The sequence below is a fragment of the Psilocybe cubensis genome, chromosome 3, assembly GCF_017499595.1.
Source record: "Psilocybe cubensis strain MGC-MH-2018 chromosome 3, whole genome shotgun sequence".
NCBI lineage: Eukaryota > Fungi > Basidiomycota > Agaricomycetes > Agaricales > Agrocybaceae > Psilocybe > Psilocybe cubensis.
The window spans coordinates 3,911,544-4,186,456 of record NC_063001.1 but is presented as its reverse complement, the minus strand read 5'-3'; the positions used below and the strand labels follow the sequence as shown (position 1 = coordinate 4,186,456).

Below are 274,913 nucleotides of genomic sequence, written 5' to 3'. Positions count from 1 at the left end.
TAAACCCTAAACCCTAAACCCTAAACCCTAAACCCTAAACCCTAAACCCTAAACCCTAAACCCTAAACCCTAAACCCTAAACCCTAAACCCTAAACCCTAAACCCTAAACCCTAAACCCTAAACCCTAAACCCTAAACCCTAAACCCTAAACCCTAAACCCTAAACCCTAAACCCTAAACCCTAAACCCTAACCATTCTATTGTTTGATTGTTAGGTAAGGACCCAGGTAAGCTATTTATACTCTAGACATGTGAATATTCCCATGTCGCGGTTACTCGGAGCCACGTAACCAGAGTAATCTATATCCATGTGATTCACATCACAGTCAATAACCCACGATGTCAAAGAACAAAAGTGTTGGATCCACTTTTGACAGGTTACCATGTGCCACATCGACCCGTGACACTCTGTTCATCAGAGACCTGTCTAACTTGACAATAAACATTGACAGATTTGTGATAGTCGGTAAGATACATGACAGCTGCGCAGCATCACTTCACGCGCTGTCATCGGATGTCTAGAACATTCCTTCTAAGAATAGCCACTGAAGAGTCTATAAAGACGAAAGGGCTGGTTGTTGGGATCCCCCAACAGCCCTCTGGCCTTCTTTCTATTTCAAACTCACAGTTTAAACTAGTCGCTCGCACCTCGCTTCGCTCGGTGCTCGCTCCCCCCCTAAACCCAACGACTTTGCTATTACCCAACAGCTACTATGTCTTCCACTTACTCTGCTGCCTTCTCTCGTGCCATGTCCCCCACCCTGGACGCACTCACCCAGGCTGTCGTCAACAACACAGTTTTTGGCGTCAACGACGAAGCTGGCCGCCACAACGCCCTCATCGACGAGTTGGCCACTGTCGTCATCAAGAAAATAGCTGAGTGCCGCTCCATTGACCAGATTGTAGACTGCGTCTTTTTTGACTATCGTGCTGCCCTTAGGGAGTTTCTCCTCAACCTCGCATCGTGGTGCGATAAGAGGGAAACAGTCAAGGCTAGCCTCGAGCGCCTTGAACTTGCCGTTAGCGCAGGCAACACCCCCAATCGCCTTCGGGTGAAGGCTCCCGAGTTCCAACTTACGAAGGAATTCGCGGATGCCGGGTCAGCGGAAGCTCTTCGAGTTTCCTCTACGTTCTCCACCGCTCGTGATGTCTTCCAAAAGGCAATCAACGACGGCGCCATTCAGGCGAAAAAGGACGAACTGGCCTTTTGGGATGATAAATGCGCACTCAATAACTGTTATGAAGCTGCTGCCCTCATCGTTAAGACAACTTACGATGATCGCAAATCCAGCTATAAGCTCCCCGTTTTCTCTACAGACAACAAGGGAGTTCGTCGAATAACAGATTGGGTAGTGTCACCGCAGAAGAAGGCTGAATGCAGCGCATTGCAAACCATTTTGCCAGCCATCTTCTCTCATATCAAACAGATTGTCAACTTGCGCCACCGCGCTTTGGCAATCAAGATTGAGAAAAAGCGGTCGACTGCGGCAACAGCCGATGTCGAGATGGCCGATGCGACCAAACCAGGTCCATCGATTCAATCCCTTATTGATAAGGGCTTGAATGCACGTCTCAAGAAGCTCAACCTTGGATCTGTGGGCAAGAAGGCAAGTTCTCGTAACCCTTCACCCATAATTCTGGATACTAATTACTATTCTAATTACCCAGACTTTGTCTGGCCAGAATTCGTCCAAGGCTCCTCAACCTCAGGCCAAGAAAGCTGGCCCTTCGAAATTCAAACCCTCGTCGACGCCTTCGCAGAAGAAGCCCCAAACCAAGGCTTCCAACAAGGTCGACAACAAGAAGAAAGGGAAGGGGAGAGCTCCCGTCAAGAACGATCCAAAGGGAAAGGGAAAGGCAAGAGCCTAGACGCGCGGTCTAATGTAGTACCTTTTACGTCGGTAAGACCCGCCTTCCCCAACTCTATTCCTGACGATATACTCACCATGACTAAAACAGACGCAGTTTCTTTTGTACACTTACATACGCCGATCTCATTCTTGTTGGCTGGCCAGTATCGTAGTAGTGTACACTGTAGTCCTGGTGTGGTGGTCCCTGTAGATATAGCAAATGATTTGTCACTCGGACTCAATTATATGTTTTTTACTCTGCCTTCTCAAAGTCTGATCATGCAAGCATGGAATGATTTTCAACGAAGAATAAGATGGCGTATCTATTTTTTGTTTAAGGAAGGCATGAACAAACCTTTTGATCCAGATTACGGAGTAAGCTCAAAAAAGAAAGAGAAACCTCCAGTATTACCGCAATACATGGAACTTGGCCTTTCGATGGGACGTCGGTACGTGCAACGCACGATCGCAAGTATCCCGGAAGAAGCCCTTACGGAGATGCGAAAGCACGCGTTCTCTCCTAAAAGGGACAAGATCCGTAAGTTTCTTATCGATAACAACTATGTTATTACGATGACAGATAAGAATCTTGGCCTCGCGGTGTCTGAACGCGACTGGATATTAAGGAATGAGCTCAATCTTCTTGAAGATGAACGTAACTATGAAGAGTTAGAATTCGAAGTTGCGCAAGAAGTAATGAAGAGCAAAATGATCCAGATGCAAACTCTTGCACGTACCGTCGAAGATGAACATCTGTTTCTATTTGAACTTGGGTTGTCTCGATTCTTTCTATCGAATGTACCGGAAGACGGATCATCGTTCAAGTATCCTCAATTTCATGGTATACCTAAAATCCACAAAAAACCTACTGGATTTAGGCCCATAATTCCGTGTCACTCTGTAGTATTTAATCCTGCAGCCAAGTTTGTATCAAAAGAGCTTAAGCCGATTATTAAATCGACTCCTTCAATCATTCACGGAACGAAGGATCTCTTTACGAGATTAAGCCAATTGCGTATAGACCCCAAACGACAATGGTATTTTGTCACCGGGGATGTAGTTGCTTTCTATCCCAATATTCCGTTGGACTTGTGCATCGAAATCGTTTGTAATATGTACGAGGAATGGTTACTCAACGCTTCGGAAGAAAACACTGCATTAGCCCATATTAATCCAAATTCGTTAGAGAATAACTTGGTTAAATTGGGCATCTTTAAACGTGCTATCGAGATTGGCAATACGCAATTGATAACACAACATGGGTCTAGATATTTTAGACAAAAAAATGGCCTCGCAATGGGCGTCGCGGATTCTCCGGACCTTGCTAACCTCTTTGGAGCCCATTTTGAAATAAAGTCAAAAATCTTAGACCACCCAAACGTGGCCTTCTATGGAAGGTACATCGACGATTGTTTCGCAATTGTTTACGCCGAGTCCGAAGCACTTGCACTTAATCTTATTAAAGAAACAATAAAGTTCGATGGTTGTGTTATCGAATGGGCTGTTTCCTCGTCGGGATGTCAATTTCTCGATGCTTTCATATTCAAGGAGTCTGGAAAACTTCATTGGAAGCCATTTGTCAAGACAGGAAACAACCGAGAACGAGTTCCATGGGTATCACATCATCCTTTGGACGTCAAACGTGGCGTCTACATTGGAGAGTTATCCAGGTTAGCCGTGCTATGTAGTACCAAGGAAATCTACATCGGAGCAATTAGAGACCTTAACGCTCTCTATTTGATGCGCGGTTATCCCGAAAACCTAGTCATGTCTTGGTGTAAGAAGAATATACAAGAACGTTGGGAAAAGCGATTCGCTTTACGAGTCGCAGAGCACGACGAATCCATTCTTGTACTTAAAACCAGATTTGATCAGGTATGGAATTGGTTTTCAGCTGCTGAACTTGGAAAGACTGTTACCGAGTACTGGTCGGCATGGTATGAACATGCCGAGAAAGGTCTGTATAGTGCAGACTCGTCCAGACCCCTTATCAAACCAGATCCAAATTACGTTCACGACCTCGATGATGTTCGCCCGGAGCTGTTCACACAGATCCTCGTGGACGGAGAAACTGAGTTCGTACCGGATTTGAGGAAGATAGGACTACTCGGAAGTCGTTGGATAGTATCGCGAAAGCGCAATACTAATCTTTTCGACCTTGCAAATGTGTGGAAGAAAACAGTCTTTCGTAAACTGGATGAAAACATCGCTGAAAAAGGTGGTGTTGTTCCCGAAACTCAAAACGTTAATGAAACTTATCACTCTGCTCTAGTTGAAGCTGCTGAACAGATAAGTATCGAAAGTGATAACGAGATAATACTTCATAGACGTTCAATCTCACAAGAGAGGGAACATCCAGAATTCGGCAGAATATCCAAATCTTACAACCGATGAAAAGAATACTAGCGCGTAAGGCGTAAAGCATTAGAAAAAAACCCTAACCCTAAACCTAAACCCTAAACCCTAAACCCTAAACCCTAACCTAACCCCAACCCTAAGCTAACTAAGTCTAACCTTAGTAGGAAGTAAGGTAGGCGTGTGAACTTCCGAACGGCACGTGATTGTGAAGGGCCGGATCTAATTTAGTACATGGGAAAAGTTACTTAGTACTTCGGGAAAAGTTCCTTAGTACCGTGGAAACATTTTTGATGGACCGGATCATGAACTGTCCAATTAAGATTCACAACAATCAATCATTCTATTGTTTGATTGTTAGGTAAGGACCCAGGTAAGCTATTTATACTCTAGACATGTGAATATTCCCATGTCGCGGTTACTCGGAGCCACGTAACCAGAGTAATCTATATCCATGTGATTCACATCACAGTCAATAACCCACGATGTCAAAGAACAAAAGTGTTGGATCCACTTTTGACAGGTTACCATGTGCCACATCGACCCGTGACACTCTGTTCATCAGAGACCTGTCTAACTTGACAATAAACATTGACAGATTTGTGATAGTCGGTAAGATACATGACAGCTGCGCAGCATCACTTCACGCGCTGTCATCGGATGTCTAGAACATTCCTTCTAAGAATAGCCACTGAAGAGTCTATAAAGACGAAAGGGCTGGTTGTTGGGATCCCCCAACAGCCCTCTGGCCTTCTTTCCATTTAACTCACAGTTTAAACAAGTCGCTCGCACCTCGCTTCGCTCGGTGCTCGCTCCCCCCCTAAACCCAACGACTTTGCTATTACCCAACAGCTACTATGTCTTCCACTTACTCTGCTGCCTTCTCTCGTGCCATGTCCCCCACCCTGGACGCACTCACCCAGGCTGTCGTCAACAACACAGTTTTTGGCGTCAACGACGAAGCTGGCCGCCACAACGCCCTCATCGACGAGTTGGCCACTGTCGTCATCAAGAAAATAGCTGAGTGCCGCTCCATTGACCAGATTGTAGACTGCGTCTTTTTTGACTATCGTGCTGCCCTTAGGGAGTTTCTCCTCAACCTCGCATCGTGGTGCGATAAGAGGGAAACAGTCAAGGCTAGCCTCGAGCGCCTTGAACTTGCCGTTAGCGCAGGCAACACCCCCAATCGCCTTCGGGTGAAGGCTCCCGAGTTCCAACTTACGAAGGAATTCGCGGATGCCGGGTCAGCGGAAGCTCTTCGAGTTTCCTCTACGTTCTCCACCGCTCGTGATGTCTTCCAAAAGGCAATCAACGACGGCGCCATTCAGGCGAAAAAGGACGAACTGGCCTTTTGGGATGATAAATGCGCACTCAATAACTGTTATGAAGCTGCTGCCCTCATCGTTAAGACAACTTACGATGATCGCAAATCCAGCTATAAGCTCCCCGTTTTCTCTACAGACAACAAGGGAGTTCGTCGAATAACAGATTGGGTAGTGTCACCGCAGAAGAAGGCTGAATGCAGCGCATTGCAAACCATTTTGCCAGCCATCTTCTCTCATATCAAACAGATTGTCAACTTGCGCCACCGCGCTTTGGCAATCAAGATTGAGAAAAAGCGGTCGACTGCGGCAACAGCCGATGTCGAGATGGCCGATGCGACCAAACCAGGTCCATCGATTCAATCCCTTATTGATAAGGGCTTGAATGCACGTCTCAAGAAGCTCAACCTTGGATCTGTGGGCAAGAAGGCAAGTTCTCGTAACCCTTCACCCATAATTCTGGATACTAATTACTATTCTAATTACCCAGACTTTGTCTGGCCAGAATTCGTCCAAGGCTCCTCAACCTCAGGCCAAGAAAGCTGGCCCTTCGAAATTCAAACCCTCGTCGACGCCTTCGCAGAAGAAGCCCCAAACCAAGGCTTCCAACAAGGTCGACAACAAGAAGAAAGGGAAGGGGAGAGCTCCCGTCAAGAACGATCCAAAGGGAAAGGGAAAGGCAAGAGCCTAGACGCGCGGTCTAATGTAGTACCTTTTACGTCGGTAAGACCCGCCTTCCCCAACTCTATTCCTGACGATATACTCACCATGACTAAAACAGACGCAGTTTCTTTTGTACACTTACATACGCCGATCTCATTCTTGTTGGCTGGCCAGTATCGTAGTAGTGTACACTGTAGTCCTGGTGTGGTGGTCCCTGTAGATATAGCAAATGATTTGTCACTCGGACTCAATTATATGTTTTTTACTCTGCCTTCTCAAAGTCTGATCATGCAAGCATGGAATGATTTTCAACGAAGAATAAGATGGCGTATCTATTTTTTGTTTAAGGAAGGCATGAACAAACCTTTTGATCCAGATTACGGAGTAAGCTCAAAAAAGAAAGAGAAACCTCCAGTATTACCGCAATACATGGAACTTGGCCTTTCGATGGGACGTCGGTACGTGCAACGCACGATCGCAAGTATCCCGGAAGAAGCCCTTACGGAGATGCGAAAGCACGCGTTCTCTCCTAAAAGGGACAAGATCCGTAAGTTTCTTATCGATAACAACTATGTTATTACGATGACAGATAAGAATCTTGGCCTCGCGGTGTCTGAACGCGACTGGATATTAAGGAATGAGCTCAATCTTCTTGAAGATGAACGTAACTATGAAGAGTTAGAATTCGAAGTTGCGCAAGAAGTAATGAAGAGCAAAATGATCCAGATGCAAACTCTTGCACGTACCGTCGAAGATGAACATCTGTTTCTATTTGAACTTGGGTTGTCTCGATTCTTTCTATCGAATGTACCGGAAGACGGATCATCGTTCAAGTATCCTCAATTTCATGGTATACCTAAAATCCACAAAAAACCTACTGGATTTAGGCCCATAATTCCGTGTCACTCTGTAGTATTTAATCCTGCAGCCAAGTTTGTATCAAAAGAGCTTAAGCCGATTATTAAATCGACTCCTTCAATCATTCACGGAACGAAGGATCTCTTTACGAGATTAAGCCAATTGCGTATAGACCCCAAACGACAATGGTATTTTGTCACCGGGGATGTAGTTGCTTTCTATCCCAATATTCCGTTGGACTTGTGCATCGAAATCGTTTGTAATATGTACGAGGAATGGTTACTCAACGCTTCGGAAGAAAACACTGCATTAGCCCATATTAATCCAAATTCGTTAGAGAATAACTTGGTTAAATTGGGCATCTTTAAACGTGCTATCGAGATTGGCAATACGCAATTGATAACACAACATGGGTCTAGATATTTTAGACAAAAAAATGGCCTCGCAATGGGCGTCGCGGATTCTCCGGACCTTGCTAACCTCTTTGGAGCCCATTTTGAAATAAAGTCAAAAATCTTAGACCACCCAAACGTGGCCTTCTATGGAAGGTACATCGACGATTGTTTCGCAATTGTTTACGCCGAGTCCGAAGCACTTGCACTTAATCTTATTAAAGAAACAATAAAGTTCGATGGTTGTGTTATCGAATGGGCTGTTTCCTCGTCGGGATGTCAATTTCTCGATGCTTTCATATTCAAGGAGTCTGGAAAACTTCATTGGAAGCCATTTGTCAAGACAGGAAACAACCGAGAACGAGTTCCATGGGTATCACATCATCCTTTGGACGTCAAACGTGGCGTCTACATTGGAGAGTTATCCAGGTTAGCCGTGCTATGTAGTACCAAGGAAATCTACATCGGAGCAATTAGAGACCTTAACGCTCTCTATTTGATGCGCGGTTATCCCGAAAACCTAGTCATGTCTTGGTGTAAGAAGAATATACAAGAACGTTGGGAAAAGCGATTCGCTTTACGAGTCGCAGAGCACGACGAATCCATTCTTGTACTTAAAACCAGATTTGATCAGGTATGGAATTGGTTTTCAGCTGCTGAACTTGGAAAGACTGTTACCGAGTACTGGTCGGCATGGTATGAACATGCCGAGAAAGGTCTGTATAGTGCAGACTCGTCCAGACCCCTTATCAAACCAGATCCAAATTACGTTCACGACCTCGATGATGTTCGCCCGGAGCTGTTCACACAGATCCTCGTGGACGGAGAAACTGAGTTCGTACCGGATTTGAGGAAGATAGGACTACTCGGAAGTCGTTGGATAGTATCGCGAAAGCGCAATACTAATCTTTTCGACCTTGCAAATGTGTGGAAGAAAACAGTCTTTCGTAAACTGGATGAAAACATCGCTGAAAAAGGTGGTGTTGTTCCCGAAACTCAAAACGTTAATGAAACTTATCACTCTGCTCTAGTTGAAGCTGCTGAACAGATAAGTATCGAAAGTGATAACGAGATAATACTTCATAGACGTTCAATCTCACAAGAGAGGGAACATCCAGAATTCGGCAGAATATCCAAATCTTACAACCGATGAAAAGAATACTAGCGCGTAAGGCGTAAAGCATTAGAAAAAAACCCTAACCGTAAGTATTCCTTGCTATAAAGTAACAAACATCTACTTACAAGCAACACTTTGGATTAAATAGCTAAACCTAAACCCTAAACCCTAAACCCTAAACCCTAACCTAACCCCAACCCTAAGCTAACTAAGTCTAACCTTAGTAGGAAGTAAGGTAGGCGTGTGAACTTCCGAACGGCACGTGATTGTGAAGGGCCGGATCTAATTTAGTACATGGGAAAAGTTACTTAGTACTTCGGGAAAAGTTCCTTAGTACCGTGGAAACATTTTTGATGGACCGGATCATGAACTGTCCAATTAAGATTCACAACAATCAATCATTCTATTGTTTGATTGTTAGGTAAGGACCCAGGTAAGCTATTTATACTCTAGACATGTGAATATTCCCATGTCGCGGTTACTCGGAGCCACGTAACCAGAGTAATCTATATCCATGTGATTCACATCACAGTCAATAACCCACGATGTCAAAGAACAAAAGTGTTGGATCCACTTTTGACAGGTTACCATGTGCCACATCGACCCGTGACACTCTGTTCATCAGAGACCTGTCTAACTTGACAATAAACATTGACAGATTTGTGATAGTCGGTAAGATACATGACAGCTGCGCAGCATCACTTCACGCGCTGTCATCGGATGTCTAGAACATTCCTTCTAAGAATAGCCACTGAAGAGTCTATAAAGACGAAAGGGCTGGTTGTTGGGATCCCCCAACAGCCCTCTGGCCTTCTTTCCATTTAACTCACAGTTTAAACAAGTCGCTCGCACCTCGCTTCGCTCGGTGCTCGCTCCCCCCCTAAACCCTAAACCCTAAACCCTAAACCCTAAACCCTAAACCCTAACCATTCTATTGTTTGATTGTTAGGTAAGGACCCAGGTAAGCTATTTATACTCTAGACATGTGAATATTCCCATGTCGCGGTTACTCGGAGCCACGTAACCAGAGTAATCTATATCCATGTGATTCACATCACAGTCAATAACCCACGATGTCAAAGAACAAAAGTGTTGGATCCACTTTTGACAGGTTACCATGTGCCACATCGACCCGTGACACTCTGTTCATCAGAGACCTGTCTAACTTGACAATAAACATTGACAGATTTGTGATAGTCGGTAAGATACATGACAGCTGCGCAGCATCACTTCACGCGCTGTCATCGGATGTCTAGAACATTCCTTCTAAGAATAGCCACTGAAGAGTCTATAAAGACGAAAGGGCTGGTTGTTGGGATCCCCCAACAGCCCTCTGGCCTTCTTTCTATTTCAAACTCACAGTTTAAACTAGTCGCTCGCACCTCGCTTCGCTCGGTGCTCGCTCCCCCCCTAAACCCAACGACTTTGCTATCACCCATCAGTTACCATGTCATCCCAATACTCTGCTGCATTCTCTCGTGCCATGTCCCCTACCCTGGACGCACTCACCCAGGCCGTCGTCAACAACACTGTCTTCGGCGTCAACGATGAAGCAGGCCGCCATAACGCTCTTATCGACGAGCTGGCCACTGTGGTCATCAAAAAAATAGCTGAGTGCCGCTCCGTTGACCAAGTCATAGACTGCGTCTTTTTTGACTATCGTGCTGCCCTCAGGGAGTTTCTCCTCAACCTCGCATCGTGGTGCGACAAGAGGGAAACAGTCAAGGCTAGCCTCGAGCGCCTTGAATCTGCCGTTAGCGCAGGCAACACGCCCAATCGCCTTAAGGTGAAGGCACCCGAGTTCCAACTTACGAAGGAATTCGCGGATGCCGGGTCAGCGGAGGCTCTTCGAGTCTCCACTACGTTCTCTTCCGCTCGTGATGCCTTCCAAAAGGCAATTAACGACGGCGCCGTTCAGGCGAAAAAGGACGAGCTGGCTTTTTGGGATGATAAATGCGCGCTCAACTCTTGCTACGAAGCTGCTGCCCTCATCGTTAAGGCAACTTACGATGATCGCAAATCCAGCTACAAGCTCCCTGTTTTCTCTACAGACAACAAGGGAGTTCGACGTATAGCAGAGTGGGTAGTGTCTCCGCAAAAGAAAGCCGAATGCAGTGCGCTGCAAACTATACTGCCGGCGATCTTTTCTCATATCAAACAGATTGTCAACATGCGCCACCGCGCCTTGGCAATTAAGATTGAGAAAAAGCGGACGACTGCGGCAACAGCCGATGTCGAGATGGCCGATGCGACCAAACCAGGTCCATCGATTCAATCCCTTATTGATAAGGGCTTGAATGCACGTCTCAAAAAGCTCAACCTTGGATCTGTGGGCAAGAAGGCAAGTTTTCGTAACCCTTCACCCATAATTCTGGACACTAATTATTACTCTAATTACCCAGACTTTGTCTGGCCAGAATTCGTCCAAGGCTCCTCAACCTCAGGCCAGGAAAGCTGGCCCTTCGAAACCCAAGTCGTCGTCGACGCCTTCGCAGAGGAAGCCTCAAACCAAGGCTTCCAACAAGGTCGACAACAAGAAGAAAGGGAAGGGGAGAGCTCCCGTCAAGAACAACGATCCAAAGGGAAAGGGAAAGGCAAGAGCCTAGACGCGCGGTCTACTGTAGCATCATTTACGTCGGTGAGACCCGCCTTCCCCAACTCTATTCCTGACGATATACTCACCATGACTAAAACAGACGCAGTTTCTTTTGTACACCTCAATACCCCGATTTCATTCTTATTGGCTGGCCAGTATAGATCTAGTGTACACTGTAGTCCTGGTGTTTCGGTCCCTGTTGATGTAGCAAATGATTTATCTCTTGGACTCAATTATATGTTTTTTACACTGCCTTCTAAAAGTCTGATCATGCAAGCATGGAATGATTTTCAACGAAGAATAAGATGGCGTATCTATTTTTTGTTTAAAGAAGGCATGAATAAACCTTTCGATCCAGACTATGGAGTAAGCTCTAAAAAGAAAGAGAAACCTCCAATGTTACCGCAATTTATGGAACTTGGCCTTTCAATGGGACGTCGGTACGTTATTAAAACGATCGCAAGTATCCCGGAAGAAGCCCTTAAAGAGATGCGAAAGCACGCGTTCTCTCCTAAAAGGGACAAGATCCAAAAGTTTCTTTTCGATAACAACTATGTTATTACGATGACAGATAAGAATCTTGGCCTCGCGGTGTCTGAACGCGACTGGATATTAAGGAATGAGCTCAATCTTCTTGAAGATGAACGCAACTACGAAGAGTTAGAATTCGAAGTTGCGCAAGAAGTTATGAAGAGCAAAATGATTCAGATGCAAACTCTCGCACGTACCGTCGAAGATGAACATCTGTTTCTATTTGAACTTGGGTTGTCTCGATTCTTTCTATCGAATGTACCGGAAGACGGATCATCGTTCAAGTATCCTCAATTTCATGGTATACCTAAAATCCACAAGAAACCTACTGGATTTAGGCCCATAATTCCGTGTCACTCTGTAGTATTTAATCCTGCAGCCAAGTTTGTATCAAAAGAGCTTAAGCCGATTATTAAATCGACTCCTTCAATCATTCACGGAACGAAGGATCTCTTTACGAGATTAAGCCAATTGCGTATAGACCCCAAACGACAATGGTATTTTGTCACCGGGGATGTAGTTGCTTTCTATCCCAATATTCCGTTGGACTTGTGCATCGAAATCGTTTGTAATATGTACGAGGAATGGTTACTCAACGCTTCGGAAGAAAACACTGCATTAGCCCATATTAATCCAAATTCGTTAGAGAATAACTTGGTTAAATTGGGCATCTTTAAACGTGCTATCGAGATTGGCAATACGCAATTGATAACACAACATGGGTCTAGATATTTTAGACAAAAAAATGGCCTCGCAATGGGCGTCGCGGATTCTCCGGACCTTGCTAACCTCTTTGGAGCCCATTTTGAAATAAAGTCAAAAATCTTAGACCACCCAAACGTGGCCTTCTATGGAAGGTACATCGACGATTGTTTCGCAATTGTTTACGCCGAGTCCGAAGCACTTGCACTTAATCTTATTAAAGAAACAATAAAGTTCGATGGTTGTGTTATCGAATGGGCTGTTTCCTCGTCGGGATGTCAATTTCTCGATGCTTTCATATTCAAGGAGTCTGGAAAACTTCATTGGAAGCCATTTGTCAAGACAGGAAACAACCGAGAACGAGTTCCATGGGTATCACATCATCCTTTGGACGTCAAACGTGGCGTCTACATTGGAGAGTTATCCAGGTTAGCCGTGCTATGTAGTACCAAGGAAATCTACATCGGAGCAATTAGAGACCTTAACGCTCTCTATTTGATGCGCGGTTATCCCGAAAACCTAGTCATGTCTTGGTGTAAGAAGAATATACAAGAACGTTGGGAAAAGCGATTCGCTTTACGAGTCGCAGAGCACGACGAATCCATTCTTGTACTTAAAACCAGATTTGATCAGGTATGGAATTGGTTTTCAGCTGCTGAACTTGGAAAGACTGTTACCGAGTACTGGTCGGCATGGTATGAACATGCCGAGAAAGGTCTGTATAGTGCAGACTCGTCCAGACCCCTTATCAAACCAGATCCAAATTACGTTCACGACCTCGATGATGTTCGCCCGGAGCTGTTCACACAGATCCTCGTGGACGGAGAAACTGAGTTCGTACCGGATTTGAGGAAGATAGGACTACTCGGAAGTCGTTGGATAGTATCGCGAAAGCGCAATACTAATCTTTTCGACCTTGCAAATGTGTGGAAGAAAACAGTCTTTCGTAAACTGGATGAAAACATCGCTGAAAAAGGTGGTGTTGTTCCCGAAACTCAAAACGTTAATGAAACTTATCATTCTGCTCTAGTTGAAGCTGCTGAACAGATAAGTATCGAAAGTGATAACGAGATAATACTTCATAGACGTTCAATCTCACAAGAGAGGGAACATCCAGAATTCGGCAGAATATCCAAATCTTACAACCGATGAAAAGAATACTAGCGCGTAAGGCGTAAAGCATTAGAAAAAAACCCTAACCGTAAGTATTCCTTGCTATAAAGTAACAAACATCTACTTACAAGCAACACTTTGGATTAAATAGCTAAACCTAAACCCTAAACCCTAAACCCTAAACCCTAACCTAACCCCAACCCTAAGCTAACTAAGTCTAACCTTAGTAGGAAGTAAGGTAGGCGTGTGAACTTCCGAACGGCATGTGATTGTGAAGGGCCGGATCTAATTTAGTACATGGGAAAAGTTACTTAGTACTTCGGGAAAAGTTCCTTAGTACCGTGGAAACATTTTTGATGGACCGGATCATGAACTGTCCAATTAAGATTCACAACAATCAATCATTCTATTGTTTGATTGTTAGGTAAGGACCCAGGTAAGCTATTTATACTCTAGACATGTGAATATTCCCATGTCGCGGTTACTCGGAGCCACGTAACCAGAGTAATCTATATCCATGTGATTCACATCACAGTCAATAACCCACGATGTCAAAGAACAAAAGTGTTGGATCCACTTTTGACAGGTTACCATGTGCCACATCGACCCGTGACACTCTGTTCATCAGAGACCTGTCTAACTTGACAATAAACATTGACAGATTTGTGATAGTCGGTAAGATACATGACAGCTGCGCAGCATCACTTCACGCGCTGTCATCGGATGTCTAGAACATTCCTTCTAAGAATAGCCACTGAAGAGTCTATAAAGACGAAAGGGCTGGTTGTTGGGATCCCCCAACAGCCCTCTGGCCTTCTTTCTATTTCAAACTCACAGTTTAAACTAGTCGCTCGCACCTCGCTTCGCTCGGTGCTCGCTCCCCCCCTAAACCCTAAACCCTAAACCCTAAGCCCTAACCTAACCCCAACCCTAAGCTAACTAAGTCTAACCTTAGTAGGAAGTAAGGTAGGCGTGTGAACTTCCGAACGGCATGTGATTGTGAAGGGCCGGATCTAATTTAGTACATGGGAAAAGTTACTTAGTACTTCGGGAAAAGTTCCTTAGTACCGTGGAAACATTTTTGATGGACCGGATCATGAACTGTCCAATTAAGATTCACAACAATCAATCAATTGATTGTTAGGTAAGGACCCAGGTAAGCTATTTATACTCTTGACATGTGAATATTCCCATGTCGCGGTTACTCGGAGCCACGTAACCAGAGTAATCTATATCCATGTGATTCACATCACAGTCAATAACCCACGATGTCAAAGAACAAAAGTGTTGGATCCACTTTTGACAGGTTACCATGTGCCACATTGACCCGTGACACTCTGTTCATCAGAGACCTGTCTAACTTGACAATAAACATTGACAGATTTGTGATAGTCGGTAAGATACATGACAGCTGCACAGCATCACTTCACGCGCTGTCATCGGATGTCTAGAACATTCCTTCTAAGAATAGCCACTGAAGAGTCTATAAAGACGAAAGGGCTGGTTGTTGGTACCCCCCAACAGCCCTCTGGCCTTCTTTCCATTTAACTCACAGTTTAAACAAGTCGCTCGCACCTCGCTTCGCTCGGTGCTCGCTCCCCCCCTAAACCCAACGACTTTGCTATTACCCAACAGCTACCATGTCTTCCACTTACTCTGCTGCCTTCTCTCGTGCCATGTCCCCCACCCTGGACGCACTCACCCAGGCTGTCGTCAACAACACAGTTTTTGGCGTCAACGACGAAGCTGGCCGCCACAACGCCCTCATCGACGAGTTGGCCACTGTCGTCATCAAGAAAATAGCTGAGTGCCGCTCCATTGACCAGATTGTAGACTGCGTCTTTTTTGACTATCGTGCTGCCCTTAGGGAGTTTCTCCTCAACCTCGCATCGTGGTGCGATAAGAGGGAAACAGTCAAGGCTAGCCTCGAGCGCCTTGAACTTGCCGTTAGCGCAGGCAACACCCCCAATCGCCTTCGGGTGAAGGCTCCCGAGTTCCAACTTACGAAGGAATTCGCGGATGCCGGGTCAGCGGAAGCTCTTCGAGTTTCCTCTACGTTCTCCACCGCTCGTGATGTCTTCCAAAAGGCAATCAACGACGGCGCCATTCAGGCGAAAAAGGACGAACTGGCCTTTTGGGATGATAAATGCGCACTCAATAACTGTTATGAAGCTGCTGCCCTCATCGTTAAGACAACTTACGATGATCGCAAATCCAGCTATAAGCTCCCCGTTTTCTCTACAGACAACAAGGGAGTTCGTCGAATAACAGATTGGGTAGTGTCACCGCAGAAGAAGGCTGAATGCAGCGCATTGCAAACCATTTTGCCAGCCATCTTCTCTCATATCAAACAGATTGTCAACTTGCGCCACCGCGCTTTGGCAATCAAGATTGAGAAAAAGCGGTCGACTGCGGCAACAGCCGATGTCGAGATGGCCGATGCGACCAAACCAGGTCCATCGATTCAATCCCTTATTGATAAGGGCTTGAATGCACGTCTCAAGAAGCTCAACCTTGGATCTGTGGGCAAGAAGGCAAGTTCTCGTAACCCTTCACCCATAATTCTGGATACTAATTACTATTCTAATTACCCAGACTTTGTCTGGCCAGAATTCGTCCAAGGCTCCTCAACCTCAGGCCAAGAAAGCTGGCCCTTCGAAATTCAAACCCTCGTCGACGCCTTCGCAGAAGAAGCCCCAAACCAAGGCTTCCAACAAGGTCGACAACAAGAAGAAAGGGAAGGGGAGAGCTCCCGTCAAGAACGATCCAAAGGGAAAGGGAAAGGCAAGAGCCTAGACGCGCGGTCTAATGTAGTACCTTTTACGTCGGTAAGACCCGCCTTCCCCAACTCTATTCCTGACGATATACTCACCATGACTAAAACAGACGCAGTTTCTTTTGTACACTTACATACGCCGATCTCATTCTTGTTGGCTGGCCAGTATCGTAGTAGTGTACACTGTAGTCCTGGTGTGGTGGTCCCTGTAGATATAGCAAATGATTTGTCGCTCGGACTCAATTATATGTTTTTTACTCTGCCTTCTCAAAGTCTGATCATGCAAGCATGGAATGATTTTCAACGAAGAATAAGATGGCGTATCTATTTTTTGTTTAAGGAAGGCATGAACAAACCTTTTGATCCAGATTACGGAGTAAGCTCAAAAAAGAAAGAGAAACCTCCAGTATTACCGCAATACATGGAACTTGGCCTTTCGATGGGACGTCGGTACGTGCAACGCACGATCGCAAGTATCCCGGAAGAAGCCCTTACGGAGATGCGAAAGCACGCGTTCTCTCCTAAAAGGGACAAGATCCGTAAGTTTCTTATCGATAACAACTATGTTATTACGATGACAGATAAGAATCTTGGCCTCGCGGTGTCTGAACGCGACTGGATATTAAGGAATGAGCTCAATCTTCTTGAAGATGAACGTAACTATGAAGAGTTAGAATTCGAAGTTGCGCAAGAAGTAATGAAGAGCAAAATGATCCAGATGCAAACTCTTGCACGTACCGTCGAAGATGAACATCTGTTTCTATTTGAACTTGGGTTGTCTCGATTCTTTCTATCGAATGTACCGGAAGACGGATCATCGTTCAAGTATCCTCAATTTCATGGTATACCTAAAATCCACAAGAAACCTACTGGATTTAGGCCCATAATTCCGTGTCACTCTGTAGTATTTAATCCTGCAGCCAAGTTTGTATCAAAAGAGCTTAAGCCGATTATTAAATCGACTCCTTCAATCATTCACGGAACGAAGGATCTCTTTACGAGATTAAGCCAATTGCGTATAGACCCCAAACGACAATGGTATTTTGTCACCGGGGATGTAGTTGCTTTCTATCCCAATATTCCGTTGGACTTGTGCATCGAAATCGTTTGTAGTATGTACGAGGAATGGTTACTCAATGCTTCGGAAGAAAACACTGCATTAGCCCATATTAATCCAAATTCGTTAGAGAATAACTTGGTTAAATTGGGCATCTTTAAACGTGCTATCGAGATTGGCAATACGCAATTGATAACACAACATGGGTCTAGATATTTTAGACAAAAAAATGGCCTCGCAATGGGCGTCGCGGATTCTCCGGACCTTGCTAACCTCTTTGGAGCCCATTTTGAAATAAAGTCAAAAATCTTAGACCACCCTAATGTGGCCTTCTATGGAAGGTACATCGACGATTGTTTTGCAATTGTTTACGCCGAGTCCGAAGCACTTGCACTTAATTTAATTAAAGAAACAATAAAGTTCGATGGTTGTGTTATCGAATGGGCTGTTTCCTCGTCGGGATGTCAATTTCTCGATGCTTTCATATTCAAGGAGTCTGGAAAACTTCATTGGAAGCCTTTTGTCAAGACAGGAAACAACCGAGAACGAGTTCCATGGGTATCACATCATCCTTTAGACGTCAAACGTGGCGTTTACATTGGAGAGTTATCCAGGTTAGCCGTGCTATGTAGTACCAAGGAAATCTACATTGGAGCAATTAGAGACCTTAACGCTCTCTATTTGATGCGCGGTTATCCCGAAAACCTAGTCATGTCTTGGTGTAAGAAGAATATACAAGAACGTTGGGAAAAGCGATTCGCTTTACGAATCGCAGAGCACGACGAATCCATTCTTGTACTTAAAACCAGGTTTGATCAGGTATGGAATTGGTTTTCAGCTGCTGAACTTGGAAAAACTGTTACCGAGTACTGGTCGGCATGGTATGAACATGCCGAGAAAGGTCTGTATAGTGTAGACTCGTCCAGACCCCTTATCAAACCAGATCCAAATTACGTTCACGACCTCGATGATGTTCGCCCGGAGCTGTTCACACAGATCCTCGTGGACGGAGAAACTGAGTTCGTACCGGATTTGAGGAAGATAGGACTACTCGGAAGTCGTTGGATAGTATCGCGAAAGCGCAATACTAATCTTTTCGACCTTGCAAATGTGTGGAAGAAAACAGTTTTTCGTAAACTGGATGAAGACATTGCCGAAAAAGGTGGTGTTGTTCCCGAAACTCAAAACGTTAATGAAACTTATCATTCTGCTCTAGTTGAAGCTGCTGAACAGATAAGTATCGAAAGCGATAACGAGATAATACTTCATAGACGTTCAATCTCACAAGAGAGGGAACATCCAGAATTCGGCAGAATATCCAAATCTTACAACCGATGAAAAGAATACTAGCGCTTAAGGCGTAAAGCATTAGAAAAAAACCCTAACCGTAAGTATTCATTGCTATAAAGTAACAAACATCTACTTACAAGCAACACATTGGATTAAATAGCTAAACCTAAACCTAAACCCTAAACCCTAAACCCTAAGCCCTAACCTAACCCCAACCCTAAGCTAACTAAGTCTAACCTTAGTAGGAAGTAAGGTAGGCGTGTGAACTTCCGAACGGCATGTGATTGTGAAGGGCCGGATCTAATTTAGTACATGGGAAAAGTTACTTAGTACTTCGGGAAAAGTTCCTTAGTACCGTGGAAACATTTTTGATGGACCGGATCATGAACTGTCCAATTAAGATTCACAACAATCAATCAATTGATTGTTAGGTAAGGACCCAGGTAAGCTATTTATACTCTTGACATGTGAATATTCCCATGTCGCGGTTACTCGGAGCCACGTAACCAGAGTAATCTATATCCATGTGATTCACATCACAGTCAATAACCCACGATGTCAAAGAACAAAAGTGTTGGATCCACTTTTGACAGGTTACCATGTGCCACATTGACCCGTGACACTCTGTTCATCAGAGACCTGTCTAACTTGACAATAAACATTGACAAATTTGTGATAGTCGGTAAGATACATGACAGCTGCACAGCATCACTTCACGCGCTGTCATCGGATGTCTAGAACATTCCTTCTAAGAATAGCCACTGAAGAGTCTATAAAGACGAAAGGGCTGGTTGTTGGTACCCCCCAACAGCCCTCTGGCCTTCTTTCCATTTAACTCACAGTTTAAACAAGTCGCTCGCACCTCGCTTCGCTCGGTGCTCGCTCCCCCCCTAAACCCTAACCCTAAACCCTAAACCCTAAACCCTAAACCCTAAACCGGATTTGAGGAAGATAGGACTACTCGGAAGTCGTTGGATAGTATCGCGAAAGCGCAATACTAATCTTTTCGACCTTGCAAATGTGTGGAAGAAAACAGTTTTTCGTAAACTGGATGAAGACATTGCCGAAAAAGGTGGTGTTGTTCCCGAAACTCAAAACGTTAATGAAACTTATCATTCTGCTCTAGTTGAAGCTGCTGAACAGATAAGTATCGAAAGCGATAACGAGATAATACTTCATAGACGTTCAATCTCACAAGAGAGGGAACATCCAGAATTCGGCAGAATATCCAAATCTTACAACCGATGAAAAGAATACTAGCGCTTAAGGCGTAAAGCATTAGAAAAAAACCCTAACCGTAAGTATTCATTGCTATAAAGTAACAAACATCTACTTACAAGCAACACATTGGATTAAATAGCTAAACCTAAACCTAAACCCTAAACCCTAAACCCTAAGCCCTAACCTAACCCCAACCCTAAGCTAACTAAGTCTAACCTTAGTAGGAAGTAAGGTAGGCGTGTGAACTTCCGAACGGCATGTGATTGTGAAGGGCCGGATCTAATTTAGTACATGGGAAAAGTTACTTAGTACTTCGGGAAAAGTTCCTTAGTACCGTGGAAACATTTTTGATGGACCGGATCATGAACTGTCCAATTAAGATTCACAACAATCAATCAATTGATTGTTAGGTAAGGACCCAGGTAAGCTATTTATACTCTTGACATGTGAATATTCCCATGTCGCGGTTACTCGGAGCCACGTAACCAGAGTAATCTATATCCATGTGATTCACATCACAGTCAATAACCCACGATGTCAAAGAACAAAAGTGTTGGATCCACTTTTGACAGGTTACCATGTGCCACATTGACCCGTGACACTCTGTTCATCAGAGACCTGTCTAACTTGACAATAAACATTGACAGATTTGTGATAGTCGGTAAGATACATGACAGCTGCACAGCATCACTTCACGCGCTGTCATCGGATGTCTAGAACATTCCTTCTAAGAATAGCCACTGAAGAGTCTATAAAGACGAAAGGGCTGGTTGTTGGTACCCCCCAACAGCCCTCTGGCCTTCTTTCCATTTAACTCACAGTTTAAACAAGTCGCTCGCACCTCGCTTCGCTCGGTGCTCGCTCCCCCCCTAAACCCTAACCCTAAACCCTAACCCTAAACCCTAAACCCTAAACCCTAAAACCTCGTAACCCTTCACCCATAATTTTGGATACTAATTACTACTCTAATTATCCAGACTTTGTCTGGCCAGAATTCGTCCAAGGCTCCTCAACCTCAGGCCAAGAAAGCTGGCCCTTCGAAACCCAAGTCGTCGTCGACGCCTTCGCAGAGGAAGCCTCAAACCAAGGCTTCCAACAAGGTCGACAACAAGAAGAAAGGGAAGGGGAGAGCTCCCGTCAAGAACGATCCAAAGGGAAAGGGAAAGGCAAGAGCCTAGACGCGCGGTCTAATGTAGTATTATTTACGTCGGTAAGACCCGCCTTCCCTAACTCTATTCCTGACGATATACTCACCATGACTAAAACAGACGCAGTTTCCTTCGTACACCTCAATACCCCAATATCATTCGTATTGGCTGGCCAGTATAGAAATAGTGTACATTGTAGTCCTGGTGTTGTTGTCCCTGTTGATGTAGCGAACGATTTATCTCTCGGACTGAATTATATGTTTTTTACTCTGCCTTCTAAAAGTCTGATCATGGAAGCATGGAATGATTTTCAACGAAGAATAAGATGGCGTATCTATTTTTTGTTTAAGGAAGGCATGAACAAACCTTTTGATCCAGATTATGGAGTAAGCTCTAAGAAAAAGGAGAAACCTCCAGTATTACCGCAATATATGGAACTTGGCCTTTCGATGGGACGTCGGTACGTGCAACGCGCGATCGCAAGTATCCCGGAAGAAGCCCTCAAGGAGATGCGAAAGCACGCGTTCTCTCCTAAAAGGGACAAGATCCAAAAGTTTCTTATCGATAACAACTATGTTATTACGATGACAGATAAGAATCTTGGCCTCGCGGTGTCTGAACGCGACTGGATATTAAGGAATGAGCTCAATCTTCTTGAAGATGAACGTAACTACGAAGAGTTAGAATTCGAAGCTGCGCAAGAAGTAATGAAGAGCAAAATGATACAGATGCAAACCCTCGCACGTACTGTCGAAGATGAACATCTGTTTCTATTTGAACTTGGGTTGTCTCGATTCTTTCTATCGAATGTACCGGAAGACGGATCATCGTTCAAGTATCCTCAATTTCATGGTATACCTAAAATCCATAAAAAACCTACTGGATTTAGGCCCATAATTCCGTGTCACTCTGTAGTATTTAATCCCGCCGCCAAGTTTGTATCAAAAGAGCTTAAGCCGATTATTAAATCGACTCCTTCAATCATTCACGGAACGAAGGATCTTTTTACGAGATTAAGCCAATTGCGTATAGACTCCAAAAGACAATGGTATTTTGTCACTGGAGATGTAGTTGCTTTCTATCCCAATATCCCGTTGAACTCGTGCATCGAAATCGTTTGTAGTATGTACGAGGAATGGTTACTCAATACTTCGGAAGAAAACACTGCATTAGCCCATATTAAGCCAAATTCGTTAGAGAATAACTTGGTTAAATTGGGCATCTTTAAACGTGCTATCGAGATTGGCAATACGCAATTGATAACACAACATGGGTCTAGATATTTTAGACAAAAAAATGGCCTCGCAATGGGCGTCGCGGATTCTCCGGACCTTGCTAACCTCTTTGGAGCCCATTTTGAAATAAAGTCAAAAATCTTAGACCACCCTAATGTGGCCTTCTATGGAAGGTACATCGACGATTGTTTTGCAATTGTTTACGCCGAGTCCGAAGCACTTGCACTTAATTTAATTAAAGAAACAATAAAGTTCGATGGTTGTGTTATCGAATGGGCTGTTTCCTCGTCGGGATGTCAATTTCTCGATGCTTTCATATTCAAGGAGTCTGGAAAACTTCATTGGAAGCCTTTTGTCAAGACAGGAAACAACCGAGAACGAGTTCCATGGGTATCACATCATCCTTTGGACGTCAAACGTGGCGTCTACATTGGAGAGTTATCCAGGCTAGCCGTGCTATGTAGTACCAAGGAAATCTACATCGGAGCAATTAGAGACCTTAACGCTCTCTATTTGATGCGCGGTTATCCCGAAAACCTAGTCATGTCTTGGTGTAAGAAGAATATACAAGAACGTTGGGAAAAGCGATTCGCTTTACGAATCGCAGAGCACGACGAATCCATTCTTGTACTTAAAACCAGGTTTGATCAGGTATGGAATTGGTTTTCAGCTGCTGAACTTGGAAAAACTGTTACCGAGTACTGGTCGGCATGGTATGAACATGCCGAGAAAGGTCTGTATAGTGCAGACTCGTCCAGACCCCTTATCAAACCAGATCCAAATTACGTTCACGACCTCGATGATGTTCGCCCGGAGCTGTTCACACAGATCCTCGTGGACGGAGAAACTGAGTTCGTACCGGATTTGAGGAAGATAGGACTACTCGGAAGTCGTTGGATAGTATCGCGAAAGCGCAATACTAATCTTTTCGACCTTGCAAATGTGTGGAAGAAAACAGTCTTTCGTAAACTGGATGAAGACATCGCTGAAAAAGGTGGTGTTGTTCCCGAAACTCAAAACGTTAATGAAACTTATCATTCTGCTTTAGTTGAAGCTGCTGAACAGATAAGTATCGAAAGTGATAACGAGATAATACTTCATAGACGTTCAATCTCACAAGAGAGGGAACATCCAGAATTCGGCAGAATATCCAAATCTTACAACCGATGAAAAGAATACTAGCGTGTAAGGCGTAAAGCATTAGAAAAAAACCCTAACCGTAAGTATTCCTTGCTATAAAGTAACAAACATCTACTTACAAGCAACACATTGGATTAAATAGCTAAACCTAAACCTAAACCCTAAACCCTAAACCCTAAGCCCTAACCTAACCCCAACCCTAAGCTAACTAAGTCTAACCTTAGTAGGAAGTAAGGTAGGCGTGTGAACTTCCGAACGGCATGTGATTGTGAAGGGCCGGATCTAATTTAGTACATGGGAAAAGTTACTTAGTACCTCGGGAAAAGTTCCTTAGTACCGTGGAAACATTTTTGATGGACCGGATCATGAACTGTCCAATTAAGATTCACAACAATCAATCAATTGATTGTTAGGTAAGGACCCAGGTAAGCTATTTATACTCTAGACATGTGAATATTCCCATGTCGCGGTTACTCGGAGCCACGTAACCAGAGTACTCTATATCCATGTGATTCACATCACAGTCAATAACCCACGATGTCAAAGAACAAAAGTGTTGGATCCACTTTTGACAGGTTACCATGTGCCACATTGACCCGTGACACTCTGTTCATCAGAGACCTGTCTAACTTGACAATAAACATTGACAGATTTGTGATAGTCGGTAAGATACATGACAGCTGCGCAGCATCACTTCACGCGCTGTCATCGGATGTCTAGAACATTCCTTCTAAGAATAGCCACTGAAGAGTCTATAAAGACGAAAGGGCTGGTTGTTGGGATCCCCCAACAGCCCTCTGGCTTCTTTCCATTTAACTCACAGTTTAAACAAGTCGCTCGCACCTCGCTTCGCTCGGTGCTCGCTCCCACCCTAAACCCTAAACCCTAAACCCTAAACTCTATAAAGACGAAAGGGCTGGCTGCTGATAACAATCAACAGCCCTCTGGCTACTTTCCATTTAACTCACAGTTTAAATTAGTCGCTCGCACCTCGCTTCGCTCGGTGCTCGCTCCCCCCCTAAACCCAACGACTTTGCTATTATCCATCAGCCACTATGTCATCCCAATACTCTGCTGCTTTCTCTCGTGCCATGTCCCCCACCCTGGACGCACTCACCCAGGCCGTCGTCAACAACACCGTCTTCGGCGTCAACGATGAAGCAGGCCGCCATAACGCTCTGATCGACGAGCTGGCCACTGTGGTCATCAAAAAAATAGCTGAGTGCCGCTCCGTTGACCAAGTCATAGACTGCGTCTTTTTTGACTATCGTGCTGCCCTTAGGGAGTTTCTCCTCAACCTCGCATCGTGGTGCGATAAGAGGGAAACAGTCAAGGCTAGCCTCGAGCGCCTTGAATCTGCCGTTAGCGCAGGCAACACACCCAATCGCCTTAAGGTGAAGGCACCCGAGTTCCAACTTACGAAGGAATTCGCGGATGCCGGGTCAGCGGAGGCTCTTCGAGTCTCCACTACGTTCTCTACCGCTCGTGACGCCTTCCAAAAGGCAATTAACGACGGCGCCGTTCAGGCGAAAAAGGACGAGCTGGCTTTTTGGGATGATAAATGCGCGCTCAACTCTTGCTACGAAGCTGCTGCCCTCATCGTTAAGGCAACTTACGATGATCGCAAATCCAGCTACAAGCTCCCTGTTTTCTCTACAGACAACAAGGGAGTTCGACGTATAGCAGAGTGGGTAGTGTCTCCGCAAAAGAAAGCCGAATGCAGTGCGCTGCAAACTATACTGCCGGCGATCTTTTCTCATATCAAACAGATTGTCAACATGCGCCACCGCGCCTTGGCAATTAAGATTGAGAAAAAGCGGATGACTGCGGCAACAGCCGATGTCGAGATGGCCGACGCGACCAAACCAGGTCCGTCGATTCAATCCCTTATTGATAAGGGCTTGAATGCACGTCTCAAGAAGCTCAACCTTGGATCTGTGGGCAAGAAGGCAAGTTTTCGTAACCCTTCACCCATAATTCTGGATACTAATTATTACTCTAATTACCCAGACTTTGTCTGGCCAGAATTCGTCCAAGGCTCCTCAACCTCAGGCCAGGAAAGCTGGCCCTTCGAAACCCAAGTCGTCGTCGACGCCTTCGCAACGCAAGCCTCAAACCAAGGCTTCCAACAAGGTCGACAACAAGAAGAAAGGGAAGGGGAGAGCTCCCGTCAAGAACAACGATCCAAAGGGAAAGGGAAAGGCAAGAGCCTAGACGCGCGGTCTACTGTAGCATCATTTACGTCGGTGAGACCCGCTTTCCCCAACTCTATTCCTGACGATATACTCACCATGACTAAAACAGACGCAGTTTCTTTCGTACACTTACATACTCCAATATCATTCTTGTTGGCTGGCCAGTATCGTAGTAGTGTACATTGTAGTCCTGGTGTTTCTGTCCCTGTTGATGTAGCAAACGATCTCTCTCTCGGACTTAATTATATGTTTTTCACTCTGCCTTCTAAAAGTCTGATCATGCAAGCATGGAATGATTTTCAACGAAGAATAAGATGGCGTATCTATTTTTTGTTTAAGGAAGGCATGAATAAACCTTTTGATCCAGATTATGGAGTAAGCTCAAAAAAGAAAGAGAAACTCCCAGTATTACCGCAATACATGGAACTTGGCCTTTCGATGGGACGTCGGTACGTGCAACGCACGATCGCAAGTATCCCGGAAGAAGCCCTTACGGAGATGCGAAAGCACGCGTTCTCTCCTAAAAGGGACAAGATCCGTAAGTTTCTTATCGATAACAACTATGTTATTACGATGACAGATAAGAATCTTGGCCTCGCGGTGTCTGAACGCGACTGGATATTAAGGAATGAGCTCAATCTTCTTGAAGATGAACGTAACTACGAAGAGTTAGAATTCGAAGTTGCGCAAGAAGTGATGAAGAGCAAAATGATACAGATGCAAACGCTCGCACGTACTGTCGAAGATGAACATCTGTTTCTATTTGAACTTGGGTTGTCTCGATTCTTTCTATCGAATGTACCGGAAGACGGATCATCGTTCAAGTATCCTCAATTTCATGGTATACCTAAAATCCACAAGAAACCTACTGGATTTAGGCCCATAATTCCGTGTCACTCTGTAGTATTTAATCCTGCAGCCAAGTTTGTATCAAAAGAGCTTAAGCCGATTATTAAATCGACTCCTTCAATCATACACGGAACGAAGGATCTCTTTACGAGATTAAGCCAATTGCGTATAGACTCCAAAAGACAATGGTATTTTGTCACTGGAGATGTAGTTGCTTTCTATCCCAATATTCCGTTGGACTTGTGCATCGAAATCGTTTGTAGTATGTACGAGGAATGGTTACTCAACGCTTCGGAAGAAAACACTGCATTAGCCCATATTAATCCAAATTCGTTAGAGAATAACTTGGTTAAATTGGGCATCTTTAAACGTGCTATCGAGATTGGCAATACGCAATTGATAACACAACATGGGTCTAGATATTTTAGACAAAAAAATGGCCTCGCAATGGGCGTCGCGGATTCTCCGGACCTTGCTAACCTCTTTGGAGCCCATTTTGAAATAAAGTCAAAAATCTTAGACCACCCAAACGTGGCCTTCTATGGAAGGTACATCGACGATTGTTTCGCAATTGTTTACGCCGAGTCCGAAGCACTTGCACTTAATCTTATTAAAGAAACAATAATGTTCGATGGTTGTGTTATCGAATGGGCTGTTTCCTCGTCGGGATGTCAATTTCTCGATGCTTTCATATTCAAGGAGTCTGGAAAACTTCATTGGAAGCCATTTGTCAAGACAGGAAACAACCGAGAACGAATTCCATGGGTATCACATCATCCTTTGGACGTCAAACGTGGCGTCTACATTGGAGAGTTATCCAGGTTAGCCGTGCTATGTAGTACCAAGGAAATCTACATTGGAGCAATTAGAGACCTTAACGCTCTCTATTTGATGCGCGGTTATCCCGAAAACCTAGTCATGTCTTGGTGTAAGAAGAATATACAAGAACGTTGGGAAAAGCGATTTGCTTTACGAGTCGCAGAGCACGACGAATCCATTCTTGTACTTAAAACCAGGTTTGATCAGGTATGGAATTGGTTTTCAGCTGCTGAACTTGGAAAGACTATTACCGAGTACTGGTCGGCATGGTATGAACATGCCGAGAAAGGTCTGTATAGTGCAGACTCGTCCAGACCCCTTATCAAACCAGATCCAAATTACGTTCACGACCTCGATGATGTTCGCCCGGAGCTGTTCACACAGATCCTCGTGGACGGAGAAACTGAGTTCGTACCGGATTTGAGGAAGATAGGACTACTCGGAAGTCGTTGGATAGTATCGCGAAAGCGCAATACTAATCTTTTCGACCTTGCAAATGTGTGGAAGAAAACAGTCTTTCGTAAACTGGATGAAGACATCGCTGAAAAAGGTGGTGTTGTTCCCGAAACTCAAAACGTTAATGAAACTTATCATTCTGCTTTAGTTGAAGCTGCTGAACAGATAAGTATCGAAAGTGATAACGAGATAATACTTCATAGACGTTCAATCTCACAAGAGAGGGAACATCCAGAATTCGGCAGAATATCCAAATCTTACAACCGATGAAAAGAATACTAGCGCGTAAGGCGTAAAGCATTAGAAAAAAACCCTAACCGTAAGTATTCCTTGCTACAAAGTAACAAACATCTACTTACAAGCAACACATTGGATTAAATAGCTAAACCTAAACCTAAACCCTAAACCCTAAACCCTAAGCCCTAACCTAACCCCAACCCTAAGCTAACTAAGTCTAACCTTAGTAGGAAGTAAGGTAGGCGTGTGAACTTCCGAAAGGCATGTGATTGTGAAGGGCCGGATCTAATTTAGTACATGGGAAAAGTTACTTAGTACCTCGGGAAAAGTTCCTTAGTACCGTGGAAACATTTTTGATGGACCGGATCATGAACTGTCCAATTAAGATTCACAACAATCAATCAATTGATTGTTAGGTAAGGACCCAGGTAAGCTATTTATACTCTTGACATGAGAATATTCCCATGTCACGGTTACTCGGAGCCACGTAACCAGAGTATTTTATATCCATGTGATTCACATCACAGTCAATAACCCACGATGTCAAAGAACAAAAGTGTTGGATCCACTTTTGACAGGTTACCATGTGCCACATCGACCCGTGACACTCTGTTCATCAGAGATCTGTCTAACTTGACAATAAACATTGACAGATTTGTGATAGTCGGTAAGATACATGACAGCTGCGCAGCATCACTTCACGCGCTGTCATCGGATGTTCCAGAACATTCCTTCTAAGAATAGCCACTGAAGAGTCTATAAAGACGAAAGGGCTGGCTGCTGATAACAATCAACAGCCCTCTGGCTACTTTCCATTTAACTCACAGTTTAAATTAGTCGCTCGCACCTCGCTTCGCTCGGTGCTCGCTCCCCCCCTAAACCCTAAAACCCTAAACCCTAAACCTGAAATTGTGGTGCGTCTTCCATCTTCAACGACCTACCTCACATTCCAGCATGCTGCAATAACGCCAGGGTGTAACTCCATGATTGCAGGAATTCAGGTCCGCACGAGGAACGAGCGTTTGGAGCATGGAAATTAACGAGTTGGGGGAGGAGGAGCATTTCATCCTCTGCACAGGTACGTTGACGATTTGGGGATTTGTTTATGTTCTTGAATGACAAATCGTACTCAATATGTTCTCATAGGTGGTGCTGCAACTTCTTCCTGGTGTACTCTAGGTGTCTGATATTGATAAATGTGTATATTCTAGGAATGGCCCAGCGGCGCAGCATGCTTGAAATACAACCGTCGAGTCAATTTTGAGTGCACTCGCCTCGAGTATCACTTGTGAGCGACACCTAAATTAATGTATCGTAACCCTGGGACGTTTTAAATGCGCACTACACCTGAATTACGACGACAAACGCCGTTCTCCATGTAGATCCGTTGTCCAGGTCCCCTTCCCATTCAAACAAATTTCGTTTGTTTTTTCGTTGGTTCTCAGTTACATCTTCACTGACAGGTGTCGTAACAATGTTCAGAATTGATGGGGGTTGATCAAACACCTGGAAGCAAAGCAATCGTTTGGAAACGAGTGCTAGGGCGAATGCGGGATGGAGGAGGCTTGGGAATTGAGATTGAGGTATCAACGTGTAGTAAGTCTTGTAGAAGCATTTCTGTTCGTTTATATGTGTCTTTATTATGCTGAACCCATGATATTGACTTTTAAGTCGTTGTAGGGATACATTTCCAGTACGTGCATACAAGCTCATTGAATTTTGATAACAGAATGTGTATTGCTACGACTACTCGTCCCAGAATTCTACATGACATTGTCAACTCACGTACATGCTATTTGGTATGTCCCATCTCATTTCAATCCATTCTCCCATTAACACGTTATGCAAATACCAAAGGATTTCCAAAAATTGAGGTTAAGCTGTTGGGTGCCTTCATTCCACTTCAATTGCGAGTTTACTAATTGACCGTCTACCTAGCATTCCAACTCACGTCATCCAAATGCATATGGTGAGATGAAGAGATACTCATATGTACTTTAGAAGAGACGGCGTTTGGAATGTCGTGAAACGGCGAAATGGGGCAGGAGGATAAGGCTGGGTGACTTGGCATTTCGAATGCTTTGTCCAGTCTAGCTGTGGGCTGAGGGGTAGAATAATCGTGGCTTGGGTAAGTAGCTATACTGTCTGTTCCAATTAGCTCGCCTGAATGTTTAATTGAAGTTGTTCAGAAGCAGGCAAATTGGAGAAAGGTGGGTGCGATCATGGCAAATATTGATGTATATTTCAATTTTAAAACAAAGCTCATTCTCTGAGCTACTTACATTCCATGTATATTGCGTCCTAGTCATGCAATACGGCACATAACCACGATTAAGGTTGAGAACCGAGAGGAACTGGGAGGTATGTGTCTCATGTACCTTGAATTCAGCCTATTCTCGCATTCAACATGTCTCCGTCAATCTTGTATGAACATTCACGGCATGTTTCTATTGATGGCATATGCTAGAAACACGGAATTGGAGCTGGAGGAGTAGACCGGATAACATGCATCCGCTGATTCTCATCATCCTCCTCGCAAAGTTCATGGAGCTGGCTTGTAGCTCTGTATATCATGTATGTATCCCTCTGCCCTTCCTAATGCACTGCTTTGTCACTGATTTTGGGGTAATAGAGACGCTATGTGTTAAATATATGAAAGTACCGTCTTGGAGACATTTTGGGCGCTTAACAAATGCCAGTCCCAATTTTCATCTGGATGCCGTGTTAGTGACTCGTTTATCTTATCTCACATAATCTCCTCCAATGTATAACTTCAATTTATTCAGGAGCCTCATGGCAGACCCAGATTTCCTCGTTTTGTGCCCAGGTGCGTCTAAACGGAATGTAATGTTTTTATACATGTTCAACTTCGATTGACTTGCATCCAGCTTCTTTAAATCTTGTCTTCGGAGGTGACCGGCTCCTTTATGCAATGTTTGAATGTCAGTTAGATGCAGAAAATGTTTGAAATCGCGTAATTTTGTGATTTGGGGGAGGAGGAGATGTATGTGGTGCTAATTTTCCTTCGGCTCACAGCATCATTGCGGCGAAGTATTGTGTTTAGGTGCGTTTGAAGATAATGGAATGCGTAGTTGAAGAGGTGGCAGTGCGTTGTGATGAGGAAATGGCAATACTTTTGAAACATTCGTGCCGGGTCTTCAAATTGCGTATATCCCACATTTTCATTGTCTGCAACATTCTGTGGTAAGTTTGAAGCACTGAATAGACAGAATAGTATTTATAGTACTTGATCAAATGTGAAAATTAAGTTCTGAGGTGTTGAGGAAAGTCGGACATGTCAAAAATTGTGGATACATTGGTACATACACACCAACCCTAATCTGCTACATATATAATTGTATTTACCAACCCTAACCAGCCTAATCTGTGCTTTTATGGTATTATCAAATCCCAACCAACCCTAAAACCTAAACCCTAAACCATCCTAATCTGTATTTTTGTGGTCACCACCAACCCTAAACCATAAACCCTAACCAACGCTAATATGTGCTTTGTGGTGTATTCACGACAACACCAGCGGGGTTTCAAGTACGGAGTTATTTCCACATTAACGTGTGATATCTAAATTAGAGGTGCAGATGCATAGAGCACGATGCAGCAGTTGAATGTTGCAAAGTTGTAGCCAGGTACATTCCTGTTAAACACTATTCCACACATGTTTACTGCATATAACTGCAATTGAACAGCACTCCCGGACACTATACCGCTCACACGAAAATGCCAATGGAAACCCATGAAATATGCACGTAAAGTATCCTCACCTCCTTTCCCGGCTCGATTTCGCCATGCTCAATATTCAATCAGTTTCCAACTGTCCAATGGCACGAAGATATATTTATAATTTACGTTACGGAGGCTAGAACTTGCCTGGCTGTCGTTTAAAGCCACAGGGAAGTGGCAACTTTGCAATTGGCCTCCGTAGGAGATGTTTCATTTTCGTTTAATTACTATTAAATAGACTATACCAGCCGGTCATCGATTGTAATATACAGTGTAGAAGAGGAGTACCATTCACTAACCATTAAAATCATCAATCCCCATTCCCCAGCGAGTCATCAAATGGATATTTAGCTCCTACCAACTCGTTTCAAAGCGAGTTCGAGAGCTAGTTAGCAGTGTACAAAAATATCCATTGTTAAAGACCACAGGCTACTGTGTAGATACACATAAGAACCATTCGAATATCTGTGAAAGGCCTGAATGAACACATAAATTGAGACAAACGACGTACACGTATACGCAAATACGACATAAATACACCTGTAAACTACTAGTACGAGGTACATACATATATTCCTCATCCATGTTAACCCAAATAATAGACCCAGACTGCTCACATGTTGAATAGACCGCGTACAATGCCGACACCACATCCTCTCCTCCTCCCCATTTACACATTTGCAGGCCATTCAAACCGCTCCCTTTTCGCTCCCGTCGCGTTTAAAACCCATTACGACACCCTTACATACGTGATCGAACTATCTTTCAAAGAAAAATGAGAAGAAGACGCGGTGAACTTGACGAACCTTGCTGTGAGCTGGCAGCAACTACGCGCTGTTTGCGCGAAATACGCGGTTTTGGATGTGTCTGTGGACATATAGGGGATACCTGGGTACTTGAGTGGTATCCGGAAATCGTTGATGGGGGTTGCTGAAGCTGTGGATCGTCAATGGATTCGTTTCATGTGTGTATGTTGCAATTATCCGTTTGCACTGATTACACTCACAAAAGCACCTACCTGTGTCTTTGGAGATGTTGAGCGTAGATATAGGGTCAGTGTATAACCACAATCAAAGTCTCAAATTGTGGAATGTGAAAGCATCTCCAATACTCATTGAAATGAGATCCATACGTACCTCGGAACATCATCTCCTCCATCCACCGCGCTTCTCTCAAATTTTGAGCTGGATTCATATCAGCCTTAATTTATCAATAGGTACTAGTAACACTCACGTAGCACGTAGTCTCATAATTTTCAAGTTGCAACATGAAATTTTTTATCCATCCCCGGAGAACACCACTCAATGAATGCAACAATACAATGCTAGAACAAAAAGCAACATCGACGACGGGAAGGGTAGAGGTGTGGGTTGATGTGTGTATTAGAATAGAAAAAGAATATGAAAATACGACAGAAGCAGGCCATGGCACCATGAGATATGATACGAGTTTGAGATATTCGGCTACACCTTGTATATGAATTTGCAATAATTAGACACGGGAAGAAGACAAAAAAGAGGAAGATAAGACGAAAGGGAATCAAGTGCCACAGGAAACAAGGACGAGTGGAGACGAGCGGGGTAGGCTTTGAGGAACAGCAATGTAATGAAAGGAAAGGCGAAGTTGAGAATCAAGAACTCACCACCAGCCAGACCGTTGACACTCTGTTTAGCCGACATACGCAACACAGGCGCAGAAGCGCGGTTTATACATCTGCGCGATCATCGAAGAATGCCTCGGTGAGCACACATACCTTTACACGCACACCCGCGCTTGCGATGGCACTCTGCTACTTGATGCGACGCATGGCATGATTTCATCTAGATCAAGCATTTGTACCCCACTAAGCATCAAAATCGCCCGCGTCTGTGTCTTACATTCGTACCGGTGACCCTGTTCTTGTTTGGTTACAAGGTACACGTACCAATGCCCGATGACAAAGACACAAACATGAAAACGAGGCCCCAGCTTGGCGAAGAGGCGCTACAAAGGGTGGAAGCTGGGTGAAAAGGATGGTTCTAGAGAGCATGCAGTCGGGGGGCATTCCATTGCGAAGTATACGACCATAGCAATGACTGTTGGCAAGGGATGTCGTGGTGGTTGTGCCGAAGGAAGAGGCGGATGCAAACGAGGAAGAACCGGAAAAGAAAAGAATTCAAAAAGAGAGAAAAGCCCTGGTTCCATGTCTAGGTGTCTCAATAAGTCTACAATGTCCATCCGGCTGCCCAATCTTGCGCAGTTCGCGCTCTCCGACCTGCAGAATAAGCCATGTTTCATGGTTGTATTAAGCTACTGTGGTAAGTAATCCCCGGTGAGAGATGCGCGATAGTTTAAGTCACGTATGGACGCACCAGGAGTTTATCATACACCCCATCACCCCTCAGAAAGACCCACGTCTCGCAAAGAATACATTCGTGACGACATTCTTGCCTGTCCCATCCGCAACACCTTAGCTAACCCTCATTCCATCGCAGTATAGTGTCCGTCGCGAGTTTGGATGGTCACACCGATGTTGTTCTTCTGGAAAGTCTATGTGAGTCGGCTCTGGGAGACACAAAAACAGCACCACGCACAGTGGAAAGGGAAGAATGCATATCAACCCACGCTATGAAAAAGTGGTAAACTGGAGATAGAGGTTAATATGCAACTTTCCAGAAGAAGACAGGGTGGGGTAGGAAACACTCCCCATGAAATACCAGTCATGCACAAACCAGTCTTCTGAAGCGCAGAGTGGACCACGTTAGATGTCAATTTGGTGGCCATCCCCAGATGCTGTACGAGGGTATTGGCAAAGTGAATGTAGCGATTGGCGCTGAAAATGACGAGAAGAGAAGGAGATTAAGGTGTTGATGTAGGGTTGGTGGGAGAAGTCACCGTTGTCGGTGGGGCTGCTGCATGTGGCACTGACGAGGGTATTGATGTTGCCGTTGGGGAAGGTAGAGGGAAGGAACTGAACACAACGTACCTAAAGCCTGCCTCAAACTACGCACATTGACACGCACAGGCGGCAGTACAGGAAAGGAATAGTGTTTAGGCGTGTGTTGGACGGTGTGGTGCCATCTCGGTGTGTTGCGAGTAAGCGGTTGCACAAATAACACACGATGGTTAATGAAAAAAAGCGAAACAGATGTCTACAACTGTGTCGGAAAAGGTAGCTAATCGGACACAAGTTGAAATGATGGCCTAGTTGTCACTGTGCGAAGTGCGAATGAGTGTTGCTGTGTGCTCCGAGTACCAAATGTGTTCTGGATACTCACATCAATAACTGGTCACTCAGGTAAGCCGTCCGTTCCACGTTGCGTCGCAGTGTGATTCATATTGGTCAATTATATGCGTCATTCAATGGTTGTTTTTGCACCGTTTGATGACATCCATGGTTGTCTAATTCATGTCCCAGAATCTGAATATACCCATATCCACCCATAGACAAATTCAAACGCACGGTCAAGACCCCCTCCTCCTCCCCAAAATTGCAAAATCACCTCATTCCAAACGTTTCCCTTCCTCTTCGGCTCAGGAGCGGGTCTCTATGGTTAATTCGAATTGCGTAAAGCCACTAGAAAGCGGTGTTTCATTTGCAAAGAAGTTCTGTGTCGTGACGAGATATCAGAACAGCGCAGATTGCAGAGATAACAAATAAACGTATGAGTACATTCTGCATGTGCATGGTTTGGAAGTGGGATTCAATGCGATTCACTTGATCTTCGAGTGGTGTTGTCGTCGATTAACTTCAAATCTCTAAATATCAAACCCATTGGCATTCCGTATGCAATGTCAAAGTATCGTTGGACATTGAGTCAGCGCCGATTGAATCCAACACAACAAAGATATCAAACCCACCCGATCGACAGGATATTGCGTAACACACTAGCAACTGGATGGATGGACAGATGGGCCGAAAAACCAAGAAAAGAACACAAAAAAACACACACACACACACACACACACACACACAGTGAAACGTGACGTTTTACATTTTGTATGGACGTGGACGTACAGGGGTGGCTGAAATATAAAAAGGACATGGACTATGAGGTTTTTTCTTCATCCCCAATCCACACTCCACTCTCCTCTGCTCGTCTACTGCCCTCCTTTCAACGCCTTCCACCGCCCTCTGCTTAATGCCCTTTGGAACGCCTGGCCGACAACACGGTATGTATTTTTTCTCGCACACTTTTGCTCTGCCCTCCGCTCAACGCCATTCAGCTCGCCCTCTCCGCTGTCCTACGCCTTGCAACGACGTGAACGCACCGTAATGCCGTGAGTATTGTCCGCCCCTCGCATTATGAGCCGCTCCTGACCATCTCCCTCGCAGGAATGTGTATGACGATGAGTGAAGGATCTGTGAGGTAGAGGTTGACGACGCACTGTGAGTCCACTCTGTCTTTGCATCCCTCTGCAACCTCACAACCATCATCCCAGCGTGTCGGGCGTCGAGGGCGGTGCACGGTGAGCCTCCTCAATTCACATTCACATCTCATTCTTCAACTCCAGCCTTCTGTGCAGGCTACTCTACCCATCGAGACGCCGCGGGACGCGAGTGTGGTTTTAGTAGGACACTTGCAGATAAGTATTACGCTGTTCGACGTGGATATGCGTTGACACGTACCTGTTTGCGACAGCGACAAGCCTCTGCAAGCGGCGGACCCTTTGCACACTGTAAGTCAGCCCATGTTTTTTTTTTGTTCGCCGGAGACCGCCCTTGATTGACCGCCCCATAACAGTGCTGAATTAACCTGGAAAGTGACGCCGGCGTCGAACAACAGTACCTATGCAAGTAAGTCACTGTTTACTATGATTCAAGCAGAACTGACCTTAAAACGCAGCATTCTCCACACTAAAATGCAGCACGCGCTTGCTCACCGTGAACCGCCCAACAGTAACAAAGATGTGAGGCCGTTCTTGTTGAACGTGTTGACCACGGCAGCCTCATAACAAGGTTGCATCAACCTGAAAGTCAACGCCGGCGACGGACAACGACACCTATGTAAGTAAGTCAGCGCGCGGTTTACTGTGAATCAGGCTGAACTAACCTTGACAACTCACCAATTCCGTCTACTCGACCGCCTAGTAACCCATTTCCACCCGCATACTCGTCTACAACATTGAGGAGCATCATGAAATTGTCTGGGACATGTCGGCGTGGACAACAAACGCAGACACTCACCAGATCCCTCCCTAGCAACATATCCCTGCTGCACAGACGTCTACACCATCGAAGAGGGGCTGGGCCAGTGTAATGGGAAATTGAGGGTGTGATAGCGGTGGAGAGGGGAGGGTTGCGGGTGTCCTCGAGTCGTGAAAAAAAGAAAAAAAAGAAAACATATGCAAACCACTCACCCAACTTCTCTCCCTGATCTGTGCCTTTACCTTGCTTTCCTGCATGCCCTCTCACCAATCGTGTATTCCTGTAGTCCCGCAATGTTATTTTTGTTGTTAGAGTGGTTGGGGAAGAGGTCTAGATATGGTGGTGGAAGACGACAAATGTCTCGTTGTTTGTCCCTGCTGTTGTCAGGGACATTCAAACTCCGCGCACGGCGGTGAAGATGTTGAGCAACAAACAGAACACGACAAATCACGAGGCGGCGGGGTGGAGGCGGCAGTGGGGAGGCGGCAGCGGCAGCATCAGCGCGGAGGTGGCGGTGCAACGACACGCAGCAGAGTGCGTGTCATTGTGGGCGACGAGGGGAGGCGGCGCCGGGACGACAGCCGGCGAAGGGAGGCGGCGCGGCGGCAGCAACAGGCGACAAGTGGAGGCGGCGGCAGCAGCAGCGGCCCGGAGATGGCGGCGCAACAACACGCAGCAGAGTGCGTGTCGTGGTGGGCGGCGAGTAGACGAGACGGCGGGACGACAGGCGGTGACGGCGTGACGACAGGCGGCGACGGCCGGATGACACGCGGTGACGGCGTGATAACACGCGGTGACGGCTGAACGACAGGTGTCAAGTGGAGGCGGCAGCAGCAGCAGTGGCCCGGAGGTGGCGGTGCGACAACACACAGCGGCAAGCGCAGGCGTAGGGCAGGCGGCGAGCGCAAGCGTCGGGACAGCAAGCGCAGGCGTCGGGAGACAGGCGGGAGGCCGGCCTCCACTTGCGCGTACAACGTGCGCATGAATCGAGGCCGGCCTCAGGTGGCCTCGACGTGTTTATTTTTAGTTGGAGGCCGGCCTCCAGTGCCTGTCAAAAATTATTTTTAGACAGAGGCCGGCCTCTAGTGACCTCCATTAATTTGGAGGCCGGCCTCCAGTGACCTCCATCAATTTGGAGGCCGGCCTCCAGTGGCCTCCATCAATTTGGAGGCCGGCCTCCAGAAATTACACATTTAATTATGTAGCACCTCCGTATGTACAAAATAAAATATTTTGAAAGTGTATTTGGGGGTTTTTGCGGTCCAGGAATCCGAATCTGCCATCAGATTTCAGGATTTCTGAACAGGAGGCCCAATGCAACGAAGGCCCCCCCTTCGGGGGGGAATAAGCCTAGAGACAGAGGTGATGGTAAATGTGGATGTGTACGCACCATTAAAGCGTGATATGTAAATCAAGGAGGTGTCCGCACCACCTCAGCTTGAGCATAGAGGCCGTTATCGAGCTGCTCCGCGGATATTCAGATAAGGGGCGGTGTGATATGGTTGTGGTAAGGAAGAAGACGGAGGAACTCACCATGGCTGTGCTTTGGACATGCAGTGGCAGTAGGAAGAACGTCACGGTGTCAAAGGGAGAAAGTTGAAGTGCGGAAGCTTGACGAGAATCGGAGATAAGCCGCGTCTTCTTCTTCTGCTTCGAAAAGCCTCTCGGGACGCATTCTTGCACTGTCATAAAAGACGACAAGGAGACGAGCGAGAGACGACAGTGAATTTTTACAAGTCCGTGGATTGCTGCCAGCATAACAAGGACAAATACGCGAGACACTCGTCACATGTAACAGCTTGGCCCACTCCGCATTCACAGATGTCTGAACATAGAAGATGTGCTCCATGCTATTCCGCCCTACCCCTCGCTCCCCCCCTCAAGCGGTCTCCACAGGTTGCTGGTACAACTGCCACTGACGAGACAACGGTAAGCACATGCCCAATAACTCATACTGACAGCACTGATACACACCTTGGCAGCTTTCCCCTCTTGTCAAATCGCTGGTCCCTTGCCATCATGACCCACCCTTCGTTCCCCGCCCTCAAGCAGTCTCTGCGGGTTACTCGCCACGCCTCTTGCCGCCCTCAATCGACCTTCATGACATGTGCACGCTAACAAAACAAACAATGGTGAGTACTAACACAGACAGGAAAACAGTTACTCACGCAATGTTGACCTATCCCGCAGAGCACCATTGCCCGCTTCTGACCTTCCCCAACCACAATTGCAATGCAGAAGGCCGCCAACAGGCCCTCTCGACACTGTGCTTGATCTAGACACCTTCACGAGGGCGATGGCGGGGATTAGAGGAGTGCGGAAGGATGGGAAAACGACGGTGAGTAACAGAGCGGGTCATATGTTGTTCAAATAACTGACCTATTTATGATTAACGCCCCTTCCAGTGACTGCGCCATGCAATACCACATTCCAGACCGCCGCGCGTTTTGATGCCGAATAAGGAAAGACGCTGCCCCCCTCTTCAAGTTGAGGTCGCGGTCGCGGTTTTTCCGGATGCGCAGCCGTCATTGAACACAAAAACACAAATGAGAATGAGGTCGATGGCAGAGCGGTCGGAGTGATAGCAAGGGCGACACGTCGGCATATCGACACTGTTGGATGTTACGACAGCGTGGATGGGGTGATAAAGGCAAGTAGTCAGTCATACCGCCCATCACTGTGATACGTGGTACTGACGCATCTTGACAGCACGCCCCCAACATCCCTTGTAACATTGAGAAGGCAAGGCCTGCATCCCTAAACCCATACTCGCGCTCGCACTCACCACCCTAAACCCATACTCGCGCTTGCACTCACCACTTCCTATTCCCCAACCCCCCTAGCCTGAACCTAAACCCGAGCTCAAGCTCCCGCGCCCACCAGCAAATACCCTCTCAACCCTCCCATGCTTCGTCGAGCATCCCCGAGGGCTGGGTGCGGGAGGAGGCATCACACGTGCTTGGTTCCGCAAGGAGCTGCCAAGGAGTCGGTGAAGGAGTTGGAGAACGTGGTTTTGTGAGCGCCGGAGTCGCAAGGTTTATTGCTGGGTGTATCATTATATTTGGTGGGTACATGCGGACGATGCGGATTGTTTTGGTTATGGATGGGAGTCAGTGAGGAAAGACAAGGGAACAAAGATACTTTCTGCACAGCCTCATCTACTCCAGTCATCCAACACCCCCAGAAGACACGCTGACTGCGCTGTGCGTGCTCTGTACAATGTGGCACGTCGTGAACCCTGCACTGCACCCTGCAGACACCACACTACTGTATGTAATCCCTCTTATTACTCTAACAGTCTAACTGTGTGTACATGTATGTATGTACTTCATTAATTAATTGATTCATGGACATCTTGAATCTCTTGAGCTCGATCGATTTCATTTCATCTTTCATTTCGCCTCGGAATGTGAAGGTGAAGAAATGAATTTAGTTTCAAGGTGGAAATAGACAGGATGGGCAGGAGAGAAGAGGTAGGAATGAAACGGATGTGAAGGCAAGAGGACATTTGTAAGTGCCATCGCAATGTAAGCCCCATAATGAACTCACCTGAACAACCCATTGTCGCCGTCATCCACAAGACCCTCCCGTCGCTCTACCTTTCACCCATCGACAACACCCATCCCGACGCTCTGCCTTTGATCCCACACCCCAATTCCCTCACCATCGTGGTAGACAGCAACCGACTACCTGCCGATTGACGCGTGAGTGGAGACGTCAAGAAGCTGCCATTATCTCGCATGTACCAGCCGTTTTTACACCCACAAAGCGGACACGTGTTGTGGGTGCCTACGTTGGTGCAGAGAGGGACGGAGGGGAGGAGGATGTGAGGGAAACGCAAGAAGGAAGCGGTGAGTGCGATTGCAATAGAAACCGTGGACGAGAGCGACACGGCGGGAGTGGGTTGCGAGTGAGCTGTGATGGAACGAGCGTGTGTATCAAAAGAAGACAGGCCGAGGCCGAGATGCCGTGTTGTGGGGCGCGAGTTAAGTTCAAACGTCAGCGGCGGGGTGGGGTAGGTGGCAGCAGCAGCAGCGGCTCGGGGGTGGCGGTGCAACGACACGCAGCAGAGTGCGTGTCATTGTCGGCGGAGAGTGGACGCGACGGCGGGATGACAGGCGGCGACGGCGGGACGGCAGCCGGCAAGGAGAGGCGGTGCAGCGGCAGCGAAAGGCATCGAGTGGAGGCGGCGGCAGCAGCGGCCCGGAGGTGGCGGCGCGACGACACGCAGTGGCGAGAGAAGGCGTCAGGCAGGCGGCGAGCGCACGTGTCGGGACAGCAAGCGCACGCGTTGGGACAGCAAGCACACGCGTTGGGACAGCGAGCGCAGGCGTCGGGAGACAGGCGGGAGGCCGGCCTCCACTCGCGCGGACAACACGAGTACGAATCGAGGCCGGCCTCAGGCCACCTCGACGCGTTTATTTTTAGACGGAGGCCGGCCTCCAGTGCCTGTCAAAAGTTATTTTTAGACGGAGGCCGGCCTCCAGTGGCCTCCATCAATTTGGAGGCCGGCCTCGGTAAAATACACATTTAATTACGTAGCACCTCCGTATGTACAAAATAAAATATTTTGAAAGTGTATTTGGGGGTTTTTGGGGTCCAGGAATCCGAATCTGGCATCAGATTTCCGGAATTCTGAACAGGAGGCCCAATGCAACGAAGGCCCCCCCTTCGGGGGGGAATAAGCTTAGAAAAACGCATACAGATATAACATCTAAGGCGGCTGAGATGAAGTAAAACCCTTCGCTCAATAAGGAATCCAAAGAATAGCACACCGGTATTGTATTCCACAAAGCCTGAAGGAGCAGGCATAGGGAATATACCGAAGATGATTCAACCATTATAGTGATGAGATGCATGTATCTCGTCCTGGATCGACGCATAGTCCCAAATACCGGGTATATTTTGCATCCGATTAAAAGTGTGGCAGTGAATGTGGTTACTAGACTCATGAAGATAAACGCTGAGTAAATATGATTAATCAAAGTTGCTCTTTGGTCGCTGGTAACTTCGGACGAAATCAGATTGAACAATGTAAATATTGTGGCCAAGGCTGCTCAACCAAAGTCAGCGGGTATAGTAGATGAATGTCGTATCTACTTGCCACATTCTGCTATAACGAATAATAGTGGAATGGACATGATTCGCATTGATGCGCTCCATACGTGATAACATCTCCATGTCTGTTATAAATTAGTGAGCAATGCATGAACCTGGCGGTCAAAATATTACACACCAGAAGCCCATCAGATACAACAGGGAGAATGCTCTCGATTATAATAGATAATGCATAAAGCCACTGCGGACTATCCAACGATGCCCAATATATCAAATCCTTTGTGCCTCTGTTGATTAAAAATGACCAGTCGAGAGAATACCACTGAAGAAGGAAATCGACAAAGTTTAACCAGTAGAGCACGGATATTGTTATCAACACTGTCATGCTACCGGGTCCCCTTCTTGATGACACTCTTGAGACTTTGATAGCTCTCAGCATTTCAGGCTGTTCTTCAAAAAAAAAACTACCCACTGCAAATGTACATGGTGAGGCCATACACCATTGTATAAATCCCTAATCAAATTCGGTTATCGCATTTTTGGTTATCAAGCACCCGGAAACTTACCCATCAGAAGGTTTTGAAGCATTGAAGCACCAAGACTTGCACTAATTGTATAGTTTTCAATGTTGGCAGGAATTGTGATGTTCGGAATGGACATGATAGTCGACTTGTGGATAATACTAAAAGCTATGGAGAAAACTGCACACTACTTATACAAATCTATCGCAGAAACTCCATTGGATCATAGGATATACACTCTGAGTCACTCTCCCCTCAGTTGGGCGGCCATACGTTCAACTGCCGTAGGTCAACTGCTGATCTATATAAGACTCCAGTTAAGCAGATGCTAATCACAGAACTTCTTGAATAGTTTTAGTTCAGGTGTTAATCAATATTGAGAATAGATTTTATGTTTGGCGAATCATGATTGTGATAGCGGCAACATTTGTGGGAATGAAACTCCGTGGCAGGCAATTAGACTATTCCATGTTAGTGTCTATTGACTGTATCATCTCAATTTACGGGCTTCTCAGTTAGTGGAGGATGCTGTCATGATACATCAACTGTATCATCTCAATATACGGGCTTCTCAGCTAGTGGATAAATTCCCGCTGTCATGATATATCATAGATATCAAACAACATCCCTTCAACGGTCATGATTTTACACATACCTTCATTAGAATGGCTAAAGGGCCTGGCCTGGAAAGTTGTCGTTGACCGGGACCTATCTGACTCTCAGACATAAAACAAGCAGACGAGCCTTGAATCGAAACAAAGCTACAGTCGATACAAATAAAAACAATATAGCTATCACAGACAACAACATCACTCGGATGCCGTATAGTACTCATCAGACATCAGACATCAGACATTATACAAGGAGAGGGAGATCAGATGCGTGGAGTAACAGAACAGGGAGACGACGATGACAGGAGACAGGAGAGAAAATTAATAGCGAGGTATAAGGCTAAACAATAAACCACCCGCACTCTTTGGTGATGATCCTTCAGCCGACGCCGACAACGTGGAAGTGAACTTGGAGAGTGCAGGGTCGGGAGAGAGCCTATTTGGTGAGCCTTAACAGTGTCGTACGAGCAAGAAAGGTGACAATGAAAATAAAGTATTTGAATTCTAATAACATCCCTAATAATATTCATTTTCTGTTTGTTTATCATTTAGAGTCATCATCATCAACGTCTATCCAAGTGACACATTTACAACCGCTCAACACCGCACGAGAAAGCCTCGCCATCAAAATGTCCCCCGAATTGCCTTCCGAATCAAGCGTCTCCACGAACATGGGTAGATTGTCAAGATATTGGTATACACCCGACAAATGCGCAATTCGGGCCAAAGATGCATGGAGGCGGAGGTATTCTGAGTTTGGTAGCGGTATATTGATATTGGATGGTGTTGTGAATGTGATCACTGGTGGGTCATCATCGACTATTCCCTCACGGTATGCTTGCACAAGATATGTGTTGGGTTTGTCCTTTGAAATAATGAAAAAGAATGAGCGTTTTGTATAGAGAATATGAAGCGAAATGGGATGGTGCTAGCTTACTGGAACTTCCTCAAGCCAAAGAGCGAGAACGTTAAAGTGCTCTCTAGTCATGTATGCTAATGCAATGCTGTTCGACATGTCATATACCATATCACCACTAAGATCAGTAGCGACGGGAATGCCACTGAATCCATATAGAAGGTCTCCGAGTGTCTTTGAGCATTCAGTCTATCCAATAGAGTGTCAATAAAATTGGATGTTTGTTGAACTCAAACCCGTATAAGACCTCCTACCGTGTGGAATCCATATGCAGATAGATCAAAGTTCCAGTCTATGGAAGGGGGGATTATACTGCACAACAAAATTAGATCCTGATGATGATATGGCCGACCACCAAGTACTTGTTTTCGCTCGGCTGGTGTCATTAGAGGAAAGCATTGCTCATCGGGGATGTGTGTTATTTTACACGAAAATCCATCGCGGTGTAAGACCTAAATGTCAATTGATTTTCTTGAGAGTTACTGCGAAAGTAGCAGGACAATGTAAAAAACTCACGGTACGTCTAGCCGAATTTTCATCCCTCGGATATGGGTCTGGAGTACCATACAAATCCTCTTCCTCGAAGGAATAATACACGCGTTCATCAGTAAATTCATTTCTGCGGCGGGTGACTGAATCACAGACAGGATGAGATCTATTGACACATCATTAACGAGCAGAAAAACAAGATGAACATACAAGCTCCGAAGATATAATGCACATAAAATTCTGCCAGCAAGTTCAAATCCCACTTATTCTTCCGCCACTCTATTATCTCACGCGCAATGAACAAGGATCCGGATTTAGACGGAGCCTCGAGGATCATGTATCCGAGTACACGTGCATACATGAGCAATTTCTTCTCCTCCCCAGCTGAAGCCTCCATCGCACAACAGTGCGCATAAGCTTCTTGGATAACTCCCGCATCAGGACCTTCTAATTGAGTCGTCAGAGGAAGTGCCTGAACACTCAAAAGAAAACCCAGGTAATCCATGGGCTACGGATAGCGGTAAGGAGTCGGATGATTTGGTGCGTGCGATGTTCTTAATTGTTTTTCTTCTGCTATTTATACTGTGCGCGTGCAATGCCACTCCCACGGCTACATAACGTTAAACTTCAGGATATTTGCCGTGTTGCATCTAACCGCGGTGAAGCGAGACTGCACGCAAACGTAGACACAAACAAAGAAATTCTAGCCCATCACAAGTTTTAATTATCGACTACAACATTACAGATGTACAAGAGAACAGCATCTTAGGAGAAACCTTAAAAGGACTTCACAGAATTAGGACGCGCAGACGCACAGGCAATGGACACATACACACAGAGAGAAGCCACCCAGAAAGACCACAACGAGCAAGGCTGGCGTACACATTCAAAGCCCAAGTCCAACGTACATGCACTGTGCAAACTCAGCGACAACCCCACCATCCCGCATCCCGCATCCATCATTCAGTGGCTTGACTGAGAGGGACACAGCTGCAACGATGGGACAAATGAATAAAATCAAGACGAGGAAAGGTGGGGCATCCACTACATCTCAACACACACGCATACAACCCATCATCGTCGAGGATAGGGTGTCTCACCCTCCTCGTTGTACCCTTGGCCATCTGCTTGTGCTGCTGTGCATGAATACAAAATCAAAATCAAAAAAACTGACGGAGAGGAAGGGGGACACGAGACAGCTCATACATAGTGGGAAGGCCACTTCAGATGAAGAAGGGGAAGTGCTGGCCACCGTGGGACAGAGCGGGAGCTTGGTCGGTGTATATGTGAGCCTTTATTGGGCTTTGACAAGTACACCGAGGCTGAGCGGAAGTATGGGAAGTTAGCACGAGTTTTGAGAATGATGATATGGAGGGAGATCATGGATAACGTGGATCACACGGCGGAGTGAGAAAGTGTGTGCAATCACTTTGCCAAACACCTCTGTCAAGAGCGTCAGGAGGGGGGTTCGCAGTAAGTCATGAATAGAAAGAGTGGGAGGGGATACGTGTGTGGAAGGGGTCATGATGGTGCATGGGTGTTGGCTGTGGCCGCTGTGCGGAGGTCGATATTTTGAGTGGCTGGGTGGTGGACAAACGCTTTTGCGAGGGCAGGATAGAGTGCCAGTGCGAGTGTGAACGGAGTTTGGTGCTATTCTGTGTAGTTACTGCCACGCACCGAAATGTTACAAAAACTCTACTACGCCTCTACAGTTACACCTGTGTATCGTCGTCGATTGGTACGCGGAGAGATAGGCGGGGAAGAATCGGAAGTTTGGCCGTGGGTTTGGCGGTCGTATGCCCGCCGTATGGTCACTCACATGTTAACTCTTACGCATATCTACCCCACCCACGCCCACACCTATCCCAACGTCAACCGCTATTCAATTTTGTGCGTTGGAAATCCTCATTGTGTTTCTTTGGGTAGAGCAGCAAAGTGGCGGAAGAGGCGGATGTGGCCGAGATGAAATGAAACGAAACGAGCAGCACCTCGTTGGAAAATTCCAAGGGGTCGGCGAACCGCATGTTGAACTGCTCGATTGAACCTCTAGGTGAGACGTGACAAATAAGAGATGCAAGTGTTGGCAAGTAGCACTGGGTGTGTACATCGTGCGTATCGGTCGCAAACTGCGAAAAGAGGGTCGTCAGTTTTCTCGGGTTGAATTTGATCAAAACTCACGGTTCTTTCCATTGCTTCCCTTCCAACAAGCCCCTTCCTCCATTGTTGGCGTTTCTTCCATGCACCACAAGTCGTTAGTGGTGGTGTTGGCGGCGGCAGCGGTTGTGGTGAAAAGCAAGAGGTGACGTTGCCATGTTTGTTCTTGTTTGACTGTACATCGAATGGAGGTGCGCGTTACTACTCTCGTTGCATCCATGTTGGAACAGACGTAGGAGAAGCGGAAAAAGATACCTTGCCTGGTTTTCCTTTGATGTTCCCCAGAGCTGATGTATTTAGTATCCTGCGCACACATCATACACTTTTCCACACCCCGTACACGCACATACGATTCAGAGGACTCCAATACTCAACGGGATCCGCCAAAACGCTGCATCTACACACCACATTCCCCTTGAATTCATACTCGTCAATATGGAGGCCGATGCCTACACGCGCATACTGCCCATCACGATTCATGGTAGGGAGTTTTTCCACCCACGTTGCGCTATTTTCCACCGGCTCGTGCTGGATTTAGTTTTTGTGTTTGTGTTTGTGTTTGTGTTCTTCGTTAATGACACTGTATGAAAAAGAAAACAAATTCAAAATTGTCATGCAGTTGCTGATGGAGAGTGTAGCTCAGTAGCATACCAGGCGTCCTCAGCGACAAGGCGGCCCCAGACGAGGATGGGGATGAGATGTGGAAATTTGAAATCAAATGGGATATTGTGTAGGCAGTGAGACTTGACATTATTGACATTAACAACTAAGCGAAGTAGAACTGTAGAGCGTTCGCGCCTGAGGAGTGGGTATAGCCAATGAGGGAGGGGAGGACACGTTAGCGAGAGAGATGGTGGGGTCCTACCCCAGACCATGCACAGTTGGTCGAGAAGTAACCGAAAAATTACGCGTTCTTTTGCTGTCAAGACTTCTGCAGAGGGGAATGTGGTGGTATTGGTGATGGATTGAAGGACTGGCCGTGTCAGTCGGTATGTGAGAGGTCGGTGCGTTGAAATTGATGGTTTAAGTGGCAGGGATTTGTTCATGATCAGCTGTGAGTGTGTGTGCGTGTTGTGTGATATGAAGACAGGATGGGACACAACAGGAGGGTATGAGTGGGAGATAAATGATGCCAAAACTGCGAAAACGCACCTTAATACATATAATATATGTGTGACAACAACCTCTGCTCATCTCCCCAATTCAACCCTCATCCAATTGTAGTACAGTACTGACCGTCAGCGGATGGATGGAGTAGGTGTCAACTACTGAAGAGCAGTGGTGGAGCGATTGCAACTTTTTCTCCCGCTTTGTCCTTTGCCTAGCCATTTAAAAAAGATTTTTTTATAGGTAAGGGCGATAGACAGAAAGGTCTACGATGGAGATGGAAATATGATAATACAAGGGTAAGGAGCGGAGTGTCGAAGCGGCGACATGTGGAGGGCAGAGTAAGACGAGGATATTGTGTGTAAGCAGACAAGAATGGTGAATGAAATGGTATGAGGTATTGACGCACCTCAAACATCGCCATGACCTCTCCGTCACTTTCGCACCTCTTAATATACCCAGCCTACCGTTGAGTTTGTTGTTGCAGTAGCGTGCGAGGGATGTATTGCGTGAGCGTGTTTGGTAAACGGCAAGGCATTTGCTAATCGTTGAAACGTTGAGGGGCACGTAGGCCTTGGAGGGACTGTAAAGTCAAACTTTGACACCGTAAATACGGCTAGGATGGATATCATATTTCAAAACATGTCAGTAGTAAAATTTCGCGGTGAAAGAGTGGTTGTATCGACTCACCTTTCATCCTGAGTCCTTCCTCACGTCCCTGCAATCTCACATCCTTTCCTGCTTTCACCCACTGCATCACGACCTCCCTATCACGCGGTCCAGACATTACACACCAAAAGAAAGTCCCTATGGGTCCATACCGTGGGCAGGAGAGAGTAGGAGTCGCAGGTGTTGTGGAATGCCAGGTTTAAACTCCGCTTCCCGAGAGGCTACGCTTTTGTAACAGTATATCAGTACTGTGCACGGCACTGATGAGCCATGTCGCGCTACAAACAGCCAAACCGACCATCTCGTACTGTGGGAAATGGAAAGAATGGTAGGTCATTATACTAGGAATTGGCTTTTACTTACTGACATACCATTTCTTAGAATCAAATACACACTCACAAATACCCAGGACAACTGTTTCCAAGAAAACAGACAATGGCAACAAAAATACAAGAAGACCAAAGAGACATGTTGTTTCAGAGGATTCCAAAATGGTAGCATTGTACAAAGCTGCCAGGGAATCCCAGAATGTCAGGGAAAAGTGGATCAAAACTCCCCCAGTTCTCTTCCAACAAGTTGTTTAATCATTTGGACAAAAAACATTCATTCTCTTTCAGCCATCACAAAACAAAAATCCTTCAAAAAATGATTGAACATATTGTCCAGATACCAATCCAACAGGGCATCTCTATGGTGTCTGATCTTGTTCTGGGACCTGGAAGGGAAGAGGGCAGAACAAGATCAGACATCATAGAGATGCCCTGTTGGATTGGTATCTGGACAATATGTTCAATCATTTTTTGAAGGATTTTTGTTTTGTGATGGCTGAAAGAGAATGAATGTTTTTTGTCCAAATGATTAAACAACTTGTTGGAAGAGAACTGGGGGAGTTTTGATCCACTTTTCCCTGACATTCTGGGATTCCCTGGCAGCTTTGTACAATGCTACCATTTTGGAATCCTCTGAAACAACATGTCTCTTTGGTCTTCTTGTCTTTTTGTTGCCATTGTCTGTTTTCTTGGAAACAGTTGTCCTGGGTATTTGTGAGTGTGTATTTGATTCTAAGAAATGGTATGTCAGTAAGTAAAAGCCAATTCCTAGTATAATGACCTACCATTCTTTCCATTGCCCACAGTACGAGATGGCCGGTTTGCTGGTAGCCAAACCCCATTGAAGATGTCTAACACTGAGCTGGTATTGAGTATTTTGTTTTGCCATGAAAACCATGTCACGTACTCTTGTGATTTAAGCCCTAAAACCTCAGAACCACGTTGTGGTCCTAGGTCTTTTTGAACATGTATTTGATTCTAAGAAATGGTGTGGTAAGTAAAGGTCAATACCTAGTGTAATGAACAACCTACCATTCTTTCCATTTCCAAAAGTGCTAGCTGCTTGGTTTAGGGTTCAGGGTGTAGGGATTAATGTGTCCAACGAGCAGGAAGCAAAGTGAGCTGTGAGTTGGCAAAGAAAGGCCGGATGGCCTATAGGCTTGTGGACAAAAGCGTGAGCTTGGGAGAGCTCCCTTCCACATTTTCGCCTTTTTATAAGGCTTATCAGGTCCAAGTATAGCGATTTTACCTATATTCCTCCGAAGTCCGAGGTTAAGTAAACCTCGGAGCGAGTTTTCATCTTTGTTATTCCGAAATTTACAATTTTCCGAAATTTAAATTTGCAGTCCGTCATCTCCAAGTTCCCCTGCCACTCAACACACCATAATTCTTCCGGGACTCTAGACATGTGTTCATGGTTGGAGATGGAGGAAACATTTATGTTCGTTTGTGTTTACTCAAACTATCCGCAGCTCCTCTATGCTTTCTGGGGTGCGTCAATCTCCACAAATACCTCCTCAACCCCCGTATTCTCTACATTTTGTCCCCCCCAACTTGATAGAATTGCTTCCACTTTCCCCAGCAACGCTCTCAACCCCGCTTGATCCTCCCCATTCAGAACAACCGCATTACTCTCAATTTTTCACTCACTCCGCAACGCACTCCCTCCACCACAATGGCATCGATTTCCTTGCTTCCTTCTCACTTTGACACAGGGTCAGACATGCATCCGCGCACGTACAAGCCTCCCCAACATCCTCTCGCACCACCGCCAACTCAATCTATCGCTCACCCTACCTCCAATCCCAGCTCCACATGCAATCCGGGACTGTCTCTACTTCTTTGAGGCGTTCGACAACTTCAGCGTCGCGGGAGTAGTGGGTCCTTCCGCTGTTGGTGGCAAAGTCCAGGTGACAAAGTACATGTTACTATGTACATTCGTTGTGAACCACGTACGTCCATTCCTTCCCCCGCCTCATGTCTTCATGAGCTCACCCCACCCGTGAAAAAGAAAGCCGGGAGACGTCAACGCGCTCCTTGCACTCAAACTCTCCAACACCTGTGCGCAGAAAAAGGACGTGCAGAATTATACATGCCGTCGCGCGTGCGCATCAGTGGAGACGGGAGTATTGCAAAGGTATGTCCGTCGTATCTTCTCTTCTGCCTTTATAGTTGGATGGTTTTGGCCCGTTCGTAAGCTACACAATACGCAACACAACGCACCTAACCCACTAAGGGTTCCCATAGATGTTCGTATGCACAATGGGACATGCTATGTGTATGCTTAAATGCGAGTGATCGTGTTATTTTGTTCTCGTATTTTGTCGTACTTTGTTGGTTGGGTGCTGCTTCAATTTTTCTTCTATCTTCTATGACTACTGACGACCTTGTCCTCTCCATCCCCACACCTCATCTCGCTCCTCCCATCCTCTCATCCACGACACAACTTGCCACACACCACACGGACCCGACACCTCCCAAACCGCACCCATATCCCAATCCCTCCCCTTCCACGACACCACCCATAGGACTCCACTCTCCGACCCAACAACCCGCACATATCTCTCCGAGCTATGCGACATGCTCTCAAAGTCCTACTCCGTCATTGCGATTGGGTATGTTGTGAAGTGGTTTGGGCGGAGTAGGTAGGTATTGATCATATTTTTGATCTAATAGACAACGAGAGGGGGAAGTACGCGTGTTTGTCGGTAATCATGAGAGTGTGAGTGGTTGTGTTCTTGAGCGGAGTTTGAATGTCCCTGACAACAGCAGGGACAAACAACGCGACATTTGTCTTCTTCCACCACCATCTCTTCCCCGACCACTCGAACGACAACCAAGAGTCCAAGAATATGCAACTGGCAAGATGGAACGCAGGGTAGCAAGGTAGAGGCACAAAGCAGTGAGAAACGTTAGGTGAGCGGTTCGCGTTTGATTTTTTTGCTTTTTTTTCGCGACTCGAGGACACCCACAACACACCCCTCTCCACCGCTATCACCCTCAATTTCCTATTATGCTGGCACATACTTAACATCGACGCCGCTGCAGCTGTACAGCGTTCATATGCATATATGTGAGACTTGTTGTACTGCCAGCGTCGTGTCTGATGGTGAAAGTCTGTGGGTCCGGTGCAGTAGAAATTGCAGGTTGTGTTCGCGCTCTTCATGCTATTCCATGTACACGTATACGTTCTTTGCTATCTCGTGCGTGCCGATGGCGTATTCAACTCCAGCGCTGGCAGCTGTGGGCAGTCTGCGCCAATGGTTGCGAAATGGAGGATAGTTGGTGTTATATTGTGATCGGAACGGCAGGTGGCAAAACGGTTAGTCGTATTCTAGTGAGTTTACGCCCAACTTCTCCCAACAATTCCCTCACCCTCACACGTGGTTTCACTCTCCCAACGTCCATGCACTCATGCCATAGGCCCTCAAGGCCTCAGATTCCAATAATCTCCGGTAAGACAGTTCGACTACCTCAATACTCAGGCTGTTACGATCTTCAACAACTCATTGATGGATCGGTGTAGAGTGGGAAACATACCTGCTCCGACGTCGAGTCAAGGTTTTTTTCCAACTTCTTGTCCGGCGGTGGACTGCAACAAGGTACGCTGACCTGCATTAATCCCTTTTCCTCGTCGTCAGCATCTTATCCCTCACAGCTGAATCAGATACACCCTTTTGCCTTCCCTGTCTCTCTGCGAGTACATCCGCCGTTGATTCAACTGGGAACAAAGCAATTACAAAGGAGGACATTGTGAGGAGGTTGCCTCACCGAGGGGAGGAACTGAATAGGTATGTCCACGATTGTGAGGGGAAAGAGCACACATGAATGAGTACAACTTATAACTCTACATGGACGCCAAGCGCACCGACGGCCTCCCGACCTCGCACGACGACGAAGACTCTGTCTGTCCTTGCGCATCCAAGTACACAACTTACAACTTTGCCACAAACCTGCCAGCATTCGCGACCCTATCTCAGCCGGTTTCACCCGTTCGCTGGATTCTGTGTTTATCTCAGTGCTGGTGAGTGACCATTTCCACCTATCCCACTTCTTTCTTCCACTTTCGTTCACAACCCGGACAATGCAAGCACCCCCCTCCCTCTCTTTACTACCTCACAGTCAACGTCGACGCAAAAGGACAACCCTCAATCTCACGTTCACCCCGCAGCCTAAATATCCGCATTCCCATCCTTGTCTGCATCGACTCATCCTCCATACCCTCTATACAAAGCGCTCATGCGTCGTGTGCAAGACTCTCAGCTCCCGGACTCGATACCGGCACATATATGGACCTTGGCGTTGACGGGTTGTGCACAAGAGTAAAAGTAAGCTTCAGAAGTAAAGGGTTGAGGGGTACCAAAGTGGTTTCCATTGTGGAACTCGGCGGGAGTGGGAGGCTGGACAATGTATTTCGTTTCAACTGAGGTGCGTGTGTGTGCGTGCCTATGTGAATGGGTCTTGTTGTTTACTCCACTTTTTACCATTTCATTCAGCGTCTGGTGGTGGCCCGTTTCCGAATGTCGGTAGTGCGTTGCCTGCCACCTCACGCATTGTCTCCGGGATCACGTCAGTTTCATATTGATGCACAAACTTGCCGGATTCATTGGACCAAGTGGGACCAAGCGCAACGTAGAGTGTGTTCATGGCTCATTCTTAAAATTCTTGTTCGATTCCCCTGGATCATCCACCTCCACCTCTGTCTCCTTAACCAACGCTCATACTCTCTACGCCTTCCACATTCCTATTCTCGTCGAGTGCACCATTCACCACATCCTCTCGCCCACACCCCACCTCACTATCATCAATAAAAACACAACCAACCCCCTGCTCTTCACCCTAGGTTATGCACCACCTCCACTTCCTCCCGTTTCTCATTAGGCGAAGGGTATGGCACAGGTTCTTGAGCAGCGTTGACGGATATAAAAGGGCTTAAGCATGTTGTGTGGTCTGATATTGATAGCTGGGGCGATTCGCTAATGAAGCGAGAAGTCGTGGCGACGGGTGTTTAGGGCGGAGTTTTGATGGCTTTTGTCAATTCCACCACAGGTTGAAATAACCGCCACCTTGAACGTTCCAAGTGGAAGACAACAGCGTGTGTTTTATTCTCCGCGACCTTTCCTATCGCATTAGCTCACGCCTTCGCAGAACAGAATGCCAACGCCCAGCCACTCAGCACCGCACATTCGAATCATCTTCCGTCACCGATAACACAAAGTCCTACTCTGTCTCACCCACTTTCTCCGCGATCCACCCATTCTTATCCTCATCCACACCACCCGCGCCAACCTCCACATTCCCACTCCGCCACGATGTGGTTGTCGATGCTCATTGAAATATAAGAGAAGTTTACTTGGACGATAGATGATGTTGTACTTAATTGACAAGGATCATGTTCTTTTCAAGTGAATTCGACTCGCTCGCCAACCGAGCTCCCGCTTGAGCCCCCTCCCCCCATCCTCGTCTGGTGGCACCTCGTCCCAGGACGTTTTGAAGATAGTTTATTAAGGGGCGAGGCGTGTATGTGAGTGACCCTCTAACACTCCCTATTCCACTCTCCACTCTCCATACCCCCAAGTAATTCCACCGATCTTTGCATTCTCCATCGCATCCACATCGTTTCTTTGCCCGCCGCGGCCTCTCCCGATGAATACATGTACATGTACTGTATTCTCCCTTGGTCATAGTGCAGGATGAAGTGGGCGATTCCGCACGTATGCATACAACAATACTGAAGGGCCATAACATGACTCGGTTTTTGTGCACATTGGTGTCGATGGGATGTGGGTGACTTATACTTGTATTCTCCGAGGTCATGGGATACTCAGATCGAATGGTTCCTGTTCGCAGGGGTTGCGGTAGCATCAGCGAGGGCAATGGTGAGGTTGATGGTGCGGGTGAGGCGGTGTGAGCGATGGGCTTGAACCCAAATGTTGATGAGTCGGTGCGTGCCGTTTTGTAACCCTTTGTGCTCCTCGAACAGATTCCCAGGACAAACCAATCCCATCCTCTATCGTTTCCTTCCCTCACCTTCCTTGGCGTGATTGTCACCCCTCCCACCACCCACATCACCTCTCCATTCTCACTACGACCAGTGTCTTGTCCGATCCTTCATCGTCCATTTGGCTTTTCGGACTGACTCTTTGTTGGGTTGTGTCTGTCTCTTATGAGATAAATACGCTTATGTCTCGCTTTCAGTCTCGTCTGCTTCTTTCGTTTCATGCACACACACGAGTTAGTCACGTATATGCGTCAACTAGTTCATTCTGGAATCGCGTACCGGTCTACACACTCCAATTTGTGCCAAGTCCTCCGCAAGTCGAGGAAGCGACGTGTTAAATACGGTCCATTCCCGCAAGTGCCGGAGACGACGTATATGTGCGCGATTTGCTTTAACGATTTGTGAGTGGTTTCTCTTATCACCGACAACAAGAAATGTTTGCCCATAGATCCTCTACCGCTCTCCAAATTCCAGCCTATGTTAATACTTTGAGGTACACGGTATACAGGCGGTTATGTTGAACCATGGTCTATGGTCATTGCCACATTCATAACCGCAGACATATCCAACACCGTAGAATGTTACAATTACCTCGCCAGCATCCCCAATAACGCGTTCACCGTGCCCGGAGACAACGTCGTATTCTGCACCGCAGGCGACGCGGCTATCGGCGGGTCAAACCTCCACCAGACGGCTGGCGCAGCGTCATCGCCTTGTGTGGATGTTTCGTAAACTATTCAGTGAATATTCACAAACTGCGTAGATGGAAATGGGAAAGTCGGCGGTATGTTTCTGTTTTTCCTTTATTTTATAATGTGTTGATGTTGACTCGTGTATAGGTATGGATGCTACGTGTGGGAATGCGTATTTAGTTTTTGGAGTTTATAATGTTGATTGGGTGTAGGCTACAACAAAACGGTACTGTAGTAACTGGATGCTGTGTATATATGATTTCAAAGCCAATGAATAACCCGCCTTTGCAATCTCTGCTCACACTGTTCACTGTCCTTGTGTGTCAACTAAAATCGCTACAGCACAGCACATTGCAATGTAAATTCACATACCTCGACCCATCATCTGTCATGATTCGCCTTGTATCGTCTCGTCTCCTCTCAAATCCCATGGTTACGTTCGGTTCTTTGTCACAAAACGCGTACCTTTTCGTTACATCTAGGTTTTTAAGTGATGAGTTCAAAAACAGGAATTTTCATTCGTTACATCTAGGTTTTTAAGTGACAGGTTCAAAACAGAAATTTTCAAGACATATATTCATCGGCCTGACTCGCAACTTGTTTTTTTACCACTAGATAGACATACGTCGACCTGTCGGCATTTCATCTCCAAGCAAAGGACGCGTGTCAATACGGTGATACATGCGAGCGGGTCGGTGGGCCTCCATGCGCATCTGCCGTAAAGTTGGAACCTTGGGCAGAACGGGGGGACTTCGACGCATGAGGATGAGGATGGAGATGGTGTGGGATTGGTGCCTGGGAATTTTATATGCAGTGATTTGAAGATAGGATGGTGTGTGTGTAGAAAGATCGGGAGAGTGTGTGACAGGGCGGTTTAGAGTAGGAATTGATGTTAGGAATTTAAAAAGAGCGAGGCAATGCTTCGATTGGTTTATTTATTCAAAGGGAGCCCAGCACACATTATCTGGCTCGTCGTTGGACACACGAATCGAATTTATGCAATGATATACAAATTCCAGAGGCTAATACTTCGTATCCACTCACTGTCGCTCCTCCTTAACCTCGAGCATTCCTAAAAGTCCCATGGTACTCTGCGCAGTAGTATTGGGGACATACCTAGAGGTTATCACTGTTCCTTAACTGAGCTGAAGCATCCTCCTCGCTCTGTCAATTGTCGAAATCTGAATAGAGACCGAATATATGTGTAACTGTAGTCGAATCTGTTTTGTGGTCATTGAAAGTGGCCAGCCTGAGCACCATCAGCGTTGGCGCAATACCCTGTTAGAGTTGATGTTAGATCATTTAGTACCAATCCCAAAAGATAGCATATACCGGTATTACGAGCAATAATGTGGAAGAAAAATTTTGTAGTTGAGCCAGGGAGAATGAGGGAAATGCATTCGTAGGTGCAGCGAATCTTGATATTGTCCATAGCAAAAGGCAAACTGAGGTTGCAGAGGACGATTCGATGATGATGATAACAATACGACGATATCGTCCTCTTGACCATGTAGTATTCCGCGATGATAATATTATTTTGCATGCAATAAGACTTGTGGTTAACATTGTTGTTCCGATACACACCGCCATGGATGATATCGTCAAATCGTTTGTCCAAGTGAGAAAGTTTGCCTCGCCAAATACGAAGATATTGTCGATACTTAAAATATGCAAAATAAAGAGAGCTGAAATATACATTATTGATTATGTTTGATTATCCCTCTGAGTGTCGTCACGTACCGGACTCCGCAATCAACAGCATTAGAGGTACAGCTGTAACTTTGAATGACTGTCCCCATACATGGTAGCATCGCCAAATCTTCCATACTTTGCTTCAGTAGGCCGTATTGCTAAAGATATTGACCTTCCCTCACCAATAGGCTATCGTGTATAATCAACGATGTATCAAATAACGTTTCCGACGCTGGGTTCAGCCAGACGGGTCCTGAGTCATTCCAAAAGTCGAAGTCGAGATTGTGAAGAATTGATATACAGTCAAGATTATACCAGTGAAAAATCCAGTTTGCCAGGATTATGATGTATAGCAAAGAGATTGTGAGGACGACAACTCGTGCGCTTGATTGACCCCTTGATACTGCAAAATGAGTACGTTAGATTGCTGATATCCCGTTAGAGAGGATACATACAACATATATGCAGAGTCGACGCATAAATGACAGTATAAATCCCTATAACGCGCTGCATTACACTGCTGAAGTAAAAGAAAACAGCGAATGACCGGTACCCATCAAGAAGTTTTGAAGCATAGGCGCATTGACAAGGATACTACGTTCAGTATATTCAGCTCGAGTAATTGAGGATTGAGTACCCATGGTTGTGGGGATAGTCAACGTCAAAAACTAATTCGCATATTATATACAAAAATATCTCTTACAAAAGGAAGAACTGATCCATGCTCAAGTCTATCAAAAGATACCATCAAATTTGTTGATATGGAGCGTATACCATCCAAAATTCGCATCATCAAAACTGTACTCCATCGGAACCAATACTTCACACAAAAATTACCCAGGCGTAGAACAGCTACAAACCTACCGTTAGGAAGAAAATGAGGTGAAGGATTTGTAATTTTGAACATTATATACCTGTTTCGATACAAGCATCGACAGAATCAAAATTCATAAAACAGGAAAACATCGTGTGATACTTTGTCAGGAGCAACGGAAACAGGTATAATTAGATACTCCAAGAGAGAAGTCTATCACGCTCCAGCCAAAAATATCTGCAGGCAAACCCTGGGGTTAAATAAAAGAATGATGTCACAAGTTTCCTGGAAGTTCAGAACCGTACACACTATCCAGGTCATCCAATTTAGGAGCACCATAACAATACAATCACCGAGATCCACTTCCACGTGTGGTCAGCCCAATACCATCGACATTATCTTTTGTAAATTCACAATCCTCCAAATTGATTCACGGTATGTAGTCTAATGTACGCTCTAGAATGTGTGGATGCACATTGCCCCAGCGATCCGTTGAGAATGAGGCTATGATACTTCGGCAAAAAATGGTTGGAGTGATATAATCATATAATAAAAATGTAGCATGCAGAATGATCTTCGCACTAATGGTGCCCTGTGTGAATATTTGAAAGTGTAGTAACACACTAGAAGTATACAGCGAGATAATTTCTAAACCTCCAGCGTGGCTTCAGAAGCATGGTTGGTGTTTGCAACAAACATAGGGACTGAAACATAAATCAAGTAAAATCATTGGCCGCTGGGAGTATTTAATGAGATATGATTGCGGTCCCACGCACAGGAGCATGGAGTGTGGAACCTTTTGTCATCAGTCGCGATTTTCTGGATACTCAATGGCTACCCCAATTTCTGCGGTACCCCGTTCGGCGTTGAATGGAAACTGAGGCCCGCTGTCGCTAACCTTTGGTACAGCAGCGCGTTACGAGACAGTGTCTACCTACACTTTTAACTCCACCACAGCCTCCTTGACGTCTCTGCATTGTTACTTAATCCAATACGACCCCACCGCATCCCGAATCTATTACGATACCGCTGCTCCCATTTCAACCAGTGACGATTCGAGACGCGAGGAAACGATCTGATGGCAGAGGAGGAGGACAGAGGAATTATGACGAGGTCACCGTGCTGCGGAAAGAAGCTGGCTGTTGATGTGCAAGATGTCTATTGCTAGCGCCAGGAGCAACAATGTGAGCGGCCGTTTAGGGACATACAGAAACACAACATCGAGCTCGATATGGACACCCAATACATCAACGGCCACCCACCCTCCCACGATGGCTACGAGACCGCACAAACCTACACACATTCGCATACATCTCTTTCCCGGTGTTACCCGCTCACTGGATTCTGTGGCTATCTCGGTGCTGGTGAGCGATCATTACTGCTTATCCCGCTTCTTTCTTCCACTACTCTCGAACTTGGGCTCGCCCCGCTGCCCAGTCCATCCTTTTCCTCCCATATATGCGCTTAACCGCCTGCATTCCCATCTTTGCCTGTATCTACTCACTATCCGCACCCTCTAGAAGTATCGCAATCCATCTCTCCGCTCGTGTCCAGCCGGTACGGCACTCAACGCTCGCTTCTTCACATTCCTTTTAAAGTATATTGCTGCAGGGATTGGTTTGGCGATTGACGCAACGCCGGAAGGAGCAATGGGGATGTGCGTAAGTGTCGTGTTTGTTCTCGTTGTCGTGTGGCAGAACGTAGATGCTGGGTGCGACTTGTTATTAGTATTCCACCTCTGTATTAATGGGATGACTGTAGAAAGCCATGTATCCGAACAAATGGATTCGAGCTCAGCATTGATTGTTAAAGTTGACGTTTTCATTGTTTCACCCCACCCACAGAGCCAACTATTAGGCAACAATACTATACATGTGTCGTGTTTTCAATTGTAAGTCGTCAGTATCATATGTTGCACCGAACTCCAAAGTTCAATCATTATCGGGGTGAATCTGGAAATGGTCATCTTTGGCGGGATGGGTAGGTAGTCTTGACTGCTCGTGAGCAACGACACCCACGTGGTAGTGCTCTCCAGCTGGTTTCATATACGCAGTAGTGATTAAGCGACAACACCACATAAAGGATACGTAGCTCTCACCGGCATCCGTCTGGGAGATAATCCTGACAGGATTACTTTTATAGCTCTTCCGCACCTGTACGCCTGAAGTTCCGCCTGACAAGGGAAATTCATGTCCATTACCACTCATAATGCCAATAGGACGTGTCGTTCCAGAACTTCCAGGATCTTTGTGAACATAGTTATTAAATATTCTAACAGGCCGCTGATTCTATCAGACCCAAATTATTTGTATTTTATCTGGTGGTAAATATTGTACACTCACTTTTCCGTTTACCCTTATGTGCGAGTCAAAGTTGGCTTTACGTACGGCCTTTCCAGTAAAATGAAGATCCGGTCGAACACTAAGCCTTTCTTAGACTACAACCAGAAGAGAGATGTATCGATACTTACCAGAGCCATCCGAAAATCCTGGAACATGAGTCATAATGAGCGGTCCTTGGGGGTAGTCCTTTGGTTCTGCGATGTTCTGCCCCAGCCGCCTTCATCTTAGAATGCTTTGCATTGGCAACATCTTTCAACTCTTGTTTCTTTCTCTGCACTGCAGAGTGTATGACAGCATGAAGCCCTACTCCGTTACCTCTGTGTCCTGATATTGCATTCATTCTGGCTTTCCTGATTTGCTTCTTTGCTTCCTTCTTTCGTTCCAGCCGGGATGCTGAATTCGCATCTTTCTTTGCCCTAGAGATGCGACGCTCTAGCCAGACAAGTTCTCCGAAGTCGTATTGGGGTTGAATATGACGGATTCCATTAGGAGAATCTCCACAGTACAAAGAATCGCTGATGTGGCAGTTGATTCTGTGGGTGTTGTCTGTTGGATATGCCTGGGCCAGACAGAATATGTACAGTAGGATAGAAATCGTCGTGAAATTCATCTAATAGTCATCATAGTTAAGTGGGTTGTTATCATGACTTCAAATTTGGTTCACTACATACCATAGATATATGTCTTGATATCGAATTTCAGAATACTAGGCGAGAATATACGGAGGAGGGGTAAGTATTAAATCTTTTCTTGTCCAAAGACCAGCTTGCAGACTGAATGATGGGTTGAACTCTATTTCCTGTATCTGCCTTTTATACAGCAGGTATATGGTAATCTAAGAATAATGAAAGTTTGAAACACCGTTGCTTAGAATGTTAAAAGCTATTAGACCATACTCAGTGTGTACGGACGATGATTAGACTGAATTGCTTCCATATTTTGTGTTGAATTTAATCAACCGTAGCCCACAATGGGGGAGTAAACAATTATACTCTCAACACACACACCTTATCTCGCTTACAATCCTGAAATGATGACCAGGACCAAATCTTTTACCTACAAAAATGCTGTACACATTGACTCAAGATAGCGCCATTTACTGCCAGATAGTAATACAGAACCTAGCAAATGTCATTCGATGTTCCTGAACGTGTGGTAAAGGGAATTCAATGTGTGGAAGGAGGTGGAAATAGAAGCGTCCACACATCATCACGATCGTTATTAGCGAGTAACCCAGAGTCCGCATGGGCGATTGCCAACTTTAACATATGGAAATTAGCCAACATACGCTCTGGATATAGTTCAAAAATGATCGACAAACCTCGAGAACTGCATGTGCATGCTTTTCCTTGACCACACCCTCCTCCATCCTGCTCTTTAATTGTCTAGCCACTATGTCGGCCGTCGTGCGGTAATTTGGACCAGCGCTCTCGGAAATCAATACGGAACCTGCGAGGAGAACTTGTATACATGCTCCAACCACAAATATCTCATTGGTTATCCCGCTGAAGCTTTCACATTTCTGTCTTGCACCGTCCGGATCGAGTCCCTTTTCAATCAACGCGTACATGGTGGTGGTCTGAGCCAAGTTGTGCTTGATAGACAAGCCCGATATAAAGCTGTGCATCAGAAACTTGTTCTTTGGGCCATACTCGCTTGCCTCCACGTTGCTAAAGTCCGCGTTGAAGTAGACCGTGCTGGCAAGATCATTGTCTATGTCAGCGGAGATCGCCTCGAGTTTTTTGAGGGCCTTGGGGAGGGCGTATCCACGAGAGGGCATCCGCTCTATGGCTCTGATGTAGGCATCAACGATGAGGAACTCGATGTCTTCGTATCCTGGGTGATTGTTAATTATTCGTATCAAGGAGGGAGCTGGATCGATTTCCTCGAATGCGTTTTCGATGAGGTCTTCAATTTGAACATGGTTATGTGATTCCGAGTCGTTGAACATGGTTTCTAGAGTAAGATGATAGTACCACTGGAATACGTGGGGGATCCTGTGACGGTAATAATATACATCCGTTTCTCATGTTATCTATCCCCAAACGGCTAACTAACACTGGATCCACAATGTTGACAGCACACAACACTAGCAGGCTTCGTACAAATTCAAAAGTCTCACACTATGCGGTTTCGGCGTGTTATTTCGACACAATTATTGTGTATTCTTCCGTGACCTGCGGGAGAATGAGATGAAGGAGCACCTGTGACCGTCTTTTCATTCGCTGATATCGGACATGCGTGTGACTATGCAGTATAACTGACCGGGTAAGGTCTGGTAAGGTACTAAAAAATGAGGTACGCATACTGTGCTTGCTTTCCCAATACAACATCCTCAGCCAAATTCCATAGATGCCGACGGGTTGTATGCGTGTGCAGGTGTCGGCCCCGATGTTGGCGTGTACAGATTTTCATGATAAGTGGGGGAAAAACCACTGAGAAATGACGCGTTTGTGGGTGAGCAGGTGCAGGTGCAGGGTGTGGGAAGGTTGTATGATGTTTTTGAGGTGGAAAGGGTATGTAAGAGTGGGTGTGAGTGACTGAATGGCTTCTCCCCGCTGCCCGTTATTCAGTCTATATTAGTAGTGCGTCCCATGCCATTTTTCTCGTTAAAGTGACTGTCACCCGCGTTCATTTATAGGGGAGTGAGGCGTGGGTTGGGGTGCGATAGGTCATGATGATGGCTTTGAAGCGGTATATCTTGATGGGTGGGCGAGTGCGTAAGGCCACAAATCTCACCATAAACCCTAAATCCCCCTTCCACAGTCCCCATCTCTTTTTCGTTACACTCAACACCTACCCTTGCTCTACAATTGCAGTACTCGTTCCATCACGGAACCGCACACTCCACCTTCTGATGCCTCCCCGCTGCAAACAGGTAGTGCACCACCAGTCACGCCCTCCATTGGTGTATCACACACCGTGCTCCGTTAATGAATAGCTCAAGTGAAGATGTATACTTACCAATTGTTGAGTGCCTTGACTAATGGTGCGTACAGAGGTAATGCGTCAGAGTGTTTATTATGAGCCGCGTGCTCCCGTTCAACTTGTACAACCAATAAGGAGGCTTGATTCCTGTAAGAAAAAATAAGTTCCTGGATCGAATTATAACACTTCTTTAATCCGTTCGATGCTGGTAATGCGTAGAATGTGCGCGTCGCCCACAAGTTAAGAGGGCAAGGCTGGTAGGCATGGCCCGAGCGCGCGAACATCACTGGCTGACTAATCCGCGAATCGCGTCGTCTGTCTCGTCTCAACTTGCTTCAGCTTCACCTCCACAAATGATCCTTCGCTATTAGTATGTGTCCTTTTGGTTCCTGTTTTATTGTAACTGACATGTCTGATTTAAAGGACCCCCTATCAAAACTCCCTCCTTGCACTCAATATCTCCACGGCCTCTTCATATTTGAAGAGGGATAACTGGTGCATACACATAACGCAAGAATAACGGCTTCTGTACATGTACGATGTATACAGTACCCTGTCTGTAACCCAAAACGGAGATTAGAGTGATAGAGGCAGTCTGTCCGTGTTTCTCTTCTTTCACACTATGCGTTCATTGATTTGGCTATCATAACGACCTACACAGACTGACGCACGACGGTAACGATGCTCTGCGCAAATTTGACGTGGAATTGCCTGTCTGGAAGGATGTGTATGGGATGGACAAGATGCAAGATGAGGTGTGCGGTGAGTTTTCTTTCCTTCTTAATACAAAATCATGCACACACCACCCACATTTCTCGTGATATCCTCACGTCCACCCAGTTCCTGTTATCTACGTACCATCAATCCCATTTACATCCCGACCTTCGCCCACACCGAGACGCTCTTACCCCGAGTCATCTAGACCTCTATTGGCATCAAATCGTGCATGGACAGCGCAACCTTGAATGCGTTGTCAACACGAAGTGGTACGCTCTGCTGTTCGAGAAGATTTCAGGAGGGGAGCTCAACGAGTTGTACATACTCAATGGTGTGCTGCTCCACAAACGGTGCAATATCCTCCCAGACTGCCCGCTCAAATACAGGAAGGGGATTAAGCCGGATTTGGTGATCACGGAGGAGTATGTTTTCGGTGCCTATCTTTGCCCCCTATCCTCTTCCGTATTGTATGCAGACGTTGTGTAGTACCTTTGTGTTTATGCAAAACAGCGTTGTTTGCTCATCGCCGGGTGTACAAGTCGTACAAAGCAATTGCATCACGCTTGGTGTTGGTCTCACCACTGTCAAAAAACCCCAAAGCACCATCTCAACCTGCCGTTCAATTAAAATGATTGTGAGTGTTAGTTGATGTCGGTGATGACGACCTCCCTCATAACTTCTCCGGATAACAACTCTTTTGTACACTACATCCCTTCGCCGCCCTTCGCCGATTCACTTTCCAACTGCCAATAAATGTTCGGCGTTACGTTGCGCGTTCCACAAATTTCTACCCCCACCACCTCCTTATGTACCAAATGGCAACTTGTGAAAAAATGAGCGGAGCCAGCTCAATAAGCTAAAAAGACTGGTTTGCGAATCATCTCCTGATTATTTTGCCGATTACCACTCCCACCAACATTTTACTACGCTTCATTCCTTTGATACAGATACCAGACGCTTCGACAATAAAATTCATAACATTTGCAAAAATTGACGCTCTCATACTATTAATTATCACCCTCTGCGCTTACACCTGAACAGTATTACGGGAGCCTGATCTTGATCAGATCCTCCTTTTTCATTTGCAACAACTCCAGCACGAGTTCGATCTGATCATCCCTGGGAGGCTTATTCGGAAGGCCCAAAATAATAATCGGGATGCGTTCACTGCATACATTCCCCTCCGAATCCACTTGATACCCCTGAAAAAAAAATCTTGAGAAAAAACTATAGTCATGCAAGGAGCAATAGGAGCAGAACTCAAACCAACATTAACCGTAGCAGCATAAAGCGAGTCGCAAGCGAAAAAAATCAGATTGGTAGCATCCGCATACGCCTGTTCATTCTCCAATATCTCCGCATGCGTCACTTCCCGCCCTCTACTGCGCGCGAGCGCATCGAAAAAGTGAGTGTACCAGTTCCCCCCACCGGGGAGCGCATCATATATCAAGTCGCGAGGCCAGGCACCTATAGGGAGGTAGTCTAATGAGGAGATCAAAGCAAGCAACAACGTCGTAGAACATATGAGTTGATCGGGAATGACGTTGAATAGAGTAAATGGTAGCTCACAGTGGCGCGGACATTTGTAAGGGGGGACTATGGGTTCTCATGGGTTTGGTAGAGTCTACATGGACAGCAGGGTACACGCACATGGTCCTCCCTCCAGTGCCTTGCCACGTACAGGGTTTACTACCCTTTCTATAATTTAAATTCAATGAGAACGCTCATCTTCACCAACTGCACATGTAACCAACTGCTCACCAATGTTGTAAGTGAAGTTGTTATCCATACGTTGACAATGAATGTACGTAGCTGAGGGGTTGTGTCAAGATTTAAGAGACTAAACGGCTGATACTTATAGAATTTAGAAACGCCGTCATGACATAAGAATCATCTCACAGTCCTAAGATTGGGCTCATCAGAAACCAGCACCCTTACGTAATCAATGGGCTTGGCGCCAAGAGCGGCCAAAATCCAGCTCGAAAAAAAAATCAAAAGTTATGTTGACGGAAAATGGTTTCAGACAAAAAGTTTAAAAAAAAAAAATTCATAAATGTGCATATACAATCCTTACTACTAGCCTTTATGCCCACAATAATAGAATTACACCTCAGAGGTCAAATTGTAGTCTCTGGAAGTCCATAATGAGTCTGAGAGGTATTACTTAGGCGTGACTTATTGTCACGTGTGGTCACGTGTACCATTATATAAGCGGCCAAAAGAACATTGTCAAATTTTCGAAAATCTCCCAAACTCGAGAAAACACCATTTCTGACGTGTTAGACTAAAAAAAAAGGAAAAAAATTAAAATCTTTATAACTTCTTGAGATCAAAATTTTTTTGAAAAAAAAAACCACAGATGTGTTCAAAGAAGCATAACCTACATATCTGTGGTTCAAAAATGTAGAATAGTGTGAGTGCAGAAGGGTTGAAAAGGTTCGGAGGTAAGCCAACTTTTGCTTACCTAAGGGGGTGCTGGTTCCTGATGAGCCCAATCTTAGTGAATGGAGGCGTCCGGCTCTACATCGCCTTTGGGCTTCTAGCGCACACACTAGCGCGCATAGACTCTTGAAATGATTGTCCTATATTTCACGGGGACACTTTACCTGTATCTACACAACATAAAACAAAAAAGAAAAAAAAAATGAAAAAACCAAACCCCTCCTCCTCCCCACCCATCCAACAAGACCAACACAAAAAATCCCACTCGCTAATACAAAACCTTACTCAACCTCTGCACCTGATTCAACAACACATCGCCCTTCTTCACCACAACCTCATACTGCGCATTCTTAAGGCTCGGGCGCGTCGTGCTCACGATCCGGTGCACCTTGTCGATTTTGGCGGGGAGGCGCGAGAGTGCGATTAGATGGGATAGTTCGCTGGGGGTGTGTTATTAGACGGGGTGGGGTGAGGGTGAGGGTGAGGGTGTGGGTTAGTAAGTTGAAGCAGCCGTAGAAAAACGAAGAGAGGTAAAGAAAGGAAAAGAAAACTCACCTATCGACAAACTCGACGCTTACTCCAAACGCAGCGCTTAGACTCTCCAGTGTCAAACTCCGATAGCTCTCCAATAGCTGTGTGTATGCGCGGATACGCATCTCCCGTGTATAGAACCGCGCATGCGGTGAGAGCGTACGCGAAGGCAAAAGGTGCGTCTGTTCCAGCGTAGCTTCACCCCACTCAGTACAAAAAAACCCCGCGGACAAACATAAACCGACGACCTACCCAGCGCAATAAAAAACTTATCATACTTGCACTCCCAAAAGCTGCCCACCAACTCCCCCAAAATCGGCACGTCCGGCAAAACCTGCACAACCTCCGGCGCCATCATCACTCTCTTCCGCAGATCGACTCTGCCGAGCACGAGCGCGGCGGCGATGACGGTCATCTCGACGAAGCGGGTGTAGGAGAGGAGCTCGGAGGCGGTGAAGGTGCTTAGTGCGTCGAGGAGGAGGTCGGCGGCGCGTTTGAATTGGCGGGTGGATAGGAGGTGTAGGCCGCGGTAGACTTTGAGGCGGTTGCGGCGGTCCCAGTCGCCGCCTTCGTCGATGAGTCTGTGGGTAGGTAGGGTAAGATGAGGATGGGAATAAGGGACAGAGGGTGAAAACACACTTTTCAGCATCGGCCATGTTGGTGGTTATAACCGCATTATCGTTGAAGAAAAACCCAATGCGCACAATCGTGAGCGTGATATCGATCCTCGACCCAAGTCCAGGCGTCTTCTCCAACGCAAGTCTCTGTGCCGCTAACGACTTCTCCTGTACACACACACGTATCAATCAACGTTAGACGCATACATACGCCAGCAGAGGGATCGAGGCTCACCTTGTCTCCGATCCTCGTCAGATAGTTTGCGCGCGCCTTGAGCGCGTCCGAGATCTCGCTTTCGCCCTCCGTTTTCTCAGCCTCTGCTAGACGCTCATCGAGCTTTTCCAGCTCCGCCTTGTTCTCCGCTTCCATACTCTCCAGTAGCGCAGCGTCCAGCGGGAGCGGGGATGACGGGGACGACGTGAGTGTGCGGTAATAAGGGCCCATCTCTGTGTGTGTATAGGTACGCAAATTCATGTAAGTGGGCTGCAAGTATGTATGAGGAAGGGAAACGCACGATCTGCTTTGAGACCCTCGAGGAGCACACGGCGTGCCTCGTCGTGCAGGTGTTTGAGGGCAGGGTTGGAGAGGATGAAGAGCTTTTCAGGAAGTTCGAGGTTCGGGATCGGGAGAACTACTTCGTCGGCCATCTTGTACGTTATAAGCTGATTATCGAAGGATTATATGTTTTATACGAGAAACCCAGGAATAGTCGACAAGAGAGAGAAATGAGAAAGAGTTGAAGAAAGAGGCAGGCGACGCGTCAGCTCTGATTTTCCCACGGGTGCGACGCGTGTCCCCCTTGCAAATCTCCATCTCTCCTCATCTCTCAACTTCCTTCCACCACATCCATGGCGTCTACCTCGACCTCGACCTCCGTCTCCGACCTCCTCGCGCGCGCCGACACCCTCGCCAAATCAAACCCAAAGGAAGCAGAGGCGCTCTACAAGCAGATCCTCACCTCCACCTCCTCTTCTACTGCAGGCACCAACACCACACCGGATCCTACAGTCCTGCGCGATCAGGAAACTGCGCTTGTCAAACTTGGAGAGTTGTATCGGGACCAGAAGTATGCGGCTGGACTGGCAGAGGTGATCACAGCCTCGCGGGCGTTCATGAGTTCAACAGCAAAAGCAAAGACAGCAAAGCTAAGTGCGTATCCACCCCACACACCTTCTCAATGTATTTTCTACATGTAACTGACGATTTTCAACTGCCTCGATCTCTCAAAACAACAATTACGACTTCGGATGTCCAGTCCGCACCCTTCTCGACTTCTTCTCCGCCATTCCAAACAGCCAACAAATCCAAATCAAAACTCTCACCGACAACATCGCATGGGCCAAACAAGAAAAACGCATCTTCCTCAAACACTCGCTCGAAACACGGCTCGTTGCGCTGTACGTATTCCCATCCCAAACACCTCTATCCAAGCTCACAAAAAAACCCAACTAAACCAGTCAACTCGAAGCACGGCAATTTACACCCGCCCTCGCGCTCATCGAGACACTTCTCACAGAGCTCAAGAAGCTAGACGACAAGATGATCCTCACCGAAGTCCACCTCCTCGAAAGCAGGGTATACCGCGGCATCGGAAACATGGCAAAGGCAAAGGTACGCTTTCCCTCCCTCCTCCCTTCCTTCCTCCCTCTCCCTCCAACACAGACTCACAAATCCATCCACCCACAATAAAGGCCTCCCTAACCTCCTCCCGCACCGCCGCCAACTCGATCTACTGCCCACCCTACCTCCAATCCCAACTCGACATGCAATCCGGGATCCTACACGCCGAAGACAAAGATTACAGCACCGCGTACTCCTACTTCTTCGAGGCGTTCGAGAATCTCAGCGCCGCGGGCGAGGAGGGTCTAAGCGGCAAACCTCAGGATAAAGAAAAGGAGGACGGGGCGAAAGAGCCGGGAGTGGGAGGGGACTCGGAGAAGGGTAAGAATGCACAGGGGCAGGTTGGACAGGCGCTCTCGGCGTTGAAGTACATGTTACTGTGTAAAGTCATGTTGAACCTCGTACGTCCCTCCTCTCCCTCCCCTCCTTTTTTGTATCAGCTCACCACACCCGTCACCTTGAAATTAAAAGCCGGAAGACGTCAACGCGCTCCTCACACTCAAACTCGCCAACAGCTACGCGCAGACACGGGACGTGCAGAGTATGCGTGCCGTCGCGCGTGCGCATCAGCGGAGAGATCTGAAGGAGTTTGGAGAGGTGTTGAGGGAGTATCGCGAGGGTACGTTCGTCTCTTCTCTCCTTTTCTTCTTTCTTTTCTTGTCTTTCTTTTCGTTCCTTTTCTTTTCGTTTATTTTCTTTTCTTTTGTTTTCTGGAAAGTTCTGTTTCTATGTTTCTCGCCTCTGCCATGCGCCAAGTTCGGAGGAATCCAGTCAAGTCCATTTATGGTCTTTCCATTCCCTCTTTCGGATACACGTACGACTTGCATTTGACTCTGAACTTGTGCGAGTTCACCGAGTTTCGCGGTTATGGCCTTTGCGGCTTATACGATCGGATGGTTGGCTTGTTCGGATACATGTTATATTCCGAATGTTTTGCGCAAGCTACACCACCATCATAAACCACATCCCCCTTGCTTTCCCCTCACCATCCTCATCATCGTCCCTGCCTGTCGTCCCCATCGCCACCAAGCCGCTCCGTTGCGTATCGCGGCATTTCATACAAGCGGGTCCGAAGCGTTTACGCGCGTAGTGCATAATGCATAATGCATAATGGATAGCACACAAATACAATGCAACGCGCACAACTACAACACACAATTGCGATGCGCAACACGACACACCTGACCCGCTGACAATTCCATAATGTATCGTATGCGCAACGGAACGCGCCGTCGCTGTGCGTGTGCTTTGGTACGGGTGCGGGTGATCGTATCATCGTGTTAACGTGGTATCGTGTTATATCCTCCTCGCTCCTTTTCTTTTCCTTTTTCAGCTTTTTTAATTTTTCTCTTTTTTTCTGCGTTGTTGATTCTTCGATTTTTTATCTCTCTTTTATGGCTATAATGTGGTATATTTACTGATGACTTTGTCTTTCCATATCCATGTCTTATTTCGTTCCTTCCGTCCTATTATCCACACCACACCTCGCTCCATGCCACATCACATCACACACTACACACCACCTCCCACACCACGCCATCACACACCACGACCCAATCCCACGCCCCACGCCCACGCCCCACGCCCACGCCCCCACGTCCCACGCCCCACCCCACCCACCCACTCCCACAGAACTCCAATCGGACCCAACAATCCGCACGCACCTCTCCGAGCTGTACGACACGCTCTTCGAGGGCAACCTCAAGCGCGTCGTCGAGCCCTACTCCGTCGTCGAGATTGGGTATGTTGCGGAGCAGGTTGGGCAGGAGAGGCAGAGTGTTGAGAGCAAGTGCGTTTATCTCTTTCTATTTTTATTTTATTTATTTTATTTTATTTTACTTTTATTTTTTGGTTTTTCGTTTTTCGTTTTTCGTTTCTTCGCGTGTTATTCGTCTGACCATGTTGATCGCTGATATATGTACACATAGGCTCTCGAAGATGATACTTGACAAGACGCTATTCGGTGTTCTTGATCAGGGACGGGACTGTCTGATTATCTACGACGAACCTGAAGCTGACGTATGTCCTCCCTCATTATATCGCTATATCGCTCTATCATTATATCGCTATATCGTTATTTTTTATACTGACATACGCCCCGTTCTTCTGTGCGGATAGAACACATATGGCGCTGCGATCGATACAATCGAGCAAATTAGCAAAGTCGTAGAATCTCTATACGCCAAAGTACGTCGATCTTTTTATTTGTTCATTCTTTGTGTTTTTTGGGATTGTGGCTGACTGGCTTTGATCCTGTTTTTTTTTTTTTTTTTTTTTTTTTTTTTTTTTCCTTTTTTTGTTGTGGTTTAGACAGTCAAGATCGCTTAATCACGAAAGTGGAAATGTGGGTATGGAAGTGTATGTGGTCGTCGTCGTCGTCGTCGTCATCGTGGGGGTTGCTAATGATACCAATACCAACTCTACGGTGTTTGGGGTGTGGTTTGGATGTGGTTTGGGTCGTCAAGTTGTATTTTAGAGTGTTTAATTGATTCGACACTGCTTTTCTCCTTTCCCTTTTTCTGTTTCTTTTTTTTTTTCTACTTTCTCTTTGTTTGCGGTAAGACCTACAGGATGAGATACTAAAGGGCGGTCTGAGGCATCGGTATATTTGCTTGATGTATGACTGACAATGTGCAGCCAGGCAGGCCCCCGTTCTACTTCTGAGTTCTTATCAGTAGCTCCCATCCATTGTAGGCTTGCACCTTTAACGTTTAACCATGGATAAGATGGAAATGCGACATGAACTGAACGCGCTCCCGGCCCCGCACACCAACTCGCCCTTTTCATCTTCATGCAAATCATATCATGATTGAAAAGGTAGAAGGAAGGCGTATACATTCTTTGACACACATCTCAGTCTCTCAGTCAGCTGATTCCTAGGCCAATTCAGGTGGGTATTATTTATGTTTTCATTCTAGAAGAAGAACACTTCAATGTTGATGGAGTAATTTTACCGATGGCATGGGATCCTAAAGCATTTTTTTTTGTCACCTTGATATGAAAACTCTCGCGGGTATTAGTGGTTCATCGCAGCTACGGGATGGTCTGCAATCGGGACCACAAGCAAAGCCAGGGAATTTTTCACTTTTACGATCGTCAGTTACATCATGGAGATAGTTGAGTGCCTGGGGTGGCCCCATGCGGCAAAATACCAGTATTTCCTGAAGTTCGATTCACAGAAATCAATCATTCTGCCAAAAATATGGTACCTTGCATCTCCAGGGCGGGGCAGGTCTCCCTTCTCTGGCCTAGAAAAAGCTCACCCAGTGTGATTTTAACTTTATGAGAAGATGTATAACCTGAATAGAACGGAGAAGGCCGTTTTGTATGGCAGGAAGATGATAATAAATGATGCACACTTGACTCTTCTGCTCATGTCCGGTTGTTAAATGCCCATGTTCAACACACTCTGAATGCGTATTAATGGCTTCTTATCTTTACCAAACTGTATAAAATGTGGACGTGCATCGTTGTACAACTGAACAAGATAACAACCTCCATTATGTTCTCCGGGGAAATGCGTATTAAGGCTCCAACCGTTTCATTTGTTTTCGTTTGTAAACCGTATATACCATTTACCGTTTCGTTTAGTTTACGAGCCTTGTTAAACAGTTTACAAACGTTTATAAACGGTTCAAACGGTAACAGATTTTTGTGCTAAAGTATATCTCTTTTTTGGACAATATTAGGTGCGTATTACATCAAATGATTCATCTTTTATTCTTTACACCAAACTAACTCATTTGCACTCTTGTTTTGGTCACATTTTTGTACCAATTAGGTGCCGACTATTATATTCCTTGGCAAATGGGCCGCATTAGGACAAGTGATGCGTTGAACGCTGTTGAACGCCTGCCCTTGTAGCCACCCTCGAGCTTACTGTTTACAAACGTTTATAAACGTTTGTAAACTGTTTATTACCGTTTCCGTTTAGTTTGTAAAAAAATTTAAACGGAAACTAAACGGTTGGAGCCTTAATGCGTATGAGTAGGTGTTTAGTTGTTTTAAAACTGTTCAGAGTTTATGCGTGTGCTCACGCAGCTTCGCAGTCAATCTCACAGAGCCGGGGGACGAGTCCTATATCGCTCCTATTTTATATCGATACGACTACATGGCTGGCTGTCCGGACCTATCAGAAACACAAAGACGCGAGATTTTGGCGCCTTGTAACACAAGCTCTGGAGAGCCGCTTACGTCGTTCCCTCGCTTATTAATCAACAACTCGGCAAAGATGACTGAGAACAGCATCAAGTTACATCCCGCGGCTGCAGGCTTTCCATGGCATTCTACTATCCCAGTGCTGAGGCAAAACAAACACTGGAAATCCGTAATTTCGATGACCACCAAGCTTCTAAATCTATTTGCAGAGGACGACTTTGCTCATGCAATTCTTCACAGAGGGTCTAGGTTGCATGCAAAGATTGCGAAACAGGAGATACACGGCGTAAATCACAATTGGTCTCGATTTTCTTTGTATATGTGGCCCGCCGCTGATAAGAGGAGGCTCGAGCTCATGTCCGCCACTATGGCCTTCATATTCATCATCGATGGTAAGATATAATCACCTCGTATAGGATCGCAGTCTAATTTTCTTCAAGATGTTTGGGAGATGCAGGATGAAGAAACAGTGGGTCATTTAAAGCAAAAAATTATTTATGGAACTAAATAATAAAGTTAATGCTACGCGCAGAATCGTATCATTCAGTCTGAATGCATTTCTTTGCTGAGACCACCGGACTCTGAGATGGGTTCATCAGAGCGGAAGAAGAAAGTCACACCCCTACAGACAATGATTACTCAGGTTATACAAGGGCTTCATGAGGAAGACTCTAAAGGTGGAAATGGAGGAAAGGACATCATCAAGTGGTTAATCGAGTATTTTAATCACCCTCCCCCAGACAAGGAGTACAGTACGCTCAGTGAGTTTCTCAACTATCGCATAGATGATGCCGCTGCCCAGTACGATGCTTCAATACCTTCTCTATAACAGGTGACTAACATATATAAATGATTCCAGATATGTCTTCGCATGTGCCAAATTCTCCCTGAATTCGAGTGTTCAGATTGACAGTCCAGGTATTAAACGCTTCAACAGACTTGCATTAGAACAGATCTGTTATGCCAACGACCTTGGCTCGTATGAGAAGGAGAAGGAGGCATATGATCGAGGACATGCCTTGTATTTCATTAACACGGTTGACGTGGTGAAGAGATTGTTCAAGCTTCCAGATGATGCCACAGCAAAGTCGGCTACACTCGCACTTCAAAAGCAAACCGAGATGGAGATGGGAAGGGAGCTTAATCTAGCGATTGTCTAATCAAACTGGGGACATCTAAAACAAGGAAAAGCCCACCGCGTCGCAAGTGATGTACTTCAACAACTTTACGGCATCATACCACCTCCGTTAACCTTCATGAATTCAAAATTTAAAGACAGTCTTCAATGGCTAATAAATCATTGCAATAACACTTGCCTATCTCCATCCTGTGTCATTGCTAGAGTAAAAAGATATGAGTTTTCATTCCAATTATGCAAAGCATAAACGGGTGCTACTTTCTGTTTATTTATCTCTTACTGTTATGTGAACCGTGGCTTGATGGGTAGAGATTGAACCCACATGACATCGTATAACGCGGCGAGGTAGGGGACCACATTATCAAGTTGGTCACCATGCTTTGATGTATCCACAGGGTCAACATCTGGAGTGAATACCACGATTTCGTTCCCTTTTCCATGATTGAAAACTTTGTGGAGCGCGACCTGAATCGTTTGAGAAGTCTACACGAACTTGAACTTGACGGAGCTATTTCATTGATAGCATGGCATACTAATGCATTTATGTTATCAGCTTGATGGAAAACACACACGAGGATCAGTGGTGGACAGGCAGTGTCCTATTGAAAAATAAGTTTAGAATGTGCTCTTCGGGAAAGGTGGAAATAAATGGCCAACTAAATATCTGTATGGTAGCACGGGACCTTCTGCAATCGCATGTTATTCGGCTTCGACCATGCAGAAAGACCAGAAGCAAAACCAGGGAATTTTTACGTTTAAAATCGTTAGATACATCATGGAGACACTTAAGTGCCGAGGTAGCATCAGACAGCAGAATGCCAGTGGTTTCTGAAGGATCATTCTGACAACAAATGGGACCTGGCATCTGCACAGCGGTGTGGATCACCTTTCCCTGACCTTGACAAAAGTATTCAGTGTGATTGTAATTTCATAAGAAGACGGAGAACGTGAACGGGATGGGAAAGGTTTTTTCGTACAGGAAGAAGATATTAAATGATGCACACATAACTCGCCTGCTCTTGTTCGGGTGTTGACAATTGAATCTATATTACTAATAACTTCTTATCTTTACCAAAATGTATAAAATGTAGCCATGTTGCTGGATAACTGAACAAAATAACAACCACCTTTGCGTGTTCCGAGTCCTCATAACATCTCTCTTTTCTCTGAAACGCGTATGAGTAAGTCTTTTATAGCTGTTCAGAGTTTATGAGTATTACTGCTCACACAACTTCGCAGTTAATTTTACAGATCCGGGGGACGAATGCTACATCGCTCCCATTTCATATCGATACGATTATATGGCTGGCTGCCCAGACCTCTCGCCAACTCAAATACGCGATATCTTAGAGTCTTGTGACAAAAGCGCTGGAGAACCTCTCTCATCATTCCCTCGTTTATTAATAGATGACTCGGCGAAGATGAACGAGAATAGCATCAAGCTATATCCCGCCGCTGCAGGTCTTCCCTGGCATTGTACCATTCCAGTTCTGAGGCAGACCAAACATTGGAAAGCTGCATTATCTATGGTCACAAAGCTGCTAAATCTATTTGCAGAGGACGACATTGCCAATACTACTCTTTACAGAGGGTCCAAGTCATATGCGAATATGGCTAAAAAGGAGCTACGCGTCATAGATCACAGTTGGCCTAGATTTACCTTTTATCTGTGGCCTGCCGCTGATGAGAGGAGGCTCGAGCTGCTCTCCGCTACTATGACCTTATTGTTCATCTTTGATGGTAAGATATAATTAACTCGTATTAGATCTCCGTCTAATTTATCCTCAAGATGTATGGGAGATGCAAGATGAAGAAACAGTGGGTCATTCAAACCTAAATGAATATACTCTGAGTAAACTAAATACTAAATCTAATACTACGAGCAGATTCGCATCATTCAGTCCGAATTTATTTCTTGCCTGAAACTACCGGACTCTGAGACTTCTTTATCCGAGAGGGAGCGGAACCTCACACCCCTCCAGGCTATGATAACTCAAGTTATACAAGGGTATTATGATGAAGATCTGAAAGGAGGAGATGGCGGCAAGGACGTCGTGAAGTACCTGATCGATTTCATCAACCACCCTCCTCCCGCCAAGACTTACAATACGCTGAGAGAGTATGTGGATTACCGCATTGTCGATATGGCTGCACAGTAAGCTGCTTTAGCATTGTCTCTGAGAAATGTACTTGACACCGACACAAAATGATATCAGATACGGCCTTGCAGGTGTCAAATTCTCCCTACACTCCAGTGTTCAGATTGACAGTCCTACCATTAAACGGTTTATCAGGCTTTCATTAGAGCATATCTGCTACTCTAACGACCTTGGCTCATACGAAAAGGAGAAACAGGCATATAATCAAGGTCGTGTCTCGTACATCATTAACGCGGTTGACGTGATCAAGAAACTGTTCAACCTTCCTGATGATGTCACCGCAAAGTCAGTTACCCTTGCTCTTCAAAAGCAGACCGAGATAGAAATCGGAACGGAGCTTGAACAGCTTCGTGCATCGGGCAAAGCTACTGCCGAGGAGCTTGAATATTGCGAAGCCGTGCTCCATTTATCAATGGGCAATACATTTGCTTCAGTGGTCATGTCCCGTTATGGAGGGGATGTCGCACGACTTATATCCTAAGTTGGTTTTGGAACTAGACAACAATGTAGCGAATAGGAGCAACAGTAGCATAACATGTGAATGGGTATGTGACTTCGCAATTGACATCAGGCATCTTCGGTAACCCATCAAGCATCGATGGGCGTATATCAGAGACATGGCTTTCCAAAGACATGGCTTTCAACGAATCACAACCAATTTAACGCCGTTAATTAAGTTGTGAGGGTACACCATTACAGCAGGGTACAGGTACTCCGCATGTGTATACAGCTCAAATCGAAACTGTGTTGAAGTCGACGCAGCTTCATTTCGCCAGTATAACATCTTCTTCACATAAACAAATCGGGCTAATTTTGAAGAGGAGCTCGAAAGAACGCTGAGACACTCCCAGACACCAGACGCATAGCGCTAGCATATTATCTGATTGGTTTTCATGACCATCGAAAGTTGTATCGAGGAAATCAGGCCGTAGAAGGTAGAAGAAACGATGCAGCAATGACATTGACACTGGAAACCAGTGAAGTAGGGCATTTTCGCAGAATCGGGACGTCGCTATTGGAGAATACGATAATGATACACCGGGTCATCCAGACAGAATACAGGGACGAATATAAGTCGCAAAAACAGAAATGGTTGAGACAGGACTTGGGCAACATGGAACGTTTCGCATTGGCCAGCTGTCAGCTGACGCCCGTGCATGATCGGAGATTGAACGTTAATTGATAAAACTGGCCAGGCGAACACGGCACTCTCGGCAGCATTGGGCAAGTTCAGCTTGAAGCTTGAAGGCTGGTAGGCACACTCCTGCACTTTGAAAAGACCTGCACAAATTGCCTGAGAACAACGAGGTAAAAGCACGCTACATCAATCTACGAAAGCTACATATATGAACATCCCAGTACTATCGGTAATTCAAATGTAACGCCTTGTTTTTGTTATTCCTTGACGGTTCTTCTCTGAAAACGACAATAAATCGTCACCTTAATTCCTGTTATACTAAAGGTTATCATCACCTTGTTCTGCTCCTGGTGTAGACCCCAGATAATGGGAGTTTTACGCAATCTGTTGCAATTGTTGGAGACCGCAAAAACCTCCTAATGAACATTCATTACATATCATTATACATACTATTTACAGGCGCTAAGGTCAATGGGCTATAATACATTTATCGAACTGCCAACCTCGCTGTTTAATAAGCCAATCCACCCCTCACAAGCTCAATCGTGCAGCCTTTCCACCATACCTTGACATGACTACCGAAGTAAAGATATTTCCGGTCACAATATACACCACCGCCTCCACAAACTCCAACTCCTCCATGCTGGGTGCTTCATCTGCCTTGCTGCACTCTCTTACGAGGCGCTGCAGCCGATCTAACTCGCTTGCCATCTCTCTCTCAAGCTGCATCTGCAGCTGCAGTGTGGCCCGCTTCGCACTGCGATCGTCGGGGAGGTTATACATCCTGCGCACAAAGTCGACTGCATTGAGCATATACACGATCTCTCCTCTTTCGTATGCAGCTTTCTCCTTGTCGTAGGATCCCAAATCGTTAACGTAGCACACATGGTCTGATGCGAGACTCATGAAGCGTGCAATCCTGGGGCTCTCCATGTTGACGTTCGATCGCAGAGAGAATTTGACTCCAGTAAACGTAAACCTAGGACAGCAAGCTAAGCATACACAATCAAAATCAATTACAGATAGAATACTCACTCGACGGCCGCATCTTTAATCCTGTAATCGAGGAACTCGCGAAGCGTGGTAAACTCCCGTGCCGGAGGGCGGTGGTTGATGAACTCGACCATCCGGTCGACAACTTCCTTTCCACCATTACCGCCTTTCGTGTCTTCCTCGTAGAAACCTTGTATGACATCCGTTATGAAGGCCTGGAGTGGGGTAGTGTCTTCCTCCCGAACATTGGGGAAACCACGCCCACGTCCACTGTCGCGTACCTTGAAACGCGACAGAAATTCGGCTTGAATCTTGTGAATCTGCGCGTACAATAAATTTAATAAAAAGATAACATAAATAGATATGGAAAGACGTACTGCCTCGGAATCCTTGGTCTCCCAAACATCTAAAAATGAAGTGGGCTTTTTAATCAGCGGACACGAAAAATGAGCGAAGAAGGGGTTATTTATAGCTCACCGTCAAAAATAATGATCAACCCATTGGCCGCAGTCATTAGTTCCACCCTCCGTTCGTCAGCCGCAACCCAAAAGTATGCATTAAACCGGCTCCAGCTATCGAAAATGATGGGTATTTCTGCCTTCGCCACCTCGGCCCAGGTGTTTACCATTCCTTGCGCAAACGCAGCATCGATATCTAAGCAGATTTTACTCGCGGTGTCGTCCGAGCCCGCGTCAGCAAAGAGTTCCAGGAGCCGGCGGGTAATAGATAGGACACTTCTCCAGTGCTTCGTTTGCCGGAGGAAGGGTATCGAAGTGTGCCATGGAAGACCAGCGTCGGCAGGGTGCAGCGAGATGCTGGCATCGTTGACTTTGGGATCACTCTCCATTAACAATGGAGGGAATGGAACAGTGACGGCATCAGAGTTATCTTTTGATAAAGGTAAGCTCTCAACGCAATCAGACATGTAATCGAAGCCATAAGAAATAGGCCAGACGAAGGACTTGCTGCGTTCGTCGGCGAGGTTGTCTGTAGAACTATAGTTAGCAGGTTTACGCCTGTGATACAAATGATAAACATACTTGTATCGACGCAGGCCATGTAAACAGACAGAGGATTGAATTCGGGAGGAGAAATGTTGATAAGAAATGCAATTTATCTGTGAATTTATATTCTGCCCACAGATATCAGGCCATCCAAAATTTTCTATCGCACAGATTGCATTCCGTCACTGCCTTGAACCACTATAGCTCAAAACGTCTGTCATGACGGGATTGTGCTCGATTCACCGCCGATTTAGTCGTCGGCTTTTCATAATTTTGTGTGAATTAATCGACTGAATTAGTAGAAGCATAGGTTGGAGTACAATTTTCGTAACACTGCTCGGCGCATGTCGCTGGCACGCAAACCACCTCTTCCATCCCTTGTGTTACTAGCTTCACGCGTCATGCCATCGGCTATTTAGGTCTACACGATGTGATCGACTGAACTAATTTCATTTCGTCTTCAGCTTGGTAACACACTTGTGACTTAGGACAGTGGACACGGTACGCGGGTCAGAAATTCCATTCCCCCCTTCCTCTGTCCAAAGTGGACACCCATGGTGACACAGGTACAACGTCACTTATTCATGCGCTGAATGTTTTGGTAATGTCCACATCCTGGAGTCGTGAATGATGTATTGGTCCGAATTTAGGAAAAAACTATATCGGGTTACAGCGAACATGGATAAGCATTGCTCATCTATGACCTCTGTGACAAGAAAGCAGTAACCTCCGCCGCGTCGTGAACGGAAGAAAAAAAAAAGATACTCCTTCTGACAAATCACGTTCACTTGGCTACTTTTGGCGAACGCGAAAGATCTCAACACAATCTCAAATGCAGTTAGCAAGCACAAAGCAAGCAGCACCTGTTAGCGTGAATGGCTAGCATGTGAAAGTCGAAAGTACAACGACTTTGCGCTGGCAATCTCAGACTCACCCACTTCATTTACACACGTAACCTCTCACCATGGTACCAATCGCGTGTATATGAAAAACAAGAGAAGCGAAAAATTAGGGCAAAGATCCTGACAACATCTTACGCGAACCCGAACTTCGGGTTGCCTTGCTTAAGGGAGTGACGGAAGGCAACACCTGTCCCGCGAAAGGTACGTAAAGTGATTTATCTAAGTACACGTGTGCGGTAGTTTCAATATCCTTCTCCTACGAATGGCTAGCGCTCATGAATATGGGTCGGGAGCATGTCCCCATTTGACTCCCAAGGCCCAAATGGTTGAAAAGAATGCTGCGTATATTCCGTACATTTTGAATTACAGTACAAGCGAGTGTTTGCCGCTTTGAGCTTATAATTCGGGCTAGCTTGCTAATGGTTATCCTTGAACAACAAAATCACTGCCTCACATGGACGTCAACGAGTATTTGACCAACAGTTTATTGAATGGGAATAATCTGAAGAATGGTTGAAGTTGACAAATGTCTATATTGGACTACAACGTTGGGTTGCATGGTCCGGATGTCCCTTTAATTATCTCCAGTGTTCCTGTAGCAATGACCTTAATGGGATATTGTGCACTACTGAATGCACTCATGGCTCAATAGGTACTTTAGTGGGTGCCTCGACGTCAACTTCTTAAGTAATGAGACGTCGAAGAAATCCGGCAATCAGAAAGACAGAGTCTAAGTCTGCATTGATGCCAGGACCCACTCCAGAATGAGCTAGACTCTTCATGCTTCCAAATTCAAAACGTGTTAGCGGGAAGGTGCTGGAAGTTCCAGGTCAGTATTACGAGGTATTACGGTAAGAATTTAAAGAAATTGGATAATCTATGCGCCAATCGGAAGGAAGATGATAAGTCTACTGTCTCTCTTGGCGTTTGAACTTTGAAGGGTCTCAGCTACTACTCAGAGCATCTGTGGACGGATAACAGATTCAACAGTGTGGTAAATTTTTACAAGGTAGCCCTAGCAATACAGTCAGTACAGTAGGCAAAAGATGAGTGATTTCTAGTATGTTAGAGTATGTTCTTATAATAACTGCTGCAAAGATGCAGTGATCAACTGTTGTTGAAGACCAAACAAGCTCGTGGGAAATTGATGTGTGCCGGTTGATTGCCGGTGGTCTGTTGGTCGCCTGCCACTGGCAAGTCTTCGTTCAATTACAACTAAACCGTTACCACACCCACAGGAGGAAGGCATGTACTCTCGCGGCTATACGGACTCCCACTACTCTCAAGATGAGACTCTTTAGCGCTTGATCTACTCATGAATTGCCTCCGCCTCACACTTTGTTGCCCGTCTACCTCGTCGTTTTCTATCCAGTGATCCTTGGAAATGGTCGGTCCCGTTGAAAGAAGCAAACGAGCTACAGAGCTAAGGCCGCTTTGTTAAGTTGTTCGATACGGTGGAATGAGAGCTGCTGCTTATCCCATTTACCGTCAAATGTAAAGGGGCAGGAAGACTGTTGGACTTTGTGTGGGTACTTCGAAGAGGAAAAATATAAGGTCAGAGTGGCTACTTGTGAGTTGTACTTCTATGCTACTACATTTGCATGGCTAATTGTCCAGTGATTGGAATAAATTTGTTCGCACTCGGCTCCGTTGCACCACATTCAGTACATTCATACGGTTACGGCTCATTCATACACCCCTAGTCTTCTTTTAGACCAACATCACTTTGCTACTCTGCCTTATCTCCTCGTCATTTACTAAGATGAGCAATGTGTACACTGACGCGGGCTTCAATATGAGGCAGGTAGGATATGAAGAACCCTTCGAGTTGATGGTTATGAGTCGACGTGCGAGGTTTGCTGGCAGGTCGGATATGAACATAGATGATGTGCCTAAACCGTCGCCCTCGGAAGCGGATGCAAGGGTGAAACAAATTCTTGATGACCATGGTAAGAAATCTGCATGGTTATATTCTGAGCTGACTAAGTGAGTCGTGATTGTTAGGTATCGTGGACTACAATGCAAGATGTATATGAACTGAGTCGAAGGAGTTGGTGCAAAACCTACCACGTAGATATTTGAAACAATGTCCCTTTCAGTCAACTTCTGGGAAGAAATAAAAGGCATTATATTTTCAAACATAATATGTTCTATTACTTAAATTTCAAGTTTAGTGTCCTCCCCTCCATAGCGGGACATGACCACTGAACAAAAGATGTTCCCCGTCAATGCGTACACCACAGACTCCACGTATTCAAGCTCCTCAACCGTAACGTCACTCGATGCGCGCAAACGCTCTAGTTCCCTTCCCAGCTCAATCTCGGTCTGCATCTGAAGAACAAGCGTGGCCGACTTTGCAGCGTCGTCATCAGGAAGATGGAACACCTTTTTCACCATATCGACTGCGTTGATGAAGTACAGTACATCCCCGCGAATATAGGCCTTTTTCTCCTTATCGTGCGATCCGAGGTCATTTGCGTAGCATACGTGGTCCGACGCGATTTTCATGAATTTCTCTATCCTTGGACTGTCCATCTGCACACTGGAGCGCAACGAGAATTTGACGCACGCAAAGACAAACCTTAATTTACATTTGTTAGTTAGGTTTTTTCAAGGAGAAATGAAGAATATTTACTGGGCGGCAGCATCGTCTATTCGATAGTCTAGAAACTCTCTGAGTGTCTCGAATTCTTTGGTTGGGGGTGGATGATTGATAAACTCGATAAGCCACTTGATGACATCCTTCCCGCCATTCCCGCATTCGGAATCTTCTTCTTCAAATCCTCGTATGATCGTGGATATCATTTCTTGTAATGGAGTGACGTTCTCTCCATCTTGCGCTAGTACGTCCCCTGGGTCAGGTAATTTCAGACAAGCGACGAACTCCTTCTGAATGATTCGAATCTGTAGTGATCGTTAGTTTGATTTCATGTTAAGATATGCCAAATGTGTATATAACGCTCACTGTTTCTTCATTCTTCATCTCCCAAACATCTGCAACTTAATTAGTAAACTTTCCACCACGAGCAGTCAATATTAGCGTACCGTCAAAAATAAACACAAAGACGATTGCGGCCGTAATCAACTCCAGCCTCCTCTCATCAGCGGCGGGCCACAAATAGAAAAGAAACAAACACCAGTTACGATCCAGAGCGTTTAATTCGATTTTTGCGATATCCGCATACGACTTCGATCCTCTGCGTAATGTCGTATTTGCAGTATCGTCCTCCGAAAACAAGGTGAGAAGCTTTCGGGCCATGGACACTGCAGATGCCCAATGCTTGTTGTGTCTGAGCAGGGGAATAGTAGTGTGCCAAGGAATACCGGCAGGTGCAGGATATAGCGCGACGCTGTTTTGTTGAATGACTGGTTTGTCGTCGACCAATAAACGAGGGACTGGTCGTTGCTTTTTACCAGAGTCTGTTTCAAGACCACCCATTATATCAGACGTCTGCGTTGGCGATAAGTCTGGACACCCGGACATGTAATCGTATATATAGTGTATTGGAGAGACAAATTCCGCATCTTCAGGTGCTACTAAGTCTTCTAAAATTCTATGTAAGTACAAACTTACTTAGAAAATATAAACGACCCACTGATGTGCATTTTGGAAAAAACAGAGAAGCTATACGGAGAACGATAGGACGGTAAAAACCTCCACAGCTTCGACTTTATAGTGTCATACGGCCCGACTTGACACCAATTACTAGAGATGATAATCTATTATTGATAATCTACCATATGTTTTCTTGGGGTGATGACCAGCAAACCATAATGGCAAGTCGGTGACTTCTTGTCTTCTCTTGGTTGAAAGTGGGGTAATTTTCCAGTTATTTTTTCATAATGTTCTATATTATTTTAATCGGGTTTGTATAGCAACATATTCAAGACCTATTTTACAGACAGTCACAAGATTAGGTACTTCTACTTTTATCAAACTTATAATAGTAATATTAAAATACAGGTACAGCAGCGATGCACATATCTAATTATGAGTGTAACTTTGTCTCACCCCTAAATGTAAAAGCTTACTGTGCAGATTCAATCATTCATGCTATCTATTATGATGTTCGGATCTACGGAAAATCATCCGATTCTTCTCTTCGTTCACCTTTACTTTACGTAACCGAGAAAGATACACCAATGATTTGTGAGAGATATTTTTTCCTTTCAGTACTATTCAAAAATAACGTTTTCGTTTCTTGCATCCCCATCACATTTACACCACAGGACAAGTCTGCACTGTGGCTTAGACAGAATGTAGTAGCTGGCTTGCTAGGGCCCTGCGAAGTGAAATTATCCAGGAAGATGTAGTTCAACGACAACCTTTGGCCTAAAATGACACTATCCAGCCGCATGCACCATTGCGCCCACCACAAGATATCTTAACTATGAAAGTACCCGGTCACTGTTTCAAGTCCAACACAAGCGAGAGGAAGTTGTAAGGAATTTTAGTGGGATGTGGCTATAACGTCAAGTCCCACAGTAATTATTGAATCCTTAAGTGGCTCTCAATTTGTCTGTGTAAATGATACACTATATGCTAGAGTATACGAATGCAAAAAGCCTCTTCGTTGTAATTCTGGCAAAACAACCTGGCCCAACGAAAGATTGTTATATGACCTATATTCATTCATATTTTTTTATCTAGATACCACTGATACCAAGAATAAGTGCACAAAGGATTTATGTCAAGTGACTTGACCCCATGCTTACCTTTAGCTGGATATAACCAACGAAGCAAATATCTTTCTTGTCAATGGGTACGCCGCGACAGCCTGAGCTTCCACTCGCTTGAAGTTGTCGGTGGAAAAACCATCCGAGGCTAAATATAATTACATATTGAGACGTATGTCCTATTTTTTGTGAGTTCAAGTACATATGATTTGGAACAGTGATCATATTATGATAACTATACTTTCGAAAACAAATCAAGATTTAAGTCTAGTGACGTCCCCCCCATAACGGGACATGACCACCGAGGCAAACGTATTTCCCATCATTGCATATATTACAGCTTCGCAATATTCAAGTTCCTGGGCAGTAGCTTCACCCGATGCACGAAGGTGTTCAAGCTCCCTTCCGAGTTCCATCTCGGTCTGCTTTTGAAGTGCAAGTGTAGCTGACTTTGCAGTGGCATCATCTGGAAGCTTGAACACCTTCTTCACCATGTCAACCGCGTTGATCAAGTACAAGACATGTCCTTCATCATAAGCCTCCTTCTCCTTATCGTACGAACCAAGGTCGTTAGAGTAACATATATGTTCTGAAGCAAGTCTAATGAACCGTTTAATGCTTGGGCTGTCCATTTGAACACTCGAATGGATGGAGAACTTGGCACATGCAAAGACGTATCTGATATAGTTTTCATATGTCAGTTGCCTAGCTTTGAAAAGTATCAAAGCAGCTTACTCCGCAGCAGCATCAACTATGCGATAATCTAGAAACTCCTTGAGTGTATGGTACTCCTTGGCAGGGGGAGGGTGGTTGATAAAATCGATCAGACACTTCACTACGTCCTTGCCGCCATTTCCGCCTTTCTGGTCTTCATCATAAATCCCTTGTATAACTTGAGTAATCATAGCCTGGAGGGGTGTGAGGCTCCGCTCCCTCTTGAATAGAGAAATCTCAGAGTCCGGTAGCGTCAGGCAAGAAATAAATTCGGCCTGAATAATGCGAACCTGCTCGTAGAGTTAGCTCTATTACGTTGCCAAATCAATAATTTTAGGTTTAAATAACGCACTGTTTCTTCGTCCTGCATTTCCCAAACATCTTGAAGACAATTAGACTTTGATCTAATACGATTTAATCATACCTTACCATCAAAGAGGAACACAAAGGTCAGAGTAGCTGAGATTAGCTCTATCCTTTTCTCATCGGCGCCTGGCCACGCAAACAAAAGGAACCGGGACCAATTGTGGTTTATATCATGTATCTCCCTTTTCGCAATATTTGCATATGACTTGGACCCTCTGTAAAGAGTTGTATTGGAAATGTCGTCCTCTGCAAATAGATTTAGCAGCTTTGTGACCATAGATATTGCGGCTTTCCAATGCTTGGTCTGCCTCAGAGCTAGAATAGTAGAATGCCAGGGAAGACCTGCAGCCGCGGGATATAACTTGATGCTGTTCTCGGTCATCTTCGATGAGTCGTCGATTACTAAACGAGGGAATGGTGAGAGAGGTTTTCCAGCGCTTTTGTCACAAGACTCTAAGATATCGCGTATTTGAGTTGGCGATAAGTCTGGACAGCCAGCCATGTAATCGTATCGATATAAAATGGGAGCGAGATAGGACTCGTTCCCCGGATCTGTGAGATTAACTGAATATGTGTGTGAGCACAGGGATGAACTACGAAAAGTTGTGAAAAACTTACTCATACGCATTTCAGGAAAAGAAGAGATGTTATGGGGACTTGGACCACACAAAGGAGTATTTCGTTCTGTTATACGACGAGGTGCGTTCACATTTTATGCAATCCGGTCAAGATGAGAAATCATTAATCATATATTCGCATCCTTTGCTGCGCTGCTAACAACTGAATAGAGGCAGAATAGTCAAGTTCGCATCATTTGACATCTTCTTCTTGTAACCAAAGGCCTTCTCCATTCTACCCAGGTTCTTCATCATATCAATTGAAGCTTTGAAGGGGCAGAAAAAGAGGGTAAATCGATTTACAAATTTCACCTTGCTTTGCTTCTAGTACTTCATTTTATGTGGAGCCGACCAGGACCCGATTAAAGATTATTTAGTGGTTGACTTGTTAGCTGCTTTCACCTATCTCCCGACAAACACATGGTAAACCTATTTTTTCCCAGGAAGTTGCCGGTCCGGCAGGCCCGGCCAATGTTTGCATCAAACTCAAATTAAATTCAACGCTTACATGCAGCCCAACCGAAAACTTGTGTTGTGACTCATACTCATCGGATCTGGAATCATCCACACAATTGAGGACAATTGTTCGCGTCCACAACTTGCGACGCGCTTAATCATCTAAACCGAATGGCATGCAAACACACTAGTCTCATTTTCGAACCATGCACTAATGCTGCAAGTGTGGGTTTCAAGAGACCTTCGGCCATGCAGCGGGCAGCCGCTGCTTCCGTTACTCTTACAGGAAACAGGAAAAATGGATTATCATCACATGCCATCGACGATGAAATAGCGCCGTCAACTTTCCCTGCACCCCTTATCTTGCCCAATGACGACCTCTCAAACGATCCCAGATGCCCTCCGCAAAGTTTTCGATCATGGACAAGGGAAAAGAATCGCAACAAGGTAACCCCACAGAGGAATGTACTCTACGTGGCATACCCTCCAGAAGTTGACTCAGACGTCGGTTACATCCAAACATGGTGTAATCCCAATCCCAATAAAACGTCAATGTCAGGGACCTGCTCAGCCCCAAAAATTGATGATGTTGTCCTCTATCTCGGAGCGTTCTACCATGGCATGCAGGTTAAATCGCTACCCACGAAGCTGCGGTTCACAAGTTGGGAGGATGATCCCCCGAAATTGAAGCGAGCTTCTTCAAAAATGAAAACAAAAATACCCACCCGAATTGGATTAGCGTGTCAAACCGAATGCATTGGCATCCGCGCTCGCCCTTCTCCAGATGATGTTTACCCAGCTCAGCTCAATCTCGACGACATACTAGAGGCAGCCATTGAGATACTTCCAGAGGATGCATACGCCATCCTTCTACTCGTCAACCATGATTTGTACGAGGATGACGACGACGAGTTTGTGTGCGGGCGCGCGTACGGTGCAAGTCGTATTTCCGTCATATCTACAGCAAGGTATAACCCAGCATTGGATGGTATCCAGGAAGTAGAACGGGAACACGCTTGGCCGGCTTCACACTGCCAATCATACATCATGAAATGCATCGATGCCTCAGATTCAACAAAGCGCCCAAAGAAAAAGTCCAAGGTCGACTCTGACTTGAATGTACAAGACGACCAGAACGCCACGTCACCGATGCGCGCGGCTCTTTTGGCGTACGTTAACACACCTCCCCTCACCAATAGTTCACCACAGGACATCATCACAGGCACCTGGCTGGCGCGAGTCTGTCGTACGTCAAGCCATGAGCTAGGGCACTGCTTTGGAATGGACCACTGCGTGTACTATGCGTGCATCATGCAAGGAAGTGGCACTGTGATCGAGGACGTCAGACAGCCTCCATATCTGTGTCCGGTGGATTTGGCCAAGCTTCTAAAAGCGTGTGGTACAACAGAGGAAGCACAGCTAGGAGCGCTATTGGTCTTTTGCGAGCGTTTCCCAAAGGTGCAGTTATTCATGGCATTTGCTGCTTGGATCCGTGCGAAGAGGTTGATAGATGGGGGGCCATAGCGTTTGTCAACTACAGACCAATGGGATTGCAAAATAAAAATTCAACCTCCATCATTGAACCACGCGTTCGTAAAGTCCATTTGTCTCGGCGAGATTAGCTAGAAATAACGCGAGTGAAGCAGTGCAATTCTGGTGAATCATGAACGGTTAGTTGAACTGGTCGTAGGTAAACCTATCCACTATACCACAGTGAGTCAAATCAGAAATAACCCAAACCTCCGCCTCAGGTCTTACGGGGTTCCATGTTGACCCTACCTTTCGATTCCTGCCTGACATTCCAACAAGTAATGGCAAGGTGCCGCCTCCTAACGCACCTCTTACAGGGTTTGAAGTCGTTGGTAGGATGAGCGACGAACGCAGAAAATAGGATTACTTATTGTCTTGGGGGAAGTACCGCATCCAGTGATGCATAGGAAGGATGTGGACGCGCGTGAACGAGAACCGAGAACCGGTCTAACATGACGCAATAGCGAGTAGATGACCCACCGATGCTCTAGTACTGGACCCATTTCTCCTCCTTTCATGTCCTACTCAGTCACTTCTCGAGAATCGGGTGTTTGAACTTGAACGGGGGATCCAGAACTGATACGAAACTGTAAATTTGTAACCATAATCAAATATATGCGCACTGACCGAGTCGACCTTGACTTCGAAGCCAACTATTCACTATTCAAGAAGTGAAGAAGATAGAGGTATGTCAAGTTTCATTGTGGGCGAGAAACCTCCTGAAAGCCATCAAAGCGCGAGAAGGTGATTTGAGGGGCATGATAGTTGATACCTCCTCGAGGTTCATAGGGTTGAAGGACCGCTGACGCTTTGCAGCCAGAATGTCGTTCTGGTTCAATGGGAAACTCGAAGGCTCGCACGATGTTTACTCACTGGCCCGAGTTTGACGGTTGGGACGAGCCTCGCTCGCGAGCCAGGCTTCTGTGAATCTTAGACTCGTCTCTTTTCTAGATAAGGCAGGTACCGAGTGATGTGTTTGTACAAATGTTGTTTTGATTATGCCGTCAAACATTGATCGGATTGCGAAAAGAGAGATATTCACACAAGGCCTGGGACAAATGGTCCGGATTTGAGGGAATCATCGTTTTGTGACTCGGGAATAGTGAAAAAAAAAAGCAATCCGCTCAACTAGAGAGGTTTTTTATGATAAAATTCACCGAGCGGAGCTAGAAATAGGCGGAGTTAGAAACAACTGGTGTACGAGCGTCGATCCTAGGTTCGGACTTCGAAAAGCTAATTTATCAAAAAGGTTGGTCACGAACCTAGGGTTTCGGTCCAGAAAATTTGACTCCGATTTTGTTCCCTGCCGAAACTCTCCCGAGAGATTAAATAATAGCAACTACAAAATGATTCTAACTAAGAGTCAGACGTGATCTGCGAGAATTTTTCATCAAACGTGCACTGGTACTACTCGTCGGTTTCATATGTTTTGTTTGTCAACGTTCTGTTCAGCACTGAAGCTCCCTTCATCTGCAGCCATCATGTTGAGGTGGTCACATCTCGAAAATGTATGTATCCCAGTGGAGTTCTCAGACTTGAACACTATATGTCCATCCATTATTGTACTATCGTAAGACCTGCCCATGGCAGACCGCACCAGGACAAGGGTTGGAGTAATCCCCTATCCCAATAGATAATTAATCCAACGCTGTACTAACAACCCAGTGCAAAAGAAATACGCACATAGATCATGGTAGTAGGACCAGAAATAGCGGAAAATCCAGGGTTTCCCGATATCTCCAGTTGCACGAACACCACCCACAACGTCTGGGCAATGAGCGTGGACATGCCGGACTCCACAATGATCGAGATAAGCGGGCGGAGTTTGTACGAGCCTATTGTCGGAGGTCCATCGAGGGACTGGGAGCGGTGGAGAAGAACGATTTTTAATACAAGCAGTGATGTTACAGCGGCGTTGACGCAGAGGGAGATGGAGAAGGATGCGAGGGCAAGTTTGAACCACCATGAAGGGACTCGGGCACCTGTGTCATTAGGTCCCAAAACGAGGTACTGGATCGTTGTGGTGATTGCGAGGACTGATAAGTAATATATGACGTCAATATATCAGTTTCCATACAGTCTAAATAGAAGGAATACTCAAATACCAAAGGAGGTGGTGGCTAATAGTGAGGGTAGGACAATAAAGGATAGCCTTTTGTTCCACATGATCCAGCATCTGTATATCTGTGAATTGAAGAAAGTCGAATACTTGTAAAACTCGTGTAAAATGCGCAATCGTACCAAAACACCTTGAGAAATAACGTCGATAAATGAATAAAGAGCATCGCCTGCCACTGTAATTGCATATACCGCAACAGCTCCTTTTTGACTTGTGGGACGGAACTGAAGCAATGAATAGCTGTCACCCTTGTTACTATGGAACATATTCAGCGAATCCACTGACAATAGCTATAAATTGACACGCAAAGTCTGTGCAGACGTAGAACGTGGAAAGCACGAACAAAGCCGATATTGGGTATCTGAGGGGAATCGGGCCCCTTTTGTTCATGATATGTAAGTATAAGGAAAAAATGACGCAATAGAACCCTTTGGGCACATTAAAATGAGACAAAAATGGGGAACAATACAGGAAAACTAACCATAGAAACAGAATTCGAGCACTGTTCCAAGGAAAATGGTCTCGTTTGCACTAAGAGCTGCCATCGGGGTAGGAGTTTGTCTAGATGAGGGATTCGTTGAGCTGGCTAACTTACCTTGACCAACCGTTTTTGCTGCTTATGTATTTCAGTTGGTGATCAATATCTAACAAAGAACTATTCTTCACATGGCTCAGACTGTTAGGAACAGAGATACGGTATCTTTAAAGCTATTTCTGTTCCGTTCATGGAGCAGATGTATACACAGTGGTCATATTAATAGGGCGACTCCGCCAATTACAACGCGAGTTATAAGTTCGCAGCAATGTTTATATCAACAAACCTAGCATAAAAATATATACATACAATCGGACTTATATTTCGGTGTTGCCGGACATTTCAAAATAAAATGAGTTGGATCAGTTGTTCAGATTGGCCTGGGGCGCTGGATTTATTGATCCTATGCTTCGTTTCTCATGATACTTGATACATTTCATTGAATCTATTTTCTCTGTAAAAAGGTTTTTTCTCACACAGAATGATATGAAATGGGTATGGATTTGGAAATCATTTGACTACAACATTATGCAACTGTTGTCGGCACATGGTCGTAAGTTCAAAGCGCAGAGCCTCAAGTCAAATCATAATGTGAATAGGTATTTAGGAAAATCAACCAAAGCCCCCACAGAAAGTTTCGGCACTTTGAATCTGAGTTTGAGTCGAGAAGCAAAATAATCGACGAATTTCAAAAATTTGATGGGGCAGAGAAGATAAATTAACAGATATGTACATATTACATACTTAAGCTTAAGGATAATCTCGGCACGAGATGCTCTGGCGGAGAATGAAAGCGGTGTAAAAAAATCTCGTTTTTTGACTCCGACTTTGATCTGTCTGATATTAGTCTCCCGTGCCTCTCGCAGGTGGAGATCGCTATAGCGTGGGAACGACACTAGATAAGGGGACATAATTTTGCAACGGTTTGATCAAAAAATTTGAATACGATTTCCTTCTCCGCAGGAATTCTTCCGAAGATCTGCCAGTGGAGCGTTGGATCATCAATATAATCAAAGCAACATTGCTTTTTTGATCACTCAAAAAATTCGAAGTATCCCTGAAAACGTCGTAATCGAGGCCGAAAAGACTGAAATCGGGTCTGAAGGGACTAAAATCATTGCGAAACTGCGTAAACAACATGATAAATGTTAGTTCCATATAATCCAAATAATACCTACTTCAGATCCTTGATAGCGATATGTCATACTCTTGAGAAGTTGAGTTATTTGAGTTTACATCAACTACGGTACGATATCTTTTCCCAAAGCTCTAGCATGCATTCCAATTTGAAAAGTAAATAACTCTAGGAATGCTGCTGCTGATAACAGTATTCTGTCGAATCATCGTCTTCTCCCGAGGAAGATACGCAACTTTCTTCTCACGAGAAAGATATTTCTCCACTCCCTCTGGATGCTTATGATGCATTATGTATCACCCCTGGTGAACTTCGTAAAGGGCATTTATAATTAAATTCACGACTTCAAAAATGGGTTTGGCGAAGGCCCATGACACCCTTTGAAGGTTTTTCCGCGAAATTTCTATTTCTTGTTAATGAAATCGATGTCCATTATTTATAGGTCGAACTTGAGAAGGCCTGTACGAATATGTACACAGAATGGTTCCCCTATTAATACGGAAGATATTGCTACCGACCACAAACAGTGTAAATACTACACTGTACTTACATAAGGGGATGCATACCTACTCCATTAACTAAATCGTAGGCGTATTAAAGAGCAATCTAGTCAACATTCTACTCTGAGTTCAATTTCCGACTCACGTTACACAATGCTTCCACAACGATTGCTGATCTACTTACCTCTCCTCTATGCAAGCACAATTTCGAGCGCTCAATCCACTTCAGATTTCCTGGAAACGATTATTCACGACCAACGTACCTCCGCCCCAGAGGGGTTTACATTGCATCGACCAGCTAATTTAACCCAGATTATTCGACTACGTATTGGACTTCGCCAGAATAACATATCAGGTCTCCATGATACACTATTGGACGTCAGCACACCCGGGAAGCCTCGTTACGGCAAGCATCTGACCGTAGACCAGGTATCATACTCCATAATTGACAGATATGCTTTACCATGATCTTAGCTGACTTTGACATATCAGGTCAGCGCCTACACAGCACCTAACCCAGATACAATTTCACTGGTTAATCAATGGTTGACGTCAAATGGAATTTCCTCTACTCCCATTTCCCCATCAGGGGATTGGCTTCAGTTCTCAGTACCAATTCACCAGGCAAATAATCTCATTGGTGCAAATTACCAAGTTTTCAAGCACGATAAAACAGGGGCGGAGTTCGTTCGAACACTTCTCTACTCCATTCCAAAGTCGTTACAGGAACATATCGATACAATTCACCCAACTACCACGTACGTGAACACATATAGCCATGGTATGTGGCAATACATGACGTTGACATTATCCATAAAATTGTAGATTTGACAGTCCATTCGCACACCTTCCGCTTCTGTCTGTTTCTCCTCCTACCGCGTTGAAGGCAAGGCAATCTGGTCAGGCGTGTACAACTGAGGTTACTCCAGCATGCATTGAGGCGCTATATGGTTTTCCTAGTCCAGTAACCTCCCAATCTACCAGCACACTCGCCGTCTCAGGATTTGTTGATCAAATTCCCAGCACTGATGATCTATCCAGCTTTCTAAAGAAATTCAGACCAGACGTCCCGAGTAATGCAACATTCACCCTAGAGACACTGGACGGGAAAAGTGACACGGAATTGTCGCCGAGCACGGAAGCCAATTTGTATATCCAGTATTCTTTAGGACTTTCCACCAACGTGCCTACTGTGTTTATCTCTACAGGAAACAATTCACAGGATGGTGCGTTAGATGGGCTTCTTGATACCATCAATTTTGTGCTAGCACAATCAAATCCTCCGCATATTTTGACGATGTCCTATGGACAAAACGAGGACACAATTTCGCGCAGCTTGGCAACGTAAGACCCTATTACGCAAATACTCTTTATTGTATACTAAGAATTTATTGCTTTTATTTCCATAGGTCATTGTGCAACGCATTTGCGCAGTTGGGAGCACGCGGAATATCAATCCTGTGCTCCTCTGGAGATGGGGGTGTGTCTGGGTGGCAAGCGGGCCAGTGCATATCGTTCATACCCACATTTCCATCTGGCTGTCCTTTCATAACTTCTGTGGGGGCAACAATGAACATGCCCATCGAAATCGCTGCTCCTTTCAGCTCTGGGGGATTTTCAAATTATTTTACCACACCGTCATACCAATCTTCGGCCGTGCAGGCTTATTTAAATGCACTTGGATCGACAAATCAGGGACTGTTCAACACGACTGGACGTGCGTATCCAGATGTATCGGCACAAGGTCAGAGCATCGCAATTGTTGATGGCGGAAATACCAGAATTGTATCCGGGACGAGCGGTTCTAACCCAATTTTCGCGAGCATTATTGCTTTGCTTAACGCTGACCTTGTTGGAGGTGACCTGCCTCCCCTCGGGTTTCTAAATCCATTGCTTTATTCCCCTGGTGGTCAGGCTGCGTTAACCGACATAACAGTAGGTTAGTAGCATCATCCTAACTACATAGTAAGTATACAGCACTAACTCATGATTAAAAGGCAATAATACAGGGTGCGACACAACTGGGTTCCCAGCGAAATCAGGATGGGATGCTGTGACGGGGCTTGGAACGCCAAATTTCAGCCGTCTTCTAGATGCTATTCAGATAGGGTCTCCGATATTCATCAGTTATATTCCAACTTCTATGTTTTAGGACAGATAACAATTTTAACTATGAGGCGGGTGGTGACTCCTTCTGTTCAAAGCTTTGAAGTCTACTGCTACTATGGAATAATGCTTTCAGGATGGGGTTTAGTCTAAAGGACCTAAAAAAGGCTTGGACACCTGTTGAATAATAACATCGATTTAAGGACTGTAGTATATGAGGTGGCCGTGATACGATGTAGAAGCCTCTTAGTGGATAATCAATGATTCATGTCTCTATTTGGCAATGTCAGGATTACCTCGGCGAATCTGCCCACCGCTGACCAGCCGGCTGTAAACAGGACAGCGGGCCTTACACACGCGGACCGCGGACAAGTTCTGGCTCTTTTAGCGATCAAGTCCGCCAATCCAACCCCAGGCAAGGCCTTAAGAGAGCTTAAGGGAAGCTTCCTGTGGCCTTGAAAATCTGTCTCTGCAGCGTGTTGTGTTGTGACCCTGACTCCACTACCACCATAAGAAGTAGCCTTGCTGTATGTATTGTGTATGCTCCACGCTGTCTAAATTATGCTACTTTGGCTATGTTTGCTCGAATCTGATTCTGTGTCAACATCTTCTTTACGTCTCAAGTTCTATTCGAATTGATTGACAGGTATGGTATTATTGTTTTCCGTCATTTAATTTCTCTCTCCATCGTAGATATATGCACACATTGCAATATGTTAACAGAGCAAGATAAATACGAATCACGATACACAATTTACGCAACTACAGCAAGGTTTGCAATGTCGACGGCGCGGGCCTCTAACAAGAATTTCAGGACGGAGTTAGTCCTAATGCCAGTGGCTCCCATTATTTTGGGCACCTGTGGAGTTATTTCATCAGAACAATGACTGTAGATCATGCGATGTATGTGATACTGTGTAAAATAATCTTAGTAGATAACCAGAATAGTTCCAGGAGATAGAGTCGGCCCAATCTAAGCAAACGTGCTGTAACTTTTACTGCGCACCAAAAGATTTTATCAGATCCCATATCTAGGACCTCTTTACTGAGGCCCTTGCGATCAGAATGGAGAGAAGGCCTTAGTTACATTTAATACCTCCTTTAGTGTGTTTATAATCTGTAAATATAACTTTGCAGGTGTGTTGTGACCCCGTCTATTCATGGTTTGAAGTCTCCTACTACCATACGGGATAATAGCCACGATGGAATTATGCCTAACGGTTCTAATGTATGGCATCTGTTGAATTATTGCATCAGTTTAAGGACTGCAGAGAACATGTGATGGATATACTCTCAGCAGATAACCGAGAATACACCCTGGAGATCGAAACCGTCGAATCTAGGCAAACGCGCTGAGACTCATAATGGGCACCAGTAGCTGCCAGGGATCCTGATACTACCTTTTTACCATCTGTTATAGACCGCCACTCTGCGTATTTGAAACCAGTACAAGCACATCCTCTGCATAATAGGGGTTACATCTCGAACATTTGACACCACATTTGTTATACCCTGTTGGCCAAATGGCTCCGGACCTATTTAAACGTTGCGTTGAGCCAGACGAAGAGCAAACTGAGAGTCTCCTTCATGGGAGAACTCACCGTCACTCTTTGCAACGTCCCAACTTCATTCAAAGATATTGGCTCCACCTAACACATGGGATTCTTCTGCTTCTGTGGCTAACCTTTATGATTCTTTGGATGCATGCTCGTCTGAATCATATTTGCATTGTCACGCCTAAGACATTCTGTACGTGGTAAAATGGTTGGTCATATATTTGCCCTAGTAACGTCCTAACTGTCTCTTAATCATCAGCTCCTGCAAATGAAGCTGTAGAATATTTCAAGGAATACCAACGTATCAGCGGGTCGCTAAATTCTACTTCAATTTATCGTGGAAAGCCTTCGCCTGAGCTGGATGCTGCTTGGCTCAGAATCTCTTCCGCAGGTCAGTGGCATAAATTATTTTATTTCAAGCACTTTATTCAATAGATTTCAGTACCTCCGATACGAATATCAAGGGAGCAGTTCATGATGTTAGAGGAACAAGTTACACCTTCGAAAGTGATGTTCAGAGACGAAGATGGGGGAGGGTACATGGCTGCATTGGAAGTAACACATCAGTTGCATTGTCTAGTAAGAAATTTGCACTCGATATAGAAGATGACAACCCACTTCTAACGAATACATGTCTTTCAGGATATTCTCAGAAAATCTGTGCATCTAGAATACTACAGTCAGAATGACCCTTTGTTTCAATCTAAACCAGAAAAATACCGATTTCACCTCGGTGAGGATGCCTCGCGTTACAATCCTGCATAGCGTTCCTCATAACAGCTAATCTGATAAAAAAAGACCACTGCGTGGATATCCTTCGTCAAGTGTTGATGTGTTCTGCAGACACTGGGCTGGTCACATTCGATTGGGTGCAGTACGTCTGAGTCATATTCTGTATGCTATCCTGCTCATGCTCACATCCGACTATTGCATTGACAGAGGGTTCAGCCAACCATACCCAAATTTTAATACCATGCACCAGTGTCGCAATCTGGACAAGATAATATCATGGGGTGTCTCAAATGCAGCGAAAATTCCAAACTACCGTGCGATTCGTTTGGAGGGCCAGATTGATCTCCCACAAGTTCCTTGATACCTCTTGTTTCGCACGGTATTCTCACGACTTTGTTTTTGCAATGATATGTATGTACAAATTGTACAGTATTTTAAAGTTTTCCCCTCCACAAATTAAAAAAAAGAAAGAAGTTAGAATCTCTTCGTTTTTGTCACTATTTTTCGCCACTTCTTGTTTGGAATCTTCCAGAGGATGCGTACGCCATCCTTCTACTCGTCAACCATGATTTGTTCGAGGATGACGACGACGAGTTCGTGTGCGGGCGCGCGTACGGTGCAAGTCGTATTTCCGTCATAGCTACAGCAAGGTATAACCCAGCATTGGATGGTATCCAGGAAGTAGAACGGGAACACGCTTGGCCGGCTTCACACTGCCAATCATACATCATGAAATGCATCGATGCCTCAGATTCAACAAAGCACCCAAAGAAAAAGTCCAAGGTCGACTCTGACTTGAATGTACAAGACGACCAGAACGCCACGTCACCGATGCGCGCGGCTCTTTCGGCGTACGTTAACACACCTCCCCTCACCAATAGTTCACCACAGGACATCATCACAGGCACCTGGCTGGCGCGAGTCTGTCGTACGTCAAGCCATGAGCTAGGGCACTGCTTTGGAATGGACCACTGCGTGTACTATGCGTGCATCATGCAAGGAAGTGGAACTGTGATCGAGGACGTAAGACAGCCTCCATATCTGTGTCCGGTGGATTTATCCAAACTTCTAAAAGCGTGTGGTACAACAGAGGAAGCACAGCTAGAGGCACTATTGGTCTTTTGCGAGCGTTTCCCAAAGGTGCAGTTATTCATGGCATTTGCTGCTTGGATCCGTGCGAAGAGGTTAATAGATGGGGGAGCATAGCGTTTGTCAATTACAGACCAATGGGACTGCAAAATAAAAATTCAACCATCATCATTGAACCATGCGTTCGCCAAGCCGGTTTGTATCGGCGAGATTAGCTAGGAATAGCGTAAGAGGAGCCCTGCGATTCTGGTCAACCACGAACGGTTAGTTGAACTGGTCGTAGAACGATGTAAGCCTGTCCACTATACCACAGTGAGTCAAATCAGAAAACTGAAACCTCAGGTCATACGTGCTTCCACGTTGGCCCTACCTCTCGATTCCAGCCTGACACTTCGACAAGTAATGCAAGCTGCTACCTCCTGACGCTCCTTTCACTGGGCTTGAGATCGTTGGTAGGTTGAGCGACAAACGCAGAAAACAGAATTGCTTATTGTCTCGTAGGAAGTACCGCATCCAGTGGTGTATAGGAACGAGGTGGACGCGCGTGAACGAGAACCGAGAACCGGTCTAACATTGTGCAATAGCGAGTAGATGACCAACTGATGCCCTAGTACTGGACCCATTGCTCCTCCTTTCATGTCCTGTTCGGTCACTTCTCGTGAATCGGGTGTTTGAACTTGAACGGGGGATCAAGGATTGCTACGAAACTGTAAATTCGTAACCAGAATCAAAATATATGCGCACTGACTGAGTCGATCTTGACTTCGAAGCTAACTATTCAATAATTAAAGCTGATAGAGTCACGTATGTCAGGTTTCATTGCAGAACTAATATATAGTTGTGGGCGAGAAATCTCTTGAAGGCCATCGAAGCTCGGAAAGGGTATTTGAGGAGCTTGATACCTCCTCGAGGTTCATAGCTTTGGAGGGCCGCTGACGCTTTGTAGACAAATATCGTTCTTGTTGTTGTTATGGGGTCAATTTTCAACAATTTAAGTAAGAAAACGAAGCTAGAATGGCGTCAATGGTAAACTCGAAGGCCAAAACGGTGTTTACTCACTGGGTCTATGAGCGCAAGGACGAGAGTCGCACGAGAAGCATGGCGTAGAGCCAATATTATATTCATAATTCACAGTATGTCGGACACACAGGTAGCCGTAGCATCCTATACAGCAGACGGGAAGCTGCAGAAATGAATGACTTTTGCGACGGCGATTGTAGCAAGAGTGTTGGATATGCTGTGAGCACTGCCACAGTTCACGAAAAACTGTTCAGTTTGAATCTCCGAAGGACGGCATGCATTCGGCATAGATCAGCGAGGCCATACACTAACCTTGTTATCGAAATTTGACAATCTAACGTAGAAATTCTGGATATTGGACCTTTTCTTCAAGTCATAAATCTCACAGGTAAAAAATGGATAAAAGCAGTCAAATAAATATTCATCATTTAGTGGATGGTTTTGCATTTCTTGCATCTATTCTCCAATAACGCCCACCAGCGAGTCCTTTACTCATCGTGTACCCACTCTTGTAGAACATCTGGTACTGTGTAAGTGTGTTTCTAATAGATTCCTATACAAAATGAGGAATGAGCATGCATAGTCAGAGGTGTGCCAGTCTGTTCACCATGATCACATACCTTCCACACTTCCTGCAGCTTTACTGCCCCTAAACGTGGATACAGGCACTCGATGTACGAGATTATTTGCGCCACAGTGTCTTTGTGTCCATGACTGCACACAATGACAAGCGCAACGGCTTTCCATTTGGAAAGTCCTCTTGAACCAAAGGGTGTATGTCCTATTGGTCAAGCGTGCACCAATAGTATTTGAAGGCAAACGTTGGTGATCTTGAGCTTTATGTAAGTACCCCGAGGGCAGGGAGTAAGGAATCTAAAGAACTCAACATGATTGGTAATTCATCACAGATGTAGCCATAGACAGATCGTAAGTTCCTCTAAATTTCATCGCTGTTGTATTGATCAAGGGATGCAGATTCAGATTGCGTGGAGAAAGCGACATGAGAGGAGAGAGAAATGGTATTCCGGATACCTACACTATCATGATATCTTATCGCTATTGTTTGCGCCTCGATTGTCCAATGACGACCGTGTGTATAAAACCTCGACATTCTTTTGTACTTCCTGACGAATCCTCGGGGAGACAGTGTCATTATATTCCCCGCTCTGTTTCCGCGCCGGTTCAGATGTACCCGGACATTAATGATATATCTGCAGCCGCGTCTGGAACGCGATATCAACCAGCATTCCAGTTCTGTCATCGACTGGTTGAACCTTTGTTAAAAACAAGGTATATTAATTGACACCGTTACACATTCTTATGTTACACTGTACAGTACCATACCGTACAAAGGACGGAAACAGTGTAACTGATGGTGCGCACCAGCGGGCCCCTCGATCCGGCATAGTAATTACTATATAGGGAACGGTGCTACAGCGTGCACGACAGAACGATACAGCGGGCCCTTGAACGCCTTCGGGTCTCATTGATACATATCCCCGGACCACAGTGATCATACAGCGGGCACACTATAATCTGTGACGCCCTTGATACATATCCCCGGACCACAGTGATCATACAGCGGGCACACTATAATTTGTGAGGTCAGACACTCGCCCAACCTCGCCCCGCTCGCCACGCCGAGCTCTCCTCGCCACGGCGACTTTTCTCGCCACAACAAATCGATGTCGCAGGCCTCAATCCCTCCCCCAAATTCATTCCTTTCTCGCTATTCAACATGTACAATTTTCAAATCTTTCTGTATTTACTTTTAAAGTAGAAAACATGTACATTAGTATCTACACGCTATTGACATGAAAAAGACATCTCTTCTTTATGAACCCGCCCCCAGACGCGCATGTAAATCCAATAAGGAGTTGTCAATACCTTCTGAGATATGTTTAAGGCTCTTCATTGACTTATAGGCAAGTTTGGCTTTCGCCAATTCGGTCATGTAGAGACGATGTGCCGCGTCCTTGTATGATATCCCCAAACACTGTTGTAGTGCGAGAATTTCTGAATGAACGTCCAGGCACTCCTGTTCGCTAAGAGGCTGGTACAAGAACATTAGTAAGAAGGATGTTATTGCAGGATTAACTGCGCACCGGATTTGGGAAATGAGAGGAATGGCCTTCGTCAAGGGTATATTCCACCACATTAGGGTCTGCCTGCTGAACCTGCAGGCGCACACCTGTTATTAGTCAAAGGCCACATCAAGTAGGAACCTTGCATACAGACGAAGATGCCTGTGGAACACCCAGTCTCATCTTGTGTCTGTAAGACTCAAATGCGTGTTGCAGATCGGGCACGAGATGCAAGGGTACCATGTACTTTTGCTCATCTGGCGCCAACATAACAATGTAGCCCTCCGGAGCGGGGGACATGAAAACATGCGGAGGTTGACTGTTGGTTGTCGTAGTAGACATTTGATGTTAATGTTACAGCTAATCCAGCTATTCTGACTTGGACGCTGGATGTTATGATCGGTCTGTCGGAGTCAGCCGCCAATTGTGATCAGACAATTCGAAATTTGAGACAACAAGTTCTTCCTGACCGTTAACTAAGTTTGAGCTGATAAGCGACCCACCCCACTAAAAATGACCAGTAATACCATATCGACTATTGAATCGTTTGAAACGGCAATACGTACACTTGAACAACATGTTTTGAAAGGTTTAGAGCAAGGAGATATTGCTGAAGTAATGGCCACATACATTGATTTGGCGGTGCGTTACAAAAATCCAGGATCTTATCACATATTGACGTGTCAATTCAGAAATCTATAGCGAATGAAGCTCGCAAGCCAATGTTCAAAGAAATTAAAGAGAAACCTACTAACCAGTTTCTCTTTGACTTTTTACTCGCCTATGGCAAGGCTCGTCATCAAGGTCAACATCGTAGTGCCAACTTCTTGACATCCATGAAAGACCTGGCCCATCGAGCTCAACAGACTATCCGTCCTGCGGTCCTGGAAGGTACTCCAGCTTTCTATTCCTCCCAAGATCTAAATTTGACCAAGAAGTTAGCCAATGACCAGCAGAATGTCAACCTCAATCACCATATTCGCCACTCGGCACGCGAGCAAAGACGTCGATCGGCAAACGAGAACCATCGCCAAGTTAAAGGCAAGCGCCGATTAGCTTCTACGCCTCAACGACATAAAATCGAAGGCAATGTCGAAGATCACCTGTTGACGGAAGCAAGTCCGCTTGATCGACCCTCAAAGCGACGTCGCATCCAGCCAGTATTGAGTTCTCAGGTACCTAAGAGCTTCCGTGAAATTGAAGATTCGAGCGGTAGCGATGGCGAGGACTACATGCCGTCCGATGTATCTGTCCAATCAAATGAAGACAAAGAAATCAGTACCGCTAAACCCAATCTTCACAGTCAGCGAATTACACGGCAGAAGTCTCGAGGGATTAGTAGCCAGCCTGCAAACGGTGCCGGTGCCAGATCAAAGAAGAAAGACGACCGCGCACCTCCCAAAGCCACTCAGCTTGTCCATGTGGATCGCTGCAGCATGTGTGTCAAACATGGACGTAACTGCAGAGTGACCTTCACAACTGACAGCTGCTACTATTGCGGAAAGCATCGTCGTCGCTGTGAAGGTCGTGGTCAGGCCTTGGAAAGGTGTAGCGTTGAGGACAACGAGTCCATAGCAACATCTGTCGCCGAAGAAAGGCATGACAAAAGGCCTTATGGATTCATTGTCAACACGGACGGAAAGGATGCGCCAAAGTCTGTCCCACATCAAGATGCAGGTACAGGTGGTAAACGCCACGCAAAGGTAAGACTGTAGCACAGAAGTCAGTGACCCAATCTAAAGATGTGTTAGGAGAAGATACTCCCGACACCAGCCCCCAAGCCCTCAACATCAAATGAGAAAAAACGAACTCAAGAACCCGCCACTAGTGATAAAGTTCCCACTGCCAAAAGAGATCAAACCAAAATCCTTCATAATATTGGTAAGTATTCAACTGCTCACCTATTGTTCTGTGTCGTGAACTTTTTTGCAGAACAGATATTAAACAGCTGGACCGAATGGTTAGGAGATGATGTAGCACAAGCAAACGGTATTCGACCCACTCCATCTCTCCCCTCTCGCCCCGCCTACATTCGCAATTGGGAAGAAGATATTGAACATGAAGAACCTGCAGAAAACGAAACTATTGAGGAGCGTATGGACAGATTGGAAAGGAGAATGGCCATTATGACCAAGGCAATGAAAAAGTTTGACGAGCAGTTTGTTAAGAATGACCACGGGTTTGATTACATGGCTGGCAAGTTTGCCTTCTTCACAGCGGCCATCCAGGTTCTTGAAGATCAATTTTCCATCGTTAACCATTATCATGACGCCGTCTTGAAGAAACTCACTGGTCTGGATGCGCAAGTCCAAATTCATGGTCTGGAGCTTTATGGCCCTCAAGACTCAGACTCAGATGCAGAGAAAAAGACTGACAATACTTTGAATAATCGACCCCGACCCCAAGAACAACAAAACACTGGCCAAAACCCGCAAGTGACACCAGTGGACCCGAGCAACCGTGAACCTCCTACAGATATTGACAAAAGTTATATCCCGGTTCATTCTGCGGAAAAGCTCATTGCTAGTCAAACGTACTGGATCGGAGGTACAGAGGACGAACCTATTGACCTTGAACAGATTCCTTCACAGAAAGGTCCCTGTGACCATGTATCTCCCAATGGTACTTCCTCCAATGCAGACGGTAGCAACCACGGTCTTGACGGTGGCGAGACTTACACAAACCGCAAAGACATATTGCGCAGGGAGGCCGACGACGTTGTTAAACCTGGCGAAGTTGTCAAAAATGGTCAGGCCGGTGATGTTGAAGGGGGCGAAGGCGACAACAGTGCTGAGGATGGAGAGGGGCGGGAGGATAGAAACTGTAATGAATGCAGCGAGGGTGCTCATGTTGTGGAGAGTGGCGATGGCGACGAAGCGGTTGGTGTTGGAGAAGACGTTGACGTTGGCGAGGCCATTGTCGTTAACAAAAATGTCGCCATGATTGGCGAAGGTGTTGAGGTTGGCGAGGGCAGTAAAGCGGCGGGCGAAGGTGGGGCAGTAAAGCGGCGGGCGAAGGTGATAAGGTGGGCGAGGGCAATAAGGCGGCCAAAGGTGATAAGGAGGGCGAGAGTGACAAAAGTGATAAGGTGGGCAAGAGTGATACGGAGGTCAAGGGTGATGATGTTGGCGGTGCATCTTTAGATCAGGAAGGAGAGGGTGACTGTGATAATGGTGCCGTCAAATCGTCCCACATTGCACCCTTGGTCATGTACCACTCAGATTCCTCATCCCACAAATCCAACGAAGACATGCCCTCTTCAAGTTCTTCCTCCCAAGAAAACAAACATTCCTCAATTTATCATCTTAGGAGCCGGAATCATAATGTGGATGAAGACATTGTCTTAGAGTATTAATCGATACGTGTGCATTCATTATTATTGCTCAATTTATTTGTTTTACCCTATATCATAACAAGCCTGTTCTAAAAGATGTTCTACAAGATCTCTAAGACTCTTTTTTACTCTAGTAATCTTTTCTTACGGACACGCTTGCCTTCAACCTTCATTTCTTCCGCTTCTTTTGCTGCAAGATCGTCTGCGGTGAGGTGTTTCCTGGAGCCTCCAGCCAGCTTGACGTCATCACTTTGAGATGTTTCCCTTTTCTGCGAGGCTTTACCTGCTTTATTTTTACCTTTCCCACTTTTCGAGTCCTTGGATATGGCACTGGGCTCAGGCCGAGGTCGTTCATTGCTAACCAATGGAACCGAGGATGTGCTGGCACCACTAATGCGTGGAACGAGTGGAACTGATGTGAGTATGTCACGAACAATCTTGCTCGGAGAACCTTCTTCATTGTGTTTAGGACGAGGCCTTGGCCTAGGGCGGACTCTAGTATTGTCAGGATTGAAGGTACGCCATACTAGATTACTCTGATCCGTGTTATTTGAGCTACTGGGAACGGCAAGTTCTGGGGTTTGGTTGGTCACCGGTGAGGTTGGTCCCGTTTGTCCCATAGTCTTGTTTATTGCTAAGTTCATTGGCTCGGCCCTCATTTCATTGGAAATAGGAATTGCCACATTAGGGTCATCTGGCATGTTTGAATTTGTTGCGTTGTTCGCACTGCTCCATGTATGGAAAGAGCCAAGCATTGAATTTCCAACAAATGTTTCCATATTACCTCTGTTGGCAATATGTGCCTCGACGGCTGGATCTTCTGCCGAAGGCCAATTGGACTTCGAATTTTCTGCAATAGAGATTGCAGGTGCAGCGGGTGCAGTATATGTTGACTCTCCGATAGTATTGGTGACTCCCACCTCTGTGGGGCCAAAGAGTAGTTCGGTGAAGGTGAGATCTTTTGGATAATTTCCGGGATCTGCATTGTCCAGACCTCGCCAGGTCGACGAAATATTGCTGGAATTCGCCATGCCTCTCTCGTCTAAACGATTCGCCATTGCCTCGCCCAATCCATTTGAATCCCAATTCCCCTGTGCAAGCGATAGCTCGAATGCTTTAGAGTTGGCATAGTGTTCCAAGAGTAGTGCGTCCGTCTCTGTTATTGTAAAATCCTCCATGTCCTTGTCTCCTTGTAAGTAAAGGTCGGGCATATTGGAAGAAGTACTGGTTGCTTGGTTGTGTTGGTCTAGTTCGCCGTGCTCGCCTTGGTCAAGTTGGTCGAGTTCGCCGTGCTCGCCTTGGTCAAGTTGGTCGAGTTTGCCGTGCTCGCCTTGGATTGTGGTACTTTCGCCTTGGTGCTCGCCATTACCTTCGGCATTCTCGATCTTGTCAGGACTAGAAGGCATGGAGATGTCACGAGAAACAGAAACCATGGTAAAGTCTGGCTCTGTTAAATGCAAAGCATCTTCAAACATATTCACATCTGTCAAAGATGCATCATTTGCGCTCAGCTCGGGGGATGTTATGCCATCCTCGCCATCTTCGCCGATGTCTCCATCGTTTGCAGAGCTTTCACCCTCACCTCCGCGCTGGTGAACTGTGACTGTTGGTACGTTGTTGCCTTTCTCCTTACGCTTGCGTTTACGAGCAGTAGGATTGACAGATCGATTTTCACCATCCATTTCGTCGGGATAGCACGAAGGTACGATGAGGCCTTGCCGTCTACGCGAGGTGACATTTTTGAAACGAAAAACCTGGGATGGAGGCAATGATTTCTCCCGTTCAACGATATGGTCAAGGAAGCTTTTGATGTGTTTGATTTTTGTATTGTGGGGATCGGTAAACTCATATTCGTCTGCCGGCAGATATTCAGGAGCAATAAAGATGGATACATTGTCCACTATGTCGCCCCATGGCACTTGGTCTGTTCTTCCATTTGACGCAAGTTCTGTGGGATAAATTATTGTAAGTCTTGTAAGTTGCAATGGGATGAACGGTAGGAATGACACATACCATAATGTTTGGAAAGGTATTTTCGATAAAGCCTCTCCGCATCATCTTTGTCGAGCTTATCCCGATCATATGTAGGCCCGATAACAGGAAAACCATGTTGGCCTGTTGTGAAGATATTCGCACCTGGGACACTGGCCTCTTTTTTTCCCCTTGACAAGTTCAGCATATCTCGTACGTATTCCATTACAAGGCGCTGCATTCCACGAGCACTAGCAGCATGTATTTCTTCAAATGCTTTGACGTCGGCCACATCTTTGAGGTTCAACAACTCGGCAATTTGATCATGTCTAATTGGAAAGTGTATATCAGATATACAATGAATCCATAAAGTAAGTCAAATATACTAACACCTCAACATGGAGTCTACCTGAAGAATCCTCGTATGTTGCGAATGTAATTGATAACATTCCCAATTCACGCCAGTTGGCAGTAGCGCTGTCGTTAAGACGTTTTTCAAAGTTCTTTTCGGCTAGTCTGCGCAAAAATATGAGTGCGGAAAAATGGAATACCGTTCACAGTAAACCTACTGTCGTCGTACTTCCACCGGATGCCCTTCCTCAGCAATTTTAGCAACCTGATCTTCTAGTTTGGCCAATTCCTCCGGCGAAAGTCTGGCTATGATATTCTTGATTGCAGTAGCCCTTACATTAAATCGTTTCTGACGATCACGGGCATCAACTGGACCAAGAATGGTATCAATCTCTTTTTCTACTTCATCCTTTCGGTAGCGAGATACAACATCGGATTTTTTGATATTGATGACACTGGATTGTGGCTTCACTGCGCCCTCTACCTGGGGCTTTCTCCACAGGTTTCGGGCCCACTTGCATAATTCCTGGGTACATATTATTAGCACCGGTCACTCTAGAAAATTCAATTGTGCAAACACACAGCCCTCTCATGATCAGGATTATATTTCTTCCCATGTGCATCCCAATGACTGGCAAAAGCGGAATACACTTTGGTTGTTAACAATGTAGTGCGAAGGGAAGGAGTGAGCGTAGCCAAATACTCTGCCTTAAAAACATCAATGAGTGCCCTTTCAGCAGGTGTGTATTTGGAGGTGTTCTTGTTAGACGGTCCTGGAGGGATACGAGACATAATAGTTGGAGTTAGAGGAGAAAAATTACGGTGGAAAGATAGTGAGTCGATCGGCTCAAGTCAATCGGCTCAACTATGTACATCGACTACAAATACGGACAGATGAATAAACTGGTTTGCGATATGTAACAATCATGGCTAGAAAATCTCGGAAAAAAGGCACAGGCATTGTAGAAGGCAATATCGATGCTGCACGTTATGTAACCGTTCATAAACACCGCAAACTGGACGAATATGGACACACTATTGGTGTTGAGAGAAGACTGGAGGCTCTACCGGAAGAGCCTGAATTGCAGATTCAGACCTATGAGGATCTCCGACACAGAGGTCAATCAGTGGAACAACATCAGATTGATGAGTGGGGACACAATGATAATCCTGGCGACACTGCCTTTACTCATGATGACCTGGTGACAACCACGGGAAAGAAGGTATCCATTATAATTTCAAATCACATTATCTATTCTCTCATACTGATGGTAACGTAGAGGCAGAGAGATTATATACTGCAGTTTGTGAATAGAGTGGATGAGTTCTTGGGTGTTTTGCTCACCAGAGAAGCTCGACCATCGGATGAAACAACCTGCAACCACTGTAAGACAGGATCTATAGCCATCTGGAGATGCGATGACTGCAGTTTGGGACACACTATGTGCAGAAAATGCATGCGCATAACCCATTCTGATGATCCTTTCCATAAGATTCGGCGATGGAATGGCAAGCACTTTGCATCTGCCGAACTATGGCAAGTGGGGGTCCACATATTTGTGCCGCACTACTCGGGAACACGTATATGCGAAATATTAAACCTTCAGAAAGTGCAATTAGAGCGAGAAGAGACTGTAAAAGACAATGCCGAACAGCAAGAACTTAGGCGACACGTGGCGAACACAACAAGACCTAACAATGGCGAGATCGATGAGCATGGCGATGTAGATGGTGGCGAGGTCGACGGAAATGGCGAAGTTCAGGGCGAAGATTTTTCCGAGCCAGATCAACCACGTATAAATGCCCAACAATCCGTAGAGAGTGACGCCATTGCCGACCAACGTTTTTTTGCATACCTAGACAATATTCGAAGCAACAGCGATATTGAGCCCCCTGAAGAACCTGATGATGACGCCGAAGTTGGGGATGCCGAGGGCGAAGGTGATGTCGAAATTTTGCCAGGGACTACTGGGATGTCAGACCAAGATGATTCAAGTTTCTATGCTCTGCAAAACTCAACGCGGGTTGTTCATTCAAACGGAATTCATAATCTACCCCTTGTGACCTGTTCCTGTCGCGGGATGGAACAAATACCAGCGGACCTTATTGCCTGTCGGCTTCTACCCACTAGCTTTGTGCGAATTCGAACAGTCTTCACAGCACAAGTCTTGGACAAGTTTCGTCTCTGTAATCTAGAACTACAATCATCAGCATATCAGTTCTATCAGCTTGTGCGCCGACTTACCAAGCCTATGGACCCCTCAAGTGTCGTTAATCTATATAATGAGTTTCGAAGAATGACTCGATTGTGGAGATGGATGAAAAAGTTGAAGTGGGCCGGGTTTGCTGGTCATAATGGTAAAGCGGTCAAGGATGTGTGTAAGGGCGAGCTTGCAAATTTCTGCCCTGCTTGCCCTCAGCCAGGCATTAACCTTCCGGACGGGTGGGAAAATGACCCTAATAAATTTGTCTATCGCCGTGTTCTAGTCGCAGACGGTAACTTTAAAGCAGACCATGTGCAACCCAAAAAGCAATCAAATGACATATGGCTTTCCGAAGGCGGGGGGATGATTCCTAAGCGCGAGGAGTATCACAGCTTCCTAAAGACTGCCATCGAGAAGCTAACGGTGAGTGTAATGTGTTTAAATAAGCAATGCTTTTAACTTAGCTCACAACAAGGGAGCGCCATGCGAAAACACGTTCAGAGCAATAACGGGAGCCATGCTCGCATCAAAGTCTTGCGATGTCACAGGAGTTGTGGGGGTAGCATGCGCTCGTCATGGGTGTTATGCACCTAATGCATTGGTAGACCTGTTCAAAGGCGAGCAACAAAAAAATGTTGACTTCGCCCTGCTCACCGCCTTGAAGTCGACTGGCGTAGATCCTCGCCAAGGTGCCATGATTATATATGATGTCATTTGTCAGTTCATCATACACCTGAAGACGAGGATTGGGCATTTACTTCCTGAAGGTCTTGACATTGACCGTGCAATTGGTTTATTCCATGTTCATGCTCATAAAGATGATTGTCTCTTTCGTTATTCGCCTGCTTTCATCCCAGGTGCTGCACGTGTAATTGGTGAGATACTGGAATCCTTGTGGGGAAAAATGAATCACGTCTCGCCAGCTTCAAGGACGGCAACACTGGCACATCGAGCAGAAATGTTAGACGACCATGCCAGTGATTCGAATCATAGCAAAGCACTCGCGTTGCCAAAGGATCTATGCCGGCGATACGTCGAGGCTGTCGAAACTAGAGACTGCGCCGAAAAATACTTTGCCGAAGTTTCCAGGGTAGCGCCACAGGATGTTGTGGAATTATGGACAAGGCAGATTGTTGATGCTGAGGCTCGTCGTTTGATTTCTCCCAAGGTGATGGATATATACGCTGCAAAAGGTAGAGGTCAAGAGGTCACGGATACGACAGAAACAACTGAAACAACGTCAAATGATCCCATTGAGGCATACATTCAATTTGCACTGATGGTGGAGGAAAAACAGTACGTTCCTATATCTCTACTTTTCTATTAGTTCAAGTACTGAATAGAAAGCAGAATTGAGATTCGCCTTTGTGTTCGACAGCTCACCAAATCTCCTCGACATGCCGATCCTCAAAAATTACAAAGTCTTCGCGAAAAATTGCAGCCGTTGATTTCTGAGCTTGAACGACTACAAGAATGTGCAGGGGTGTTGGAACACTCCCAGACTCAACCGGATACTTCGGTGGAAATGTTGGATTGGGCGGACGAGATTACGGATGATGATGTTGTAATTCCACCTCCCCAACCTACTCAACCTCTGCAGCCTATCGAGGAACACAAGATCTTTCTTCCATCCCACTACAATGTAGATCAACGCTGGGCTCCGGTGGAACTAAAGGCTCGAATTTCGCAAGCCAATTCGCATTTGAACCAAATACGAAATCTTATTGCCGAGAAATCATTTCAGTATTCGGACGTCATTCGGAATGCTCCACGCAAAGGAGTCAGGACAAGATCTCGAGCTCGCATTGATGAGATGAACCATAGATTAACATTCTATAGTCAACTCTATACTGAATGCCGAACTCGCTTGATTAATCTAGGGGCAGATAGCTCAATCTTGGCCAAATTCCAGAAGCTATCAAAGGATGATGTCAAGACCAGCACAGCAATTCTAGATCCTAACAAACCTGGGTCGACAAGAATACGTCTCTCGTGGATCTGGCATAATTCAAGCAATCAACGCCTAGGACCCAATATTATTGCCGAGAATGGCGAAATTCGACCGGCGGATCCTGAAGGTAGCCATATCAATGTGGAGGAAACAGATCCCGAGACCCTAACAGAATGTAAGTGCTATTTATTTAATGATTATAATGCCTACTTGCCTTTGAAGACTGAATTATTATTGATTTCCTGGTGCTAGTCAAACGCGTCCACTGGTTACGTGCCCGTGCCCAATTTCATAGATGGAGAGAGGAAGCCATTATGTTGGACTACGAGATGCAGTGGACAGTACGATACTTCTCCAAAAAAGAAGAGTGGTGGAAAAATAGTGCTGTAGTTGCGCTCGCCGATGACCCGGCTGGCGACAACATTGTCAATGCAGGGCGAGCTGCCTATGCTGACCGTCAAAGTAGTATCTGGGGCGAGATGGCACGGCGAGCTGATTATCTGTTTCATATGACTAATCCTAGCTATAAAAAGATTTGAAGTAAAAATAGACTGTCCGGGTGATGTCTATGATTCGTAGCTGTCTCTTTGCAACATCCAACATGGCGCAGCCGCACATTCGTCCTTTTAAAATCCCAAATGAAAGTCCTCACAATTATCGTTTTAAACTTCAAGAGATTGTTTTTTATGGCGAATCCCGATTGCGTAAGGCTTTAGGCGAGATATTTAAAAAGCCGGCAAAGATGCAGGGGTGGATGCAGTTTGCTTTACAGAAAGAATTGGTACGCAAGCCTTTTACTATAGTAGTTCCTATTGCTAACTGTACGTAGAAATTCTTTATAAGCTACGTTGGATTAGCAACATCAACTGGACAAGTCATTGATGTGCCAATCATTTTAAGATCCCTGGCAGACTCCTTAGCATTAATTCCCCCGGAGAACCTTCCCATACCATTTGACGTACGCTTCTTAGAAGTCATGGAATGCGCACCACGAGAGAATGCTGAGTTCCGGGTTGTTGCTGCTTATAAAAATGCATGGTGGACTGGCACGCATATAACAAGCCGAAATGGGATTATTACAACGAAATGGTTGGATATTTGTCTCAGGTTCCATCGTGAACAACTGCGTAAAGATGGTCGAGGCGTCCCTCAGCCCTCCAACTTTCACACAGATCCCATTTTTCGCCAGGAAGATCTCATCAAACCAAATGCTGGCGAGTTTCTATACAATCAATTACAACAAACACATGGTGTTATCCGTGCGCTGGTCACAGAGAACGAGGAGGAGTACAGGTTGCATTGCAGGAGAACATCTGGGTACTGGATGGTTTACAACGCTGCCCTACTAAAGGAGCTTCACTCGCCGGGCGACCCTCATGTTGACGAAGTCATGAAGGCTCGGTGGAAATCTGGCGAAGCAGCTTGGGATGCCCAGAAAGCGTTCAACAATGCTACTGCAAATACAAAGCATCATTCTCAGTGGATTTCCGGAGTATCCCTGACACCCGATGAGGTTCTGTCACTGCAGAACAGGGAAGCGCCTCCAGACCGTGAAACCCATAGCAGCGCAATGGATGGAAATTCTAGCAAACATGGTAAATAAATTTACACCTATTCCAGTGCCTGTACTTACGCTTTGGTGTATCCACAATAGGAATGAAAGTGGGCAATGTAAAATCGGCCGACAATACTAATGGTGAGTTTACCAATGATGTAGGCATTCAAGCATACATATTTATCGTCAGGGAGTACACATATATTCGATGCAAAACATAATATCTGGGAACACGCCGACATTGCTGATCTATTAGCGGAGCTTCCTCACTCCCCACCCCCAACGGTGTCGCCAATGACACCGCCAAAGAGATCGACGAACATATCGCCAAGAACGTCGCCAAACCCTTCGTCAAACCCTTTGCCAAATCCTTCGCCAAATCCTTCGCCAAACCCTTCGCCAAACCCTTCGCCAAACCCTTCGCCAAACCCTTCGCCAAACCCTTCGCCAGAGTCGTCGCCAAAGGTGTCGCCAGAGTCGACACCAAAGTCGTCGTCAAAGCTAGTTGACAAACGCAGCGAGAATAATCATCGCAATGATTTTCCCTGGCGACTGAGCCTGTCCAGTGCGGAGAATGAGACATACCTCGGCATGCTCTACAACAACCTGCCTCAATCTCCACACCCAGAACCGCCAACACTGACGTCACCACACGCATCTGGCGATATGGACACTTCCCTTGACAAACTGTCGCATTCCACGCAAATGGACTCCCCATCACGCTCACCTGCTAGCAAGGATCTCATCTGGCTTCTAGACAATTTTCCGCAGTCTCCAATCGGCGACGCAGAGAAGCAGGCAGACCTCGCCATGCTTTTCAACAATCTGCCTCCGTCTCCGCACCCAGAACCATCTCTACTGTCGTCACCACACTCTCCCAGTAATATGGACACATCCCTCGATAAACCGACACAATCTATGCAAATGGACATTCCATCACGCTCACCTGCGAGCACAGACCTCAGCATGCTGTTAGACAACTTTCCACAGTCTCCGATCAGTAGCACCCACAACGCAATCCAAAACACGCCAGCCGAGTCCATGGCTGACAAGCCATCGACACCACCACATTCGGCACCCGAGTCTTCAAATGAACTGCACCTACTGTTCAACAGCTTTCAGGCCTCGCCAAATGTCGAATCGCATGTCAAAGGTGATGTAGAAGAACTCGAGCAACTGTTTATTAACTTATCACCTTCTCCGAGTACGAGGGAACAGGGAAATTAAGTGTAGCATTAATCGAACATTTTGAGCATTAATTCGAAGAATATTGTACGTGACCCTCGGAGCTGCTGTCCTTTCACCGTATTAACATATTGACAAACAGTTATGTATTATGTATCCCAGATGTACACTAATCATCTTAAAGTACAATGATGTATAATATTGTTCCGTATTGACGTGAAATGGCTTCTTTCCAATGAGTTGATTTATATATCAGCTCGCCAATTTAAATCATTGGCGAGGGAGATCAAACTGGTCGAGCTTTGGCGAGGCAATTTGATTACCAAGCAAGGCCATCCGCGGTATGCACGTTGTGTAGCTACTGTAACCGCTGAATTATTAAATGGGCAATATAGCACGGGCCCGCTGGTGTGCACAATGAGGTACAGTGTAAGGAGCTACCATATTTGACTCAGTAAAAGGATGATATAGCACGGGCCCGCTGATGTGCGCAATGGGATACAGTGTAAAGATCTACCATATTTAGTAATCTGAACGCCGGTTTAGCGGGTCCGCCGTACAAGGCCACCTTACACACTGTAAGCGCTCGGTGTACGACCTCGTAAGGCACAGTGTAACATACCACCCTGACCGTTAATGTTGTTAAACGAACTGTCTACTTTCTAGTCTAAGTGGTATCGACGGTACAGGGGGAAAAGGGGGGGAAAGTCACATAAATAGAGCCATTATTTAGTAGAAGGTTTCCTTGCTCTCCGTCTGCATAGACCAACCTTCGTTGCATCTACTTTCCAATAATGCCCACGAAGGCCTCCACCTCTCGCGTACCCACTCTTATAAAACATTTGGTACTGTGTAAGCGTATTTCTAATAGATTCCTATAGAAAAAGGGGAATGAGTATGCATAATTAAAGGTGTGCAAGTCCGTGTTTACACGAAGAACACGTACCCATCAGTAAAACTGCACCCCCACTTTCGGGCACTTTCATTGCTTTCTAAAGTGATGAAAGTGCCGAAAGTGCGAAAGTATTTGGGCTTGCTGCAAGCCAGACCCCATTTCCATGCACAAGTGGTTTGATCTTTCGAAAGACCGAAAAGTGGCAAAAGTGTGCCCAAAAGATACCACACTATGAGTAAGCTATACATCTTAAGGAAAGCTTTTAAGATCTTTCATGACGACAATTTTTTTTTCAAAAGTATGAATTTGAGCTGCTTAAACTAGTTAGTAATCTAATCACTATCGTTATTGTTATCGAGAATAGAAAAATCGGAGAGAGGTTCCTCGACTGCATCAGGAGCTGCTGGTGCAATCGTCTGAATTGTAATGCTCTTGTGCCTACGTGTAGCCTGCATAGCACCCTGAATGATTTTTTCCCATCGCTTATCTGTAAGCTTATTGACTACACGCAGTAGATTAGACGTAGCTTTGCTTTCTTGAACCAAACCGGGTGATAGCGTGGGGTAGTACTTTGGATCCCGAGTAAGATTATCCCCCCAGTTGTCTTTTGAGAAGTCACCCAATGGCCGTTGGATCTTCTGATATTCGCCCGTAAGCCAATGAGATATAGCACGATGGGACTAACAGATGCAGTTGATATCAGTGATGGTATGCAATAGTGCTATATATCACGTACCGCCTGAATGGCCATTATCAGTGCGCCTACTGGTTTGTCATCACGTCGGGCACTAGAGTGGATCGCGGATATGCTGGAGTAATGGTATGCAAGTGTTGATAAAATGAGCGGGTGCTGAAATATCCCCTGGTTGATTAGAAAAAAGATTCTGGTTAAAATGCAAACAATTATCAATTCTAGAACTCAGAAAACACCTACTGTCGCATTAATCTGATCATCCCCCTCCTCATAGCTTAGGTAGTAGAACGGACGACACTTGTAGTCACCCGAGAGTGCCCATTTGCACCATTCTGCAATTCCAGATTTTGACCAATCTTCCATTGCCGGAATGATTGACCTCTCAAAGCATGTTGATGCTGTTTGAGCAAGTTTTGTACGCCAGTTATATATATTATTTTCTACCTATGCGGTAGTCAGTAAGGTCCATGCAAAATAATAAGTGACACACCAATTTGGTTACCACAGTCTTTAGCCAACCCTCTAGCGGTACATCCGGAAATACTTTATGCCAAACATCCAATATCTGCTGTTCTGATGGACGTTCCCAAGGACTGATAATTCCAATTAGTTCACGAAGCATAGGTGAAAATTTCTCATCGTAGGACAACCTCAGTTCAGATGGAAGGTCAACTTTGGCGCGGATTTCTTGCTTCCGTTTGAGCCTTCCATCCAACAAAGCTGATGGAATATATGTTGGTACAGATGTTGTAGCCTCAACTTTGGCCAAGGAGCGACCAGTATATGCAGGGTTGGCTAAAGGTACAGAGGACTAATGAGATAAAGAAAGTAGTCAGTCAACGTAGAGAACTGCATTAGGTAATACGCTACCTTTCCACGGGGATTTGCCAATGTGTTGGCAACCAAAATTCCACGCCTTTCTACTACTTCCCTTTCATCATCACTAATCCCATCTATTGCCTCTACGTCGTCGTCGTCGTCATTAACTTCCATGTCACTTGTTCCGCTGGTTCCACTAGCATTAGAGCTAGGAGGAAGGTTTTGATTTGCACCGGGCAGGAGATCAAAGTGCTCTTGGTACGTTTCTTCATTCCAATCGTCACGTATGCCACAGACGTTAGACTTCTTCATTTTTGCAGGTTTTCTAGAGAACATATTCTCAGTTTTTATGCATACAATGATGAGACCAAGTACGCACCTGGACTGTGATGCTCGTCCTTTTCTTTTGTTTCCCACTGATGGTTCTTGATTTTTATTAGTAGATGATCGATAAGCCGTAACTTGCTCTCTAAGCTTTCCCCGTTTTTCCTTTCGGCTTCCCTTGGACTTTGCCTGAGAAAGCTCGGCATCATCGTCCAAACCTCCACCGTCATTGATGTCTGAGTCTTCAGACTCAACATCCTGATTATCCTTGTCCACATACTCATCTTCAGTACCACCACTCGACGATATGTCCCCTGACATTGAAGGTACTCCATCATTTCCACCGTGATCTTGTTAATTTTAAATCAGTCTCGGTATAGCTTGAACATTATGACATACCTAGTAAATCCGAAGCGGGTAAAGACTTAAAGGAGCTTTCAGACAGTGAGTTACTCTTAAATCGGATGTGAGTATTACCTGCATATTGTTGAATGTGTCATCCTTTAGGTTGGCTTCCTCTTGAAGAAGTTGGTCCTCGAGAGCTGCTGCCTTTTGAATCAAAGCTTTGCGAAGCAAGACAACCCTTTTTTGTTTGGTTTGTTGGTTTTTCTTTTCTTTTGCTACTTCTTCTGATGTTCGCTTCGGTCGTGGAGCATCTGCAATTCGTGGGTTCGAATTGCGTACAGCCCGAAGGGTCAATCGACGGTCAGTGTCTTGCTCAGCAGTAGAATGGGATGGCTCATCTAAAGTTATCGCCGGTGTGTCATCAACTCTGCTAGATGAACGTCGAGTAGGCCCTGAAAGAACCACTGCATCCTTTTTTGGCGGCATCTGAAAGGTGCTTTGAGATATGAGGATGTCATTTGCAATGTGAGTGATTCAAATTTTAGAGACCATGTTTGGTTTGTTGTAGCATTTGTCGTTGTTTTTTTTTCAGATGGGTTTGTTGTAGCATTTGTCGTTGTTTTTTTTTCAGGTCGTTGCTGAACATTCAAACATGGCACTCGCAACAATGTTTTTGCTCAAGTTCACCGACATGGCAAGCAATCTAGTAATTCTTTTGGCTGTAAACTAATGATAGTTACATTGCAATCTAGTTTTTAAAAAATATTTAAACAAGGACCGTTGACTCGTCGTATTTTGGGGTCATTAGCTTCTCCGCCGCCTAGAGAAATGCTTAGCAGACCCAATAAGTAAGCCTTCCTTCGCAATATCATCATTTCAAAAATGCGAATTTCCTGAGCTAGATGCGCCCTTCGAACTCCCGCCCGAATAGGTGACAATGCTATCCTGAGTTTTGAGCCATTGCCCGCCTTGTGATTGAGCATAACGCACTCAAAAAGGCGAGGACTTTTTGTATATTTAATGAGGCGTTTTCGTTTTTGATTCAGGATAGCGCGATACAGACAAATAGTCTGCTCAATTTGGGTGGCTTGCATGCCCGCGCGCAGCTGTGCATAGCTTCCAGGCTCATCAGGATGCTGCCTTTTGAATACGGGTGGATTTTTTTTGCTATACTGAAGCGCCATATAGTGAGTTTTCAACGCTCTGGCTGTGTGACTTCATATACTTACCTTCGGATTTGCTGATAGCTGTACAACACGCTCAAACTCCCCCTTAAATGCCTGTTCCGCCATGGTTGCAATTCCGTCCTTGTAATCCGAAACTTCTATGGCATCCATGCTGGCTTTCATTTTGGGATGAGGCGAAAGAGGAGGGATCATGGGTCTGAAAGGCATATAGTAATTGTCCTCTTCATGTTCTTGTTGGTAGTTGTAATGCCAGTCCAAACTTCCATTTTCTGACCTGTCCTCCTCGGAATTGGATACATATCCGTCGAGAGTATTCCAGTCGTTGTATGGAGGCATAGTATGTTGTACTTTGACGGTAAGAAATCAAATGCAGTGTGACATGCAGCGCCGTGTCGCTGTAACACTGATTCTGATGCTGAGTTTTTTGCACGACTGACTCAAAACCTCCATGTCTTCAAGAACTCGCAAGAAATTCCGGGCAGCTACGTTTCATTGCTCATACAGTGGATGTCTCAAAACCTCGACAACATCATGGGGCATACAACAACATTATGACAGAAAACATGTTACTCCTGCTGCTCTGGACGTGCAGTCTGCACTTCTGCATGCACAGTCTTTCTTGCCGCAATTACCATCCTCTCGTTCTCCCTCTCCAAGTCCACAGCCGTGGTCTAACAACTTTTCGCCTCGTCGCTCACCTCGCCAAACACCATCTGGATCGCCAAAATCAAATCCGAGTGGTCCAAATCCAGTGCCTACTTCACATATAGATACCCACCCGACAATTGATGGTTGGTGTTTTCGAGGCTCTTTTTTTCACAAATTATAGCTAATGTATGTCTAGGAAGACCGTGTGATTCTGCGGGTCACTATCTTCCCCCAAATACAAAGCCACAACCTGCTGCGCCTCACAACAAGGAGGACTTTACACCCTTTGCAACTCGGACAGAATTTGAAATGGCTGAATTTCTTTTTGTCGAGGAGGAGATGTCAGCAGGCAGGATAGATCGCCTGTCACAAATTTTAGGTGCTAATTATCCTGATCAAGACCCACCGTTTGCAAATCACTCTGATATGTATGCTTGTATTGATAGCATCAAACAAGGCAACATTCCATGGACCTCATTTTCTGTAACCTACAACGGCAAGCTACCAAAAGATGGTCCAATTCCCGAGTGGATGACACAAAAATATGAAGTTTGGTTTCGCAATCCACTTGACGTTCTAGAGCAACAAATTGGCAACCCAACTTATGTGGGAAACATTGATTATGCCCCAAAGCGATATTATTGGAATGGTAAACGCAGATACCGGAATCTTATGTCGGGACAATGGGCATGGCTGCAGGCAGTGCGTGACTTGTTATTCTTTGTTGTGCTTATTTTCTTATCATTGTTTTTTGTACAGAACAAAATCGCCCAAGACATCAAATGTCATGGATCCATGTTCTGCCCGGTCATCATCGGAAGCGACAAGACCACAGTGTCTGTAGCTACGGGACAAAATGATTTTTATCCTCTCTACATGTCATTAGGAAATATCCATAACAAGATGCGACGAGCTCACAAAAATGCAGTCTCGCTGGTCGGATTTCTGGCCATTCCCAAAAGTAAGCTCCTCTCGGTTACTAATTTTACTTGTTGGCTTACATGGTCTCTTTTAAAGCATCACAAGAATACAGCGATAGAGCCGACTTCCGCAAGTTTCGCCGGCAACTGTTCCATACGTCTCTCGAACACATTTTATCATCGCTTCGGCCTTACATGTCTACGCCACGTGTAACCATGTGTGGAGATGGCCATTACCGTCGTATTATATATGGAATTGGCCCTTACATTGCAGATTATCCTGAGCAAGCATTGCTTGCATGCATTGTTCAAGGATGGTGTCCAAGGCAGGTTTTAATTCAAAATTACAATTACCGCTTGTGGCTAATGATCTTAAATTGCAGATGTACATCTCATCCTGATAACCTCGATGCACCTAGTCCTCGGCGATCACAGGTGCATACAGAAGCCCTAGTAGACGGATGTACATTGATAGAATTGTGGGATGATTATGGCATAGTTGGCGACTTATTTGTGAGTAAAATTTTCAGCATACTGTTTCGGAAATTGTGTTGCTAACTCCACGACCTGTTGTTAGCCATTTACTTCATCATTCCCCCGAGCTGATATACACGAACTTCTCGCCCCCGATCTACTTCATCAAATTATCAAAGGAACCTTCAAAGACCATTTGGTGGACTGGGTCACACAGTACATCAATCAACATCATGATCCGCCAATTGCAAAGAAGATTTTAGCTGATATTGATCGACGGTATATATTTCCGGCTGGTCCTAGAGCCACTGATTCAATGCTGACATCAATTTTCCTGGTAGCATTGTACTTGCGCCTTCTTTTCCTGGTCTTCAACACTTTCATCAAGGACGCGGATTCAAACAGTGGACTGGCGATGATTCAAAGGGTTTAATGAAGGTTTGTGATTAAAACCCCAACCAAAGTTATGATATCTCAGCCGAATCTATCAGGTGTATTTGCCCGCTATTGCAGGCCATGTTCCAGACCAAATGGTTCAGGCTGTAGCCGCGTTTCTTGACTTCTGTTACCTGGTGCGACGTAATGCCATCGACGACGATACACTGGATCAAATAGAGGTCGCTTTATCACGCTTTCATTGCCATCGTGAAATTTTTCGAGACCTGAATGTGCGACCTGAAGGATTTTCACTCCCACGGCAGCATTCCCTTGCTCATTACCCTATGTTAATCCGACTTTTTGGAGCACCAAACGGTCTTTGCTCGTCAATCACAGAGAACAAACACATCAAAGCTGTCAAAAAACCTTATCGGCGGTCCAGTCGCTATAAGGCACTTGGTCAAATGCTTGTAACAAATCAACGTGTCGAGAAACTTTTGGCGGCAAGGGTCTTTTTTACCGAACACAATATGCTGAATGGTATCTCGGGGCCCCACATTCCCGTAACTATATTGAAAGATACACCTCCCGAGCCACCAAGGAGAGCGTCAACTGAAGAGTGTGGCGAGGTTTTTGAGCCAGAATCGCAATCTGAGATTACACTTGCAAAATCTCATGGTATGTTATCCTAAACCTTTTTAGCGCATATATTCAATTAATTTTTCCTTAGTACGTGGTGTTCCACTGGCAATTGAAGCACATCAGTAAATCCGGATTTTCGGAGGTAACTCAACGTATTGTCCTGCCAACCGGATGTAGCATCAAAGTGGGCTGTAGACAGTATAGCGTCATGTGTCATCGGCGGGATGCTCCGTTGAGCTCTGTAGCATTCCAACATTACTACTGCGAGCTTTGGATTTTCCTAGCTATCTCTATGTACGATTCCAGACTTAGGAGAGTTTGATGTCCAATGTGATTGGTCTCAGTAAAGCTCTTCAATCATATCAAGCAATAAAATGTACATTTTTAAAGGCAATTAAGTGTCTATTTACAATGTAGTATCTTGACCCTATTAATGATCCTGACATTCTCGTATGAGATCCTGCCCATTACTAAGAAAGTGTAGAAACAAAGTAGTTATCACTGTGACTCACCTCTACCGTTCGAATATGAATCTGGCCGTTGGCTATAATGGACATCCCTTGGGTCAATATGTGCTCGGGGCTGCCTGAGTCTGCATCCCGAAGTGTCTCCTCCTAGTTATCTTAAGCAAGAGTATCAACTTGAAACTTGAAGAAACAGAAAACTCACGGCTCGTGCTTTGAGCCACTGGTCACCCTCGGTAATCTTGGCTTTAGCCAACGATAGTAACCTTGGGTCCAGGGTGGTCCAGTTAATTTCGTTGAAAAGGGCCAGGATGGCCAGTATCAGCCTGTTCTCGGTCAAAAGGACCATTTTTTGGGTCTGCTCAACTAACTGAGCCATTTCCAAGTCGTATTGCTGTCTTTGAGAAGCAAGTGAGGCGGCCTCTGGGAAAGTTGTAGGATGTATTAGATCTGGGAAAGTAGGGGCCAATACTTCTGCTTCGATTTGTAAAATTTCCTCATAGCTGATGATTTGCATGGTGTGTGATACGCTCACTTTGTCGTAGTTGGAATTCAAGCTGAAAACAAACTTCGCGGGTATAAAAATTCTTCAGGGGTTCTGTATACGTAAAACAAAGTTCTATAGATTTTTCTAGGCTAGTCTAAGAAGATGCCTATCTAACTGAATGCGGGAGGAGCGCGCGTAGTGGTGGCAAGCAAAAGAGTGATTATTGAGAATGCGTACTACATGGCGCGGTCGTGAAAGTTGAAACTTATTGAGACTATGTGGCAGTTGCAGCACTCTCACCAAAGGCGCATTTGCCGACCCAGAGTCGCCATTGCAAGGCTTGTGCGAGGGCACGTTCGCAGCGACCAATTTCACGAGGTGGGAGACCAGATAACCTTGCCCAAGCACGGTTAGAATAACACTTTTCTTGTGAAAATTTGGAGGCCAGGATGAGGGATGCCAGAAAGGCTCTACGGGGACACAGGAGGGGAGATGGCAAAGAAAGGGTGGTGGAAAGAGGAGCCGTTGAGACCTGCACATCTACGCTGGACAGAGAGTCTTGTGGATAGATGCACGATTCAGCCAGATCTTGTGAACCAGAATCGGCAACACGGAATGTTTGCATAGAATTGTCAATGAAATTATTGATGATGTTGATCTTGCCGGAGTTCTCAAGAGCAGTAAGCTCAGCATCCATCGCCAGCTCTTCTGGGGTAGCTTTCTGAATACTGCTTTTGGGCTGAGCATAAGAGCAAATGCCGATGTTTTCCTCTTGCAAAATCTGTGGGACCTTGGGACGAATGGATTCTAGATAACATAGTGCTATCTGCAGTACGTTTTTAGATGTCCTTGAGTGGCGAAGGACTTTATAAACAAAAGACTTGAGGGGTAATATCTGATCGGATTTGGTGCCCGAGGCAAGCAAGAGGGTCGGGGAAGGGTTATGGCCGGATACGGAGGGATGACTGTTGTGTGGATGTATTGGATGTGTATGAGACGCTATGGATTGCAAATCGGAAGAGATCTGCTTGGAAGTTGGACGGGAATGAGTAGGAGGAAAAGAGCTACCCCCTACTTTGGCGGGGGGTAGGAACACGGAAGGAATATCCTGAGGGTGCCAGATCTCGGACAAGGTGCTGACAGCTTGATCTGCAATGGAATTTAAAAAATAAAGTGAGTATCTCCGGCAAGGTGGGCGCTAATTGAGGACAGGACGGACCGGCAAGCCTTGAAAAAAATTTTTGTTTAGAAGAAGAGGCGCTCTGGGAAGAATCCTTTGGAATTTGCGCAGTGGTGGGTGGAATAGATGAGTGAGAACGACTTGATTCTGCAGAAATGAGACGGATGGAGGGGTATTCAGTAGGTAATGATACAGAGGCATGGCAGGTATGGATTGTGGGAGAGAGGCCAATGCTTTCCTCTTGCAAATTTTGGGAACCTTGGGACGAATGGCTTCGAGATAACATAGTGCTGTCTGCAGTATGTTTCCAGATGTCCTCAATCCTCAAAGGACTTCAGTGGGTAGAAATAGGGAGGGAATGTCTTGAGGGCGCCAGATCTCAGATAAGGTGCTGACAGCTTAATCTGCAATGGAATTGAAAAAATAAAGTGAGTATCTCCGGCAAGATGGGCGCTAATTGAGGACAGGACGGACCGACAAGACTGGAGGCGAATTTTTGTTTAGAGGAAGAGGCACTCTGGGAAGAATCCTTTGGAGTTTGGGCGGTGGTGAGCGGAAGATGAGCGAGAACGACTTGATTCTGCAGAGATGAGATGGATGGAGGGATATGCAGTAGGTGACGATGATACAGTGTGAGAAAGCGGGACTGGTGAGAAGCGGCTGTTGATATTGATCCGAGTCGTCTTTGTGTACAACGAGGCCGGCGTGTTGGGTGATAATTTGAGTGGCAATGTGCATTAGGGATTGAAAACTTTGTGGGTTTCCTGAGGTGGATATGTTATGATGACAGGGCCAAATAGAGTTCTTTGTCAAAATATTTGTTTAATCGGAACTCGGTGCTAGTGGAATGACTGTTATGTGTAGTAAGGCTTCGCCTTGCCTTCTCGCCCATCTGAGGGACCAGATCAACCAGGGAGCGTATTTGATTCAATGGTAAAATTCCACCCATAATGGTGTTATCTGTACGTTGACTTCGTTTTAATTTATACATGCCGGTTATTGGCTCTGGGTAAGGTCCACGGATCGCAGAACCTAGAGACTGTGGCTGATTTAAAACCTCAAAACGTTGGACGTATGCGAGAAATCTTCTAGTAATATCGGGAGACACAGTACTGGGTGTCTCTCCGACAATGCGAAAAATAATACGAATGTCGACGACAGAATGGCCTACAATATTGGCTGGTCAACGGGGTTCGGAAAAAAGTCACAAAGAAGTACTACCTTGAAGCCCGCTGCGAGGCCACTCCTCAGATTCATCCACGTTTATGATTGCTGAATCAAAGTATCCAAAAGGATGTTTGTTAGATGGCGGATATGCATTAAGTGTGACTGCCTCCAGGATCTCATGAGGGTATTGGTACGCAGTCGACTGTATACGGACCTTATGCCATACCTCAAGTTTTGAATACGGCAACAGACAACCGGGAGGAGAAACACGCCTGCCAGTTATCCCCTTGATGTGATAACCTCGAGAATTGGTCTGTCTCGGATTTGATTCCTTATTGATGAGTGACACATAATCGGCAATTGCTGGTCGTAGGTCGGGAATTTTAAAAATGCTCGCAACCTCGTCGATATGCAATCTTTTGGAACTAGCATCCCTAGATAAATGGGCAACAACGTTTTTGCTGCAAGAAAATGTTCTGTAGGGGACTGGGCCTTCCAATACGCCACGCTCATAGAGACTAGCTTTGTAGAAGTAATCCACAATGCGATTGGACTTTGCTGATTGAAAGGTTGTCATCGGCATGATTGTTGAAAGAAGTTCTGACGTTGTGTCCATCACAACCTCGCCGTTTTCCTCCCCCTCATCCCCCTCCTCCTGCTCCTCCTCATCCGTAATTGTTGCAGAGTGTATAGCCCGAAAATCGATCCTCATTTCTCGTATAGCTGTAAACAAATCGAAATTGCGCAATTTGTCACGACGATCAAGGTATCGACAAACTTGAGGCTCGTATCTTTGATTATTGCTGGAACTGGAAGGGGCTTTGACCACCTCGATATGTGCATGCTCTGTCGTGTCTGCAGACCATTGGATTGCACATCCATTTAGTCTAATTGCGTGTACTACACTTTGCAAAAACTCGAGTTTTGGAATATAGAAATTATCGATTGGGTTGTTTTTTTTACCTCGACGTGCTCCCGCGTCAAGGATGGCTTGTTTATTGGCATGGAAATCTTGCAGTGCCTGCTCAATTCTGAGACACATTGCCTCGGAGATTGTTTGAGATTGTGCGAGATACCGAAAGTCCATCAGAGACCGGATGGCTAAGATAAAGGGTGTACTGACTGTGTCTGCAATGAGAGCAACAATGTATCGCTGAACGTCCCGATGTTCCCTACCGGTCACTTGTTTCAAGGAAGAAATCCCTTCCTTGAAGTGTCGGAAACCAGTGCGGTGCTGTAAAATTGAAAATCGAAAATCCAATTCGGAACCTCCGACTGCAGCAATGCACCATTTTGCATCATGATCCCAGAACATCTTGTGCCAGTGATGAAGGGGTTCAGGCGTAAGGAATGCAGAAGGATCAGACAAGGGCCAATCTCTCCAAAACGGTAGGTGAACCCCATTGAGACGGTGCTTTTTGCTTTCTTTTAGATATGGTTCGAGATGATTAGGGGGCTTAACATTGTTGATGGCCATGATGGTGTTGATTGTATGATCTGCAGTTCGGGAAGGGTGGCGAAAGGAATCCCCAAACGTCTCGTATTGTGCCAACGTCACAGAGGATGTGGATCCTGCGACGCAAGCCGCCAGAGCAGATTCTGGAGTATCAACGATAAGGGCAGCAAGCGGTGTAAAGCAGAAACGATTATTCCCCAATGCATCTGCCATGGTGGTTCCCACCCTCGCAGTTTGTTTGACCGATTCTAGAGCAATGTCCATGCACTGGTGATATAGCCGTGCTGCCATCATCCCATTCACAGCTTTGGAGCGATGAAGAAACTTTGGTATGGGAAGAAGAACAAAAAGAAGGAATAAATGATTTGACGATTTGTTTCTAACGTTCATCATTATGTTGGCAATGCTGATAAGGCCAGGGTAGGCGACACGGCCTCCGGTCATGTTGGAAATGTTGGTTTTATCCGTGGAAATAATAGGAGGTACAAGTGTTGCTCCTTTTGGGAGCTGGTCCTTGGGAACCTTGTTATACTGTCGTCAAACTTGGACAAAGGCATTGCTACTAACCTGCATAAAATGCGCAATGTCACCGCTAAACCACTCAGTGTATACCCGCATCATCTCGTTGCACTTGTCGAAGAGCTTGAATGGGCTAAAGTGCATGCTATCTTGGAGCAAGGGACTGATGAGAAGCGCCTTGATACATTCCAATCCATCGCGGTAAAAAAGCGTTAGCTGATTTTTGCTTGGTATTTCTGGTATGATCGTTTGACTCTTCCACTGCGGACCAGAGGGAAGGATCTCTGCCCGGTTGCATAGATCTTTTGCCGACTTGTAGGACAAGTTGAGTTTTTTTATCTATACGGGATCGACTCAGCTGAAATAAATAATGATGGGAATGTACGCTCAATTACCAGTTCAAGTTTCAAAAAATCATTCAGCATTCCTACGCTCATGTCAGAGCGAAGTAGGAACAGGGAGAGCTCCCATTCATCTTTCGAGGCAAAAGGATAGTACAAATTTTCCGCCCGCTGGGGTTCGAATTGATCCTGTTTGAGCTGATCCATGAATGTAAGGCCTGTTCCAAATGCTCTTCCAGCCCCGTTATAATCCTCCTTCACGTACGGATAGTTGTATTTTGATGCCTTGGGGGGTGGGTCATCTTCCATCTCTGATGACGCGCCAAGAAAATTGTCGATATAGTCCACTTCCATAAAATTACCAATTTCGGGAGAAGGGTCTCGAGATACGGGGGTTGCTGATCTAGATGTAGAGCTTGAACGATTGGACTGAAAATGCATAACGTTCTCATATTGAAAACGACATGCCGATTTTGGTTGATTGATGTGATTTTGGACATCTGCATGCTTAGCGAATGGCTTGTTGCATCGAGGACAACGCACACAGATTTCCTGAGTTCTCTTGCCCTTGCCCTTTCCCATGTTGAAACAACGACTCATACAAAAGCGAAGATACGAAAAAAAAACTGATAATGTAATGTTCAGTAACGTGCAGTGGGTCTATAAATGTTATCTGATTATGTCTCCGTTAATACAAACAAATTTCACATGGGTTAGTATTCAACCAATCCGTAGTACAATCCAAGGAGGGCTTCGGAAGAGCTTTACTGTATATACGCACCAGAACAAAGACACTAACACATTTTTTGAAGTGGGTGGAAGAAGCATCAACAAACGTAAGTTAGTTGATTTCATTGACCTTGATGATAAATTCAAACGCACAGCAGTTACAGTAAAGCCAGAAGCTTTCATCCCAGCAAGAATTTGCGTATTGGTCTGGCGATACGAGCAGCACACAACTACAGATAATAAAACAATCGTCATTATGTTACAGGACATACACGCCTTTCAGTACTAAATAAAACATGGCATGTATGTAAATCAAGATGTGTGTCAATGTGTTGTACAATATCAAAGTCGCCGTCGTTTAGAAGGCGGAACAGACTCTGATTCTGATGAAGAGATAAGCATTTGCGACGTAAAGGCATAATCGAACACACGTACTCGGATTTGTGCTCTCCAGCTTGACTTTCATGCCATCCAGATACAGTTTATCCCTCACACTCGTACCAAGTTCCAGAATCTCCTTGGGAGTTCCTAGTTTGTGACGTGGTTAGTCAATATCCAAAGGCAGACACTGGTCCACCTACTCAATTGCGTTGAGGAATCCGCACAGGCATCACAGTCAATGAGAGTGATTACGGGTAAATTGAGCATCTTTGGGACCGAGGAACGAGGAAGCTGGTCGATACTGCGACATATAACCTTGTTCAATTCTCCGCTGCAGACGCCCTGAAGCTGGACAAAAAGCAAACTGGTGTCGGTACAGCAAGGGGCACCACCAATGTTGTTATGTTTGGCTTCTGCGTCGTAGGCTAGAATCATACGGGCATAGCGGCAAAGTATCATTTCATGGAACTTTTCTGTCGCCATGATATTTTGTGCATCCTTGTTTTTGTCCGTCTCAATCATGTAGTGGATGGACTTCGTGCGATGACATAGCCACTCTAGAATAGCCAAGGCTTCGCCACGGGCAAAAATGCACGCCTTGCGCTCTTCGTCGCTCAGGCTGTTGGTATCCCACCGCATCCATGCGTCTAACTGTGCCGAAGTCTTGGTGGAGAACATCTGATCGGGATTTCGATAGGTCTCGTAGTCGAGCGCATTTGCCAAGATCATGCACACGCACAGAGCTATCAAGCTCGAGTATCCGGACTGCGTACTGTAGAATGGGACATGGTACATTTCATAAAAATCTGAGAGAAAATAGAAGAAAAGAATCAGATATCTTGTAGGAAACGGTAAAAAACCTCATACCTTCTGGGTCGCTGTCACCTTCAACCAAAACCTTGTAGAACCAATGTATGGTTTGCTGCAGGAAAAATCGGGACGTTGAATGATTCGTATTCGTTGCCCTGTATCCAGCGGTAAAACAGTGAATGATTCCTGTCAGGGTTTCTTCGAAGGAAGTGGAGGAGTAAAAATGTCCGCCACGGCAAACCACTGAGGAGATAGAATACGCCATATGTAGAGTATTCGGTCTCATGAAGCTGTTTTTCAAAGTAGCGTCAATATAATCAAATGGGTAGGACATTCAAAAATCACATACAGTTCTGACTGGTTATCGAGAACAATCGCCTCGTAAATCCAGTCTTGGTGGTGCGTTTCCCGTAATCCAGCTTGTCTCCCAGAAATACACGGCGGTCAGAAGAAAGGTCAACATCCAACCGTCTGGGATACATGATAATCCACAGCTTCAGTCCATGAAGAGGTTGGATGAAGGAACAGAAACCATTGGCATCGATATGGATATCTAAAAATGCCCCCTCTGTAGCTACGAGTCCCCACGACATATCACCAAATGGGACGGGGGTACTATACTTCCAGCTACCAGATGTAGCCCGAAGAGCAGCCGCCTCAGTACTCAAGTCAAAAGAGTGAGCGCCTGCATGAGGTAAAGGGATGTCGAGGGCATTGAGGATCTTTCCTCTTTTGCCTTTCATCCTCGCTGCTTCCATGACCTGAGAGAGGGACCCACGCTTAATCCTCTCGATGGGGTTAGACGACATGGTCGACATATCTGTTACGGCCATTAGCATGAGACGCAGAAAGAAAAATCAAAACATCGAAGAGGAAACACACCTTGGATTGACCTGGTGCTCGTCATATCACCCATATGGCGACGTACCTGGCTGTAGAACTCGTCGGAGCAAGTTGAAATAGACTCCTCTTGAGAAGGAGACATAAGGACGACGTTCCTTTCAGAGAAAGACTCCATCAGATACATGGATTTCGTGGTGCTGCGGTCGAATACCGCAAAACATGATTCTTCGGGATGTGCTATGTGCAATGGAACTCCATCGACGTAGTCACTCTTGACCAATTCCAGAACCCTTTCAACACGATCCACGTCGGCTTGACTCTTGTTTGGAGAATAAATAAATGACGAAAAAATCAATATCGAGAATGACTTACATGGGCAACAACGCAGAAACTTTTAAGTTGGCCACGACCGTTGTAGGTGGACCAAACTTTGGTGCCATACACCTTCTCCGGAGTGCTGACGACATCAAGGGTGGTGTTGCTGTCGTACAGATCGACATCAATACACAGGTCGTCGTCCGAATCAAATGTGTCGGTAGCCTGCGTCGGCTTGCGTTTGGGAGGCCGCTTGGAAAGGCCCTGCCGGCCCTTCCCTTTCCCTTTCTGAGAGGAGTCAGCCGTGGTGTTTTTGCTCCTGTTTATCTGGGAAACAGGAGGAATCCTCAAAATAAGAGGAGCAGGAGGTGCGTTCTCCCCCTCCTTTTCGCCTTGGCTGTCTTCCAATGTATTCCTCTCCATGTCTGAGGAATCATTGTTTTGCTCTGGGCCTACCCCCTCTCCATCGACCGACATTCTGTCCTCCTGGACTGGTGGAACATCCCCTTGCCCCTGCTTCTCGGTCTCATTGTCCGACGAACTGTCGTCTGGCCTTTCCTCCTCACCATCTTCTGACATTCGGTTCTCCTCGTCGGGTCGTTCTCCGTCTTGCCCCTGCTTTTCGCCCTCGTGAACTTCCGACATACGATTTGCCTCGTCAGAAGACCCTTCAGCTCCTTGTCCAGCCCCGCCGTCTCCCAAATTTTCTGGACCATTGGTATGTGGACCATCCTCCATTTGATGGTCGACATCAGCTTGCTCCGGATCGACGTTCATCTCACAATCCCCTGCAGTTGAGGGCCCAGTATTCTCAGTCTGAAGTAGACCAGATCCAATATCATCACTCCGCGGCAAACCAGGTTGCTCGTCCGTGGGCACATCCTTGCCAGCCACCGAAGATGTGTCTTCCGGAGGCTGTATATCTGAGGTAGGGACCGTATTGTCCCCGTTCTCCTGTTGACCCATGCTGACATCCTTGCCAGCCACTGAAGACGTGTCTTCCGGAGGCTGTATATTTGAGGTAGGGACCGTATTGTCCCCGTTCTCCCGTTGACCCATGCTGACCATTTCCGTCGTGTCCACTTCGTGATCATCGTCACCCTCCGCGTCTGCGTCGGACCCTTCACAGGTGGTTTTTTCACCATGATGGGAAACGGTCTGAAGTTGAGCTGTTTTAAACGGATTTAAATCATGTAATTGACGCAGACTTTGCTTATAACTTACCGTGTGGTTCAGTGCTGCGCCTTGCTAGGTTAGAATTTGCTGTAACCTCGGCGCTGCTCGTTGACGCTGGCCAATTATTAGTTTAAATTGTTATTTTGTTACAGTACGTAGAACACACATATGAAAAAGTGAAACGCGGGATCTTGTGCAATTACCCGCTCGCATTCCATCCAGCAGTCTGAGATAACAAGTTTATATAAGGCTGACTGGATGTCGCAATTTTGCGCTGCAATGATTTTCCAAATTTCCATCTCCACTTCACGCAGAACACGGGGGCGACAATTACCGAGCGCTTTTGAGGCCTAAAGGAGTGCGTTAATCCAAGTTAAACTGGGAGGATGTGGATACACCTAATTTAAGCAGCTGCTCCCGGTCACATTTCTTAGAATACCAAGATTTATTCACAAAAAGAAGGATGGGGATATGAAAAGGGCGACATGCAGAGGAATTTTTAAATGAGATGGCGTGACCTCTGAGAGGAACAACGCAGCATCAGGATGGCCGCTTGCACTAGGGTATGTTGAGCAGATTGTATCAATGAATAGAGGAAAGAAAACTTACTAGAGATTTGCAAGAGTAGCCATGTCCGTTGGAATGTCTGGTAGAATGTGTTCATCGTCCTTCATACCGCGCATTCCTGACAAGATTTGGTAGTGTAGCGAGGCGCAGTACACATTCCCGATTATTTTCCCCACAACACCCTTGAAGTGGTTACGCGCCAGACAGAGTAATAGCGTTGATTCCGAGGGCCCGCCCTGGGTGAAAGCGGATGACGGCGTGTCACTGATAGAAGGGGTGTTGATGTTTCTGTGCGACTTAGAGTCGGCTCTGAGGATGCGCTTCCTGGCAGAGCAGAGCATTGCCGGCCAGTCCTTCAAGTCATCTACAAGCTACAATAATTGTTTGAAAATTAAGAATTAACATTGAGTGACTTCATGATCGCATACCTTGAACCGTGAAAATATTTCCTTAGTTCCTGTGCTGGCCTGTATTTCATTCAGGGGCACGGTCACCGGCAATGATGGTCCAAAGGCTGCTGGCCACAACGCTACGAGATCGAGTAGACGGTATGCTGCAAATAAGCTACCCGCCTGCTCCCATGTAGCCGAGGTTACGCAGGGTGTCTCTACGATGCTGTTCTGAAGGGCAGCCAAGCTTTGCCTATACTTGATGGCCGCTCGCATGCTCGATGATGAAACATCGTAATTCAAAAAGGTGAAGTCCTCATATCGTCGGAGGAAATCCACCATCCTCTACAGAAACTTGATATTAGTACCATAAATGGCAATCCAATTAAGACCTACGCGGAGTGGGTGCAACTCTGGCAACATGTTTTCCAGAGTCTGACGAACGACCTGCGTTTCGAAGGGAAACGCCAGAATTTCTTCAGCTTGGAGTCGGGCAACGGGGGAAATCTTCTGGGCTTGCACTACAAAACTTCAACGTCTCACCCTGCATTCTATTTCTTTGGGTACTTACTTTTTTTTGTGTGTTTTTTTCTGGTGTCTCAAATTTTCAACTAGATGAATTTTAACTGAACGAAAACTATTATAGAGTGTCTAGAGTATTGTCTATGTCTATTTTATTAGAATGTATGTTAAATCTATGGGGAGGGGTACTACGCTATGATGAACGGAAAGAAAAACAATCAAGTTGGAAACACGCTATTTCCGGAGCGATTCTTTAGGGTAGGTTTCCCGTCCTGAAGTCACGAGTTGGTTAAAAAAACGCCCCCTTACATCAGATCTAAAAATAAATTATCACAAGTTAAGATGATAAATTAAGTGAGATGAACATCGATTAACAGTCTTTAAGACCCACAATGTCTAGTTATAAACGCAGACGACTTGACAGCCTAGGCAACCACACAGTGTGTACTAATCCAACCCTCCATCTAATCACTGACTTCAGGGAAATTTAATTATGATCTCAAAAAATCAGGACATTAATCCCTTCATAGACATTGAAGCAGCGGTTTCCGATGATGATGAAAGTTCGGAAGAGCTTGATTATGAAGGGGGCCAACTACGTATGTTCCAATAATTTACATATATTCTGCTCAATATGTACTGATGCTAATGGGTTCTGACATACAGTGAATGATAACGATGAATACTCTGAGGATGAGGAACGTGTTGCACACTCTCGGCTATATCATGCCATGCAAAATACAGATAACGCTGATGAATGGAGCGATTTGTTGCCCATGCTTCTGCCTTCACGCATGAAAATTTGTCCTGACAATGATATAGAGCCATCTAGTTCACGAGAACTTATACAGAAATATGGCAATCCCCAACCAGGAGGACTTGGTGATAATAATTATATGCCTTCCGCGACTGATATCATGTATGAAATAGGTTGCAAGGTACGCAAAAATAATATAAGTCTTCAGTCAGCATTTATTGATCACCTTATGAGTGATAGGTTGGACGCGAAGAGGCCGTCGCTTTCAAAATTATGCAGATGTCAACGAACCCTACATTTCCCATCATCCTTGCCCGGTCTGTCTTCGCTCAATCCTCAATTCCTGGGAGAATCTACGTCGAGGCGCCATCAATGCAACATGCGCATACGTTAGCCTGCCTCGTTAGAGAGCTTAATCCGACACATTTAGTTAGGCTATCCTCGGAGAGATGTATGGAGATCCTATCTCATCCCCCACCCTCACGCCCTGAAGACCAATTGTGGGTCAAGGTTGCTGGAAAGCGTAAGGCTTGGACGACCTACGCAAATGCTACCGGCCTTGTGTTCACATTCCAGGGTCGGAAAAGTGTTGTTCTTATCCCCAGACCTCCGGACAACATCAAGAAATCGCACCTCGACAGGATATTCCAGGATGGATTTATTATCACGGATTTCGACGCCATCGATCTCAAATATCTTTCCAATGTCCTCCCAACATCGTCCGAGTTGGAGCAATTTCGCGAGTGTCCATTTGTAACGACGGAGACCTTAGCGCAAGCCTCGAAAGCCATCTCCATGACTCGACTGAAACAATATGATTGAGTCAAAATTATTGGTGGAGAATACTTAGGTCTTTTTGGAACGGTCAAGAGTGTTTCTGACGCTGAGGTGGAAGTGCACATCCCCTCCCAAGGTATAACACAAGCAGTTGCACTACACGATCTACGTGCAGCTTTCCAGATAGGCGATAGTGTTGAAGTCGTTGAAGGGGATCACAAAGATCTCCATGGATGGGTGTCAGACTTTGATGGAAGATCTGTTTGTATTATCGCCCCAGAGCACGAACGCGAAGTAGGTGAACTGTCATTCTCTTTGTCTCAGTAGTGTTCAACACATTTTTCAGGTCATTGTGCCCATCCACACAGTCATATTCTACGTCCCCCCTGCCCATGCTACTCTTCGCCCGCGAAAGCGTCATTCGTCAAAGCTTGGAGAAAGAGACCACAACGACGTCTATATAGGTTTGAGTGTCATCGTTGTCGGGAATAATACATTCAAGGGGTACTATGGCATCGTTAAAAGCACTACCCCCGACGGCTTTGCAGACGTTGAGCTGGAAGCTCGTAACCAGAGGGTGGAACGTATTAAAATATCACATTTAATTATACAGTATGTGGTTTCACTTGATTCGTTGACTGTCAGGTGCTTACTGACATTGTTTCAAGCAACCGAGAACATATAAATTCCGCTCAAGACCCCGGGCCTTCTGGTGGAGCAACTCCAATGCCGTCCACAGTAGCAAGTTTTCTGTCTCCTGCATGGAATCCGTATTCAGCAATACCTGTACACTCGGCGGTGGAAATTGCAGAACTACCCTCAACCGTCGCTCACTGGCTAGATACGAAATACGATAAGCTGAAAGGATTACGATTAAAAGTCGTAGACAAATCCAAGGGCGACCATCAAGTGGCGATGGAACTTCTCAGCCTTACCGACGATACTGCCCACCTAGCATTACTGGGACGTACACTGACATTACCGAAATCAGTGTTGTTTCCAATTCATCCTGTAAAAAAGGACGACTTTGTTACACCGCTTGAGGGCGATTCAATGGGGATTATATTCAGGATACGATCAATAGACAAGGATATTTGCGTTGTACATAAATATCCTGTTACTCGTATGAAACGCGGTGATACATTCCCAACTTTTCCGACAACATCTTTGATTCAAATCTTCCCCCCGTCCCGTGGTGTCAAAGTTGTAAATATGTAGGGTGCAGCATTACTTGTATCTCGAACACGGACTTGTAGACATATACGGGTTTTATGTCATTCTATTTAAGTGTATTTCGGCAATCAACAGTGCTAATGGTTCGTAATGTGTTGATTGTCTTGAACTTAAGCCACCACCACCACACCAAATTGTTGCCTATCTTTATCATGAACCATTCCAATAGCAACAACGCTTCGCAACCTCAAAGTCGCCGCCTCCCTAGCATACCCGAAGAGGCAGAGTTCTTCGTTTTAGGTCTATTTTCATGTTTTAATCCACCTTCCTCTAGAATCAAGGCATAGAGGCCGTTAAAAAGGCTCTTGACCAATTTCAACTCACTGAACAGAGGTGTCTAGAAGTTCAGGCAGAGCTACGTTGTTATATGGACAACATTATGCGAGCATATAAATCCAATGAAGATCTTCTGTTTGAAACCCAGCTCGAAATCGCCCGTCTACGGGTATCCCTCATTAGTCGGGGAATACCTATTCTAATGCACTCTCAGGATAATCCGCGATCATGATAGGTGCAGTCTTTTCCCCTCTGAGATGTAACTTTACTTAACTCTAAGTAGGACATGGAATCTGACTATAATGTATATGTGATATATTGTAGTAGATAGGGGTACTGTTTCAGTACCTGTAATTTCTATATGGCACGATATATTTTTGACTGATGTCCGTCGCCTTAAATTTTGAAAAGAGGCTAATTTCGCATACCTCCGGATCGTAGCTTGACATAATTCACCACCCCTTGTCTCTATTTCTGCATTACAACCGTCAAACCAGCCCAATATGCCACCTAAAGGATCCAAAAAGAAAAAGGCGGTTGTCAATGCCACGGTTGAAGGTATCATCTATATATCCTCATTACATCCGCATACTTAATGTTTTATCCATCTAGGACAAGAGGTTGAACAGGGTCCGAGCTCCGTGGCAGAAAACGAGCCACCTCAGGCTCCTGAAGCAGGTCTGTACTAGCATTTTCTTTGTTGAGATTCACTGAACTCCTTATTAAAAAGACCACAATGGCCGTCCTATCCGAAGCACCCGTGGTCTTGGTGGAGTAAATGCTCGGTAGGAGAAAACATCTAACATCATTTTTATTGACTTCGAGAAGGCTGGGAAGAGGAAGTCAAGGGCCGCCAATGTGGATACTAGCGCCATGCCTGAAAATGAGATGGCGCCTCCCTTGAAGAAACCTCGCAATGGGGTGAGTCTACTGTTCTAATCTTAAATTTGCTATCTTCCAAGCACGTCTAGGTTACCGTTGTGTCGCATGTAGGTCCCCCTATTCAAATGCAACCAAGGCCAACGCCTTCAGTTGCTCCTTGGGATGTCCAACAAGTCCAACCAAGCCCACGACAATCTCAGGGTGCCCCCCCTCCTGTCCAGATCCAACGTGCAGCTCAGAGAAATCAGGAGCACTCAGAGCTTGATCATGCTGTCCAAAGACCCACTGCCCCCATCCAGCGCCCCGCTGCTCCGGTACAACAGCCAGCACATCCTGTCCCGCGCCCCGTACAACATGCAGCACATCCTGTCCCGCGCCCTGTACAACACGCAGCAAATCCTGTTCAGCGTTACGCTGCCCCTGCGGCAGAGAATTCTGTCCAATACTACAATGCCCCCGTACAACAACCAGTGCATCCTGTAACACAACATGCCCCCGTACAACAGCCAGTGCATCCAGCAGCCTATAACGCCCACCAAGAGGCTAGCATCAGCCATCAAGACGAGGAGGAGCAACAAGATTACGAAGGCATAGAGCAGGAGGAAGATGAGGAGGAGGAAGAGGGGGATAGTGACGGTGAAAGGCGATCTGAGGAAGCATCAGGGGACGAATGCATGCAAGGAATTGATGAAGAGAATATTGGGGATGAAGAAGCTCTCCAATATGTCGACGGTGATGAAGGTTACGACAACGCGGGTCAAGATGATGAAGAGCCTGCTGCCCAGCGTTGGTTTAACTCCACCTTTATGTCGTGTTTGCTTACCACCTATGTTTGACAGTGGTTGATGAAGTTTCCGATGATGAAGAGGAGAGGAGAGCAAGGGCATTGCTCCGCCAGCCTTCCCCCCATGTAATCATTTCTCTGCTGTATTTAATGTCTAGCTAATGTATTATTGATATAGGTTGTGGAAGTAGAGGATGTTCTTCAAGAACACCGTCGTCGTAATCGGGCGAACAAGCCACCTCGCCCTGAGGCATTGCGCAAGGTGGCTGTTTCGCAAGGAGCTGTATCCCAAGGTTTGACAAGGGAGAACAACGAAGCATCTGACGATGATGAGGTGCTTGGTGAGGCATACATCGCTCATAAGAAGTCCAGTACTTCTTCTGCTAGGGAAGTATCCAAGCATTCAGTTGCATCCTTTACTGGTTACTGGAAAGATGTGCTCAAAATTGCACGCAAACTGATGTGCCTGTATGTAGTAGAGGAGGTCCCCTTTCCCACTCGGGAAAATCACTTATTAGTCGCCGATGGATGTGTGAAGATGGCAGTAACCGTGTTTGAAAGAATGAACACGGATAAAGTGTTGCCTGATAGTAAGTTCTGTCTTCTGTGATTTTAGTTAATTGGTTTACATAACTTTGCAGAGAAAAAAACGCTCCTAGACAGGAATACCGCCGTAACGGTATATTTTTAGCGTGTTCTTTTAAGGATATCGTACTAACGTGTCTGTTCTCATTAGGCATTTGTCTACGCGTCAACCTTCCGGGGAAGACTGAAGACGATGATCAGACCCCTGGTCAAAAATGCGTATGGCCTCGAAGTCCCGTCGGAGGTCATCGCCGCGAACCCCAATATGTTTGAAAATCAGATGGGGGAGATCGAATACATCAAGGACAGGGTAGCATATTGGCTACTCAATGGTAAATACCACCGGAGTGTTGCCAAAACCCGAGTGAGTTCGCCGTCCATTTTACCTGGCTTACCACTCATTGATTTGTTTCCAGTATCACGATGTCCCATTTGGACATCCTTTTGTGAAGAAGATCTGTCTGGACTTCTTCTACCATCCTACAAAAGGGGTTGCAGTCCCCATCAAAGGTCTGGAGACAAAGACGGATTTCTTCAAGACATCGCTTCCCCACAAAGCATTTGCGCTTGTGGCCAGTTGTGTAGTTCTGATTTCTCTCCTGCTATTGGCACTGCCTTGCTAACAAGCATTTTGCTGTAGATCCACAACTGTCTTGAGGAGTGGAGGGATGGGATTGACCCTGCAAGAGGTGGTCCGTGTTCGGGTATTGAATTCAAGGGAGAGGAGTACTCCCTGAGGTATGATGCCTGCATGTTGGTTGCAGCAGAGGCAGAGAAGGATACCTTGAACCAAGGTCCTCGCTTGGCTTGCTTATGTAGGGAAGTGGCTGAGGAAGGATGGTGTGTATCTTTTTTTATTCATTTCTTTCTTTGCATCATTTAGATCTCCATAATCAGTGCTATTATGAGGCCTACGAAGAACCCCCCCAACCCTTATAGGATGACTCTCCATTCTATCCCACAGGAGGAACTAGATTACGGTCCAGAAGGGTAGTTGGGTGAATGAGCGGGGCAGCTGCCGGGTGTGGATTAGAAGATACTGTCAGGGTTTCTCCAGTTTCCCCTCTTTATCTTCACAGAATTATCTTATCCTTTCATTATCTTATCAATTATCTGATTAGATAGTTTATTTCTTTCATCACAGCCTTCTTGCTCCACTTCTTTCTAGTAAATTCTATATGATTCCTAGTCTTACTCATCCTTTTTCTATATGATGTCACTTTTATTCTTTAACCTTCCTTTATGATGTAATGTAGGGAATATTCTAGAATAGCTGTAAAGTATAAATACTGGACTTGTAGGTAGCTGTAGCTTCAGCTTCAATCTCTTAGGATATCCACTATCATTGGTGTGATCTCTTAGAACCATTGAATCTCTCTCACTCTCTTATTCTCTCTTTGCTCTCTTACTCTCCCTCTGCTCTCTCTCTCTCTCTCTTGCTTAATCTTTGTTGGTGGCCTTGTCACACTGATTATAGTGTTGCCCTGACAGATACCATATTTAGATCGTCACGTATTAATAGTTATGCATCTACTAATAGAAACATGTTTGGTCCGATCCAAACATAGATTATCTATTTTTAAAATTGCCCATTTTAGTCAAAAATGGTTCGGTTTTCAGTGTGATATTGGCACTTGCAGGAATAGCCACACAACACTATACAAATGAAAGTGGATACTATATATGCCTTTGTACCTATTTGCAGTGTGTTATGATGTGCTACAAATCTGTGGTAGCATGCTACAAATCTGTGGTAGCATGCTACAAATCTGTGGTAGTATGCTACAATTTGTATGTCAGTTGTATACAGAGGGGTATGGACCATGGTAAGCATGCTACACGCCGCTACACAGCACTCGCGTTACAATACAGATCACTACAGAGTACCATGTCACGTTGGTACCAAGCTACAGGTACATCAGTGTGTGTTACCCAAATGGGACCGTTACTATGGGCACTACAGAATTACGTATCACTACGGATCATTACCTACTTGGCCCCGGTATTGCTGATGCATTCGCATTCCATGTCAGACAACCACGCCTGGCGGAGCTCACTCAACGCTTCCTTTACGACCAACTTGTTGCTGCCAATGCCGACCTTCGGTTACATATCCAAACCAATGATTCCCTTCCCAGTCTCGCCGGTTGCACTTTTCGACTATTTACTTCTGCTCGCGCCATCTACTTCGCACCCAGTGATCTTTCTGGATCCAATGGTCTTTATTATGAAATGATTCGCTCAACCCCGTCGTGGCACAAAGGTCCTGCACGGCGTGACTGCGTGTTCATTGGTAATTCGGACTCTGACAAGGATGGATTCGCTGGTTTACATGTGGCACGTGTATTTCTTTTCTTCTCTTTTAAACATGCAGGTACTTTGTATCCGTGTGCGTTGGTCCAATGGTTTTCACACATTGGAGACAAGCCATGTCCAACTACTAGAATGTGGAAAGTCAAACCGGACCTAGAGAGACGCGACCAGCGATATGGCCAACGACGGCGGATGAGCGTGGTTCATCTTGATTCTATTTATCGAGGTGCACACTTGATTGGGGATGCTGGGAAGGATTTTATTCCTCTCGACACCAAGTTTGATTTTTCAAAATCTCTTGATTCATTTCGTTCTTTCTATGTTAACAAGTATGTAGATCATCATGCACATGAGATAGCTTTTTAGATACCCCCAAAAGACCTTTTTTGATGCTTTATCAACGAGAAATTAACTAAAGTGAATGAACTTGTGAAAGTGTATAAAAAGATGCAACAGAAGCAGTAAGCTTCCAAAAACAAAGGCAAAAGACGCAAAAGTGAAAGCAGAAGTTGAAAAAGCGGGAGAAAGTCCTAGCACAAGTGATTGTCCCGCAAGCGCTAGAGGGTGTACTTTTACTGATGCCTTCCATCCTTCCTGCAGCTTTACTGGCCGTAAACGTGGATACAAGCACTCGATGTACGAGATTATTTGCGCCACAGTGGCTTTATGTCCATGACTGCACACAATGACGAGCGCGACGGCCTTCCATTTGGAAAGTCCTCTTGAACCAAAGGGAGTATGTCCCATTGGCCAAGCGTGCACTAATGGGACATTATCTGGAACCCCCAGAGCCATGCGAATTGCAGACTCTGTGTCATTGACCAACGGCAGAATAGATTTTTGCAATTCACTTTGTGTACGTGGAGCCGTATAGTAGGCGTCGTAATCAAAATAATCGTCACAGTTGAATGCATGTGAGCTCGAGTTGGATGAAGTTGCAAGAGACATGGTAATTGAAGGAGGTAAACGAAGTTTGAGAGGTGTAGACACTGCTGGAAACACACGTTGACGAGGAGTGGCGTATTTAAAGAAAGCGCATATAATCAACATCAGATTCTCCTCCTGAGTCAGATTACAGTAGAGAGATGTCAACAGATAGTAATGCTAATCGATAACCACCTTTCTGGGCTCTATAAACAATCCTATCTATTCCACGAGGTTTTTCTGCTGACATGTCCTTGACACGTCCTTGGTATTCACTCAGCGTCATGCACTCCAGTAGAGTGTTTAAAATATGTCAAACGTTCCCAATTTAACGATAGGAGAACAACTCTTTGGATAGCTAGAAGCCGTTTCTCTTATCAATCAAACAGAAGCAGGGAATATGTCAAATGGGCCTTCTGGGCGTGAGTTCCCTTTCTACAACGGGTGCTGTCGACCCACAACCTCACGTTTTGGGATATATTTCTCATGAGCAAACCAACGGTGATACATTTCCTCGCGACCCAAGCTTCAATGAATCTATTATCTACTTGCTCTCGTTGAATGGTCGAACCTGTTGGTTTAATTAAGCGCCCGTCCGTTTCCATTTCAAATTGTCTGGTAGGGCGTAGCAAGTACTCCTCAGTTTCATCATATCATGTGGAGGTTGTCCGTCATGGATTGGATCATTACTGAGGCCGTCGATTATCTGGATCGCTCAATGACCTAAAATGCTCAAACAGGAAATTACTTTCGTCGGCCAGGTACAAACCGGACTAACCTCATGGTTAGGGCGTGTCCGGGAACACATCAGACCCTACCGCACCCGGAGCGCCCCGCTCGTACCTGTGTATCGGAGACAGCGCTGGCGAAGATCAAAATTACAGGAACTCGTTTGTCGATCTCAGCATGAATCTTGTGTCCCTTCTTCCCAGAGTGGAAAATTCTTTCGGCGGGGTCAAATCCCAATGGGTCCTTCCTTCGGTTTCTGTACGCCCACTAGAACGTCCTTTGCATAGGCCGCGGCCTGCTCAGGCTCCGAGAGATGAATATCATGCATTTTTGTTCTTGATGTAGACATTCAATGAAACCTCCCTGGAATTGACGCCCTGGATGATGAATCATAGAATTTCTGCGTAGGGAGATAGAGGGTAATATGCCAATGGTATAAACGGATATATGTGATAAGTACAAGGTAGTTTGGCCATGTGAACGAGCAATCAGCAAGAATATAAAAAAACACAAATCATACTGAGATCGTCAGAGAAATCATCCATTAGCTCGAGCGCCGTCCTAATGTCCTGATATCCGGTGTTCCATCATAAGACGCACTGATCAGAGCTTCGTCCCAATGCGAATCTGGGCCTCCGACCCTCGCGCACGCGTCCTTGTCCATATTTCTGAAGAAATCTAAGTTCGGATCATTCCACTGCACGAGGCGCATGCGTTCCATGTATCCCTCATTATCGAGAAGTATGAGAACGAATCGAATGCGCGTGTAGTCAGTTGGATCGATGGGAGTATTCACGTCTTCACCCAGTTCAGCTACAATGTCTGTGAAGCGGGCCACAGTCGCCTCAACGACCTGGGATTAAACAAGTTAGCACGTATTACTCGCTGCTCCAAACACGCGAAGTATCGACCCACCTGATATTGTTTTACGGTATCATTTTCCCCTGGCCGTCGCACAACAAGGAGCTTCATACTAAAAGAAAAAGAAAAAGCTGTGATATTCATAGACAAGTTGAACACAGGGTGTGTGGCGCACCAATGAGTCATAACTCTATCTTTCGGATGATTTGCGAGGTTCAAGGATATCGCCGCGAAGTTTTGGAACAGAGGCCGCCAAATTTGCATCCACCGTGAGAGCGCGCGATCAGCTTGGATATTCAGCCACTCCTCCGAGTTCTTTTCCGGCATCTCTTCCTTCGAGCGGACCTTCGAAGGATCGTTGGGGGATCTGACAGACGGATGGATAATGCAGTTTTGCTTGTGACTCGCTTTCCACGACGCGGTTTGGCACTCCTTGGACTATAGGGTTTTGAGAAAGTTAATGGTAGTATAAAATAGGTTATGTCGCGTCATTATAACGCCCCTACTCACGCAATATGTTACTAGCCTGAATAAAGCCCGTGAGCATCTGCTTCGCGTCCCGGAGTGGGTGTTGAATGCTTGAACTTACAGGCACCGCGAACAACGTTTGGTCTCCTTGCTAGACATTTCTTTGTTGCAATAGTAGCATGTGTAAGGCATTTTGTGGACTAGGGTGTACGATAAACACGGTGGGAGGGCAAACCACGTCAATGAGACGCGGTGGTTGAAAAGAAACGCAAATGTGGCGCACTGACCATGACACCAATTTGATTAAATCAATAAATCACGTGTGCGTCATAATGGGGAAGCGCTGACGCGAATAGGAGGGGATTTTTTCTGTTTTCACGACCTTGATTGCTACCATAGACATCGATAGATTGGGATGGGGTTATTCATTTTGAATGATTTAAAAATGAGGCCTTATTCAATATTAAATAAAAGGAGTGGATCACACTCTTCACACTCAAGCGATGTAACGGAACCCTATTACACTCGCTATTTGTAGATGTATCTTCTCACCGGAAAACACACAGTCACCATGGGGCTAGAATGGAGAGTGGAACGGCTCTTCATTTGGATAACGGGTGGGGTAATTGAATGTTAAAGGAAATCATTCGGCCTTGGAGCCAAAAAGAACCAGGGAAAGCAACGGTGATAGGACCCCGCGACTCTTGTTCCACTTCCGATTCTCAGCAATCCGAGTTCTTGGGCGCCTATTTCACTGTGAAAGCTTGATCATACGCTTGAAAAGATTGAGCAAGACCTCCCACAGACGTATCATTATAATTATTAATAGATATAACGAAACCCCTCTCGTCAATATTTGCTGTCACCAAGAATAGGACATCAGAAAGGTATTCTATATTGGGGTTGTGGGTCAACAATATCAACATTTATACGTTTTCGTAGACCTAAATAGATATATTAAGCGAGGTTCCTAGAATAAAACAACAACCCATTTTTTAGACGGAGTTGCTTCCAAACTTTAGTTGTTGTCTGTTAAAATCTTATGCCTTGTAAGTTGTGTAGCCTTCCATTCCACTAGACAATGATCATGGGTATAATATACAAAGGTGGTCCACATGATGACCAATCAATTTATGCTCAGTACCTCTTCGGCCGACTGAAACACCCGGTCCATAAATATGTCCTGCGAAATCCAGGATAAATGGTTCGAACCAATGAAGAAGATCATGTGAAGGGCGTCTAAGTGACCGGGTTCAACCTTATTAAAATAAAACATATTAGCCCTTTATGCGGATGCTCAGGAGAGCCTACAAAACCTTGTCCGGCAGTGGATAGATCCTTTTATTGATCTAGACTTTTATCATCGCACCCTGCGGATGATCCTTCGGCACTCTAACAATTAGCATCTTACATTTCCCAATTCCTCGGACATGTAGCTCCTGAGACTATTTTAATAATAATGCACATTTTTTACGACGTGGGCTAACTGTAACAAGCTACTTTATGTTTAGCTATTGTACTCATGTAGGACAATTTTCCATTTTTGACCCGTGTAGTCACTCCTTCGGGGAATGAGATGATATATCTCGTTACAGTCGTAGCATATAAAAGAAAGGTGACCCAAGTGTGCATTTGCACATCTTACTACACGACCTCCCTCTAGCCATCGCTTTTTACTTGCTTTCCAATCCATCGAAGCCAACTTCTCCCTGCCAATTTATGATGCCTATATTCCTACCATACAGCTACAACGTTTCTCAGATGGTTGACACTGACACAAGAGATCAAATGTTGTTCCCACCAATAGACATGGAGTCGTTTATCAACTTTGACTACGCCAGTGGATTAAGCCCGCCCAATATACCTTCCAAGCCTGCCGTTTTCGACAGCAGGATAAATCTAACCCTCCATAACTTGAAGAATCTCACCTTGTCGAGACCTACACCGCACGAGCTCGAACAATCTGATACGGTACGTCTTTGGTTCTTTACCATTCCCTCTCAAAGCTCTAAAGTACACCTGTGCGCAACAGATGAGGTACATACGTCCGTTGACTGTACCATCGGTTCCACGAATATCCAGTCTTCCCCTCCGGGTTTCCCTGAGATCATTAAAACAGCCTTCAAAGGTAGGTATATCAACATGATACAAACAAATGACTTATTCAATGGTCAACCAACAGGACATCAGTAAAGGCAAACACAATTTCACGCCTTACCATAAGCCAAGGCCCGCAAGGACTGCAATCGTCGACGAGACATATTATCTACCTCCAAGTGAATCCTACAACGAGAAAATTCTGCGTCTCAGGCTAGGAATATCCGAGAACGTTGACATCAGTTGTGCGTGGCCAAACGGCACAACGCCCTGGCATCGCCTTAGCAAGCCAGAAGCTGCAATGCTCGCAATATGGTTAACCAAAGACAAACGTGCGACTATCTCGGAGATCTTTGAGATAATCATGCACCAGTATCCGGCATTGAGAAAGACGAAGCGACATCAGGGATGGCAGGTGGGTGGTTCTTTCACTGGCATTAAAATGGTTATCTGAGTGGTTGGGTTGCTTCAGAGCACCATTCGTCATAACCTTTCAAATTATGCGGTGTTCATCCAGCATAAGAATATCGGGGGTAGGGGCGACTTTTGGGCGCTTGACTGTCGACGTACTGGATATAAACGTCAAAAATCGAAGAATAGTTCAACGGAATTACAATCCGTGAGTCTTGGACGTTTAGCAGTGCTTAGCTGTGTCGAGATTTTTCAGGATTGCTGAAGGCTGCTCCTCCAGGTAGAGACAAACTGTTGAATCGGACGGACTTCGGGTTTCTCTCCTTCCATGAGACTGAGATTGTTTGAGACAATATTCTGAAACGTCGTAAAGTCAGGTAAATTTGCGAATTCCGTATATAATATTGGGAGTAGAACAGTTCAATTTATCAACATACTCCATTCTTCTTGGGCATATAATTATAGAGCACCGTACTTGTGTGGCAGGTTCCCAATAGATAAATGGGATTTTAGTTGAATAGTTTCCATGTTTACAAATAAAGAATCGACGATCTTCAAGTATTGTTTGAGGTTGAAAAAATCAAATAGGTAAAGGTCTCTGAGATTAGTGATTGTAGAGCGCAAGATGAATTCTTTGTTCGAGTCAGTAATGAGCGACGAAGCTAAATTTTGAACTAGGGGTAAAAGTTCTCTGCATTGTTGATTTTAGGCTGATCTACCACGGCGCCGATGTTCCAGTTTGAATGCCCATAGTACTAGTAGTAATCTTCTGTATCGCATCCATACAAGATCCTCGTTCAACACCCCGCTCAAGACTCTAAATCATGTATAAGCCGCTGATCTCAACGGAGAAGTAACAATTAACAAATACCACTCATCATCCGACTCAAGATTGAATGGCATGTCCCAATCATGAATAATTGCACGAACAGACAAAACAGTTATGTTTGACAAGGCGGCTGTCAGGCGTTCCAATTGGAGAAGGTAGTTTGAGACGGTATGGATAACCGCAGCTCTCTTTTGAGCATCCATTAACTGTTCCGAGGACATGGCATCGCGATTACTGTGCATGGATGTTTTCCATGCGGACATCTCTTCAACAAAGTGACTGAGATCATTGGATTGCAAAGAGACGAAGAAGCGCTGGATGACGAGCGAGGTATCCATTATGTACAGGTCTGTCTAGCAGGAAGTGGCTCGAGGTCGTCGTGTAACGCAGGAATCTTACTTTCCCTACTATAGCCTGCTGCAAGATGCTTTTATCTTATATCCAGGCATTTAAAACTCAGCATTGTCGTATCCTGACTTGACATGTCCAATCAAAAACGCGGTTTTCAAGTCAGCCAGTCCTACCGCTCAACCCCGAATCGGAGTATGAAAAAATGTATGCCGCGCACGGCTCTGAGCACGTGCCGATACAGCATGTTTTGCCAAAACACCCTGAAATGCTGGTTTTGCTTGATTAACCAGGACCACGACATACGTCAAGTTACGTATCGTTTCGCAGGCGAACTTGCCTTTGTGAGTGGGTGCTTATTCGTGTAATGCTTTTGATTAAACCGATTTTTCATCATAGCTCGGAGTCGCAAAAGATATCCAATTTGTAAGCCTGAGATTCAGATATCGGTGGATATAGAGAGAGCCCTTGTCGCCGTTCGCCACGTCGTCACGCAGACCAGACGTAGTTGCACTGCACCCACCTGCTCATTTTGGATCCACATACACACGACTTGATTTAAAGAAGGAAGAAGGGTTGGTGGTATTTGAGGATAGGCGATTCGGTGGTGCGTCCCTTTACATGACTTGAATAATGCCATTTGATCTCACCATATTATTTTCTTCGATTATATCTAGCTTTTATTTGTGGTTTCGCCAATTTATTGTCAAAATCGCTGCCATCGACGGCGCTACCACCATTCAAGCATCGCATATTCATATTCATATCCATACGTCACTATCCAGACGATCCAGTCGAGAACAAGCACACCACCCCAACAACATTAATCATGTCCGACTCCTTCGCGGACCTCTGGTCCTCCTCCGCCCCGCTCTCCACCAAACCCAAACCACAAACACTCTCATCAGCTGCCTCCAGACAAACATCGAGCGCCAATGCGAACTACGGCGCAAACACAGGGAGCAAGCCCGATCTGTTCGCAATGCTTTCCTCTTCAGGGAGCGGGACGGCCACGCCGCGGTATGGCGGAGGGATGATGGGGAACACAAGCAGCAACGGCCTGAGCAATGGGAGCAGAGCGTCAAACCCTCCGTCGCGTACTATGACGCCGTCGTCGTCAGCCGTTCTCGGTGCGGGTGCGGGTGCGGGTGTTGCACGCACTACATCCGCAGCTGGGACATCGATCTCTCGTACGGGCTCAGCGGCGGGTGCGACTCCAGGAGGTGTAGATGCATTCAGTGACCTCTTTTCGCCGAGCTCTTCCACTATTTCAACATCAACAGCGGCGAACAAGAACATGACGCTCGCTGCGCGGCTTGCGATGGAGGCTGAGCAGAAGCGTGTTGGTGCGGGTAGTTTGGGCGGCGGAGCAGGCATCGGGCGATCATCGTCATCAGCCGGAGCCGGATCTCATGCAGGAGCGTCGGGAAGCGACGCTGCGTCTACGTGGGCCGGGCTCGACTCTTTAGCGGGAGGCGGGTCGATACTGAAAGCCGACCCACCGGCGTCGTCATCATCCACAACGGCGAGAAGTAAACCGAACATCGACGACGCGGATGATTGGGGGTTGGGTGACTTTGGAATGGCACCACCCATTTCGGCCCCCGTACCACCCACGACGAGACGAACGACGCGGACGCAGACGACGGCGCAATCTATCGCTGCCGCTGCTGCTGCTGCTGAAACGTCTCGGGAATCAGAGAAGAAACAGACGACAGGTGTCAGCCTTTGGGACCTAGACGATTTCAAAGACAACACCAACGATGATTCCGGCTTCCGAAGTGCACAGCAAAATAACGGGACTTCGAACGCGCGGACTTATTCCCCTGAACCGTCGTCGGCTGCTGCTGCTAACCCCCCACGCTCGTCGAAGCCACTTTTCTTCGAAGATGAAAATGATGTCGGCGTGGCATCACCCGACCAGGACTTTGATTTTGGAGCCAGGGAAGACTTGGATGATCGGGATAGGGTGCGTGATAGGGGAAGGGGGTTGTTGGACTTTGACGAGGGCGAGGATGACTTTGGGTTCGGTAGCAGTGAAAGACGGGGAGGGAATGCGAATGGAAACGATAGTCATAGAGCTGGCGATGAGGAGGATGATATCTTGGGAATGTTGAGCAAGCCTGTGGAAGTTGTGAAAGCGCGGGTTGAAGCTGATGGAGAGAGGGTACGTAAATCGTCTACTCTAAATATCTTTCTTCTCATTATTTCATCTTATTTTCTTTTACTTGACTATCTAATACTCGACATACTCCCTCATCCAGCAGCGGCTCCAACCCCCACGCGCACAAGCTCCGTCCAACGCATCGTCCAACCGACCACGACCATCATCTCCTCCTCCACACGTCCTCGGACAAATCGTCGAAATGGGATTCTCAATCACCCAGGCAAAAAAGGCGCTCGCCGGGACAAAAGACGGGATGGACGTGCAAGCAGCTCTGGAAAGTTTGCTCGGAGGAGGCGCGTCGGGTTCGCGATCCGGAACACCGCCCCCTGCTCCTCCTGTAGCAGCGCCAGCGCCAGCAGCAGCAGCTCGTGCCCGCGGACCGCCCAAGGGCCAAAAAGAGCGTGAAAGGGAGAGACTTGAAAAGCAACGTCTGGCTGCCGGCGCTGCGTCTTCCTCCTCGGGTGCCTCAGGAAGCGGTATTAGTGGGTCAGCGCTGAATGCAGACAATATCACGGAACAAGCGGACAAGCTCATCGCACAGGCGTCGGAGCTCGGGATGAACATGTTTAGCAAGGCGAGCGCGTTCTGGCGGGAGGGTAAGGAGCGCGTGGTGAAAGCGTACGAGGAGCGCGAGGCTGGCGGGGGCATTGCGGCGCTTGCGCCTGGGGCAAAGGCGCGTGGTGTGGGGAAATCCGGGGTGTCTGGCGCGGGTGGGAGGCCCAAGTGGATGGTGGATGGCCCTGAGCATGAGGGCCAGGACGAAGAAGGGTTCCCGAGACGTGTTGGGAAGCAGAAGGAAACCTCTGCATTCAGAGATGGGTGGGAAAGCGATGAGGACACTCGACACGATGACGCCCAGCGAGACCGTTCAGAGACGAAGGTGGTTGCTCAACAAGAGCAGCCTGAAGTTGAAGTCGATTTATTCGCTCCTGATGTTCCATCACAACCAACATCTCGTGGTGGACAGCGGCAGCAAGGATCGTCGTCTTCTATATCAACAGTTTCTGTCAGAGGACCCGCACGTCCATCACCTCCTGCGCCTTCTGCACAGCGTGCGCGCACGCCTGTACCGGCGCCCACACGCAACCTGCCAACAGCCTCCCCCTCCGCGCTTGCGCTGGCCCTCAAACACAAGACCGCTGGGACCGAGCAATTCAAGCTTGGGCAGCACGCCGCCGCTGCGGACTCCTACGGCCTTGCGCTGCAGGCGCTTCCCGACGGCCACCTTCTGCGCGTGCCGCTCCTCACCAACCGCGCAATTGCCCGCCTGCGCATCGGGGAGTACAAGACCGCGGTCGCGGACTGCGAGCGCGCTGTGGAGGGCGTCGTCGGCCGCACCATATTTGCAAGCGGTGCGGAAGATTCTGAGGGCGGATTTGGAGTTGACGATCCTTTGGCTGACAAACCCACGAAAGGGAAAAATAAGAGCACCCCTCCGCCCGTTATGCACCCTTCCACCATCCCACCCTCGATCCTATCAGCCGGCCGTGCAAAGGCCAACGACGGTGGGTGGGCGCACCCGCAGGGCCTCGGCGTCGACCTGCTGGATCAGTACGTGAAAGCGGTGAAACGCGCTGCGGAGGCGCTGGAGGGCCGAGAGCAGTGGGAGCAGGCGGGCGTGTGGTGGGGCGTGCTCGGGCGCGCGGCTGAGGGCGAGGCGGGCGCGTGGGTGCATGAAAGGGAACGGAAGGAGGCTGTGAGCGGTGGTGTGCGTTGTCGCAAGATGGTGGACGGGCCCGCCGCTCCAGCTAGGTCGGCAAGCACTATGCCTGCACCTAAACCCCAGACCCCCCAGACCAAACGACCCTCTCCGAAAGCTTCCGCAGCGTCGGTGTCGTCGGCGCCTTCGAAGGCGTTACGGGCGCTGCAGTCGAACAACGCACAGGCGGAGGCAGACGACGCTGCGAAGCACGCGCTCAAGGACACCGTGGACGCCCGGCTCTCAGCGTGGAAGGCGGGCAAGGAGACTAACATCCGTGCGCTCCTTGCCAGCTTGGAGAATGTGCTCTGGGAAGGAGATGTGATGCGCGGGCTGAAGATGGGTATGGCGGACCTCGTGAGTGCTGCACAGGTGAAAAAAGGGTATGTCAAGGCCATTGCGCGGGTGCATCCGGATAAAGTGAGTTGGAATCCGAGCTATCTTCGTGGTGCATACTGAACCGTTTTTGGATGTGTAGTTGAATGCGGGTAATTCGACGCTGGAGCAGAGGATGCTTGCGAATGGTGTGTTTGGAGGGCTGAATGAGGCGTGGATTGCGTTCCAGGCTACGCAGAAGTGATGATACAGCTTAGACATCTGGTTTCTTTTGTTTCCATTTTATTCCATTTTTTTTCTTTTCTTCTTTTGGGTCGTGGATAGGGTGGATCTCCTTGTTTCTGTCAACTTTTTTTTTCTTTTCACCCAACGCATGAATGTAGTGCGTATATTTATATATTATTAGCATTTGATGTATCTTCCATCTTCCTTCTAATTCAAATGTTGGTGATACTCGGGAACCGTTGGAACATGGGTGCATTTCAATCAGACGGGTTAAGATACACCCCATTTGTATATAATGATTCATTTGCTCTCCCAGTACCTGGCATCTCTAAGTAGAATCTTGCCGGTGTTTTCCAGTTTAACTGGAAGAATGTTTTCTATTTTGTCTTCCGGTTAAAATACGAGCATATTCTACACTTTGATGTCTATTCAACCCGGAATTCATTTTGACACCTTGATCAGGTACTTCATGTATAAGACAACTTCAAGGGTCATCTTTTATTCAGAATGTAAGAGAAATTGTGCAAGATTTGAGTCTTTCGTAGAAGTCAGTCTTGTATTCGGAAAATCCCGACGTGGAGGGGAAGACCCAATACTATCACGATCACGGAGATTCAAATATTTGAACAAAGTTGTGAATTACAGAACCTACACTCACCCAACTTGCTTCAAACTTTGCACACTACTAGTACAGCATATACACTCCTTTCACCTCAAATTTTAAGCCCGTAGCGCAAACGGTTGAGGAACAGGAGCAGTTCCGCGGCAGCAAGGACCCAAAATCATAGAGATTCAAATTTTTTGTCACGCATAGTCACGGTGCCGATTTCAAGCTCAGACGGCACACGTACGATCAGAATAATCCGACGACAAGCTAAGGCCCCGGTCGGTTTTGTATCTTTGTACGTTCCTTAGTACCACACTTTTCAGTCTGAAGAAGGGTATAAACTGGTTATTAAGCTTCCTAGTAGAGACTATGTACATAGAAAAAAAAGGTTAAGACTACAAATGCTAGCATGTATGTGTCAAAGTAAAAGTATGTAAAAGTTCCAAGAGTAGCATGTATAATAAGCCAAATGTGCGTAAGTTGCATCAACGTGGGGGTGAATTTTTTTATCTAAGTTGCGGTCAATTACACAGGACGCGACGCGTTTCAGACGGAGTTTGAACACATCAATGTGACTTTACAAGATGTCACTAATCAAGGAACTGGATTTACGGGATGAAATTTGTAGACAGTGATTTGATACTGTAATAAAAATGTGTACCAATTTCTGTGCTGATATCCTAAGTGGACAAAACAGAATTTGGCATTTGATGCCATGTTAACATGATGGATGGCTGAAGATCATCAAATTTAAGACCTTTCCATGCATCATTTTCATGGTATTTTTGCATATTCATATACCTACGTACAATCTACGCTTGAATGTGCAAAGAATTTGGGAAAAACGCAGTGTCAGGAGGCAAGAAATGGGAATTTGAATCTCTAGGTCAGTTTGAATCCCGATAATCATGTTAGTAAAGTGCCGACCCAGTCCAAACCCAGTCGGCAAACGAGAGAGACTCAATCTACTTCCACTATATAAAACCTAGTTTATTCTGGTGTTGTAGTCAATATCATTTGATTGATATGACATTTCTTGAAGCAAACTTAATCACAAAATTTTTGTTTGTTATGACGTTTCATTGACAGAATGCAGAATGAGTTACAGTTTAAAAGGAGTCTCAAGTTTGAAAAAGAGAAGGTTCCATTATGTCACCGCAGGTTACCCAGTCTCCCACCCTTCAGAACGTAGAATGGTCTCCGGCTCTCGAAGGGTATATCAATAATTTATTCATCGCGAATATTCTAACAGGTATTATTTCACTCCTGGCCGGCAACATGTTTACTGATAACGGATAGGAATATATACTGCCATTTTCCTTGGTACACTGTATCTGTATTGTAAGTTTACCCACCCTCAGAAATAAAGCCTTAATCGTAACTTCATCCTGTAGGCAAACGGCCTGTTAAACATCGCAAGACTGTCGTGTCGGCTATCACTGCTTTATACCTGTCATATATCTTCGACGCATTGCCACCGAGTTTGTATTTGAAGAGAGTCATAAAAGATTTAATCGTTTCTGGTTCATCGGAAACAGATGGGCCAGAGACCTTGTTGTCAGATATTAGTTCATTTCTAATGATTTCAATAGGGGACGCATTAATGGTAGGTCCTCTCATGCAGCATGACACAATCTCTTCAATATCGCTTTGTAGATTTGGAGGTGCTATCATATTTGGGATAAATCGCTCCGTATTATCATCTTACCGTGCTTTTTTGCTACTGTTGAAATTGGTGAGAGTGAATTTATAACTATGGACCTCCTTGTTCACCATGGTCATACATTCAGTTACATATCTTGCAGTCATTATTACAGCCAGCGTGGAGCATTTGGAGCCATCCCGACCACAGGCGAGGACCCTTGACGGTCTGATTGGCCTTGTCATGTTCTCCACTTTTCTATGTACATTGACGACAACACTATCCATTATCCTGAGAATATACCCGGCAATGCGTAGAGAATACTCCGCGGAGAGCGCGTCACAGAGGTTCAGGCGGGTTGTAGATATCCTGACGCAATCCTCCGCCATTTATTCGTTATCCGCATTGACTTTCGCTATTGCCAGTGTACTCCCACTGGACGACGACCGACATCCTAGACTTGGCGCTACACGAACCTACACTGGGTCCCTCTTCTCTTTTATAAATGTTTGTGTTATGTTTTCGTCGTTACCGCAGTTTGACCAAGTCGTGAGTAGGGCGCCGCTCCCACCTGCATGATTGCACGAATCGTCCTATCAACCGAATCAAATGACAACATGGTCCATCATTCAACGATTGTATTTCAACCGGGGTCGACAAGGCCAGAACTCACCAACAGTTCACCAGTCAATGAGCAAGTGATTGCAATGGACGTTGAAAAGAATGAAGAACCAATCAGGCAGTGAAGATGTATGGCCAGTCAGGCTCTGTTAAAATACCGGTGGGGCACATGTGTATCAAATCTTATTTCATTTACTTCCTTTGCTGCTGTCGTGTAAACCGTTGATCAATTGAGCGTGTCACCTTTGACTCCAATTTTCGGAGCCTCGTGTGGCCAGCCTTCATTATATTTTTATCTAGTACAAGGATGCAAGTATAAGGTAAATACTCTAAGTTGACAGTGAAGTTCAGTGCTTTACATGTAATATCCACCGCGTGCTGAAGTTAAAATATCTCATGTCTACACAGCCAAGTTGCGCATTGAGTACAAGGATTTTGTGATTAGAATGTGCGATGTGACTGCTAACAGGATACCCGGCAACTCATGATACTATAAATCCCATTTTGAAGGAATAAAACAAACACATTACACACTATGATTCTTCTCGACAATCAGTCCCAATCGCAGGTCGAAGTATGGACCCAGCCCTAGAGGCATACATTGATACAATGATATTAAGCAATATCCTGACAGGTTTTAGTTTTTTTTTTGCTTATACGAGGCATTACCACTTACACTTTCAAACAGGGATTTATACTTCCATTTATTTTGGAACGATGTACTTATACTGTAAGTTACATAGTTGTTTAATGACCATTGTTGGCTGTAATTCCATGGCGTCTGATATAGGCAAAAAGACAGTCAACAATAAAAGAACCATCGTCTCCTTCATCACTGCTCTGTATCTGTCCTACATCTTCGACGCCTTACCACCGACATATTTCATGAAGAGATCCATAAAGGCGCTTTTATCTGGCTCTGATGTGGTTGATGGTCCAGACACTCTACTGGCTGATATTAGCTCTTTTTTAATGACTTCTATCGCCGACACGTTATTGGTGAGTATGGTTCTCATGTTTTTCATCTAGAATTTATTGTGAGGCTAATTGATAATCCAATTTCATTAGATTTGGAGATGCTATCATGTGTGGAATAAATCTATCCGTGTCATTCTCCTGCCCCTCTTCTTCCTTGCAGTCGAAGCTGGTAAGCGGGAGTAGCACACCATGCTTAAGCTTGTATGTTAAACTAGTATGCCAGGCGTGTATCTTGCTGTGATTATAACAGCAAGCGTCGAGCGTTTGGAGCCATCGCGACCTCAAGCACTGGTGCTTGATAGCTTAATTGGCCTTGACATGTTTTCCACATTTGCCTGCACGGTAACATCAACACTCTTTATCATCATGCGTATTTTGCCCGTCATGCGCCAACAGAACAGCTTCAAAGGAACAACCGAGCGCCTCAACCATATTTTAGATATTTTGACTCAGTCGTCCGCTCTTTATTCCATATCCGCATTGGCTGCCGCCATTGCATGCGTATTGCCTTTGGATGAGAGCCAGAATTCCAGCCTGAGCGCCGCTCGGACTTACACCGGCCTTATCTTCTCTTTTTTAAACGTATGTTTCAAGCTGAGGTCCTTTATACTTGCCTAATTGCCTATATAGGGAGCCGCCCCTACATGTATGGTTGCAAGGATTGTCCTTCAAAGCTCCACGAACAAGGCAGTAGTACATCAGTCTACAGTGATTGTTTTTGAAGGGATCTCCACAGTCCCCGAAGCAGTTCAAAGTACACAAAGTAATTGCAACGTGCTCAGAACCGACCTGGAAAAGAATGCAGAGTCAGGCGAGACGTGACACTGTATGTCCATTCGGACAACGCTAAAATAGTATATCAACAACATGTACCTAAATATTGACTATGGAATGCATCTGTTTAGTCCTCACATTCACCTAATTCCTGTTGCCATAAGTAGTCCTCCTAATTCCTAACCGGGATCCCTTTGTAATCTCGGCGACACACGGTGACATTAGAGGTCACGCTGTGTGAAAAAAAAAGCGTGAATTTGAAAATCATCTCCCATAGGGTTGTCATGATGTCAGTCTTTTATTTTTGTCATGCGACAAATGTTCGACTTCCGTTTCCCTCTTTATCTTTTGCCAGCTAGGCTTCATGGATGCCTCGTCGAAGGCAGATAATGCCGAACCAGTTAGAGGAAGACGCGAAAGGGAGTCCGGGTTCAACAACGAGCCAAAACCTGTCGACAGCGATAGACCCTATTCTACATCATCTTCATCATCATCCTCCTCGTCAAATAGCAATCTTCCGCCGACAAAACCTTTACATCCCTGGATCAAATTCGTCTCAACATACCTAAGAACCCATCTTGCATGGGTTTTCCAAAATACGGCATGGAGCAAGCTCAAACCTGTGATCCGATGTGCCCTCGTAGCATGGTTGTCCCTCGTATTGTTTGTCATTCCAGCCGTTGAGCTGGTTCTTGGCCAAGCGAGCTTTCTTATTCTCATTGGTACGCTCACGCTTTCTGTTGTACAATGCAAAATGATCGAAACGTTGCATATCAGGGGTGGTGCTCTCCCCACCATCAGATCCATTTTTGTCCGTTCTCGAACGCGAGATCCTCATTCTCGTCTTTGTGTGCCTCACATGGGCGTAAGTCCGATATCTTCAGAGGTACAAAGGCACTCATTTTGTTGCAACGATAGGTGGTCATGCCTGGGACTCTTTTTGGCAGACCTTGCACGTACTGTTAAAGTTCCAACGGCCACGATTTTCGATGTTGCAGATGGAAAATATATCGAAGCTGGGCCGTCTGTTATTATCGGGGTATTTATCTTTATCGGATGCTCTACAATCCTTGCCTTCAGAGCGAAGCAGGGCCCGGGGCCGTTTGTTTTCCCTTGCATTCTAGCATGTCTCTGTATAAGTACGTCCACCTTCTCCCCATTAAACAAATCACTCATTTGGTTTCTACTCCAGATATATGTTTAACAACAGGGGCGCTCTTTCCCTTCCCATTTTACCTCATCGGACGAACCATTGTCGTCCCTCTTGCCATTCACAGTGGTCTCTCCCTCCTTGCTTCAGTTCTCGTCTTCCCATGCACCATCTCAGCGCAATTTACCACGCTCTTATCAGATACACTAACGCCTGCTATATCCATGCTATCCACACACATCACCCTGTTACAGGCCGCCCCAATGACTTCGCCGACATTTCCCCCGCTTCTGGCCGCCATGCGCGGCGAAACAAAGAAAGTGGAAGCATCGCTCGTCCCGCTTGCCGCGGCGCGAAGGCTGCTTCCGAACGATATTATCTACGGCAGATTCGCACCTGCGGACTTTACAGCGTTTCATGGAATGCTCCGTCGCTTTGCCGGACGCGCCGATGGTCTGGGCGTCTTCTTTTCTTTAGTGGATCCAGCGAGAGAGAGGTTCCCGGGTACAGGCGGGGTAACGCCTGTTACTGTTCCTGGAACGCCGCGCGTTGGTTTATCTCGAGTGACTACCAGAGCGCCGTCCTTGGAGAGAGACACCAATAGGGATGGCGTTGTGGAAGTTACGACGAGCCATGATGGATTAACCACGTTAGGTGCACCGCTTTCTCCTGTCGCAACGTCGCGCAGGAGCATTAAATCCCAGCCGCTGCCATCATCTCACACCCACCCAACAATATCTTCGCCTTCGTCTAACGCTCTGGTTTCACCGACTATCAAGCACTCGCATTCTTATGCTGCATCTGCTCATTCTCATCTTCATGCCCACTCACATTCGCATTCGCATTCGCACTCGCATTCACACAGTCATACTCATCACCATCACGCCTTGTTGCATTCATCGTTACTCAGTCTTGCTAAGGCGAGAGCTAAGAGGCCAGAGCATGCTGTGGGCACTTTTGAAAGTCAGCGGTATCTGAACCTGGAAGCCACTACGCTCTGGGATCCAAATGAAGAAGAATGGAACGCAAAGATTGGAGTGCTGTTGAAGGAGAGGTGCGAGAATTCTTCGTATTGTCTTCGTAAAACTTCTGACAGAATGGTAGTTGTACGCCACTCCTGGAATCGTGTGGAACCGGCTTGAGTATGGTAAAGGAATGGTTGTCGACTGTGAGAGACTCCAGGATTAAACAGCTCCTTCATTCGTGGAGAGGCCATACAGAAAATGGGAAGGTGGAAAAGGAGGGTATCAGTGTTAATGATAAAAGGCCCGGAACTCAAAAAGATTTCGAAAAGCGGAGGGAGGAAAGAATTGAGAAGATCAGAAAGATTAGACGGGAGGTCGAGAAGGTGTTACAAGAATTTCGCCAAGTTCATCGGTAAGTTTAGTTTCGCTTCACAATAATCTAAACTCAAACAAAATATAATTGTCATAGACACAAAGTGCTGGAACCGTATAGAAAAGCTTTCGAGCACCAACAATCCGACTCGCATCGCAATAGCGAAACATTGCCCACTTCTCCTCTCCAACATGACTCTTCAGACAGCACTGACATAGGGAATGGGAACATTTTCGCTTACAGTTCCTACGATGAAAGTCCTCCTGTTAAAGGAGATCATGAGAAGGAGAGGGACAAGGACCATGAGAGCGATCATCATCATCACCATCACGGAGGCCACAAAACACCAGCGCATAGGTATCTATTCAACTGCTTCGTGTATCAATATAATCTACTGCAGATTGCGTCAATCGTTCTCGAAATGGTGCGCCAGCTTTTCCTCATTGCCTGAAAAATGATGCATGCTGATCACCTATCAGCTCGATGAGATATTGCGATTAGAGGCAGAACGAACAGAGTGCACATTGTGGACGCCGGCGAAGCGAGTTTTTAGCTGGAAGCCCTGGAATATTGCAAACACCGTGGAGCATCTATCTGAAGACGATGATCCTGGTAATCGAATTCTTTTATATTACCTCACAGAAACTTTGCTCACTGCAGCTTAACATCCATTTCACAGACATTATTCAAGGAATAAACAGAAACAACCCCGAAATTCACGATGTTTCCAAGGTAGAATCTCAAACCCAACCACGTCCAATGGGTCATGCGTACCCTTCCCATCCACACCACCACGCTCATTCATCGCCTCATCCTGACATACCATCTAAATGCACCGGCCCAGCATTTCCACTAGATTCAGATCAGGACTTAGGCCTTCCCAGACGACGTGACCCTGACGCGCTACCCCCGAGAAACCTCGCAGAATCGCTCATGTACTTGAGCTATAAATTATTTGCTGCTTTGGGCACAGACGGTGTCTTGTTCGGAATCAAGGCCGGACTCTTGAGTGTCGCCCTCAGCCTGCCCAGTCTTTTTAAAAATTCCGCTGGCTTTGCGTATGGTGAGTTCCGTGTCGTCGAACAATAATCTGGCATTCCTTGTTCACGAAACTGGGGCAGATAATCGATTCGTTTGGGGAATGTAAATTCAATTCTCAACACTCACCCAATGATGTTGTGTTGATCAATTAATATACGTAGATTCATGGGACAGTTGACTATTGCAAGGTTTCGAGGAGATACTATCTTTGGTATCTCTGCGAGGATCATCAGCACCTTCTTCGGCGCTATTGTGGGCATGGTCATTTGGTACGTTCTATATGTGATTCCTAATATTTTGCTTGACTGAACAGTTGCGTCGTATAGGTATATATCCTGCGGTAGTGGAAATGGGAACCCTTATGGACTGGCAGCAGTCTGCGCTGTGGTTTTCCCATTCTTCTTCTTTGGAAGGATATACTGGCCTATACCCCCTATGCGCAATATCGTCTTTTTTGTGACGATTATTTTGGTGAGTCCGTTCAGTTATTGCTATGAGGCGTAGTTGGGTATCTCCTTCAATGTGACTCATTTTTGAATTGAATACAGGTTATTGGATATTCCTATCAAGACGAGCATATTAACGTGCCAGGGTCTCCTGGAGTTGGATGGCCAGTGGCATGGGTGCGTTCGATAAATGATATTTGTTGCCAGTTATTCATTCCTTGTCAGAAACGATTTACTCTCGTAACGGCGGGTGTCGTTGCTGCGTTGTATGTCCGCTTTTTAGAAGCCCAGAAACCAATCTGACCGTCTGCATAAAAGCGTTGCATCATTCTTCCCTCCATCAACCACCATCAGGTTATACCAGCGTAGACTTTTGTCCACTACGTCTTCAGAACTCGGTACTATCTACTGCGCGATCATATCGTTTGCCAACACGAAGCACGAACCCGAAATCCAAGAGATTGTCTCAAGCTTACTGGCAGTGCGTAATAAACTCGCCAAGTCAGCCGGACTCAGAGGAAATGTCGTTTACGAGGTCAGCTCGACTCGAGCATCCGTCGTTTGTGCACTGATTCAAAGGTTCCATTCGACTCCAGTTCTCTTTGAAAGGTCGATGGCCTGCAGATAGGTATCAAAAGATTGCCGATTTACAAGTGTACGTTCTTCGTCTTGGAAGATGACTTTAAGTTGACGCCCCATTTTCAGAGGAATATCGTATTGTCTGTCCCACCTGATGTCTGTCTTGGAGCATCTTGAACCTGCATGGTCTCGCGCATTCCTCAGGAGAACGCGATTCATGGACCCCGGGTTCCAAGGAGACGTACTTGCTGTAATTTGTATGCATTCTTCAGATTATCTTTTTGGTTGGGTCTCTGACAAATATTCTTGGTTACAAATAGCAATGATATCGTCATCTCTGCGTACCGGAAATCCTCTTCCCCAAATCACACCTTGTCCACTTATCGATAGATTCTTGCTCAAATACCATGGCCTCGACGTCATTCATAAGGACGCCGAAGAAGACTATGGGTTACCGCGATCATTGTCAATCGAGACGCTCAAAGACGAACAATACCTGTACGTTTAAACACCAATTCTCATACAAGACTGAATATTCATAATATATAGGATGTTTTCCGTTGGAATTTCTACCGCCTTCGGTATAATAAATCGCTTGGACCGTTTGATGATTGCAGTCAAGGAAATTGTGGGTGAACAGTATCATATACATGGTGTAGGCTTCGTGCGAGCACCAATGCCCATGAGCGTCGGTAGAGCAGGTGGTGGTGGTGGGGTTGAGATGGGATCACGGACGAACACAGTTCACTTCGATGAGCCTGTTCAGTTACAAAATTAAGACTTTTCCGAGTCTTCAACCAATTTTTGAATCGTGTGTCCTATTGTTATTGGATTTTTAGTGTATGTATACACTTGATATTGAACTCGGAATTTATTCATACAATGATGGCTCTGGCACGAAGTTCGATGATAAGGCTGAATGTGATGATGATCTCATCTTATCGTCAAAGTAGTTGACCCACCATTAACCCTGTGCGTAGATCAGTTGCTTTTCACGGACGCTTGTCAGTATTTATAAACGTTACGAATGTCCTCCATAATAAATGTACATTTTCAAAAAGGTTGAGTCACTACAAATACATTTGTCGACCATACACAGTACAGATTGGATGTTACAATAGATTTTCCAGGCCCCCAGGGTTACCCACACGAACATAATGCATCAACATAATATTCCAAGGTGAGTTCGGCGCAGTAAGGACGGAGCTTTTTTTCTTATCTATATTCCGAATAATATCGAGACCTATAACAGTCCACTGCATAAGGCGGACCCTTTGCATTCTTCCTTGTCTATCCATCATAAGGACGACATATCGAAGACGAGATAGATCATTTGGGTCGATATGTGGATCTAGGGTGGGATAGGCAGCTTGAATATTAGCAAAACGATCCACCGAAGCTTCGACGATCTGTACAATGAGGGAATCAGCGTGCTCCACCTGAAGAGACACTCTCGCTCATACCTCATATTGCTGCGACTCATTTTCATAATCAAGGCGGGGCTGTATAGTTAATTTCATACTCGAATAGGTTAAGTATCTTGCTTGTGAAGCACGATTAAAGCCACGTACCAGTGTGTTATCACCCTGTCTGGCGGGTTATTCGGGAGGTCTAAAACGTACACGCCAAATCTCTGAAAACAAGTGTTCCAAACGTGTAACCACCGCGAAAGCTTCTTGTCCAATTGAACCTCCTGCCATTCAGGGCTGTGTGGCTTTGGCATGTTGATAACTGACGTCGCTTGACTTTGATCCTGATTGGCAACCAAACACGGATGTATAACACAACTGCGTTTGTGGCTGGTTTTCCAGGACGAAGCTTGACACTCCTTCGACTAGATCGCGTTATCAGGCTTCAGAGAACGACTCGGTATATCAACTCTGTGATAGACGCACGCAGTACACAGCTAATCTGGTAGTAATCAATGTCTTCCCTTTCCAACGAGTAATGTGGCAGATCTTACAGGCATCTAGAACACCGTTTGACTTTCTCTCGCGGTAACTTGGAGTCGCAAAAGAAACATGAGTAGAGCATCCGGAAGTAGGTGAATATTCGACAGAAAACTTTAGTTCACTTTAACTCTTCGTGAGGACTGTGGGCAAGCAAGCAAGTCAACGCGCTTCGCGGCTGACTCTGATAGGTCGCTTTTTCAATTGTTGATAGTCCGAAAAGATCCGTGTAAATATGCTAGCCTCGTGACAAACTGGCTTTGAAATACTTTGATGCCATCAAGGGCTATTTCCGAAACCACCACAATATGGGATTTACGAGACTTCATAGTGTGAATATCTCGAATGATTGATGTAACGACCGTAATTACATAGCCGACGTCGTAAAAATCCAGACTATGATCAGAAGCGTACGTATTAAAGAAAATAGTCAAGGGAAATAATGAAAGAAAGAAATAACAGTCCTGTGAGCGTCTCAAACAAAATGTATCGTAGTCAATCAATCTGGGCACTACACCCCTTGCAACCCTTTTGTCGTGAACCCGTAAAACGCGAGCTGTTATGGCATATTAAACAGACATCAAATGAAGTCTATTTATAGCACCATAGCAGCACCGCCAGCAGCAGCGAGAACCATAGCGAACAGGGCAGAGGGAACACCGACAGAGACACCCCTGGCAGCAGGGCTGCTGTTCTTTGGTGGCGCACCGCTTGAGCTGCCAGACCCTGATGATGCCTTGTTGGTGGCACCAGGAGCACCAGAACCAGAGCCAGAGCCTGATTGGCCAGTGGGGGTGGTTCCAGCCTAAGACACTCGTTAGGCACAATTAAATATTAAGCAAAAGTATAACGTACAGCGCCAGACGATGATGACTGGGTAACGGGCAAGAAGAGGTCAGTAGCAGCGAAGGTCTTGCAATTGCGCGAGGCAGGCACTCGTGGGGTGTATGGTGGGGTAGTGGTGAGAGGGTCAGGCATCGACCAGACAGAGGCTAGAAGCAGCAAGTTAGATTTTGCCATCATAAACCATAAATAAGGTTGCCAGCTTACTCTTTCCATCAGCGCCGGTGTAGGTACCGACAACGTCCTGGAGGTCACTGTCGCACTCAGTGAACTCTCCATCCTTGACGTTAGATGGCATGTTGTACTGGCAACCAACGAGATCGTATCTGTTCTCGCAGTAGTCGGGGCTCTTGACGGAGTTGAAGCAGGCTTTGAAGCAGAATTGACCATTGCCGACAAAGCTGCGCAGAAGAAAAGCGCATTAATACCGAGCACGGAAGACGTTAAACAAGACTTACTTGTTCCAGTTCAGGACTTGGGTGAGAGTGTGTCCATCGGAATCAGCAGTTCCATTAGAGAAAACAACACCTCCGAGAGGGTTGCCTTGCAAATCGGCACCGTGAGGGTCAAGTTCACCACCGTTTCCGGGGTTGTCGTCGAGACCGAGACCAGAGTTTTTGATGAAGCCAGTGACTTGAATGTAGGCAGACGTTTTCACCCACTGCATAAAGTACATTAATAAATATGTCAAACACGGCGGCCAGCGCTGGCCAATGACAGTAACCCACCTGGAGACCAGTGATGGCATCGGGGGGGATGAGACGGGTTCCGTGGTAAGGCTTAGTGCAGTAAGCAACAACGCGAGCCTCAACATTGCCAATCTCTCCTGCAGTGTCTGGCGAACCCCACAAGCAGAAGTCGGTCTATGTTAAGAAACCCGCCAAGAAATTTTCGTTTAGTTGCCACGTGGATACGGATGCATCATTGGAAAAAACGTACAGGATCGTTGAACACCAAAGTCTGGCAAAGCGAATTTGGGCCCAATGTGGTGGAGTTGCAAATGTTGAAGCCAGACTGGGGGCCACGAAGAACTGGGAAGGGGTATACTTGCTCAGGGAGGTCTGTAAAGGCGAAGCTAAGAGTCGATAAAATAGGTGTCCCTGGAGCCCCGGCCTGTTGGCGCTTGGCAAGAGTGGGGGTGGGCTTGGGTGTAATTACGGGGTCCTCTGCAGCAGCGACAAAAGAGAAAGAGTGGACGCCAGCAAGGGCAACGGCGAAAAGCAGAGAACTCGAAAACATGGTGGTTGAGAAGGAAAGAGCGTGAGGATTCCCATTTTCCCAGCCACTCCAATTTCAACCTCCCAGCTCTGCTGACCAAGACGCCCCTGTGCCAAAAATAAACATGGCAATGCGGCGTGTCTATTAATAGAACGTGTCGTACCACTCTGACGCGGTCTCCAAAAGCCGCCTATCAACAACAACCACGGCGGCATGAGCTTCTAGCATACCAGCAGCGCTGTCCATGATATTGAGTTGAGGAAATTTTCTCTAATTCTTATGATACTACTGGGCTTCGTATGCTACGAATCACCATCATGGTTAACGGAGAACCCCTACTCGCCTACTAGAGTCTGGAAGTTGTGTCGGCAATCAGTGGGTATGGCGGAATGTTCATTTCAACATTAAATTTCAATTCTAGGAGATGATACTAGCGTGTAATCGTTCTTCTGAACTGCCATAAATGTTCCAAATCCCCCTAACATAACGAAATACCGCCATTGGTCTTTACGCAAACATACAGGAGTGGTAACATTACTTGACTGTGCATGTTACAAATAGGGGCCTCACAGTACGTCGGTCACATGTTTTACATAGCTGCAGGTAATAATATAGCATGGCTTAGTTGCAGGTGGACTGCCCTTGAAAGCAAGTCGCGCCACAGTGTTGCACCAACGAGCCATCCAGCCATTAGAAACACTTACAGCGCAGCAAATGTATACAATATATCCAATATATGCCAACGGAGAGAATACCCTACTTCTGAAACCCATCCAGGAGGCAATTACACGGTTTACACTGGTGTACACCTCCTACTGTTTAATTCGGGCATACCGGCGCGGGGGCATATATAACTGGCATCTACAAAGAGTTAAGCAAGTGCTTGACGATTGTATATTTCTCTACTATGCTCTGTAACCTTGTTGCTGGCGTTGTTAGATGACAAGCTAACTACATACCAGTAATACCCATTTAAGTTCTGACGAGGTAAAGCATACTCTCGCGAAATTCTCTCAGTACTCCTTGCATCGCTATATCATCTGACAGATCAATGTTTTATGATGATTAATTTGAACATCTGCGAGTGATCTGCAGTACTGATGAATCGAAAGTTGCTTATATGTTGGATGGTCAGGAATGGGATGCAACCTTTCATTAGCAGGGGGCGGGGCGTCAACGCCATGATGCATAAATCATCAGCCAATACTCATGTAAGGCGCAGCGACTGCGGATCCTACAATTAGAAGGTTTGAAAAATATCATATGATCAGTGATCTTCCGAGTCCCTGGCGAAAGTAACTCTCCAGATCCAAACCACACGCCGTATTCCCACTGGAGCCTCCTCAAATTACAACTTTCCATCGGAGGCGGGCCATTCCCGAAGGCAAGCTTAAAGCAAATTTACACCAATCAAGATCAAAAGAACAATTCCGGTTGTCTCTGAACAGTCCCCTAGACTGAACTGAGATGTATCATATGTAGGCGAGAGTAGGCGAGCATCTATCATACTCTACCATACACCAGCGCTAAAATCCTGATATACGATTAAACGTAACCTAAATGTCATGAATTAACGTATCATATTCTTACTTAAAAATAATCTTGAAGGTCTGTCATGCTTCAGATTTAAGCTTTGCTAGCCACCATACCCGGTATCATCTTACCATTTCTCCCCAGGAGGTTATTGGAGGGTGAAAACACAAGAACAATAAGGTATGCTACCTGGAATGATTCCGGTTCCTGGGATATTTCTATTCAATCTCTACAATAGCTTGAAACGTCTTCGTTCACTTGCTCCACGATATTCTATAGACTGAAGGTATATCAATACAAAGAGAAAGGAGTATACATGTTTGGAAGCATCAAAGATCAACATGCGCGCTAAAAGCTATCTCCATCTACCAGCCGCGCGTCAATATTCAACACCAATGGCCCTGACTCAAGCTCAATAACCGTAATATATCAAAGTTTTCAATACCTCCGAACTGAAGATGAAGCTCACATTGTCGTTTCTGCTCGTCCACTCGTCGTAGGCAATCATTTCATCGGTGTAGTGTAGATGATCAGAAAGTAAGAAACATATGGCCTGATTTATCAATGATACTCATTTCAACTTAGGCTCATACGATCTAGAAGAGAACATTCTGATCTCCATCTGAGTAAAGGTTACCGGTAGGTATGAATGCTTCCTAATCTTCGTGCTGTGACTTGATGCACAGCTCTAAGCGGAATATATGTTTCCCATCTTCTGATATGTGATATTGATCCTACGAAGCTTAACTGCTATTTGAAGGAGTTAGTACTCCAAGAAACCGATACCTCTCTTCCAGCATAAGTAAATCTCTTTGAAAATGTGGCGCCCAGTGTTGAGTTACTTCCAGTATAGTTAAACAGCTATTATTTCTTTGAAGGCCTTCCATTATCAAAAAAACATTGCGTCGTGACAGTAACTAGTAGGTCTCCATCTGGCAGTCCATCTAGACACTTGACAGGCCGTTGACGGATCCCAGCTAAACCTACTCTTCCAACTTCTTTCCAGATATGCTACTCATCGACACGATTTAAAGAAGCCTGTCAGATAGATGTGAACATCCTTTCTGAATCATCTTTTCATTCGCCTTTCCAGTCAGTCATTCCTTTGGTCGCGCAGGTCACGACTATATAGCGATGTCCCAGTTTCCGGCAAACGTAGACAACGAGGAGTGGCAGCTGTTCGTAAATCTCTCTTTAATGTTGACTAGACTGGTACTGACACTTTGGCGCACTTCGATGTATTGCAAAATAGGTTTATTTATAACTGCTTTTCATGCATTTCTTATGGTTTGGGCAATTGACCTCTTTCCATTAATATGTATGCAGTATTGACATATAATGGTAGTAATACTCTACTATGACTATGTGCTTACCATCGGCGATGAGTATCGCCTCTACTGGACCTCCAATAAGGAGTTCGCGTTCGCCGGCGCATTATTTTACCTTAATCGCTACATTTCAGTGCTGGGACATATTCCTACCCTTATTGTTGGTGATGGATCGTGGTCGTATGGCAACAGGATGGAGGTGAGCCAAAGGCAAAAAATATATTTGTGCAAATGGGTGCTTATTGGTGTTTATAGACGTGCGTCCTCAATTTTTTTGTCCTCAGGAACAGGCTGTTGCTTATCAAGGACTACCTTTAACAGCTGTATTTGGGTCTATACCTATAACGATTATCTCTTAATAATATCACAAACACTTGTAGGAGGTATAGATATCTGCCATATAAGCCAATTTGTGATCAATCTGCTGAGAGTGTTCGTTTAGTCATCTCTATACTTCGAACATACGCTATGTATGGTCATAGTCGTCGAATCTTGACGTTTCTTTGGACTATCGGCATTTTATGCATTGCATATACAATGGTATTTCTCTCCAACTTTTTCAAATCATAAATCGCTTACAAATTACAGTTTTCAATGACCCGCCTGCGGGTCCGTTATGACTTCAATGCTTCTGATTTACCTCCAAGTGGATGCATTCTTCCGGTGGACGACGCTTCGTAAGTGGCCTGATTATTCATATTCATTGTGATTCTAAAACTGGACCTTGGACAGGTCAGAAGGTTTTTTTATATGAGTTCACAAGATTTTCTTGGAAAACTGACAGGTGTGCTGATTCCATACAGCTTTGGCAAGAACCTATATTGCCCTTCTGGTTTTTGAAAGCGTGATATTTGGCTTGACTTTGTATAAGTCCGTGATATCATGGTCAGCCTTCCAGGAGGTCACAATTATGTATATTTTAATTCGAGACGGTAAGAATGACTGTTATAAACCATAAATTGACACTGAAAGTGGCTTCATAATAGGTTCCATGTATTTTGGGTATGTTTCTCTTGTTTATGCCATCGTCGTGCACTGCTGTGCTTGCAAATTTAACCCCACTTATTGCGTATTTAACTCTCACTGTATAACAGAATCATAGTTCTCGCATCAGTTTCCGTGATAGTTTCATTCTACGTGCGTTCCAGTACATCTTTGTGTGCCCTATAGGAATAATAATAAAATTTTGCTTAGACATTCCCCCCATATTTACGAGGGATGACTTCAACTCTCACCAACGTGTAGGTGCCGCAAAATTTCCCTATTTTTTGAGAAGGCTAATAGAACAAGTCTATCTTCCACGGTGGCATCGAGGCTCTTACTCAACCTACGCAAGCCTAGGTTGCATCACACCCATACGACTAATGTCTCATCTCTGGTATTTGAGCGGGAAGAGCACAGTAGCGTTTCGATTGAAAGTCAAGTGGAAGTCTGACAATGCTGCGGGGAACATGCATCAAAGTATCGCGGTTCTGCCTTTTATTTCTTTAGTCAGACGAGACATGGTTAATTTTAACACACAAGGAAGTAATAAGTATGAAAGAAGTTATCAAAGGCAAAATTTGTCTCGTTATTAATAGACGCTGCGAACTTCTCGCTCCGTCTACTGAGGCTTCATACCATAATCTAATCCAAGAGTCAGGCCTACCCAGCTATTTGACATGAGAAGCTTTCATTCCGCAAAGCATAACACGAACGAATCGACCCCGAATTTGTGAAGAACCGTTCTGGACGGATGTATGTTCAGTATAAAGGAATGGTATCGCAATAGCTCTTAACCTATCTATAAGTTCAAAAGCACCTAGTCAATTCAAACCTTCAAGCCTCAAGCTTCTACCAAATCATACTGCCCAGAATGTTATATTCCCTGACCTCCGTCGTCGCAGCTGTTCTGCTTGCTGGCAATGCGATAGCAGCATCCATTACTGTCACCACACCGTGAGCATCTGAACTTGACAAGCACATATAACTACATATAATTGCCCTTCAAGCGCTAACGCTTCTACTTCGATCATAGAGCAAGCGTTATTCATGGCCAAGGAAGCTTTTTTACATGGAGTGGGGGGTCTAGTAAGTCTTTTTGAAGGCATAGACCGAAACGGAACATCTAACAAAGGCTCCCATCAGGTCCATACACAGTCGTACGTTCCTCTTCGCTGCGTTCTAAATATCTTGAACTTGCCGACTCTGACGAATGTTTGTCGCTGGGCTTGTATCTCATTTCAGTCGTCAGTAATTTTACACACTTCCATCATGGTCCCTAGTCATTGAATCATTTGATACAAAAAACAGACTTGTAGCCGGTACCTCAGCTCCCCAGATTCTTCAAAGCAATGTATTTGGAAACTCGTTTTTTTACAACCCCAGCGTCAACTCAGGTAACGGAACAATTTCCCAATCACCCTCATTGTCTAGCGCCCTGAACGCGAAAATCAGGAACTGTCATTCAGATCCAAATTTCGGATAACGTTGGAGATCTTGGGAAATCAGCATTCGTAGCTGTCCAATGAAACGCACAACCACAGAATCAACGGACAGACAGATATTAATTTTGAGATGTCATACTGTGCAATATATTAAATTCCGTTGGATGATGATGGGTATATAATTTTATATGTTTAGAGGATAAATAAAGTACATACGATCTCCATATCCCTGACTGATTGACAGCTTCACACCCGCCGAGCAATTGTCCGTACAGAGTGGCTTGGCTCGGTATTGTGCTCCCCTCCTCCACTCCGAGAGCACTATGATAGCATAGTATCCACGTAGCTACGCTCCGATTTTGATCTGCATCTCTTGAGTTTCTACGCTTCGAGTTGGTAGTGCAGACTGAAGGTAGCAGAAACAACCTTCCCGACGACATCCCTCAAAGAGCCCATCACGTTGACCGAGTCATGGATCTTTTGACCACTCGAACCACCGTAACAACACTTCGGCTCCCAGCTCGTCCCCCATCAACAACTCGGTTTGCAAACCAATGAGCACCATATACGAGGAACTGCATTGACATAACGATTCCGACTAGGAAAGAGACGCCAATTACACCCTGAGGCCAGGCATCAAATGCTACGAGGGCAAGGAAGCCCATAAGCGAAACAGCTGAGATGAACATGCAAAAAGCGGGGACCCGAGCAGAAAGCGAAAAGAAGAAGTAAGAATCATAAAGATCCTTGGCACGTGTCTGCGTAAAAACTGGTATGAGTACGATTTAAGTTGGGAAATTAAATTGTTGCGGAAGCCTCACGATGAACGTCCGTAAATCTGCCCAATTGTATCGGAGAAGAAACCACGCATCGCAGGCAATTCCAAGTCCGGATGCAACACTGCTCGTGGCAATAGCCGCCCTTGCATACGAATCCACGTTGAACATTGAGTCTGGGGATATGGAAAAAACAGCGGTGTCAACTCTGCAAAAGGCATCAGAAGAAAGGTTATTCAAGTAAAGAATGAACGACATACGCGGCCAAGGCTACCAGCTGTAAAGAAAGTTAGTCATTAACATGAACAACGGAAGATTGAGTACGCACAAGTCCACCAATAAACGTCCACTCATGTTGCAACCGAACAAATACGGCAGCAAATTGATCCTCATTTGCAGCTGTACTCAAATCCCCATACATAGTCAGAGATGCAAGCAGTCTTTGAACTAAATTCCGTTCGGGAGTGAAAACCACCTTCTCTGTGTACAGAGGAAGAGGGATATCAGAAAATGCCACAAAGGTTTGCTCGGTTGACTCGAACGAGATAATCTCTCCATTCGATACTAGAGTAGGATGAAGGTCTGTCGCTTTTGCATATTCGTCTCTGTCTCCAATGATGCGACCGTTTTGATCATCAGAATATGATGGTACGTCAGGCAGATAATCTCCATCACTGTTATCGAAGTTTTCGTCGTCTGTGTCGATGATATATCCTCTGATCCGCCGTCGAAGAGTTTGTTGGGCAGATGTAGAAGGTTTGGGAATTTCGTCTAGGCAATCGTCTGTGGCAATGGAGCATGAATCGTCTGTGGAAGCTGAAGCAACAAAAAACAGTTAGCATGAGCGTTTACAAGAAAGATGCAGGCAAACGCACATGCCGAACCCCTCCACTGACGAGAACTGCATATAGATGGTTCTGAATCTATGTCGCTCGAATATTTGAAGTGACGTTGGGTGGGCGGAGGCTTTATCTTCAGACGAAGGAAGGCTTTCTTCTGGGATCTTCCTTTGCTCGAACCCCCTGCATGACGTGTTGAGGTTCGGCATTGGAGGGAAAGATCCAGTTCTGCAAACGCTATGGTGGTAAGTAAGGATGCAATATATGATTTAGGACGATTTGAGCGTACTATGCTCCAGTTCCTGCTTCTTCAATAGCTCTCCTAAGGAATGCGATGCCGACGCCACCAGAATTTTCTTCTTCTTCTTTTTGCTCTGTGATCGATGCCAAACGTTAACATCGACCTTTGACAAGTGGCCAGCACCGTGGCTACGAAAATGGTCAGAGAACGAGAAACGCCATGCAACTTCACCATACGCACAATTTGAAAACATCTTTCTGATTGACGTTTTGGCCATCCACTCCCAGAGTGGTTTCGTGAACATCATGTTTGTCGATTTCTACAGTTACAATAGGTCGCCATCCCTTTTCTGGGCGCATCAAGCGTAATCCTTCAAGTAGTACAACTTTCAACGTCAGGTTTAGTCAGTGAGGTTATTCAATCGACCACAGGTACAGGGCGGGGGCTTACTTGTAAGGTGCCATGGCCTACAAGGCACAATCGTGATGCTTAGAACCATAGCGTTCTCATTACTTGCAAAACGACTCACTCTTCTTCCTGTTCCATCATGTATTACGGTCTTTAAAGAGGCATGAGAGTCTGTATGGTTGTCGTCAAGTTGTCGTCATCTGTCCTGTGGGAATGGCCGAATACATCGCTTGATTAGCAATAGCATGTTCCTGGCGGCGGTGCTGGTGGCACTTTGCTATGTGGAACGCCGGCACGGTTCGGCACGGAGTATGATATATTCCCACGATCAAGCGACATCCCGGACGCGTCCTATTAGGCCCCTATCTCCTTGTTTTGTTGTCAAGACGCGTGTATAAGGATTGCGCTAAGTATCGGGACTTCAAGATATCTCCAAGAGATATCAGGCTTAGGTGAGCTCTTGTCTTTCTTTTCTTGACAACATCCTCAGCTGACTTCTACGAGGCTGGCAATCAACAAACAATAAAGCCTCTTCCATTGGGCCGGAACCACCGTCGGGGAATCTGGTTTGATTATACCGGAGAACAGAGGATTTCTATCTCATGCGCGCTTATTCGAATCCACACTGGAGTTCCCCTTCTTTTGCGGCCCTGTCAGTATCGAAATCGTAATGCGACGCCTATTGGGCGACATCGACGACGCGATCCAGAGTGGTCTATGAGCTCGTGAAGGAGAACATGAATGCGCGTTTGCCTGATACTGAATTACGCTCTATTTTCAATCTTTCAGGCACATCCGGATGGTTCTTACGCATGGAATTCGCTGGAAATCAGCCATCAAATGACTTTTGACTGGTCGTTTTGACATGCGTACGAGATTTGTCCACAAGGAACTTACGCGGCTCTCGGACGTAGCTCTTTGCAAACGATATAATTGCGAGCAGACAGGAGCGATCTCTTCAGACGAAATGACTGTGAGCAAATTGCCCAGGCTGTTCATTAGCGCAACGCTTTACGCTGTAAGTAGAGATTTTCTTTGTGTAACCACCAATTGCCACATGCTAATACGCGTTGTTTCTATCTAACCAGCTGTCGGTACACGCGTGGCCCAGTTTACTGACGCGTCAGAGCAACAATTTGCCTGTTGGATGGACATCTATTGGTTGTTATAGGTGCGAATATTAATGCATGAAAGACCGTGGCTTAACATAAACACACAGTGATGTTCCATCGTCGCGTACCCTCAAAGTAGCCTCTTTCACGGATGTAACGGGAATGACTATTGAATCATGCCTCTCCTTCTGTACTCCCGCTGGGTATAAATTTGCAGGAGTCGAATTCTCTCGAGTAAGTGCACACAATACACAATAAGGATCGCAAACTCAGTTTCTGTTGCTAGGAATGCTGTATTTCGTTTACCTGACTTTGGTTAATTGTATGCTTACTTGTACGCCACAGACTGTGACAACGTGATTGAATCTCCAGGCGTTCCAATTGATTCCAGTACTTGCAATATGGCATGTACTGGTAATGCAGCCGAAATATGCGGTGGTGCAGGGGGTATCAACATATTCCAAAAGTGCGGTTAAGCATCCAATCAACCTATGATCGATATTTTTGACCTTATCATCCTCTAGCTCAGCGGCAGGTACTACTTCGACGGCAACGACGGCAACTACCACGTCCACGTCCACGCCCACAAGCACAACATCTATCATCGCCTCACCCACTCCGACAATCAAGCAATCTGCAGGGAATCCTCTCTTTCAATACAAAGGTTGTTACGAGTAAGATTTGTACACCGTGTCCCGATCACTGCTTCTTGACTACAATGGTGTATCAGGGATGGTGTCAGCGGATTACCGCGCTCCTTATTACATCAACAAAACCTACCACAAGGCGCATCTGCAGAGAATTGCGTAGCTGCCTGTACAGCCGCTGGATTCGTTATAGCAGGTTTAGAATTTGGACAAGAATGTTGTAAGTATCGTTTCTTCTGCCTTTTGATTAGATCATAAATGTTCTTTGCTTTTCTCTTCCCAAGGGTGCGATTCATATATGCCCTTGGCGTTACCAGTAGCAGATTCGGATTGTAACATGGTTTGCAATGCCGACAACACCCAACTCTGTGGTGCAGGAAATCGTCTAGCTGTATATGTCGACTCCACAGCGCCTGCTCTAGATCTCAACACATGTTTAAACAATGCACAACTTCAAGGCGGTAATGTACCGCAGTTCAAATTTACTTTGGAAGGTCGATATGTACCTGCGTTTCCTGGCGCTCCGGTGAGTGTCCCAGGTCTCCTGGGAAACTCTCCGGTGCCAGTTGGGTCAAATGGTCTCCATTTGCAAATCCTCACGGTAAAAAATTCACCACTCTCCAATGTCCCCACTAAAACACGACGTACATCAGGGAAGATCTGCTACTCAACCTCACGTCTACACATTACCCATAGAAACGGTCGGTGCACCTGAAGCTCTGCTTGTCAACGATCTTCAGGGGAATGGGCTGGGTGAAGCAGTACAGCTAGTCCCAGGAGGTCAGCAATTCTTCGATGTCGGTACATTTGACAACTTCGTCACTGGCTTCAATTATTGCGCACAGGTACGATAGAGTTGTGTCTCGACTTGTTAAAAGGAGTGTTGATGTTAGCTTTACTTAGCCCAACCCATTCACTGCGTCAACCTATATAGGACCCCCAGTTCTAGCGGTCAACCTTCGCTCTGATGTGTGGGCATTCTGCGCTGCGGGGCTAACGTACCTTAAGAATGCTACATCAGAACCTTGTTCCGACGTTCTTCTAGCTATGACTCCCCCAATCAACTAGTGACACAGGCACCGGCATAAATGTGCCCATCGAGGTGAATGCGGCCTACATAGTTTTTTACATCGATAAATTGATACAGACACAAAGGTGTATAAATGATTTGTACTCCCGCACGAGCACCTGTCGGCAAATATTATTGTAGACGTGCAATTACCTAAAAAAATTGAATGAAAGCGAAGGAACCACGGGTACATGAATACAAAAATTGTATGTAGTATATACAAATGAATGTGACCTGTGAAATGAACGAATCGATGATGAAAGATGCAAATTGGTATGCTGGTTGAATATATTCTACAGAATGAATTGAAGAGAAACCATTTAACGGGCTGCATATCGCGGTTCAGTTTTTCGCCAGTTCACCACTGAAGTCTGGGACTTACTTGGATACAGATATACGACCAAATACATTCTAAACCTTGGAGCGCCGGTCTGCCACCAGTGTTGTTGATGATGGGGAACTTTCAATTTGACTCGTTAGCGGTTTTGGTACGGAGAACTGCCATTCCACACAGTCATTAGACATCTGAATGATGTTAATTAGTAGTCACTGAATAAGTGAACTGGGACCTACAGGCGGTCTCTCAATATCTTGCGCCGTATTCTGACGGAGGATCGTTCGCGAGTTGAGTCTGAAAGAGAGGATTAAGGGTGTCTCTGTGCGTACAGAGGTAGTTCACTTACGATGCAAGCAATGAGTTCGAGTGCCCTGTATTGTGAATTTCTTGGTCAGCAATGACTATCTGCATGGTATGAGGGTATTCTCACATCTCGCTAAACAAATAAACAGCGCCAGCCATATAACTGAGCAGTAGGCCCCAGTGATAAGTAACAATATCGCGACGAGAAAATGGAGTTTATGCGTACAATTTCCTGGCATCAAAAGAAACTATAAACGTTCAGATATATCACACACGCAAGAAATGAAATGTCAATTTTGACTTACACAGACTAGAACCGAGAGTTCACTGATGCTCTTCAAAAGCCCAGTCTCTGTGATAATTTAAGATAAGAGGTGTGATTGTAGCCAATATTTTCACTAACCTAGTATAAGTTTCATGATTGAATGTATATTTGCGGATGTGCTGTGATGTGAAGGACAAGGCGTATTTTTACTGAGGAGAACGCGGTTGTGGGAAATGACATTCATACCTTCCCATCGTCCGAACTCTGAGTTTATTGAGATAGTAGAAAAGTGAAAACGCCTCAACAAGGTCGACCGCCGTACTCAAACTGAGAACAATGATGATCTTCCAGCGGCATTTGTTCTCAAAATCCAGCACTGTCGATGAGTAAAGCGCTTTAAAGTAAAGGAACATCTCCAGGCCGAATGCTGCTCCAGTAGCAAGCCAACACATTATCGGTACAAGGAGACGGCCTTCGCTGACCATGCGTAAACGTTCTGCAAAAAAAACCTGATTGATATTCAAAATGAGAACGATGATGAGACAGGATGCTCATGGGTATGTATATTACCTGTACAACTGGTCCTATGAAAGCTCCTAATAGAAGAGTTGTTGGCAAAGACACAGGTGGACGATCCAAAATGGCGAAAAAATTTCCATAATTGGAGATCGTCCACAGGTAGATGAAATTGCACACGCAAGCACAATGTGCAAGTTCGATAAGCCTGACAGTAGCGCACCGGGGTTAAACATTGAGATCTGCACCGTAACAAATATGTCATACCATATGAAGGATACCTGTGCAACCTGAGTTTTCAAGTCCGTCATGCAATCATGTAGATAACTTACCAGAAACTTAAAAGTGCGTCGGTCGTCAGGGAAATTCACGAAGTACATGTATACTTGCAAGGTGCATATTCCAAAAAGAAACACAGAGACCAGCGAACCTATTGACAGTGCGCCCAAAGTGGAATGGATATCGGGGAAAGAGACAGTGTTGAGCTCCATGTTGGCAGGGGACGGGGGAGGGAGGACGGGACGCATTCGCAAGGTTCACCTGAAAATACTGCTTTATACTGATTGAGATTAGTCAAGGACCACCGTTTCATCTCAGTGCCCATAGGAGGTTGAAACTCTGTTGATGATAACAGCCTTCGACCCATCACTGAGTCTTCTGATTCATCAATGATCTAAATTTCGGGTATAAACGGTTAAACCTGTAATTTAATAGAAGAGTACATCCCCAGATTCGATACAAAATAACCTACAAGAACCGACATATCAAACCAATGCCAAATCTAGGAACAACAGAGCACAGGAATCATGTGAGGTACGTCTCACCGCGTTCCAACCATTCTAGAGCCGTCCGTGCCCTCTGAATGACATCCCGATCGTCCTCGAGTGCCATAGGAGATGACCAGCTGTGATGACTGGTATGTCCGTAGGGCTGAATTCGTCCGCTGGCGGGGACATGATGGGCCAGTGAATGGGAATGATGATGCATAGATCCGCTGCCACCCCAGCTACCATATACGCCAGTGACTGGCACTGGAGCATGACTAGGCGGGGATCTTAGTGGGCTGCGGCCACCCCAATGTCCAGCTCCTCCCGAAGTTGGACTAAGACTGACACCGATGGCAGGAGGGTGGTTGTGACCATGTCCGAGTCCATGGGTACTATGGCCTGACCATTCGCATAGCCGTCTAAGAGTGCTGATGATCCCAGCGTCCATCATTTCTTTCCGCCTTCTTGGGTTACTCTGTGCAAGGGTCAAAATACAAGAGACGGCAGGACGTCTTATGTCAGATGTGGATTCTGCTAAGCATGATTGTAGGGAGGTGAGCATCCCAGGGAATCGAAGAATCATGTCCTGTTGATCGTGTGATCCGTTTGCTAAATTGGCGATCGCGAAAGCAGCTTGGAGAACAACGTCTGTGCAAGAGGATCGCAGTCCAGCGACAATCTTCTCAAGGACCTGAGGGCCGAGCTCTCTAAAGATCATGGCAATACCCTCTTCATTTTCTGCAAGGTTCCGAAGGGTGTAGAAACCTTGTTCCTGTATATCTTCATCTGCGTCGCTGAGGAAACTGGAAAAAATAAATTTAGTACCGTGTGGACAGTACACTATATCCAATTGTACAACTGACTCGGAAAGCTGTGTCCAGCCGATATGGCTCATAATATCCCTCTTTGTTTCAGTGCTAGTTTTCTTCACCAGATTTTTAACAGCCCATAGGGCATTAAGTCTGAGGGGTGGATCGCCTGATTCTCTGAGAATGTAAACCAAGCGTGGCATCAATTTCTCCTCCAGGTAAATCTGAACAGAAAATTATAAGTATAGCACAACAGTGAGACGAAAATAACATACGGGTCTCAGCGGGGAAAAGTCGTTGACAATGTTGCAAACGGCAGAGAGTGCAGCGCCGAGCACTCGACGATCTTCGCCCAATCCATCGCGTGTGCCTGTAACTGATGTATCCATAGACGAACTTTCGTCTTTGGATTTTTTTGTCCCCCCTTCTTTAGCTTTACCAGTAGCGTTCCCCACGGTTCCAGGGTTTGAACTACTACCTCCATAGCGATCCCCAAGGTCTTGACCAAGTACAATTCGCAGTACATCCATTCCGAGGCCGCTGTCGACTATACTCGTCCGCAGGACCGAAACCGCACGTGATATAGCTCTTACACACTGGCATGCAGCGTAGCGGGTTCCCGTGTGTCTCTTTGCACGCAAAGCTCGCGATATGCAGGGCAGAAGACTAAGTTCGTCCGTTATTCTTCTCCGGATGTCGTCCGAGGATAATGCCAATGATGCGAGTGCTATAAGGGCAGCCTCTCGCAAGGCGGCCAAGCTCTCTGGCTCTCCTTCTTCCCACTCATTTGGATCTGATTCTGTAGGATTGATCGAACGAACTAACTCGCCCAAGTTGTCAAGGCATCCTCTTTTAGAAGCGTCATGACAAAAGGTATCATTATCTGACACCAAATGGTCTGATAGGAGCTGATTAGATTAGCCATAATTGGTGGGTGTAATTTAGCTCACGCAAAATATAACAGGCTTTCGTCTGGCTTTTGTGAGAGTCGGTTGAGGGTGGAGAGGAAATCATCCCATTGACGACGTTGATCACAGTGCGTTTACAATCTTCTTCAAGAGATGGTTTATGGGGAGCAGGAGTGTGTGCAAGACTGTGGGATGTCGTTGCGGAGGTGGGAGAGGTCATAGAATGCGGCGGTGGAATTGAAGAGGGAGAGGGGGGAAGAGCTCGCAAAATATGGGTGATACATATACAAGCAGCCAGCTGGACATCCACTGTTCGGGATTTGGTGAATTTTAGAATAGTTTCAAGGGGAGGAGCGTCTTTATGGACAAATTATTAGTATAAGCACACTAATCGTTAATACTACTCACCAACCAAAGGTTTGGTTAGAAAAGTGGCTATAATTGGGTTTTCTTTGGCAAGAGCGGCCAACGCGGACAAACAGGCCTCTACTAGCTTACAGTCGTATTCTCGCCGGTACTCTCCAAGCAGTGCTATAAGCTGTCTTGCCACCCATGGCGATGTGTGGCTCGCTGATAAAGCGGTTTTTTCCCACCCGCGGCGGGACTTTACCTCGCGCTGTCGCTCGGCAGGAGGGAGCCACTCTGTCACTGCACGACGATTCACATCAGAGCGAATGGTAGTCGATAACATCTGTGCAATAGATGTCGAGACAGCGTACGCGGCGGGGATGGAAGGAGAGGGGGGGAGCAACAATGGTAGATAAATGTCTAGTGTTTCGGTCTGCGTATGTGAGAGTGAATGCGTATAGATAATAGCATGAACCGTACCTGAAAAAGATATTCGAGTGCATGCCGCGCTTCATTGCGTATCATAGATCTGTCTGGCCTTAAACCCCACATTGACGGTCCGACGACATCAGCGATTGAAGCTGCAAGCGTTCGAAGAGCTCGTGAAAACGCTGCTCGTACAGAAAGAGGCTCGGATGGTGTGAAGTATGAGATAGCATAGACAAAGGCATGGTGAGCGTTGGCCCTCAAAAGTGTTCCAAGCGCTTCTTCAGAACCTGTAATATATCAATCATGAATACAGACCACTTCCTTTAGTTCGCTGCATACCGTATGATAACGATGCGATTATATGTGCTGCCTCGATCCGCAAAGCATCATTTGTGGATTTCTCAGAAGAATATGGAGCATTCAAACAGTCAATGAGCCTGAAGACAGCTGTAAGATTCATAGAAATGAACATCCAGTCCACTCACGTCGATATAAAATGGGTGTCTCTCACAAGCTGTACTTTGGCCAGAGGATTCCCGATAACGACGTTTTTTGCCTTCTTTAAGTTGGTGACGGTGAGGGAGGGGATGGTCATTTTTCAGCCTAGGTCGTCGACGGCGTCGACGGCGTCGCTGACGTTGTCGTTGTGGTGATTAGCGGGAGGCTGATGTCGGCTTCGGCGAGCCACAGCGATGACAAACAAATCATTATTAACAATAATATTGTGATAAGTTTAATAAATAAATATTGATCTGAGCCTAATCTGACTTTAAACCTTAAAGTCAGATTAGTTCTGCAGTGAAGTGTGCCATGAAGTGTTCAACGTTCAGTCGTCACACATAATCACGCAGTTACTCGCCCGCATACCTAGTGGTTGTTACGTAGAAGATGGATATGTAGAGACCAAATATTAATTTTGAGTACTATAATCAACCAGACGTTCGGTTCACTAGTCAGTCGGTGTGATGGTCTGACTGAATGCATTCATATGGATATGTGCATATAACACATTAAAGCCCATATTCTAATTGTAAAGGGAATCGAACCACGCGAAGGAGGGTAGACCGAAGGTGTGGTGAAAACAAATGTTAGAAGCCTATAGAACTGCTCTAATAGTCCATTATATCACCATTCCACCTTACGTATCCTCCATTTGGCAGATTGAGGGATGCCTCGGGAGTGCCAAACGTCTCAATGATATTCACCAACGAACTCATGCACACATCCATATCATCTTCTCCAACATAATTGGTCATCTTTGTTGGAACATATCCAGGATGAATAGCGAGTGCTATAACGTTCGGGGCAGTTTTCTGACAGTCCATTGCAATATTTTTTGTTAATTGATTGAGGGCGCATTTAGAAATTCTGTAGCAGGCATTTCCTCCGATGTTATCTACATATATAACATTAGCATGTCATGTTAAAGATGGAAAACATAAATACCGGCAATGCTTGCAAAATCCGACGATATGTTTATGATCTTTCCCTGAGCAGACCGAGAGAGGTAGGGAAGGAAATACTTTGAAGAGAGGAACGGACCCTTTTTATTTGTGCATAAGGTTGGAATAGCATCGAAAATTTATACGACTCACAAGAGTGTTTACTTTGAAATGATTAAGGATATCGTCTGCCGAGAGTTCATTAAAGGCCTTATCATCCCACATATTGTATATTCCTTTGAATCAACGACAATCTCAGAAAGCCCCACTAATTGAGTGTAGCAAAAATAAATACCGGCAGAGTTGATCAAAATATCAACGTCCTCGTTATCGAAGATCTTTGAGGCGTTGTTGATCGATGCCTCATCAATAAAATCTACTTCAGTGGTTAGCACGCCTCGTCGTTGAAGCTGTCCTATTGTCAGGGAGATTGCATACAAAGTCATTGTAAGTACTTGCCTCTGCAGTAGAAGGGTCACTCCGAGACTGTGGGCGATAGCTTCCGTAGACCTTATGCCCTCTGTCAAGAAGCCTCGTGGCCAGTTCATAACCTATACCCCTGTTTGCCCCTGAATCATTGATTCAGTCGTGAAGTAATTGGAATGATGACCATTTACCTATAATAAAAATATTGTATTTTCTGCTCATGTTGTTATTGAGGATGAGAACTGTGGTGGTTGGCAACAAAGAAGAGCGATTTCTTATAGTGAAATACTGTCAGCAGTCACAATGAACACTTGGTACTTGACACTTACTCTGCTTGGCATCTGGAAGTTCCCGGTTCTGATGAAGGAACAAAAGGATGATTTTTCAACACAACGTGTCAACCATTTCCTTCACGTAATGTAGGATGATTAGTGAGATATGTCACGCTTTGAGGTATGATATCGATTCTTGTGCTGTGATGTAATGATAGGCGCTCAAATGTGGAGAGCTCGGTGTTTCAAATGCCTATAAACAGAATTGATATCTGTTTTTTGGCTTCTCCAGGACGCGAAAATTCACAGGTAGGAGATTGTAATATATTGGTATGGTTCCAGTTAGTACACGCCTGCTTGCCGACCTAGCGATAATACGATTATCTCCTTGAAGAACTAAATCATAATGAAATTACCGCACGTATATTGACCTCAAGCCAGCTGCGCAAAGAAAATTGAAAGTATAAATTCAATGTTGTTCCATCACTCATGCTGTACTATGCCTCCTAACAATATGTCTCCGGAATCCGAACCACCCATTGAGAACGATGGCCACGAATCTCGAACAGACGATTTCATTGTCTACGATATCAATGTCCCTTACATCGGGCTTACTGAAGAAACCAACAGGACCACAAACTATCCCCAGTATATGCCTTCATGGGATCCTATCTGGTTCGATCCGTTACCGCCTTTCGAATTTCACGACCCTGCCCTAAGAGCCAAAAATCCGTCTATGCCTAATCTTCTGTCGCCGTCGGCCCAGATTACACACATACAACCAGGATTCGGTAGTATAGTCCACGGGGTGCAGCTGAACAAGCTGTCTGATGCCGGAAAAGACGAGCTAGCATTGCTCATATCGCAAAGAAAGGTAGTTGCATTTCCAGATCAGGATATGATCGACGACGGACCCGCATTCCAACAAGAATTCATGAAATATTTTGGAAAACCAAACTATCAGCCTGTTTCGGGAACGATACCTGGATTTCCGGGTTTCCACATTATTCACCGGAGTGGAAATGTGGAGGAGATCACAAACTTTTTAGAGAGGAAGTCAACAACGACGCTATGGCATCAAGACGTTAGCTACGAGCGCCAGCCTCCTGGATATGTAATGCTTGGTTTACTCCAGGGCCCGGAAGTAGGCGGTGATACTGTATTTGCGGATACGGCGGCAGCATACAAGTAAGTTAATAATCCATTTGTCTTGATATATTCTCATTCATGTAACTAGGCTTATCTCTCCGGTCTTACGGTCATTTTTGGATGGTTTATTTGCCACTCACTCCTCGAGTAACATGATCGCTCATACACGACGGGCGGGGGGACTTGTCCGGAAAGATCCTGTTGACAATGTCCACCCTCTTGTTCGTATCCACCCAGTCACAGGTGAAAAATGCTTGTTTGTAAATGGAGAATTCATCACAAGAATTCATGGACTCAAGGACGCGGAAGCGAAAGTTCTCCTCGACTTCCTTCTCCAGCACATCATTACTGGTCATGATTTCCAAGCCAGAGTCAAGTGGAAGCCTAAAACAATTGTACTATTTGATAACCGCAGTACACTCCGTAAATATTTTCTGCTTGGACTGTATTCTGTCGAGTGGAAGCTGATCGAAATTTTGTATTTTTCTGTAGACACTGCTGTCGTCGACTATGTTAGCGAAGATAGTGGTGCCGCTGCTAGACATATATTCCGTCTCTGTGCCATGGCAGAGAAACCCATTCCAGTTCAAAAGTCAAAATGATATTTTCAGCATGAACATATTTGTTAATAGAATTTCGAGTGCTAGTTACTGAATTTAGTTCTTTGCTGACTTGAGAATCTCTCTTTCAATGGCACTCCCAAGTCCTTCAGTTGTTCCCTTCCCATGCATATCCGGTGTCAGGACGTCTTGTTCTCCTCTGAGCTGCGCTTCCTTGGCTCCACTGAGAACTACTTCAATTGCCCTCATTACCGCATTGGCTGCATCCTTCTCTCCGAGGTGCTCGAGCATCATTTGTCCTGCCCAGATCATGCCAATTGGGTTGGCGATTCCTTTTCCTGCGATATCAGGGGCACTTCCATGCACGGGCTCGAACAAACTTGGCATCCAATTTTTATCTCCTCGTTTGGCTGCGGGGTTTAAGTTTGCTGAGGGTGCGATCCCGATGGTTCCAGTACATGCAGGCCCAAGATCTGATAAAATATCTCCGAAAAGGTTGGATCCAACAACGACATCAAAGGTATGAGGACGCTGGACGAAGTGGGCACAGAGGATGTCAATATGATATTTCTCTACCGTAACATCCGGGTATTCCTTTCCTATTGCCTCGACCCGCTCGTCCCAGTAAGGCATTGTGATCGATATCCCATTTGATTTTGTTGCAGAGGTAAGCTTTTTAGCAGGCCTACTGCGTGCCAGTTCAAAAGCGTATCGTACGACTCGGTCCACACCGGTCCTGGTAAACACCGTGTTTTGGATGACGGTCTCACGGTCGGTACCCTCGAAGATCCTTCCTCCAATAGAGCTGTACTCGCCCTCGGTGTTCTCCCGAACGGTGACAAAGTCAATAGGCTTATTGTCTCGATTAGCTAAGGGGGATTTTACTCCAGGAATAAGACGACATGGTCTCAGGTTGATATACTGGTCAAATTCCCGTCTGAACAAAAGCAAGCTTCCCCACAATGAAATGTGGTCTGGCACCGTAGAAGGGTCACCGACTATTGCATGGTCATATCATCTCAACAACGATCGAAAACTCGTACTGCATACCTGCTCCAAAATATATAGCATCGCATGCCTGTAACAGCTCTTTCCAATCGTCTGGAAGCATTTTTCCGTGCTGAAGATAGTAGGTGCACGATGCCCATGTATAGTGTTGAAATATCAACTTGAACCCAAACACTTTTGCAGCCGATTCTAAGCACCGTAGAGCTGGAGGCATGACTTCAGTGCCTATTCCATCTCCAGGAAGGACAGCGATCGTATATGAACGGGGTGTTTCCATCATGGTAATGTGTGAAGCTTTGAAAGAAGCCCCTAAATTTTCGTCTTGTCGATCTTTCCTCCGCTATTCGGGTTTTCGGCAATACAACCAATGTTTTTACCGGTAGCTAAATATTTTAGAAGGGGTGTTATATAATGGCGGAGCGCTGAAGAACAAGTAACTCGGAGCAACATTTCTATTCTTTTTAGTTATCGAGAAGCCTTCCTCCGCCCCATCTCAGCAGACGCCTCGTTTCACGCTCCGGAGTCGGTGAAGCCTCGTTATCTTGTTTGCAAGTTATCGGCCGTCGGTTAGGCCATCAAACAATCATTTCTCACACACATCGGTGTGATGTTGCCTCACCAAGTTTTAGGACGAACGGAGCACGGGATCTTGAGAAACCGAATCAACGTCCAAACCGAACAACCCCATAGTAATCACACCATTCTTTTTCTTTTACTTTTTCGCGTCGACTTGATCCAATTTTTATAGACTACTCTGAACAGTTGGTGTCGGTTGTATTCACATAATTTGGAAATATTTCATACCGCCATTAAATGAGAGCCAATATCGCGTCTGCATAGCTGTCATTATACCTCGTGTCATCTCTGCTTTGGACCCTGGGGATAAATGGCGGCATTCTAGAGTCCCGAAAGACAATTGGTACGTAGTATCATTTTAGTCTACCGTGCAATAAATCAGTCCCTTGACGAAAACCTATGAAGAGCATATTCAACGTGGATTATGATTCAAGCAGCCTTGATCGATGCCCAGGGTAGTCTGGATTGAAGGTGCGACATTGTTTTTCTACCTGTAAAATGTCTCGTGTCTCGTCTGGCGTCCTCAGTTTGACGCAACACTCTCCTTGTCGTAAACGGTGGCGCCCACGAGGCCAATTCGAACAATGATTTTTTCCAAATCGTAGACAACCCTAAACGGCCCAAAGTTTAAAAACGATGCATCCGAATTTACTTTTCCTCGATCGCTTCCGCCATGAGCACACATCCCGCATTTTTCTTCGATTCGACAGTCCCACATTTCGCAACAGACTCGAAATACCGACAAATGTTTGACACTGTTCCCCTTACATTTGATCGCGTTCACCAAGGACATATCGCCTCGTCTGCGTTCCCCCTATTCAAGTTGCCTGTCGAGTTATTTGGTCACGTCACTAAATACCTGTCGATAAAAGACCTCAAGGCGCTTGCATTAGTCGACCGAGACTGCTACAAACTCGCCGCACTGAGCCAGTACAGGACATTGCAAATAGAAGCTCGTATACAAGCTCCTGGAGCTTATGCATTCAGCCATGGACAATGTGTGCGCAGGCTGAATGTCATTCCACCGCCTTGGGGAAAAGATAGCGCAGTACCGAGCCTAGGACGCCCTCCGTGTCACACAGGCACCTCCCTGTTCCTTCCTAATCTTTCTATTCTGAATTGGGATGGCCCCTCTTTTACCGCCGACACAATCTTAGAATGCATGCGTACTAGCTCTGTCCAACATCTGCGTATACGCGGGGCTGTGGTGAAGTCATTATCAACGACTCTCCCGCTTATTTCGACACCATGCCCCCTCGAAACTCTGAGTTTGGATATTGACTGGTCCGACGGTGACAGCAGCCAAGGAAACGTGTTGCTTACCGAACATCTCCTCCGTGCATTTTCACCACACCTACGACAGTTAATATGGAAGGGGCGTCAGACACGCTATAACGACACCTTTACGAGACATTTACCCTCCTTCCCCAGACTAAGGTCTTTGGTGTTGGACTCTGTCCTCCTTCATAGCGAAGACGCACTGTATCACCTTTTCGGGAATAAAACATGTATTGACTCCTTGTCGGTCGATACCGCCAGCCCTGCCAATAGAGCGTTTCTGCGCACGTGTGGAAGCCTTCCTACACTCCAACATTTTTCAGCCATTCACGATGCATGGAGTGACTGCCTCTATCAGGACCTCCTAACCTTCCTTGAACACAACGATCATTTGGAAACTGTCCATATAGCCCATCCTATCCCTCCCACGGATATGGACCTACGACTTCTCCCCATTCTAAATCAATATTTTGGCGCCCTTACCTCTCTCAGGCTCGTGTTTGACGATATAGACATATCTCAACAATCGTTACAAACCATTTCCTCCATAACCACCCTCAAACAACTTTGGCTATCGGCCGGTAACCAAGGCTTCCGGAGCACATGGGTAATTCGCCACCACGATATCTTAAAATATCTCAAACCGCTCACCGGTATTGAAACCCTTGCATTTTCTCAAGACACCTATATCACGCCGAATCCTCACGTTCTCTCCCCACGCATCGACTACTACGCAAGCAAAGCATTACCCGTTGGCGTTGATATCGCCGCATATCTGACATCGCCTGAAAATTTACTTTATGAAGGGCACAACGTCGACTACGAGACAGGCATATCACAACAGGCACAGATGCGAGAACAGGCCTGGGAACGGTGGCATGCAGATTGTATGCTAACGTTTGCCAATCAATACTCCCAGGCTTTCCTGTCTCTGCGTTGGTGCTTCCTGGGCCAGCTTGCTTTCTCCGGTGACAATCAAACAGGCTTTGCGGTGGTAGACACAAAGTTACGACGAGAGCCCTGTCTAGTCTCTCTCCGGAAGAAGATGTCAATAGATATATGGCGCCCTGAGTGAGGTACCAGTGACATGAGGAGTTGCTTCAAAGTTTCGTATTTGTGCGGAAAGCTGGTCTTTATTAGAAGATATCACTCCTTCGCAATTAGACGCCTATTAATTACATATTCAGGAGCCAGACACTTATAGAGATACATAAACTTACTTTCTTAGACACACGCTTATTTCTAGATTGTTCCAAGGTATTTTTTCCACGATTTTGGACCCGGATACAGCTTCTTCTTGATACAATATGGCACAAATGTATAAATAGTGCTCCTTAATTTGAAACTGAATCCCTTCGCCGAATGCATTGATGTTGAACAAGCAATCTATAGTTGTCCATGAGATTGCGCAGTTAGTATGACTGAAATCACTTTTGCAATGATTTTACGAGAACTATAAATAGAATGATTTTTCGAATTTGAATAATGTAACTTGATCCACTCATTTTCCTTTGACGTCGGGGGCGTCGTTGCTGAGGGTTTGCGTTTTTCCTTATCTACTTATGGAAAAAGGTTCCAATACGTGAGAGGTAGAGCTAGGAAAGATAGACATCAGGGGCTCCATCATCAAAAAATCACGGATGTGGGTTTGGGGGTATGTAAGAATAAACTATGCTATTCATAGCAACATCTTTCCACATGCCTAGCAGTAAGAATACATTCTATTAGGTGTATGCCCCTCGTATAAAGTCGTGCTCCGCCGAGCTATACCTTTTTCTCACATCCTTCCTTCAGGTGCAACCATGGCGGCATCTCCTGCCAATGTCGCGATGACCGAACTTATCACCCATCCCAATGAAAAGGGAGAGCGTGATTCAGTATCCACGCGATCCTCTTCATCGAAGGACGTGGTGTTCGAGGAATATCTCTACTACGCCGCCATACAGAGATTGGAGGAAGAAGGCGACCGGCCATCGAGATCTGAAGGAGAGAAAGGATGGTTCTACAAACTGTCCGACTACAAAGGCAGGAATGTCAATGTAGATGTCTCCTCTGCTTCGCCGCCCCCCATGACCCCGGAGCAAGAGGAGACTGCTAGGGCTTCTCGTGCGCTGCGTTTGGCATCGTGGCTGTCGATCTTTTACTTGATTACTACCGACATTCTTGGACCATTCAACGCGCCTTTCGCCATATCCCAAGTGGGTTGGGTCCCAGGTGCGTCCACGGTTCCTTTATCTCATCATATTATCAATCTAACAGGTATAACTCAGGTCTGATCCTCTACTTCGTTAGTACGTAAACAACTAAAATTAGACAATCGTGATGGGTATTCTGACTTGCGTTCGCGAAGTGGGAGCTATGGCCCTCTACACTGGTCTGATTCTCTGGAGGCTGTTCGTGCGTCTCGACTCCGTTCGGTATCCTCTGAAGACATATGCGGACATCGCCGAGCGTATTTTCGGAAGAACGGCTCGTCATATTTGTAATGTTTTGCAAAGTGTTCAACTTCTAGTCAACGTATGTGCTGTGTTTAAGATATCTCGTTCTCGATCATCAGTAACCCATGCACATTTCGCACAATAGGTTGCTACCATTTGTCTTTCTAACGGTCAAGCACTGTCCCAAGTAGCTAATTTTAAGGTATGTGGTCCGTCCTTTTTGCAACGTTGCTGTTGTCAGACAACTAAGTTTGTTTATTACAACAGCTATGTTTTTCCGTGTGCATCGTCATATGGATTATTGTCGGAATAGTTATTGGCCAAATTCGTACTCTGAAGGTGAATTGAATCCCCTGACTTTGTAAAAGGCCACTTATATTATTTTATTTCAGAACTACGGATGGCTAGCTAACAGTGCCGTTTGGTGAGTCAAAACAGAATACCTAGTGATCTGTTAAATAATTTACACAAATTGTACTCCTTTTTTAGGATCAATTTGCTTATCATTTTTACTTCTATGGGTTTCGTGGCTCACAGTCCCCCCAACGTTGGGGCTGCCGCTACGTCATTGGGTGTTGATCCAACACTGCCCGTTCAAACTGCCAAGTTCACATCAATTCCATTATTCGACAAGGTTAGCAAGGGTTCATCGCTGCCTCTTTGCTAGTGTATGACTAACATACTCACGTCAGGTCAATGGTATCATGAACATGGCAAGTCATCAAATAACGTACCCCATATTTACTAATAACTAAGTCTTTATATTATAAAGGTTTTTGCCTATGGAGGAGCTATGATTTTCCCCGAAATGGTAATTGTTGTGGTTGCTTATACGAACGTCAAAGGCTCAATTAATTACGAACACAGATGGCTGAGATGCGCCGTCCAATGGACTTCTGGAAAGGAATGGTTTTAGCCCAGTCTTTGATTTTTGTCGCTTATGTCATGTATGGAGCATACGTATACGTGAGCCTATGTCTCCAACTCAACTTCACTCTCGAACGTTACGCTAACATACCCCCATTACGATCATAGGCTTTCCAAGGACAGTTCTCTCTCCCTCTGGCATTCCAAGGAGTCAGCAAGCACTCTTGGCAGACATTGGGTATATAAACTTATACTATTTTCTTTGAGAATCCAGAATTCAACCCTCGTTGGCAGGAAATGTGTTGGCTCTCATAAGTGGCATTATCGCAGCTGGATTGTACGGAAATATTGGTATCAGTATGTGTCCCCCCTCTCTTCTAGCAAGTTAGGCACTGAAGTGCCGTACAGAGGTTGTATATATCAATATTATTGAGGATTGGTTCAAAGGACCTAGACTTATGACCCCCAAAGGTCGTGTAATCTGGACGAGTGAGTCGCCAGTTTAATTATATACTGTTGGAAATGATGCTAAAATGAAGCACACTAGTCTTGGTCTGCATCTACTGGGTTCTGGGTAGGATCAATTTGCAATCTACAGATATATGCCTTCGAACTAACTGCATATTTTCGTTCCAGCCTTCATCGTCGGATCTGCCATTCCCCAAGTGCAGACTATTACAGGTCTAATTGCCGCCATCGCTATTATGCAATTTACATACAGTTTCCCACCACTTCTCCGTCTTGGGTACGACGTGATCACCGACGCTATGGTCGAGGATAAAGCTTTCGTTCCCGGCAATGGTGCCGCAGGAAGGAAGGACACCTGGAAAGACTGGTCCCGCTGGAAACGAGTAAGTTCTGGTAGTACATATATGCACCGAGCACCAGAAATAACTAATTGTTTACTTTATAGGGCTTGTTCAGTGGACATGTCCTGTTCAAGTTGTTTAACTTAATCATTGCATTAGGGGGGCTGGCCATGGCTTGTTTGGGTATGTGGGGTGCAGGTAAAGCAATCAAGGCCACTTTCGCGCAGGCGGGTGCCGCAACGTCATTTGGTTGCAGATCTCCAGTCCAGACTTAGGATGAAGTCATTAACGATTCTTAGATATGTAATGTTTTTTAGCTACGAATACATCATGAATCAATCACTTGGTATCTCCAGATACCTACTGTATGATACGTTGAACTATCCAGGTCCAATGGGGGTTACAATTAATCGCATCTAGCATCAGGCACATTAGTCAAGCAAGCACATTATAACCGATATAAGTCTTATGCGTATCCCGAACGTCATATGCTAACGCCTATGATAGCGGTCTTCGCCGCAATTTCGTCTCGTAGCATCGCAATACGACTGTCTAAACGCGATGAAAGATCAATCGAACTCCCAGCAAGATTTAAAGCAAGGTCAAGCTTCGTGCTAGCGCTCTTCAACGTCTCTATCCACATCTTCTTCCTAGCTTCCGGTGAAAGGACACTTGGGCGACCTTCGGCAGAAGAGTCCAGACGAAGATTGTCAATCTTCTCAGCTACAGCACCGGCGTCAGCAACAACAGCAGGTACATCCCCATTCCCACTGGCAGGTGTCGGCGGTTCACTTGACGATACCACGGGGCTGGCGCTATCCCGGTCCTCTGCCTCCTTCAGATCGAGCACGGCGAGCTCAAAGGCAGCTACGCCTCCCACCCATGTGCTTACTTTTATGGAATTTTGGTAGCCATAAGCTTCGTTAAGGAATCCACGAGAGATTTCAAACTCCTTAATCGTCCGATAGTTGATCCCAAGCATGAGCGCACGAATAGCAAGTTCGTCTGACGTATCGAGATCCACGTCTGCGGGAGATACAAGAGACACCTTTGACCCTGAGGACTGTGCAGATCTTGGTGTGCGAAGGGAGTTAGTGGTAGGTGATGACGCTTCCAGGGTTATTTTGCTTATATGAACATGTGGGGAAAGTTCTTTCAAGGCGTTGATGTGAGCCCGAGCAATAGATTCTCCAACGCGGGAGTGGTTATTCCAGACTATAACAAAATCTCCATGAGATCAAATCAAACATGGAACGTACTATACAAACTCACAGATTCCAATTTCTAGACAGATGAAGGATTAGTGGGTAGCAATATAATCTAAGACGGGAGCTAACCTTCGGCTGGATTAATTTTTACAGAATCAACATAGTGCTCTGGCGCACCACCTCTGCGCGCTTGCTTTTCTTTGTAGAAGGCCACTATGAGGGACATGAAGGCAAACAATCAGTCGCTGAAGCAAGGAAAAAATCCGTCACGGAGAATTTACACTTCTTCTTGATGAATACTTCTGTGGGGAGGTCCTTGCCGCTAATTTTCTTTTTCTCAATGAGATCAAGAATGGCGTCGAGCATGGACTGGGCCTTTTCCTTGTTTCCCAAAGCGAGCTGGCATCCTACAATGGGCATCAATTAGGCTGGCTGAAATAGGGGGTGGAGCGAAAACTCACCAGCCGCGATAAAATAGTATGTTCCATGACTCCTGCAATGTATGTCAGTAAATACTTATTACATACGAGAGAACTCGATTTTTCCAACCATGAATTGAGCTCGGTAATTTTCATGAACGCGTCACTAGCTTCTTGATATCTTCTTTGTCCAAGCAACGTCCAAGCGAGCTCAAAAATTAACTTCCATGTGCGCAAGTTTTAGAGTTGAAAATTCGAAGAGCGTTAAACTCACCAGCATATCTGCTTGTACAAATGAATGTGTCCGGTCCGGTTTGAGCCCATCCTGCAATACCTTGATCGCACTTTGTGGATCGTATGACATACGCAAGATTTTGGCCTTTCGCTATTGTTCAACAGCGGTTGGTTTCGGCTGGAAAATCCCACTCACACGATTGAGAACCCATAAAGCACCTTCTGGGTATCGAGACTCGATCCTGAAACGGTGAGGTGAGTTATAATACGAGTATTCCACGAATGGGGTTGTGTGAACCTGTCAACTATATCTTTGTACTCCGCCAAAATTTTATTTTCGTTTGCTTGGTATCCCGAGAACAAAAGAACGGCCCCATGATAAGTCATCAATACTAGCCTGTGCGACATGAGTAGACAGGAGTCGATATAGAATGTAAACGTACCCAGCAAATACGCCATGCACGTCATACTTTGAGGCGGCCAACGATAACGCCTGTAACGCTAACTTGCGATCGTGTTTGAACCCCAAAAATCCGACAACGCCTTGGATCTTCTTCGGCAAGAGAGAAAACACGAGATTGAACAGCCCAAACCCAAATGCAGTCCCCGCGATGATCAAATCCTCCACTGGGCCGTCGGGAACGGTGTGTCCGGTGCCTGACGTAATGGGTAACGACTGTGTGGATGACGCCCCGACCCACTTGGAAAAGAAACTGGACTTTATTGCGGGCGCCGGTGTAGGAATCGTCGCTGCACTGCTGGCAGAAGTCGTCGACGACTCCGACGCGAGCGACGCCATGGATGGCTTATGTTTGAGCACGGCGGGTAGGGATGGTGAAATGGAGATGTCCCCTCGGGAAGATGGGATGTGAGGTAGTCCAACAGGAAACACGGTCTTGTACAGTCTGCGAAATCGTTTGGATCGAATGCACCCATAGCTATTAGAACTACTCACTTGGTAAATTTAGAATGGGCGCTTCGATGTTGTCAGGGTGCGAGTAGGTAATTTCGATATGTTCTCACCTATTCAATGAATACCTGGGACAATTTGAGTACGTACTCAATTGAAAGTAGCGAGTACTCACATGCATTGAAGATAACCCATATACGACTCGCTGACGGTGAATGAATACGGAACCCATCCCCTCATTCCAGATGAAAACACACCTCAATGCGTGAGTCAACCCAAGTAACACAATCGCGTCTGCATTCAAGATCTCCCATTCCAAACCATACGAAAACTTGCTTTCATAGGACATATCTCGAGGTTTGGGGACGCGCATCTGTTTCCGAGCTCCTGCTTCTGACAGAGAGAGGCATCTTGACGCTTCAGTCATTAAGCCTGTCTGTAAACTGGACTCAGAAAACATATTCTAACATACGTATGATAGAAATACATACCTCCATCCCAAGCGCTGCCTCTAGAAATGCACACACTCCCAATCCCATCAGATGGAACGGGTCATCGCGACGCTCGAAATGTTGTCTTGCTGAAACGATGTCGTTTGAGAACAGATAATCGAACCCTTTCGTCGCGCTTTGTAGGAGTTCCGCGTTGGGGTGTTGGTGCTCGGGGTCCATTTGTTCTGAGGTAGAAAAAGATTATAATGTTGGGGTTAAGAGACCACCCGCGCCCTTACTGACGGTTTGCAATGCTCGGCAGTGTTCGGCACGCGCTGACATCGAATAACCGGCCTTTAAATGCCGAACTTGTACCTGGTGGCTGGTGAAAGAAAGTTCATGGATGAACTGCAGCGCACAATATGGAAAATACAGAAGGCAGACATCATCATAAAACCTTAATTCAGAGTCAAAGTTCAAGACTAGGGATGCAAATCCATCAGGATACACGTGTTTTCTGAGATCCATTTATAATATCGAAACTTAAAGGCTATCGATGGTCATGAAAGAGTCTGGCTGTCATAAAATCCAGGGGGTATGCATAGTCCTAAGTGTTATTAATACATCATCTGCGGACATGAGCCTATCCAGGGACTAGAGGCAGTCAATCAGTCGTCACGTCCGTCTAGGGCATAAGGTGGAGGCTGTCGAGGAGGATTATCGGAGGCTACATGTGTTGTTGAAGTTGGGACTGGTGGCGCTTCGGATACATCGCTCAGCTCCGTAACGCGACTCTGAAGCGCTTGAATTTTCGCTCGGTTATCGGAATTGGCGGGTTCTTTCTCTAGGTTATGGATTTGTAGCATAAGACTTTGCACCTCTCGCATTCGGTCCATAAGACTCATGGCATGCACTGAAGTGCCGGTGTCCGCGGGAGTTAAAGGAACTGATGACTCTTGGGGTGGGTCAGGAACTGTAGGTTCCTGCGAGGGTGGATGTGAAGATGCTTGTGGATACGAATGGGTTGAAGGGGCTTGGGGTTCACGGGGTGTCTGTGGGGTTCTAGGAGTTTGTGGGGCACGAGGAACTTGCGGGGTACGAGGAGGGGATGTATTGGGGACAGGAAAGCTCGGAGGGATAATGGGAACTGAAGGCTGTGACGGAGGAGGTCCTTCAGGAGGAGAAAATACAGTGCTAGTCCTCGGATATGACCCAGAACTGTTTATTCGAGGTGACAAAGGAGGTGACGAAGGAGGCTGATATGGAGGAGCAGGCTCAGGAAAGTTGTTCCATCCCTGTGTAGAGTTTCCCGTATAACTTCGAGGCGGCTGTGTGGGAGGGTTATAATAGCTGAATCTTCCTAATGTGCTGGGGCCTTGTGATGACTGAGGATATACCAGGGGAGAAGCCAACGCATTCTGAGGCTGAAGTGCAGCCATTCCTAGCATGAATTAAGGCATCAGTGAAGGAATATAAGTCCAAACAGCACAATACTCACGCATCCTTCTGACTGCCATAACCCTAAGGATGATCCCAACTGTTGATAGCGCGACCACAGCAATGATTGCACCCACATAGATAGAGGTTGGGCTTCGGCTACTTTCCGACATTTCTCTCTTCGTCGCGGGCACTGGTCCAGGGTTTCGGCGTCAAAAGGTGTTCAAAGAAGTTTAAACCTTGTTCCAAGACGATGTTGGACGATGCCAACTGTGTGGTGAAGAGAGAATGGTGGACGTGTCGCGGACTGTCGAACAGTACCTGGATGCACAGGGTTGAAGCAGTGCTCGTCACTTGATTTCATTTACCGCATGCCAAGGCACCATGTCGGCTAATCAAGGCAGTGTGGGAATTTGGTGGCAGAGCCATCAAAAATATAGCTTGTCCCAAAAGGTCAAAAGGTTGTGGACAAAAGAGGGGATGTTTGGGATGTGCTAAGCATTAAAGCGTGGCATCTCAAGAAGGGCTGTCGACAACAGGTATATGCGATATACAATTGTAAGCGCCCAAAAGATAGTGCTAGCAAAAGAAGCGCCCAACTAGTTTAATTTAAACTTATTTAGTTAGAACCCAAGATACCACTTGCAAAACTACACACCGATCGAGTTAACTAAAAATCTGCTTCGTATCATGATATGTGCTGGTCACCTATGGATCACGGATATAGCCTACTTACCTGAAGATTCCTTGATAAGCGTACGGCCTATTGTGCGTCGTGCGGAAAGAGGCGCTAGGCCTGGTGTTCTCTTATATACATGTCAGGATCTTTGCGGATTTCAGCCGTAATTTCTGAGCACGTCTCATCTACTTGAGGTTTCCAATTTAATGCTAATACTGGAGGGGTTAAAAAGATAGTAACAATATGGAAAATAACATTATATATACATAGAGGAAATCACAAGCTCACTAATGGGTGGGTAGGCGTTTAAAAGTGCGAATGAGTAAAGCTGCCTGGGAGACAGCAATATGCCTCAGAAATATGTGGTTGTTTGAGCATCATACGCTGTGTTGGCGTGACTGTGGAAGGTTAGCACGAAGTAGTAAGACAAGGTAGATGATACGATATCCACTTCGGCGCTCCTTCCGCTCTGAATGGAAGAGCATTCCCGGGAGTGCAGATAGGGTAGCATCACGTAGGAACACGAAAGTAGATTCTTTCAAAGGTATCAATCCCGGCAGATACAAGCGTCCAGAGGGAAGGGGAGACGTACGATAGGATAAATATTGGCCACTAGCTTACGTCGCCTTAATCCAAGTTGGACTTTCCCATCCCTCATCGCCTTCAAGTTGTAGTCAATTTGGCGTTCTACTTTGCCGCGTCCATGTTAGGACATGCAATGTGGCTAACATAGGCCTTGTCGTTTTTATTCATTTCAACTATGTAGGATTAAGCTTGTACAGTAGAAGCCTATGAGTGCATCAGGGGTCATCGATCATCCTTCGCACCTATGCCGTGAAGAGGAGGCGACCTCCTAGCTGTCTCTTTCTTCAGCACCCAAAACCTACTACGTGTCCAAATAATTGTTACCAAAAACGAGAACTAGTTTTAACGTATCAAGAGGAGGCCAACTTACTAAAACCCAAGGTCAATCAAAGAGGGGAAGTAATCCTCTCCTCTTGATACAAGAGCTGGCTTTAGAAACCTGGTTGCGGAACCTCAGGAGATTTTCCGACCTAGTCGGCGACTTTATCCCTCAATTATTTGAAGTTCCCACCATCAGGATGTGCGTCTGTTGCATGTAAGCACACTTATGCTGACGTTTTTCTTTGAGAACACCACCATCAAAACTTGATGGATATGTGGGGAAAACCTTTGAGAGCCCCTGGCCGCCCTACCCTGGCAAGGTTCTCTCTCTACGCTCACCTCATAGCTACCTACAGTCGGCCGCTCGCCACCACACTCTTTTGAATGACTATCATTGAAGTCGACGACACCAGTAACCAAATAGCATACTATGGCTCTTGGGATGCGTTTGCAGGAGGGTCCCAGTCAACCCGACAGTGGCAAGGATCCATTCATTCCACCAGTCAAAATGGCGCGTCTGCCACTATAAGCTTCACTGGCATGTTATTTTGGTTTCTCTCTGTCTATCTCTCTTAACGCGTACCCGAACAGGTTCTCGTGTTGTGATTTACTGCACTGTCCCACCTGGGAGTGGTACGAACGCTATTGGAATTATCACATTGGATGGACAAGCAACCACTGTAACGCGCCAGACTGGCCCCAGCGCCGTCTATGCCGATATGTGGTTTGATTCAGGTCAAATAGCCAACATCCAACATACCATTACCATTGCAAACGGCGGATCGTCTTCAGACAGCCCGTTGATGTTTGACCGCTTTCATGTTGAAGGAGATACTATCCTCAATAGTACGCCAGTTGCACCCGCCCCGCCTCCGAGTCCGACTGTTGCACCCCAAACCTTGAGGCTCACGTCGCTCTCTGTTTCCGTTTCTGTCGTCACAACCACTGTTCGACATAGCTCTTCTTCAATATCATCTATCGCATCCTCACGAAAGTCTTCTTCCACTTCTTCCTCGTCTTCAGTCTCAACAAATTTAACGGGAACTTCTACATCTCAATCGTCGTCTACAACTGGTATAGGAAGCTCCGCTGACAAAACGGTTACCTCCATACAATTTGTAACAACCGCCGCCGATGGAAATGTAGCCACTCAGTCGGTCAACCCAGCTCAGGAGGATGCCACAGGTAGTTCTTCTACCAACGTGGGCGCCATTGCAGGGGGTGTGATTGCAGGCATTGTATTGATTATTGCCTTTATGCTCTTCCTCCTATGCCTCAGGCGCCGTCGACGCAGTTGTGGCGCTCCATTTATGCAATTGAACAGAAGCAACACATCAGGTATGCTCATTCGACTCTTTTTTCAATCGTCAAACGATGATTGAATATTTTTAGTTGTTCCTCGTAGGATGACAGATGTTACTCCGTTCCAACGCGCAAGTCAACTCGAGCAACCTCCTGAGCAGCAAGACCCTGAAATGAGCGAGGTTGCACCTGCCTCGAGTACTTCAGACCATCACGACAACGGTACCGTTGTTAGGCGCTTCCCTGAGAAGAATCCGGCATATTATGGCAGTAACACGGTGCAGTCACCCGTAAGCCTTGACACATACGCGCGGAACCGCCTACAAGCACAGTACGGCGATATACTCGACCATCAGTCAAGCAGCTCTATGTATGCAACGACTATCTATGCTCCGCCGGAATCAAGCAACAGACCACCATCATACCAGAGCGCAAGGCCCCCTGGGAGCGCAACGCGGCGCTCCTTTCCACATCGTGATGAAAAGAATACTCCTCCAATACCCAATGGTTCTTAACATTTATCCATTAAGTTATGTTTGGTCCAAGTCGGCCCGAAACTCGTCATTACTTACTGCATCCTGTCTTTACTTCTAACTTGGACTCATACACGACCAGTACCTTTCTTTGAGCCGTGTATCAACAGCTTCACGGTTATCTCCATCCCTCCAATCTTCCTCATATAGCGCAGTGCGTCGCTCCCCATTCACCGTGAAATGACATTGGGATACATACCGAAATTCTACTTCAATTCATTTTTATCATTTCGTTCACATCTTCTTCCCTTCACAAATGTGCTTTGGTCACCGACTTTTTTTCTGATACCTGTCAAGATGTAACTTACGCAATGTTGACATTTGATGTATCCTGCTGGTCTATTATCTGACATGAGCTGTCTCCTCATCTGGTAGCTACACAACTCATCAACGTAGTGAGACACACCATCAAGAGAGATAAAATCAATGATGATTGCTACCGACGCAATGTCCAAAATTTAAGATGTACTGGAAGTTCCCCTAAGAGCGTACATTATGACAACATGACCGTCTAATCTAATCTAATCAGCGCGTCTAAGACGCGTGATCACTTTTCAAATCTACAAACACGGGAAAAGTTGTGCTTTCAGAGCCCTCGTGTCCTCCACAAGCAATAAAAGAGAATCGATTCAATACTAAGCACCGGGAAGCTCCCCTATAAACTTGTCCGCCTGGGTCCCCAATTTTGACCTCAAATTCGCGTGTTGGGGTATGAAATCAGCAAGCCGGCAATGCACATCAGAGTGTGACTTCCCAATTGGGCAAATTTACTCACTTTCACCCAATTTCAATCAGAATTCTGACGTCAATCACCCAAAACAAGAAATAAAATCGCAACGTTTGACTTTTTGGACCAGAATCCGACATAAATCCGGACATGCATATATGGGAGCCTTCCCGGAACGTTGGGCGTTCCCCAGCCTGGCTCATATTATAAAGTTTATCTTCGTAAAATACAACTACACAGAATTTAAAAGCCTTGGTTGTCAATTATTACACGCCGGTTCATTGCTAGATCAAGATGAACATCAGTGAACGTAGTTGTAAATCATTGAACGATAAAACCGGACATACCGGATGTGATGATTCACTACCTTATTTTACACTCCCTGCACCATGGTAAAATCTTTCGCGTTCTCACTTCCGTCAAAGGAAAACCCGTGGACTGGAACTCCGTTGGTGTACGCGGTTGTTCGGAGAATGGGACTGCCCTGGCCACCAATGAACATGTGAATGTATAATTTTGGAAGTACTATGGCGTGTAGGACGACGCGGAAGCTCTCCCCTGTTTTGGCGTTTTTGAGGATTAGCGGGAAAAGCGTTGTACCAAGCGATCGCAGGACTCCAGCAAAACTCTCAACTTCCTGCCCTGCAAAGGTGGTGTCGAGAGTAGGACGATGTTCCGATGGTATCGATTCGAGAAGAGCCTGATGCGATTGCAGCATATATTAACTTATGGCAACGTTGATGCATATCCTGGGAACATACCCGACTGATGAAGACTCCCCTACCGTTCGCGATGCAAATAGAAAAAGACCCATCAGTCGTTGGGGCGTGATGCTCCAACTTTCCCACTAAATTGGGATGATTAGCCATGCTGGCAATGGCGGGATTGTCATAATGAACAGAACGAAAGGTCTCATCATAGATGGTGTTATAATGAGACTGCTTGGATGAGTTTTGAGCTTGACGTTGGGGTTTTGTCTTGGACATGACGGTATTGCCTGTTAGTGGTCAAGTGTTTAATTATGGAGACTTGCACGCGACGTCGCGAATATTCATAACATGCATTTACATTCTCCGATTCAACAATTAGAGGTCCGTCTGAACTAACGTTGGTCTACAAAAATAGATCTTGTATCCAAGTTTGAAAAGAAACGGTAAACATGAAGGGTGATAAAACCTAATCAGTTGTGAAGCCAAATTCAGATTCAATTATTATATCAAGAAACCAAGCAACCTTTTTGATTTCCTGACGATTTCCTACAGACATAGCCTTCAATATCAAGGTTGAAACTTTTCCAAACTCCCTTTCGCTTTCCCAAAAACCTACTACAGCAAAAAAATATATGGCAAAAATCCCCGCCGCTGTTGTTCCACTTATTGTCGTGGCCGTTGTATCGATGTTGGGGATTGTACTCTGGGTTATGGAAGTCAGAAGGATGCGTACGTATGATGCTGTTAGGATTTAGTATTCCTCTACTGAATTCTCAATGGTTCCTAGGCATAGCTGCACACCGTCGTCAGAATGATGTGGCATCTCCCCTACTGCATACTCAATCATATCTCGTGCCTCCGGAGGAGAATTCGATGGCTTTGAGTCCCATTGAGGTTATCGCTTCAGTAGAGCCCACGAGTCTTATGGACCGAATGCGAGAGGTGCAACGACTTATGCTTCAAATCCACGACATGGAAAGACAACCTACCAGTTCCGATAACCAAGCAAAGATTCAGGAACTTCACGGTCGCATCACAGAGCTCAGTGATGTATCTGATGCCTCAAGAGTCCCGCCACTTTTAACACCTCAGGCAGCTTCCAAAAACTCTTTTGGCCAGCCAGCTCCACATTCTCTGGACGGACGTGACGACTGACCGACTAATTCTTCCTGGATGATATTCCGTCACCTATTTTTATTTTTAATTATCACAATTGGATGACAGACTCGCCAACTGCGTCCCTTAGATAATGTGTATGTTTACCGAGGTTTCTGGACAATCTACCCTTGCACGTCATGTCATAAGTTCATCTAACAATGTAATTTGTACTGATACCGCAGCGTCCACTTAGTAGCAAGATTCTGGTTTGCTTACCATGTCCAGGATAAGGCCATTTTGAATATGAATAGACAACAAGGGGAGGGGAGGAAAATGTCTCCATGCGTACAACGATGAGCATAACTTCAATTCAACCTCTAGGATTGAAGAATCGTTATTTCAGTTGCCATGCGGAAATCATGGACGATATACTACATCATGAAATACAGGTCAATTTAAGGACCTTGGTAAATGAGCCGTTGACTGTGTAAGACGGGGTCAATGACTCGTTGCTGACGTTCCACCTTGACGGAAATATCTGATAAAGAATGAGATGCTACACTTAATACCATGTCAAAGTTTCAAGGTCAACCAAATCCGTCAAGGTTGTCCATTTCTTCAACTCTGAGAATCCCTTGACCCTGACAATCTCATCGTTAAACTGGAATTCGAAAAATATGCCTTCTGGTGTGTATGCGCGGCTTCGAATCAAATTACCACTGCTGGCGCCGAAAAACATGGGAATGAGTAGTTTGGGAAGGACTATGACGTGCAAAACAATTCGAAACTTTTTGTTTGTGTCCGTGTTCCTGAGATTTTTTTTTTTTTTTTTTTTTGTTTTATGTTATAGCCTCTGAGGGGTGGGCCCCTCCCTTGGCTTAGTACTACCATTACAGTTTCTCTATATAGGTTGTAATCCTACTGTTCCATGTGTACTATGTAAAGGGATAAGAAGTGTTGCTTATGAGAGATTATGAACATTTATTGCGGCGTGGTGTTTTCTGCGTGGGGTGCTGGAGTTGGAGTTGAAGGTTGAGGTTTCCTCTTCCTCTCCCAATATCGAGAGACTCGACACCAGGAGCCAAAGAGAAAAATGCCAGAGTGATAGAGCCGTTCTGTGATATTCTTGTCTTCAAACCTAATGAGGATAGAAAGTCGGTCCTTCTGGAACTCCTCCCCGTCGCGACAAAGAGCCCGTATTTGCCCTCGGATATCCTGCCTAGATACCCCTGCCTCATTTTCAAGTAATGACCATATGCTGTTTTTTGGAGTGGCAGAGTCAAAAGAGTCACGAAGTGAATTGGCTGGGAGATCATGGACCACTATACTATGCCATGGCACATCCGAATGAACTGTGGGTGGGTCACCAATAGTTGAATCAAAATTAGGAAAGCAATCGGAGGCCTGAGCTGCTTGAAGAATGGTCATCGGGCAAGCTTTTATTCTAGCAGTTCCAGTGTCGTTTGCGGTGTGGATAATGAGCCTTCCTGATTTTGAGACATTAGCTCCGAGAACATGATGAGGGGGGTCCCGTGACATTGGCAAGAGCTTGCTATTGAGTCGCTCCACAAAATCAGTGAGTGGACCAGATGGCTGTGTAAGTGGAAAGTCATCCCAGGATGCAATAAGGCGATTATTTGAGGAATAATGGCGGGTTGGACGAGTGACGTGAGGGCGGGTCTTAATAGGGCCTCCAGCAGTTGGGGCTGGGGATGTCCTCTGCGGCGTGTGAGCTGGCTGAGCCACTGGTGTAGTTTTGGCCACCGTAGCGTATGAACAGGGCTTAGTAATCCTTTCAGGGTTTTGGGGATGATATTCCGGGTCTGCCGGGAATAAGGTTGAGTGTAGCAGCAGAGCGGCGTGCATCGTTCGGTCACTGAGTGTGATGGTACTGTGAGAAATGCTCTGTATAATCGCAACCGTTGCCAGAATGGAGTCCAGCAGGGTCTTGAGGTGAGCAACCTATCCGGCAACAATGTCCGAAGACACAGCTGGCGGGGGCAGAGTGGATGGGGGTGCAGCATTGGTGTTTGGGACACTGTGTGGGTCCGCCAATGGTATGGGTGTGTTGACAGAGTGCTGTGGAGAGGGATCCGGAGAGGCATCCACTGATTTCCGGGGGTGAGTTCTGCCTTTCTTTATAAGGTGCTTTGTGTGGGGTGACCTCTTGGTCTGTAGCAGCTTTCGGCCATCGCTCTCTGACTCTGTTGGGCCTGGGGTTGAGTCTGGAGAGCGCTGTCGCCGTGTACCCAGCAGGGGGGCCAGTGAGCTGGCACGCTGACCATGTTGATGGTGGTGGTTAGTGCGTGAGAACATCCTCTCGCGGATGTTTACCCGTTCCTGAGAATAATAGGAAATAGTGTTGTTCCAATGGATCTCAAGCTGGGGCCTCCAAACAATGTCCCGACGGGCTCTCCAGCATGGGTTGTATCGAGTGCAGGTCTGTGTTCAGCCGGAATTGAATCCAGTAGTTCCTTTCATGAAGAAATGTTATATGAACCGTTCTCTTTTGGAAGTATGGAGACATACCTTGCTAATAAAAACACCCATACCTTCAGCTAAACATATGGAAAATGAACCATTAGTCGTCGGCGCATGATATTCCAGTTGCCCAGCGAGGTTGGGCCGATTTCCCATGCTAGATATTGAGGGATCTTCATATCTCACGTATTGAAATGTTTCATCGTATATAGTTTTGTAGTATGGTGGTGGGGCGGAAGTGGTTGACATGGTGTATGGCAAGAGGTTATTGTTATTGGCTATCTCAGATTGGATAAGAGAATCCTATCTGAATACTCTGAATCCCAACCCCGATTAAACTTCAGCTACAAATACGCTGATAAGATAACTGGCTCTTGTGGCAGAAGTTGCAGACTACGAAATATTGGAAATATTTCCGGGAAGCTAAATGTAAGCTGTTTCTGTAACGAGCTGAATAAGTTCAAGTAAACCGTTGTTCACAGAATACTTGGGGTGCACAGCACAAAATTGTAAAATGTGAAAGGCGCAAATTGTGGGAGATTATGAAAAGATCTGGGAATGTGCCGAAAATGTGACTGCCGAAAATGTAAAAACGTTGCATTCTACAAGATTTTGACAGATTTTGGAAGCCGAGAATGTGACGAAAATTCATTCAAAATGTCCTGCTCTGGAAAACAACTTAGTGAATTTTTCAATCAAGGGTATCACATGCTTCTGCCACTCAATTTAGCACGGAGCCTGAATCACCAGGTCTTGCGCTGTTCCTTCTCTTTTGCCTTTGTTGCATCCATCACCTACTCGTCCTTGCCACTTACTCGCCATTGTTACCTACTTGCCATTGCCACACTACTCGCCATTATTACTTACTCGCCATTGCCACTAACTTGCCATTGTCACCTACTTGCCATTACACCTACTCATGACACATTATATCTCCCCGCCAATCACTCATCATTTCTTTCGATTCAGCGAGCGAACCGGAGATATGCTATGATCTCAAGAAGTAGGGAAAAAATTAGCGGGTAGTAGGCGGGCACTATTAGTATAAGCTGGTGCGTATTAACTTCAATGAATCTGTATGACCGCCACCTTGCAGACCAACCCCTAACCTAACCGACTTTAACACTATCACAAGCATAAGGTGTGTTAAAGAATCTTACCAAGTAATTTAACACTCATGTATAAAGCAAGGTGGAATTGGGTTGGACATTCTAACGGCGGGGTGTTTATCGGTTCACGGTTGTGAAGCCTTTAGACGGTACTGCCAATGCGGGCAGTTCGCATACATTGTACTCTTTCTCTCTAGATTATTACTTGTATATGTCTTTACCACTATAATTTTTTATAAAACCTGTTGTATTCTACTGGACAAAACCGTAGTATTCTGCTCGAAGGGACCCCAAGGAATGTATATCCCGCTACTGCCAGTGGACCCTGACTGTACCCTCGATTTATTTTTACCTCAAGTAAAATGTTCCGACCAAAACTACATACATTCTGAGTATATTCTGAGTACATTCTGAGCACATTGCCGTCTAAATTGAGGAAAGGTCCTACAATGTCTAAACGTGCACATTTCAAGTACATTCCCGTCATATTGCCAGGGATTGTGACAATACGACGGGAATATGCCGGTCGTCACATTTTACAATTTTGTGCTGTGGTGCCTTGGGCTTGCCCAGTCAGTTTGGATCTCCAACGTGATCGGCGTGATCGGTCATGTGATGGAAACGCGTCCAACGCGACTGGGTCGAGAGACAGACACGCCGAAGCATTATCCGGTGAGGATACAATGCACGTTGAGGTTTAGACCCGATGGTCCCCATTTGAAGATCCAAAACTTTCAGCAAAGTCTGAAATTGAAGGAGAGCTGGGTAAGACCAGAGCATCTGGTTAGTAACAAAGTGATTGAGGCGAGGCTGAGCCCAATCCAACCTGCTATACCAGGTGCTGAAGAAAAGGGAGCGGTGGGTGGGTCAAAAAACAAAAGAGCTAAAGCGCGGCCTGCGATTGAATCAGAGAATCACGCAAAGATAACCAGAGATCTTTGATGATATCTTACTGGGTGCAGTCAACTTGTTTGTGCATCTTATAATCTAAAGCCTATAGTTGACTGTACAGTACCAGACTCCTGATTTCAATCGCTAATCGTTATCTTATCCTTTTATGTGTCCTGCTACGCTTGTCACATTTGGGAACTTGGAATTTGAATCGAAACCGCCGAACCACGTGGGGTTGGTACTTTGTCCACTTACTTTGGTGATTCTGACCTCAAAAAATTGAAATCGATTTTTTTAAGGTAAAGTAAACATGTTCCTGACGCAGAGTTTTAGTTCATATCAACTTGCCGGTCTAAGCAAAGAGTTTCTGCTACATTCCAAACGAATGTGCAGATGAATCAAGTTTGGCATACTAATCAACGATGTCCCGTTTATTATACACAACTCGACTAATACACGTTGTCCATCTGATAATTTGTCCGTGAAATATAGCTCTGCACGAGATTGACATATAAGTCCGATGTCATGTATCGACCTTGCGCAGTGGACATACCTGACGCGTTTAAAATTCAGTGAAGCAACTGCCATCACTAAAGTTGATGATGCATCCATGCGGCTCCGTGCCACAAGCAGCACAAGGGAGGAGGGTGCCTGTTCCACAATAGTTGGAACACATAGAGACGCCTTCTTTGACGACGCATTGTCCGGGGCATCCAGATGGCGACGTGCATTCGCAGGTCTGGCGCGAGACGAGACCCATTGGGTTTGTGAGTGTGCGCTCCACGACGAGTGGGGACGCGGTGGTCATTTGGACAAGGGCGAGCATTGTCGCTGCGGTGATGGAAACAATGACGTTGGTGCGGAAAGAAACCATTCTCGATTCTTTGTGTTTGCTGGGTGTGATGGTGTCTGGTTCAATTGAGGGTGTGGAAAGTGGGTTATATACTGCTTCCACACTCTGCTTCCGTTACCAATTATCGGATGCGGGCTGGAGAGCACATTGGGCAGTGGGGAAGGTATTTCAACTAAGAATCCTGGAGGCCAAAGCTAGGTTAGGTTGTTCCTCCGGTTGACCCGCCACCCGCTTCATTCAAGCGGACCTATTTTTGAAACTTTGGAAAGGTTTCATAGTCGCGGGCTAGATTTATATCGCCTAGAAATGAAGATAGTGGGGGTAAAGGGACCTGAAAATATATAGAGAGAATGGTTGTTATTCGAAGTAGTCCGTGTGATAGACCGATGCAGAGTGCCATGGCTAGAACCATTGTGCCTTCTCGATGGACGTGGTCTGAAAGTTTATAGCTTCAAGCTTGTCTATAATTAATCAAATAAAGAGCCAGTGAATAAACGTTGACGTTCCTCCGACTCTCCGATTGCTATCAGCGGCGAACGCATCATTGTTTGTCCTTTGGGATATTCAGTCCAATATCTGCATTGTGTAGCACATTTTAACCGCCTTCCCCTTCTGCAAGAATCTCCAAACGTTTTGGAAGGTAGAGATGAGTTTTTGAATATACGTAGAAGACAAAAATAGTTGGTGTTTGTCTTCGACATTTCTGTATTAAATCCTCAAACAGCTAACGGCCAGACCCGCCGATCCTTCGGTTTGACTTCCAGCTCGTCGTTCTAAAGTGGTATCAGAAGCTTATAGGACAACAAAAATACGAGTCCAGTGTCCACCAGCACTAATTTCTCCGTGAATGACAGCACAGGAAACATCTGACATGAAGATTCTGGAGCTAAAAATATATAAGTGAAAATATTTGATGATTCTGGACCGCATTCCAAAGGGCCAAATGCCAAATTTTTGGCGTCAAATCCGCGAGAATCCGGACAAGTCCCTAGGGGAGCTTCCCGGGGCCTCTTCGCACTTTCGTCACTTCAGAAAACGATGAAAGTGCCCGAAAGCGGGGTTGTAATTTTACTGATGATTTCTCTTTTCTTTTCGAAAGATCATATTTTATATGCTCATTTTTGACTTTGAGACAATTTTGACACCCAATTCCAGCAATGTTGGAGCTTAACTGTGTACGAGAAATGGATCGGGATTTGGGATATTTACCAAAAGGACAAAGTAGTAGAGCTTCCCGGACCTATACAGAAATATGGGGAATAAACGACGTCCAATCAACTTTTTGTAACCCATCGAGAGGAATATTCCACAGGCATGCAAATGCAATGATAAAAAGTGTGAATCGCGAAGCTACATACACCAGAATTCCACCCGCCCCTACAACATACTCTATGTAGGCCACACAATCTTCAAAGCATCCACAACATCTATCCTCGTCGCGTTCAAGCCAGAAATTTACTACATTCGCCAGCAAGATGACACCAGGCAGCACTGTGATTATCACCGAGGCAACCCTCCATGTAGTCTGTTCTCCGTGACTTGGAAAGGTTCCTGACCAGGCGGCCATATGTATACTTCCGAATACAACCCCAAGAGCTGCAGCTCCTGCTCGAACCCACGCCACGGCATCCGGCACCATCATAGGTGCGTAGAAAGTGGGAACTCGCAAAGCGCCTTTGCGAACCTTTTTCGAGTCATCCGACTCTACTATATCTCCTAGTCCATTGAGTACGCGTTCTATAGGCCAGACAACAAAGACATGAAATACTGCTGAAACCAACCCTTCTTTTTGTACGTAGTCCACGATGGATTTGAAAAATTGGACGACCACATTGCTGGAAGAAGACACCATCTTGGAAGCTTGATCCCGCAGCCGTGACCGTAGGGGGATGCCACCCGAGTCTGAGTAAGATTGCATCCTTTTTGCTTCCGACTTTCTCAGCAAAGTCATATACAGCCAATCCTCTTCATCTGCAATTCGTGCATACCGATTCACGGGTGCAGCAGGCTCCAATGTCGGCGGAGAATCTGACTCGGCTTTAGCCACTGTCGTAATCTCTATGGGAGGTTCTGGAGGCGCAGATACCGGTACGGGTTTGAAATCAATTCGGAAGGGTCGTCGGACGTCAAGCGGCTTGTTCCACCAAAATGCGAACATTGCCCCATTCAACGTCGTGAACGCTAGAGTGACCACCTCAAGCTCGGTTATTGTCAGCCCCAGAGCGCGTCGTGCAATGCATTGAAGAGCAAACCACACCACTTGGACAATGACGATTGTCCTTTGGAGGAAGTCTGATTTACTGCGGTCGAGGATGTCCTCTTCAGTGATATTTGGGAAATCAATGGAACCGGCTTCGAGGTGCCTGTGAAACTTCTCAATTGATAGTGTTTGTACTGGGACTCCGTTCCGATATAGCATGAATCCACCCATTACAAGAAAGTGCCCATGCGTCTTTGTCCATCCACGTTCTGAAACTGTGTCAGATATCCAATCGATGACGATGACGATAACACACCTTGATAAAGCTTTGCCAAATTTGTTGCCTGAAGCCATTGCCGCATGGCCCATATCATCAGCAGCTCCGGCGCTATGATTGCCCAGAACATTAGCCCAATACGACGGCGAAAGATGGTAAAGTCGGAGTCTCGTGGCGAGGGTATGTTAGGATGTACAGAGACCCAACTGCAAGCAAACACCGTAATAAGACACATCCAAATAATTTCCGGTAATGTGCGGAGATTTTGATGTTGGGAGAGTTCATTTCGAGGAAGGTCCAGATGCAAGCTCAGTAAATCCAAACCTGGATCATTAGCTTTCAAGGGCATAACGGGGCTCCCTCTGATCAGCGATAGACGAGAAATGGCAGCAGTCAGGACGAGCAAGAAGTGCATATCCGATGCAACTAGGAGGTACTAAAATGTGTCTGTCAACAAGCTGAAGAGCAAAAAAGGGTCCACCAAAGCGTTCCAAACGATAGGTGTTGACTGGTAGTGGTGCAAAAAGGCCCAGGATCCTGAAATGCTAAATTTCGGCCTTTTAAAGCTGTTGTTGGGTGCCTGCCAAGTACTTGCATTGTCCCTGAGTACCAAAAATAAAATTTTGATTGATATATACTTATGCCACGGCACAGCTTTAGGGTTGGGTAAACGTTGCTGTGCGTCGACCCCGGATAAAAAGTATTTTCACATATACAGGGATAAAAGGAACACAATCTTCAGTAGATGTGCAATAAATTCGCGATTACACTTATCAAAAAGTCTCGACGATACCCCTTTCTGCAGACAGAACGCCAGTGACCTTGCTCTCTAAGTCAAAGGGACTTCCTCCGGAATACAATATTAGGTCGGGGATCGACAATTTATGATGTCTGACACCTAATGCTTTGTGAAGATTGGTTGAAGCCAGCGCAATTGCTTGAGATTTGCTGATAGTACCATTTGACTCGAGAGCAGCCTGTCAAACCACAAGCATAAGGAAAAGAGGTTTGATGTCACACACAAAGTAAGAACCCACCCAAGCTATTTCGAATCTCGTGTTACGTGCGGCTGATTCGTTGACCGTTCCAATGGCCACGTTTACACCGGCATCCAGCAGCGTAGTTATCGAGCTCTTGCGCGAGAGAGGTGGGCCGGGAAGTCTTCGTAAAATCAGTAATATAAATTATTTTCATAGCAAGATACGTACATTCTTCGGCTTTCCCAAGTACCGGGATAAGGTCTAGACGAGGTGAGAATAACGCTTACATCAGCAGAGGCGATTTCTTTGGCCAGGAGATGCGCTTCCGAGCCGCCAGATATTGTTAACTTGAGTTGATGTCCACTGAAGTCTTCGTAATCGCGTTTAAGGCTCAGGAGAGTACTTATGATATCCGCATTTTCAACAGATATAACCAACGGTATTTGGCCCTATTCAGACATTTTGGGATCAGCTTATCTCCATAGTAAATAGATAGGCGAATTGTGCACGTACCTTGCGGACTTGCATCCACTGCTCAGCCTGTTCGGAGTCTTGACCAACGTACGACCTGGCTGACCCGAAGAGCAAGGTTCGTAAAGCGGAGATCTGCGTGCTTACGCTTACAGGGAGGGCATAACTGATAGTGATGTGAAGCGCGGTCTCTGACTGAATTATAGCACCCCTGGAAAGCGCGTGCTGTGCTCCTGTTCTGAAAGTAGCAGAAAGACCTTTTAGGAAGCCACTTCCAGAGGGAGGTGTAACGGAGGTGCTAACACCGCTTCTATGAGCCAGCCTAAAAGTAATATGGTTCAGCATCGTAAAACGCTTGGGGAGAAGAGAGATATACTAACAAGAGATTTCTTCCTTCGAATGCAAGTCCATCCACAGCCCGGATAACACCTGCTTTCCCTGCCAACAAGGACGGCGGATCGCCATCAACCAGTGGATCACGTACATTTCCGTCATTTGTTGAAGGCTCAAGCTGAATCTCCACCAAACCCAGCGGTGACCCGTAAGTGGTCAAACCTGGTGCGATGGTTCCACCCTCAAGATCAATGTATTTGGCCGCGTCGTCGTTTATTTCAGCAGTACAGTCATCGGCGGAATGCTGAATGCAGACGATCTTTCCACCGTCGACAACGATGGTGCGTCCGGACCCCTCTTCGTCCTCGAACACGGTTTCAATTTGTTCGCCATCTTCCATACCGCCATCGTTGAACCCTACTAGACTGTTTATTCCGGAGATGACAACCTTTCCTGTGAGTTGCGAGGCACGTAAGGGAGGAAGTCCTTCCCATTTGACTGCTTCGTTTGCTTCAATATCCCAATTGGGTACCACGGGGAGGTCCTGAAAAGCGGCGGGCTTATATAAAGGTTGTGGATCAGATATCTGTGGGATCCCATCAACGTAAACCTGTTCCGGTGTAGCGCCTAACGACAAAGGGTGCGAATCCCAGACAACGATATCTTGAGGGAATACATTATTGACGCCTGCAAAATGAGGTGACATAAACCTTTACCTGCATCGAAACCTGTAAAGAGTGGGATGAGAAAGGTTGACAAACAATGAATACAAATCTAGCATGCCTTCAGCTATTGTGCCGACTCGATGACCGAGCCCTGCAGCTTGGGCAGGAACAGATGTAACAGAAGCAAGCGCAAGAGCTGGATTGAGCCCGTAATAATGGGCCTGCTGTGCTTCAAAAAGAAGATAGCGACTATTGACAACAGGGTGATCTGACTATCAGGTTCCACCACGTTCCGTAAGTAGGTAATAATTACCACATGAAGTAAAAAGAAAAAGAAAAACTAACTTTCATGACAACGGGTATTCCATGGCCTGCTAGAACTCTGGGTGCAAATTCGGAGCCTCGATATGCTTCTCGCTTCTTCCTGCAATTGCATTGAAAATCTGGGGGTCAGTAAAGTCGTCCAAGGTAAAGGGAATAATCGTACCTAAAGTTGCTTGCAAAGAGTGCGATGGACGGTGCTCCTCCCTTTAAAGTAGCTAATGAAAAAAGTCCGAATGAAATATATTGAAATAATGTACCCATGTTTTCTTGAGGAGGTCTGGAACGAGGTATGTTTCACCAGCGTGGTGAAATGAGGCTACAGGAAACTTGAATTCGTTTGAAAGACGAACAATTCCATCGAGATCAACTGCCTGGTATATAACAATTATTCATTTTCAGATGCAAAAACGAGTAAAATGTAGTTACCTCATAACAGTGGATGGAGAGCTCAAAGCGAACCGTGACACTCAGCTCCAAAATTTGTAGTCAGCAAGATGTAGATACCTTAACTCTTCCTCTAAGAACATCTACCAAAGATTCCCATTGGAGATCTTCTGGGAAGTCTTCTTGTTCTGATAATGACGCCCAGTCTCTTGCCTCTACTTTTGCGCAGAACGCGTCTTGAGCGTCACGAATCTTCCGCGCTTCGTCGTAGGCGTGTCTGAAATTCCATTGGCCATCCATTCGGGTTTGCCCATATAACCGGTTGGGATTTTCGCCGCAGGCATGCCTGTGATGATAGATTAACATAGTAAAAAAGCGACGTGACATTCAGACAAACTTCATATGCCTCCATCGGATGTAGTCGGTCCCATTAGGGGAGTGAGTGAGCGATAAAGGTGGTTCCAGAACTTTGGACGTTGCTGAGCGTTCCTCTGTCGGTCTTAACTTGATGACAAAAGCCTGTCCTCCTACACACAGTCAAATATCAATAGAGACGCGAGTATTCGTGACCTTACCGATGTTGTTTGCGCTTCCAGGAAGAATCTGAGCTGTCGTCACACCACCCGCCATTGCGAGCTGATATGATTCGTCGTGGGTATTCAAACCGTCGATACTGCGAAGCCAGGGAAGAATAGGAGCCTTGAGGGAATTCCCGTCAGACGCTCCTACAATAAAACATTAGTTTTCTATAGCGGAGCAATAAAGACGCGTCGCACCGCTGAGTTCAGGTGAGCTGTACACTCCGATGTGTGAATGCAAATCAACCAGGCCAGGTGTAATCCATTTCCCACCGACGTCCAAAACCCTGATGTCCTCGCCAACGTTCTGTATCTTGGTGGTTTCCAACAAGTTTGGTGGTATGTATCCGACAGCGACGATAACCCCTTTGTCGAGCAAGACATCCCCAAAAACAACTTCCGTCCCGTTGCGTGCTCCAGTCCAAATCTTCGCGTTCTTCAAGAGTGTGGGTGGAGTACCTGGAACCCAGCGATCACTCCCGCTCTTGACACGCTCGGCAGTGCTAAATGTCGATGGTGGTCCTGCGGGTGTGTGGATATCCTTGCATTTGGCGACCAGCGAAGCGCGGTGGGCCTGTACTTCTGGAGAAGGAGTAGAATGTGATACCGATGTACCGAAAAGTCCCTGTGACAGAACATATATTCCCTGGGTAATGCATGCCACAATAACAAACCCTAGAAGACGTCGTGGACCTTTAGAACCGCGTTTTCTCGGGACTGGATGTTGATAGTCTGACGATAGTTTCTCCATGACCGTTTGAGGTTAAGGAGGCAATGTAGAATATGACCCTTCCCATCATGCTACTATCTTAGTATGTGAATTTGAGAATTTGATAGCGCCATTGAGGTTATCTCCCTGAGAAAGAAATGTCTTCTAAAGATCGCTGAGCGCATGGCTTGGAGATTATAGCCTCTCACTGAGCCCAGGAGGCATGTGAAGCCGTAGTCGTAGATGTTGATCTGTTTGGACAATTTTTATCAACGATGATTGGATTGGAGCTCGTCGCCGTTGTTGAGCGTTCTTTCATCATCCTTCATAATGACGGTGCCGAGGTTGTTTGATTTTATCGCCGATGGCAAATAGAGGCTCCGATGAACGTCGTGCACAGTTCTCCGTTCATACAGCGGACCACTGCCACTGCCACTGCAAGTGCCACTTATATGCTCAGAAAATTCACAAATCTAGGACTTGCTTCTGTAGCGAAAATGGTTCTCACTCGGCAATCGACGCGCGCGAGTTCGATGGCATCTCAACTTCAAGCTATCACCGTTGAAACTTCGACGGGATCTACATGTAAACCACGGAAAAAGAGGACAAAAGTCTCTGAGGATGAATCGCAGGAAGTCAGTTTTGCAGTATCGTCTCACACGGGGACTACTTACCGACATAATAGACCACAAGTTCCTCAAAACCTAAAAGAGCACGAAAGTTAAAGCCTGAGGTCGACAAATCTGAGTTTCTACCCAGAGCGCAGAGTCAGTGGAAAGTTGGAGCACATGTATCAGCGGCTGGGGGTGTGGAAAATGCGGTCCTCAATGCCGCTTCAATTGGGTGCGTTCTATCAGGCGTATACAGTACAATGCGTCTCTTGCTTGACATCCACCCTAAACCAGTGCAAACTCGTTTGCTCTATTTTTAAAGTCGCAGCGCAAATGGGAATCCCCACCTCTAAGCAACGAATCCATAACCGAATTCAAGAGGCTCATGAAAGAGCTCGGATATGAAAGCAGAATGGTGCTACCTCACGGAAGTTATCTAATTAATCTTGGAAACCCCGACGCGTACGCGCTCCATTGACGCCAGCAATGTGTGGCACTGATGCGCTTTCTCTCACTTAGCGCGAAACGGGAAAAATCATTTGCGTGCTTTTTGGACGACTTGAAACGATGCGAAGCTCTTGGCCTTGAGCTATATAATTTTCAGTGAGTATTGGTTCTTAAGTCGGCGGCGACCTGGGACTCAAGCTTTCTTTAGTCCAGGGTCAACCGTTGGGGAAACGTCTGTAGAGACGTCACTCAGTCTCATCGCAGATTGTATCAATCGCGCACATGTAGAAACAAGCCGAGTCACGGTTGTCCTAGAAAACATGGTAGGTGGACTGGATATGTGAATGCAATGTTTACCTTTGCCAACAACACTGAATGACAGGCGGGTGCCGGGAATATCATTGGCTCGGACTTCGGTCATCTCGCTGGAATTATCAAGCTTGTCAAAGATAAATTGCGGGTTGGCGTGTGTCTCGATACTTGTGAGTAGTGAAATTTAAATCCGCATGCTATTATATTTATAGGGTCACAGGTCATGCATTCGCTGCGGTAGGTTATCGCCTACACCGCCCTTCTGTAAGTTGACATTCTTTCTATTTAGGGTTATGATATTCGAACGAAAGATGGCTGGAAGTAAGTGAGGCATTTGCCAATATTGAACAAGTGGGAATCTCTGATGCACACCCTTTTTTGAAAACATTACTAGTATGACTTGTTAGCCTTTTCCTGCCTCGCATGATGTTGATGTTGCTCATTGCATTTGATAGTAACAAAGTTCGATGAACAAATCGGCCTGAAATACCTTTGCGGAATGCACCTAAACGATTCCAAGACGGAATACAACAGTAAGAAGGATCGACACGAAAACATCGGACTGTCAGTTTCTCTCGAACCACTTTTCATTCTAGTGCTGACACGTAATTGTTAGGGGACATCTTGGTCTTCTCTCATTCGTTCATATCTTAAATGACCCACGGACCCAAAATATCCCCTTGATATTAGAGACCCCAAGCTTTGAGCAAGCCAAAGAAATATGGGGTACAGAGATATCTGTGCTTCAACGTGTCTCTGGGGAAGGAAATGTTTGTCATCACAACGGCACTACCAAGGAGGGGGAACACCTGGTTGATATTGACGCTCTTGTCAACCAGCTGAAGAAGTCCGTGCTAAATGGGGCCAAGCGTAATTAGAAATGCACGAAGCTTACGGTATGAATATGCCTACGCGGACGATGGAAACGCAGAGCACAGGCTGAAAAGCGAACATGACGATGTAGAGGCAGAAGACATTGCCCATTCGGACGACCAAAAATATTAATAATGTGGCAAGCAACACTTCCTTTTTATAAACATAAGCAGGAAAGAGGGCGTGCTACCTGGCAACGGCAAGTTATAGGTGTATTGGTTTGTGCCCAGTACAAACTATCTCATCACTTCATCTTCTCCCTAAATTATGGACTAGATTACTGGCTCACTGTCATAGAAGGCGTGAATTCGTGTGTAACCTTTATTGGATGTATCCGAAAGTGGTAGGGAAAACGTCTAATTTCAAAGTAAATGGATATTTGAACTGGCCAGCGGTATATCCGTGATGGTGTCACAAATTCCGCAGGTGACGTCCGTATCCTGTTGTATCACGAACTTCTTAGAAAACCACTGCAGGATCAGCTGTCAGTGAATTTGCTAGTTTTGTTTATGAGCGCAGATTACCATGCCAATCCATTGACAATGCTATACGGATTACTTTTACTGTCAGAACACATTTAGATTTTCTCCGGATTTGGCTGGAAGATGATTGCATATCTTGCGAGTAGGCACCTCAGATGAACTATAAAAGCGCCCAGTATGGGCATGGTAGCAAGCACCGTGTATGAACGCATGGAATGCCACAGAGCATTCACCGACCGAGGTCATTATTGACTAGAGCCTACACTGATATCCATCCTTTATCATCAGATATTCAATTACCTCCCCCTCAGAGGGCTATTGTCGCCAGTGAATCCACTACAATACATAGAGAACCCGTTCTTTTGTCCGATATGGAGTCTGGAATGCCATCAACATCGACACAGATTGCACACACATATCCACCGTAAGTGTTTCCTGTTTGATTGTTGAATTTACGCTTATTGTAAATTTGGAGAAAACAGTGAGGACCTAGATGCTACACGCGAGACGTGGATAGTCAGCGTCGGACAATATTTGTTTAGCGCCCTCTGTATGGCATACACGTTGGGGATTTATCGCATATTTTACGTCCACTTGTGCTTCAAAGGCAGTGGTGAATACACGAGGCGGAGTACTGGATACTTTGACTCAGATCACGCCCAATGGCTGAAGGTTGTCAGAAAGATGGTTGCAATATGGAGACTAGCACGTCTGGGGTGTGCGGTGCTTTTACCGTGCGTCAAATTCCGAGTCATCTGTCTATTAATAAAATCAATCTGACTGGTGCGTCTCAACGACAACGCAGGCTCTCAATTACTTTGCTGCAGATTGACGGTGTCCTCAGCTGTGTTATAGCTCGTACATGCACGATTTGTACCGCGGTCTTTTCAGCAGCTGGGCTAATATGCAGTGGTATATTTCTATTCATGAGGAATCGGTTTATCGTTAGCCAAAACAAGAATAGATGGATAAAGGTGTGCTCTTAGACGTATGATAGATGGGATCCGTTATTGATTGAGCTTTGCTCCCGATAGGCCTCTCATGAAGACAGCTCGTATCGAATGCAATCCATTGAGTTCTGGACGTGCTTGGCAGTGCCTGTGGCAGCTATGGTATGGTGTGTACTGTACCTGTCGAGGTTCCTGCAGTGTATAATAATCGTCGTGCTTATAAATTAGGGGGACTGTGACCTGCGTGATTACGGTTGTTTGTATAGCTTGGATACAAAGCAGCGAGGACGACCAGCAGTCCCGGGGTGCATTTACAGCAAGCGCTGTATTCATAACATTCTTGATTGTCTTGACAACTTTCTACGTATACAGAGCTGCAGAGATGGCCATATCGACCCATCCCAGTGGCAATGATAGACTTACATATCACATCCCTATGAATAGGGTAGAGGCAGTAGGGTAAGACGAAGCAGTGTATTAACAGGAAATCAGTTTTAAAATGTATTTGTAGTTTTTACCGTCTTAAATTTATTATTTACCCTGCGCTGCAGGCATTGTGGCAATGCAATCGATCTTCACGCACCGACTGATGTTTGTTTTCTAACCCACGGATCAATATACACGCCTGGAACATCGCGACGCGCTGCGTCGTGTCTAATTAAGGCACGTGATGAGGCGCGTCGCGAGATTGGAACTCCGATTATCAGAGTCCAGTCGCGACCATCGAGAGTGATCTGGACTTTTTCTCTTTCTTCCTTCCCTTTATCTACCCAATGATCCTACTTTTTCTTTGAAACACCTCCAAAACCTTACATTAATCCCCTCAGAGCAGCCCTCTTTCAATGCTGGTCGGATTGGGGGCTTGATTGGAGCTCATGAGTTATATGATTGCGGAGAGATCGCGAAGATTCAGATGGTATGATTCATGGTTACAATCTCTAGGCTTGTGTGAATAGCTTCTAATCTCAATTCTGCTAAGGTGAATATATTTTGAGGTTGTTTATATGCGATCTTTGTATGATGATGGTTCAACTTGGACCCGATGTATGCGCATTATTCCGTTACGTTTTGCCTTTGAGTATACGAAACTGATAGAAATTTAATCAGTATCTAAATTCTCTTTGTAAATGATGTGCCGCACAATCACTCGCATCTGTGTACGATTGATTTTTGGCGCATATATCTGCTTTAAATTGGGCGAGGATTTAATTTTCATTCAGACTGCAGGTACGTCCTTTTAGTTGACTTTACTGTGCACGGAGATGGAATATTTCCAGAAGGTTGACTCTTAAAGTGCTCGAAACCATGAGCATGTAAAGGAAGTGTATGGTCGAGCTTTATAGTTGTCGATCTTGACAATTTCTGACGATGTTCAAAGCAAGGCGAGCATGTGCATCGGGAGGGTATGTGTATTGACACATTTTCATTGCTTCTTTACGCACAGACTACTAAAATCCTAACTGCTATTGCGTGATACGATACACGTTTCAACTTCGCCGTCCACCGTTTCTCGAAAACGGATTATGAATAGAAGTTCAGGAACTGCCTGCCCAGCCAGTTTGGCAGAAAATGGTGTACCTGACATGTTATTTTCAGTGGGGAGCAAGCGGACACCCACTGTCCAACTCCATTGTGTCGGTCTTTCCGAGAATCGCGCGAAACTATTCGTGAGTACGAAGGGCAGTGAACCAAGTGCTTAGGAGCAGTTGCAGCGGATGATCGGCACAAGCGGCACGAAGATGTCCCGGGCACAGCCGGGTCTGGACCAGTCGAGACATTGGGCCTTTTAGCTGGCTGGAACGGGGCAGGGGTCTCGCCCATCTGCAAGGTGAGAATAAGTCAGAGAGAGGAGGAGATATGAGGGCTGTTGGGCTCTCGACCTTTGTCCACCAACTATCCCCCGGCTGTAACGACAGACTGACGCGCGCTGTATCTTTGGAGCCACAAGTTCGTGCATAAAAGCGGTGCTCACGGGAGACCCGACCGATGGATCAGATCCAAAATAATCAACATCATCTGAATCATTCTACAAATTCAAACGAAAACACGACCTCGACCTCTTCCAATTCTCCATCCGCGCGACAGAGGCAGCTTCAGTTCCAGCTCCAGCAGCAGCGTCTCCTTGTCCAGCAGCAGCAGCAGCAGCTCTACAGCCTTCTGCCGCCGCAAATTTCCCAGGGTCAGCTACACAATCACAGCGCAACAGCCGCTCCCTCGTCTTCCTCGTATTCCCCCCACTCCCTTCTCCCCCCTATCGCGGGCCCTTCCGGCTCATATTATACCGACGATTTGAACTCGCCAACGCACACTACCCCACCTACATCTGCCTCAGCGTCCAGCGCCGTACCCACCGGTTGGCCGAATCACCATCGCACCTCAAATTCCAGAGACGAGCTTCATCCATCGCGCCAGCAGCAACAGCCGCGTTACGAACAAGAACAATATCAATTTCAGCAGCAGCAGCACGAGCAACACCACAACCTGCAGCGCGATCAGCAGCAACAACAGCAACAACAACAGCAGCAGCAGCGCCAATTTAAACGAGAACGGGAGGAACCGATGGCTTATAACAAAGACGATAAAAGTAGTGTGGGTGCGAGTGGCTCCTCCGGTCCTCAACAACCTCCTGCTCGAGGCTCAGAAGACGCCATGCCGTCTACGAGCGACTTTGTGAAAAAGCTTTACAAGTGTGTTTTAATATTCTCTCCAATTTTTCTTTTCTCATCCCCTTCGGTAGGATGCTTGAAGATCCTAACTTCCAGTCTGTGGTGTGTTGGGGTCCATTGGGAGATTGCTTTGTCGTCAAGGTGTGTAAGAATTTATAATAACTCCGTTCTCATTGGCTTACGCGTAGCTTTCAAGGACATGAACGAATTTACGAAATCAATCCTTCCGCGGATGTTCAAACACTCCAATTTCGCGTCGTTTGTACGCCAATTGAACAAATACGACTTCCACAAGGTGAAGAACACCGACGATAATCAGTTCGGGGAACACGTGGGTCTTCCTGTTATCCTTTTGACCCTTTTTGCCTGAGCCATGGCTATCAGAGCTGGACGTTCCGACATCCTGACTTCCACGCGGATAGGCGGGATGCCCTCGAAAATATCAAACGCAAAGTTCCCGCTCAGCGTAAACCTGCCGCGCAGCAGAACTCTATCTCCGCTACTGGCGCTCTCCCTTCCCAGTCGTCGGCGTACGGCGCACAACCTCTCTCATCATCGTCACTTCCCTATCCCCTCTCCTCTGAACACCACCACCACCGATCCGAATCCCCCTCGTCACTGGCCAGCCAGGCCCAGCTTAAGGCCGAAATTCAACGCCTTAAAGATGAGGGTGAGGACCTGCGCGGTAGGATTCGGAATCTCGAACGAAATTATGAAAACGTCCTCGTGGAGATGGTCGGATTCCAGAGGGGAATGGCGCAGCAAGACGGCTTGATGCAAAGTCTCATTGCTTACTTTTTGGGAAGCGAGAGTGGTGAGTAGTGGCTCTTTCAGTTTCTTTTTCGTATCGTGGTGGTGGCCGTCTCTTTTCTTGGTTTTTTTTTCTTCTGTTTTGACTGGGTCAATCTCGCATCTTGAATTGAGTGAATGCTATTGAATTCGGGAACGAAACGTCTTTGTCAGGGCTTGGTGTTCTGGTGTCTTCCCAACTCATCCTTTTTGATTTTGTTCGTTTTTTTTATTCTCATTTTTTATAACACCGACTCTATTTCCCATCCATATTATACCCGTCATTGAGCCCACTGTAATTATACAACACCCATTTTCTCAAAACGTTCCGCTATCCATTTGTCGTCTTGCGTGTTTCTTCATGCGATGGCAGACCCTTTGACGGTCTTCCCTAGCTTGCAGCACACATACTATTTATTGCTTCGATCTAGACCACCACTTAACTGTATAAAAACGTATTGTCCGTTTAGTTAACAGCTTTACCAAAGTCTATCACTTCCCCTTTCATCTTCTTTTCTTCTCCGAACCTTGACGCTCTCTGTTTCAGTTCGAGAGGGGTCTCGGCTTTGTATTTTACGTTCTTTTATTGGGCCTAGTGCTGCCCAGATTCAACCTTTTTATCGTATTGTAGTTTATTTTCTCTATTCCTTGCCGCTTGTCGGGTTTAATGACGCATCGAGACAAAGACACCCCGCATTTCGTCAATGACGCACCAGCCCCTCGTTCCCTGAATTGAATAGCATTCACTCAAAGACTGACACGGTGCATGGATGGGATAGCGCCGGCTAACGTATGTCTGGACCTGGTCTGTGTGGTGTGACCTGCATACGTCGAGGATGAACGGTTTCTCCTCCCTAGTTTCATGTTTGCATGCATGCCAGTGAAACGGATTCAATCCTAATTCCTCCTTCCTTTCTTGCCTTCTTCATTCTGCTTGCATGAAATTGTAACGCTAATCTCGTTGGTTTTTTTTGTCTCACAGGAAAGCTGAAGGCATCGACATCGTCGTCGAGCCAGAATGCGCACAACCAATCCCCGATGGCGGGGGGTGCGACATCTCCCAGCGGTGCAATGTACTCGCCGAGCCAGGGTCCACCCGCAGGATCCAGTTCGAGTTCGATGAAGGCCACTGCACACCAGCTGCTCAAGCAGCAGATCCAAGCGCACCTGCAGAATCAGCAGCAAAACCAAAACCCCTCGGGCCTTCTTTCCTCCCGCGCTGTCCCGTCGCAGGTGCCACCGCCCCCGCCGCCCACTGCCCAGGCACTGCAGGCGCAGCTGCGCGAGAGCCAGCGGCGGTATGCTTCTGGGAGTAGTAGCAGCGAGACTTTGCAGTCGACGTCGGGGGAGCAGCTGCAGCAGTACGCTATCCAGCAGGAGGATGGCGGTAGACAGCGGCAGGCTTCAGGCGGATACAATTTCCAGCCTCAGAACGTCGCGGAGGATACTTCGAGGAGCTGGAATAGTGCCGAGTACGGTCGCGCTCAGCAGCAGCCACACCCGCCGCCACCGCTTCCTCAGACACAGGAGCCTCAGCAGCAGCCCCAGCAGCAGGCGCAGGCGCAGCAGACGTCGCCGCAGCAAAAGTTCAATCGCGCGGACGCACTGGCGCAGATCCGCGAGATGCACCGCGAGCGGCTGAGTCAAGGCGGGTGGGCAGGCGGTGTCAACGTGCTTGATCGCATGGACCGTGGGGGTTACGGCGATGGTCAGGATCAGCAGCAACAACAACGACAAGACTTCGAGAAAGGCTTGATTGGCAGCGGGGGTAGTCATATGGAAGCAGCTGATCAGCGAGGCTTCGTGGGTGCCGGCGGTGAGGACATTTCTGGGACAGAGTCTGGGCAAAGAAGTAGAAGCGATAGCTCAGCGTTTCTTGATGACGAGGGTCGCGACTCCAGGGATCTGTCACCAGAAGAATACGTCATGCCTTCTGCCAATACTCAGCCTCTGCGGCCCTCTGACTTGCTACCGGACGGACGCACGAATGTTCAAGACCAGCGGCAACAAGCTTCGTCGTCGTCGTCGTCATCCACTTCCTGGGACAAGATGATGCCTTCCTCGTTTAACCTTGGTCCTGTTGCGGGATTCAGCGGCCAGAACATGGAAGCTACTGAAGCTGAACTGGCCCGCGAAGGGTTGCAGGTCTACACTGTCGGCCATCTCTTACCACGGAACGCATATTCTGAAGACGCTCAAGGCAACTGGAGCTTCGATCCGAGTACGCTGAGCATGGGTGGGATGCTCGGAGGCCTCGGTCTCCCGGAAGGGAGCAGCACAGATTCAGGATACGCCAACGGGGATAACGAAGAAACTGTTCAGCCTACGGTGCCCAGCTCGATTGACGCTGGTTCTTCTGGTCAGGGATCGTCGTCGTCGTCGACTTCTGCGGAATCTCAAAAACTTCGTGTGCGGCGGTCGACGTTTGTGCCGGGATGGGCTGTCCCGCCGCGAGTCCTCCTCGTTGACGATGATGCTGTGAGCAGGAAGCTTAGCAGCAAGTTTTTGAAAGTCTTTGGTTGTACGATTGACGTTGCTGTGGATGGTATTGGGGCAGTCAACAAGATGAATTTGGAGAAATATGACCTTGTGCTAATGGTAAGCCTTGTCTTCATTGTGTTTTCGTTTTCAAGTATGCTTACTTTTCAATAGGACATCGTGATGCCCAAACTCGACGGTGTGTCAGCTACGAATCTGATTCGCAAATTCGACAAAGGAACGCCGATCATCTCGATGACGAGCAACTCCAAGCCGAATGAAATCATGACCTACTACTCGTCGGGTATGAACGACATCCTCCCTAAACCATTCACTAAGAAGGGTTTGTTGGACATGCTTGAGGTTCGTACATGGTTTCTTGACTGATGCTCGTACGCTGAACGATCGCTTTTAGAAACATCTCATGCATCTCAAAGTCATCCAGCAAATGGCGAAAATACCTCGATCGGTTGGATTACCCCCGCTGTCTGATGCGAATTTCGAGCAGGCGATTACTGCATCCGCCAACAACCTTTTCATGCTTCAACAACAGGGAGGCTCTCCGTCCAACGCGCTCACGCCTGCGTTCAGCTCAAACCCTTCGACCTCTGATACCGCTGGTCCTCTATCCGCTCCTTCACCGTTCAACTTTCAATTCTTTGGAGATGGGACGGACGATGATGTCCGAATTAATCCACTGGCGGGTATGGGCCTCAGCGACGAACAATATGGCATCATTTTGCAGAACATCGTCAACGGTGATGGGTTTATGGGTATGATGGAGTCGATGGGTGGCACGAACCCTAATCAGATGTCTCTTTCGGGAGAGAAAAGGCCACTCGATGATCCTGAAGACGAACGGGACGGGAAAAGGAGCAGATTCGAAGTAATTGAGTGAAATCCTCCGCGTTGACGAATAAAAATCCGCCATAATTAATCTTTTTCTCTCCCCGCTCGGCCGACCTTCATCCGACACTCTCCACGAATTCACCGAATCGCCTGTCTTTCGGTTTCAACAATAGATTCTTTTCTTCTCTCTCTTTTTTGGTGTTCTATGTTGCCCTATGGACTAACCTATGCTTTTAACCAAGTTCTGGCCCGACAAATTATATTCCCTACGCGATATACCACTTCAAACCTGATACACATGCCCCCCTCTTCTTTTTTTTTTCCGTCCACCACTCACTCGCCGGGATTTATATTTCGTTCTGTATCATTTTTCGTTGTATACCTACTAACAGATGTATCACTGTAGAAACTATCGATTAAGCGACCCATAGAAGGGTGTATCATCAGGATATATATGTGTAGCTTTATTCGAAGTTCATCTCAAATTTGCGTGGACCACACCAGATGGACATACACAATTTGCCGTGGATAAGTGAGGAAAGTGCTGGGGACGTGTGTGGAAGGGATCGGCAGCTGTTCTATATGTAATATGGAACGAGACTGCAGAAAGAAAGTGGCACAATGTAAACGAGGAAGAAACAGAGAAAAAAGAACAGAAAGAGTCAAATGGAAGGATGAATTGGGAAGTGGTAAGGGTAGGGGAACAAAAAATGAGCTATGGAACTAAACAAAGACCTAAGAAGTAGGCACTGGGGGTGGTGTGTTGAACAGCCTGAGGACTGGGACTTGAAGCTTGAAGCTTGAAGTTTGAAGTTTGAAAGGGGGACATCTCAGAGGCCTCATCTACAAGCTCTACTACTTTGTCCCCTTGGTGAATATGATGAGACCAAAAAGATCCCAAATACCAATTCATTTCTTGTCGACAGTTCAGCCAAAGTTGAGCTCCAAAATTGCTGGAATTAGGTGTCAGAATTGTCTCACAAAGTCAAAACTGAGCATGTCAAATATGATTAATAGTTTATCTTTCAAAAAGAGAAGATAAATAGCATGCATAATAGGACAACTAAGTTTTAATATGATATGCGAGCTCAAAGTCGAAACGCGCAATTTGAGGATGAGGCTATAAATTCCCACGATTTCTTCTTCTACTTCGCTTATCATGGTGCTGCAACGTGGCTGGTCGTGGATCGCGACTAAAGCGCGTAATGTCCTCCTCAAAATCCTTGCGGCTGGTCCAATTCCTCGACATGTCGCCTTCGTTATGGATGGGAATCGACGGTATGCTCGGAAGAATAGAAAGGCAGTCCCAGAAGGTCATAGTGATGGGTTTGTGACTTTGCGAAGGGTGAGTCTCATGACCTGTGCTCTGGCATATAAAGGGGTTAAAGCATACAATGCAGATGTTAGAAGTATGTATGCGATTAAACATCAAATGTGTGTCGGCGTACGCATTCTCCATCGAAAATTTCAAGCGGTCGGAAGAGGAAGTCAGCGCGTTGATGACTCTTGCGGAAGCAAAGTTATTGGAACTTTGCAGTCACGGGTAAGCCATTTCCACGTCTTTTCTTCTATGGAGCTCACCCTTTCAAATTGTCAGTGAACTACTGGATCAATATGGCGTGCGGCTTAATGTGATTGGAAATACTAAACTCCTGCCGGAGTCAGTGCAACAGGCAGCCCGAAAGGCAGAGGACATGACGAGACACAATAAACGGTGTGTTTTTAGATGCTTAGATTACTTCTGCTTTGAACAAACTCTAAAGCCTTTCAAGAGCTATATTCAATCTCTGCATGCCTTACACGTCCCGCGACGAAATGACAACGGCGGTGGAATCTTGTGTTCGCGATTCGATTTTGGCTGGTTCCAAAGAGATGTATGCCGTCCTTTTGGTTCGCTGCTGCTGCTAGTAATAATCATTGGATCTTTCCAGAATCATCACAGAACAAGACATCGATCGCCAAATGATGACATCCTTGGGCGACAGTCCTCCACTAGACATATTGATTAGAACAAGTGGGGTCAAACGTTTGAGTGATTATTTGCTTTGGCAGGTAACTATCTGTGGTTTCGCAGCATTCCTACGTTGACAATCTTATTAGTGCTGTGAAGATACCCAGCTACAGTTTTCGTCTGTGTATTGGCCTGACTTTGGTTTGTTCGATTTTATCCCTATCATACTAGACTTTCAACGCAAAGTGTGGTCTACTTCTAATTTATAAACACATTATGGAGACTACGCAAGTTGGTTCTGCCTTCCCTGCCCTACCATCCTCAGATTCGGCCGTTTATAACTATTCCACCAAACTATGACGATGGACCCTCAAAAGGCACGGGCCTGAATCATGTAAAGTTGTGCATAATCACCTTTCTTATGCATCAGTTCTGTGTGAGTCCCTGCTTCAACAACCGATCCATCTTTCATACATCTATCGATGACAGTTAGTCACGATGCCGGCGGAATTCTCAATGCTTCTTACATGATTAGATCTACATGCCTCGTCAAATGGCCAAATCGATGTGTTACGAACACCATGGTCTTGCCTTCGCGAACCGCTAAAAGATTCTCAAAGAGTTGAAGCTCTCCTTCGCCGTTGAGAGCAGAACTTGGGTCATCGACTGCTACGAAGTTCATCTTTCCGGACTTAAACCGCATAAACGAACGAGATCCGCAAAAGGCATCTGGTTGGACTAATGTTTTATTTCACTTTATACATACGCAACGACCCTTTGCCTTTCCCCTCCTGATATGTCAACGACCTTCTCGATCTTTTCCATTTCTTTGTTGAGAGAACGATCACTATTTCCGCAAAGGTTGGGTGACCTTACTAGGGAGAAGAACATCTATTTTTCTTGAAGATGACTATAGAAGAAAAGCGAAGCACTGCCCTTGACTCCATGTTCAAGACGCCTATCTTATCGGAGAAAAGACTGAGAAAAAATGGAGACGGATTTACTGACACCGATTGCATGTGGCCCGTGTTTGTTGAACTGCTGAGCGCAAAAGCGGGCGGTGCAGGCTGTGTAGTGCAATGCACCTCTTGCTGCGTGCGGCCCAGTGAATTTCTTAGCAAGAAAAAATGGCAAATGATAGCCGCATAGGGATGCGAAAAACCTCGGTTTTCGTGGGGGGGCTGTAAGGGGTCATTTTGCGTTCTCATCTTAAAAGACAAGTTCGTCGATGAGTACATCTAGATAGTTCCAGATATGATTTGGCATGATTAAAAGAAATAAAGTAGCCTAGATATACAGTGCTAAACCAATTTATAAGGAGTTCGAAAAATGAATATATACATAGCAGACTTACTAGCCACATCTTTGTAATTCGAGGCATGGCAAGGAAAAACTAACAGCGAAACGGAAAGTCAAATTTCCCATTTATCTGAAAAAGCATTTGCTTGAATATTGTACAACTTCGCATACTCTCCGTCAAGTTTCATGAGATCTTCATGTGTTCCTGATTCGACGACAGATCCATCTTTCATGCATCTGCAGCAGTTCTGCGTGAGTAAAAATATGGAAAAAGACATAAATGAATAACGAACAGAATGAGATTTGCGTGTTTTGTAAGATGTCCGAATCGATGGGTGACAAAAACCATCGTCTTCCCATCTCGCACCGCAAGTAGATTTTTGAAGAGATCAAGCTCTCCTTCGGCGTCTAATGCAGAGCTTGGCTCGTCCACAGCTACAAAGCTGACCTTTCCAGATTTAAATCGCATAAATGAACGTGACCTGTAAAGAACTTGCTTTAATATCAATTGTCAAGTGCAAGATATATGAGCACTCACGCAACGACTCTCTGTTTCTCTCCCCCAGAAATATCTATTTGCTTCTTCATAGTCTGCATCTCTTTGTATAAGGGATGGTTGTGGTTCCCGTAGAGACCCCTCTGGACACTCTGAATGCATGGATCCAACATTGTCTGCATCCCTTCCTTGAACTTTTCCGTGAATTGCAGTGCGCCGCCTTGCTTTGCTGCTTCAGTGATCATGTCCATGTCGTGGACATATTCTTCACAGCCGAGGCCAATATTTTCCGCTAGAGATAAGGGGTATAGTGTGCTGTCCTGACTCAAAAGTGCTGTCGCTTGATGGAGATCATCAATCTTATAATCGGAGGACGGAAGGCCATCAATAAGTACTTCGCCTGACGATGGGTCGTACAGCCGGGATAAGATTCTGATTAGAGTGGACTTTCCGCTGCCGTTGGCTCCAACTATCACAACAAGTGAACCTGGCTTAATGGTCAAATTAATATCTTTCAGTGCGGGGGTTTCCTTTTGTGCACCGCTGTACGAAAATGTGACGTTTCTGAAACGTAGATAAGTAACAGAAAATGTCGGAATAAACGCAAGAAACAAACTTTAGCTGGAAGGACATGCCCTTCGATGGGTTGACATTCGCAATCGGATTTTCAGGAATGTGTGGGTATGATACGCTCCCTACTTTCATGGTATTTTTGACAATAGTTGCGTTGTATATAGTCTTAATTAGGGTCAAGTTTTTTTGGAAGCGTGATCCGCTGTGCAACGCGAACGATATGGAGTTTCGCACAGTGCTGGAGGACTGTTGCAAAATAGCGATCGACGATAGGGATAACCTCGTTGGTCTCAACATAACCTCGGAAGCACAGTATAGCTGAGAGAATTGAGAAAGGCATTAGCAAAAGGAAACAAGAAAGATAGCTAACAGATATACCATTGGAAGGTCTCCGAGAAACCTATGCCACAGAGAGTTAAATGGAGTAGTAGTAACCCTGCTGAATTGAATAAATGGGTGGGTTTCTGACAAATTCCCAACCTGTGTATGAGCTAATTTAAACTCTATTTCCATAAGCAATGTGTTTTATGGCAGATGCGTCAGTGCTCACCTTTGCTGATCCACTGTCCCAACCCGCCACTGATAATATCCTGTCTATATTTATCGTTGACCATCTTCTTTAGAGAAATCATACGTTGATAGTAGGTGTTATTAATGAATCCGAAACAAACTGATTATAACCAAGGGTAAGGGATCATGAACGAGGATTTGATAGAACATACCTTGATTCCACGCAGATCGAGAGAAAAGAACCGAGGATATTGGCTCGCTGGCACACAAAATAGCGAAAAAAGGCCCCCCATTAGAACGTGAAATATGGAAGATCAGCAATAGCTGACTGAACGACTTGAGCATCATTGTTGCGAAATTGATGATGTTCTGTAAACAGTCCCATGCCTGTGACGCAGTTGCTTCTTGCTTATTTCCGGGAGCTGGGTGACGGGTTGTTAGAGATGTTATTTTCCTTTTGCTTCGTCCTACCTTGCGAAGTTGGCAAATCGAGTCTGAGGTTGGCTGGAGAGAAACAAATTCAGTGAATTTTAGATGGGTATTGGATAAGAAGATACGCACATTGCATCAGAATCAGCTCATAATGTCTCGTAACCTGATTTTCCAATATTTCCAACGTCTTTGCCCTACAATCAATAAGAACACGGAATTGAAGATAAGAAAGTTTTGAAAACTTACCCATACCACTGGATATAAGACACAAATACCGTGCAGAGTACACGGGTTAACATTGCAGATGCAATAGCCCGTGAATCAGGCTTCCCTGCCACAAGTCCGGCCTCGACCTACGGAAATCAGAATAGCCACGACGGTGAACAACATGAACTCACTGTTTTTAGGAGGTTGTTGGAGAGTTGAAGAAGTATCGTGTCTTCGATTCCTTGCCAGATTTGACAGACAATGTAAATTGTAAAAAGCCGAGGGGATATTGTGAAAACATCCACAGCCAGACGAAAGAACAAGGGAAGAGAGACCTTTACATCCTCCCAGTACTTCTGCGGATTGAACCCCGTTTCTGTGGCGATCTTGAATCTCCAGACTCCCAGCTGAAATTCATCAATCCTGACATTGGAATACTCATTCAGGTCGGCAGGCTTTTTTTCATCTGGGTTCATGGCAATGATGAAGCTCCAAAATGCACCTATTGCATATTTATATCAGACTCGCAAGCGCAGCGTAGGAGTCACTTTCAGAAATAGATCAACTCCGCAGCGATGACTCTGCACTGGATCGGCAAAATCATTTGTTCCGACATACGTCACAAGCCCATGGAAAAAACAAGAAGGATAACTCGCCATGATAACTCAAGCCAAATAATTCTATCATGTCGTGAAAATTGCAAACACTTTTGACGAAATTGAGTGTTGGTAAAAACTCTCTTTTGCATTTTTTATTCTCCAGTAGAGATGCTAATAATGGTTCAACTGAGGAGTGAGTGGGTTAATTTGCACATAAAAATTTCTGGTATCTGGAAGACTACGCTAGACTACGCTGGCAAATCAGATTCGGTGGCCGTGTTTGAACGGCAAATATCATACACTGCTGGAACCCATTCGTATATGCCAATTATAAATGAATTAGAAACACGTTTTTTATATGGAAATCAAGGTTTTGTTGTCATTTTTCAGAGAAATATGGTCCGGAATGCACTTCCGAAGCGTATTTCTCTGAAAAATATCAATAAAAAGCACACAATCATGCAAACACGTAACGTGTATTTAATTGGTGTTAATTTGATGTATACTAATAGGCACTGTTGGAGGCCATTGGTATATGCCAAACAAAAACGAATCAGATACACGTTTTGTATATTAACATGTTGTTTTTGTTGACTTTTTCTCAAGAAATATGGTTCGGAATGCACTTCCGAAGTATATTTCTCTAAAAAATGTCAATAAAAGGCACTCAATCAAACACATAACGTGTATCTAATCCGTTTTTATTTGACATATATGAATGGGTGCCAGCAGTGAGGCTAATTTGATGTATCCAGCAGTGATACTGATTTGGCGTAACTATTCGACTAAAACTTCTTGTTGGGAATTACTTTGGCTTTGTCAGCATTTCTTTTACGGCTCTTGCCGATATACGAAGTCAGCCGAAGCATTTCCCACACTCGTGTCGTCTCGCATCTTGTCCGAAACTCTCATCACGACCTCATCGACTTTATTCAATGGCAAAAAAGAAGAATAAACAGGTTTGCAAATGCTATAAAATATCTTAGCTTCTACTGACAGTATATCAGATCATCCGGCCATGGTGTTGGTACTGCGAGCGTGAATTTGAAGATGAAAAAGGTGAGTTTGTGATTTTGAAGCTACTTCTCGATGCTTCTAACGTTTTCAAACAAGTTTTGATGCAGCACCAGAAAGCCAAGCACTTCAAGTGTAACATGTGTCCAAGGAGGCTAAATACAGCGGGAGGATTGGCAGTGCACATCCAACAAGTTCACAAACTTGAGCCTGAGAAGTGAGTATCTCTTATCAAGTTCTATAGTTTGTCATTGTCGACCAAATCTGACATTCGCGTAGCCTTCCGCGTATTGAAAATGCACTACCTGGTCGAGATGGATATGACGTCGAGATTTTTGGGATGGAGGGAATACCTGCACCAGATGTCGCTGATTACAAGCGCCGCAAAGAGATCGAACTTGGGCTGTCTGCGGGTTCGATTTCCCAACCACCTCCAAAAAGAGCCAAGGTCGAAAATCGCCCTCTTTCTGAAGAAGAACTACGCCGTCAACTTGCAGAGCACAAGGCACTGATGGGGCTGAGTACCCAGGAAACAACGACCCCGGTGGAAACAAGCTCTGGTCCTGCTGTATATGGTGCACCTCAAACATATGCCACCCCTCCGATTCCACCTCCTTTGGCAGGAAGCCCCCCTGTTCCTCCACCTGGTTTCTTTCCTGGCGGTCCGTCACCACCTCCTGGCTTTGGAGCTCCCCCGCCTTTCCCGCCCTTTATGCCAGGCTTTCCCCCCGGGTAAGTTTAGAATGTCAACATGGCCAACATATCACTGATACTGTTACGTAGTCCTCCTCCTGGGTTCCCTGTGCCTCCTGGTTTCCCTCCTGCTGCACCTCCTTTCCCCCCAGGTCTTGCTAGGCCCCCATTCCCCGGACAGCCACCATTTATTCCACCTCCCGGAATTCCAGGTGCACCCCCGGCCCTTCCGGGTGCTCCAAGTTTTTCTCCTCTTCCTCCTCCCCAGTTTGTTCCGGCGCAAATATCACAGAATGCGTCCACCGCAGGTGTTCCACCCCAAGGTACACCATTGCCACCTTCATCATCACAAACACCTCAAACAGCATCGGAACCTCCTCGTGTAGAAGAAAGAACACGCCAACCAGTACTGTCCTTGCCCAATGGTGCAATACTGCAGACCAACCCCGAATTCAAAAAGCCAACGGACCTCAAATTCAAGGATGCCAACTTCTCACCTGTATGTCGTAGTTCAACGCCTTTTCATAGCGTCATACTCACACATTCAATTCTAGGACGAACATCGAGCTATTCATCCAAAGTATTTCTGCGCAAAATTAGCTGAAAATCCATCTCCTCAGGCCGATGAGTCACGTGGGAAGAAACGTGCCAGAGCAGAAGATTTCTTGTAATTGCGCTGAGGTCTGTCTGTCTAGTTTTAACCTCAACTACGTTCGTTGATCTCGCCCCACTTCTGATGACAGTCGTTGCTGTTTCTTGCCTTCCACGGTCCATTCGAAGGCCTATCAGTCCGTCCTGTCATCCAAAACCCTTTGCTTGTCTTTATGCTTAACGTTACTTTGCCTTTGGGAGTTATCGTGACAAATACTTGCAGACAAGCCAGTGCAATACACACTTTCGACGCTCATCGGTATGTATGCCGGTCGCTGTTCTTCTTTCCTTTTTTCCCCTTTATGCTTTCAAGTCGCCGTAATTAGGTTCGTGTATCTTTTTTCTTGCTCGTTGGAAGTGTGTAATGTGAGACGGTCGGTCGTTTCTCTTCAAATTTTATTATATTATTCTATTTGGATGTAGCCGACTTGCAAGGTTGGTTGTTTTATATGCGTGATTGATGTACTGAGTCTGCACAGTGGAGCTCCAAAGACATCATATCGGTGGTTTATTCCGCACATTTCGTGCCTTGCCACAAATCGAAGCAGGATGGATGTTTCTTCACGTCTTCGATACCACATAAAGACAACGGGGAACCTCTAGTCCGTGAAATCTGCTTCTGCTGACCAGCGCTCATTTTTAACGGTTTTTTGGTGGTGTCGATTATAGAAGAGAAAGCATTGAAGCCACAAGTCCGTCCGCAGTTATCCATCTGATCTTTCTTGCTCCCAGCTCATTTCGTTGGTATGTATGCATCAAATTCTCCTAAGTATCTGTCAACACGACCACTTCATACATTCCGAGAGTCAGTAGAATGCACATCAGGATTTTTAATAATTAGCCTTCCACTACTAATGATCGAGTGTAGTCCATACACAGCAGATAGACGTATTTGGTGAGCTCCACGCCCGCATATCCTTAGTTGACACAATAATTAAAATACTCGCTGCTCAGTGCTAATTGTATCCTAGTTTTTCTGAGAAATATACTTGCTATATTTTTCTTCATTATACATTTTTGAAGTCCACTACGTTCCATTATTCGTGGCTTGCGCCTAGTATCAGCGGACCGGTATAAATCAGGAAAGATCAGGTGCGGTTGGGTATTGTTCAAATGCTGAGTGTCTCACAATGTATGGATTAATTAGGTCTTTGAATGCGCCACATCCCGCTGCCGAATGAGTATTTTCATCGTTCAGACTGTGTCTTCATCGACCATATTTCGAGCCCCTCTTTCACTCTGTGAAACACCAGTAAGGCTTTCCCTCTGTGAAACACCAGCAAGGTACCACTCAACGAACTCCAGGCAGCGAACAACTTTACCCACTTTTCTCTGAACAGTACCCGGACCATTTCTACTCCTCGATTCCGCCATGTCGGCATGGAAAAATAAGCCGCCGCACAATATCGCGCGCTTCGCTGGGTTCTTCATTCAAACTTTACTCAATGGTTCGTCAATCTGATTTGTTCGTGGCTTTGGCTGATGGAATGACTCAAGGTATTTATTGGGTTAACTTTTTCTACTACGTCGAGGGTGCCAGAAAGCGTTCGAAACTGCGTCAGGAATCATTGTGGAAGACACCCATGTTTGTAGTCGGTTGTATCCTGTTCTTGTTGGATACCGGGGTAAGCTATGATCGCCATGGTTGTTATAAGCATAGGTGTATTGATATTTACAGGAATACCTCGTTCTTACTATGTCTTCCTTCATAGCTTTCATCAATTGCGCCACCACCGACACTCCATTCGACGAAAGGGGGTACTTATCCCTGAGTACAAACTGGAATTTGGCGTACAACTCTTTCTATATTGCAGTTCCTGTGGTTGCAGATTCGTTCCTGGTTGGTCTCTTCTCCATCACTCTGAAATAAGTATCTTGCCTGATTCTTGGAAGATATACCGGCTTTTTATCGTATGGTCTCGTAATTGGTGGATATGCATACTCCCTGCGTCATTCTGCGTCGCTCTGATAGGTGAGTGTTCCGCACTACATTACTTTGGAGAAGCAAATAGTCTGAAAAGTTTTTTGCTATGTTGCTCAGTTACTGCAGCTATAACAGCGAAGGTCTTCATTGCTTCTGTCGACTCTATTTTTTCTACAACACAAAACTTGCTTCTGGCCTGTTTCTCTTTGACGTTTGCGTAAGTTCCATTTTGTTCGATGAAAACTGCTTCCTCTGAATATACCCACTCCGCTGTAGCTGCAACGTTTATTGCACATGTACGCCTTTTTTATTTTGCTTGAAATTCACAAATCTATATGCTTTCACAGTTCTAATTGGATTTCGCATTGGAATGGCGACCCAGCATGCTGGTCAAGTTACACCTTCAAGGCTTCAGGTAGTGTCTCATCATATCATCCTGGATTGTCTCATGGCATGCTGACTTCCATAGAAATCGGTCAACATCTTGATTCAAAGTGCTGCGCTTTATTGGTGAGGTTTTACTTCGTGAGTCGCATCTGAGAGAAACAAACTGACAAACCCAGTTTGCTCGTCTCATTATCTTTGGTGTTTTCGATCCTGGAGTCTAATGCTTTATACTTCAGTGTCGGTGCGGTAGGTATATTTCCGTTCCACCACTGATACCTTATATTGACGAGTTTTTTACACCTTTAGACGAGCGCTATCGTTGTAAGCCAGTTGTTCAAAAGCCAAATTCTGAACCTAACAGACTATCAAATTAGGGGATATGTTTTTGCATGATCGTAACCCGCGTAAACAACGACAGCGACAACCGGGCCGTTCAAAATGGCAGCTGGCCACAAACGAACAATGTTCCTCTCCACACACAGGCGCACCCTATCCCCCCTCCTCCTCCTCCTCCACCTCCACCACCTCCTCCTCCGCAATCTCCTCCTCCTTCTATTATTCAGAGTTCCGCGACGGTAGTACCGCAGCCAACCGTTCAACGGCCTCCGCTGCAAACCTTTTTGAGCAAATGCCCTGTAATTGGCAAGATTGTTCTGGGAAGATCTGGCACCCCATTGCCTGCGGCCTATCAGCCTGAAGCTAACACCGTGACCTGCCTAGTTGAGCAGGTCTCGACGGTGGATCATCATTCCGACTCGGACATCAGTGGTAGCTGACTATTATTTTATTCTACGGGGGGAGGATACGTACTTTTCTGTGTCAATAGCCTTGCACCCGGACCATTATTTAGCAGAAACATTCCTTGTTTCCTTATGCATATGATAGCGGAAACACGTGTGCATATAATCGATGCGTTGTACGATTTACATCGACTGGCGTTTGACATCCTTACCAGTGGACACTGTAGGTGCAAAGGTCCCACATTCTGTGAATTGATTTATTTAATAAACCCCTCATACTGTCTGTTAAACTATGACTCGAAGAGATTGAATAGATTCAACCTGTAAAGGTGGGTATGGGGAATGATTTACAACGCCTTTGTCTTCCGCTGTCTCACATAGCAGGTTTCATTTGAAAGTCGCAAGTGGTAATTTCCAATTATGGTCCTCGAGCATTATATCTGGCTTGGAATAGGTGGGTACTTCGCCAAACATCCTGCATATCATTGAAACCTGCACCAAAGTGCGATTGGAGGTGTTCTACAGATTCGCTTGTATCTTGCACTACGGCGACCGCTAGCTGAAGTTCGGTACTAGCACAAGAGTATATCCAAGACCATCAAGCTTGCAAAATCATGAACACCGCTTTGACAAACCAGCCTCCCTACAATATCGCCCGTTTCTCGGGGTTTTTCATTGAATCTGTGTTAACTGGTATGTTAGGCCTTTTTTTTTGGCGCTTGACTAGTCTTACGCAATTTCAGGGATTTATTGGGTTCACTTTTATTCGTATATCGAAAACATACGAAAGCGCTCGAGGGAGTGCGGAGAGAATATGTTTATATCTCCTATATTTGCAGTGGGAATGACTTTGTTCATAGGGGCGACCGGAGTGAGTCTTTCATGATTCACAATCCTCGCTGAAAGCTCACGATTTTACTCTCACCTTCGCAGCATTTCCTAGTGCTTGTTATTTCATCTTTTATAGCACTCTCGAACATCTCAAACACCGATACACCAATGGATCAAAGAGGGTACCTGTCTCTAAGTCCAAATTGGAGTGTCGCATACAACGCATTCTATATCATGGTTCCCGTTGTTGCAGACGCCTTTCTTGTGAGCTAGTCAGTTCGTTTTGTGGCGCTTAACGCTAAATTTACCTTGAAGATTTATCGTCTGTTCATCGTGTGGCAACGGAACTATATTATAGCAATTCCAGCCGCATGTATCTGTGTTTCGCTGCTCGGTACGTTCACTTTGAGGTACTGGAGTACGACAGAGTGCTTCTGACACTAGTCTAGCCACCGCCTCCGTTGCGGCTCATTTGTTTACAACTTCAATCGATTCCATTTTCGACAGGTCGCGTCGGTGGATTGTAGCCGCATTCGCTCTAACCTTCGCGTATGTTTTATTGTATGTTAGCTTGAATTAAAGCTTGTCTAACTCTCCTCATAGGTGCAACATATACTGTACATGTAAGTGAACTGCGATCATTGGAACCGTTCAGCTCATTCTTTTGATCTTAGTCTTTATTTCACTTCGTGTCTGGCTGGCTCAACGCAGTGTAAGAGGTGCTAAGGTCACCTCTCAAACAAAGTTGCAGGTACATACAGAATTGAGAATATTACGTTTTCTCTTTTTCAAACTTCTTCTCCGTTTGCCAGAGGTACATCGAAATTCTGGTTCAGAGCGCTGCTCTGTATTGGTAAGTCATTCATCGTGCGGTCCTAATCATTTTCTGATACTCCCTTGTATTACAGTTTGCTTGTTTGCCTATCCCTGATATTCTCTATTGTGGAATCTAACGCTCTTTACATGAGCGTTGCGGCCGTAAGTGATGCTCACGCCTTAATGTGAAATGTCGAGGTGTTGAGTTTATTTGTGCTTTAATCTAGACGTGTCCTATCATAGTGCGTCCCTTTATCTTGCCCAGATTCCTTCTAACCAAGAAAATAGGGAATATGTTTTTGCATGATTGTCACTCGACCATACAACGCTGAGACGGGACAGACTTTTGCTGCGGTTACCTCAGTACCCCACCACTGGCAAGGAGTCGCAACAAACGACGAAGGCCAGACTATGATGATAGATGAGCCACCTTTGACTCCAGACACCCCTGGCTCAGCAGGGACGGAAGTCCCGACATCGAGGGACGAGTCAGATGCGGAGAAGGGCCGGCCACGCAGCGACACGGGGGACACTGAAAAAAGGGAACTTGAAAATGTTATTGGACATCATTCGTTCCAGTCGACGATTAATATGCCTCCTGCTTCCGAGAGCTCCGATGGTGTTGTGTCAGAGGCAAATTTTGGGGCAGAAAAGGACACTATGACCGAAACACCAGACGTAGTTTGATACCAAGATACCAATGAGATGGTTTAATTTTCTCTTCTTCCGAAGGTGTTCGCCAGATGCGCCCTGAGAGACCACTGCGAGCGTCTATTTAAATACTGACAACCATCCCCATCCCCGAGTCCGATTGAGATGTGGCCGAAGGACTAATCCCCGTAGCCCGACGATTTGCGACGGCAAGACCGTACGGATCAGAAACGTCCAGATGCCGAGCCAATTGTTATGAGTTGATTTGGACGGAGATCCAAACTAAGTATATAACTTCGGCAACCCCTACCATGCGACTGAGTAAATTCCGAAGATATTGACACTGCTCAGTGATCCGAGAGTTGGTATCATGACAAAACGGTAAACACGCACGCATGTCCATCACCGTCCTTATCCACGCTGCCAGCCGCGAAGAATCGCAAGCCAATGATATTCTCAGTATGGTTTAGTTGCCTGCATTCCATGGTTATATAAAGGTGGCACCCTCTTTGTTGTTTGGCTGAATTAACCACCACCTTGCTCCCGCTTAACACCTGTTCGCCTCGGCTTCTGTTCTCCCCAATCTTACCTGGCTCTGAATCCATTTACTTCCCGTAGCCGCTTAAAATCGCCTCTGTCCTCAAAGTTCAATGTCTGTCACCGTGACGATTCCTGAAGAGTGAGTCCGTGATACAATGAATCCTCTCAATATCTTCTGACCCTCTTATGCTGTAGCTTCAAATATGTTGGCGCCTCACTCTTCCTGACTGCAGTGCTGCTACAGGGCCTCGCCTCAACTGTAGGGAGGTACCGAAAACTCGCAAAGATTGAGTATCCTCAAAGTGAGTGATGTTTGGGTTTACTGCACATACAGATTCACCAACAATCCACAGTGTATGCCGAGAAAAAGGAAATGGAGGAGTCAAGAGAGGCTCTTCTCTTCAATTGTGCACAACGTAAGCTGCTGCTTATGAAGGGTGACCTTACTTAACGCGAATACATGGATTCAGGTGCCCACCATAACGCGATTGAATATGTGCACATTGCATATGTCACGTACGTTACTTGTCCTCTCGAGAAGTGATAGAGCTCGGTAGAGTTCAATATTTTAATTCTTCAGGACAATAATAAGCGGGCTTCGCTTTCCCATCCCATCCGCGATTGCCTGCGCTTTTTGGTGCGTGTCGCGAGTCTCTTATGCACGTGGATACCTCACTGGAGACCCGAAAAAGGTGTGTGGTGGCACTACCTTTGAAGATGTCTTGACTAATTTGTTCGTTTCACTAAGCGCGGTACCATCATCTACTACCTAGGCGAAGTTGCTTTGGGAGGTGAGTTTGGTGGCGGCGCACCGTGCCGGACACCGCGTAGATGACAAAAATGTGATACTAACCCGTTGTTTCTCCTTAGGCTTGTTTTTGGCTTCCGGATACGTCTCGGCTGGATGGGTCTTCCCTGGGCTATTGGGATTGAAACATTAAATAGTATACTTTTGTATCAGCCATTGCGTTTGGCCTACGTTTGAACATCATTTTCATTTTTGTAAGGACAATTTAGATGCCATGAAACGCACTATATCACTCAATTGCCAGTATTTATTGAACAGTATTGAACGAAATTTTGCTTTGCCTTCGCCGAGTAATGAACGGAGTAGAGGACCAAGTTGAATATTCCCACGAGGATATGTAGCCCCACTTTGATTTGTTAAGTAATAAATTTTGGGTTTACAACCCCAGCGCGTTAGAGAAAAACAAACCACGTCGCCTCTTTCTCTTTCTTCCTCCCTTCTTCCTCCCTTTTGCTCTTCCTCAAAATGGCTTCGTTAGCCAGGGTTCGACTTGCTCCCAGACTCGTAAGTACTGCTGTTAGCAAAGATGTTGTTTGGAGGGAACAGCAACATACGAGAAAGATATATGCTTACTACGTCAATGTCCATACTCTAGCCTGCTGGTCTGCGTGTTCAAGTTCGCAGCGTTCAAACCACTGCGGACCTGACCCAGCTTCGAGACAAGCCCTCCGACCCCTCTCAGCCCATTACAGTCAAGCTTCATGAAGACTCATTCCAGTCGTATCTGTGCGACAAGCCTGACCTCGAGGTTCAGGTCACTGGCGAGGAGCTGCTCACCATGTACAAGGAGATGCAGACTATGAGACGCATGGAGATGGCTGCCGACGCCCTGTACAAGGCCAAACTTATCCGCGGTTTCTGCCATCTGGCAATCGGACAGGTTCGTCAGTCATGCTGGGTAGAATCGGATGCTGGCTTACTCAACCGCCTTGCTCGGTTTTCTGGTTTAATCGATACAGGAAGCCGTTTCCGTTGGCCTTGAACACGGAATCACCAAAGATGACCGTGTCATCACCGCCTACCGCTGCCACCCCTTCGCCGTTCTCCGCGGAGGAACAATCAAGGGTGTTATTGGCGAACTCCTTGGCCGCCAGGCCGGCATGTCGCACGGAAAGGGTGGTTCGATGCACATCTTTACCCCTTCATTCTTTGGCGGCAATGGTATTGTCGGTGCTCAAGTACCCATTGGTGCTGGTGTCAGCTTCGCCCAGAAGTACATGGGCGAGAAGACCTGCACTTTCGCTCTGTATGGTGATGGGGCCAGCAACCAGGGACAGGTGTTTGAAGCCTACAACATGGTGCGTTCATTAATTGCGCATGTATTCCTGTTTCCTTAATGCATTGCGTCTCTATAGGCCAAACTGTGGAACCTGCCCACTGTCTTTGTATGTGAAAACAACAAGTACGGTATGGGTACCTCTGCCGCCCGCTCGTCCTCCAACACCGAGTACTTCAAGCGCGGTGACAAAATCCCTGGTCTCCAGGTAGGTTTGCCGTTCCGTGGTTCTTGCTTCTCCCGTATGCGTTCATTGTATTGATGTTCATTTGTTCATCTGTTGTGATAGGTTAACGGAATGGATATTCTCGCCACCAAGCATGCCGTTGAGTATGCTAGGAAGTGGACTGTCGACGACCAGAATGGCCCTCTTCTCCTTGAATTCGTGACATACCGCTATGGAGGACACTCGTGCGTTTACCAAATTACCTCGTGTAAACTGCTTTCTGACCCAACTCCACAGCATGTCCGACCCAGGAACCACCTACCGTACCCGTGAGGAAGTCCAGCGTATGCGTTCTACCCAGGACCCCATCCGCGGCCTCCAGAAATACATCGAGGAGTGGGGTGTTGCGAACGAGCAGGAGCTCAAGCAGCTTGACAAGGAGGCCAAGGCTGAGGTCGACGCCGCCGTCGAGGAGGCCAAGGCCAGCCCTGAACCTCTCATCAAGGACCTCTGGACAGATATCTACTACAAGAACACTGAGCCACCTTACATGAGGGGACGGGAGAGGGAGGAGGTTAGTTGTGTTTTCATTTTTTTGATTTTGATGGCTGACAAATGGTGATGTTTTTAGGTTCACCACTACTAAGGTAATCTCGAAGCAGATACCCCCAGCGCAGGAAGGATGATCCGAGTTGTGGGTGTGGGTTATAGATTTCTGTTTATTCTCTTTATCGTTGTTTTATATGCATGCATAATCATCAGTTTATGAAAATGGCCTCCAGGTCGGAAGTTTGATTGAAACCGCCGACTGTCAATCCTGTATCCCTTGATCTAACAATTGGCGATAGTGATTCAAGGCAGTTCAAGGCGGAAGAGTTTAATGAATGACGCTCATAGTAAAACGAGCAACATTGCATTCAATTTCGCATCAGCTAACACAAATGCAACCTGCTTGGCAACGGCTGATGGTTGAATACGATATGTAGCCAGGCACATTTACTTCCGCGACTAGGTGTTCCTGAGTCTGAGAATGATTCCAGGTCCCTCGCAGAAAATGCAAAACGATAGAAAACGGTGGAAAAAAAGGTATATGAAAGCCTACTCTGCCAACTGCGTTGGTTGTTCAGCTAAAGATGGCGTATCCCAATGCCCTTTTTTCAACTTTCACCTTTATTGGCTTCCTGATGTGTATGGTTACGTTTCCGTTGCAATTAGAAGGTAAGCGCTCAATGAAAGAAATTTTAATGAACTTCAGTCATATAATGAATTCTCTTGCAGCCTGGAACAGCGGTACTTGTGTGTTCATGGTCTGGGCTGCCCTGGGCTGCCTCAATCAATTCATTAATTCGATTGTGTGGAACCATAACTATGTTAACCGGGCGCCAATTTGGTGTGATATCTGTATGTTGAAGTGGACATTATCACTCATAGTAGTTGCTGAAATCTTTTCATATGACAGCTACAAAGTTTATGATTGGTCTGAATGTCGCGATGCCTGCTGCCGCCCTTTGTATTGCTCGACGGCTGTACCACATATCGACACTGCAGTCCATAACAGTGACACGAGCCGCCAAAAGGCGCCATGTCATCGTCGATCTTTTAATTGGTCTAGGACTTCCGGTTGTAGAGATGGTCTTGCGTATGTCAACTCATTACATGTACGGAGTACCTTTTCAATACTTATACCTCATAGATTACATCGTGCAAGGTCACCGTTTTGACATACTCGAGGACGTCGGATGTGTTACCAGCACCTATCTTTCATGGCCGTCTTTCGTTATCGTATCTCTTCCTCCAGTAATCATTGGCCTGATTTCATCCATCTATGCCGTGTTGAACATCATCCAATTCCGTAAACTTCGAAACCAGATCAATGACTTTGCCGGATATAAAAACCTTACCACCACCCGGTATTTCCACTTCATATGCCTTTCGAGCGTTGACATTATTTTCACCGTCCCTTTATCTGCTTACAATCTTTCTAATGATGTCCGCCACATTCGCCCCTGGGTTAGCTGGGCAGACACAAAGTGGGGGTTCTCCAATGTATACACGGTACCCTCTGTCATCTGGCGCAGCAATCCGACTACATTGCGTGTGATAGAGATCAATCGATGGGTTGTTGTCCTGTGCGCCTTTGTATTTTTTGGTTTCTTCGGATTCACAGCCCAATCACGGGAGGGTTATCTCCTTTGCATAAAGGTCATCACGGGAAGGGCGAACGCACTTACGTCAAAGGTGATTCGTCAGGGGAACCTGACCCCGATCTTGTTTCAGTCGGCTCGCAATCGTCATAACGTCCCTGGTATCCCTTCCAACGACACATCGATATCTTTATCGACTAGTGGACATCATTCTACCGGGGAGGCGAAATACTTTGAAAGTGATTCAATTGCTGCTAAAGACGAAGAAAAGAATGGAATTACTGGACTTGGGTAAGATAGGAGGGGGGTCTTCTAGTTCCTTAACCTAACCAAGTCATTTTCTCAGTACCTGACTTTGTTGTATGTACAAGAGTTTACATTTTTATGTATAGCGCCTATTGTAACGTAACAAAGCAATAATGCTCTTGAAGTTGTAGTTTCCATAAGCAGATGATATGCATGTTTAAGCGCCGAAACGTGCCAAGCATGAAAACATAAACCTCTTCTCGAATTTTGTCCATACTATGTGTTATCCAGGCATATTGAAAGCAACTGGATCAGTATATTTATCGGTCTAATCATGTAGACGTCAGTTCGAAAGCTCTGACTTCGATCGAAGGCAAAGGAGTACCAGTGTCATTGAGGATACGCAGTGGCTTCTTGCTCCGCAGTCTTCCATTCTTCTTCAATAAGAGTAACAGTGTCTTTTCCATTTCTGGTTTCAAGGTGGTATGTGAATGGCTTTGGTCGGATCGATAGGCCGGTAGTAAAATCGTCTTTCGAAGGAATAACGGCTTTCCCGTGCTCATCAAGGTTGGGGACGATATTGAATGCCCAAAGAATCCTACGTTATCATGGTTATGATGAGCTCAGCATGCGTAAATCTTGGTTAGTTACCTTGAAATCACGATGTACAGTGAATTGTTTGCAATATGAATCCCGGGACAGATACGTCTACCAAACCCAAAAAAGAAGGTAGTATGTGGTGTAGGTAAATTTGCCGATTTCAAGTAGCGTTCTGGTTTGAAGTCATCTGCAGACGGGAACATCTGTAAACGAAACGTCATTTGGCGCAGTTCAATCATACGCTCAAGGACTAACCTCCTCATTTTTGCTCATGTACCTGAGAAAGGAATCAGTATAGAACTGTTGGGAGAAACGCTGATCGACCTACGATATGTTTGGATAGACAGACGATCCTCGAGGTATATGCATTCCTTCATAGGTGTCATCAGAAATTACACTATGCGGCACACACACGGGAACAATGGGTCTCCACCTTCGCAGAGTACTAAGCACATAACGCATAAAAATTTAGGCATTGCCTACCTCATCGTCTCCAAAATAAGTGCCCGAATGTATGGCAAGGATTCGACATCGTCAAATTCAGGTAAACGACTACGCCCCACGACTATGTCGATTTCTGATTGCGCTTTTTTCATAGTATCTGGGTAATGAAGCATTGCCACTAAATAGAGAGGGTAAATCGGTTTTTAAGGGCACAAAAGGCGCGTCATAACTGACAAAAGAAAACATCCAGTGTGGAGAGTGTCTATCCAGAAGGTCAGCTCGTCCTTGCGAATGACTCCTAAGCTGTATGCTGGACTCACTGTACCTACGCCAGCACTGAAAGGGGATGATAATGCAAATGCTGTTTCCACGTCGTTCAATCCGAAGTCTTCTTGTTTCTCCAAGGCCCTAGTACCAGTTGATGGTAAGGCAATACCAAGGCTCATCTGCCTTCGGACCTCATTGGCAAAAGAAAGATATAGCTCCGTATCATGAGCTAGCTGCTCCTCGGGCTCACGGCGGAACCATTGAAGAAAACGCTGACGGCGACATAATTTTAGTCCATGCGAAATAGCTCGTCAATGGTATACATACGTACCGGAAGTTTCAACAGGATTGGCCACTGAAGAACACCTTAATTTCGGCGAGCAAAATATAGTTGAAAGAGGCACTAACAGATTCGACGATATATTTTCCGGGCGTTCTGGAAATTAGGATAACTGTATCATTTCAATGATTAACCCATTAACGAGGACATACCCTAGTCTACAGAGAAAGGAACGTTAAGACGTTGCTTCATGAGGATATATAGACGATACCTAACAATGCCTGAAATTAGGAAATTAGATTTAAGTCGAGGTCATAGGAATATTCTACTTGCATTCCTCGATTTTTGTATTGGCCACCACGATAGGGTCATTTAGGGACTGGATGCGCCGACCATAGCTGACACGCAACACTACGGAAATCGCGAATCTATAGTTATACACATCAACGGTGGACTTAGCGACGACACTTACAGAAGACACAAACCTACGAAGAAATGCAGAATATTGTCTTGAATTCGATGCCAGCAAAAGATCGTGGATCAGTATTTTAGATTCCATTGACTGAAACGACTTGTAGGCATTCGATGCCTCCACGCTCATCCCTGCATGCATAACCTACAATCAATCTGTAAATTTTCAATATACCTAGTAATTACACAACCAACTGACTGATCTCCAGTTTCTCCATCTAGTTCCATACGGCATCATGACACCTCGCATACCGTCTGATAGTAGCTCCCCACTGCGAACGAGGTCAGGCAGTCAGCTGCTTGAAATAAAGTTCAAATAATTCAGCACGCACACCATAATACTTCGCGGCCTACTGGAGTATATTCCTCCTTTCTTTTCTAGCAAATCCGTAGCTGCTTTGATTGTACCAAGAACTAGAGGCTCGTCAGGTACTGTTATATGATTGCACTGACATACATACGAACCAATGACTGGTGTATTTCCTTGAAATAAAGAGACAACAGAGCCTGCAAAACATTATTTAACAATTCTCCACGAGTGCCATAAATCGACCAACCATATTCTTTTTGCAGGAGTGCAAATCGCTTCCAAAGAGGAAGACTGGCAGACGATCTTCCTCGGACTGGTTTAAACTGTCTGGGTGGTCCGGGAGGCATTCGGTTTCGGCAAGCATATGAGTTATTCCACCAAAAAGTCAACAGAATTAAAATTCCAAGTGATGCGGTGCATCCAACTTTGAATGCATCTGTAGAGTCGTATGTGACTATCCTACTGCGAATGTAGGTGAACGTGACCTCCATGGACGTTTAGGCAGAGCCATGCCCCATGATAGCGACTTTATATCCCGCAGTTTGGCACAAACAACGCATAAGTAGATGCAGATAGACCACTGTTACGATCCTGTCGAAACATGACACTTCCGTACTGTTCGCATCGTCTTTGCTAAGCAGATTGTCCTTCTATGGCAAAAACAATGGCATCATGGGAAGCCGAAATCAAGTATGAGAGTCGAAGAATATCATATCCGAAACAAATCCGCCCAACGACCTGGAAGTGGTTCCGCACTCGGCACAGCGGTATGAATAACGTGCATTTCACTACGCAATGGCAGGTGTGAGTATAGGAACAGGGGAGTTTCAGTGAGAAACTCACCTCCACTACGAAACCCTTCCTAGTAACCCAGCATGTGCACATAGTGTCTCCTTCCATTCTCCAGTGTATCGTACGAAGCCCAGCACACGAACTGTGATACTGTGTCTGCTTTGTGTACCGCCGCACGGATGCGGCACAACGGTTGTTTTCTTTAAGTGTCTTCGCCAAAGTATGCCAAATAGGGCAAAAGTGACGAGGGTACATTTTCAAGCTCAAGTTTTCTTTAACGTCAAAACCCAAGTACTCAGTAATCAAGTACTCAAATACTCAACCTTCAACCGCGAACCAACTTTCTCTGTCCCTATACATGTCCTGATTTTCTCAGCACCAACATTGCCTTGTCATGTCCTAAGATGGAAAGTGACGAAAAGTGCGATAAAGTCGTTTAAAGCGCAACCGTCACACGGCGTACAAAATCATGTCCGACTGTAGTCAGGGTTCTGATATGCAATTCAATGCCGATCAGGAATAATGCTCATATAGAGGACTACATCCATGACTTCGAGGATATGTCAAGCCAGTGTCAAGCAGTTGTCGCAAAAAGGTTAGTGCTGTGACCAAGTTCTCTTCTAGGAATAAGGACGAGAGAATGATGATTGCTGGCAATCTCTTATAGAACCAATGTCCTGCCGCCTTCTGCTGCACATATCCTTGCGTTTATCCGTGTAGCCATCTACCATTGCTGGCTTGAAGTCTCCTGCACACAAAATGTCCTACCCCAATGAAATCTATTCAGCGTTCTCATTCATCGGCTTCTTTCTGTGCGCTTTCTCTCTCCCTTGGCAATTTGAATGTGAGTTCATGCTGTGAACAGTATACAATTTTGTTTGAACTCTTTTTTTCTTCAGCATGGAATACTGGGACATGTCTCTACATGACGTGGGCGGGCCTGGGATGCCTGAATCAGTTCATAAACTCAGTCATGTGGAATCACAATTTTGATAATCGAGCGCTGGTTTGGTGCGATGTCTGTAAGCATTTTTATTTCACACTGGATGATACTTATAATAGGTTATAACTGATTATCATTCTACCCTTGAAGCCACCAAATTTATGATAGGACTCAACGTTGGAATTCCGGCTGCGGGTCTCTGTATCTGCCGTCGTTTATACCACATCGCATCTTTGAAATCCCTGTCCGTTACTGAGCGTGACAAGCGGCGACATGTTATTGTCGACCTCTTCATCGGTATCGGCCTGCCAGTTCTGGAGATGGTTTTACGTGGGTGTAGTTGGTTTTACTAAATTGCGGAATGCTGATCTTGATTCAGATTATATCGTACAAGGCCATCGCTTTAATATCTATGAAGATTTCGGTTGCAGCCCAAGCACTTATGTCACCTGGCCTGCCCTCCTCATCGTTTTCATCCCTCCAATTATAATTGGGATTGTCTCCGCCATATACGCAATACTCAATATCATTTATTTCCGGAGGTTCTCTGCCAAATCTTCTGAACTTTTCCGCCATGGCAGCCTCACATCCAGTCGCTATCTTCGCTTCATCTATCTTTCTGTCTGTGAAATCCTCTTTACAATCCCGCTAGCGTCTTACAATACCTACTACGCCGCGTCAAACATGTTCCCTTGGATCAGTTGGTCAGACACACATGCAGATTTCTCATTCGTTGCACTCGTTCCGACCAGTATCTGGCGTGCCAATAAGGGCATAGAGGCAAATATAGAGCTCAACAGGTGGATTGTCGTTTTTTGTGCCTTCATCTTCTTTGCATTCTTTGGCATCTCCAAGGAGGCTAGACGAAATTACCGAACTCTATATCAGAAAGTCTCAATTCGCCTCGGATTTTCTCCTCCCAAGGCGGCACAACTTGCACCTATAGCCTTTCAACGTCAGGTCCAGTCAGGTGGTCAAGTTACCAGCGACAACTATGTTCCCAGTCTGGTCGTCGATTGCGAGACGGGACACGTATCACACTGTAGTCTACAAGATGGCCGAGCATCACCTGCCCATGGTCTATCGTAACCCGGTGCATACCATAGTATTAATAATATTGAATGTATACTACTAATTCTCAAGAGTCACTGTACGGTCTTCCCTGTTGTTCTTTTGGTGTTCTGTAATATTGGACATTGATATAATGCTTGCTTAGATTTGATTTGTGGGTGTTCTTCTGACCCAGGAAGACTCTCAGGTACAAGTGTTTATTTCTGATAGACCGATAGAGGTAGGCGGATTGTGAACCATTATTGGGGGGGAGCTTGCTCCTCTGGCCTTTGTGATTGGTTAAGCACACATGATCCACAAGGTTTGATCGTCACCCCGTGCGAACTTCCCATCAAGACCTGCCGACGTTTGTGATGCGGCAAGATTCTACCCATATAATAGAGCATGCCAGGTAATGGTGTATCTGATACTGTGATTACCTTCATTCAGAGCAGGCACCTGCAGGCACGCACATTTTGAAGAGCACATGCGGCTTGTTACTGTATTATCTCCGACCTCAGGCCGAGCATCCAGTATATATATTTGGGCATTGATATGATGATACTGATCGTCGATCCACCTCACCTCTTCACGACATCTGATTCAGTTTCTAAGCGCTTTGAGCGCGATAAAAAGAACAAAAAACACATATTATCCCTAGAGGTAATTGTACATCAGTTGAGAGACGATCTCAGTAATATTTCACAGAATCAGTAACATCGTCTATTTACAAGGATGGTATGTTCCTGTGGGCCTTCTTGGCACATCAAATTTTCAACCAGGTTCTCGATTTCGGAGTGGGATGTTCGGCAAAAATCCAGATGCGGTTCAATGAGCTGCCCTCAAAATCTTTTATAATCCTCGTTGCTTGATTGAACGTCAACGGCTGTCAATGTCATACCCAAACGCTCTTTTCTCTACTTTCGCCTTTGTTGGCTTCATGATGTGCCTAGTAACATTTCCGTGGCAGCTGGAAGGTAAGGCTTCAAAACTGCCTGCAAACCCATGATACTAAAGATATCTCACTAAATACTAGCTTGGAATAGCGGCACTTGTGTTTTCATGATTTGGGCAGGCCTTGGTTGCCTTAACCTATTTATCAACTCCATTGTATGGAGCCACAATGCAATCAACTGGTCTCCCATTTGGTGCGATATCTGTGAGTCTATGTCCCTAAATCTTCTGGACCAACTCCTGTAGAGCTAACTCATTAACGTAGCGACCAAATTTTCAATCGGTCTCAACGTTGCGGTACCTGCGGCAGGCCTTTGCATCGCTCGTCGTCTATACCATATATCATCACTGCAGTCAGTAACGGTTACGCAGGATGTGAAGCGCCGTCATGTACTTGTAGATCTTTTAATTGGGATAGGTCTCCCAGTGTTAGAAATGATACTACGTAAGTTGTAATAATCTTTGCCGCATCACATGGGATTAATAAAAGGGCAGATTACATCGTTCAAGGCCACCGTTTTGATATCTTCGAAGACGTTGGATGTGTACCCAGTACATATTTCACGCCGGTCGCACTCGTCATTGTTACGTTGCCACCGCTTATAATTGGGCTCATTTCTGCTGTGTATGCAACCCTCAATATCGTCCAGTTCCGAAGGCTGCGTTCACGAATCAACGAGTTCCCTGGATACAGCAATCTAACCACAACTCGGTTTCTGCATTTCATGTGCTTGTCCAGTGCAGAAATTATGTTCACTGTACCATTGGCTGCATATAACCTATATGTCGCCATTTCTATCATGAACCCTTGGATTAGTTGGGCTGACACGCATTATGACTTTTCCCGCGTCGAGCTTGTTCTTGCCTACTTTTGGCGCCAGGATCCGAATACGGTGCGCGTTATCGAATTCAACCGTTGGGTTGTAGTGTTTTGTGCCTTCGTATTCTTTGCATTCTTTGGTCTTACCGCTCAATCGAGAAAAAACTACAGCCTTCTCTTCCGGGTGGTCTTCAGGCGTGTCAATTTATTCAGCTTGAGAATGGCTCAACGAGCCAATCTCACTCCACTAGCCTTTCAGTCGGCCGGCAAACGACGTGACGATACCGATATAACACCATCTACTCAGCACACAAGGAATGACTGTCTCGGGGAGCTGAGCTATGCCGAAAAGGGTCCAACTTCAACCTATGAAGGAACAGATTCGCACAATTCTCATATTCAATGAGATCCCCGTCCATACATCTTCGTCCGTAAAGCTCGACCACAACTTATCGACACCTTATCACGGCGCATTTGTTGTATGAGGAGTCTTGAGGAGTCTACTGTATAATCTCATAACAAGCATGTATCATAGTAATAATCATAATTTAAGTTTCTAATGCAACCAAAATGAATTGTGTAATTTGGTGTGACTTCCCTCTACGACCGCCCCACCAGGAACTTTCCCAGAGAAATTCACACCAAGTTACTGCTGCAACTTTGAACTCCACAGGTCTGGATAGGAGCCACAATCAAATTGCAACCTCTCATAATACTTATTTGCATAAGTTAAATTGAACTTTTTCAGGGCGCAAAATTCAAGAGGATAGCGACGGTATCCTCCTTGCATATGATTTTCAACCGACTTAGCCCTACTTAGCCAACCTATCTGCCAACCCACATATCCTCCACCGGTCATCAACTTTTTCAACCAAAAGCAGACAAATGCCATGTGAGATGGAGAGAACAAGCGGTATAAGAGGACCCCTGAAAATACCCTATAATCCCTGATCCACTTCCGGATAAAACTTGAGAAAATTTGTCGTCATGCCATAGGACTGTCCGGATAAAATTTGAGAAAATTTTGCTTGACGCCACACCGGATTTTCCGGATAAGAATTTGGGAAGCCGACAGAAGCTAGATCCAGGTCCGGACAGGGTCCGGATAAAACTTGGACACAGACGCGTCTCGAACTTACGACGGTCAAGAAAAGTCAGACTTACATAGACGGCTTAACCACTAAACTAAGCTTTCGTGTATGTACTTCCAAAATTTTACGTGTATGCTTAAACATACCCCAGAAATTACTCCTTCGGGGCTTTGAATTTCTGAAGATGATTGAATTTTGTACAGATAAATCAGTGATACAAAGAGTGGGGCGGTTCTTAACGCATTGTAGCAGCTGAATTCAAGGAAAAAGACGGGAAACCAGCTTGAGGAAGAGGAAAATGAAAGTTAGCCACAAAACTAATTAGTGTAGATATATTCTTCCTCTTGCCCAAAACATCTATAGTACTTTCAAATGGTCTACGTTACATCTTTTTCAATCAATTATACTTCTTTGTAGCGTACAAGAGCGTCTGCGAGCGGTTGCGTATGGTTGCGAGCTCAAATTCACCTTTTTCGGGCGTTTTTGGAGAAAAATTTCCATTTTAGGAAAATTTGGAGGCCAGATATCTGTCCGGATAAAAATTCGAAAATCCTCATGGTAGATCCGCCGTCCGGATAAGATTTTGGAAAATCTGTCCGGATAAAATTCCGCAAATTTTGGCCATTTTGGATCAGGCATTTTGGGGTATTTTCAGGGGTCCTGGTATAAGGCGGTATATCGGGACTATTGATTAGAATTTTACGTCGGGGATCATACGTACCATCAACTATTTTGGCCGAATTGCAAATCCCTGATCACCAATTTCAACTAATTCGTCATAAAAAGGAAGTCTAGATAAATAAGATATGTGCTTTGAAACAAAATTTTCGTACAATCACACCCCAAATCCAGAATTCTAGCCAAAAAGTTTATGTTTTGGTGATATTATCCCGAAAGGGCAGGGATCCGGCTAGCGACCAATCTCTTATTATCCTAGGACCCCCTTGGACATAGAAGGATTCAAAATATGAGCCAACGCTATTACCACCGACTTGAATTTCGTTCCGGTAAATACTCGAGGTTGAGCAACACCAAGAAACAATTTAATCCTCTTGTATACTGTGCTTAATGCTGTCATTGAGATACAAACGGCCTGTAGTTCATGACACTGTTCAACTCAGAAGTGGTCTCTCTAAAATTGCATCTTGAATGCGTATTGCTGGTGTTAATCTTCGGGGGTATTATAGTCAAAACTTCTCAATCTACCAACAATCTACATTAATTTTTAGACTTTTATTGATAGTTTTGCTACAGGAAAGTGTTGTCAATCAAATGGTACGCTGTTTCTAAATTCTAACTTTGTACTTCATGCCGCGGCGGCATGTAGTCGGCAAAAAGTGAGTTTGTGATCCCTGGTCACACCGTGTGACACAGTCACATTTCCCAGTGTATGCATCAAAAATGACCTATGGTGTTGGGTAGCTTTACAAACATCACAGATATATCTTATAAGCCATGTAACACTAGGATAATCAGTTATAGCTTTGCTTAAGCTTAAAAATTAGGACTTCCAGTCAATTGGCCATGCATTTTTTAAAAAAAAATAATAATAATAATAAACTCTGAAGGTCACGTGATGTGGTATAACACCTGTTTAAAACACAAGTAACACACCGGTTGAGAGCGCCGAACCTATACCACTATCACACAGACCGGTCGGGAGGTATCAAACCCTGCCCTAATTGCTTACTTTAATCACGCCATCTTAGGTGCCAACCGCGATCTAAATCCAATTGAGCCTTTGCTACCGTTTGTCTCCGTTTGGCATCGTTATGCAATCCGCAATAGACGCCGGACGCGTCCCAGCTGAAAGGTTGTACAAAACCCTGTGCATCCAACTGCCTTTGTATATCTTTAAACTCTACGCCGGATCATGGAAAGGTATGGATTATAATCTAACCGATAATACTTTGAGAAGCAACTTGAAACCTGGCTCTGAGCAACAGTTTGTCGACCCTACGTAATCAAATGCGTATAATTTGAAATCGCAAAAAACGCAATCCGAAGACTAAAACTGAGCATTGTTCTTAAGCGGCTTACGTACCCAACCTAAGCTACACAATTGTGAGGACGGGTGTCCGTGGTCGAGAATTAGTGGGCGACACCGGATTCAATCTCGAGTCCTCGACGAGTCAACATTCTGGGACAGTCCTGGACCCCCGAGAAATGGGCTGGTTATCTTGTCATACTGTCTGTATCTAGACTATCCTAGACCTCTTTGTCTCCTGATTTAGCGGAACTTGTTCTAGATGTCAGAGTATTGCGAACACTACTTTAGTTTTAGTATTATTGATAGTGAGCAGTGAGTACACTTGCACAAGACGACATCAAGGGCCTCATGTTTTGGAATGGCTTCACCATAAGACATCTGTCGTAGTTTTATAGTTGACTGCAGCAGTCCAAAATCTCTTACATCGATTCGAGCTAATAATGAATGGTTCTAAATTTAGACTAGGATTGGCGACTAGGCGCCTCCCCTATCTTGACTCTTTTTCTGTCTTTGTACAAGTCTTTGCATAACGCACACATTAGCTTGGACGGGATTGATTGTGTAATTACCTAGCTATCAAACTTACTTCCACCGCCGGTAAAATTCTCTTTTTCTGGTAAAGGTTATTTTCAGGAGGGGTTTGTCAGAATGCCCATGCTTGAAGCATTGCTAGTCTACGTAGTGCGATAAGATAAACGCATTTTCGTGAGAAACTGGATCTGCCTGACAGGCTGTGAGCACAGAGCCTCACACATATTGCATGTGCATCTGGTCGTGGGTACGTATCACCACAGAAGGCAATTACGAACAGATAATATAACATTGCCTGAGAAAAGAATATGGGCGCCATGTCCTGACCCTGAGAAGACAAGTATGCTTTGTATGCTAAAGCCTCCCTGATGGTTCTTTCATCGCTTCCGAAAACGACATTTCTTCTCACCGTGTATGGCGATTACTCGGGGCAGCTGGTAGTCCTAGACACCCGTTTTCTCCCTGCTTATGGGTAGTAAGTCCGATACGATGACGCTACTTCGATTATCAGTCACAATATCCCACTCTACAATTAAGCACGCATTGTTCTCACAGGGCCAACCATCACTCAAATGTCAAGCTACCTGCAGCTCAAGAACGCCACGCTCGAAATATCATATGGACTTTCACCTCTTGTGTTTTTCGGCTATGCAACATTGAAGCCTCAAGGCGTTTAGGAAGTCCACCAAGGATTGGAAAGCAGGTCCGTTCGTTCAGAGAATTTCTGTCGTTTGTTCTCTCTTCAATAGTGCACACGGCCGCCGCCGCGCGTGGTAGCTGTATTAACACACAACAATGGCGTTATCTTGCCTTAGGTATGAAGCAGCAACTCAGCAAGCTCCTCCCATGGCATCCACAGTGAACTCAATAAACAGGCGTATTCAATCTTCCCAAGTGTGAGCCCCACAGTCCATTCAACTCGACGCATCCAGACGTGCGTGTCCAAGCCCATCTCCGCCGATCCAGCCTAAGAACCAAAACGACAATCGCCCGAGGCCGCAATCAGACACCTCGGCACGCGTAGATAGCGGCTCATCTGCAGCCTATCATCACGATTGTCGAATTAGCTTTAATAGCGAGCGTTTTTCCACTCCACAGAGTGCAATTTCATATGCAAGTCGAGTGGAAGTTAGCAGCTAGTCAAACGAATCTATTCTACTAGATCTATAAGAGGAAGGCAGTGAACGATAGAATCAGTCCCACGAGGGGGCCCGCCGGTGGCTTGTACAAAACGAGGGCTCAATGATCGCGCTCGCGCTCACGCACACACCGTCTGATAATTAAATATTCATGAGCGGGAATAGGAATAAATTGATACTAGAGACCGGGGGCACTATATGCTCAGGACAAGACCTGCACAAGCAAAAATCAATCGTGTGCGCTGTCCTCGAGAGCACACGGCCCACCCGCGATACTGCACGCAGGGACACCGAAGAAAGTGCTTCTCAAGCACAGCCTAGATAAGTGACAAAATAGACTACGCTAACGTACATCCAAACCCGCGAAGGGAGGTGGCGACAACCGCCAACCACACGAGGGTAGATCACAAATATCACCGTCGTGTCATGACTAGTATCCCTCGCCTTGTGTTGACTATATACGTATAATCTAATTCGACAGACGCACATGTTTTTTCGCGATAGATAAATAAGGACGGCTTAGGGCAAAATACAGTGGCGTCCTGCGTATCGGTCTCCCCATGCGGGCAGCGTCCGGTTGTATTCAAGCCATAATTGACCGGGGAATCGAAGAGGTACCGGCTGACCACCCACTCTCATCAGCTTTCCCCAAACTTTTGTACGCGCCCCCAGTCCTTTTCATATGCTTAAGCTGAATTTATTGTCTTGTACTAATTGTCTTTGAATTAAAGCATGGTGAGCATGGCATTGTGGAGAAGGATCGACGGGTGCCGTTGCTATATATGTGCATAGCCAGGTTAATCATGTTCCCAGGAGGGAGAAAGATGTATGGCGCATGATGGCATACTGCTACCTCTAAATAATCAAAAAGGAAAGACAAGCATAGTTATACATTAACTTGTACGCGTCCAACTCTCCGACTTGGGTCAAAGTCCCGTTCAGATCATAGATGGTGGATCACCTGACCTCCAATTTCCCCTATCGCAGTCGACGCGACTGACGTGGACGCGACATTTTGGGTGTATCAGTACAACTTCAGTTTTATCTGCATCAGTGACCTTGCGTCTTCAAGCTTCAGTAGTTGCAACTAAATTAAATGTATAATCTACCTTCCAACCCTTCTAACAGGTCCACAACTCCAAATACGCATTCAACCCAAGCCTATGCCTAATTCTGAAGCAAACCTTAAGCTTAAATCTTTAAAGTCCAAAGAAAAAAATCAAAAAAGTTGAGTTTCCCCCCCAAAGAAAATTCAGGGAACACGATAAAACTATGAAAATAGAAATTGATTCATGAACACTCTCGCTCAAATCTCCATCTCCATTCACCTCATTCTTAATCTCGCTTTTTCCCTTACACACTGCAATACTGACACCGACACCAACTCCCACTCCGACACAGACACAGACATCGACATCAAATATCGACACCAGCACTCTCCAAGCACACGGTCCACGACACCTGCGCCCTCATATACTCCCTGACATCGCTTTGGCCGACTAAATTACTACCCCAAAGCCCGAATGAGCGTGAACTGAGCTTGAATCTCGAGTACATCCTTGGGGCATACCTAAATCCCTAATTTTCTACCTCTTTTACAGCTCAACTAAGCTAAACAGAGTACCCATCCATCTATCCGTCCCATTTATCTATGCACCCGCCTATGAGTCAAAGCATCCATGTATCATTCTTGCCATCCATCCATTCATTCATATTTTAGTAGATACAAAAAACCAACCCACCAACTTGAACGTTGAACACACATAAGCAGATACACACACAATCGACAGCTAGATGTAGATCTTACTAGATGTATGTACGAATGCAAGTCTATATCCACACCCCCGTCCACGTCCACGTCTAGCTCCAGCTCCAGCTCCAGCTCCAGGTCCACGTCTAGCACTTTACGGTGTACACTTGAACAGAAGAATACGAAAATGTGCAATTTCTCGTACTCTCGATGTCGATGGTTGTAATTTTTGACGATGAGGTGAGGGCGCAGGCGAGTGCCAAAAAAGCAACCAACTGAAAAGTCAAACTCCAACCTCTAAGCTCCCACCTCTAACCTCACCACCAAACACACTCCCTTGCTCCCTCGCTCTCCAACCTCCAAACTCGCTCACAAGCAACCCCCCAAACGACCATGAACATCACACCAAACACCAAACATCAAGCACCGAGCACCGAGCACCAAACAAATCATCCATCCATCCATCCATCCATCCATCCGAGTCCATCCATTCAATTTCAATTTCATTCGTCTTTCCAAGTCCAAGTCCATTCAACCAAGTCCATCCATCCATTAAATTTCATTCAACCAATTTCATCCATCCATTCATTAATAATACACCACATTACCATTAAAAAAAAATACATTTTCAAAGGACAAGAACGAGGACGAGGACGAGGATCAAAAACCACAAATCGCATTCAAGTTCAATCACAAATCACAAATCACATTCAAGTTTCAAGTTTCAAGTTTCAAGTTTCAAGTTCAATCACAAAAATCACAATCACAAAAATCACAATCACAAAAATCACAATCACAAAAATCACAAATCACAGAAAAAAAGAAGAAAAACAAAAAAAGTAAAACCAAATCCAAAAAAGTGAAAAGAAAAAAAGTGAAAGAAAATTGAAAAAAAAAAAATCTACAGCGAAAGAAAGTAAAAAAGTAAGTGTAAGTGTAAGTGTAAGTGTAAAGTAAGTAAGTAAGTATATAGAGATGGGTGGGGGGTTACAACAACAACAACAACAACAACGGATCCAACGTTCGCATCAACAAACAACGAAATAACAATCAACGAAACAACATCGCGGGGGCACGAATACGCAGTGGCGGAGGTGGATGTACAAGACTAGACAAAAGACAAAAGACAAAAGACAAAAGACAAAAGACAAAAGACAAAAGACAGACAGAAAAAAACCCCGACAATGGCAACGGCAACGGCAACGGCAATTAACTTCAAAAAATCGAAAAAAAAGGAAAATAGTCAAGATGTTAGAAGGATAGAAGGTATGAGGATATGAAGATACGAGGATAGGCGGATAAAACGGAGGATAGGAGAATGACAAGGTCAAGGTATAGATAGACAGAAGGGCATAGGAGTTAACATCTTTATCTTGAATCGATATCTTTGTCTTTATCTTTATCTTTATCTTTATAGTCGAGCATGTATTGTGTTGTGTTGTGTGGGAGGCGATGAGGCGTCTAATACGATCAACGATCAACGAGCGCGAGGGCGGGCGGGCGGGCGGGTGTAGGTGAAATCGAAATCGAAATCGAAATCGAAGTCAAAGCCGACACGAATAAATAATACAGCACCGCGCCATACAAGGACCAAGGACCGAGGGGACCGAGTCAAGTCAAGTCGAGAGACGAAAAAATGAGTCCAGAAACGGAGTCGAGACAAGTGTCGAGATGATAACCGAGACGAGAGACAGGAAGAAAAAAAACAGGAAGTGGGGCATAGAGTGTAGAGTTCAGTGTAGAGTGTAGAGTGTTCATGCATATACATGTATAGATAGATAGATAGTATGAGGCATAGATAAGGCCAGAGCGGACCGAAGCGAAGCGCGTACACGTCCGTAATGATGTAGATGAGACGAGTGGTGTAAATGATCAAGTGGGCTGGAACATAGGCAGGACAGTGGGTGGGCAGGCGGGGATGGGGGGTATCGACGTGGGTATCAAAGAAAAACATAGGTGGCTGGCTGGTGGGTGGTATGTGCTGGCGGTGACGATGACAACGACAACGCAGAGGCGGCGGCGGCGGCGGAAGCAGAGACAGAGACAGAGACAGAGACAGAGGCGGAGAGTTCAACGTTCAACGTTCAACGTTCAACGTTCAGTTCTTAGAACCCCATCCCGCCCATACCCATCCCCCCAACCATCCCAATCCCACCAACACCCATCCCCCCAAGTCCGCCCATCCCGCCCATCCCCATCGCTCCAAGTCCACCCACGCCCATCGCTCCAAGCCCACCAACACCTACACCCATACCGCCCATGCCCATGGAGCTCATAGGGCTCATGGGGCTCATACCGCCCATCGAACCCATACCCATAGCACCCATCCCCATCGACCCCATATTCATACCCATCGAGCCCATGGATCCCATGTTAACATTCATCCCTCCAAACCCAGCACCGGCACCTCCGTACCCGCCACCTCGGGGCACACCATTACCACCATCATAGCCCATCTGGCCCTGGCTTTGTTGACTCTGACTTTGACTTTGACTTTGACTTGAACCTTGCTGGGCCTGGGCCTGCGAATGATGATGCGAATGCGCAAGCTCATACGCCGGACTCGCTCCTCCACTCACACTACTCGCACTCGCACTCCCAACACTCCCCACACTACTCCCCGCACTCGCTCCACTCCCACTCCTCGCCCTCCCCACTTTCCTCCCAACCGCATTGGCAACACCATTCATACCCAAGGAAGGCGAGCTATCTCCATGCCCGAGCCCAAGAGCGAGCCCAAACCCCGCCGTGTCAAACCCCGACGGACTGACAGCTGTATTCGGCGGGACATCATGCGAATGACTATGCGAATGGGCGCTGGAAGTAGAAACAGGCGATCCATGTACCGGCGACCCATGTCCATGTCCATGTCCATGTCCATGATGCTGATGCTGGTGCTGGTGCTGATGCGAGTAATGCTGCGACTGCGACTGCGACTGCGACTGCTGCTGGGAATAATGATAATTCGATGAGACACCTCCAACAGGCGACCCCGACGAACTTCCCCCATTTGCAGATTGAGATTGAGATTGAGCAGTCGACGGTCTGTGCACATTCGTATTCACACTCAACTGGGGTCCCCCATTCGAACCTGAACCGGAGCCCGAGCCCGAACCGGAATTAACATTCGATCCCGAACCCGAACCCGAACCCGAGCCCGACGCAGAAGAAGAAGAAGGCAACCCATGCGCAGTAGCAGGCGGCGTGAACATCCCAGACGCCGACGCCGACGCCGACGCCGACGCCGACGCGGAGGAGTTAGACCCGGCGGGACCGCTGCTGCTGGAGCTGTTGTTGTTGTTGTTGGGTCCAAACCCCGCGGAGGACTGTAAGGTCGTGCATTCAGTTGAGTTGAATAGGGTAGGCGAATTGAGTTGAGTCGAGTTGAATAGAGTGGGGTGAATTGAGTTTGAGTTGATGCCATGCATTGAATGAGTGAAATTGTAGTTGGATTGATGGATGAAAAAAACCGACGTGAGATAATTGATGGATTGATGGACGGATAAAAATAGCCATGACCCATGCGCATGGGAACGACAGCGGCGGATGAATGTGAATGGTCCGACGAGGCAAATGGGCAAAGGTGTGCAGGAGGCGGACGAGGCGACGACCGACGACCGAGCAACGAGCAACGACGGAGCGCAGAGCAACGAGCACAGCGCAGAGCAGAGCAAAAAAAAAAAAAGAGACAGATACGTCAGCAACCCCATCTCCATGCTCAACCCAAACTCACAAACACAAAAAACCACCAAAAAAGAGAAAGAAAGAAAGAAAAATCATAAGAGAGTTAACACATCCTCATCACCCCCCTCCTCTCTCCCTCCTTTGACAGAGCAAAAAAGGTGGGGAGGGGGGCGTGTATCAGAGGGTGGTTGGTATATATAATCATTTCATCTTCATCCCCCCTCCTCCTCCTCCTCCTCCATCTCTCGCAAAAGAAAAAAAGAGAAAAGGAACAGAGGAAAGGAAAGGAAAGGAAAGGAATGGAAGAAAAAGAAAAAGAAAAAATAAAAGATCATAGTGACAATAAAAACTCCGCATCTCTACACCCCCTTAAACCTAAACCCTCAACTAGGAAGGAAAAGGAAAAGGAGAGGGGAAAAGAGAATAAGAATCTGGTTGGTTTAATCACGATCACGATGTATCGAAACAACGAGAATCGAGGGTCGAAAAACCGCACACACGCACAACCGCACACACGCACAACCGCACACACGCACACACGCACACACGCACACACGCACACACGCACACACGCACACACGCACGCACGAAAAAAAAAGAAAACAATTCTTTTTTCTTCGACGTCGACGTCGACGAACACAAACACCAAAAAAAAAAAAAAAAAAAAAAAAGAAAAGCGGGTAGGGGGGGACCATAACCACAAAAAACCCCCCAAAAAAAACTTTGAAAAAACGTCAACTCACCCTAGAATGATACCCAAACTCCGCCGTCCCAGGTCTACTCCCTCCATTTCCCCCATTCCCCCTCTCACCCCCTCCTCCCCCCCTCTCACCCCCTCCTCCCCCCCTCTCCCTCTCACCTCCACCTCCATTTCCCCTCTCCCTCTCCCTCTCCCTCTCACCCCCTCGCTCACCCGCACCCCTCTCCCCAGCACCCCTCTCCCCAGCCGAAGAAGCACTAGGCGGATTATGCGCAAACACTCCCCCTTGAGCCTGAGCTTGCGCCTGCAACTGGGCCTGGATATGCAACTGCTGCATAAGCTGCTGTTGTTGTGCGAGTGTCATTTGCTGCTGGTGCTGGTGGTGGTATGCAGGATGACCAGGGTGGGCAGGATGGTGCGATGGATGACCAGGGTGTGAAGGGTGCGATGGATGACCAGCGTGCGACGGGTGCATCCCATGTGCAGGATGATGCACCGACACCGACGCATGGTGTCCATGCCCATGTCCATGATGCGCAGTGTGCGCAGGGTGCATAGCATGATGCGCCTGTAAATGATGCGCCGAATGCGCCGGATGTCCATGATGCGCAAGCGCATGATGCGGATGCGGATGCGCCGAAACAGGCGACGCAGCATACCCCATCCCCCCCATGCCACCCATCCCCATCTCCTCTTCCACATCCATAAACCCCCCTCCCCCTCTCTCCCTCTCCAGTCCTCCTCCCCCCCTTTCCTGTCCCTGCACACCCACCATATCCTCATCCTCCTCCTCCCCCTCCTCCTCCCCAACAACCCCCACCAACTCCAACTCGCCACTCATCACCATCCCCACCGCATCCCCCCTAACCGGCTCCTCACACCTCGGAATCCCCGCCCGATCCCTCCACTCATTCACCTCCCTCCTCAGCGCCTCACACTCCGCCTTCAACCCCCTCACAACCTGGCTCGCCATACCCCTATGCCTCCGACTCGCATGAATGTGCGCTATACTCGAATTCACGATGGAGGACTTGGACGGCCGGCGGATTTGAGAGAGGTTGGGGAGGAGAGCGGCTAGATCGAGGAATCGCCCGTTGAGCGTCTCGCGCCGCTGACGCTCGACGGCGTTGTGTGTTGCGCGCCGTTCGGCGGTGTTGGCGCGTCGGGAGGGTTTGCGTTTGAGTGCGGAGGCGGTATGTGCCGCGGCGGTGTTATGCGCTGTATTGTTGGATGAGCCGGGGGCTGGTGCGCCATTGCCGCCGTTGTTGTTGTTGGCGGCGGAGGCAGAGGCAGAGGCAGAGGCAGAGGCGGAGGGGGTAGAGGCTGAAGAGCTGTTCGAGCCTACAGCCGTAGAAGCTACCGAAGCGGCGGTGGGAGAAGCAGGCCCACCGCTCAAAGCGTCGCCCAAAGCAGAAGGCGACCCAGCGTCGTTGTTGTTATTGCTGTTGTTGCTGTTGTTGTTGCCAATGACAGGACTCGCCGCGTCCGACGCAGGCGAGAGCGGAAGTGTCATAGCCATCGAAATAAACGTTTAAAAAAATGTGTCGAAAAAAAAAGAGAAAAGGTAGGTGGTGATTAAAGGATACGAAAGAAAAGGCGTCGAGAAGTGATTTGCTGTGGTGGTGCTGGTACTTGATTTCTTGGATTTTCTTGATTTCCTGATTTCTTGATTTCCTGGATTCTTGCTTGAAGTGTAGATTTTCTTGATTTTCTTCTTGATTGATTAGATATGCGAGCCGCGAAAAAAAAAAAGAAAAAAAGTTCGACCCCGGTAGATAGATGACGAAGCTCGAAAACTTCAAACTTCGATTTTACAGAAGACGTAGAGGCGGGTGGCGGGGGGTGAATATAGAGCCGGGGCGAGTATGCGTCCGTCAGGTCAGAGAGTGTATGCGATGCGAGAAGTAAGGAGCGGTGTCGGTTGTTCAGTACGTATACGTATCAGTGGCGGTGTGAGTGTGGTGTGGTGTGGTGTGTGGGTAAGGATGAACCGCGAGACCGGAGCCTCAAGCAGGATGCAAACTACCAAATGTAGCGTCGGTACAGGAAGGCGGGAGGCGGGTGCGACGCGATCGGGCGGGCCGCGGGTGTAAAGTGGCAGTTACAAGTGCAAGTGTAGTGAGTAAGTGGAAGAAGGCGTCGGGGGTCGTAGACAAGTTAGAAGAAGATAGGTGGATAAGGATAAGGATAAGTTTTAGGTAGGTGGCAGGGTAAGCTCGAGGTACGCGATTGCTCAGCGGAGGCCTCTTGCTAGTCGGATGGTGTCGGGGTGGTCGTGGGAGATAACGATAGCAAGCCGGTACGGGCTACGCTACAGTAAACACAAGAGAGGCGGAAGGGGGAAGGGGAGGGAAAAGCTGCGTAGCGTTGCGTGTGGGTGTGGCGAGTTGGGTGTGGTGGTGGGGGGTCGCGAGCAGGGCTCAAGCGATATTGCGTAGGCGGGACTGGGTCCTTTGATAGTTGCTGGGGGTTGGGTGAAGGGTGGGCGGGAGAGTAGAAGCCGGCAAGGGTCGCGAGATCTACGTAGACATGAACATTATCAGCACACGAATCCAGCTCACAAAAAGCATTGAACTCACTCCAGGCGGTATCCTTGTGACGGCAGGGCAAAGGCGGGAGGGAGAAGAGAGCGGGGGTAGGGGGCTCTTATCAAAGGACCACTTGCATAGAAGGGGTTGCGGATTGAAGAGAGGGAGGGAGGGAGGGAGGGGGAAACGCCCACAGCGAATGCACGCGCGGAAAACTGGGGAGGGAAGGGGGACAAGGCAAAAGAATCCTTTCCACCGCCCACCGCCCCGAAATCTAAATACCACCACACACCCCCATTCTCCTCCCCCCATATTTCCTTTTTTTTCAATTTATTTATTTATTTTATCTATTATTTCCTCTCTGTGCGATTAGGTAAATAATGGAGGTGTATATGGGGATGAAGGGGACAATCACCTGTTTCGCGGCCGGTGTCAGGCACATCAGCGTATCAGAGCAATCAAGATCTCGTTGGTTGCTTGTGTCGCCTGCTGACTTGTCCTACTTTGTGCGAAATGCGCTTCTTGAGCCCCGGATGGACGCGCTGCGTTCCCAGCTGCGATTCTCGCGTTATCGCGGCTGCTCTTTTCCCAGACTGGAATGTACAGCTGCAGCTGCTGCTGTTGTTTGCTTGTCTAGTCGCTTTTCTTATCCTCGACGACATCGACATCGACATCGACGTTCTCTGTATCCTCTTCATCCCCATCCCCATCCCCATCCCTCTCCTCCTTCCCATCCCCTCGCTCGCCTCTTCTCGTCCTCCACACACTAACGCACCGCACCCGCTCCTTCCCCACTCCATCCATCTCCTCAGTCGTCAAGGCCGGCCAATAACAACAACAACAACATCCTGATTCCTCCATTTCATCTCTTTTTCATCGCCGTGCATTCCCTTATATTATCTTATATTGTATTATATTATACGATACTATATTATAAAACCAGCGAGCGGTGATCGATATTCCAGATATTCCTTATATCATAAGCGTAATCGTAATCATATCATCGCATATCTCAGCAAATCGTTTATCATCCAAGCAAAGCGGTAACCCAACACCAAAAAGCAAACAGCAAACAACTCCCAACGCCAAACACCAAAAAAAGGCGAAGCGACGCGTCGGGATCCGGAGGAGCGCCACCGCTATCACCGTCCGGGATCTTTACTCACTCACTCACTTATTTTCTATCAGTACCAGTATCAGTATCATCCCACCCTGTCTTCAAACAGCTTCAAACTTCCAGCTCACTACTCCCACTGCCTACACCTCCTTCACCCGTCGGCACCACAATCGGGTTCGGTGCGTGCACCGTGCACCGTGCACTATCCACTGTGTCTGCGACTGTCAACCATCCACTGACTGCCAACGCTCCGAACCTTTCCCACCTCCGTGCGCTATTATCCCTTTCTCCTTCCTCCTCCTTCCTCCTCCTTCCTCCTCTTTCCATCGCTCGCTCGCTCGCTCGTCGCCGTCTCTCCATCCCATCCCATCCCATCATCCCATTCCATTCGAGTAATTCGATTCAGTTCGATCTAATGAGCTCTTTATGCCACCGCTCGCACACCGCACATCCCCTCCCTCCGCACCCCTCGACTCCGACTCCGTCACTCCGACTCCGACTCCGACTCCGACTCGGTGCGTGTCTTGCTCGTCTCGTCTCGTCTCGTCGCCCCTATCCCCCACACCTCATACCTCATACCTCGCGCTCGCCGTCACCGACCCTAATAATAATAGTACAACCAATACCGATACTAATAGCGCAATAATACAAATACTAATACTAATACTAATAGCAACAATAAAACTTATACCAATACTCATACTAATACTCATACCAATACTCATACTAATAGCAATAGCAATAGCAATAGTAATAGTAATAGCAATAGCAATAGCAATAGTAATAGTAATAGCAATAGCAATAGCAATAGCACAACGTCAGTGACAATGATAATGATAAAATCGGTGACAACGATAAAGTGCCAGTGATCACTCCACCAACTAAAAAGAAACATCTCACAACTAACAACTAACAAGCAAAACAAAAAAACAAAAATACCTACCACGATAGATTAGATCCCCGAAGCTTTCCCGACTCCCCAACTCCCGAACTCCCGAGCTCTCCACTCCCGAGCTCCCGAGCAGCCCGTAGCCTCAGCCTGAGCCCGCCTGCCAATGTAGTACCCCCACCCCACTGTTATCGTGATCGTCATCGTCAGCTCCCGAGCCCCACCAACCGTCACGAGCCCACGACGCCACGAGCCCACGACACGAGCCCACGAGCCCACGACGCCAACGCCAATACCATCACCCCTCCAACACCGTCATATCATATCATACCATACCATACCATATATTCAACCCACAAAAAACGCTAAAAATAATTAGCCACCATTAATTAGCTTCAAGGCATTAAGGGTAAGAAGATCGGTAGGAGATGAACGCAACACACAAAACACACAACACAAAACACAAAGTTGCAGAATAGAATAGAGTATAGCTATATCCTCTATGTAGTATATTATAACCACATCTACACCTCCACCTCCACCTACACTTCCACCTACACCTACACCTACACCTACACCTACACCTACACCTACACCTACACCTACACCTACACCTACACCTACACCTACACCTACACCTACACCTACACCTACACCTACACCTACACCTACACCTACACCTACGCCTACACTTCCCCCTGCGCCTACGTCTACGCCTGCGCCTTAGTAAGCGCTCAACACCGCGGCAAACATGTCCAGCGCCTAATTATCCCGACACCGTGACGCGCCATGCCATATATAGTTATAGTATTTACTGATTTACTGTTTGCTGATTTACTGTTTTCTGTTTACCGTTTGACGACGACAACTACCTATCCTAACGACAACAACCACCATTGCCAATGCAAACTACCTCAACGACGACAACTACCAACTACCCCGACGACGACAACTACCATTGCCAACTACCTCAACGACGACAACTACCAACCACCCCGACGACGACCATGAACAATGGCGACAACGACGACGGGCTCAGGGGCAGGGGCAGGCAGCAGGGCGACTCGTGAGGGTCGGTATAGCGGTATGAGGGCGGCATAGCGACGACCTTACATACCTCGCCCGCCCGCCGCCCGCCCGTTGCCCGTTACGCTGCCTCTGTCGCTAGTAGCTAGTAGTTACTTCAGTGCAGATGTGCCTTGCAACGAAACACGACGCGGCGCGGCGGCGGGCGCTTGAGTAGATAGGGGTATTGCTATTGCTATTGCTATTGCTAATTAGCTGTTCTTGGCTGTTGGGTTTTGAGAGAACATGAGATCTCAACGTCAACTTTGAGCTTCGAGCTTCGCATATAGATGCAGCGGGCGTCCTGGATATATAGCTGAAATGCTGAATTCTGAATGCTGAATGCTGAATGCTGAATGCTGAATGCTGAATGCAAGTACAATCACTATCCAGGTGTAATAGCTAATAGCAAAAAAAAGAAAAAAACAAAACAAATGGGATCGATAGAAGCAGAGTATGATCGTTGATGCTATCCAGCCACGGTCCGACTTGGACTTGGACTTGGACTCAGACTCGAGTCTAGTTATCGTATTCGCTTATTCTCTCGTGCTCGACAACGCGGACGAGGACGAGAGCGAGGATGAAGGATGAGGACGACGGCTACGTCGCATCACTGCCAAATTTGTCATTGCCAACATAGCACTGATGGCGATAACGAAAATTGCAGAGTCTGCTCTGCTCGACATCAATTTCGTATAGGACAATTTGTAAAACGACAAAAAAAATTTCAAGATTAAATGACAAAAAAGAAAGAAAAGGAAAGGAAAGAAAAGAAAAGAAAAGAAAAGCCAAAGACGACAAATTGGAATTACATTCGAGGTAAATCTCATCTCAATCTCAATCTCAAATAATCTAAACCTTGAATCCCTGATTCAGCTCACCGCGCCGTCGATCATCAACCCACACCTGGACCATTCCGTTCGATCGACGAACTTAACGGGACAGATAGAACACATAGAATCGAAGCCAAAGCCAAAGCCAAAAAAAAAAAACGCAAAAGAAAGAATAAACCAGGAGGATGCTGGATGCAATACCGGAGAACGCAACACCGGAGGATGATGATGAGGGATGATGATGATGCAACTCAGAGTCATAGTCTAATTTTTTTTTAATACACTGACACATTACATTTACATTTATCAAAAATCCCGTCCATCCATTTGTCCTTTTGTCCATTTGTCCGTCTGTTAGACGTCACTAACTAACTAGCTATAGTATAGCAAGCTCGAAATGCTAGTAGAACTGCATAGCTCCTGAGTGTAATTGGACATTTACAACACAATCTACTTGGAAACCCCAGAAATACCGTGACACTGTTAACGAACTCGTTACTCGACTCGATTGCGGGATTGACAGTACTTCGAAGTGCTGGGTATACATACGTACAACATATCCTCGCATGTCTGATGCATCATAGTATAATATAACCCGGGGTACCTACAAGTGCGACTGAGAGAGAGAGAGAGAGAGGGATGGATACCCGCGACTCGACAAGTTCCCCGTTCCGCGTCGACGGCAACGACAACAATAGCAGCAACAGCAACAACAGAAGACGAAGAAGCAGAGGCACAAGATAGACGCAAAAGTGACAGACTGAGCAACTGCGCAACGGTGCACACGCCCGTCAGCGCGGAGCGACGGCGTCTCGAGTCGAGTCGCGTTTGCTACAAAGTAGTTACAGTGCTACTTATTAGTACGAACTCATGATGGGCTGGGATGCAACCGCGACGACGGATCAGCGACGCGGACGCGGACGCCAGACACAGAGCCGCGTACGTCAGAACGAGGCGCAAGCTACACAGTAATATTAATATGAATCACGCTCCTGATCCACTCGCAAATTCGAGGTTTATTTCGAGTGAGGTCGACACTGCACCCGATCTCAGTACGCGGAAGACAAGACAAAACAACCCAGCAGAGCAGAAGATAGAAGATGGAAGATGGAAGACGCTAGAGATATCTGACAGCGTGAAGCGTGCCATCATGATCATGACATGCCATGCCATGCCATGTATCTTATCCGACGGGAGCAGCGGTACAATGCAAATGCAAATGCCAATGCAAAATGCGGAGAGGACAGGGGGCACGTTTCCTGTCCCATTATCACAATCTCCATGCCGTGTCGAAAACACTAAAAATCCATGTCGGCCAGACTTACTGCATTCCTCGCCGAAGTCTAACTGAGCTCGAGCTCTGATGCACAGTCGCAGCTGGGCCGGCGCATGTATATCCAAATTTTCCCAGTGGTGATACTAATAGAAATAGAATCTGTCAATGTCACTTCCTCCTCTCCCTCCCACTCGGACATGATCTCGGACTTTCGGTGGTAAACCAAAGCAAAGCAAAGTAAAGTAAAGTAAAGCAGAGTAAAATAGAATAGAAACGATACCCCAGATTAAAATATCCTGTATGACATTGTTTACGGCCTACCAGCAAACAGACGCTTCTCCTGGACTCGACCTTCCTTAACAATCCCTTTCCGACTTCGAGAATCCTTCTATACCCAGCACAGCTGATTTGCTCTGCCGCGCCACCGGGCACACCGGCGATGAGAAGGTTAATCACGTCCTTCCCATGGCCCAATTGCAAAGTCCATTATAACCTTCCTTTACATTCCATTCATAGTCACAAATCCGGACAAGGACCACTCGGGATATATACCAAACAAGCACATAACAGCCCAATTGCAAGTAACGATAAGCGGGGCAAGTTTAGATTGAACTAAACTACTAGCCTCGAAACAAGCTTCATCAATTCACTCACAGGCAGCGCCAAACGAAAACAACCAAGGCCCAGGCGTGGGCGTGTCCATCCGGACGTCAATCCTCCGGTACAGTCTAACGCGCGAGCTAGTCCTTACTTATATCTATGCCCTGCACTGCTCACTGCTACAATGCCGCTGATGTGTATAGAGACGTACAGCAACCCGTCTCCGCAGCCTTGAACAAGCTAGAACACATCCCCCCGTGGCACCATTGAACGCCACTGGACACGTCCCACCGCGTTTACCGTAAGAATGAGAAAAAAAAAACGTGGACGTGAACGTAGCTATAGTCGAGTCGTGGACTGGATAAATGAATGATGAAATCATGATCATGAAACTCAACTTGTTGGAAGTTCATTTAACACGGCCCTTGAGCTTGAGCGCTTGAAACGAGCACACATATCTGTACGTTAGCTAGGCTAGCTAGCCGGTAGAGTAAATTATCAAATAGACTGTAACAAATCTACCCGACTCGGAGACGATGACGACGACGTTGCGATCCGTTGCACTTGAATATGGCTGAATGCTTTAGGCGGCGGGGTATGTCCGGCGCGCGTACCTGTTGACTCAATGTTCATTTCTGACGCCTTCTCCCGCTCGCCCTGGAACCTGGGCCTTGAGTCATTCATTTACCTGTCAAAGCAATACGCTAAGCTAATCCGTGACTTATCCTATGCACTAGACCATATCCAGCGGGCGTCTTTGCGAGCGCCGGAGCGTTATGAACTAAACCTTACACCTGCATACAGACATAACGAAACCAGTGTGAATTTGAGCTTTAAGCATAGGTAGACATCTCTCATTATCAGGTGTTCTCACAGCGGCGGAGATGTATATAAGCTTCAATGGTTTTTTGGACTGAGTGCATTCGATCAAGCGAGGGTAGATACTTACACCAGCGATCCCCAGTGGCAAATCTTTCCGTGATATCATGATTGTCAATTGTTGAATACTTAGTAGAAACCTCGATACTAGAAAATCGAAGCTATTCGGCCTTACCGACGCCATAACTATGCAAACACGTAACAAGAAAATACCCGGCGTTAAGTCAAAAATAGCCATCCCCGGGTACGACTCGACAACAACATATTTAAAATTTTGTGCTGCCTGTTGTCTGCTCTAACTAAATCATTGCTTAATAGACGCCAATGTCGCGGATACCGTGTCGGTTACAATTATTTGCATACGCCGCCTTCTTCTCCGACTTCTGTTTTTTTTTCACCGAATTGAGTACTAAATATTGATATTCGGCAACATACTGCCGGGAGTGACGCGACGCGACTTGATCCCATCAAAAAATGCCGTTTATAGCACAAGCGCGAGCCGTCGGCGTCGGTGCCGGCTGTGGCGCACGGGTATTCTGCTTAGCCGGACCGTCGTGTAAATTATATTTATCTTCAAACAATGCTGATAGTGACTGCGTTGGCAGAGCGCAGTAGCTCGTTTTCGCTTCACTGCCAGATGCGAAGTGGGAGATGGCAGACACGGAGAAGAATACTATTGGTGGTTGAAAGGTAGAAGGTAATATGATTTTTGGCAGTCGTTGGCTCTATATAATCTAATCACTGGCAAGTACTAATAGTAAAAGCACAAGGGAGTAGCGGCTATGCTAAAAGACTCGGAAAGCCATGAAGACTTCTGAGATTCGAATCCCAAGCTGCGACTTATCAGTGCTTATGTCGACTTGGGAGGAAGCCTTTACTGTAAATCCTTTGAATGTCCCTGAACAGGTCTCTACCGGCTTGAACTTACCATAGGCACTATTCGGAGGCAGCATTCCCATTTGTACGAGGCCTTTCCTAAACATTCCATTGCCAAGAACGATGCGTTCGTCTCAAGGGAGCTACGAAAGCAAAAACGTACCAAAGGTACCCACACTCGCCGTCATGCCGCTTCTCCGTTATGAGTAGCTAAGTACTTATCCTCGTAAGTAAAAATACATACATGTTCGGAAAAACAAAAAGGTTTTTGTTTCTGATTGACTACTTAACTGTCGTGTGAAATGGAAGATCGACTTGCCGTTTTGGAATGGACTTGGATATGGCTATTGGACAGCTCATTCTTGGAGACAAAATTTTACGTGGTTCGTCACTTGCACCACTGATGATATTGCACAATTGTAAGGTGGTGCAATCCTTCTCCTCGAAATGGAGGCAGCGGGGTATCACTATCAGTGGTCTGTCAATCATCTTGCTGAAGAGTATTTCGATATCGGTCCTATTGGCCGCGTTGCGTTGATGCAATACACCATGTCAAGTTATGGTATACTCAATGCTCACAGTACTAGCCCCAAAGGTAGCGCCCAATCTACGGTCTCAATTATCTCACTTAGGCCAACGGGATTTCGACAATGTCGTTCTATTGCCGGTATCCATTTTTATTCCCTTGACCAATAGCCCTTTTGTTGATTCTTTCTGTCGGTAGTCTAACATTTCACTTGGTGCTTCCATAGATCGAGGATAAGAAACTTTGAGGCATCTTGGTGAATGATCAGTGAATTGTTCTTTATATTGTACAGCCTCTCCCATCGCAAGCTATTCATGAGAATGTACTCGGAATTGCTATGGGTCAGTATAATATACTGGAATTGATTTTCCGTCCAAGCAGAAGTCCCTCGATATCCCCTTGGTACTTATAGCTCTTCGAGCATTCTCATATCTGAAGGGAGCTGAAAACCAAGGAATCAGATACTGTCATTGCAGAAGTCAATATTTCAACAAATTGCTCAAAGCACGGAAGTAGAAGTCTCGTACTCTGTTTACGAATCGAGGTTCTTTTGTCTTCTACCGATAATTCTAATCAGCACGTTTTTCTTGTCTGACTCGTCAATTAAGAAGATATGTTTACGTAGAAGCTACCTTTCGAGTCGCCTGAGATATAATTCTCATAATATGCACTTGCCGACGCCAGAGTGTGAGAATTCAAGCTCATACCTCGGCGTATCGGTGCTTGTGCAAGAAGTCACTTTTCTCTGTTGGTCGATGTCGCGGTACTTAGCCAATACCAGAGCTCTTCTTGTTGATTCCATCATCCCTCACAAACAATTCAGCCTCGGGACAGGACGTTCTAACCACACATCGATAGCCGCTAGGTTTACCGAATCCACCAGGTTTTCTTAACATTGACACAGAGGACCATACTCGGATTGTATACGTCATGCCCACCCAAAAGTATCACCCTCAGGTAGAGTAGTAAGCCCTCTAACATTATCTGAGCTTGTCATGGGACGTTTCCGCTGAAAAGTCTTTATTGGCCTGCCTTAGTTAACACGCTACATTCAAAAGTCATGGATTACTACTGTTCTATATACGAAATCCCAGCTCCTATGGTGCCAACGAATACAAAGCTAGTCATTTATTCCGTATTCAGCGGCCTTAGTATTGATTTCTTTTTACTTTCCTATATAACGTGTCAAATATCTTTCCCCGTATCCAGACCTGCTAAACCTTATCCCGGGGACGTCAGCTCTATGAATTTACCACGAACGAGCCTGTCACGATGATACCTTGTAGATCGATTTCGCCGTTAAACATCCGCATCAACTACCCATCAGTCGTGTTCAATCAACCTTAAGACCCGCACCGTTTCGTTCAGCATTTGAGAAAGCCTGTTATTTATCTGTCCTCTTCGGAGACTCCGTAATGTTCCGCAGCTTCACACCTTAGTGACATGCCGACACCTATGCTTTACCGTTGGTCACCTAACAGGTAACGGGTTCACAATTATAAGAAACTCAAAGACCAGGAATAAGTCCTCTAAGCCATGGAACAATATGATGCTCTGTGAGTTGGGAAGATTACTGAGCCCACAGCTCTAGATATACTCTGACACTGTCGATCGTAGTTAAGCTGTTGACTACTGTTACCAGCTTCGGGAGCATAACCTCATTTCTGAAAAGAGGACTGCATTTATAGCATATCAGCAACATTTGAGTTCGCAGTAACCTGAAATTGAACAGTTACATTGTGATTTGGCGAAATGACTGCATGCTCCAATTCAGAGTTAAGACCTCTATCGGAGGTTGATGTATTTTGATCCCCAGACTACGATCAATACCAATGATGAGACAGGAAAGAATTCCTGAGCGACTTGATTTCAAATTTGACCTTGAATAGATCGGAATGCCAAAGAAGCTGTTGATATCTTATTCCAGCGTACAGTGCTTTGGCTACATCATTCATTAGGTGTGGTGAGGTTGATTCCGAGATGACCATTTGGTCATAAAGATATCCTATTGAAGGCGCTCTGAGTTATAATTCAAAAACACCCTCGATTGGAAAGCAATTACTTTGTACGGACCTGAATAGAAGTCAGCTAGAGTCTCAAAAGCGTTAATATAACAACGCATTAGTAGAGGAGACGGAGGATAAAATTCGCAGCCTGACTAGAGCGTGTGGTTGGTCAATAATACCATATCACAAATAGCCTCTCACATAGCTATTAATATCCTGGTGATACCGACTTTGAGAGCTGCTGCACCGGGGTCTATCTTCCCGGTTGTCGAAGAGTTTAGAATCAGCAATAATTGAATTGAATTAAATGGTCAGCCGAACTGATAATGATGCCTCTCTGTTTGATCTCAGTAATCCAATTATGTTGACAGCTCGGGCACTCATTATCTCAGGATAAGCATTCTTTTAAGTACTAAACCACTATAGTTGACTAAACAGAAGTAACCGTCACAAGAGTTTAGGGAGACCTAGAAACTATAGGACTATTGATTTACTGAAAGTAAAACTATAAATTTACCCCCAGATCTCTTTGGACAGGAAGTGAGGGGAACCAAGTCCTTATTCAGGAAACTGTCTACGACGTCCGCGGAGTGATGTTGCGCGTGATTGAATTCATTACCACGTTTGTTGTCTCTGCTTTGAAAATGTCCCATGTTCGCATTGCACTCTCATATTCGTGTCTCTAAGCAAAATTGGCGTCAATAGTACAATTATTTAAGCTAGAGACTGGTTATAATATGCTGTGTACATAAGCAAGACTTGCTAAATGAGGTCATTCACTGCTGGAGTTAAAACGTAGGAACTTAACTGGGTACAAACACTAAACGATGTGGCAGATACTGGGTATATATGCACTAAGTTACCCGAACGTGGACTTAGGCAATGTATAAATTGAGATTCATGGATATACATCTATATGCATTGCAAGCTGAATGCGAGTTGGTTAACTCCAACTGGATCATGGCAACACATGGCCATAATCAGGTTTTGAGTCAAAACAGTCTATACGCGTAGCATACAGCATCAGACCTGTTATACCTGCTGCAAGCTCAACACGCGGCAGAAAAGACCTACTATGTTTCGAATCTTTGGAATTCATCAATACGGACAACGGTTATCGCATTGACCGAGACAACTTGTACCTACACAATCATTATACATGTTACTTTATGTATCTAGAAGCAACATGAAGCTTGTGATCCATGTGAAAGTCACTCGTCTACTGGCACTACAAGCAAGGATTACTAAAGTATCATAGCCTCAGATGTCTTTGGCGCCGGCTCGAAACATATCTCATAGTATCACAAGGATTTAATAGCATTCTGTTGATGCTCCTAGCGTTCCAGATGTCAATTGTAGCTATTTCCATTACCCGAAAGCAAGATTTGCGCTTAGCTGCACGAGGAAAGCGCGATGGGCGCTTAAAATAGCATCTCGACATACAACCAACAGCGTGGTCACATTCTGCAGAATCAC

General features: G+C 45.9%; 71 protein-coding genes across 71 annotated transcripts; 40 read left to right on the top strand and 31 right to left on the bottom strand.

Moving 5' to 3' along the window:
- Positions 1-713: 713 nt before the first annotated feature.
- JR316_0004139 (uncharacterized protein) lies at positions 714-1,869 on the top strand (the record flags this gene model as incomplete). The annotated part of the gene is made up of 2 exons (XM_047889908.1): positions 714-1,595; positions 1,669-1,869. 2 exons carry the CDS (start codon positions 714-716, stop codon positions 1,867-1,869), a joined length of 1,083 nt encoding a protein of 360 aa, XP_047752282.1.
- A 3,193-nt stretch (positions 1,870-5,062) lies between these two features.
- JR316_0004138 (uncharacterized protein) lies at positions 5,063-6,218 on the top strand (the record flags this gene model as incomplete). Its single annotated transcript, XM_047889907.1, has 2 exons — positions 5,063-5,944; positions 6,018-6,218. The coding sequence occupies 2 exons, from the start codon at positions 5,063-5,065 to the stop codon at positions 6,216-6,218; spliced, it is 1,083 nt and encodes a 360-aa protein (XP_047752281.1).
- A 3,786-nt stretch (positions 6,219-10,004) lies between these two features.
- On the top strand, positions 10,005-11,163 carry JR316_0004137 (uncharacterized protein; the record flags this gene model as incomplete). The annotated part of the gene is made up of 2 exons (XM_047889906.1): positions 10,005-10,886; positions 10,960-11,163. 2 exons carry the CDS (start codon positions 10,005-10,007, stop codon positions 11,161-11,163), a joined length of 1,086 nt encoding a protein of 361 aa, XP_047752280.1.
- A 3,976-nt stretch (positions 11,164-15,139) lies between these two features.
- On the top strand, positions 15,140-16,295 carry JR316_0004136 (uncharacterized protein; the record flags this gene model as incomplete). The annotated part of the gene is made up of 2 exons (XM_047889905.1): positions 15,140-16,021; positions 16,095-16,295. 2 exons carry the CDS (start codon positions 15,140-15,142, stop codon positions 16,293-16,295), a joined length of 1,083 nt encoding a protein of 360 aa, XP_047752279.1.
- Positions 16,296-16,621: 326 nt separating this feature from the next.
- Positions 16,622-18,670, top strand: JR316_0004135 (uncharacterized protein; the record flags this gene model as incomplete). The annotated part of the gene is made up of 2 exons (XM_047889904.1): positions 16,622-16,814; positions 16,857-18,670. 2 exons carry the CDS (start codon positions 16,622-16,624, stop codon positions 18,668-18,670), a joined length of 2,007 nt encoding a protein of 668 aa, XP_047752278.1.
- Positions 18,671-20,552: 1,882 nt separating this feature from the next.
- JR316_0004134 (uncharacterized protein) lies at positions 20,553-21,021 on the top strand (the record flags this gene model as incomplete). The annotated part of the gene is made up of 2 exons (XM_047889903.1): positions 20,553-20,615; positions 20,821-21,021. The coding sequence occupies 2 exons, from the start codon at positions 20,553-20,555 to the stop codon at positions 21,019-21,021; spliced, it is 264 nt and encodes an 87-aa protein (XP_047752277.1).
- A 3,400-nt stretch (positions 21,022-24,421) lies between these two features.
- Positions 24,422-25,580, top strand: JR316_0004133 (uncharacterized protein; the record flags this gene model as incomplete). Its single annotated transcript, XM_047889902.1, has 2 exons — positions 24,422-25,303; positions 25,377-25,580. The coding sequence occupies 2 exons, from the start codon at positions 24,422-24,424 to the stop codon at positions 25,578-25,580; spliced, it is 1,086 nt and encodes a 361-aa protein (XP_047752276.1).
- Positions 25,581-25,981: 401 nt separating this feature from the next.
- On the top strand, positions 25,982-27,955 carry JR316_0004132 (uncharacterized protein; the record flags this gene model as incomplete). The annotated part of the gene is made up of 2 exons (XM_047889901.1): positions 25,982-26,099; positions 26,142-27,955. 2 exons carry the CDS (start codon positions 25,982-25,984, stop codon positions 27,953-27,955), a joined length of 1,932 nt encoding a protein of 643 aa, XP_047752275.1.
- Positions 27,956-43,525: 15,570 nt separating this feature from the next.
- On the bottom strand, positions 43,526-44,783 carry JR316_0004131 (uncharacterized protein; the record flags this gene model as incomplete). The annotated part of the gene is made up of 4 exons (XM_047889900.1): positions 43,526-43,846; positions 43,919-44,086; positions 44,414-44,529; positions 44,597-44,783. 4 exons carry the CDS (start codon positions 44,781-44,783, stop codon positions 43,526-43,528), a joined length of 792 nt encoding a protein of 263 aa, XP_047752274.1.
- A 3,803-nt stretch (positions 44,784-48,586) lies between these two features.
- JR316_0004130 (uncharacterized protein) lies at positions 48,587-48,900 on the top strand (the record flags this gene model as incomplete). Its single annotated transcript, XM_047889899.1, has 2 exons — positions 48,587-48,644; positions 48,698-48,900. The coding sequence occupies 2 exons, from the start codon at positions 48,587-48,589 to the stop codon at positions 48,898-48,900; spliced, it is 261 nt and encodes an 86-aa protein (XP_047752273.1).
- A 12,452-nt stretch (positions 48,901-61,352) lies between these two features.
- Positions 61,353-62,137, bottom strand: JR316_0004129 (uncharacterized protein; the record flags this gene model as incomplete). The annotated part of the gene is made up of 2 exons (XM_047889898.1): positions 61,353-61,445; positions 61,508-62,137. The coding sequence occupies 2 exons, from the start codon at positions 62,135-62,137 to the stop codon at positions 61,353-61,355; spliced, it is 723 nt and encodes a 240-aa protein (XP_047752272.1).
- Positions 62,138-64,874: 2,737 nt separating this feature from the next.
- JR316_0004128 (26S proteasome non-ATPase regulatory subunit 6) lies at positions 64,875-68,069 on the bottom strand (the record flags this gene model as incomplete). Its single annotated transcript, XM_047889897.1, has 7 exons — positions 64,875-65,033; positions 66,554-66,713; positions 66,829-67,000; positions 67,057-67,385; positions 67,444-67,589; positions 67,657-67,868; positions 67,937-68,069. The coding sequence occupies 7 exons, from the start codon at positions 68,067-68,069 to the stop codon at positions 64,875-64,877; spliced, it is 1,311 nt and encodes a 436-aa protein (XP_047752271.1).
- Positions 68,070-68,270: 201 nt separating this feature from the next.
- Positions 68,271-71,990, top strand: JR316_0004127 (putative 26S proteasome regulatory subunit rpn6; the record flags this gene model as incomplete). Its single annotated transcript, XM_047889896.1, has 10 exons — positions 68,271-68,571; positions 68,678-68,819; positions 68,880-69,033; positions 69,114-69,443; positions 69,514-69,661; positions 70,675-70,831; positions 70,971-71,061; positions 71,161-71,229; positions 71,357-71,467; positions 71,961-71,990. The coding sequence occupies 10 exons, from the start codon at positions 68,271-68,273 to the stop codon at positions 71,988-71,990; spliced, it is 1,533 nt and encodes a 510-aa protein (XP_047752270.1).
- A 1,163-nt stretch (positions 71,991-73,153) lies between these two features.
- On the top strand, positions 73,154-74,360 carry JR316_0004126 (Terpene cyclase aneC; the record flags this gene model as incomplete). The annotated part of the gene is made up of 4 exons (XM_047889895.1): positions 73,154-73,592; positions 73,617-73,669; positions 73,733-74,001; positions 74,060-74,360. The coding sequence occupies 4 exons, from the start codon at positions 73,154-73,156 to the stop codon at positions 74,358-74,360; spliced, it is 1,062 nt and encodes a 353-aa protein (XP_047752269.1).
- A 1,399-nt stretch (positions 74,361-75,759) lies between these two features.
- Positions 75,760-76,978, top strand: JR316_0004125 (Terpene cyclase aneC; the record flags this gene model as incomplete). The annotated part of the gene is made up of 4 exons (XM_047889894.1): positions 75,760-76,078; positions 76,104-76,156; positions 76,225-76,493; positions 76,555-76,978. The coding sequence occupies 4 exons, from the start codon at positions 75,760-75,762 to the stop codon at positions 76,976-76,978; spliced, it is 1,065 nt and encodes a 354-aa protein (XP_047752268.1).
- A 1,188-nt stretch (positions 76,979-78,166) lies between these two features.
- On the bottom strand, positions 78,167-79,687 carry JR316_0004124 (Fusicoccadiene synthase; the record flags this gene model as incomplete). Its single annotated transcript, XM_047889893.1, has 5 exons — positions 78,167-78,614; positions 78,671-78,948; positions 79,006-79,034; positions 79,106-79,615; positions 79,669-79,687. The coding sequence occupies 5 exons, from the start codon at positions 79,685-79,687 to the stop codon at positions 78,167-78,169; spliced, it is 1,284 nt and encodes a 427-aa protein (XP_047752267.1).
- Positions 79,688-82,691: 3,004 nt separating this feature from the next.
- JR316_0004123 (Terpene cyclase aneC) lies at positions 82,692-84,140 on the bottom strand (the record flags this gene model as incomplete). The annotated part of the gene is made up of 5 exons (XM_047889892.1): positions 82,692-83,115; positions 83,170-83,438; positions 83,500-83,528; positions 83,580-84,088; positions 84,109-84,140. 5 exons carry the CDS (start codon positions 84,138-84,140, stop codon positions 82,692-82,694), a joined length of 1,263 nt encoding a protein of 420 aa, XP_047752266.1.
- Positions 84,141-85,465: 1,325 nt separating this feature from the next.
- On the bottom strand, positions 85,466-86,793 carry JR316_0004122 (Terpene cyclase aneC; the record flags this gene model as incomplete). Its single annotated transcript, XM_047889891.1, has 4 exons — positions 85,466-85,889; positions 85,947-86,215; positions 86,278-86,322; positions 86,350-86,793. The coding sequence occupies 4 exons, from the start codon at positions 86,791-86,793 to the stop codon at positions 85,466-85,468; spliced, it is 1,182 nt and encodes a 393-aa protein (XP_047752265.1).
- Positions 86,794-87,613: 820 nt separating this feature from the next.
- On the top strand, positions 87,614-88,888 carry JR316_0004121 (Archaemetzincin-2; the record flags this gene model as incomplete). The annotated part of the gene is made up of 1 exon (XM_047889890.1): positions 87,614-88,888. One exon carries the CDS (start codon positions 87,614-87,616, stop codon positions 88,886-88,888), a length of 1,275 nt encoding a protein of 424 aa, XP_047752264.1.
- A 1,589-nt stretch (positions 88,889-90,477) lies between these two features.
- JR316_0004120 (uncharacterized protein) lies at positions 90,478-90,941 on the top strand (the record flags this gene model as incomplete). The annotated part of the gene is made up of 2 exons (XM_047889889.1): positions 90,478-90,507; positions 90,582-90,941. The coding sequence occupies 2 exons, from the start codon at positions 90,478-90,480 to the stop codon at positions 90,939-90,941; spliced, it is 390 nt and encodes a 129-aa protein (XP_047752263.1).
- A 6,877-nt stretch (positions 90,942-97,818) lies between these two features.
- Positions 97,819-98,783, top strand: JR316_0004119 (Archaemetzincin-2; the record flags this gene model as incomplete). Its single annotated transcript, XM_047889888.1, has 2 exons — positions 97,819-97,929; positions 98,112-98,783. 2 exons carry the CDS (start codon positions 97,819-97,821, stop codon positions 98,781-98,783), a joined length of 783 nt encoding a protein of 260 aa, XP_047752262.1.
- Positions 98,784-101,520: 2,737 nt separating this feature from the next.
- On the bottom strand, positions 101,521-102,112 carry JR316_0004118 (uncharacterized protein; the record flags this gene model as incomplete). Its single annotated transcript, XM_047889887.1, has 3 exons — positions 101,521-101,739; positions 101,792-101,863; positions 101,921-102,112. 3 exons carry the CDS (start codon positions 102,110-102,112, stop codon positions 101,521-101,523), a joined length of 483 nt encoding a protein of 160 aa, XP_047752261.1.
- Positions 102,113-105,229: 3,117 nt separating this feature from the next.
- Positions 105,230-108,218, bottom strand: JR316_0004117 (uncharacterized protein; the record flags this gene model as incomplete). The annotated part of the gene is made up of 5 exons (XM_047889886.1): positions 105,230-107,052; positions 107,118-107,404; positions 107,466-107,591; positions 107,645-107,952; positions 108,009-108,218. 5 exons carry the CDS (start codon positions 108,216-108,218, stop codon positions 105,230-105,232), a joined length of 2,754 nt encoding a protein of 917 aa, XP_047752260.1.
- A 134-nt stretch (positions 108,219-108,352) lies between these two features.
- Positions 108,353-112,120, top strand: JR316_0004116 (uncharacterized protein; the record flags this gene model as incomplete). Its single annotated transcript, XM_047889885.1, has 5 exons — positions 108,353-108,649; positions 108,707-110,053; positions 110,106-110,926; positions 110,981-111,756; positions 111,834-112,120. The coding sequence occupies 5 exons, from the start codon at positions 108,353-108,355 to the stop codon at positions 112,118-112,120; spliced, it is 3,528 nt and encodes a 1,175-aa protein (XP_047752259.1).
- Positions 112,121-112,182: 62 nt separating this feature from the next.
- On the top strand, positions 112,183-114,363 carry JR316_0004115 (uncharacterized protein; the record flags this gene model as incomplete). The annotated part of the gene is made up of 4 exons (XM_047889884.1): positions 112,183-112,362; positions 112,411-113,176; positions 113,236-113,277; positions 113,327-114,363. The coding sequence occupies 4 exons, from the start codon at positions 112,183-112,185 to the stop codon at positions 114,361-114,363; spliced, it is 2,025 nt and encodes a 674-aa protein (XP_047752258.1).
- A 1,185-nt stretch (positions 114,364-115,548) lies between these two features.
- JR316_0004114 (uncharacterized protein) lies at positions 115,549-117,884 on the bottom strand (the record flags this gene model as incomplete). The annotated part of the gene is made up of 8 exons (XM_047889883.1): positions 115,549-115,896; positions 115,953-116,078; positions 116,151-116,354; positions 116,401-116,721; positions 116,781-117,054; positions 117,109-117,403; positions 117,453-117,477; positions 117,531-117,884. 8 exons carry the CDS (start codon positions 117,882-117,884, stop codon positions 115,549-115,551), a joined length of 1,947 nt encoding a protein of 648 aa, XP_047752257.1.
- A 280-nt stretch (positions 117,885-118,164) lies between these two features.
- On the bottom strand, positions 118,165-118,921 carry JR316_0004113 (uncharacterized protein; the record flags this gene model as incomplete). Its single annotated transcript, XM_047889882.1, has 3 exons — positions 118,165-118,218; positions 118,316-118,570; positions 118,628-118,921. 3 exons carry the CDS (start codon positions 118,919-118,921, stop codon positions 118,165-118,167), a joined length of 603 nt encoding a protein of 200 aa, XP_047752256.1.
- Positions 118,922-119,033: 112 nt separating this feature from the next.
- Positions 119,034-121,773, top strand: JR316_0004112 (uncharacterized protein; the record flags this gene model as incomplete). The annotated part of the gene is made up of 8 exons (XM_047889881.1): positions 119,034-119,376; positions 119,430-119,935; positions 119,993-120,194; positions 120,251-120,483; positions 120,731-120,906; positions 120,969-121,065; positions 121,119-121,683; positions 121,736-121,773. 8 exons carry the CDS (start codon positions 119,034-119,036, stop codon positions 121,771-121,773), a joined length of 2,160 nt encoding a protein of 719 aa, XP_047752255.1.
- A 304-nt stretch (positions 121,774-122,077) lies between these two features.
- On the bottom strand, positions 122,078-122,628 carry JR316_0004111 (uncharacterized protein; the record flags this gene model as incomplete). The annotated part of the gene is made up of 3 exons (XM_047889880.1): positions 122,078-122,107; positions 122,160-122,261; positions 122,317-122,628. 3 exons carry the CDS (start codon positions 122,626-122,628, stop codon positions 122,078-122,080), a joined length of 444 nt encoding a protein of 147 aa, XP_047752254.1.
- A 244-nt stretch (positions 122,629-122,872) lies between these two features.
- JR316_0004110 (G1/S-specific cyclin pas1) lies at positions 122,873-124,516 on the bottom strand (the record flags this gene model as incomplete). The annotated part of the gene is made up of 4 exons (XM_047889879.1): positions 122,873-123,747; positions 123,818-124,110; positions 124,175-124,182; positions 124,253-124,516. 4 exons carry the CDS (start codon positions 124,514-124,516, stop codon positions 122,873-122,875), a joined length of 1,440 nt encoding a protein of 479 aa, XP_047752253.1.
- A 466-nt stretch (positions 124,517-124,982) lies between these two features.
- On the bottom strand, positions 124,983-127,843 carry JR316_0004109 (uncharacterized protein; the record flags this gene model as incomplete). Its single annotated transcript, XM_047889878.1, has 4 exons — positions 124,983-126,725; positions 126,786-126,932; positions 126,969-127,259; positions 127,352-127,843. The coding sequence occupies 4 exons, from the start codon at positions 127,841-127,843 to the stop codon at positions 124,983-124,985; spliced, it is 2,673 nt and encodes an 890-aa protein (XP_047752252.1).
- Positions 127,844-128,332: 489 nt separating this feature from the next.
- Positions 128,333-131,407, bottom strand: JR316_0004108 (uncharacterized protein; the record flags this gene model as incomplete). The annotated part of the gene is made up of 6 exons (XM_047889877.1): positions 128,333-128,373; positions 128,426-128,518; positions 128,572-129,177; positions 129,531-130,001; positions 130,064-130,343; positions 130,397-131,407. 6 exons carry the CDS (start codon positions 131,405-131,407, stop codon positions 128,333-128,335), a joined length of 2,502 nt encoding a protein of 833 aa, XP_047752251.1.
- Positions 131,408-132,123: 716 nt separating this feature from the next.
- Positions 132,124-132,747, bottom strand: JR316_0004107 (uncharacterized protein; the record flags this gene model as incomplete). The annotated part of the gene is made up of 2 exons (XM_047889876.1): positions 132,124-132,453; positions 132,511-132,747. The coding sequence occupies 2 exons, from the start codon at positions 132,745-132,747 to the stop codon at positions 132,124-132,126; spliced, it is 567 nt and encodes a 188-aa protein (XP_047752250.1).
- A 638-nt stretch (positions 132,748-133,385) lies between these two features.
- On the top strand, positions 133,386-134,572 carry JR316_0004106 (uncharacterized protein; the record flags this gene model as incomplete). Its single annotated transcript, XM_047889875.1, has 4 exons — positions 133,386-133,433; positions 133,505-133,592; positions 133,660-133,931; positions 133,991-134,572. 4 exons carry the CDS (start codon positions 133,386-133,388, stop codon positions 134,570-134,572), a joined length of 990 nt encoding a protein of 329 aa, XP_047752249.1.
- A 184-nt stretch (positions 134,573-134,756) lies between these two features.
- Positions 134,757-135,745, top strand: JR316_0004105 (uncharacterized protein; the record flags this gene model as incomplete). The annotated part of the gene is made up of 2 exons (XM_047889874.1): positions 134,757-134,821; positions 135,196-135,745. The coding sequence occupies 2 exons, from the start codon at positions 134,757-134,759 to the stop codon at positions 135,743-135,745; spliced, it is 615 nt and encodes a 204-aa protein (XP_047752248.1).
- A 794-nt stretch (positions 135,746-136,539) lies between these two features.
- JR316_0004104 (uncharacterized protein) lies at positions 136,540-136,825 on the top strand (the record flags this gene model as incomplete). Its single annotated transcript, XM_047889873.1, has 3 exons — positions 136,540-136,594; positions 136,649-136,714; positions 136,767-136,825. The coding sequence occupies 3 exons, from the start codon at positions 136,540-136,542 to the stop codon at positions 136,823-136,825; spliced, it is 180 nt and encodes a 59-aa protein (XP_047752247.1).
- An 84-nt stretch (positions 136,826-136,909) lies between these two features.
- JR316_0004103 (uncharacterized protein) lies at positions 136,910-139,281 on the top strand (the record flags this gene model as incomplete). Its single annotated transcript, XM_047889872.1, has 9 exons — positions 136,910-136,957; positions 137,008-137,704; positions 137,758-137,828; positions 137,881-138,292; positions 138,344-138,381; positions 138,439-138,651; positions 138,704-138,868; positions 138,928-139,127; positions 139,185-139,281. 9 exons carry the CDS (start codon positions 136,910-136,912, stop codon positions 139,279-139,281), a joined length of 1,941 nt encoding a protein of 646 aa, XP_047752246.1.
- Positions 139,282-142,797: 3,516 nt separating this feature from the next.
- On the bottom strand, positions 142,798-143,441 carry JR316_0004102 (uncharacterized protein; the record flags this gene model as incomplete). The annotated part of the gene is made up of 3 exons (XM_047889871.1): positions 142,798-143,106; positions 143,169-143,226; positions 143,290-143,441. The coding sequence occupies 3 exons, from the start codon at positions 143,439-143,441 to the stop codon at positions 142,798-142,800; spliced, it is 519 nt and encodes a 172-aa protein (XP_047752245.1).
- A 1,950-nt stretch (positions 143,442-145,391) lies between these two features.
- JR316_0004101 (uncharacterized protein) lies at positions 145,392-146,133 on the top strand (the record flags this gene model as incomplete). Its single annotated transcript, XM_047889870.1, has 2 exons — positions 145,392-145,553; positions 145,765-146,133. The coding sequence occupies 2 exons, from the start codon at positions 145,392-145,394 to the stop codon at positions 146,131-146,133; spliced, it is 531 nt and encodes a 176-aa protein (XP_047752244.1).
- Positions 146,134-148,096: 1,963 nt separating this feature from the next.
- Positions 148,097-151,713, top strand: JR316_0004100 (UBA domain-containing protein 7; the record flags this gene model as incomplete). The annotated part of the gene is made up of 3 exons (XM_047889869.1): positions 148,097-149,434; positions 149,532-151,553; positions 151,612-151,713. The coding sequence occupies 3 exons, from the start codon at positions 148,097-148,099 to the stop codon at positions 151,711-151,713; spliced, it is 3,462 nt and encodes a 1,153-aa protein (XP_047752243.1).
- Positions 151,714-156,680: 4,967 nt separating this feature from the next.
- Positions 156,681-161,648, top strand: JR316_0004099 (uncharacterized protein; the record flags this gene model as incomplete). The annotated part of the gene is made up of 18 exons (XM_047889868.1): positions 156,681-157,038; positions 157,094-157,181; positions 157,235-157,455; positions 157,509-158,520; positions 158,571-158,843; positions 158,901-159,228; positions 159,284-159,416; positions 159,649-159,867; positions 159,926-159,947; positions 160,007-160,114; positions 160,172-160,316; positions 160,394-160,468; positions 160,517-160,557; positions 160,610-160,826; positions 160,888-160,946; positions 160,997-161,127; positions 161,191-161,368; positions 161,420-161,648. 18 exons carry the CDS (start codon positions 156,681-156,683, stop codon positions 161,646-161,648), a joined length of 3,837 nt encoding a protein of 1,278 aa, XP_047752242.1.
- Positions 161,649-163,414: 1,766 nt separating this feature from the next.
- On the bottom strand, positions 163,415-164,901 carry JR316_0004098 (uncharacterized protein; the record flags this gene model as incomplete). Its single annotated transcript, XM_047889867.1, has 6 exons — positions 163,415-163,624; positions 163,675-163,811; positions 163,870-164,063; positions 164,121-164,323; positions 164,391-164,525; positions 164,602-164,901. The coding sequence occupies 6 exons, from the start codon at positions 164,899-164,901 to the stop codon at positions 163,415-163,417; spliced, it is 1,179 nt and encodes a 392-aa protein (XP_047752241.1).
- A 5,721-nt stretch (positions 164,902-170,622) lies between these two features.
- Positions 170,623-172,569, bottom strand: JR316_0004097 (uncharacterized protein; the record flags this gene model as incomplete). The annotated part of the gene is made up of 9 exons (XM_047889866.1): positions 170,623-170,925; positions 170,989-171,151; positions 171,204-171,220; positions 171,272-171,759; positions 171,819-172,019; positions 172,072-172,211; positions 172,264-172,408; positions 172,474-172,490; positions 172,553-172,569. 9 exons carry the CDS (start codon positions 172,567-172,569, stop codon positions 170,623-170,625), a joined length of 1,491 nt encoding a protein of 496 aa, XP_047752240.1.
- A 2,244-nt stretch (positions 172,570-174,813) lies between these two features.
- On the top strand, positions 174,814-175,258 carry JR316_0004096 (uncharacterized protein; the record flags this gene model as incomplete). The annotated part of the gene is made up of 2 exons (XM_047889865.1): positions 174,814-175,035; positions 175,094-175,258. 2 exons carry the CDS (start codon positions 174,814-174,816, stop codon positions 175,256-175,258), a joined length of 387 nt encoding a protein of 128 aa, XP_047752239.1.
- A 2,226-nt stretch (positions 175,259-177,484) lies between these two features.
- JR316_0004095 (Armadillo repeat-containing protein 8) lies at positions 177,485-180,536 on the bottom strand (the record flags this gene model as incomplete). The annotated part of the gene is made up of 8 exons (XM_047889864.1): positions 177,485-178,250; positions 178,311-178,480; positions 178,532-179,154; positions 179,207-179,521; positions 179,573-179,945; positions 179,993-180,228; positions 180,281-180,378; positions 180,427-180,536. The coding sequence occupies 8 exons, from the start codon at positions 180,534-180,536 to the stop codon at positions 177,485-177,487; spliced, it is 2,691 nt and encodes an 896-aa protein (XP_047752238.1).
- A 514-nt stretch (positions 180,537-181,050) lies between these two features.
- On the bottom strand, positions 181,051-181,829 carry JR316_0004094 (C-factor; the record flags this gene model as incomplete). Its single annotated transcript, XM_047889863.1, has 4 exons — positions 181,051-181,337; positions 181,388-181,484; positions 181,537-181,619; positions 181,679-181,829. The coding sequence occupies 4 exons, from the start codon at positions 181,827-181,829 to the stop codon at positions 181,051-181,053; spliced, it is 618 nt and encodes a 205-aa protein (XP_047752237.1).
- A 751-nt stretch (positions 181,830-182,580) lies between these two features.
- JR316_0004093 (Alpha-ketoglutarate-dependent sulfonate dioxygenase) lies at positions 182,581-183,832 on the top strand (the record flags this gene model as incomplete). Its single annotated transcript, XM_047889862.1, has 3 exons — positions 182,581-183,269; positions 183,319-183,653; positions 183,723-183,832. The coding sequence occupies 3 exons, from the start codon at positions 182,581-182,583 to the stop codon at positions 183,830-183,832; spliced, it is 1,134 nt and encodes a 377-aa protein (XP_047752236.1).
- A 54-nt stretch (positions 183,833-183,886) lies between these two features.
- JR316_0004092 (D-malate dehydrogenase [decarboxylating]) lies at positions 183,887-185,078 on the bottom strand (the record flags this gene model as incomplete). Its single annotated transcript, XM_047889861.1, has 2 exons — positions 183,887-184,788; positions 184,841-185,078. 2 exons carry the CDS (start codon positions 185,076-185,078, stop codon positions 183,887-183,889), a joined length of 1,140 nt encoding a protein of 379 aa, XP_047752235.1.
- A 969-nt stretch (positions 185,079-186,047) lies between these two features.
- JR316_0004091 (uncharacterized protein) lies at positions 186,048-187,727 on the top strand (the record flags this gene model as incomplete). The annotated part of the gene is made up of 1 exon (XM_047889860.1): positions 186,048-187,727. One exon carries the CDS (start codon positions 186,048-186,050, stop codon positions 187,725-187,727), a length of 1,680 nt encoding a protein of 559 aa, XP_047752234.1.
- Positions 187,728-188,350: 623 nt separating this feature from the next.
- On the top strand, positions 188,351-191,041 carry JR316_0004090 (N amino acid transport system protein; the record flags this gene model as incomplete). Its single annotated transcript, XM_047889859.1, has 16 exons — positions 188,351-188,360; positions 188,447-188,866; positions 188,923-188,943; positions 189,003-189,169; positions 189,236-189,292; positions 189,358-189,429; positions 189,483-189,514; positions 189,580-189,724; positions 189,863-189,901; positions 189,958-190,056; positions 190,126-190,195; positions 190,252-190,314; positions 190,366-190,446; positions 190,505-190,531; positions 190,594-190,808; positions 190,871-191,041. 16 exons carry the CDS (start codon positions 188,351-188,353, stop codon positions 191,039-191,041), a joined length of 1,689 nt encoding a protein of 562 aa, XP_047752233.1.
- Positions 191,042-191,250: 209 nt separating this feature from the next.
- On the bottom strand, positions 191,251-194,208 carry JR316_0004089 (Inclusion body clearance protein IML2; the record flags this gene model as incomplete). Its single annotated transcript, XM_047889858.1, has 11 exons — positions 191,251-191,981; positions 192,104-192,187; positions 192,256-192,381; positions 192,436-192,467; positions 192,524-192,615; positions 192,668-192,772; positions 192,824-192,869; positions 192,926-193,024; positions 193,071-193,532; positions 193,795-193,973; positions 194,029-194,208. 11 exons carry the CDS (start codon positions 194,206-194,208, stop codon positions 191,251-191,253), a joined length of 2,136 nt encoding a protein of 711 aa, XP_047752232.1.
- A 428-nt stretch (positions 194,209-194,636) lies between these two features.
- JR316_0004088 (uncharacterized protein) lies at positions 194,637-195,578 on the bottom strand (the record flags this gene model as incomplete). The annotated part of the gene is made up of 2 exons (XM_047889857.1): positions 194,637-195,409; positions 195,467-195,578. 2 exons carry the CDS (start codon positions 195,576-195,578, stop codon positions 194,637-194,639), a joined length of 885 nt encoding a protein of 294 aa, XP_047752231.1.
- Positions 195,579-197,420: 1,842 nt separating this feature from the next.
- On the top strand, positions 197,421-198,807 carry JR316_0004087 (uncharacterized protein; the record flags this gene model as incomplete). Its single annotated transcript, XM_047889856.1, has 3 exons — positions 197,421-197,505; positions 197,582-198,328; positions 198,383-198,807. 3 exons carry the CDS (start codon positions 197,421-197,423, stop codon positions 198,805-198,807), a joined length of 1,257 nt encoding a protein of 418 aa, XP_047752230.1.
- A 1,118-nt stretch (positions 198,808-199,925) lies between these two features.
- Positions 199,926-200,538, bottom strand: JR316_0004086 (uncharacterized protein; the record flags this gene model as incomplete). Its single annotated transcript, XM_047889855.1, has 2 exons — positions 199,926-200,252; positions 200,314-200,538. The coding sequence occupies 2 exons, from the start codon at positions 200,536-200,538 to the stop codon at positions 199,926-199,928; spliced, it is 552 nt and encodes a 183-aa protein (XP_047752229.1).
- Positions 200,539-200,894: 356 nt separating this feature from the next.
- JR316_0004085 (uncharacterized protein) lies at positions 200,895-201,417 on the top strand (the record flags this gene model as incomplete). The annotated part of the gene is made up of 2 exons (XM_047889854.1): positions 200,895-200,991; positions 201,050-201,417. 2 exons carry the CDS (start codon positions 200,895-200,897, stop codon positions 201,415-201,417), a joined length of 465 nt encoding a protein of 154 aa, XP_047752228.1.
- A 924-nt stretch (positions 201,418-202,341) lies between these two features.
- JR316_0004084 (uncharacterized protein) lies at positions 202,342-203,226 on the bottom strand (the record flags this gene model as incomplete). Its single annotated transcript, XM_047889853.1, has 1 exon — positions 202,342-203,226. The coding sequence occupies one exon, from the start codon at positions 203,224-203,226 to the stop codon at positions 202,342-202,344; it is 885 nt and encodes a 294-aa protein (XP_047752227.1).
- Positions 203,227-203,322: 96 nt separating this feature from the next.
- Positions 203,323-204,090, bottom strand: JR316_0004083 (uncharacterized protein; the record flags this gene model as incomplete). The annotated part of the gene is made up of 2 exons (XM_047889852.1): positions 203,323-203,802; positions 203,890-204,090. 2 exons carry the CDS (start codon positions 204,088-204,090, stop codon positions 203,323-203,325), a joined length of 681 nt encoding a protein of 226 aa, XP_047752226.1.
- A 3,396-nt stretch (positions 204,091-207,486) lies between these two features.
- On the bottom strand, positions 207,487-209,263 carry JR316_0004082 (uncharacterized protein; the record flags this gene model as incomplete). Its single annotated transcript, XM_047889851.1, has 2 exons — positions 207,487-207,580; positions 208,053-209,263. 2 exons carry the CDS (start codon positions 209,261-209,263, stop codon positions 207,487-207,489), a joined length of 1,305 nt encoding a protein of 434 aa, XP_047752225.1.
- Positions 209,264-209,944: 681 nt separating this feature from the next.
- On the bottom strand, positions 209,945-213,657 carry JR316_0004081 (uncharacterized protein; the record flags this gene model as incomplete). The annotated part of the gene is made up of 14 exons (XM_047889850.1): positions 209,945-210,148; positions 210,209-210,332; positions 210,380-210,600; positions 210,665-210,944; positions 211,003-211,665; positions 211,726-211,892; positions 211,966-212,044; positions 212,108-212,148; positions 212,202-212,315; positions 212,371-212,391; positions 212,449-212,674; positions 212,726-212,855; positions 212,904-213,053; positions 213,105-213,657. 14 exons carry the CDS (start codon positions 213,655-213,657, stop codon positions 209,945-209,947), a joined length of 2,973 nt encoding a protein of 990 aa, XP_047752224.1.
- A 455-nt stretch (positions 213,658-214,112) lies between these two features.
- JR316_0004080 (putative endonuclease 4) lies at positions 214,113-215,863 on the top strand (the record flags this gene model as incomplete). Its single annotated transcript, XM_047889849.1, has 10 exons — positions 214,113-214,250; positions 214,301-214,458; positions 214,521-214,688; positions 214,746-214,829; positions 214,882-214,996; positions 215,056-215,155; positions 215,198-215,222; positions 215,275-215,306; positions 215,441-215,549; positions 215,602-215,863. 10 exons carry the CDS (start codon positions 214,113-214,115, stop codon positions 215,861-215,863), a joined length of 1,191 nt encoding a protein of 396 aa, XP_047752223.1.
- Positions 215,864-219,276: 3,413 nt separating this feature from the next.
- On the top strand, positions 219,277-224,121 carry JR316_0004079 (Transcription factor SKN7; the record flags this gene model as incomplete). Its single annotated transcript, XM_047889848.1, has 7 exons — positions 219,277-219,977; positions 220,028-220,097; positions 220,153-220,287; positions 220,341-220,770; positions 221,728-223,343; positions 223,398-223,586; positions 223,639-224,121. 7 exons carry the CDS (start codon positions 219,277-219,279, stop codon positions 224,119-224,121), a joined length of 3,624 nt encoding a protein of 1,207 aa, XP_047752222.1.
- A 1,110-nt stretch (positions 224,122-225,231) lies between these two features.
- On the top strand, positions 225,232-226,292 carry JR316_0004078 (Dehydrodolichyl diphosphate synthase complex subunit SPAC4D7.04c; the record flags this gene model as incomplete). Its single annotated transcript, XM_047889847.1, has 6 exons — positions 225,232-225,417; positions 225,473-225,615; positions 225,670-225,786; positions 225,845-225,946; positions 226,004-226,124; positions 226,173-226,292. The coding sequence occupies 6 exons, from the start codon at positions 225,232-225,234 to the stop codon at positions 226,290-226,292; spliced, it is 789 nt and encodes a 262-aa protein (XP_047752221.1).
- A 1,143-nt stretch (positions 226,293-227,435) lies between these two features.
- JR316_0004077 (ATP-dependent lipid A-core flippase) lies at positions 227,436-230,016 on the bottom strand (the record flags this gene model as incomplete). The annotated part of the gene is made up of 11 exons (XM_047889846.1): positions 227,436-227,559; positions 227,616-227,804; positions 227,861-228,382; positions 228,435-228,709; positions 228,770-228,894; positions 228,942-229,061; positions 229,114-229,323; positions 229,373-229,405; positions 229,463-229,527; positions 229,580-229,686; positions 229,732-230,016. The coding sequence occupies 11 exons, from the start codon at positions 230,014-230,016 to the stop codon at positions 227,436-227,438; spliced, it is 2,055 nt and encodes a 684-aa protein (XP_047752220.1).
- Positions 230,017-231,074: 1,058 nt separating this feature from the next.
- JR316_0004076 (BUB3-interacting and GLEBS motif-containing protein ZNF207) lies at positions 231,075-232,517 on the top strand (the record flags this gene model as incomplete). Its single annotated transcript, XM_047889845.1, has 6 exons — positions 231,075-231,098; positions 231,147-231,198; positions 231,253-231,370; positions 231,433-231,885; positions 231,937-232,345; positions 232,401-232,517. The coding sequence occupies 6 exons, from the start codon at positions 231,075-231,077 to the stop codon at positions 232,515-232,517; spliced, it is 1,173 nt and encodes a 390-aa protein (XP_047752219.1).
- A 1,352-nt stretch (positions 232,518-233,869) lies between these two features.
- Positions 233,870-235,584, top strand: JR316_0004075 (uncharacterized protein; the record flags this gene model as incomplete). Its single annotated transcript, XM_047889844.1, has 11 exons — positions 233,870-233,945; positions 233,995-234,122; positions 234,176-234,337; positions 234,391-234,469; positions 234,539-234,638; positions 234,698-234,717; positions 234,769-234,836; positions 234,891-234,931; positions 234,985-235,054; positions 235,115-235,129; positions 235,183-235,584. The coding sequence occupies 11 exons, from the start codon at positions 233,870-233,872 to the stop codon at positions 235,582-235,584; spliced, it is 1,161 nt and encodes a 386-aa protein (XP_047752218.1).
- A 578-nt stretch (positions 235,585-236,162) lies between these two features.
- Positions 236,163-237,882, top strand: JR316_0004074 (uncharacterized protein; the record flags this gene model as incomplete). Its single annotated transcript, XM_047889843.1, has 10 exons — positions 236,163-236,241; positions 236,292-236,419; positions 236,482-236,643; positions 236,695-236,773; positions 236,829-236,928; positions 236,983-237,002; positions 237,054-237,130; positions 237,192-237,232; positions 237,288-237,357; positions 237,484-237,882. The coding sequence occupies 10 exons, from the start codon at positions 236,163-236,165 to the stop codon at positions 237,880-237,882; spliced, it is 1,155 nt and encodes a 384-aa protein (XP_047752217.1).
- A 614-nt stretch (positions 237,883-238,496) lies between these two features.
- Positions 238,497-239,159, top strand: JR316_0004073 (Microsomal glutathione S-transferase 3; the record flags this gene model as incomplete). The annotated part of the gene is made up of 5 exons (XM_047889842.1): positions 238,497-238,525; positions 238,582-238,688; positions 238,740-238,802; positions 238,857-238,902; positions 238,967-239,159. 5 exons carry the CDS (start codon positions 238,497-238,499, stop codon positions 239,157-239,159), a joined length of 438 nt encoding a protein of 145 aa, XP_047752216.1.
- Positions 239,160-239,659: 500 nt separating this feature from the next.
- On the top strand, positions 239,660-241,282 carry JR316_0004072 (Pyruvate dehydrogenase E1 component subunit alpha, mitochondrial; the record flags this gene model as incomplete). The annotated part of the gene is made up of 7 exons (XM_047889841.1): positions 239,660-239,698; positions 239,790-240,074; positions 240,154-240,492; positions 240,550-240,678; positions 240,760-240,881; positions 240,934-241,210; positions 241,268-241,282. The coding sequence occupies 7 exons, from the start codon at positions 239,660-239,662 to the stop codon at positions 241,280-241,282; spliced, it is 1,206 nt and encodes a 401-aa protein (XP_047752215.1).
- Positions 241,283-241,769: 487 nt separating this feature from the next.
- On the top strand, positions 241,770-243,075 carry JR316_0004071 (Pheromone B alpha 3 receptor; the record flags this gene model as incomplete). The annotated part of the gene is made up of 4 exons (XM_047889840.1): positions 241,770-241,854; positions 241,915-242,037; positions 242,096-242,275; positions 242,330-243,075. The coding sequence occupies 4 exons, from the start codon at positions 241,770-241,772 to the stop codon at positions 243,073-243,075; spliced, it is 1,134 nt and encodes a 377-aa protein (XP_047752214.1).
- A 341-nt stretch (positions 243,076-243,416) lies between these two features.
- JR316_0004070 (Cytochrome P450 monooxygenase 58) lies at positions 243,417-245,745 on the bottom strand (the record flags this gene model as incomplete). The annotated part of the gene is made up of 15 exons (XM_047889839.1): positions 243,417-243,624; positions 243,678-243,829; positions 243,882-243,903; positions 243,955-244,059; positions 244,110-244,248; positions 244,305-244,332; positions 244,391-244,609; positions 244,669-244,692; positions 244,746-244,773; positions 244,947-245,045; positions 245,103-245,233; positions 245,288-245,360; positions 245,421-245,502; positions 245,554-245,595; positions 245,646-245,745. 15 exons carry the CDS (start codon positions 245,743-245,745, stop codon positions 243,417-243,419), a joined length of 1,452 nt encoding a protein of 483 aa, XP_047752213.1.
- Positions 245,746-258,563: 12,818 nt separating this feature from the next.
- On the bottom strand, positions 258,564-262,361 carry JR316_0004069 (uncharacterized protein; the record flags this gene model as incomplete). Its single annotated transcript, XM_047889838.1, has 2 exons — positions 258,564-259,784; positions 260,886-262,361. The coding sequence occupies 2 exons, from the start codon at positions 262,359-262,361 to the stop codon at positions 258,564-258,566; spliced, it is 2,697 nt and encodes an 898-aa protein (XP_047752212.1).
- Positions 262,362-274,913: the final 12,552 nt, after the last annotated feature.